At 40.1% G+C, this 288,358-nt stretch overlaps 1 protein-coding gene, 1 non-coding gene and 1 pseudogene across 6 annotated transcripts; 1 reads left to right on the forward strand and 2 right to left on the reverse strand.

Annotated features, from left to right (window-relative positions):
• Positions 1-259: 259 nt before the first annotated feature.
• VWA3B (von Willebrand factor A domain containing 3B) lies at positions 260-189,614 on the reverse strand. 5 transcript variants are annotated; one of them, XM_060187501.1, is made up of 29 exons: positions 189,428-189,614; positions 180,009-180,236; positions 178,525-178,619; positions 177,339-177,589; positions 173,102-173,261; positions 163,756-163,925; positions 161,308-161,423; positions 133,868-133,993; positions 112,025-112,221; positions 106,126-106,280; positions 103,701-103,839; positions 101,106-101,237; positions 90,948-91,046; positions 77,520-77,702; positions 73,395-73,525; positions 70,362-70,519; positions 66,513-66,611; positions 56,266-56,353; positions 56,030-56,186; positions 42,587-42,705; positions 38,956-39,006; positions 32,584-32,788; positions 19,613-19,724; positions 14,721-14,845; positions 12,826-12,963; positions 8,400-8,500; positions 1,239-1,455; positions 856-986; positions 260-327 (listed from the first exon to the last, which is right to left on the reverse strand). In XM_060187501.1, exons 2-28 carry the CDS (start codon positions 180,202-180,204, stop codon positions 951-953), a joined length of 3,756 nt encoding a protein of 1,251 aa, XP_060043484.1. In that variant the 5' UTR covers positions 180,205-180,236; positions 189,428-189,614; the 3' UTR covers positions 260-327; positions 856-950. The 5 variants fall into 5 exon arrangements, with proteins under 5 accessions (XP_060043484.1, XP_060043485.1, XP_060043483.1 ...); XM_060187502.1 differs by having other exon boundaries at positions 1,288-1,455; positions 189,428-189,613; XM_060187500.1 differs by having other exon boundaries at positions 856-1,455; positions 189,428-189,612.
• On the reverse strand, positions 165,872-165,975 carry LOC132537837 (U6 spliceosomal RNA). Its single transcript, XR_009549262.1, has one exon. It is a non-coding gene; the product is annotated as a U6 spliceosomal RNA (small nuclear RNA).
• A 75,896-nt stretch (positions 189,615-265,510) lies between the features above and the next one.
• LOC103124960 (large ribosomal subunit protein uL3-like) lies at positions 265,511-266,849 on the forward strand (annotated as a pseudogene).
• Positions 266,850-288,358: the final 21,509 nt, after the last annotated feature.

A 288,358-nucleotide genomic window follows, 5' to 3' on the forward strand; every position in this document is an offset into this window, starting at 1 on the left:
GACTAAAAAAAAAGATGTAATCATTAGGAGTATCATCATGCTGATCTATCTTTCCTACTCATAGAAATTATTAGATATTTTTATTAACCTGAACCTTATTATTCTCTTACACTGGGGTTATTAAAGATAAGAAAAATAATTTAGGAGAGCATTTGTGAAATTGGTGTAGCTAATTTCACTAAGAAATTAATGAACAGGAATATAATATTTTCATGCCATTGCTAAAATGTGCTCAAAGAAAACAGAAACAACAATCCAGTAATTTTGAAATGTTTCCAATGTAAGAGTTTTTATTCTGGTTCCATGCTCAGAGGTACCTACAACAGACTATAAACAAAAATAATTAGAGAGACACAAGAAAAATTACCAGGAAACAATAATATAGGAATTGTTCAATATTGCAGTTCTCAAACAAGTAGTTAAGTCTTAATTTCAGTCCTAACAGTAAGCAATAAAAATCCTTAATTCTGGAGAAATAACCAGTTTAAAACAAGACTGTAGATTTGGATTATAAATATACTGACTTCCAAAGAGACAAAAACATAAAAGGGGGTGGGAAAGTTTGAAAACTAACTCTGATCACACCAATTAGCCAATTAAAAATATAACACTGACTTGAAAAAAATCCTATGGCAATAATCTATGAAATTAAACTTTGGGGTATGGAGAGTTCACTCTGCAGAAGACGGTAGTCCTTGTAAGGACAAGGGACAAAAGAGATTAAGAGTGATGAGGGAAAAGCCAGAACCAACAAGTTCTAACATGTGGACAAACCAGGAGAGAGACTAAGAGAGTTGCTTTCTTTTTCTTTTTAACAAACAAGGATGGCACAGGTAGAATGAAGGGAAGCCTTACCTCAGCAGAGGGGCTAGTTCCACAATGTTGTTGAGGTCTGGGAAGCCCTGGAGCAATGCTGCCTTTCTTAGTACAGGATGCTTTAAGGTTTCTTATCAAAGGTCCACAATCCTTGGCTGCTGAAGGTGGCTCTACAAGAGCAGGGCGGGATGCAGGAAGTGGAGGTGTGACAGCCATAGTGTTTGTGTGAATGGCATGGCTGGCTGACTCCTAGACCCTGGGGCCGAGGGTCTTCTCTGGGGAAATGGATGTTAATATTACTTAAGGGTGTTAGAGTTTTTTCTATATTGGGACCTAAACTGGCCAGGAAACTGGGGAGTAGTTTCATATGCATTATTCCTGAGAGAGAATTCAGGGTGTTCTTGAGATAAACAGTGTTGTACCCTTTCTACCCTGGGTCTGTGATGTTTCTTAGGATAGGACTCTTGGGACCTGGTCTCAAGGGAAGGTCCATCTGAGTCTGAGGACATCCTCTCCTGGAGAGGCAGCCTTTTGGTAGATTTCTTTTTCTTCCTTCTGTGGTTTTCTTGTAAATCCCCAGTGTCAGCATCTTTGAGTGGCCATATCATGAAAGTAGAGTCTTTTTTGTCCATGTCACCTCTAGAAGGAGAGAGAGAGAGAGAGACATGAGTTACCTTTGTCTTCAAAGTTGCTGTGTCTAGAGATGTCCAAGTTAGTTTCATTGGCATTTTGCCCACTGTCCCCCTGGGTGAAATCTCAGGGGTTCTGTGGGCTCTGATAGTTCAGGCTACACTTTATTCATTTCCTCGAGCCTTTGGTACCTGGGAGCTTCTCTTGATACAAAGAACCTAACCATTCGGATCCTGTCCTTACCAAGTCAGAAAAGGAACAACTCCTAGTCAAGAAACTCCTAAATATGCCTCAGCACTAACTCCAGTTCACCATTCCAGGATAATCAGTTTGGCTACATTATTAGTTTATTGGCTTATATCTGACATGCTAAACTAAAGTTTGAACAATAGTGACACTCTGCTAAACCCTTTGCTTTCTCTAATCACCACCAGGGAAATCTCCACAAACTCTAAAGACCACATGACTTTTAATTACAGTTAATTTACAAGACTACAAAGTCAAACTTAGACTTCCCTATTTAGAAAATATACTGTAGGGCCACCCTATCACCTGGGGCCCTAGTCAGGGAGTCCTGGGATTCCCACACAGACCTCTAACAGATCCCTCTCACCACTGTCACTAGTCATCTCCATCAGGAACAACATAATGGAATCCTTTGTGGGCCCCTATAGGACCTTGCCCTCAGTGTGGGTCAATGAGGGTAGGGAATGTTCCAGTCTCCGAAGAGAGGTTGGATAACATACTCTACCTATCACCCGAGGATGATGGGTGCCGAAATTAGTGCAGCCTGGAATGTTCCTAGCCATGACCACAGAATGTGAGTTCAGACCTATAGTGATGCAGAAGTTACATAGGCTCCTGTGCTGACTATGGGCCCCAGATCAAATTGATGGGGTTTACAGTCAACAATATTTATATACCTTTCCCATATTGGGAGCTACTCTCTTCCAAGATCCAGCTTTCTAGTCCTTTTTCCAACTATGACACCATCTCCCCAGACAATAACTTAGGTCACCTGCATATTAGATGTCAAGCTCAGGCAAAAACTAGTAGGGTGATGGGCCCCTTGGAATATACCTAAAGCAAGCCTACTAGCTTTGTCCAAAACAGAGACACCAAATCTTCATCTGCAATATTCTTGTTTCTAGTTTCATGATTAGTCAACAATTTGTTCTGCTTTCTATCTTAACTCTTTTATAGCCACCAAGTTTCAGATGCTACCATTATGCCAATCTGACTTCCCTGGGCAGATGACCCCACCAATATGTCCTGGAGCCCCACCTACACTAGGGAAAGAGAGAGATAAGCTGGGAGTATGGATCGACCTGCCAATGCCATGTTCAGTGGGGAAGCAATTACAGAAGCCAGACCTTCCACCTTCTGCACCCCATAATGACCTTGGACCCATACTCCCAGAGGGATAAAGAAGAGGGAAGCTATCATGAGAGGGGCGGGGATACAGAGTGCTGGTGGTGGGAACTGTGTGGAGTTGTACCCCTCTTATCCTATGGTCTTTTCAATATTTCCATTTTAGAAATAAAAATTAAAAAAAAAAGAAAATATACTGTATATTGTCAACTAATATTTTACAAGGGAGCTAAGATATTTAATGTGGAAAGGGTAGTCTTTTTATTTTAATTTTTAAAATTTATTTATAAAATGGAAATAATAACAAGGTTACAGGACAAGAGGGGTACAATTCCACACAATTCCCACTACCAGAACTTTGTATCCCATCGCCTCCCTAGAAAGCTTTCCTATTCTTTATCAAAAACAAAATTAATTTTTTTTTATTGTCACTGGTGTTACTGCTAGGGTTCCATGCCAGCAATATGAATCCTCTGTTCCCAGCAGACATTTTATCCCTTTTTAATTTTTTATTTTATTAGATAGGACAGATAAAATTAAGGGGGGGGGAGTAGTGGCACATCTGGTGGAGCACACGTTACAATATACAAGGAAGGACCAAAGTTCAAGCCCCTGGTCCCCACCTGCATGGGGAAAGCTTCATGAGTGGTGAAGCAGGGCTGCAGATGTGTCTCTCTCTTCCTTGCTATCTTCCATTACCCTCTCAATTTCTGGCTGTCTCTCTCTCAAAAAAAAAAAAAAAAAAAAAATATATATATATATATATATATATATATATATATATATATATATATATATATATATGTAGTTGAGAGGGAAGAGGAACAGAGAGAGATGCCTGCAGACCTGCTTCACCATGTGTGAAGTAGTCTCTCTGCAGGCAGAGATTGGGGGCTCAAATCTAGGTCCTTGTTCATGGTAATGTTTGTACTTAACTGGGTGCACCACCACCCCAATAACTGAGGTTGGGAAAACTGATTACTTACAAGCAAAAGAATAAAATTGTACCTCAAATTATCCAGAAAATTATTTTATTTATTTAAGAGATTTATTGGTAGAGATTGATGTGAAAGAGAGAAGTCAAGAGTACCACTCCAAGACATATTATGCTGAGAATTAAACCAGGAGACACAGACATGCAAGATCTGTGCTCATATCAGCTGAGATACTCCCTGACCTCTGCACCCCTATCTTGCACTAATATAAAAACTGAAATTATAAAAACTCCTGAAAGAAAGTGTAGGTGTCAAACTCTTTGGCATTATTCTTGGCAATGATTTTTGAGATATGACACCAAAGACTTAAGCAGCAAAATCAAGAATCAGCAAATGGGTCTACATCAAAATAAAAGGTTTTTGGGTGGGGGTAGATAGCATAATGGTTATGCAAAGAGACTTTTCATGCCTGAGGCTCCAAAGCTCCAGAGTTCAATACCCCAAACCACCATAAACCAGTGCTAATCAGTGATCTGGTAAAAATAAATCAATAATAATAATAATAATAATTAGAAACTATTTAAAAAACTAAAAACAAAAGGCTTTTGCATAGCAAAAGAACCAACAAAATGAGCATTAAGCTATGGAATGGGAGAAAAATGTAGGTCATTTTTCTGATAAGGGGTTAACATTCAAAATGTATAAGGGACTCCAATAGCAAAAGGATTTATAAGCCAATTAAATAATGGATAAGGAATTAAAAAACCATTTTCCCAAAGGAGAACTATAAATTATCAATGCTTACCAATAATTGCTTGCTATAACTAATAAGGGAAATGTAAAACAAAGTCACAGTGACAAACTTCATATCTGTTAGTACAATGGGTAGACTAGGGGGTCAATAAATAAACACTTGCACTGTGTTGAGCCCTAGAAGGTAGGGTAGATAATTATCATTTAAGAGCTTTAAATAATGTGCAGGGTCACTCTAAAATAGAAGACAAGTAAAGGCTTTTCTAAATACAAAACTGAACTTTAATTTTAAAATAATGACTGACAATGTAGAGGTTAGTTAAAAATTGTCAGTGTCTAGACATATCTATCTATATCCCTTTCTGACATTATGATTTCGATATTGTATTGTTTCAGGAGGATTTTGAGACTAACAAAAAGTGCTATTTTAAATGAAATATCATACATATATGGAATATGGGCCAAACTTGGCATATATTTTCAATAATCATACCTAATAAAAGATTCTCTGTGGAATGGCATCCTTTAAGGAGCATTGCTGTATATCCACAGTATTTGCTTGTCCATTAGCTCATACTTTAGTCATTGGGTATGTCTTGACACTGGTAAATAGAACCTGCTTGCCAAGACTCAAGCAGTACATAATTCAGCTTAAGGGAAAATTCTTATAATGGCATACAGAGGGATCAGCTTCTATGTAGACTGGCTGGAGTTCAGAAATGCTGCCATCGTAGTGTGATGCTTGAGTCCAAGAATAGTATCCAAGTAGGGAGCACTTAGCTCATTCAAAGGCAGAGAGTTTGAAAAATCATACAAGTAGCTTAATATGGTTAGTTTGTAAAGGGTTTGGGGAGGGTGATGGGGGTAACTAGGGAGGCAGATTTGGGTCAGACACTCAAGAGTCTTATCTAGAATAAGAAGAGGCATGGAGTTGGTTTCTGGGGGTGGGAGGGTTCTGAAGTATTTTTACTGGGGCAGGGGCAAGAGCAGATATACCCATGAGGAAGAGTGCTTTGCTCAGGCCTTACAGAAGATGATTGGAGAGGTGACTAAAAGGAGGATGGTAGAAGCAGTGGTCTCAGGAAATGAGAAGGCCTGATCTATGGAAACAGAGCAAAGAAGTATGTGCAAATTAGGATCACTATACTTTAGGGACCAATGGATGTGGCAGGTGAAAGATAAGAAGAAACTCTAAATTGCCCCCCCCCATTTGTCATCACTGGGCTTCACCTCTCTGAGACAACTTTTTCAGATCAAGACATAGAGATGGGGGTTGGGTGGTGGCACACCTGGTTAAGCTCATGTATTACAATGCGCAAGGACCCAGGTTCGAGCCCCTGGTCCCCACCTGCAGGGGGAAAGCTTTATGAGTGGTGAAGCAGGACTGCAGGTGTCTCTCTGTCTCTCTCCCTCTGTCACCCCCTTCCCTCTTGATTTCTGGCTGTCTCTATACAATAAATAAATATAATTAAAAAAATTTTTTAAGTTTTTTTTTTTTAAAAAAAAGAGACATAGAGATGGAGGGAGAGAAGAAAAGACACCATAGCACCAAAAGCTTGATGATCCTTACTACCAGACTTCATGGATAACTTTGTGACTGACAGAAGAGTAAACTGAGACAGAGAAGGCAGAAATAGGAGCAGGTTTGTGGAAAAGTATAATTTCATTTTAGATGTACTAAACTTGAGGTTTCTTCTCCTTTCCACCCTTCCCTTTTTCTTTGTCTAGGAGCTGGAACCAAATCTGCACAATTATAAATTGTGAACTACTCATGGCTTGAATTTAATATTCTGTACACTCAGGTGGATGACTGAAACTGAAGTGGTTTCTGCCATATGCTGAGCACCCTCTTGACACCAGGCACAGCCACAACCATCTCCCATCCACACACAGCCCAAATTTTAGGATGAGGAACAAGCTCTGAGATAACAACCCAGGGACACAAAACTAAGTGAGGATGAGACGGGGATACCTGGGGTACAGGGTCATACTGAAGAACCAAGGAAGATCTGTTAAGTCAGGACTATGGATATATGCTTGTACATACATATGCACATGTGTAAACAGAGAAGAAAAACTTGGGTATTTTCTGGGGTGAAGGAATCAAAAAGAGGAACTAAAGACAGTGACGAGAGGATCTAAAGACAGTGGTGAGATGAGTCTAGGGAATAAGAACCAAGGACCCAAGTAATGTGAACAGGCCTCTGGTAGCTGGGAAAAACATCAGTTCTGGATGAGGAGAAGGATTTTCACCAAAAATATACATTTTCACAAGTCCTAAAGTGGGAGATAGGAAATGGTGAAGAGGGTTCTGGGAGGTGGCTCCCATGTATAAGGCTCTAGATTTGACCCTTAGTACCATACCAGAGCTCCAAGCCCAAGGATGAAAACAAATTATACTCGAGGAATGGTAGAGTAGTACCATGGTGTCCTGCAATATATATATATATGGCTATGGACGCAGCTCAGTTATCATACATGCATGCAGCTCTGGATTCACTGCCTGGGATGGTATTAATAAAGGGGGAAAGGTAGAAGGAGAAAATACCCCTAATGGTTCTATTAATAATATTCAAAGCATGAACATTGGGACATTGAAGGTGGGCACCCCAAAAAAGTAAATTCCAAAGAAGAACAGAGAGTGTTTTCTTGACACCGTACCCCAGCCATTGTTCAAAATCCACCTTCAATGAATATGGGATAATCTCACTCAAGGACAGAAGTTGAGAAATAAGAACAGAAGGGGGAAACACAAAGTAGAATGTGAACTAGGTCTGATGTATTGCACCAAAGTGAAGGTTCTGGATGGGGGGAAGAGGAGGGAGAGGTTTTAGGTCCTGGTACATGATAGTGGAGGAGGAACTAGGCTGGGAGTGAGAATGTTTTGCAGAAAATTGAAAAAAAAATTACCCATGTATCAACAACTCTATTTATTTCCATTAAATCATTAATTTCTTCAATATCAATAATAATAAATCCACCTTCATTTCCAGGTGATAGTAACCTTGATGGCTGCCATCAATCCCATGGACTTGGTTTCTCTCCCTACGCTCTAGGCTTTACTTTTGCTTTTGTTGCCTTCCTAGCTTTTAGCAATTCTATTGCCTCAGATGAAAATGTGTTTTCCCGCCTGCAGTCCCTAGAAACCACCACAAAGGACACCCTCAGTTGGTCATGGCTAGCACTTACTCTTTTTTTTTTTAATATTTATTTTATTTATTTATTCCCTTTTGTTGCCCTTGTTGTTTTATTGTTGTAGTTATTATTGTTGTTGTCGTCGTTGTTGGATAGGACAGAGAGAAATGGAGAGAGGAGGGGAAGACAGAGAGGAGGAGAGAAAGATAGACACCTGCAGACCTGCTTCACCGCCTGTGAAGTGACTCCCCTGCAGGTGGGGAGCCGGGGTTCGAACAGGGATCCTTATGCCGGTCCTTGTGCTTTGCGCCACCTGCGCTTAACCCACTGCGCCACCGCCCGACTCCCGGCTAGCACTTACTCTTGCCTCCAGTATGGCTGACTAATTCCCAGTACAACTACTATTTGTATACAATCTACTGTGCTTTATATTTACACTTCATTAGAAGGCCTTAAATCCTTACAAATAAAAGGAGAATAATTCTTTCAGATCCACTACAGAATTCAAAACTTTTCTGAGAGGTTAGTAAAAATAATGTTGGCCTTAAGATTAGAACCAATAAGGAAAAAATAGCCAGGAAAAAATAGCCAGCAGGGAAGGTGCAATGCTGAAGGAACAATCATATTATTATTGCTCCTGCCCTCCTCCTCCATCCCTCACCCCCAGGTATTTAGAGATGATGGATCTCAACTCAGAAATGGATTAAATATGCAAAGATACAAATAAAATTCATGGAGTAAACAGATGAGTCTACTTACATTTTTGTATTCTCCTGAAATGGGGGTGACATTATATGAGAACAAGAGAGAACATACTTGTTTTGGCTGATTTTAATAAGTGCACTTCGAGGACAAAATTCCTGAAATAATACCAAAAGAGTCCACTCAATTTGAATCAGAAATGCTCTTGATTCACATGTAATTTATTTTGACTCAACCTATTAATAGCTACGACTCATTATCCTATTCAGAGTGACACTTAAGATTATAGTTTAAGGGAGTCCAGAGGTAGTGCAGTGGGTTAAGCACATGTGGTGCAAAGTACAAGGACAGGTATAAGGATCCCGGTTTGAACCCCGGCTCCCCACCTGCAGGGGAATTGCTTCACAGGTGGTGAAGCGGGTCAGCAGGATGTCTATCTTTCTCTCCCCCTCTGTCTTCCCCTCCTCTCTCCATTTCTCTCTGTCCTATCCCACAACAACAATAACTACAACAATAAAACAACCAGGGCAACAAAAGGGAATAAATAAATAAATAAATATTTTTAAATAAGATTATAGTTTAAATATAAGGCTGCTTTTATTTCATAAATAAAACCATACACGAATAAAAATCATTTCTTCATATTCTGTCTGACAAGTTTATCTGTAAAAGGTGCATATGCACACCTATACACACACATCCCTTCATGTAACCACATTTTTTTTCTAACGTGTCCATCTATGGCATTTTATTTTATTTTAAGATTTTATTTATTTATGAGAAAGATAGGAAGCGAGAGAAAGAACCAGACATCACTCTGGCACATGTGCTGCTGGGGATTGAACTCAGGATCTCATGCTTCAGAGTCCAAAGCTTTATCCACTGTGCCACCTCCCGGACCACAGCCACATTCCTTTCTAACTGTAGCTCCATCTGGGACATTTCTTTACTGTACTTAAGAGTTTTTAGCCACTCTGCCTTGAACACCTCAGATTCAGTCCTATAAGTCTCCCAGAATCTCTAGCAGAACTATCTCTGTCTACCACCACCATCACCATGACCACCACCACCACCCACGCTCCCACATTATTCTTCTACCTTCCAGAACTCCCTGCCTTGTGGATAGACTCCGAGGTGCTTCCTGTCTTGGGGCAGTTGCTCAGGGATGTTGAATAGAATGCATCTCTCCACACTGCCAGGGAAATGCCCAGGGATGCCTCTTCAGCTTTCCATAGATTTGTTTTCTCCCCTTTCCCTGGTAGATATTTTCATAGCAGTGACACATGATAGAAATGTTTCCCCACCTGTTGTCCTTCTAGACTATTTCTTCATGTCATCCATATAATGGAAAGTCCATTTTCTTTATTTTAAAAAACTATTTATTTTATTTGATAGAACAGAGAGAAACTGAGGGGCTAATAAGTGAGGGAGGGAGGGAGGGAGAGAGAGACAGAGACAGAGAGAGACAGAGAGACACACCTGCAACACTGCTTCACTACTTTCACTATCTTTCCCCCTGTAGGTGGGAACCAGAAGATTGAACCTGGGTCTTTGTGACACATACACTTAACCAGGTGAGCCACCACCCAGCCCCTGAAAATCTGTTTTCTTCCAGTGGTTTTTCCTGGGTTGATGAGAAGGCTTCCTCCACCCTTTAGCCCCCTCAGCTTTCTTCTATCAGACTGGACACAGGACTTCTGGGACCACTGGCTCTGAAGGTTTCTGTTCTTTGCTCTTAATCCTATAATTCACTGACATGACACTCTCTTGGTACTTAAACTCATGCTATAGCCAAGAAATGGCATCTATTTTTACTCTGTATACTAGTTGGCAACTGAGGTTTCACATGTGAGCCACAGAGCCAGACTGCCTGGGTTCAAATACTGTTCTGCTGCTAACCTGTGTATGCCCTAACATTTCTGCTGCCATTTCTTTATCTAATGGAAGCCTAAGAAATCAATTTCTTGCCATGAATAAAAATATTTGAGTTAGTACTTGTGGTACAAAAGTAAGAGCTACATAGGGTGAAGGGTAGATAGCATATGGTTATGCAAAGAGGCTCTCATGCCTGAGGCTCCAACATCCTAGGTTCAATCCCCTGTACCACCATAAGCCAGAACTGAACAGTGTTCTGGTAAAAAAAAAAAAAAAAAAAAAGAGCTACATAAAGTTAGTCATTATTTTTTGTTTGTTTACTGCTTTTTTACTTGCCAAACTATTTCTTTGGCATATTAAGTGGTCTAGCACAACACCATTTCCATGAAAATTGTCAGTTATTCAATTAAAAAGCAACTGTGAGAACCTTCTCTTATTTAGGGGTTATGCCAGGTGAATACAATATAGTCTCAGCTTTTTTTTTTTTTAAATCTTTATTCATTGGATAGAGACAGCCAGAAGTTGAGAGGGTAGGGAGAGAGACAGGGAGAGACAGAGAGACACCTGAAGCCCTGCTTCACCACTCGCAAAGCTTACCCCCTGTAAGTGGGGGTTGGGGGCTCGAACCTGGGTCATTTTACACTCTAATTGTGTGCTTAACCACACATTAGAGCGCCACCACCCAGCCCCCCAGACTCAGCTTTTAAGGAGTTGGGACACTGGTGAGGAAGTCAATGGAATGGGAGACAGTACAAAGTGCAGAGATCATCAAGAAAATAACTGTGTGTGTCAGGGGAGTATGTGGATGGTGGTGCACTCAGTTAAACACATATGTTACCATATGCAAAACTAGGGTTTCAGGTCCTGGCCCCCCACCTGCAGGGAGCATGCTTCACAAGTGGTGAAGCAGGTCTGCAGGTGTCTCTTCCCCCCCCTTTTGTTGCCCTTGTTTTATTGTAGTTATTGCTGTTGTTGTTGACATCACTGTTGTTGGATAAGACAGAGAGAAATGTAGAGAGGAGTGGAAGACAGAGAGGGGTGCAGGTGTCTCTCTCTCCTTTTTTTAAAAAAATATATATTTAATTTATTTTCCCTTTTGTTGCCCTTGTTTTTCATTGTTGTTGTAGTTATTGTTGTTATTGATGTTGTCAATGTTAGATAGGACAGAGAGAAATGGAGAGAGGAGGGGAAGACAGAATGGGGAGAGAAAGACAGACACCTGCAGACTTCACTTGTGAAGTGACTCCCCTGCAGGTGGGGAGCCAGGGGCTCGAACTGGGATCCTTTCGCTGGTCCTTGCACTTCGCGCCATGTGCGCTTAACCCGTTGTGCTACCACCCAACTCCCTTAAATATATATATATTTTTTTGCTTTCTTTTTCCCCTTTTGTTGCCCTTGTTGTTTTTATTACTGTTATTGATGTTGTCATTGTTGGATAGGACAGAGAAAAAGAGGAGGGGAAGACAGAGAGGGGGAGAGAAAGATAGACATCTGCAGGCTTACTTCACTGCCTGTGAAGTGACTTCCCTGCAGGTGGGGAGCCGGGGGCTCGAACCAGGATCCTTATGCTGGTCCTTGTGCTTCATGCCACGTGCACTTGACCCCGCTGTGCTACCACCCAACCCTTCTCTCTCCTTTTCTATCTTACCCTCTCAATTTCTCTCTTTCCTATCAAATAAAATAGAAAGAAAAATTGGGGGGTGGGGAGGACACTAATAGCAGTGGATTCATAGTCCCAGCACTGAGCACTAATGATAACCCTGGTTGCAATTAAAAAAAAAAAAGGCCAGTCTTCCAGTGTTCCTGGGAAGATGACAGGAGTGTTATCCAGGGGCTTAGAGATACCACTTGTTCAGGAAGCTGCTTTGTTGTGAAGCCAAGCTCATGGGTAGTTTGGGGACAGGCTGGGATCACACTGAGCTCTTACTTGAGACTAAGGAGAATTAAAGATGGGGAGAGGGGGCAGGTAAGTGACAGCATCAGATTTTTAAGTGACAGCATCAGATTTGTAAGCTGCTTAACTTTTTTTCTAAGGCCTCAAGGAAATATACACAGGCAGGACTAGCAGGGAGTATAGGTAGGAACAGTGTGAAGAGAACAGATTTGCAAGAAGCTGGGGGGGATATTGCTAAAGCTAGAGAAGATACCTCAGCTATCAAATGCAGATCCAAGTCCAAAGATCATTTAGTGGGTGTTAGCAGGTCATGGTGACCTTAGTAAGGGTAGATTTTGTGCTGTGTATTGGACAAGATCCAAACCCAGAAAGTAAATGTGTAAGGGGAACAGATATGACTGGGAAATCATTCTTTCAAAAAATCTTGGGGGGGGGGGTCTGGGAGGTGGATTAATAGTAGAATGCTTACCCTGCATGCTTAGAGCCTAGTGTTCAATTCCTGACATCACATAAGATAATGAAACAGTGCTTTGGGCTCTCTGTCTCTTTCACATATAGTAAAATAGATAAGTAAAACAGGCCTTAATTTGTGTGTGTGTGTGTGTGTGTGTGTGTGTGTGTGTGTGATGTGTCAGGAAAGAGGTAAGCACTGCCAAGAAAAAAGGCAGAAGTAAAAAGCTTAGTGAGAAGCTCTCTAGGTGAAAGTCTACTTACTCTTCGGTTATTACATTTCAACACTGTATAGAATTTATCTTCAGCCACATCCTGATTTGGAAGTGCTATGACTATGGCAGGGACATAGAATTCAAGTCCATTGGGTGCTACAATTTTGGCAAACACATAATCTCCAACCTGTAGAGAGAATATATTAAACAACAAGTATTTTGGTTATAGAGCAAGGTTTATAATAATTTATAATACTTCAAGATGATTAGAACATACTAATACTAAAATTTACGTGCATATTTTTCTCAGCTAAGAAAGAATTGATAGTTCCTAAATTTCTTGGGATCACTGGGCTACACTTGGCATTTTGTGATCAGTCAGGGTATATCCCATCATAACAAGACTTCATTGCTGACAAGTATCTTGTGGTCACCAATAAGGTGGTGAAAGCCATGTCCTACAAAGATTGACTGAAAGAAGTTGGAGTGTTTTGCATGCAGGCCAAAGAGAGATATAAATGGTGTGCTCACATGTCTGGAAGGGTCATCACAGACAGAGGAGGACATTTGTTGAGATTGCTCCAGAGAATACACCTGGAATCCATAGGTAAACACTACAACGTATCATGTCCAACAGAAAATAAATCTGTGAAAGGGCATTTGGAGGCTGCTGTGCACTTGTCAGACCAGCGAGCCACAGTTGGGAAAAAGTGCATTGATGTGTACTCTGAGTTTGGCAAGAGAGGTAGGACGACAGTCAAAGTGAAATCCTGTGTTTTTTCTTTCTTTTTTTTAAATTTTTAATCTACTGAAACAGCGGCAGTGAAGCTTTGGGGGAACTCTTTCTTCTCTCTAGCCATGGTGCATGGATGAGAACTAGATAAATTGATGTGCCAGAGCTAGCATAGCTTTTGTGAATTTTAAGTAAATGAGCATGCACTAGCCCAGAGCACCTGCGGAATGTACATTCATGGGTCCTACACTAGACATCAGCATTTTTTAAAATTTATTTATTTATTTTCCCTTTTGTTGCCCTTGTTTTAATTATTGTGTTATTGATGTTGTCATTGTTGGATAGGACAGAGAGAAATGAAGAGAGGAGGGGAAGACAGAGAGGGGGAGAGAAAGATAGACACCTGCAGACCTGCTTCACCGCCTGTGGAGCAACGCCCCTGCAGGTGGGGAGCCAGGGCTCGAACCGGGATCCTTATGCACCACATGCACTTAACCCACTGCACTACCGCCCAACTCCCAAGACATCAACATTTCACATCAATGTTTTGCAACAACTGACTATAATGTCAAGAGAAGCACTACTGCTTGCCTTAGTTATAAAATTCTTTTTCATATATTCTCTTGTATTAGTTAAAATTTCTTATCACTCTTTTTTTATTTACTTATTTTTTGTCACTAGAGCTTCACCACTTCAGGCCAACTTTTTCATGCAAAAAGGGACAGAGATAGAGAAAGGGAAAGCATGACTACACTAAGGCTTCCCCCCAAGTATGGTGGGAGCCTGGTTTAAACCTAGTCATGCACAGCACAAAGAATATACTCTCCCAGGTAAGCTCTTTCACTGGCCCTTGCAGTTAAATTCTCAAGAGCACTTGAAAAATTTCCTTTATGTTCCCAGGAGCTACAACTCATCTTCCTGAGCATCTGTCATCTCATAAGGTGCAATGCAAGCAAGTCTTGAGGTATTAGCAAATCATCGTCAGAAGCAAAGAAATAGCAACAGGGGCCACGACTCTTCACCTCCAGGTGCAAGTCCTCTAGAGGAAATCAGTCAGGTTCTTAGCAAAAGCCTATTCTATGTTATTCAGAGCCTATTCTATGTTATTCAGAGCCTATTCTATGTTATTCTTAGTAAAAGCCTATTCTATGTTATTCAGAGGGTTGAAAATGGTAAGAAGGGTTCCTGGAGTAGATCACTGGAACAGTTACCTGGAGCAGTGGGCAGGGCATGGCACCTCCCACAGGTGTGATGAAAGAGATGGGCACAGTCTTGATGTCTCCATACTTGAAATTCACCAGTGCATGGGTGTGGCTCACACACTTCTTCACAACTCCTAGGAGGAATCAAATTCAAAGGAAGGACTGGATTTTTAGTGGTATGTTATTTGTAACGATGTACCCTTAAAGTATAAATAATGCAATGTTATTTCAGTAAAAATTAAGATGTTTCTAACATAAGGAGAAAAAAAGGGCAGATAAGACCTCTTTCCTCAGGCTCACCCTGTCCTGTTGGCTGTGCTACATATAACTCTTGTTTAATGCATTGTGCCCCTTGGATTTTCCCACCATATAGTGCTGCATACTGTATGATGCATATTTTTGACCAGCTGAAAGTGGTGAAGTGCCATGCCTGGCCTGGAACACCTACCAAGTTGAGAAATTGAGAGAGAGAAAGGGCAGGCCAGAGCAGTAAGCAGAAGTGCCTCTCTACTGTCTCTCTTCTGGTGCAGGCTTGGGAATCTCAGTCATCTTCCTAGCCACAAGCTGGGCTCCCCAGCCCAGGTAAAGGGCTCTTTTGTACCAGGCTGAGGAAAAGTAAATGTGTTTCTGTTGATATCTTTCAGCAAATTCTGCCCACACTTGGCAGTCAGAGGAGTTGAGAAATTGTCTAAGTGGATAATATAGTTCAGTTCATTTAGTAAAAATGCAGTGGTTCTCAATCTTTGCTCCAAATAGAAATTTCTTCTTTTTTAAGCCTATAACCATAAGTCTTCTACTTTTCTCTGGGTCCCTAGCTAGAAATTGATCTAATCCAGTCATCTGAAATGCAATCTTTTATAGAATTTCCAATCAACTTCCACAGTAGCCTCAGATCCACCTCCAGAGAACTAATGCAGAAAAACAAGTGGGGGTGGCCTCCTACAACCAAATCCCAGCAAATCTGAGCCCAAGAAAATTGAAGATTCACTGGCCTTGCTCTTACAAAGAGTTACATCCCTGAGCCTATGAGCTCATCTTCATTGCTTGGCTCCACACTTACTTTCAGCCAGCCAACTCCATAACACATTTACCAAATTCAGAAAAAATGTTCTAGCTGTCATGTCTACACATATTCCTGCTGGAAACCAAAACTTGTGCTGAAGATTTTATTCTTTTCACTTAAAGTATTGGATTAGTAAAGTGGTTTTTTTTTTTTTTTTCATTTAATTGCCGATTGGTAGATACTGCCTACAGAAGACAAATTATATCCCTGCTGTCTTTATACTATAGGGTCTTACTTGGGTTTCTTAAAATGTATTTCCCTACTGACCCTCCCTGTGAGTTCAATTGCTCTTATGTTGATACCTCAAAAACTATCTCTAGATAGTTTCTACTCTAGATTCTAGATCCATTTCTCCAGTTGCTTCCAGTTGACAAAGTTATTAAGAGATGAAGCTGATGATATGGGTCTAGAATATGGACAGGAAAAAAATCTGGAGAGGGAGATTTTGTGCCACACAAATAGGGCACCTTAATTCATGATGTCGTAGATCTCTCTGTCCACACCAACATCTCCTGTAGGTACTACCACCTGCCCTGTGGTTCAAGTCAGGGACCCAACATCCTAAATCATTCGATATTTGCTTTTCACACAAATCTTTAAAAAACTTCAAGTGTGACTCCCTGCTTTAGATACGGCTCCCTAAATAGTCCAAACATATTCTTAATATGACATTTTTAAACCTCACATTCCCTTTTATTGAGTTTCAAATTCAAAACATCAAAAATGTCATGATTGAAAGCAAAAAAAAGCAAAGAAACAGTCTTCAGTACTTTGTTTTTATTATTTATTTATTTATTTATTTATAAAAAGGAGACATTAACAAAACCATAGAATAAGAGGGGTCCAACTCTACACAATTCCCACTGCCAGCTCTCCGTATCCTATCCCCTCCCCTGATAGTTTTGTTTTTAAGCCAAATAAATCTCTCTAGAGCTACTGGTTATGGCTTCTAGCCCCACTTATTCTGTGGTGAGTTACTCTCTATGGTGGTTAATTATTTCCCAGGAAGTTGAACCCTGAGAGGAGTGACTTACTAATGACATATCTAGCAGTCTGATTCCAAGTGTGGTCTCCTGTTCAAACACCTTGCTTGCTTTGTAAATTGGTCTCTCATCCTGTCTTAACTCAGGGTCCACTGCTCTATATCATCTGTAGTTCCAGAATGTACTATTCATCCAAAATTTTGCTCAGCCTGTTTTTGGCTTGAAATACCCTTTCTCCCCTTCTTCATTTTACCCAGTGATAATCTATGTTTCGTAATTTAGCTAAAATATAGTTCCCTCAAAGAAATTGGAATTTTCCACCAATATCCAAGTAAAGGCACTGATTCCTCTTTTCTGCTTATCTGTGTACAAGTATCTCCTAAAATTTAATAGTTATTTCTCCTTTTGCCCCCTTTTATTGGAGGGATTAATGGTTTACAGTCAACTGCAAAATAAGGTAGTTTGTACATGGGTAGCATTTCTCAGTTTTCCACATAACACTAATCCCCCTTTAGGTCCTCCTCTGCCATCATGTTCCAGGACCTGAACCCTCTCCACCACCCACCCCAGAGTTTTTTTACTTTGGTGCAAGACACTAACTCCAGCCCAAGCTCTACTTTGTGTTTTCCCTTCTGATCTTGTTTCAACTTCTGTCTATGAGTAAGATCATCCCATATTTATCCTTGTCTTCCTGGCTTTCCTTTAAGCTTCATCCAAGAGGGGGGTGAAGAAGGTGAAATCATCATTTTTAATAGCTGAATAGTATTCCATTGCGTATATATACCACAACTTACTCAACCACTTATCTATTGTTGGATACCTGGACTGCTTTCAGGTTCTGGCTATTAAAAATTGTGCTGCTATGAACATAGGTGTACACAGATCTTTTTTGGATGAGTGTGTTTGGTTCCTCAGGATAAATCCCCAGGAAAAAGAGTTGCAGAGTCATAGGGAAGGTCCATTTCTAGCTTTCTGAGAGTTCTCCAGACTGCTCTCTACAGGGATTAGATCAATTTACATTCCCACCAGCAGTACAGGCCCTTTTTTATTGCCACCAGGGAGAACTATGAATCCACCACTACTGATAGCTATCACCCCCTCCCACCCTTTTCTACTATTTTACTGGATAGGACTGAGAGAAATTGAGAGAGGAGGGAGAGATAGAGAGGGAGAGAGAAAGATAGACACCTACAGACTTGCTTCACCACTTGTAAAGCATCTCCCCTGCAGGTGTGGTCTGGGGGTTTGAACTCAGACCCTTGTGCACCGTAATGTGTATGTTCAATCAGGTGTACCACCACCCAGCCACCTTAATATGACCTTTCCTGAATAGCCTTCTCTCTAGAGAGATTTAATATTTTGCACCCTTCTTTTGCACTCTAAGTTCCAGTCATAATCTACTTTCTCTTTTTTAAAAAATATTTACTTTGTATAGAGACAGATAAGTTGAGAGAGAAAGAGGAGACAGAGAAAGGGAGAGAGGAGAGGAGAGGGCAGAGCAGAGGAGAAGGAGTTCTTCAGCACTGTTTCACTACTTGTGAAGCTTCTCCCCTACAGGTGAAGACCAGGGGCCTGAACTATGGTCCTTGTGCATTGTGATATGTGCACTGTACCAGATATGCCACTACCCAGCCCCTCTACTTTATTTCTCCAGACATTGAATGTTTCTCTTCACTTCTGGATTTTCACATATATTTTCACTATCCACAAAGCTCTAATAGAAATCTGATTGAGTCCTTAAGGACTGAAAGCCTTAATCTCTTAGGTCAAACTACACTGGCCTCATAGCCCAATATGCCCTGTGTGATCCAGACTCAAGACACTGTGTAGGGCTGTTCCATCTGTCTAGAAGTTCTCCTCTAAGTCCTTGCTGATATGACACCTTTCCTAGAAGTTCTTCATTGACAACCATATTCATAATTATAAACTTCACCTTGACACATTGTTTTTTCTTTTTGTGGAGCTGGGACCATGCACATGTGTGTTTTCATTGCTCCAAGCTGGTTTTCACTACAGCACCAAAGCTTCCCCTAGCACACCTCCCATATGGTATTAGGGCTCAAACCCAGGCTGGGTACAAGACAAGACATTTGCCCAACCCAGTGAACTATATATCTAGCTCTGATCTTATCTTGACAGTTTGGGCCTTCTTTGAGGCATTTGCTTTTTTTTTTTTTTCTTCATGAGGTTTGCTTTTTATTTATACACACACAGAGACACACTTGGTTTGGTGCATAATATTCTACCACTCCTGATGGTCTATCTCTCCTCCCTCCTTCTGTGAGATAGAGACAGAGAGAAACAGAGAGGGAAGGAGGAGAGAGGGGGTTGGGGGAAGGGAGGGAAGGAGGCAGGGAAGGAGAAAGAGAGAGAGAGAGAGAGAGAGGGAGGGAGAGAGAGATTTGTAGCACTGCTTCACTTATGAAACTTTCCCTGTAGGTAGGAGCTAGAGGCTTGAACCTAAGTCCTTGCACATGGTCACATGTGTGCTCTACCAGATATGCCACCGTTTGGCCCCTATATATTTTATTTTGCTGCTTGTCTGTTTCTCTAAGATGTAAGTTCTAGGAATACAATAATTTTTATCTATTTTCTCACTATACTAGAACACTCTAGAAATATTAGTTACATAGAAATAACAGATTGCAGTAATTTTCTTTTACCAAACAAAAGAGAAACTAAAAAATATTTTTCTTATCCTGCCACATTTGAGAGTTTCTAGTTTTTACTTTAAAAGTGAAAAACCTTAATAGAGTTCATGAAGTGTCAGTGTTCTAAGGAAAGCAGTTCCAGAACCTTTGATTTCCAACACTATATTATTCAACAAAGGAACCTCAGAAAATAAAATAATCTACCTGGAAAATAAAAGCCATTTTCATCACATCTTGCAATAACTTGCTGGCCTTTGAGGGGATCCAACTTTTTTGATTTAGTTCTCTTCGTTGCTTTTCCTTCAGATTTCTGTTGCTAAAAAAAAAAAGAAAAAAAGATAAAGTATTAATAACCCATAGAAAACTAAAAGCAGACAGTGAAAAACCACAGGTGTAGTGGCTTGGGATTCTCTGCTGAGAATTACCATTGAAGAACAATAGAACATACATACATACATACATACATACATACATATATACATACACACTATATATGTATTCTGGAGTACTTTCTGTTCTATTTTGGGAATACAATTTTACAACTGAACTAGTGGGAACAACTTACTGTAAAACAGAATTTTATGTCTAATCTAATCAAGTTTTTTTTAAAACTAAAAAAAAAGTCAAAAGATAACTAAAAGATAACTACACTTTTAATAGCATCAAAAGAATAGATTAGGAATAAATTTATCAAAATAGGTGAAAAACCATACACTGATGCACTGGGAGGTGGCTCACCTAGTTGAACAAGCACACGTGTACTCAGGTGCCTGGGTTTGAACTCAGGCACTCCATGGATGTACTAGCAGTGAAGATTCATGAATGGTAGAACTGTACTGTAGTGTTTTTCCTCTCGATCTAGCTCTTTTTAAATTTATTTGATACAGAGAAATTGAGAGGGGAGGGAGATAGTGAAGGGGAGAGACAGAGACACCTGCAGCCCTGCTTCACCACTCGTGAAGCTTTCCCCCTGCAGGCGGGGACCAGGGGCTTAAACCTGGGACCTTGCACACTGTAATGTGTACGCTTAACCAGGTGTGCCACCACCTGCCCCCCGTAACTCTTTAGCTCTATATATCTCTATCTTTCACCTTCTGTCAGAAAAAGAAAGAAAGAAAGAAGAAAAGAAGGACAGGAAGAAAGGAAGGAAGAAATGGCCTCTGAGCCTCACTGATGACCTTGTACAAAATATGTGTGTGTGTGTGTGTGTGTGTGTGTGTGTGTGTGTGATAATACACTGCTGAGAGAAATTAAATCTCTAACAAGTGGAATGACATATTTATGAATAGGAAGACTTGGTGTTAAGACTTGTAGCTAATTTCCCCAGACTGATCTGTACATTCAATAGAACTTACAGAAAAATCTTGTTTTTTTTCTTTCTTATTTTTGTCTTTTTTTCTTATTGTTGCAAGGAACTCACCACCCTGGGCTTTTCTTTTTCTTTTTCCAGACAGAAATAGAGGGATGGGGGGAGGAAAAGATACCAAGGCACATATGTTCCAGTGTGGTGGGGGCCAGGTTTGAACCTGGGTAGTGCATGTGTTAACACAGGTGTTCTATCCAGGTGAGCTATCCTCTTAAGTCCTAGTTTTCTGATTTTTTATTCTTTGCAAAAACTGACAGGTTGATCCTAAAACACGATCATAAATGTAAGGAATGTAGAGAGTAAAGCAATTTGGAGGGCTTGAACTTCTTGATTTCAAACTTCAGTGATTGCAAAATTTGTACTGACCTAAGAATACTCATGATCAATGGAAAAGTGAGAGAATAATCTTAACATTTCTCTTCAGTTGATTTTTTGACACTTTGGAACAAATTTTGGCAGTTCATTTAAAATTTAAACATAGACTTAGCATATATCTGACAATACCTTTATGAGGTATTAACAGAAATGTAATTTTTAAAAGCTTATTTATTTTCCTTTTGTTGCCCTTGTTGTTGTAGTTATTATTGTTGTTGTTACTGAGAAATGTAATTTATTGCTATAGTACATAAAGGTTTTTACATGAGTGCTCACAGTAGCATTATTCAAAAATGAAAAGCTGGAAATCATCCAAACCAATGCATTGCCACCGAAGTTAATTATATATGAAATCTATAGAAAAGGCAAATTTATAGAGACAAACCAATAAGTGGTTACCTGGGACTGGTGTGTAAATTGATTACAAATGGTCCTAAGAGAACCTTTTGGCATGCAGAATGACCTTGGGTTCTGTACTCTCAGAGCGATAAAGAATAGGAAAGCTACCAGGGGAGGGGTTGGGATAGGGAGATCTGGTGGTGGGAATTGTGTGGAATTGTACCCCTCTTATCCTATGGTTTTGTCAATGTTTACTTTTTATAAATAAGAAAAAGAGAGAGAGAGAAAAAAAGAGAACCTTTTAGAGGAAGGTGGAAATATTCTGAAATAGGATGTTAGTAGTTTATAGCTCTCAGTTTTAATAAAATCATTGAATTGAAATAGGTTAACTTTATGGTGTGAAAAACTATACCTTTATAAATGCCTTTTAAAATATTTATTTATTTATTTATTTATTTTTGATGGGTGAGAGATACAGAGAGAAGATAGAGACAGAGAGGGACCGGAGCCTCAGGATGAGAAGCTTTTTGCATAACCATTATGATGTCTTCCCAGCTCTATAAATGTCTCCCCAGCTCTTTTTCTAAAGGTAAAAGTAGCCATTTATATCTGGTATATTGTATGGACTTTCTCAAGATATTTTACATACTATATACTATGTGAGTGAATACAGAAGTTGCTGAATCTATTCCTTTCAAAAAAAATTTATTGGGCAATTAATGTTTTACAGCTGACAATAAATACAGCAGTTTTCACATGCATAATGAATCTACTCTTCTTTTAATTTCTTTATTGGGGAATTAATGTTTTACATTCAATGGTAAATACAATAGTTTGTACATGCATAACATTTCCTAGTTTTCCATATAACAATACAACCCCCACTAGGTCCTCTGTCATACTTTTTGGACATGAATCTACTCTTAAAAGATCAACCAAACCATTTTACCTCAAATTGCTTCACCGAAGAAGCCAGGTTTCTATAATAGCTTCTCCACTGGACTTAGGCTTTGGCAAAGGGGATACTTTTCAACCATTTAAAAAAAATATTTTCAGTTGGTACTTTCTGTGTGTTAAAAATAAAATAAAGGTCGAAGCTCCAGGTATTGTTAGAGCTAACTGTCAACACCCAAATCCAGCATAGAAGCAATTACAGAAGCCAGAACTCCTACCTTCTGCACCCCCAAAACAACTTTGATCCATACTCTCAGTGGTAGAGAAATGATAGGAGGAAGAGGATAAGAGCTGAACTTCAGCTCCATCAGGTCCCAGAGAGAGAGAAGATGAAAAGGGGAGAGATATTTGGATGAATAGGGTCATATGTGACTTGGAGGGGAAGAAAGGACTGGATTTGGAAGAAAAAGGGGGCAATTATGTACAAATGTAGACAGATAGCTGTAGTGATCATGGTTAACCCATGTCTGCAACCTTGGGAGAACTATGGTGGACTGCAATGGAAGGATCAGGGATTCTGAACTCTGGTGGTGGGAATGGTGTGGAATTGTACCCCTGTTGACATGTAATTATGTCAATTAATATTGAATCACTAATAAAAAATACATTTTAAAAAGTATCCCATTCAAGTCACTCACACACCTTTGAGTTTACCTGAAAGATCCATGGCAGATACTAAAAGGCTTTGTATACAAAACTTATATTTACTCAGCTTTTGTTTCCAACTGTCATTATTCTTGACAGTGATTAATTTCTGGTTGTTTCTATAACATATAGCTTTATGACAAGAAGCATTCACTTCTGTGTAGAAGTGACTCCACTTTTAAGCATGATTGTAGGCCTGTGAATAGAGATAGCCCTATTCCTAAATCAATATATATAGTAATCACTACCAAAATAGATATGTATTCATGAAGCTACAAACACAAGAATACCTTTTGGTGGAACAAAGAAGTACATGACATATTTCTGGGATTTTAGCATTAATATTACTTCATAAGCCTATTTTTAGTTAGGAATTAAACAAAGGCATTCTACCTAAATGTCTATTGATAGATGACTGGATAAAGATGTTGTGGGAGATATACTGAGTGAAACACTATTCTGCCATTAAAAAGGTGACAGTACATCTTTTGCGACAAAAGGAATAGAATTGGAAGTGAGAATGCTAAGTAAAATAAGAAGTGAAAAATAACTACTGAAGATTTTACACATATGCAGGATATAGGTAACTGAAGTAAATAAACTTGCAATAAACAAAATAACAATCACACTGATCTTAGATTGTGAAAATATATGGTAGTTGTGGGGGGAACAGGCAGGGAAAGTGGAGCAAAAGGATCTCTGGTATGTGGTACTGGAAGTTTGGTGACAGATGTGATGAGTAGTATACGCAGATATGCCTGTGTGAAACTATACTCCAAGAACTTTATAATATTGTAAACCAATATTAAGTAAGTGTGAGAGATATAGAGAAATCAACTAAGGTATTCCTTCAGTGGGGTAGAAGATGCCCACTAAAATGGAGGGGGTGGGTCAGAACATTCTCTTGGGTCAAAGAAGAGTCCACCACTCCATTATGGAGATTCTCTGTAAGTTACCCATAATACATTCCTATATTAATCTCAGGGATATGCCTGCTTCTTCCTTTGGACATAAAATTACTTTATTTTGGGGAATTTATTTGTTCCCATTATTTGACAAATGTATATTCAAGTGAGACATTTCTACCACTGTACAATAAATTAGGTTACACCACAGAGAAAGCAGAGTAACTATGGCAAAACATGTCTATATGGTCAAGTTTAAAAACAACAGTTCATCCCACAGAAAAAGGATCACTGGCTTTTCATGGCAAAAAAACATGTAAGTAAGGCAGCTAGACATGCCATGTCTTTAGACACAATGTTGATAGTATCTTTCCAGAAAGATGATCTGTGTGTGTGTGTGTGTGTGTGTGTGTGTGTGTTTTAAATCTTGCCAAAGGCTTGAAGATTTATGTGCAGATTATAGGAAAGAACATTCCCACTCTTGTTCCTTTCTTGGCACACCCCATAATATACAGAAACCAAGTACATCACTAGGATTTTAAAAGAAATCCATTAATAATGACCATCAAAGGGGTAAAGAGTGAGAATAAGAAAGGCTAGTTTTAAATACAGAAACTGACGGGAGTCAGGAGGTAGTGCAGCAGGTTAAGCGCATGTGGTGCGAGGCACAAGGACTGGTGTGAGGATCCTGGTTCGAGCCCCCTGCTCTCCACCTGTAGGGGAGTCGCTTCACAGGTGATGAAGCAGGTCTGCAGGTGTCTTTCTCTTCCCATCTCTGTCTTCCCCTCCCCTCTCCATTCCTGTCTGTCCTATATGACAACATCAACAACAACTATAACCACAACAATAAAACAAGGGCAACGAAAGGGAATAAATAAATAAATAAATAAACAAATAAAAAGAAACTGACATTTTCAAGGCTTTATCTCTGGATGCGTAACAATACCTGCACACTTTCCCCATATTTGGGAGCTTCTCTCTGCCCTTATCCAGCTTACTAGTCCTATCCTCAACTCTGACACCATCTTCTCAGACAATACTCCTAGCCCACCTGCATGTTACTATCAGGCTCAGGCAAAAATTAGTAAAGTCACGGGCCCCTTGGAATATACCTAATAGATTCCCAGCTCCTTCCAATATGAAGATCCCAAATTTCTTTTTTTTTTATTTAAAACTTTATTTTTATTTTTGTATGTCTTTTTATATTTATTTATTTTCCCTTTTGTTGCCCTTGTTTTATTGTTGTTGTTATTGATGTCATCATTGTTAGGACAGAGAGAAATGGAGAGAGGAAAGGAAGAATGAGAGGGGGAGAGAAATATAGACACCTGAAGACCTGCTTCACTGCTTGTGAAGTGACTCCCCTGCAGGTGGGGAGCCGGGGGCTCAAACCGAGATTCTTACTCTGGTCCTTGAGCTTTGCACCACATGCACTTAACCCACTGCACTATCGCAAGAAGACCCTAAATTTCATCTGCTATACTTTTTTTTTTTTTTTTGCCTCCAGGGATATCACTGGGGTTGGTGCCTGCACTATGAATCCACTGCTCCTGGAGGCCATTTTCCTCATTTTGTTGATCTTGCTTTTATTTTTATTGTTGTTATTGCTGCTGTTGTTGAATAGGGCAGACAGAAATCGAGAGATGGGGGTAAGACAGAGAGGGGGAGAGAAAGATAGATAATACCTGCAGACCTTCTTTACTACTTGTGAAGTGACCCCACTGCACATGGGGAGACTGGGACTTGAACCTGGATCCTTATTCCGGTCTTTGAGTTTTATGCCACGTGCACTTAACCTGCTGTGCTACTGCCTGGCCCTCCATCTGCTATACTTTTACCTTTAGGCTCCTGATTATTAAACACATTGTTCTGCTTTATATCTTAATGCTTTTTAGCTACCAAGTTTCAGATGCCAACCTGACTTCCCTGGGCAGATGACCTCACCAATGTACCCTGGAATCCTACAGTAGAGCCCTGCCTCACTATGGAACGATAGAAACAGGCTGGGGGTGTGGATTAACCTGTCAATGTCCATGTACAGTGGAGAATCGATTAAAGAAGCCAGACTTTCCACCTTCTGCAACCTATAAAGATCTTTGGGGAGTTGGACACAGCGGGTTAGGCTCTGGTGGTGCAAAGCCAGAGTAAGAATCCTGGTTCGAGCCCCTGGCTCCCCACCTGCAGGGGAGTCACTTCACAAGCAGTGAAGCAGGTCTGCAGGTGTCTATCTTTCTCTCCCCCTCTCCTCTCCATTTCTCTCTTTTCTATCCAACAACGACAATATCAATAATAACGTCAACAACAACAGTAAAACAAGGGCAATAAAAGGGAATAAATAAACATAAAAAAAAAATCTTTGGTCCATACTCCCAGGGGAATAAAGAATAGGGAACTTCCAATGAAAGAGAGGGGATATGGAACTCTGGTGGTGGGGATTGTATGGAATTATACCCCTCTTGTGCCACAGTCTTGTCAATCATTATTAAATCACTAATAAAATTTAAAAAAAAATACCTGCACACTAGCTGCAGTGAGGAAGTTGACAGGTAATGAAGTTAGCAGTAAAGATGCTATCCATTAGGAAATTTGATTTTTGCATTGCCTCCAAAATTCTGAGATTCCTAATCACTTCTTTGCCAGATTCAACTGGCAGGTAATATAGACCCAATCTAGAAATAAGGCCACCTTTCTTTGATTTCAGTTCTTAGTTTTAAAGTCATGCTCTAAGGTTTGCACTGGTATTTGCATTAGAGGGGAAAGTGAAAATGCTGAATGTTTAACATCTAGAAAATTTACATTTTACATACAACATGCTTCCACATCAGGTACAGAATGTATTTATACTATCTAACTAGAATTAGTCATTGACTCAAAAGTCTAAAACAAAAAAACTAAAACCATGACTATCTTGTCTGCCCCAAAACATTAAACTCTGCCACATGCAATCTCCAAACTGCACTAGAAGCAGCTCCAACAGTTCTTCTGTCTGTTTGGACCTTAAAGCCATATGACTGAAGTAATGAAGGTATTTTATATGCAGTATTGGGTAGGCTTTGACTTTTCTTCTCTCCAGGATATCTAATGATACAAAGAGAACATTTGCAAACTGTCCTAGGGAATAATTAAACTCCCTTTAAAGCCTAGGTGAGGAGCTCAGGACCACTCTGGGGCATATTCTGACCTTTAAGATATCTTCTTTCATTTAGAGATAGAATTACCCTGATCCAGGGTCTGCATCCCCTTAAAAATAATAATAATCAACCCACATCTGTGATCTTGGGAGAACTACTACTGTTTCCAATGGAGGGAATGAATCACAGAACTCTGGTGGTGAGAACAGTGTGGAATTATACTCCTAGTATCTTATCATTTTGTAAATCAATACAAAATCACTAGAGAGAAAGTGAAGGTAGGGCCATAGAGAAAATAGGTAAAAAAAAAAAAAAAAAAGATATATCAATAAATAGAAAATATAAAAACAGACAGTGATAGATATAAAGTCATCCTTATAGATTTAAGTCAACCCATACCTGTGACCTTGGGAAAACTCCTGCAGTTTCTCATAAGAGAGGATGAGGACATAGAACTCTGGTGGTGGGAACGATGTGGAATCATACTTCTATTACTACATAATTTTATAAATCACTAATAAAATAATAATAATAGCTATTATTACTATTTTTATTATTTAAAGGACTCTGGAAAGAGTGTGTGTGGGGGGGAGACCTTATAGGAAAACAAGAATCCAGAGTTAGACGTTTCTGCCTCTTCCCGTGGGCCATGAAATTATTGACCCAGGGCAAAAAGAGTTGGAAGATTTAGGTAAGCTTTCCTTCCAAGTATATTTGCATTTGAAGGAAAGCAAACTGTTATGCTAAAGTAGTGAAGTTTAGTAAACTTTCCTGCTTCCGCCCCACTGTTAGAGGAGAAACAGAGTCAGATTACAAGGCCTGTCAGGAGCACAGTGGGTCAGGGCTGGGGTTTACAGGGACAAGGAGGATAATACATTGAGTACAAGGCCTAATTGTCTTGACCTTTAAGGAGTCTTGGGTAGGTAACCTTGATAATTTCTGGAACCATCCGTTCCACCCCGGTTCCATGGCTGCCAGTTCTTAGCAACATCGCCCCGCCAGATATTCGTCGGGATGCGGCATCATCTAAGTTCATTTCCCACGTCTACGCTCGACCGGACCTGCCAATATACGCGGATATCTTCGCCCACCCTGTTCAACGCTTGACGTCTCGTCACCCAATCTGGTCCCCTATGCCTACACTGAACTTCTCTGTTCCAGTCTCTTGGAAACAGAGCTGGCAGTCAGCTGAGGTAAAGAACAAACACCTCATCACAGACCCCTGCAAGCGTCAACCCGGCTTTGACCCAGCACGTTATGATTGGGCCCTCCTCAATCGCTATCGAACAGGCCATGGCCAGTGCGCCGCTATGTTCCATCGCTGGGGAGCCAGAGACGACCCGAACTGCCCCTGCGGCTACAGACAGACTATGACCCACATAGTCAACGACTGCCACCTCTCCAGATTCAAAGGAGGTCTCGAAACTTTACATCAGGCTCAACCTGACGCTGTTGACTGGCTACGGAAGAAGGGCAAACGCTAGAAGAAGAAACCTTGCTTTGATATTCAAAGTTGCCTGGGGGTGTGCTTTTATGGAATCGTTTTCCCCACCTCCTCAGGGAGTAGTATAACTAGAAAACACTGAGAAACACATCACCTCCCTTTCCAGGAGCTGCCTGGGGAGCAGATCATTTGAGTGGATGGCCTTATTCTCAGCCCACCTTGTGACTGGTTCCTTGTGCAGTGAGTGGCCCCTTAGGATGTGGGGGAAATACATAGAGATGAAAGCTAGATTGCAAAAGTCCTCCCCTCACCTGTACCACTACAACACTGGACTGTGCAGAAAAGTTAGCTCCCTCAGAAGTTGAATCTCCAACTATCAGTAGATAGCCGCTCAAAGGGTTTTTATAAAGGACAAAACTTTGTGCTTTCTTTTGATGATAGCAGTAAAGGAACCTGATTGATATACATTTGATGCCTAATAAAATCATTTCTCTAGCTTGAAGAGCAAACCTGTAACACATTCACAGGAAGTACCCCTCATTGCCCTTTGAGAGAAAAATCAAGGAGAGAAAAATGACATATTTAAAATATTTGATCTGAAAATTACAGCAGCTTTGAGATCTGTAATTTGGATATTACTGATCCTATCCATATGCTGCTGCTCCAGAGATGAAGAAAAGTCACACATTATTATTATTTATTTTATTATTATTTGTATTAAAATTTTTATTAGCATTATTTCCTTATTGGAAGGAGACAGCAAGAAATCGAGAGGGAAGGGGTGATAAAGAGGGAAACAGAGAGACACCTGCTCCACCACTCTCAAAGCTTTCCCCCTGCAGGTGGTGACAGGGGACTTGAACCCATATCCTTGCGCATTGTGCCATGTGCGTTCAACCAGGTCCCCTGGTCGGTCTCCCATTTTGTGCTGACGTTTTGCCTGAGACCCCTTTGGCATCAGTATTCTATTTAATTCTTGAGTAAATCTCCCCTCAGCTGCACCTGATGTTTTGTCTGAGACCCCCTAGTATCACATGGGGCATCCAGGTGAGAAAGTTCAGTGTATTTAAAACATTGTACGCAAGAAAACTGAAAAATATAGATTCCAATATTTCAAATATACCAGGATATATACCCTTCTCTCTCTCTCCATATGTATAAATATATATTCCACAACGAGCATCAATCTAAAAATTCAGTAATGTCACAGAGTTTAAGATAATGCCAAATTAAAAGAAGAATATAAAATAACTGTGGATACTGACTACATCTAAGTAAAAAAGTTGTTCAAGAAGAAAAAACAAAACTGAAAATAAATTAACCAGTGACAAAGATAAGATAGTCTGACAAAAATTACTTTTCTCCCTGGGGAAGAAGGGTAAAATTTCAGCTCCAATGTAGGAGGATGGGGGTAGGAGCACAGATCTTTAGTGGTAGGGATGGTGTTTCTATACTCCTATTAACTTATAGCCTTATAAATCACTATTTATTCATTATGACAGGGGGAAATATATTGTCTCGAGTTCTTTAAATGCATAGATTTCAGTTCTGAGAATATATTCCTCCTTTAGTCTAAGCACTCAATGTTTCAAATTTGTAAACTGAATTCGGACACTGGGCTTAAATTGTTAAAGTATTTTTAATAATAACTTTTTCTGAAATATTAAATCACCTATAATCTCAGGTCAAGTAGGTCAGAAGCAACTGGTGCTGTCAGTATCTAAGATAAGTTATTTGTAAATAGCATTAAATAACATAAATCATGGTGAGATCTTATATGGTACAATAATTCCTAACCATGGGATTTTCAAAGTAAACCAAGCTCCCAATTAACTATTGCCTTCTTAAACTCTTAAAAAGCAAGGAACCTTCCTCATTCTCTTTAAAATCTATACTCCTGGGAGTCAGGCGGTAGCACAGTGGGTTAAATGCAGGTGGCACAAAGCGCAAGGACCAGCGTAAAGATCCTGGTTCAAGCCCTTGGGTCTCCACCTGCAAGGGAGTTACTTAACAGGCGGTGAAGCAGGTCTGCAGGTGTCTATCTTTCTCTCCACCTGTCTGTCTTCCCCCTCCTCTCTCCATTTCTCTCTGTCCTATCCAACAATGAAAACATCAATAACTATAACAATAAAAAAAAGGGCAACAAAAGGGAGTAAATAAATAAATAAATATAAAAAAAATTTATACTCCCAGGGGGTTAAAGAATAGGAAAGCTATCAGGGGAGGGGGTGGCATACAGAGTTCTGGTGGTGGGAACTGTGTGGAGTTGTAACCCTCTCATTCTATGGTTTTGTCAATGTTTCCTTGTTGTTTTCGATGGGTTATGTTGTTTTCACCGGGCTGGCTTCACGGGTGGGTAACAGACGACCAGGGACTCATGGTTGAGCTGTAGGCAGTATCTCTTTATTCATGCAGGACGCAGCTAAGCTAAACTCAAGTTAAAGTAAAACTCACAATGCTGTCTTTATATATACTTGCCAAGTAGGGTGGAAACAGGATGTGACATAGAGAGGGTGGAGAGAAAAATGACTGGTGAAAATCAGAGTGTGACAAGGAGGGGGTGGAGCAGGCGAGAATCCTATCACTGAAGCACCAATGCCCTGGAGGGAGGGTGGTACTTGTTAACAGTGGTTATGTAAATAGAATAGTGTTAAGCAGGGGGGATTTAAACCAAATGGAACAGAAGGGGTCTCATGCATACCAACATTTCCTTTTTATAAATAAATAATTTTTAAAAATAAATAAAAAGATACATAAGGCCAGGATAAAAAAAAATCCATATTCTCTCTCCCAGAGAGGTTTCAGAGGTCCTGAAACCTCTGGGACATTTCTTCATGCTTCTCCTCTTGATCCCCTGTCATGTGATACTGCCTCTGTTGACTTCAACTAAATCAGTGCAACCAGTGCCACCATGCCACATTTCACATCAGCCTATATCCAGAGACACCAAGTCTGAAATATTAGCCCTCCAGCTCCAATAATCTGCCACGAAGTTGCAGATGCTACCATAATGCCATTCTGACTTCCCTGGACAGTAGACTTCACCAATGTGTCCTAACACCTCACCTTTCCAGAGCCCTACCCCACTAGGGAAAGACAGAAACAGGCTGGGGATATGGATCAACCTGCCAATGTCCATGCCTAGCAAAAAAGTAATTACAGAAGCCAGACCTTCCATTTTCTGCACCCCAAAAAGAATTTTGGTCCATGTTCCCAGAGAGATAGAGAATAGGGAAGCTTCCAATGGAGGGGTTGGGACAGGGAACTCTGGTGGTGGGAACTGTATGGAATTGTACCCTTGTTATCTTACAATCTTATTAATCGTTATTAAATCTCTAATACAAATATTTTTCTCTATAAATAGATTGTTTTAATAATAATAGATAACTTTTATGAAGGGCTTTTGGTAAAAAAAAAAAAAAAACTTAATGGGTAAGGGAAATAGTATAATGGTTATGCAAACAGATTCTCATGCCTGAGGCTCTAAAGTCCCAGGTTCAATCCCCCTCACCACTATAAGCCAGAGCTGAGCAGTGTTCTGGTGTTTCTGTGTATCTCTCTCTCTCTCTCCATCTCTCTCAAAAATAAATTTAAAAATTTAAAGAAATACTTAACATGTTCATTTTAATCTTATAACAACCCCAAGATGCAGGTATTACTAACACTCCTATTTTACAGATAAAAAACAACTAAGATTTAGTGGGTAGACAGAGTAAATAAATGCCCAAGTTTACACTGGAATTACATGGCAAATAGCAGGTTAGACCCTCATTTGGCTCATGCTGAAGTCAAGTATTTAATCTAGCATTATATTTTAGCTTTATTTGTCAATTTTAAGACCTATATATATTAAAAAGCAAATGGAAATTCCTATCTGTTGAAAAGGGCACTGAGACTTTAACTATATGGGCCTTAACTCTTAGCTATCAATGATGAAAAGTAGGAGAAAGAAGAAGCAGGCCAAACAAAGGTGCACTAGAGAGAGGGAAGGAAACAGATGCTTCCATGGCACTCACCTCTCCCAGTGTCTTGTTCAAATAATTCTCCTTCTTTGCAGCTTCCTGGAGTTCCATGGCCTGCTGGATATACATTTTCCCAGCCAAGATTTCATTTTCCAGCATTGACAGCTCTTTCAACGAAATGGGCCAATTCAACCGCTCTAATGCTTCGTTTAAAGCTGCTTTATTTTCCAAATAGCGCATTGGTTTGTTTGCATCCAACCTAAGGAAGGAAGCAGGGGAGGGAGGAAAAGGAAGAAAAGAAACAAAGAAAGGTAAGAAAAGCCAGTTTTTGGTAAACCCTTCTCTAAGAAAAATCTGCCAGTTTATCTGGCAGAGTCAGGGCTATCTTCTCTGGTTCACTGGTATTTAGACAGCTTGCACCAGTTAAAAATAACTATGTCAACAGTTCCATTTTCTAAATAAATTAAAAGAAAAGAAAAACAAAAAAGGAAAAAATAAATATCTCTGAATTATGGTAGGTTTTTTTTTCTCACTACTTACTTTTTTGCTTGTTTATTTTATGAAAGCAATGATCAGCTCTTGTGGTGATGTGGGGACTGAGCCTGGGACCTCAGAATGCCAGGCATGGAAGTCTTTTTCAGGGCTAGGAAGTGGTGCACCTGGTTGATTGCACACATTACAGTGCACAAGGACCTGGGTTCAAGCCCCTGGTCCCTACCTGCAGGGGGAAAGCTTCACAACTGGTGAAGCAGGGCTGCAGGTGTCTCTCTCTCTCCCTCTCCCTTGCCTTCTATCTCTTCCCACCATCTCTCAATTTCATTCTGTCTCCATCCAGTAATAAATAAATAAATTTAAAAAAAAATAAAAAAGCCTTTTTCATAACCACTATGCTATATCCCAGGTCCTCTCATTACTTATCTTGATTATTTGATTTTATTGAAGCTTGATACAAAAAGAACTTTTGTTGGTTTTCAGCAATTTTAGGGGTAGGTATATTTGGAACCATTCATTTCTCCTTAGGCCTAACATGGCAGAAACAAAAATGAGCTTCAAAGAAAATCCATATAATTACATCTAACAGTGATTCTGAAAAGCAAAAACGAACAACAAACCCACATACTTGCCTCAGTACAGCAACTCTACTAGTTCATCTCCTCTCTTTCTTGCGAATCTAAATAGATCCCAAATTTCTAGTTTCACTGTTGTGGTACACAAAGAATGAAAAACTCAAACTTTTGAAAAGATTTTTTAAAAAATTTATTTATTTATTTTCCCGTTTGTTGCCCTTGTTGTCTTTTTATTGTTATTGTAGTTGTTATTGTTGTTGTTATTGATGTTGTTGTTAGATAGGACAGAGAGAAATGGAGAGAGGAGGGGAAGACAGAGAGAGGGAGAGAAAGAGAGACATCTGCAGACCTGCTTCACCATTTGTGAAGCGACTCCCCTGCAGGTGAGAAGCTGGGGGCTCAAACTGGGATCCTTATGCTGGTCCTTGCCAACTTCCGAAAAATCAAACTTTTTATGAGCTGATGATCAGGTTCACCAGCAAGGCATGATGACGCAAGTCCTAGATTCCATTCCCAATCCTAGCTACCTCTAAATCAGACAGTCCTGAAAGATGAGAGGAAGAGGGGAGAAAGAATTATGAAATAAGAAACCTCAGGTTCTTATACCCATAGAAATATCAATTGAAGAATGATTCTTAGACACTTGGACCAAATTGTCTTTGTGAGGATTACAGAAACAAGTTAAAAGGCTACAACAGCACTCTGGATAGGCACAAAGCTAAGAAGAGCAGGAGTGGAAGAAAGTACCAAAGTCTTGTGTTTTATCTGGCCTAACCCATCCTACTCTTTGGCATTGTTCCATTTAAGGAGGATAAATTTCTTGTTTTTACTTAGCCAAAAAATTTATTATTGGGGCTCGGTGCCTGTATGTCATTTTCTTTCTTTTTGATAGTGGGTGAGAGAGCAAAACAGACAGATACTTGCAGCAATGCTCCTTTGTGCCTGAGCCTAGGTCCTTGTGGATCATAATGTGTGTGCTCTACTGGGTGAGTCACCAACTAGCCTGAGAGGGAAAGGGAAAAGAAGAATGTACATCTGACATTTGGCTTTAGGGGGGTGTTTCTGAGTCTTATTTCTGTCTCATCTGACTCAGAACCTGATGACAACAGGATGATACTTTGGATGTCAGGATCTGGGTCATTGAAAAAAAATGATACCTTAGTTACTGCAGTACCAAAGGCAGACACCAGGGGGGAGCAAGAGATTATGGGTGTGTCAGAACAAAATGGGGCAAATTTCTGCTTTTATACATAATAAGCCTAGAGAGGACAACCCTCCCCCCCCAAAAAAAAAAGGTTTGGGAGAGTCCCAGAATGTCTTAGCCAGAATAACTGGTAAGTTTCCACCTATAAGTAAATAGTCTGTTGGCTGGCAAGATAGCTCACCTGGTAGGATGCTTGCTTTGCTCCACCACACTGGGAAAAGCTGTAGTTATCTTTCTCTCTCTTCCTTTCTATATGAAAAAGTCTGTCTGAGCAGTAAAGTAGAAGTAATACTAAAACAAATAAATCCACTGGACCTTAAAAGACATGAGCTGAGCACGACCAACCAATAGCAGAATATATCTTCTTTTTAGCCAATAGCAGAGTATATATATAAATTTATTTTATTGGATCAATACAGAGAGAAATTGGGGGGGGGAGAAAGAGAAGGGGAGAGAGAAAGAGAGAGAGAGAGAGAGATATCTGAAACAATGCTTCACCAATTATGAAGTTTCCCCTCTGTGTCTGGGCTCAGGTCCTTTGAGCATTGTAACATGTGTGTTCTACTGGTGAGCCACTGCCCAGTACCTCCAATTTATATTCTTTTCAAGTGCACAGAGAACATTTCCCAGGATAATTCACAATAGAAAAAACACTTTTGGGGGGGGGGCAGGCGGTAGTGCACCGGATTAAATGCACATAGTAGGAAGTGTAAGGACCCATGTAAGGATCCCAGTTTGAGTCCCCTGGCTCCCCACTTCACAGGAGGTGAAGCAGGTCTGCAGGAGTCTATCTTTCTATCTTCTATCTTCCCCTCCCATCTCAACTTCTCTCTGTCCTATCCAAACAGAAAAAGAAAAAAAAAAACTTTTTTTTTAACTTGAGAGGAGAGATGCCACAGTAGAGTACAGCTCCACCACTCATGGAGCTACACAAAAGCTAAACTTAAATATAAAAATGATGACTTACTGAAATAGAAGGATGAATATGGGATGATCTCACTCTCAGGCAGAAGTTGAAAAAGAAAAACAAGATGAGAAGAGAAAACACAAGTAGAACCTGAACTGGAGTTGGTGTATTGCACCAAAGTAAAAGACTCTGGGGTGGGTAGGGGGAGAGTACAGGTCCAAAAAGGATGACAGAGCACCTAGTGGGGGTTGTATTGTTATGTGGAAAACTGAGAAATGTTATGCATGTACAAACTATTGTATTTACTGTCAAATGTAAAACATTAATCCCTCAATAGAGAAATTTTAAAAAAAAGAAAAAAAGATGACTTATTGAGGTCATTAAAAACACAAGCACTGCTTATAAAGAGAAACAAATTGAAGAGCAATAAAAATTAATCAACGCATAAGACAGTAATTACAAACTTACATTAACATGCAAATAATATGAAAAATATTATCTGTGACAAAAATGCTAAGAGAAACAGATTATACATGCAAAAAATTAAATTGGATCTCCAATTTACTCTATATAAAAACGTTCACCTAAAGTGAATCAATGACTTAAATGCCAGCACAAAGCCCACAAAAGTAAGAAAACTCTGAGCAAGTGTTTCTGACCTCATCATTTGGTGGTGGAGTCTTGGATTTGACACTAAAAAGGGAAAAAAACAGAATGACTTTTTTCCCCCTCCAGTTGCTGGGCTCAGTGCTGGTGCTGAGAATTCACTGCTTTTAGCCATTTTTTTTTCTTCATCTTATTCGACAGGACAGAGAAATTGAGAAAGGAGAGGTAGGTAGAGTGGGAGAGAGAAAGACACCTGCAGACTTGCTTCACCACTTGTGAAATTTCCCTGCTGCAAGTGAGGAGTGAAGACTTGAACCCAGTTCCTTGTGTGGGTCTTTGTGCTTAGTACTATGTGCACTTAATCAGATACGCCTCCTCCAGGTCCTGATAAACTGACGTCTTAAAAGTTAAAAAAAAAAAAAAAAAAAGCAGAAAGGAACATTGTAAAAATGTGAAAGTCAACCTATGAAGTTGGAAGGAATATTGGCAAATTATATATTCAATAAATGATTAATATTCAGAAAATTAGCTAGAAATAGACCTACCCTATGACACTGCAACTCTTTTCCTGGGGATTTATCCTGAGGAACCAAACACACTCATCCAAAAAGATCTGTGTATACCTATGTTCATAGCAGGACAATTTATAATAACCAAAACCTGGAAGCAGCCCAGGTGTCCAACAACAGATGAGTGGCTGAGTAAGTTGTGGTATATATACACAATGGAATGCTATTCAGTTATTAAAAGTGGTGATTTCATATCATCTTGGATGGAGCTTGAAGCAATCAAGTAAGATAAATTAGAAAGAGAGGATGAATACGGGATGATCTCACCCACAGACAGAAGTTGAAAAACAAGATCAGAAGGAAAAACACTAAGTAGAACTTGGACTAGAGTTGGTAGCTTGCACCAAAGTAAAAGACTCTGGTGTGAGTGGGGGAGGGTTCAGGTCCTGGAACATGATGGCAGAGGGGGACTTAAAGGGGGATTAGTGTTATGTAGAAAACTGAGAAATGCTACACAAGTACAAACTACCTTATTTTGCTGTTGACTGTAAACTATTAATCCCCCAATAAATAAAAAAGGTAATAATTAAAAAATATTCAGTACATTTACAGTTCAAATAAAGAGACAAATCAATGTAAAAATGGGGAAAGACTTTGAACAGACATTTCTTGAAATAAGATATACACAGGGATAACAAACACATAAAAAGGATGTTCAGGGGCTGGGTGGTGGTGCACTCAGTTAAGTGCATATGTTACCATGCATAAGGACCTGGGTTCAAGTGGCCTGCCTGTATGGAGGAAACTTCATGAGTCGTGAAGCAGGTCAGCAGGTATCTTTCTCTTTCTCTATCTCCCCTTCCCTCTCAATCTCTCAATTTCTCTCTGTCCTATCAAATAAAAAATATTTTAAAAAAGTAAAAAAAAATGATGTTCAACATTATTGGTCACTACATATATACAAAAAACCCACAGTGACATACTATTTCACACACACTAGATTGGCTTTGGATAAACCAAAAAAAAAAAAAAAAAGAAAGAAAGAAAATCAAAAATACTGACAAAGAGGAGAGATAAGAATATCCATACATTGTAGTGCCTATGGAGAATAGTTTGATGGTTCCTAAAAAGTAAATATAAAAGCACCCTGTAACCTTGCAAATCAAATCATAGATATGTACTCAAGAGAAATGAAAACATATTATCAACACAGAAACTTGTACATGAATGTATACTGCAGTACATTGCAGAAACAACCCAAATGGTCATCAATGGAAGAATGAACAAGCTGTAGTGTATACTTCTATGTGTCATAATCCAAGCAGAAAAGGGGTGAAGTACTAATATATTCTACAATTGCAGTGGAAAAATAAATATGAAAATGTTTCTTTAATAAGCAGGAGAAATATTCCACTAGGTAGGGCATATGCTTTGTCATCTGCAGCCTTGGTCTGAGATACTGCACCACATGGGAGGTGCTAGAGCACCAGAGGAAGCCCCAGTACTGTGATTTCTCTCCCTCTCTCTGTCTCTATGAACGAAACACAAAGCAGCCTGGAACAGTGAAATCACATGTGCATGAGCCTACAGCTCCACAAAAAATACATTTTTTACATTAAGTGAAAGAAATCAGACATAGATGATTACATGTTGTCTGATATCTTTCTCATAATATATACAGAACTGGCAAGTTCAGAGACAGAAAGCAGACTAGTGGTCACTAGAGCAGAATGACAAAGCACTACTTACTGTGTTAAAAAAAAAAGGCGATTTTTTCTAATTACGAAAGTGTTTTGAAACTAGAGTGGTAGTTTGCTTAACAGTTTGAAAATAAAGGGGCTGGGTGGTGTCACACCTGGTTGAATGTAAATGTTACAGTGCACAAGGACCCAGGTTCAAGCCCTTGGTCCCCACCTGCAGGGGGAAAACTTTGCAAATGTAGGTGACTCTCGGTCTCTCTCTCTCTCTCACTATCTCCTCCTTCCCTCTTGATTTCTGGCTATCGCTATCCAATAAATAAAAAAAGATATTTTAAAAAAGAAAATAACTCTCAAATGAACACTTTAAAACAGCTAATTGGAGGTTATGTGAATTTTTAACAAAAATAAAAAAATAAAGGAGGAACTGACTTACTTTTCTTTTTCCTCTTGAGATAGTGCTCGCCAAACTATTTTATTCAAGCGTCTGTTAAATAAAAATCAACAATAATTATTTAATGACAACATTTCATTTAATAACAAAAGGCTGACCCCATCACTAAGGGTGAAGAGACTTAGGGTGTGTGTGTGGGGGGGAATGTTCTGCACTGGAGGGGAAGGGTACATTGACGATGGGTGAGCTAGAGCATGTTTTGGGAAGATGTGAAATTGTATCTCTGAGACAACAACAGTCTTGTAAGCAACATTTTTCTCACTAAAAATCAATTAAACAAAAAAGTTGACTCTAGGCCCTGAGGAGCTCTTGCAGTAAAAGTCTAACAGAAGTACTGTAACCAATGGACCATGCCACTGTCAAGAGAATATATGGGACTGGAGTGGTGGTGGCCACTTTGTCATGCATGTGACCCAGGTTCAAGTCTTAGTTCCCATGCACTTGGGGGGGGGAAGTTTCAGTGCTGTGTTCTCTCTGTCTCTTTCTGTCTGAAAATGTCTGTCAGGACTGGGTGACAGTGCATCCAGTCCTGAAGTTAGAACTGAAACTTCTGCTGTGAATTTAGGTCTACAGCCTTGATCTAATATTTATATCAAAATAAGATGCAAAAAAAAAAAACCACCTCAGAATCCAGTGTGCTTTGGTAATCTCACTCACAGCTAATGCTCCGTCACACATAGTCAAAGTCACTGTGTCAGTTCTTAAAATATTAAACGGAAGGACTCCTAATACATGGGTACTAAATGTGACCTATAAAATAGCTAGTTTATATCACTATTTTAGCCATAGTCTGAGTTTTCCATTTATTTGTTCATCCTAAACCTTGAATTTGACAACATTTGGAAGTTAAATCTGAATTAGATCAAATTAAAATTAAATGCCAACAATCAAGTATGTATTACTCATACTTTCCTCCTGTAGGAAGGAAAGAGGGGAAGCAAGACTGGCCAAGTCCTGCCCTGGGAGCTAACACCCTCACAGGAGAGACAGGTCTGTGCAGAGGCTGTGAGTACTCTGAGGACCATGCATGTGCAGGGTGAGTAGTGAAAAGTCACCATCAAGAGCCATTCTGAGGAGGACCATTGGCACTGACACTAAAAGGGAAGAGAGGCAGCTGGGATACAGCAGCACTGCAGGTGGAACTGCAAAGCTGGGACACAAAGGCTTACCTGGCACAGGGGAAGGGTAGAGGGAAAAGGGAGTTGCTGTGCAAAAGTTCAGACCAGGGGGCCAGGCGGTGGCACATCCAGTTAAGTGCACATATTACCAAGCATAAGGACCTGGGTTCGAGCACCTGCTCCCTACCTGGAGGGGGTCCACTTCATGAGCAGTGAAGCAGTTCTGCAGGGATCTATCTTTTTCCCCCTCCTTTCTCAATTCTCTCTGTCCTAACTAGTAAAAATTAGAAGAAAAAAAAAAAGGAAACAATGGGGAGAGTGGATTCATAGTGCTGGTACTAAGCCCCAGCAATAACCCTGGTGGCAAAAAAAAAAAAAAGTTCAGACTATTGGAAGGTGTGCCTTGTCATAGCTCACTCTATCTGTAAAAGAAACAAAAGGCAGACAAGCATTCAGAGAAATCCTTAGTAGTCTGGGAGACAGATAACAAAGGTGGTATAAGACAGCCTCAGCTTTTAGGTGAGGGCAGTAGAAGAGGTTTCAGTGTAAGGAGATTTAAAGAGGCGTATGGGGGCATGGTGGGGAAGGTTAGCCTCTAGAATGGATAAGCCACTTCATGTGGCAGGAGTCAGAACACACGAGACATGCTGCAGAAAGACAGTAGGTTTCTTTATGCTAGGTTGGACAACATCATTTACTTTCATGTACTTTGTTTCATTTCTCCTACCCACATGGTGGCAAATGAAAACAAGCGGCTTGTACAGTTCCCAGAACCAAGAATGGGCTTGCCTGGAAAATCTGGGCATGCTCAAAGTTTAATTAAGTGCCATGCACCAAGAATTAATTAAGAACACAGGGCAGGTAGGGGAGATGATTAGAGAACTGGGACAGGGTGAGAATGATTTATCTGATCTTGTGGGGAAAAAAATCCCTCATCTTGGCATTAACCAGCAACTGCTTAAGAGTATGCTTTTCAATTACAGAAGCCAGACCTTCCACCTTCTGCAACCCTCAATGACCCTGGGTCCATGCTCCCAGAGGGATAGAGAATGGGAAAGCTATCAGGGGAGGGGGTGGGTTATGGAGATTGGGTAGTGGGAATTGTGTGGAGTTGTACCCCTCTTACCTTATGGTTTTGTTAATTAATCCTTTCTTAAATAAAAATAAAAATTAAAAAAAAAGAAAAGGAAGAAAGAAGTCAATCATACAAAAAAAAGTATGCTTTTCACTGTAGTAAATTTGATCATCTGCTTGATATTCATGTAAAAAGAAGTTGTTTAAATAATATACACCTATGCTTTCCATGCTCATCATATGGAGGTTTTTTTTTTTTTGGATGCTATTTTTTTTCCATTTTATTGGATATGACAGAGAGAAATTGAGAAAGGAGGGGGAGATAGGGAGAGAGAAAGACAGACACTTGCAGACCCGCTTCACTGCTTGTGAAGCTCCTCACCTTCAAGTGGGGAGCCAAAGGTTCGAACCAGGATCTTTATGTGGGTCCTTACACTTTGTACTATGTGTGCTTAACCCAGTGTGTCACCACCCAGCCCCCATGGAGTTTTATTAGTCCCTTCACAGGCTATTAAATAGCAAAATAATCAAACTCATCCTGCTGAAAGTAAAACTTCACAGATCTTATGGAAACATTTCTATAGATTTTGGAGAAAAGAGTTTCTTTAAAACTGTTGGATATAGTAGGTAACATACTTAGTGCAGAACCTGGCACTTAAGAAATGTTTATGCAGGGGAAAAAGTGATAGGATGAAGATAAAAGGGCTCTGCACTCCAGCTCCATCAGCACCCCGAGAGAGAGAAAGAAAAGGAGAGGGACATATGGAGGTAGTTATGTTGTCATGAGTGGCTTGGAGAGGAAGAGAGGATTGAATCAGAAAAAGAAGGGGCAACTATGTATAAATGTGGACAGACTGTTGGCCCATGTCAATTTAAGGAAACTGGCGGATTGCAGTAGGGAGACTGAAGATTCAGAATTCTGGTGGTGGGATTGGTGTGGATTCAAACCCCTGTCGACATGTAATTATGTTATATAAAAATAAATAATTAAAAAAAGAAAGACCAAAAGGAGAAGAAGAAGGAGGAGGAGGAGGAGGAGGAGGAGGAGGAGGAGAAATGCTGTGTTTGTGACTGCTGTTATTGATATTCTCTATGAACCTTTTTTTTGTGTGTGGAATTGGGGCCTCAAGCAAACACTACTTCACCACTCTGGGCCACTTTTCTCATCTGAATAGACTGAGAAAGACAGAAAGGGGAGAGACATTACAACACTCAAGCTTCTTCCTGCATAGTGCTGGGGCTCAAATATGGGTTGCATGCATAGCAATGCCTATATCCTACCCAGTGAGTTATCTCTCTGGCCCACTTATGAATTTTTCAAATAGTCACTTTACATTTTAAAAAAACTATGCTAAAAATGAGCAAAAACAAAGCAAAATACGTCTCATGTGCATTGAAGAACAGTTAGGAATAATACTCACTTTTCATATGATTTAATTGCCTGCTCCACTTTTTGCTTGTAGATATTAAATCTGACTCCATGGGGATTAATTAAAGTCATCTTATCTGTGTCTTTGCACACATGTGCCAGAGGGAACACCTGCACATTGATACCAAAGGACATTGTCATTTGATGAGTCAAGATGCACCTTCAAAAGTCTATCTGCAGTCTTTTTCCTCATTATAAAATCAATATATTGTAACTGATGATAATTTAGAAAATAATAAAGAAAAAAACATCTTTTCTAGGACACAATAGAACTGATTACTATCTTCAGGTGTCTGTCACAATGATGTGCTTGCAAGAGAAGAATCAGACTTTCATTTTTGTAAATTAATAGCTGGATCAAACTTATTTTTAAAAACATTTTATATTTCATTTTCCCTTGAGAATATCTGATTATAGTTGATATCTTTAAACCACCTTCCTTTTCAGTTTATAAGAAATTCTTATAAATATCAAATAGAGAAGATTTAGTGATCAATGAAAACAAATCCTCTATGAATAGCAGAATGCTAACATCAGAGGGCTTCTTCTGAGTTCTTTCTGTCTGCACCAGTTATTTACTTCTGGGTTTAGGGATGTTTCTGACTCCACCACCATCATCATCATCACCATATATTTATCTGTTTGCATATTACTGATCTTTCTCTAGTACGAAATAAGCTCTATTAGAACAGAAACTTTATTTATTAACTCTTACAATGGTAGAATTTGTTTAATGTGCCCTAAACTAATGTTTGTAGGTAAATAAATGTATGCTCATAAAAAGGTACATTCTAGGGTGGGACCATGAGTGTTATGACATGCAAAGGCCCAAGTGAGCCTTGTTTAGTGAGATGGGACACCAAAATAGTCAAATAACAGAGAACTACACCAAGCAACTTATTTGTCTGTTCTACTTTTTACTTTTAATAATGAACTTGATTCTTGGATGGTTAATTAACGTTATCTCAAACGATCCCAGTATAATTACGGTATAATCACTTTAACTGTCAGTAAGGGGATGGGTTTAGACTACTGCAAAATAGGAGAAAGGGAAAATATTTTTAAAATGGGATACAGAGTTCTGGTGGTGGGAATTGTGTGGAGTTGTACCCCTCTTATCCTATGGTTTAGTCAGTGTTTCCTTTTTATAAATAAAAAATTTAAAAATTAAAATAAAAAATAGTTTAAAGGATTTGGTGTTATAACTTCTTTGTGAACCAAAAATGTAGTGTCATTTTATTATATGTAGTTATTTATTGTAGAATTTTGTCCATATTCATTAGAAGAATCCATGATAATAATTACAGATCACTCCTACTTCTATCACACTCTTCAGTATTAATATTCAACCATTTCATCATCTAGTGAATTTGATCAGTTATGAGTTTGTATTGTCTCTCTGAGGCCTAGAACATAATGATCAGCTATAATCACCCCAAAGCAATGGGGAGCCATTTTTTAAAGGACATTCTTTTAATAAATTACCTACATATCATAAAAAAAATCTTATTAAGAGTGAGGAAATATCACAGTGGTTTATACAACAGACTTTCATGACTGAGGTTCAGAAAACTCAAGTTCCATCCCCATCACCACCATAAATTAGAGCTGAGTAGTGCTCTGGTTAAAAGAACTACATAAAAGCTTGCCAAAATGATTCTGTGTACAAAAACTCCAACACACACACACACACACACACACACACATGCACACACCAAAAATGAAAGCTGCACAAACCATCAATCAGAATGTCAATTCCCCTGAGAAAAAATTATTTGAGTCATCTATTAAAATAATTACTTTATATTAATTATGATTCAGTTGTTTAAAGATGCAATAATTAGGGTGGGGTAGACAGCATAATGGTTATGCAAAGAGACTCTCATGCATGAGGCTCCAAAGTCCCAGGTTCAGTCCCTTGCACCACCGTAAACCAGAGCTGAATAGTACTTTGGTAAGAAAAAAAAAGATGTAGTAATCATATAAAGCATAAAAATATTCAGAAGTGCTCTAGGAAGAAAAATAGACGGGGAAAACAATAACATTTTACATATAAAATCTTGGGAAAAGTAGACATGAGAATTGAAAACTGTAATAATTCCATAGTTAAAACATCAAAACTCAAGATATAACTATAGGCAAATTAAAAAAAAAAAAGAGGAGCAAATAATCAACTTGTAAGCAGCTTAACAGTTAAATCTCACTTTTATTCAGCCACAGGAATTCAGCACATGGTTCCTAAACAATGTTACAGGAAAGAAGCAAAAATGGTGTGCTAAAAGATAAGTAAAATGGACTCTGAAAACTAAGATTGAAGGATTTTTTTTAAAAGAAAAAGCTTAAGGCAACACATCATATAAACATTTAGAAGGGGGAAAAAATACTCCTTTAAATGTGCATAATAAAGCTCTCCAAATTTACAAATGTATGGTTCAGTTGCAAATCAACACCACCAAAACTATTTAGCAACATTTCACCTTGATCATCTTGACTCCTGACTTAATGTACTTAAACCCACTGCTTACTTCCCTCTTTTGTGGATTTGGATCTCATGCCTTGCATGGCCATCCTGTACTTCAGTGTGGTAGTAATTCAAATGTGGCTCCTGGGCATCCACTCTCATTCCTTTCTGTATGCAGATTTAGGGAAAGACAAAGTCATACTCCACACCTTCAGTCTGTGGTCTTAGTTTTTACAACATGATGGTCACTTGTAGGTCCCATAAGATATTGTCTTTATGATGTCAATTTTAGTGTGGCTATGAGGTCATAAGGGACATTCTCATAGGCACTTGAGGGATGAGAGTCAATGGTTGCCCAGCTTGGGTAAAGAAGCAAATGGGCTACTAGGGTAAGAGAGAGGCAGGCTGGGAGTATGGATCGACCTGTCAACACCCATGTTCAGCGGGGAAGCAATTCCAGAAGCCAAACCTTCCACCTTCTGCATCCCACAATGATCTTGGGTCAATACCCAGAGTGATAAAGAATAGGAAAGCTATCAGGGGAGAGGATGGGATACAGAGTTCTGGTGGTGAAAACTGTGTGGAGTTGTACCCCTCTTATCCTATGGTTTTTTCAGTGTTTCCTTTTTATAAATAAATAAGTAAAAGAAACTAAAACAAACCAAAAAAAGAAGCAAATGGGAAAGAGGAAAGCTGATGAAGAATTTGACAACTTGTCTAGAGAGGAAATTGAACCACCTAGTCATAACTTCTTTAAAGATGGTTTACTAATTGACACTAATAATTCAAGTACAGTCAACTAATGAAGGACACTTCTAAAAAAATATTTAATAACAGAAAGGAACCTCAAGGTATTTACTATTTTAATTTACTTGAGGTTAACCTAAAAGCTTTGCCTGACTGATACTATTAATCTCACCCAGTGTGAAATTTTGACTATGAGAAAGGAAGAAAGGGAAGGAGAGGCCCTTAGCCACTAGTGAACTCAGGCTTTATTTATATTGATAATAATCATCACATTATATTTTTTCATTTAATTAATTAATTATTATTATTTTTAACCAGAGCGCTGATAAGCTCTGGCTGATTGTGGTGCAGGGGCTTGAACCTGGAATATTGGAGCCTCAAGCATGAGTCTTTTTGCATAACCATTATACTATCTACCCTCTGCCCCATCACATTATCCTTTATTCTTTTCAGTCACTAAGTACTCTCCATGTTTATTTTATCAGTCCCTCTATACAAAGATCTCTACTTTAAAAAATAACCATTTACTGAATACAATAAAGACTAAAAACTATATATGAGTTAATGGCTCATACATTTTTGAAAGTTCATATTATAAAACATGAAAATTTGGAGTTTACTAGGTGTGTATTCTTGATAACTGAGGCATGATTGACTCTAACTTTGTTGAGTAACATTTTAAGAGTTATGTGGGACAATAGAGCACCTTGACAGTGTGCCCACTTTGTTATGCATATGAGCCAGGTTCTAGCTTGTCCCCCACTGCAGGAAACTTCCTTCAGTGCTGGGGAATCTTTCCCTCTCTCTTTTTCTATGTGGGAGAAAAAAAATGACTCAGAGCAATGAAGCACCATGACAACAACAAAATGAATTCTTAAAAATTTATGTGAAGGGTCTGGGCAGTGGCACAGCGGGTTAAGCGCATATGGCATGAAGTGCAAGGACTGGCCTAAGGATCCCAGTTCCAACCCTTGGCTCCCCATCTGCAGGGGTCGCTTCACAAGTGGTGAAGCAGGTCCCTTCCTCTCTGGATTTCTCTCTGTCTTATCCAAAACAACCACAGCAATAATAACAACAATGATAGCCAGGGCAACAAAAAGGAAAAATAGCCGCCAGTAGCAGTGGCTTCGTAGTGCAGGCACTGAGACCCAGGGATAACCCTGGAGGCAAAAAAATTAAAAAGTTATGTGAATGTGAAGATTTTGAGACATATTTAGTTTACATAGTAAACTACTTCCAGGCAATAAAAGAACAGGTCCTGGTGCACGTTGGTAGAGAAGGACCTAGGTGGGTTTTAGAGTGTTACGTAGAAAACTGAGAATATCTGATTTCAACAATTACCACCCAATTATAAATAAATAAATAAATAAATAAATAAATAAATAAAACTGGAAAAGTCACTGGGAATGGTGGTTACTGCACATGTTTAAGAATACAGTGCTATAAAATAATCCTTTCTATCAATATATATTTTGGTTATGCTTAGTGCTACTATATTTGAAAAACAACATATCACACTTTGAATAGCATTTGTAACCTCTTACACTTAATATTCCTCATTAGCTATTACTCCTTTAGCTGAAATAATCTTAGATGCTCTTAGCTTCAGATGAAATGATGAGATCAACTGCTTTGCTCAGAACCTAACATGAAGGATTTACCACATACTAGATTAGGGTTTTCCCATTGCCTGTAGGAGTAAATGACTAAGTTGGGGTACAAGCCCTGAATACTTGGTCACAAAGATATATTCTGAACCCTTTTAGGATATAACAGAAAGGCCTAGTGACACATTGTTGAAGATATGATGATGTTGATGACAGACTTTCCAATGATGCAAAATAATAGTTTGCAAATTATTACAGTTTCTTTCAAATAATCAGCACTAAAGAATTTTGAATTTCAGATTAATCAAGTAACCAAGACAACTTTATTCTGTATGTGATGATAAATTAATCCTTTAAGAGCTTTAGCACAATTATCTGGCCCATATCTAGTTATGAAGAATTGTGAAAAGAATCTCTCTGCTTAGTACTTCATTTCCAAGGTGACAAATCTGCTGCTGCAGGAAACAATGAAACACAAAATGGCACTGAGTGCAGAAGAAAGAGCCTATACATAAGTCATGAATGAGACAAAGAGCTGGGGACAAAGCCAAATACTGCTTTACAATTCTAACCAGACAGATGTAACCATGCACAAAGCACAAGAGTGAGTCAATTAAAATTCTCAATGAAGTGGGTTATAGTGTGAAGTGCAAGGACCTAGGACCAGTGTAAGGATCCAGGTTGGCATAAAGATCCTGATTCGAGCCCCCGGCTCCCTACCTGTGTGTGTGGGGGGTCGCTTCACAAGCAGTGAAGCAGGTCTGCAGGTGTTTATCTTTCCCTCCCCCTCTCTGTCTTCCCCATTCCTTCTCCATTTCTCTGTCCTATCCAACAACAATAATAATAACCATAACAAGGATAAAACAGCAAGGGCAATAAAAGGAAAAAAGAAAAGCTTCCAGGAGCAGTGAATTCATGCTGCAGGCACTGAGCTCCAGCAATAACCCTGGAGGCAAAAAAACAAAACAAACAAACAAAAAAACCCACCATATTTCCTTTTCTGCTCCGTTCTACTTTTTTCTGTTTACTTTTAAAATAAAACCTTAGGTCCACGTCTAAAAGGAAAAAAAACAAAAACAAACAAAAAAACTACATGTCCTACTAAGTGGGATATATTTTGAGATTATTGCTTTTCTATTTCCATTTATAGCCAAAGATCCCTTCCAATCACAGAAATCATTATGAAATGATAGATAAAAGTGTGCTTTGCAGGTAAGATTGAAATTCATTGCAGTATATTTCCCTTATCAACAGGATTCTTGTGTTTTATCAATAATGGGCATGGCAACTTACTGGCACTGTACTAACCAACAACACATTTGTGATGAGGATTACAATGCCACAAAAGCCACCATGCACAAAAGCCCATGAATGCACTTGAAAAACTGCTGATTCTCTTCCCTTGAGTTTGTTTTTTAGCCAGAAGACTAGATATTCTCTTGAAGAGCAGAACCCTCTCTATTCTCCTTCTTTCCTTTCTCTTCCTCCTCTATTTTATTTATTTATTTTTTTATATCTCCCTTCTCTCTTTTTTGCCACCAAGGTTATCACTGAGCTCCATGCATCCACCATGGAAGACTTTTATTTTTAAAAAAAGATAGACAGTGAAAGACAAAGGGAGAAAGAGGGATATCACAATACTTCTCCATTGCTCATAAAGTTCAGGTAGGTGCTCCCAGGGGCTTGAAGCATCCATAGCGTGCTCTCTCTGGGGTGAGCTATCTTTTTGCTCTCTTTTCCATTTTTCTTTGTCGGGTATCATTATACTTTCTTAATCAAATGGCTTAATTTTGTCTACTTGACATAAATAGCAGCCTTAGTTCCATCCCCAATTGTTACCTGGGCCATAACCCCTTAGACTTTGCCTCCTGATTGGCAAGTGATGTCCAAATCTGAAACCTCTCTAATTATTCTACACATTATAACCCAAACCTAGACTTAATCTCTCCTTTGCTAAAAACCCTTTGGGTCTCTTCAGGATGACACTCAAAACCCTTAAAGTTAACTAAGGCCTTTCTATAACCACATATATTTGAGATGACAAACCTCATCTGCTCCCCACTGCCAAGGATATTTCTCCCCTTATCTTATCACCCTCATAATTCTTCCCCAACACAAATAAGGAACCAAATGGATACCCAAGGTCTAAGGTCCAGACTAGGCCCAGACTTTTCTCTTATAATAGAAGATTCCTGGGCTAAGGAACTTTCCAGCATTTTAACTCTGCACTTCTCCATCTTCACAATGAACTAAAACCTCTTACTTTAATACTATTTCCTCAATGAGATTGTCAATGGGGTTTAGGTAGAAACATTGCCTGTCTTGTCTGGCTACACTCTAGTTCAAAGTCTTCTTACAGTAGGCATGTGATACTAGTTGAATATTTTTGAAATAAAGTCCAATATTTGAAATAAAATCCAATATTAATCTGCCCATTATATGCACAGATTTGTTTAATTTTACAATGATTTTAGAGTTAAGATATTATCATCACTAAAGTCTAAATGCATTTTATCCATCTTGGAGGGCATATTTATGAATGCTGGAGTGTATTACTACATTTACTCTTTCAGCATAATAGTCAGTGAGGTAAACAAGAATAAGATTTATGTCTGCATACAACTGAAGGACTTTCAAAGTACTTTTATACTTGGAGAATGAATGCTTTCAGTATGTGTCTATATATAGTTTCTCTTAGGGAAATATGTTTGTAGAGGCATAAAATAATAGAAATGTAATTTTCTTGTGTGTGAAAGCAAAGTGAAGACCTTTGGGGAATGAGAGGACGGAAGGGGGGTGGTGAGGGCACTGAGGTCCTGTAACATGACAATAGAAAAGGACCTAAGTTGAGGGTGAGAGTGTTTTATAGACACCAAGGTTGATGAGAAATTGTACCCATGTTATTGACTATCTACTGGAAACCATTAACCCTCCCCAACAAAATGATTTTTAAAAAGTAGATGCTGAGACACCCCCCCCCAAATATATCTGCTTGCATTAAGAGTGGCCTTGGGGAAAGAAAGGAAAAAACTTGGGCAGGGGTAGATACCATAATGGTTATGCAAACAGACTCTCAAGTCTGAGGCTCTGTCAAGTCCCAGGTTCAGTTCCCCCACACCACCGTAAGCCAGAGCTGAGCAGAGCTCTGGTAAAAAAAAAGAAAGAAAGGAGAAAACTTAAGGTGAAACTTGGGAGTGGATGTAGTGTGTTGCACCAAAGCAAAGGTCTCTGGTGGAAGAGGAGAAGGGTGAGGGTGAGGGTGAAGAGTATGCTAGGGTCCCTGTGGGCAATGGTGAAAAAGGATACAAGTTGAAGGTGACAGTGTTTTGACCTATCAGGAGAAATAAGAAATCATGTGCCAACATGATATTGTATACCATTATTCCCCCAGTAAAATGATATGAAAGGGAAAAATTAGAATTTATTGAGAATATATTCATTTATTACTTATCAAATAAGAATAAACCAATAAGGGTCTGGCAGCAGTGCACCAAGTTGAGTATACACATAACCATGCACAATGACCCAGATTTGAGCCCAAGTTCTCCATCTGAAGGGGGGCAAGTCTGCAGATGTCTCTTTTCTTCTCTCTCTTTCTCCCTCCTTTATCCCTCCCTCCCTTCCTTCTTCTACCTCTCATTTTCTCTCTGATTTATCTAACAATAAAAAATAAGAAAAATGGCTTCCAGGAGTGGTGGATTCATCATGCAGGCACTGAGCCCCAGAAATAATGCTGATGGCAAATAAATAAATAAATACAAATAAATAAATTCAAAATCATTTGCTTTATATTTACATCACATCATTATTTGTTTTAGGTCTTCTTTACTTAATATCTTTGTCTATGTAAAACATTAAAATGTGCATGATGTGTGAGAAACCAGGTTCAAGCCTCTGGTCCTCACCTGCAGGAGGAATCTTTACGAGTGGTGAAGCATGTCTGCAGATATCTCTCTTTTTCTCCCCCCCTTTAAAAAATATTTATTTATTTATTAATGAGAAAGATAGGAGGAGACAGAGAAAGGACTAGACTTCAGTCTGGTACATGTTATGCTGGGGATTGAACTCAGGATCTCATGCTTGAGAATCCAGTACTTTATCCACTGTGCCACCTTCTGGACCACTATTTTCCCTCTATCTTCCCACCTTCTCTCAATTTATCTCTTTCCTATTAAGTAAAATGAGGCATCATGCAGGCACTGAGCCCCAGTGATAACTCTGGTGGCAATAAACAAATAAATAAAAACTGATAATACTTTGGTAAAATGTTATATGGAACACTTTGAATTATTTGGTTTCTTTTAGTTATTTCATAAAACATTTCACATACATAAAAACAAGTTAACACACTGACTAAGAAGTGTTGTTACGTGGTTTGTTTGTTCAACATTATCTTGGCAGCTTTTCTCCATGTCACTACTCTTTAGAAACACAGTATTTAATGAAAATAAGACACTTTGGGAGTCAGGCAGTAGCGCAACGGATTAAGCACAGGTGGGGTGTAAAGCACAAGGACTGGCATAAGGATCCCGGTTAGAGTTCTCGGCTCCCCACCTGCAGGGAAATTGCTTCACAAATGGTGAAACAGGTCTGCAGGTGTCTATCTTTCTCTCCCCTTCTCCTTCTTCCCCTCCTCTCTCCATTTCTCTCTGTCCTATCCAACAACGTCAACAACAATAACTACAACAATAAAACAAGGGCAACAAAAGGGAATAAATAAATATTTTTAAAAAGAAGAAGAAAATAAGACACTTTATCTGGTGTATTGCACCAAAGTAAAAGACTCTGGGGTTGGGGGGGGGGGGAAGGGCTCAGGTCCTGGAAAACAGAAGAGGACCTAGTGGGGTTTGAATTATTATGTGGAAAACTGAGACATACTACACATGGAGAAGCATTGTATTTTATTTTACTGTTGACTGTAAACTATTAATTCTCCAATAAAGAATTTTTTAAAAGGATACATTATCATATATATTTATCTAATAGATATGTAGATTGTTTTTAATTTTCTTGCTTTTCCTATAAGATAGCAATAACTATTCTGAAAATACTTATATTTCAATAGTTGCCTTACATACCTACATGTGAACTTACATGTGAATTTATAGGAAAAGTTGTAAGCTCTTAGCATTACTGATATATTTCCAAGGTTATACTAATCTACATTCCCACAGTCAGAAAATGAATGTGCCAGGAGGTAGCACAGTCAATAGCATGCTACAATGTGCAAGGGCCCGTGTTCAAACTCCCACTCCGAGTTTCATGAGTAGTGAAGCAGTGTTGCCTGTGTCTCTCCTTCTTTCTACCTCTCTCCTCTCCCCTGTCAATTTCTCTCTGTTTCTGTTTCCAACCTGGGCCAGTTCACCCCTCCTTAGGCAACCTGGTGGTGCCCCACTCCCGGGAGGTCACCATATTGATGCCGAACTTAGTGCGGACACCCGCAGTGCAGCCCAGAACTCCTGGGCTCAATCGATCCTCCTCCAGCCTCAGCCTCCCAAGTAGCTGGGACTACAGGCGCGCGCCACCACGCCCGGCTTCTCTCTGTTTCTGTCCTACAAAGGAAGGAAGAGAAAGAGAGTGAGAGAGAAAGAGAGAGAGAGGAAGGGAAAAGAAAGGAGAAAAAGAAATGAAATTTCTATTTTCATCCTATCTCTGCAATCATTCCTTATTAATATTTCTTTTTAAAAATTTTTTAAAGATTATTTATTTATTTATTTTATTTATTCCCTTTTGTTGCCCTTGTTTTATTGTTGTAGTTATTATTGATGTCGTTGTTGTTGGATAGGACAGAGAGAAATGGAGAGAGGAGGGGAAGACAGAGGGGGAGAGAAAGATAGACACCTGCAGACCTGCTTCAACACCTGTGAAGTGACTCCCCTGCAGATGGGGAGCCGGGGCTCCAACCGGGATCCTTTTGCCAGTCCTTGCGCTTTGCGCCACGTGCCCTTAACCCGCTGTGCTACCGCCCGACTCCCGCTTATTAATATTTCTTAACTATACAAGTTTGATGGTCAGAGGAACTGTGGTCTAATTGCTTCTCAACTTTTTCCTAAATGTACAAATTTGTTTGTCAGAAAGATATATTTGTATATGTTGTATTACATTTTTGTGTTTTTCCCCTAGATCTTCTACTAGGGTACCATCATTTCCTTATTATTTTATGATATGAGTATATTCCTTTATATGTGTCTATTTAGTTATATACCTAATACCAGTTTCTACATATAAGCACTACTGATTTATTTGTAAATACACTGATTCAAGGTACGACTCCAGGGTTAGTGAAATAGCTCACATGGATAGTGTACCGCTTTTGCCATGTGTGTGATCCAGAATGGAGTCCAGCACCTACAGCAGTGAAGAAAGCTTCAGTTTTGTGTTTTCTTTCACTCTCTCTCAGCCTGCTTCTATCTTTAAAAAAAATAAGATACTGCACCAATAACTCTGTCACATATGTTACAAATATTTTTTCTAAGATCCGCCTTCATTTTTTTATAAGATTTTTATTTATTTATTTATTCCCTTTTGTTGGCCTTGTTGTTTTATTGTTGTAGTTATTGTTGTCGTCGTTGTCGGATAGGACAGAGAGAAATGGAGAGAGGAGGGGAAGACAGAGAGGGGGAGAGAAAGACAGACACTTGCAGACCTGCTTCACCACCTATGAAGCGATTCCCCTGCAGGTGGGAAGCTGGGGGTTTGAACCGGGATCCTTATGCCGGTCCTTGCGCTTTGTGCCACGTGCACTTAACCCGCTGCGCTACCGCCCGACTCCCTCATTTTGTTTTTTATGCAGAACACTTTATTAATTCTATAAATCTATTTTAATTTTATGCATATACTTTCTTATGTTATTATATTTGTTCTTAAGAAATTAACTTTTCAATATATTTCAGGTTGTTGAGAGGTTGAAGCACAATAAGCACAAGAAAATTCTATTTCCAAGGAGTACTCAGTAAATATAAATAAATAGAACATGATATGCTGTCACCAAACTTCCTAGAAGAAATAAATCAAAGCTTGTAGTTGCTTCTAGAGAAAGGCAAGTTTAAGTGATAAACTGATACCTGACTTACTAGGTTTACTAGAGGTAATAAGTAGAATCTGCCAATCACAGGCACCATCAGGAACAGGACTACTTGTTCACCTGGAGGCAAAGTTATCAGGGGTTCAGCCTAAGTGACCATACAACCTCCAGAGTAAGACCTACTGGTCACAGCATACCAGGATGCATGTTACATGAATCTAATTTAAATGTGACTAATAGAAAGAAATTCACTAATTTACCTAGTTCTTCCAAATACATCAAATTTTAGCTATTGCAAGTTTAGTGGTATAGCCTTTTCTTTTTTCTTTTTAGCTTTGCTACATTTGACTTTTAACTTTTTATAATGGAAATTTTCAAGTATGTAAGGGTAAAAAAAAAAACAATAGTAGAATGTGTCTCTCTGTACCCAATACTCCTGTTATTCATATTCAACCATTATCAACTCATGATCATTTTTTCTTTGTCTCCTTCTTCCCCTCTACTATTCTCACAATCTGTATTATTTTAAAGCAAATCCTAAACATGGTATATTTGCTCTGTAAATGTTTTTGTTTAAGTCTTTCAAGGATACTATTTTCATTTAGTTACTTGGCATGTTCCTATTTAAATCATTAGTTCTTGTTATATTTATTAGGATGTACCATAGCTCACTCTTCCTACTCTTTTTCCAAGTCCCTGAACAACATGGCTGTCCCCATAGGATTGCTCTTACTAAGAGTAAGAGCCTCCCACTTGTCCACTTCAATGGAGTTTAGTATTTATTTGGTTTTTCTCCACATTTGACCCTAACATGCCCTACTACTGGAAATTCTTCTCTTTCGGGGGTCGGGCGGTAGTGCAGCAGATTAAGCTCAACAAAAATTTCTTCTCAGCTTAAAAAAAAAAAAAAAACTTCTCTTTCTCTTTTTTATTATGCTACATATAACTTTTTCCCCAGTGGCTAAAATGTATTTCTGTGACCAAAGCAAGGGAAATGGAAAATTACTGTTGAAAATTCTAGTTAACATCTCTATTGTAAGGTAGAAACTTTGGTTTTATGAGGCTTTAATTCACACCTATTAGCTGGGGAGACAAAAGAACTCTAGTTTAAATAATAGTAGTGAGAAAGAAACTGTACTTTGAGTATCTATTAGGGCTAGGCAGAGAAAGGAGTTCTAGCTTACTGTAGAGAACTACAGTTAAATATCTATTGGTACCAGGAAGAAAACAGTAGCTAATCATTAAGACACCTGGCCTTACTTTTTTTTATATATGAATGAAGCTGAGAATCTGGAGTGCTGCACATAGGCAGAAAAGAGAAAACTATATAATTGGAAAGGATAAAGAGGGTGGGGAAAAAAAGATTGAAGAGGAATACTTCTCTTTCCCCCACTGGCCAATGACTTTCTTTCTTTTTCTTTTTGCTTTCCTTACCAAAAGTTCTGTGCTATTGATTACTTATTTGAAAAATATATTATTTTTGGACTCTTTGTCACTTCTACTACAACTGTACAAGGCACTGATGTGGACTACATTTTGTGAGAACAGGAAATGAAGTATACAGCAAATTGGGATATAGAGAAAAATCAGTCTTACTTCATCAAAGACCTTGGAAACAACTTTCTTGCCAAGAATGGGAATATAGGTGGGGCAATGAGGAACAGTTGCTGCTGATAAAGCATCCATGATGGTGAGTTTCTTGGCAACCAAACCATGGATCTTGAGCCAGTCTTCTGAAGACATGCCTGGAGAACTAAGAACATAAGAGTGTGCATTTTAAAACTTACATTAATAAAAAAGCAAAACTAGTATAGCAAATTTGAATTACTCACTCTGGATCATAAACTTCACTTTCTTCTCGAATCAGTTTTTCTAACATGTTGTCATCTATATACTCATTTGTCAGCAGAATGCTCATTTCTGTGGAAGGAGAATGGCAATTGTATAATTTCTGTCATAAAGGGGGTTAATATCAAAATATAAAAGGATCACACTTAAGTTGTGACAATAAGCTAATAGATGAACCATATTTCAGAGAACATTGACCTACCAGGCTGGTTTCTCAGCAAAGATTCATTTATAATGCATACAAAAGACTGCTATAAAAGTAAATACAGTACTATCATTTAAAAAAAAATTTTAATGTGGCAATTTTGGGACCAAAAAGGCTTTACTACTCTACGTAGTCTCAATTGGTAGGTAGGTATGTAGGTAGGTAGGCAGACAGACAGACATGAGAGGGAAACTAGAGAGAATTCAGAAAATTTTAAATGAAGGGAATCCAGTAAGCCTATTCACTCCCTCATTCCTGATCCTGAATAACAAGATTCCCTGTACCCTAACCCAGATGAATACCTAACCATGGTAACTGCTTGTACTGCTTCTGTAACCTGAGGCTAATTTAGCTTGCTTCCACTTGATGGTTCTTCTTCTAGCGTTTGCCCTTCTTCCGTAGCCAGTCAACAGCGTCAGGTTGAGCCTGATGTAAAGTTTCGAGACCTCCTTTGAATCTGGAGAGGTGGCAGTCATTGACTATGTGGGTCATAGTCTGTCTGGAGCCGCAGGGGCAGTTCGGGTCATCTCTGGCTCCCCAGCGATGGAACATAGCGGCGCACCGGCCATGGCCTGTTCGATAGCGATTGAGGAGGGCCCAGTCATAACGTGCTAGGTCAAAGCCGGGTTGACGCTTGCAGGGGTCTGTGATGAGGTGTTTGTTCTTTACCTCAGCTGACTGCCAACTCTGTTTCGATGGTATAAAGATAATGTTAACACACCCATTTAGGGCCAGAGTTTTCAGAGTGATCTGAACTCTTAGCATGAATAAACTTTCTCTTCAATCCACCTCAGTGCCAGTCTCCTTGAATGCCAGTCTACTTGAATCCCAGGGTCTTTCCCTAACATTTTGGAGGCTTTCCAGAGAGATGGACTGGCCACAACCATGATGTTGGGTCTATGGTCCACTTCTCCCAAGAGCCCCAGTCTGCCACTTGACCGTGGAACTGGGAAGCCCAAGCGTCTGAAGATTTCCAGAGTCCCCTGCCAGGTCTGAGGGATAGGCTGTGGTACCTGAGATGACAGTTCACCCTGGGTGGAGTCATAGAAATAAGCAACTGTTTTGTTCATATCCTCTGCCCATTTTTGGATGGGGTCATTTGCTTTTTTGGTGCTAAGTTTGCTGAGCTCTTTATATATTTTGGTGATTAGTTTCTTGTCTGATGTATGGCATGTGAAGATCTTCTCCCATTCTGTGAGGGGTCTCTCTGTTTGTTTAATAGTTGCTTTGGATGTGCAGAAGCTTTTCAATTTGATATAGTCCCATTGGTTTGTTTCTGCTTTAGTCTTCCTTGCAATTGGGTTTGATTCATCAAAGATGTCCTTGAGGTATAGGTGGGAAACTGTTTTACCAATGTTTTCCTCTAAGTATTTGATTGTTTCTGGTCTGACATCTAGGTCTCTGATCCATTTGGAGTTGATTTCTGTTTCTGGTGAGATAAAGTGGTTCAATTTCATTCTTCTGCATGTTACAACCCAGTTTTCCCAGCACCATTTATTGAAGAGAGCCTCCTTCTTCCATTTAATCCTTTGGGCCCCCTTATCAAAGACTAGATGTCCATAGGTGTGGGGATTTATTTCTGGGCTTTCAATTCTGTTTCACTGGTCTGTGTGTCTATTTTTGTTCCAGTACCATGCTGTTTTGATGATGATGGCTTTATAATATAGTTTAAGGTCTGGGAGTGTGATGCCTCCATTTCTGTTTCTTTTCCTTAAGATGGTTTTGGCAATTCTAGGTGTTTTCAGGTTCCAGATAAATGATTGTAGTATTTGTTCTATTCTCTTAAAGAAGCATGGTGGAACTTTGATGGGTATTGCATTAAATTTGTATATGGCTCTGGGGAGAATATTCATTTTGATGATATTTATTCTTCTAATCCTGAGCATGGGATATCTTTCCATTTCTTGGTATCAGTTTCTATTTCCTTGAGTAGCGACTCATAGTTTTCAGTATATAAGTCTTTCACTTCTTTGGTCAACTTTATTCCTAGGTATTTGATTGATTTTGCTGAAACAGTAAATGGGAGTGATTTCTGGATTTCTTCTTCAGATTTAGTGTTTGCATAAAGAAATGCCACTTATTTTTGTACATTGATTTTGTAGCCTGATACCTTGCTATATTGCCTAATAACTTCCAGTAGTTTTCTGCAGGATTCTTTAGGTTTTTCTATGTATACTATCATATCATCTACAAAACATTCACTAAAGAGGAGATCCAAAAGACTAACAAACATATGAAAAACTGCTCTAGGTCACTGAGTGTCAGAGAAATGCAAATTAAGACAACACTAAGATACCACCTCCTGTAAGAATGGCATACATCTAAAAGGACAGCAGCAACAAATGCTGGAGAGGTTGTGGGGACAGAGGAACCCTTTTACATTGCTGGTGGGAATGTAAATTGGTACAGCCTCTGTGGAGAGCTGTCTGGAAAACTCTCACAAGGCTAGACATGGACCTTCCATATGATCCAGTAATTCCTCTCCTGGGGTTATACCCCAAGGACTCCATAACACCCAACCAAAAAGAGGTGTGTACTCCTATGTTCATAGCAGCACAATTCATAATAGCTAAAACCTGGAAGCAACCCAGGTGCCCAACAACAGATGAGTGGCTGAGAAAGCTGTGGTATATATACACAATGGAATACTATGCAGCTATCAAGAACAATGAACCCACCTTCTCTGACCCATCTTGGACAGAGCTAGAAGGAATTATGTTAAGTGAGCTAAGTCAGAAAGATAAAGATGAGTATGGGATGATCCCACTCATCAACAGAAGTTGAGTAAGAAGATCTGAAAGGGAAACTAAAAGCAGGACCTGACCAAATTTTAAGTAGGGCACCAAAGTAAAAACCCTGTGGTGAGGGGTAGACATGCAGCTTCCTGGGACAGTGGGGGGTGGGAGTGGGTGGGAGGGATGGGTCACAGTCTTTTGGTGGTGGGAATGGTGTTTATGTACACTCCTAGTAAAATGTAGTCATATAAATCACTAGTTAATTGATACGAGAGGGGGAAAATTAATTGTATGTCTCGAAGTTCTTCAAAACACAGACTGAATCTTTTCAATATATAGGCTGTGTAATTGATATGCAGACTCTCTCAAAAGCCTAGACCAAGTAGATCAGAAGCAACCAATAGCACAGCTATATACAAGATACTGGGTACTGTACAGCAAACCCTAACAAAAGGACTTTTCAAAGTTAACCCAATTACCAAATAATGTGATAACATTAACTATTGATTGTCTTTTTGAACCCTAAGACAGCAGGAACCTCACATCTCCACTATAGAGCCTCTATTTCCCCTGTCCTAGAACCATTGGATAGGGCCCACTTTCCCGTATGCCTCTCCCAATCTATGTCAAATAATATTGCATCCGCCGATCACAACCTAATCAATGCAACGATTGCCACCTCAACATGCTTCACTTCAGACTGTGTCCAGAGACTTCACATGTGGAATGACAACCCTTCAGCTTCATTACTCGGGTGAGACCTTTCCTTTCATAGTATACTCTAATTCCATCTCAGGTGGTTCACTTTCTAACAAAGTCCCAAAACCTAGATATACACCAGTTTCTGTGAGAGAGAGTATATCTTCACACGTATCTGGAAACTACTGCAAAATATATACCTGAAAGCAGAAGCACACTAGAGTTTGCAGTGAGTACCTCCCTAACACTTCCTCTCCATTATTCCAAGCTTTGGGTCCATGATTGCTCAACAATTTGTTTGGCTTCGTATGTTAACTCTCTTTTCAGTCACCAGGTCCAGATGTCATCAGGATGCCGGCCAGGCTTCCCTGGACTGAAGACCCCACCAATGTGTCCTGGAGCTCAGCTTCCCCAGAGACCCACCCTACTAGGGAAAGAGAGAGGCAGACTGGGAGTATGGACCGACCAGTCAACGTCCATGTTCAGTGGAGAAGCAATTACAGAAGCCAGACCTTCTACCTTCTGCAACCCACAATGACCCTGGGTCCATGCTCCCAGAGGGATAGAGAATGGGAAAGCTATCAGGGGAGGGGGTGGGATATAGAGATTGGGTGACGGGAATTGTGTGGAATTGTATCCCTCCTACCCTATGGTTTTGTTAATTAATCCTTTCTTAAAAAGAAAAAAAAAGAAAAAGAAATAAGCAACTGAACTGGTACCAAGTCTGTACATGTGGACCATGAGTACTAGGAGCCCTCAAGTCAGTAAGGAGCTGATCACTCTGTCAGGACTTTGTAAGTCCCTTGAAACTGAGAGCCAGAGTGCCAGTGGGTGTACTAAGGGCCAGAAGCCAGGGGCAGAACAGATCCCATCCATTCCAGACTATATAACCTTGGAAGTGGAAGCCCGAAGTAGAGGTGGTCTCAGTCTGTTTTAGTTAGACAGTACTTTAAAATTGGAAATGTTTCTTAAACTCTGGTGTGAATGTGTGTGGATGTGTGAGTGCATGACTTGGTCCCACAGCTTTGGCTACAGGATCTGTTTAGGTGGTTCTGTGGACAGCTGTTTTCAGCCCCTTCAGGGCAACTGAGCATAGGGCCTTATGCATGCAGCCCTATCGCTAAGATGTCTTTAAGATCCCATGAAGGGTCTAGTCAGGTGGGCATCTAAGAGTCACCTGTGGCTTGTCCACAGAACCCCCCTCCCTTACATCTCATCATATACTCAGGAGACCAAAAGCAGATACGGCATGCCCCTACTTGCCACATCAGAGGAGGGACAGTCACTCAAAAACAAACTACAACAAACTGCAGCTGGCCTGCTTGGCCTTCAGCTAGCTAGATAAGTTAACCTGGAAGTTGTACTCTCTTATCAGGCAATGCTGAACAGAGGAGGGAAAAAGAAAGTGTGGCCAGGGTATTTAAATATGCAGCAGCTGAGCTGAAGACTCAGAAAATGATTTTCAGCCCTGCTGCAGCCACAAAACCAGAAGCTGGTTGCTCTGAGCATGGCAGAAACTTGAGAAATCATCACCAGGAATAGATGCATTACCCCATCATCCCTATGACCTATGTTATCCTAATTTTTCTGGCCTTTTCTACTTATTGCACTGCTGTGGCCCCAGCTTATTAGGGTCATGTGGAGAGACTCCTGCTAGTCCTTTATAGCTATATGTGAATAGCACTAAATGACATAAATCATGCTGAGGTCTTATATGATATAGCAAATCCTAACAATGGAATTTTCAAAGTCAACCAAACTCCCAATTAACTTGGTTATAATAATCACTGCCTATTGCCTTCTTAAACTATAAAACAGCAGGAATCTTCCCCATTCTCCATAAAATCCATATTTTTTCCAGTCTTGGAAGCTCTGGGGCACATTTTTCTGTACACTTCTCTCGATACATACTATTTGATACTACAGCTAATCACACAACCAAATCAATGCAACCAGTACCATCTCGACATGTTTCACTTCAGATTGTGTCAAGAGACGCCAGGCCTGAAATGTCAACCCTTCAGCTCTATTACTCTAGTGAGATCTTTCCTAGCTCATAGGACTCCTCAATTCCATTTTGGGTAGTGCACTGACTAGCAAAGCCACAGAACCTAGATATAGATCAGGGCCCATGAGATAGAGCACATGTGCACATGTATCCATAAGTTAGGAGAAAATATACACCTTAAAGTAAAAGTGCATAATTGTTTGCAGTGACTCAATATGCGCAGCAAACAAGTAGAAAGACCTAAAAGAAACACTTAAAAAAAATTAAGGGGAAGCAATTACAGAAGCCAGACCCTCTACCTTCTGCAACCCTCAACGACCCTGGGTCCATGCTCCCAGAGGGCTAGAGAATGGGAAGGCTATCATGGGAGAGGGTGGGTTATGGGGATTGGGTGGTGGGAATTGTGTGGAGTTGTACCCCTCCTACCTTATGCTTTTGTTCACTAATCCTTTCTTAAATTAAAAATTTAAATAAAAAAAAAATTAAGTACCTAAAGTACTTAATCAAATAGTTTCTACTTAGACCTAGAAACCCTCCTCACCTACTTCCTATTTCACTTATCTCAGTCACTCCAAGGCTAACCTTGTCAGACAAAGTAAGGACTACAAAAGCTGGATAAGGGCAAGAGACCAGCATTCTTTAATGATGGCTATTTTGATTACTACCATTCATTACTCATCTCCTGGGGCCCTAGTCAGGGAATCCTGGGATTCCCACACAGACATGATGGGCCTATACCTCTAAGAGATCCCTCTTTCCACTGTCACTAGTCATGTCCATCAGGAACAACATAATGGGTCCATCTGTAGGCCCCTACAGGATCTTGCCCTCAATGTGGATCAACAGTGGTAGGACTGCCTCATTTTCTGAAGAGAGGCTAGACCAAAATACTCTACCACTTGAGGAAGATGGATCCTGAAATGGGTGCAGCCTAGACTATCTAAGACCACAGAATGTGAGCTCAGACCTACAGGAATGCAGAGGTTACACAGGCTCTGGTGCTAAATATGGGCCCCAGATTAAATTGATGGGGTTTACAGTTAACAAAATTGATATAGTTTTCCCATATTTGGAAGATACTCTCTTCTTGATTCAGCTTTCTAGTCCTATTTCCAACTCTGACACCATCTCCCCAGACAATATCTTTAGCCCACTTGCATGTTATCTGTCAGGCTCAGGCAAAAATTAGTGAAGTCATGTCATGAGCCACTAAGAATATATCCAAAATAGATACTAGCTTTTACCAAAACAGAGACCCCAAATCTCATCTGCTATATTCTTATCTTTAGGTTCCTGATCATTAAACAATTTGTTCTGCTTTACTTCTTAATTTTTTTCAGCCAACAAGTTAGATGCTACCATGATGCCAACCAGACTTCCCTGGGTGGATAATCTCACCAATGTGTCCTAGGACCCCAACTCACTAGAGCCATGCCCCACTAGGGAAAGATAGAAGCAGGGTGGGAGTATGGATCAAGCTGCCAACACTCATGTCTAGTTGAGAGGCAATTACAGAAGCCAGACTTTCCACTTTCTGCACCCCATAATGATCCTGGGTCCATGCTCCCAGAGGGATAAAGAAAAGGAAAGCTTTCAGTGGAGGGGATGGGATGCAGAATTGTGGTGGTGGGAACTGCGTGGAATTATACCCCTCTTATCCTATGGTCTTGCTGATCATTATTAAATCAATAATAAGTAAATATAGTAATTTAAAAAAGAAATTTCCTATCTGGTGTGCTTAACTCATTCCTCTCTGTTTTTAATGACTTAGTTAAAATGTTATCCTAAATTCCTATACTTAACTGTGCTTATGATACTAATGTTTAAAACAGAAAGTGAAAGTTGCTATAACACCTGTTGTTATAATGTTTCTACTGTGTACCCTAAGGTGTATGCGATTGCTCTGTTCTGCTTAATGCTCCAATCCAGAGAGACAAGAGATTCTCACCTTCCTGACAGATGGTTAAATAGTTTAATAAGATCCAAGGTAGGGTCTGTGTAGATTTGGAAGCTGCCTTCTGAGAAAATTGGGGGCCCTAGAACACTAGCTTGTTGTATGCTTTACATTGGGTTCTAGTTCTCCCCCACCGAGAGAATTAGATCAGTCCAGTTAGTTTCGCGGGCCTGCTTGGCCCCGCCCCGAAGGAACCCCGCCAGAGTTCCTGAGTTTGAGAGTTCCGGAGTAAGAGAGAGTGCTTGCGCCGCCGCAAAGAGACAGCCGAGTTCTGTTTGGTGATTAGTTTGTCTTAGTTTATGAATCGTTGTTCCTGAATAAAGAAATACAGCTTCCCTGCCCAGCCGTTGTCTCCGCGTCTCTGTTACCCGCCCGTGAAGCTAGCTAACCCAGCAAGAGCCTTCCGAAATTTTAACAACAAATGGCGCCCACGTGGACCTGACCTGCACATCTCTCAGATAAGTAAAGACAATTTGGCAACCTATGCACTATGGCCTTCTCTTCTGCTTGTGAAGAGATCTCCCAAGGCCTCTGCTCTTTCTTCATGAGACTGTTTTGCTGTTTCTGGAACATTTATCTCTGGACCACTCTGTGGTTTACACTCGCTCGGGCGAACTCAGAACAGCCAGCAGGAATAGCCAGCGGGCGGGAGGCGAGGCGCGGAGCTGCTGTTTCCACCTGGTTAAACAGCCAGCCAGCCGGCTGCGCCCAGACAACCCCGCGCACCACGCCCACAGCCCCGTAGCCCCACAGCCCACAGGAGCCCGATGCCACCACACAAGAGCCCGATGCCAACACGCTAGAGCCCGACGCCAACACGCTAGAGCTGGACGCCAACACGCTGGAGCCCAATGCCAACACGCTGGAGCCCGATGCCAACACACAAGAGCCCGAGGCCAGCCCACAGGAGCCGGCTCTCCACCGCGTGGCGCAGGGCACTGGACGTGTGATCCCTCCACACTGCTCGGCCACTGCGAGCAGGGCAGCAGACATGGCAGGGCCATGGGGCAGGGCCGCGGCAGCCTATCATGGCCGCCACGCCTGGGCACCTAGGCCCACGCCTTCTACAAAACTGGCCCGCCTGCCCTCTTGCTATGAATTCTGGAACGATCCCGGGCCTCCCGGACGCCCGGGCTCCCTGCCGAAACTGGGCACACGAGATCTCCAGCTGCTGGTCTGGTCTGAAGGCAGACAAGCTGAAGTATGCAGAGATTTGTGCAGAGATCGCAACCTGCAATTCCTAGAAGTGAAGCTGCACGGGAAGCCACCTTCGGATGGTGAATCCCCCCCCCCCCAACAACTAAGACAGTATAGATTTAAATTCGTGTTTAAAATGACATGTCTTCGTAACAAAGGTTTCTCTCCTTGTGTATTAATGACCATGTTTATGTGTATGTTTAAAGTTTGGTAAACAGTAACTTTAAGGCTAAATTCTTACTAGTCAAAGTTAAATGAAAAAGGTTTTCAACGTAATTCTCATAAAGATAAAAATTAACTTACATTTAAAGTCTGAGGTAAAAATTAGTTAACAAGCAATATATTTTAACTAAGTTGGTCTAAACAAAAGGTTAAATCGACTTGTTGATATGTAAAACTCTCCATTACCTTCTCTATTAGAAATGGTAGATCGCACAATGGCTATGCTAATTATTCTCATGCCTGAGGTTTCCTTTCCTGCCCACAACTAGGGTGTGTCTCCATCTTGAATGGGTGTAACAAAAGGTTAAAAGACGTTGTTGATATGTAAAAGTCTCAAATTCCTTCTCTATTAGAAATATGCTAATAACAAGTTTTGTTTCATAGTAAGTAAATTGCAGCCAGCTGCCTTTGGGACTCTAGGCCGTTCCCCACCCCCATGCAAATGCCCGTCGAAGAAAGTACGCCCTCTTTGGGGGTCATATTGTTATATAGAAAACTGGAAAATGTTGTGCATGTACAAACTATTGTATTTACTGTCGAATGTAAAACATTAATTCCCCAGTAAAGAAAATTTAAAAAAATTCAAGGGAGTTCCTGAATTGGATGCAATCTGGACTCACTTAAAAATGATCTGTGAAGTGACGCAGTGATAAAGCTTTGGACTCTCAAGCATGAGGTCCCAAGTTCCATCCCCGGCAGCACATGTGCCAGAGTAATGTCTGGTTCTTTCTCTCTCCTCCTATCTTTCTCATAAATAAATAAAATCTTTAAGAAAATAAATAAATAGATAAAATAAAACAAAAACTGATTTGTGGGAGCTGAGTGGTAGCGCAGCAGGTTAAGCACACATGGTGCAAAGCTCAAGGACCGTAGTAAACGTCCTGGTTCGAGCCTCCAACTCCTCACCTATAGGGGGGGTCACTTCACAAGCGGTGAAGCAGGTCTGCAGGTGTCTGTCTTTCTCTCTTCCCCTCTGTCTTCCCCTCCTCTCTTGATTTCTCTCTGTCCTATGCAACAACAACAACGGCTATCACAACAATAACATTAACAAACACAACTAGAGCAACAAAATAGGAAAGAAAAATAATCATCTGTTCCCCACCCCACCCCACCCCACCCCAAGGAGTCTATACCCAGTTCTTTCAGGAAAAAATACACAGGATGAAGGGTAACTAGTCTTTGCTTCCTGACAGAGTCCTTCTCAGGCTTACCCTCATCACTTGGAGTGTTCCAGTTATTCTTCCTCTCATTACAAGTTGAGTTCTTGAGTGTGGATATCTGACTTCTGAGCAAGCTGGTTTTGGTTGACTCTGTTGGTATCAAGGGTGGGGGGGTGAAGGGTGGGATAAAGGAATTTGTGATAGAAGGAGATACTTCATTATAGTCAACTATTGTCTTTAAGTCCTCAGAAAATGTAACTTCAATTTCTCAGCCTTTGGAGGACAGGCCTACCACCAACTAAATGCTACGATATTAATTTGAACCATATATCTCTTGCCTTTCTTGGAAAGAAAACATGGCCTGAGCTCTGCAAGGAGACTGCTTCAAAACTGGGAAGTTCGGCCACCGGGTTTCAGATGCTACCATGATGCCAACCTGACTTTCCTGGGCAGACAATCCCACCAATGTGTCATAGATCCCTGCTTCCCCAGAGCTCTAACCCACTAGGGAGAGAGACAGGCTGGGAGTATGGATGGACCTGCCAATACCCACATTCAGCGGGGAAGCAATTACAGAAGCCAGATCTTCCACCTTCTGCATCCCATAATGACCCTGGGTCCATATTCCCATAGAGTTAAGGAATAGGAAAGCTATCAGGGGATGGGATGGGATACGGAGTTCTGGTGGTGGGAATTGTATCCCTCTTATCCTATGGTCTTGTCAGTGTTTCCATTTTATAAATTAATTTAAAAAATAAATCAATTTCCAGTCTCATTCAGGTTGCTGACAGAATTCATTTCCGTGAAGTTCTAAGACTGAGGTCCCACTTCCTAGCTGGCTCTGAGCTCCTTACTGCACTGGTATCCCTATGCAGGTGGTTCCCTGGCAGCCAATAGTGGTACACTGAACTCCTCAAGATGACCCTTCCTAGATGTAAGTCCTGCACAATAACACTGAACCATCTCCATGGACACTAACAGATTCTATCTTAAGGTCAACATAACAGATTCATGGGAATGATGCATCCTTGTAGTCACAGGCTGCAGGATTTAGAGATGGTATCTTTGGCAAGCCATTTTAGAAACTGCTTACCACACTTGCTATATAATTTTCTACCCTCTGTTTAGTCCCTTTCAAGTAGTAAGTGGACAATTATTAAAGACTGACATTTAGCATATGTGCTTTAGACGACAGAGAGACTACCAAGACATTTTGATTGCTTTTCATATATAAATCACATCAGCTACAAACATATTTGGTAATCACCATTAAGAGGCTCAAGAACTGGTCAGCAATATAGCTCAGCTGGATAATGTACCTACTTTCTCATGCACAGGACACAGGTTTGAGCCCAGTTTCCATCATGAAGGGAGCTTTGGGATTGAGAGGGAGCTACCTCAATTTACTGAAGACTTGCTATAGAAAATCTGCAATCAGGGCCAGGTCGTGGTGCACATTACAATGCACAAGGACCCAGGCTCAAGCCCTTGGTCCCTGCTGGGGGAAAGCTTCACAAGTGGTGAAGCAGATTGCAGGTGTGTATCTCTGTCTCTTTCCCGCTCTACCTCCCCCTTTCCTCTAAATTCCTCTGTCTCTACCTAATAAATAAATAAATAAATAAATAAATATTTTTTAAAAAAGAAAATCTTCAATCATACTTAATGGCATCATTCCTCCTGACACTGGAAAAAGCAAGGATGCCCTCACCCTCTTTCATCACTATTATTCAGTATAGTCTAGAAATTCTAGTTTCTTTAATAAGAAAAACAAATTCAAAAAGACTTAAGTGATAAAACTGTTCTTATTTTCATATTGAAATGAAAAATCCATAGGCAAAAGAGTAAAAATAACTGCTGCTGGTGGACTATCACTTCTGCATTCCAGTACCCTAGTGGTGGACTCTGATTGTAGCCAACCTGCTCTCACTTTTATTGTTAGCACCTTGATGGACTCTGTTTGTAACCAATCAGCTTGTGTTGCACCCAGCTTGAAACAGATAAAAGCTGGGTATTACAGTACAAGTTTGTCCAGGTAGGAATCAACCTGTAACACATTAACGTAAGATAAACGTAACTCCCTGCCCTCCATGTGGCCTCGGTCTTGTTCTGTGGTTACTTTTGAGCTGTAATACTGGAAAGCAATATTGTACAGTTTTTTATAATAATATGGTATATAGTCTGTCAGAAATGATAAAGAATAAGCATATAAAAAAACAGAATAAGCATATATACAAGTCGCAAAACCTCCCCAGAACTGCATTATTAATGGGAGTTTGGTAAAACTGCTATTTATAAGATCAATGCACAAATAAATTAATTTTGATATACTAATAATGACATATGAAATACATATCAAAACCCAGTCTCATTTAAAATAGCTTCAAATGAAATTAAATAATTAGATATATACTTAGTAAAACATGTACAGAACCTGCAAAGTAAAAGTTATAAAACAGGTTATATCATGTTCATAGACTTAATGAATTTAAATGGTAGACAAGTCAGTAGTTTCCAAATTGACCTATAGGTTTTAATACCTATAGGTACCTATAGGTTTAATACCTATAGGTCAATTTAACAGATTAATTTCTATCAAAATCCCAGGTGGTTTTTTTTTTTTTTTTTTTTGTCATCACTGCCAAAGCTTCACCACACCAAGCACTGTTTTCCAGATACAAACAGAGACAGAGACATAAAGAGAGAGGCAGAGAAGGAAAGATATCACAGCACTGAAGCTTCCCCCAGTGTCCTACTGCCTGAGTTGGAGCCTGGGTCATGTGGATGACAAGGCAGGTACTCTGTCCAGGTGAGACCCCCTAGAGAGGTTCTAAAATAAACATAGACAAGCATATTCTGAAATTTCAGTCCTTAGAAAAATAAATCATTTGCAAAAGAAAAGATGGAGGAAACACTGCACCTGGCAATAAGATTTTCTATGTATCCATATTCATCAAGGTATTGGGATACTGGCAGCATGACAGACACACAGATCAAGGGAACAGAATAGAGAATCTAGACTTAACCCATACAAATATCCCCAAGTAATTTTTGAAAAAGACACAAAATTTTGTGTTCAATGGTATTAAAATGTGTAGGGTTTTCAACAAATGGAGCTAGAGTAACAGCTACAGGTAAAAGAACAAATGAATCTATTTAAAAAAAACCCTACTACAATAATGAAAGGGTAAACTACTGATTATGAAAAAATATTTATGAGGTCAGGAGGTGGCACACCTGGTTGGGCGTACATGTTACAATGTACAAGGACTGGGGTGTGAGCCCTTGGCCCCCACTTACAAGGGGAAAGCTTTGCAAATGGTTAAGCAGTGCTGCAGGTGTCTCTCTGTTTCTCTTCCTCTCTATCTCCCCCCTTCTTCTCAATTTCTGGCTGTCTATCTAATAAATAAAGGTAATTAAATTTTTTAAAAATATGTAAACTACATAGCTGGCAATGTCCTGATATCTGTATCGCATAAAAAATTTTCAAAACTTATTGATAAGAAAACAAATGATACCCACAGAAAATGAGTGAGGAACATGCAAGTGTGCAATTTTCTAATTCATTTTCAACTCGGAAAATCACAGATTTAAACTTCTTTTAAAATAGCATGTGGTGAGACAGGAGATGACTCACCCAGAAGAGTGAACATTTTGCCAAGGTTGAGGACTGGGGATCAAGAACTGGCCACCACATGGGAGCACCAAAGGGGAAGCTTCATGAGTGGTGAAGTAGTGCTGCAGTATCTCTCTTCTTCTGTCTCTCTCTCTCTCTCTCCCCCCCAAGGAAATAAAGTATGTGTGGCTTCAGTGTACTGGTTTTTGGTGGGGTTTTTTCCCCCCTACTTTCCTGTATTGAAGTAAAACTAGTAAGGGAATTCAAACTACTGTGTCCACCGATACCTGCATGGAGGATTTTCTTTTTCTGAATCTTTTGATCTGAAAGGTCCCCTGTTGCTATTGATATATTTAGGGAGGATGATCGAGTTGATTCAACGTCAGAATGAGGTTCTGCACATTTTTCTGGGGTTGAAGCCATAGAACAGATTTCTTTTTGATGCCTGTTTTGATTTAGATAAAAAGGAGACAAAGAAAAGGGGTGGGGGAGGAAACACAAAAATTCCATTAAGAAGGCAGAATTAGAGCATTACACAAGCTTAAGTGAGCCTCCCCTCATCTCTCATTTAATCCTGTCCCATGCATAAGAATGGATGAGCCCCAGTTCTGGAGTCATAGATAGCTCATAGCCTTGTTTCTTCCCTGCTGTGTGGTTTAGTGAAATCATTTAATGCTCTCTTAACATCATTGCAGAAACCAAAGAAAAGATTTTCCAGAATAACTTCCTACTTTAACATCTATTTTTTCCTTGCTTTACCACCTACTCCTCATACCTACCTCCGTGGATCACCCCCAATTTTTTTTTGCCTCCAGGATTATCACCCAAAATTTTTACGTGCCCCCTTTTACACTGTGTATCTGTGACAGAAAGGACCAGGCTTAAATTCATCTGTACATCATAATTTACCTGGTGCACTCCATAAATGTTTGAGAAAAGAAGGGAGGGAGAGGAGACTGGGAATTCTAACATTTTCCACCTGGTAGAAAATTGAAACAGGCAATTTGTTTTTAGCCATAGCTAAGTGGGTGAACTAAATTTTCCTAAAGTTGCTAATTATAAGGAAATGTAGAAGCCTACTGTCTAGAAAATGAGGTACTATCTTTCACAATTTTCTTGTTATTAGATCACAGTTTTTATGTGTGGACCATAGCCTCATTTAAACCAGCAGACAGACCTAAAAAGCTATCATTACCATTGTTATAGATGGAGAAGTTGAGACCAAGGTTAAATAACTCCCCCAGAATTACTAGTGGTGGGAAGCCTGGATTAAAACACTTCGTATGACTCCAGAACCCACCCCTTCCAAACCATAAAGGAAAAGAGATATAGGCCAATTAGGAAAGCTTCCACTTTTATTAGTAGTAGATATGAAGGTAAATGGCTAAGGCAACTTTCAAGCAACTTTCAAGTTGGTCTATTAGTCCCGAGGTTTTTAGTTTGATTAAAAGAGACTTGAGATACTCTCTTAATGCACAGGAAAGTTAATTTATACCAAAATTACTGCCCATTTCTTTGAAATCTTTTAAACCTCTAGGTTTATTTGTACAGATTATCTGAAATTATAAGATATATCTGAACTTTCTCAACTACTTAACAACTAATGCTGTAAATTCTCTTACAAGATGGTCTGATATGACATTTATCTCTTCTTAATGATTCCATGTTCAAGTCCTGCATCCAGCCCATATTAAAGTTTAATTTACTAATAAAATTTTGTGCATTTAAATGGTTAGTAAATATGTTTTCAACTTTTTCCCATTTTACTATCACTCTGTTAAATAAAGATATCCTCCCAAAAGAGTATATATATGGACCAGGTGATGGCTTGCCTGGTTAAGTGCACACATTACAGTGAGCAAGGACTTGGGTTCAAGACCTTTGTCATCATCTGCAGGGAGAAAGCTTCACGAGTGGTGAAGCAGTGCTGCAGGTGTCTCTCTGTCTCTCTTCCCCTCTATCCCTCCCTCTTCCTTCTTGATTTCTGGCTCTCTCTATCCAATAAATAAATAAAGATAATAAAAAAATTTTAAAAAGAGTGGTCCGGGAGGTGGCGCAGTGGATAAAGCACTGGACTCTCAAGCATGAGGTCCTGAGTTCAATCCCCGGCAGCACATGGACCAGAGTGATGTCTGGTTCTTTCTCTGTCTCCTATCATTTCTCATGAATAAATAAATAAATAAATAATTTTTTAAAAAGAAATGAATAAAATAAGCATATTTTAAAAAAATTTAAAAAGAGTATATATATATAAATATAAAGCTGTTGGTACTTAAATGTTAAACCATTTGAGTAAAATATAATATATTTTGCATATTAGAGAGGCTTTTGGTTTTTGCTTGAAAACTACTAGTTAGAAATATATTTCATAGAGGCTAAGGAGATAGCAAAATGATTGTGCAGCCTTTCACGGCTGAAGGACCAAAAGTCCCAGGCTCAATCCAAAAGCCAGAGCTGAGCAACGCTCTGTGAAATAAATAAATAATAAAATTTAGAAAAAGAATGGGAAAAGAAGGAGTTAGGCAATAGCGCAGCAGGTTAAGCATACATGGCATGAAGCACAAAGACTGGCGTAAGAACCACAGTTCAAGCCCCTGGAACTCCATCTGCAGGGGAGTCACTTCACAGGTGGTAAAGCAGGTCTGCAGGTGTCTAGCTTTCTCTCCCCCTCTCTGTCTTCCCCTCCTCTCTCTATTTCTCTCTGTCCTAACTAACAACAATGACATCAATAACAACAACAAATAATAACTACAACAACAATAAAAAACAAGGGCAACAAAAAGGGAAAAAAAAGGAATAGGAAAAGACCTAAAAAATCTCTACCCCAAATCTTGCCACCCAAGTCACCATTCTAAAGATGAGGAAACTCAAAGACTCTCACCCCAAATTCCAGCAACAGATGAGTATGGAGAGAAGTTAAGAATCTGCTGACTTCACACAAGTGAAGTACAGAGGTTGGGCCCTGGGTTCCTTCACCACACAAAAACTTTTGCTCTGCTCTGCTCCGCCATTGGTTTGGGGGGAGCCTATCTACACTGAATAGAAATGAAATATAGCACAGCTTTTAGGCCCCATGGAAGAAAGTGGTTATCTTAAACCAGTCACTATTAAAACAAAAATAAAAAAGATAACAAAAATAAATATATTAAATTCTTAAATAACAAAAATAAATAAATAATTTTTTCTTTGCTTAAAAGTCCTAACATTAACATTTCACATTTCACTAAAAGGATTATCTTGAAGAATTTCAAAGAGAAGTATCTAGGAGAGCAAGGAGAAAGACTCCTGGCAATGAGAAACAGAGAGTTTAGCATACTCACTTATTGTCTCCTTCCTTTTCTCCATTGTGCCACCAGTCCATGATCAAGGACTCTGAATAAAGGTTTTGTACCTTCTTCAGGTCACGTTGTCCCTGCTCCATTTCCTTAATTAAAAGCATCAGGTCTTCATCCTGCCAAAATGAGAAGTGAATATATTATGAAGTTATATAACAGATTTAAAATTTCAAACAAAAACAAATTTCCCAGGAGGATGAGAATCTAAAGAATTCCATGTAGCTCTTATTACACTTTATGCAGCTTTACTGAGAAATAATAAATGTAAAATTAACTGAATTATGTAAAGTGTACCATCTGCATAGCTTTGACATCTGTACCTATGAAATCAGTGCAATAAAGATATGAAACATATCCATCACACCCGTTTCCTCATGCCTACTATAAACCTGCCATTCAATATTCCTTTCTTGCTGTTTTTAAGATTTTTTTCCCAAATGTTTAATTATGATATGCCTTAGCATAAATTTCTTTGGGTTGATTGTGTTTGAAGTTTAGTCAACTTAATGGATCTGTACATTGGTATCTTTTATTCAATTTAAGAGGCTTTCAGCTATTATTTCTTCATATAGCCTTTCAGTTCCACTATCTTTCTCTTCTCAAGAAATTCTGGTAATATTAATGTTGAATTTTTTGTTACTGTTCCACAAGACCTCTGATTCTGTCTCCCCCGCCCCCACACTATTGTCATTAAGACTGAGTTCTATTGTTTGAACTCAAATTCACTTTACTGTCCTGTCACCTCCACTCCCATACTGAATCCATTCCATGAGTAGATTGAATGTTTATCACTTCTAACTTCTTTGCTGATTGCAGAAACCAAAGAAAAGATTTTCTGTTTATCTTCAGATAATATGTATTTTATTGTTTAAGTGTTCTACGGTAGGTTGTTTTTAAAATGCTTTTAAAATTTGGTGTTACTAATTTGTTACAAGATTATAAAGTTACAGTGTATAGTTCCACACCACACCCACCACCAAGTTCTGTATCTCTACCCTCCAACCTCCCAAAGATAACCACCATAGTTCTCACAAGACTTACAAATAGCTTGCTTGCTTCTGCTTTGTTTGGATTTTCTTTTCTTTTTGGCAAGTTCATGTAAATCAGATCTCTAGATTCCACATATGAGTGAAACCATCTGGCAGTTGTCTTTCAGTTCTTGACTTATTTTGCTAAGCATAATTATCTCCAGTTCCACCCATTTTGTCCCAATGGATGCAATATCATCTTTTTTGATTGCGGAGTAATATTCCATGGAATATATATCCCAAAACTTGTTTGGCCTGTCTTCTGTTGATGGGTATTTAGGCTGCTTTCACTCTTTGGTTCTGAATAATGCAGCTATGAAAATAGGGATGCACATGTCTCTTCTAATTAGTGTTTGAGTCTCCAATAGGTAAATAAATGCCTATGGCAGGTTCTTTAACATTCTTGTCAGGTGTTGACTGTAAACCATTAATTCCCCAGTAAAGAAATTAAGAAAAAATTCTTGCCAGGCAGTTCTAACATTTGCTTCATTTCAGTGTTGACATAAAATGTCTTTTCTTATTCAAGTTATCTCTCCATCCTGTGGCATAATTTATATCTTACAGTTTCTTGCTTCCTGTTACAGCGTTGAAAGTATAGAACTGAAAGGCTGGGGTGGTGGGGATTTGGCATAGTCAGTTCTGAACTTCCCAGAATAAAGCTCTACAACTTAGAAATATCTTCTCTGTTGCAGCTACTTGCCACATAATAAGTTTTCTTTCTTGGTGGAGATGTCACCCTGTCTCCTCTCCACCTGGATAATGTTCTTTTGTCTCTTGCTGTGGAACCTCTGTTTGTCTAGATTCAAGTCAGTTTATGAACAGACTTATCCAAGAACTGGTATAGCTTTGTTGTGATTACAGGAGGAAGTAAATGCAGGTTCCCCCTATTCAGCCATCTGGGCTCCATGTTTTGGTTTTGATTCTCTTTCATCACTGTATATTTTGGATTTTTTCTGCTACTGCCTTCCCATTTATTAATAATTTGTTCTGCAATGTCTGGTGTATACTATTAATTTCATTATATGTATTTTCAACCCAAATATTGTAATTTTCACCCCTAGAAGATAGATCTTTTTCTTTTATTTTCCATGTCATTCCCTAAAGTTTTGAACATACTTAATAGTTATTAAAAAAACTGATTTAATGCCATAATAAGAACATCTGAGTAGTCAATTGTGCATAACTTCATCATCATCATCATCATCATTTTTCTATTGTCACCAGGGTTATTCCTGGGGCTCAGTGCTAGCACTACAAATCCACAGCTCCCATCAGCCATGTTTTCCTTTATTATTATTTTTTAATTAGATAGGACAGAGAGAAATTGAAAGAAGAGGGGGATAGAGAGAGGGGAAGAGAAAGGTAGACACCTGCAGATCTGCTTCATCACTCATGAATCATCTCCCCTGTAGGCAGAGAGAAAATGTTTGAAACTGGGTCCTGGGTCCTTGTGCTTGGTAATATGTGCACTTAACCAGGTGCACCACTGCCTGGCCCCTCATAACTTTAACTTTTCTGTTGTTGTCTTCACTATGTTCCATATTTTTTCTCCTTATTTGAATACCCGGTACTACTTGCTGGATGCCAGAAGTTGTCAATTTTGCTTTGATGGATGATGGACATTTCTGCTTTCCTATCATTATTTTTGGATTTGTTCATGGATGCAGTTAATTTCCTTGGAAACAATTTGATATTTTCAAGTGTAGCACTTAAGATTTTCCAGTCAAAATTAGCATGGTTTTTGGCTGTAACCACTATTGAAGAAAGACCATTTGGTATACATTATCCAATGTCCATGAGATTTTCTAGTTTAGCAAATGAGAGTTCCCAATATTCCCAGTCACACAGGATATCAGAACACTCATCTCTGTAGTCTTTTGAGTGAGTCTGACCTTAGACTTTGGTAGTTTTACTTTACAAGAAAGCACTAATCAGTATCTGGATTGCTCTAGTCCTCATAACAGACAGTAAGACAAAAACAAGCAAACAAACAAACAAACAAAAAACCTAAAAGGGCATTCTTAAAATGCATATATTACTGACAAGATTGGAGTGTAGAATTTTTTCTTCCATTATAATAAATGTCTTTATCACATAGTTACATAATCTTAGAAATCAGGAACAACTATTTGCCATCTCTTTTGTTTTTGAAACTTTGCATAAATATCTGCACATCACAGTGGCCAACAAACTTCATGAATTAACTCTCTGGGGTTCTTGTTAAAAATATACATTCTGTAAGTCTGATAAAATGATGTTGATATTGTTGAGTTTGACTGATGAGTACACAAGGGTCTCTATATTTTCCTGCTCTTGAGTATGTTTGAAATTCTCCAAATTAAAAAGTATAGAAAAAAAATTGTTCATTAATATTATTAGGTCTCAGGGGCCAGGAGATAGCTCACCCTGTAGAGGTCACACTTTACCACACATAAGGTCCCATGTTCAAGCTCCAAGCTACCATGTGGGAGCATCATGCAAGGGGAAGTTTTCACAAGCAGTGGAGCAGTGCTGTGGTGTCTCTCTTCCTTCTCTCTCTCTCTCTCTCTCTCTCTCTCACCCTCTTTCTGACAAAGGGAAAAATTAGTACACCAGGAGAAGAAATAGGTAGTCATGAAGCGTTGGTGGAAGAAACAAAGATTTCTGAGTTTCTATATTTACAGCCTGGTACACCTGGTTAAGTGCACACATTACAGTGTGCAAGGACACGGATTCAAGCCCCTGGTCCCCACCTGCAGGGGGAAAGCTTCATGAGTGGTGAAGCAGGGCTGCAGGTGTCTCTCTGACTCTCCCCTTCTCTACCTCCCCCTCCTTTCCCAATTTCTGTCTCTATTCAATAATAAATATTTTGAAAAAAAAAAAACCAAGAATCTGCATCTTCACAAGTGCCCTAATACAGGTGGTCCTTGAGACACATTTTGAGAAACACTGGTGCCCATGTTGTTACACATTGTTAAACAATTAATTTGGTGGGTTTAGTTGCCTTTGTGGTAACTTTTTCCAACCAAGACATTAACTACTGGTCACAGATTAAAATGCTCAATTAAGGGAAAAAATTCTTCTCAGCTCATCTAACTCTTACCTGCACAGTCTCTGGAGGACAAAAATTCTTGCAGCCAAAATTATAACAGTGGAATTCTCCTCCAGTCAGAGAAGCAAGCTCTTTCAAAAATTCATTTGCAATCTCATCATAGTAATTGAAGGAGATGGTATAAACAGGAATTTCTGGAAAAACTTTGACTTGATCTAGAACCATTTCAGGTGGCTGGGTTTACAGAAGACCATGGGTATATGGAAAGAGAAAGGAAGAAAGCACAAAAGACATTTGTTTTTACTATAAATAGTAAAAATTTCAACTAGTAATTCCTTAAGCAGGCAGTGGCTTCTTGGGAAGGTGTTAATTCAATTCCATAACCAAAGCAAAAAGATTGCAATAAAAGACCAATGGCATGGCCCTTACCCACAGAGAGCTCACTAATTAGCAAGGGAAAGTTAACCTAGGAGGAAAATTTGTCTAACCTTGTCACCTACTGTTAGCACATCTAAATTTATTGTCCATGCTTTTAGAGTTTTGAACTATGATTCAGATTACTTAAACTACTAGAGACAGAACTACCAGTGGAACTGGGAGCCAAGCGGTGGTGCAGCAGATTAAGCACACATGGCGCGAAGCGCAAGGGTTGGTGTAAGAATCCCGGTTCAAGCCCCTGGCTCCCCACATACAGGGGGTCTGCTTCACAGTCGGTGAAGCAGGTCTGCAGGTGTCTATCTTTCTCTCCCCTCTCTGTCATCCCCTCCTCTTTCGATTTCTCTCTGTCCTATCCTACAACAATCACAGCAATAACAACAATAGTAACAACAATGATGATAAACAACAAGGGCAACAAAAGGAAAAAATAAAATAAAATAAAGTCTCTTTAAAATAACTACCAGTAGAACTTACAGGTCACTGGATTACATGAAATAAGGGTAAATGGATTTTGATGTGACTTCCAAAAAGTCAATTTCCAGCTTTATTCCAGTCATGATCAATATGCCTCCCACAGAGAGTGAAAGAATAGACATTTATTAAGGCAGCCTCTATGTGTTGGACCCTAGGGAGGGGGGACTAATATTCCAGTTAATCTTCACAACCACCTTGTGAATTACTTTTGGAAAGCCTTTTTTTCCCCTAAATAATATCCATTCCTTTCTTTTTTCTTACTAGTTTTCTTTACATAGTAACAATGTACACAGCTAACAACACAGTAGGCACAAACACAACTTACCTGAATTTTTTTTTTTTTGTAGCAAGGGGCAGCCATTAACTCAGTTATGACCAAAATGAGGTATGCAGAAGTCCCAAATTCCCTTCTTCCAGTAAAAAGCAAAGAATTTTTTCTCTCTAGCTTTTTCTAAAAAGAAGACCCCTTCAAATCTTCATCTGCAATATTCTTTTTTCAATTTATTTATTTATTGGGGTATTAATGTTTCACAATCAACAGTAAATACAACAGTTTGTACATGCATAACATTTCTCAGTTTTCCACATAAAGATACAACCCCTATTAGGTCCTCTCATCTGAAATATTCTTGCCTTTATGTTCATAATTAGTCAACAATTTGTTTTGCTTTATGTCTTAACTCTTTTTCAGCCACCAGGTTCCAGATGCTACCATGATGCCAGCCTGACTTCTCTGGGCAGCCGAGCCCACCAATGTGTCCTGGAACCCGCCTCCCCAGAGCCCTGCCCCCAGAGAGAGACAGGCTGGGAGTATGGATCAACCTGCCAATGTTCATGTTCAGCGAGGAAGCAATTACAGAAGCCAGACCTTCCACCTTCTGCACCCCATAATGATCCTAGGTCCATGCTTCCAGAGGGGTAAAGATAAAGAGAGATAAGGAAATCTGGGAGTTGGGCAGTAGCGCGCAGCAGGTTGTGCAGGTGGCGCAAAACACAAGGACCAGTGTAAGGATCCTGGTTCGAGCCCCGGCTCCCCACCTACAGGGGAGTCACTTCACAAGTGGTGAAGCAGGTCTGCAAGTGTCTCTTTCTCTCCCTCTCTCTGTCTTCCCCTCCTCTCTCCATTTCTCTCTGTTCTATCCAACGGCGACGACGACATCAATAATAACAATAATAACTACAACAATAAAAGGGCAACAAAATGGAGTAAATAAATAAATATTAAAAAAAGAATAGGAAAGCTTTAGGGGGTGAGGGGTGGAACAGGAAGTTCTGGTGGTGGGAATTGTGTGGAGCTGTACCCCTCTTATTCTAGGATCTTGTCAGTATCTCCATTTTATAAATTAAAAACGAATAATAAAAAAAAAGACTAACTTCTTTTCTCCCTCCATGGTAACAGAGATTCTACTTAGAGGTGGAACATTCATCTTTCAAACAGGGAGGGAGTTATATGTAAGTATAGAACATGTGAGCAGGAGATAAACAGGAAGCCTATTCTCCTGGAGACAGCCTTAACTATGACCTAAACTATCTACTGCTGTAACTTTCCTGTGTAGAAATATAATCTTATTCAAGCCCAGAACCCTGTTCAACTCTGGCTGGTGGTGATGCCTGGGATTAAGCCTGACACCTCAGAGTCTCGGGCAGGAGAGTTTCTGCAGGACCTCTGTGCTGTTTTCCCAATCTGAGGGGTCTGGTCTATAGATTGACTTGTTAGTGAGAGAGACAGACAGGCACTGGGATGCAATATCATCGAGGCACTAGAGCCAGTTCCAGGGATGGGACTCCAGACTAGCTCAAGCAGGTCTGCACTCTGCTCACTGCACTGCCTCCTGTGAGACTCTCCTGGACCTTGAAGAGCAAGAGTGAGGCTCACCATCTCCAGTGTATATGGGGTTAGTGGGGGCATGGGATCAGAGTGGTGCCTGTATACCAGCAGGTTAAGTGTTGAGCTGAGTGCTGCTGCTGCCCACCTGCAGGTGGCCTGGGTGGGTGGAGTGTTGGATTCTACTAGGTCAGGTCTCAAGTTCAATCCCTAGCATCACATGTTCCAGAGGGATGCTCTGGCCCTCTGTCTTTCCTCTCACAAATAAACATAAATATAAAGAAATATAAATCTATCCATAATTTAACTGTTCTGCTCTTCTCCAAGTAAATATGCAATCATAGTCTGCACAGAAAGTATGAATTCCATGTAGATATGAAGAAACTGAGGCTCAGAAAGATTAAATTTCCTAGGGTCACCAAGCTCTTCAGTGGTAAGATTAGAATTAAAAGCCAAGGGAGTTGGGCGATAGCACAGCAGGTTAAGCACACATGGCACAAAGTGCAAGGATGTGCATAAGGATGCAGGTTTAAGCCCCCAGCTCCACATCTGGGGAGGGGCACACTTCACAAATAGTGAAGCAGGTCTGCTGATGTTTATCTTTCTCTCCCCCTCTCTGTCTCCCCTCTTCTCTCGATTTCTCTCTGTCCTATCCAACAACATCAATGACAACAACAAGGGCAACAAAACAGGGGGGGAAAAAGGGCCTCCCAGAGCAGTGGGTTCATACTGTAGGTACTGAGCCCCAGAAATAACCCTGGAGGCAAAAAAGAAAAAAAAAATCAAAGCCAAATTTCACTGCTAGGTGTAATACGAAATTAATTAGTTCCATGATTTGCAATAAAAACTGTTAGTAAGAACTTACTCTTAATAAACATATCAACTATCAAAAAAGATAGATAAATTTTCCTGACTCCTGTCCACTGCCAACCATCACCATGACTGAACATCTCAAGAATCTGCTTCTGATCACTTTGCCCCCATTTTTGTATGCTCCCAGTATTAGGGCTCCCTCTTTGATTCATACAACATATTGGCTCTTTTAGCCATTTCATACTTTCCACTGACAGCTCCTATCCTTTAATTCTTCCTCACAGTTTTCCTTGGACCCCTGTGGAAGCAGAGTAAAGAGGAAGTGAGGACTCTGGGCTTAGTATCGGGCTTAGTACTGGCTGGCCTTGAGCAGCTCACACACTGCTCCAGTGGTCCTCCACAAGTGGTCGCATTCAGTCACTCCTTACACATAGCTTTAGGATCTGCATCTGGCTCCAGTCAGTCACCTGTTCCTGCCAACAAACTCAACTCCACCACCACACTACTCTTCTTTGCTCAGGTCGTCAACTGGTTTCCTAACCTAAGAACCCATCTCTCTTGGATACTCAAAGGCAGAGGAAAGCCTGATGCTAGCTGCCCTGTTCAAGTATTTAGTTGTGGAAGGTACTAAGAACTCTGCTTTTCTCTCCCTGCCTCTTCTCTTACAACCTTGGAGGCAGGCACTCTTCTCATCTTCATTTCTTCCCTTGTATCAGACAGGAGATGCTAGAACTAAATTCTGTTACTTTGATACAGAAACTACTTCTGACATGTAGCTGAGATATATGACAAGGGAATGAAGCCAGCACTGATTTAGTACTGACTCTGTGGGTTCCAGGTACTGTGGGCAGAATTTCATATGTAATCTTTCATATGTAACCTGACACATTTTCATATATTTATTTGCCTATTGACTCTCTTCCCATAAAACAAAGGAGACAGACACCTTATTTATCTTGCTTACTACTGTATTTCAAATTGATAGGAAGTCTTGGTGCATGAAAAGTGTCCAATAAATATTTGTGGAATGAATTCACAGGCACATCATCTCATTTACTCATAGCAACCCTATGAGGAGAGAGCTCTGAGCCACAGATGAATAAAATCATGAATAAAATCATGTTAGAAGACATTTGTTCAAGGTCATTCAGGTGGGTAGTGTAGAATAGAAGGTCTTTTAACATAGATCTCCAATTCTAGAACTATTTCCATCATTCCACACAACTAACAAAAAACATGTGCAAGAGAAAGACAGTTGTGTGCATGGTGATGATCCCCTCTCATCCCAGCACCCCACCTGCTCTCAGCCTCTAGTAGTGTGTGCTAAACTGATAGGATGTTCAAGCTGGTATTAGAGAGCTTGGCAGAGGGTGTGGGTACATACTGACTGCAGTGAGAGCACCATCCCCCACAGTGGAAAATAGTCACTCCCGTTCTCAGCCTCCATCTGCCTCCTAGAAAATGCACTGGTTTCCATTCTCACGGTTGTGAAGAGCCCCCAAGAATGCTGGCCTCAACCTTTCACCACCACAGCCTGACTGACTAATTTCTAGCCAACTACTTTAGTGGTTTCCCTGTACTGTGATATGGGAGGCCCACTCTCTTGTATTGTCTGCATAACAAGAGGGCCAGCAATCCCTCAGATGAGGTCAAGCACACCTAAGAGGTTCCCTAGGTCCCTCTTCTCTGATGTGCAGCCAGATGTATATATATATTTTGCCACCAAAGTCAACTTGGGGTGGTAAGAAAGGAAGGGATCAAGTCTGCTAATTGCCTGGAGAGAGGTTTGTTTATGTGCCTTCCAGTGCTCCCACTTTCTCTCTCTCTCTCTCTCTCTCTCTCTCTCTCTCTCACACACACACACACACACACACACTGTTAGCTTTTCTCCAAATGCTTTTTTTTCTTTTTAACATTTTTCCATTTTTGTTGCCCTTGTTTTATTGTTGTTGTAGTTATTATTGTTGTTGTGATTGATGGCGTCATTGCTGGATAGGACAGAGAGAAATGGAGAGAGGAGGGGAGCTACAGAAAGATACACACAGAAAGCTACCAGAGCACTGCTCACCTCTAGTTTATGGTGATGCTAGGGATTGAATTTGGGACTTTGGAGCCTCAGGCATCAAAGTCTTTTTGCATAACCATTATGCTATCTCCTCAGTCCCATTTTTTTCTTTTGATAGAGGGTGAGACAGAGAGATAGAGAAGGAGAGAAATCTCTTCTCCCGGATCAACTAAGAATACCAAAGGAGACCACCTGGGACCGAAACAAGACAGGACTGGACCAACTACAGGAACCCACCAGGTCACCAGTGAGTGCAAACACATGTGGCTAGTGACAGAGAAGAGCCTAGGGAGAGATTAAGTGGCTGGTAACTTTCCAGCAGTTTGTTAGTTGAGACACCACCAATAAGGGGGCAGCTGAGGGGAGGAGAGGACTCCCCAGAGACTCACCAAGTGCAACTCTGGGTCTCCATTGCTACCACCCTCAGAGTCTGGAGCAGCGGCAGGAAGGGTCACCAGGGGACAGAGATCTAGCCAGGAAACTCAGGAGCAGACCTATAGCAGTGGGGCTGTGAAAGTCTCTTTGCATAACCACTGGATTATCTCTGCCACACCCTGCTTTATCTCTTGGTCAGGAGTCAGTGATTAAGCTAAGAAGCCTACTTATAGTTTAAAAGCCCTCAGGCTCCCATAGCCTACAGGGAAGAAAAAGCACAAAAGAGGCTTTTAAGCCACTGAGCTCCAAATCAGGGATTAAAAGACTATTGAAAAAACTGTTAACTTCCACCACTGTGAACCCTTTAATTACCTTACTTAGACACAAGTCAATCCAGGCAATAGTGATCAATAATTTGAAAAGTACTGAGAGAGGGAACTCATAACATAATATATAAAATGGTTAAACCAACAAGAAGAAATATTGGAGAAATGAACCAGGACAAGAGTCTAGCTAAAAGCCCCCCCAAAGGATGAAGCACAAAATAATGAGGTCAACATCCAAACACTAGCTAAGGAAATAATCACAGGAGTGAATAAAGAGTTTGAAAGAATTGTAATCAGAAATACAGGAACAACAAATGAGAATCTGGAAGAAAACGCTAATTATCTCAAGGTTCTTAGAGAGCTGAAAGCTGAAATAGCTGAGCTAAGAACACAACTAGCTGAACAAGCTAAAATAGTATCAGAACAGGGTAACAAAATAGATGAACTCCAGAAAAAAGTAGAGGGCAGAGAGAATAGAATCAATGAGGCCGAAGACAGAATTAGCACAAGCAAAAATGAATTAGAGACAACTAAAAAAGAAGTAAGAGATCTCGAAAAGAGATTCAGAGATACTGAAAACAACAACAGAGTCCTATGGGATGACGCCAAAAGAAACAATATATCTACAAATTTAATGCTATCCCCATCAAGATCCCAACCACATTTTTTAGGAGAATAGAACAAATGCTACAAATGTTTATCTGGAACCAGAAAAGACCTAGAATTGTCAAAGCAATCTTGTGAAAAAAGAACAGAACTGGAGGCATCACACTCCCAGATCTCAAATTGTACTATAGGGCCATTGTCATCAAAACTGCTTGGTACTGGAATATGAATACTGACCAGTGGAATAGAATTGACAGCCCAGAAGTAAGCCCCCACACCTATGGACATCTAATCTTTGACAAAGGTGCCCAGACTATTCAATGGGGAAAGCAGAGTCTCTTCAACAAATGGTAGTGGAAAAAATGGGTTGAAACATGCAGAAGAATGAAACTGAAACCACTATATTTCACCAACTACAAAAGTAAATTCCAAGTGGATCAAGGACTTGGATGTTAAACCACAAACTATCAGATACTTAGAGGAAAATATTGGCAGAACTCTTTTCCGCATACATTTTAAAGACATCGTCAATGAAACGAATCCAATTACAAAGAAGACTAAGACAAGCATAAACCTATGGGACTACATAAACTTAAAAAGCTTCTGCACAGCTAAAGAAATTACTACCCAAACCAAGAGACCCCTCACAGAATGGGAGAAGATCTTTACATGCCATACATCAGACAAGAGTCTAATAACCAGAATATATAAACAACTTGCAAATCTCAACAACAAGACAAATAACCCCATCCAAAAATGGGAGAAGGAAATGGACAGAATATTCACCACAGAAGAGATCCAAAAGGCCAAGAAACACATGAAAAAATGCTCCAAGTCTCTGATTGTCAGAGAAATGCAAATAAAGACAACAATGAGATAGCACTGTCATATATCAGAAAAGGTAACAGCAGCAAATGCTGGAGAGGGTGTGGGGTCAAAGGAACCCTCCTACACTGCTGGTGGGAATGTCAATAGATCCAACCTCTGTGGAGAACAGTCTGGAGAACTCTCAGAAGGCTAGAAATGGACCTACCTTATGACCCTGCAATTCCTCTCCTGGGGATTTATCCCAAGGAACCCAACACACCCATACAAAAAGATCTGTGTACACATATGTTCTTGGCAGCACAATTTGTAATAGCCAAAACCTGGATGAAACCCAGGTGTCCAACAACAGATGAGTGGCTGAGCAAGTTGTGGTACATATACACAATGGAATACTACTCAGCTATAAAAAATGATGACCACCGTGTTCAGCCTATCTTGGATGGACCTTGAAAAATTCATGTTAAGTGAACTAAGTCAGAAACAGAAGTATGAGTATGGGATGATCTCACTCTCAGCCAGAAGTTGAAAAATAAGATCAGAAAAGAAAACACAAGTAGAACCTGAACTGGAATTGGTGTATTACACCAAAGTAAAAGACTCTGGGTTGGGTGGGTGGGGAGAATACAGATCCAAGAAGGATGACAGAGGACCTAGTGGGGGTTGTACTTTTTATATGGAAAACTGGGAAATGTTATGCATGTACAAAATATTGTGTTTACTATTGAATGTGAATCATTAATTCCCCAATAAAGAAGTTTTAAAAAAAAGAAAAAAAAAGAGAAGGAGGGAAAGAAGAAGAAAGATACAGAGAGGAGAGACACCTGCAGCACTATTGCACCACTTGTACTGGGGACTTGAATCCAGATCCTTGAGCACGTCAACATGTACACTTTAGTGGGTGTACGAGTACCATGGTCCCTTCTGCGTATTCTTCTAAATAGTAAATGCTGATGAGTACCTGGAAATACTTGGTATTGATCATATACATGCAGTTCTCCAAATCAGTGAAAATTTAAAAATGAATAGAGATTGAGTGGTACATCTTAATATGCTCTGATTCTCTCTTTCTCTCATTAATAAACATACCTTTAAAATATAGATATATGTAAATAAATAAATAAGTGAAATAGGTATCAAATGAAGTACCAAGCAGTATCTAAGGTAAATTGTTTTCTTAATAAAGTGTATAAGGTGCCACCATTTACATATTTTATTTTTATTATTTTAAAATGCTAATATAAAAGTGGCAAATGTCAGAGGCAAAACTGTTCCTTAAAAATCCAGAAAAATTATATATATATACACACATATATATATATGGTCTTTGTATTTGCATAAGAAATATTTCTAAAAGAAATATAAGGAAGCTATAAGAAACTGATCAATTCTTTTTAGCTAATAAGAATTTTTTGGATGGAAGGATTTTCCCTATACTCCTTTGTACTTTTTTATTTTACACCATGGAAATGTTTTACTATCCAAAACTAGATAAAATTTAGGGCATAATTTTGATTAAATCTATATAATGTAATGACATTATATAGATCTAATTACTGAAAGTGATGTTTCTATGAAGAATTGCTATGAATTGAAAAATTTATGAATTATATGAAAAAAGAATACAGATTGAATTATGAGTGATTAAACTTTTCTTCTTATGATTATACAGCACACACACACATATACATTTCATATATAAGTAATAAAATCAGTAAGAACTTATTGAAAAACTCCTTTGTCCTGATGCCTTCAAATGATGTTTTCCAGATTGATGATGCCTTCAAATCAGAATCTCCAGTTCATACCTTCCCCCAACACCAGTGCATATTTTTAGAGGGTTCTAAAAAGGTTTCATAAGTAATGAAGTGTGCTCAGAGTCAACTCCTCCCACCAGTAACTCCTTCATAAAATTTAAATCAGTTAAGAATGTAATCAGTAGAAGAAAGTCATCATCTTGACTCATTGCTCTCTTGCGTCCACCTTCCTCCCCTGCTCCCAAAGTGCTTACCAGTGTCTTTGGCATTTCTATGACATTACCTCTGAAAAGTCTTCTCCTCTTCATTTCTGTTATTTTTATACTAAATGGTCCCACCAGCTTTCATCAAGATCACTTTTTTTCCTGGCACTATTGGGTGTATATTTTTGTTTTGTTATTGCCAGAGCTCAATGTGCCAGGCTGACTTTTTCAGATAGAAAAGGAGAGACAGAGAAAGAGGGAAGATACTACAGGGCTGAAACTCCCCCAATACAATGAGGGATAAAATCACACCTGGGTTGTGTGAATGGCTAACTAGGCATGTTAACCAGGTGAGCTATTGATATTTTGCTGCCCCTGAGGTATATTTCTAAAACAGGTAGGTAAACCACCTGCTCTGAAATGATAGCACCAGTGTTTAGCCTGCTTCTTCTAGGTGGCAATCAGGGACTTTCATAACATTTTCCCTAAACTAACTTTCCAGACTCAACACAGACACTCTTCCACCACTTCCCTTCCTCTGATTAGTTCTCTGAACAGTCCTCATATTTTCACACCTCTGCTCCTTCTGCCTAGGTTACAAAACTCTCTCCTCTTCCCAAACACGGCTCTCTCCTATGTCTCTCTCTCTTTGTCTGCCAACTTGTAAACATAATTCACTTTTTTAAAATTAGTGATTTAATACTGATTTGCAAAATTACATGTCGACAGGGGTATAATCCCATAGTGTTCCCACCACAAGAGTTCTGAATACCCAACCCCTCTATTGTAAGGTCCAGTTTTCCTAAGGTTGCAGATATAGGTTAACTATTATTTATACAACTATTCATCTATATTTGTATACAATTTCCCTTATTATTATTTATTTTGCCTCCAGGGTTATTGCTGGGGTTCGGTGCTGGCACTACAAATCCACTGCTCCTGGTAGTCATTTTTTCCATTTTTAATTGGATTGGTCAGGGAAATTAAGAGGGGACAGGGAGATACAGAGTGGGATAGAAAGACAGACACCTGTAGACCTGCTTCACCACCTGTGAAGCAACCCCCCTGCAGGTGGGGAGCTGGGGGCTCGAACTGAGATCCTTGAGTGTGTCTTTACACTTCATGCTATATGCACTTAACCTGACATGCCACCACCTGATCCCCCACCCTTATTATTTTTAAGGTCCCATCTTCTCTTCCCTTCCAAGCTACACATTACCCTAGTACTATATCCAAATGTTCCTCTCTTTTCCTCTTACTCCTGTCACTTCTCCCCCACTGGGAGTACGGATCAAATTATCTTTGGGGTGCAGAAGGTAGAAGATCTGGCTTCTGTAACTGCTTCTCTGCTGGGCATGGGTGTTAGCAGGTCAATCCATACCCCCCAGCAACAGAATTCATGCTTTAAGAAATATTTTGTTCCCCCTAATGATCCTGGGTCCATACTCCCAGAGGGATAAAGAATAGAAAAGCTATCAAGGGAGGATATGGGATATGGAGTTCTGGTGGTGGGACTTGTGTGGGATTCTACCCTTCTTATCCTATGGTCGTGTCAATATTTCCTTTTTATAAATAAAAATTTAAAAAATGTTTTGTTCCTTTCCCTCACTGTAGAGTAGCAATGGTCGGGACACCCCCACTCTCTGAAGGGAAGCTGAGGCAACCTACTTAAGGAAGACTTGTCCTGAAATGAATGCAGCCTAGAATGTTCCAAGCTGTGACCATGGACTGTGAGCTCACACTGATAGAGACTCAGATAGACAGGGATGCAGAGGTGCTAAATATAAATATATATATAGGCCCTAGGCCACATCAATGGGGTTAACAGTTAATGGTATTTATATACTTTTCTTCATATTTGGGAGCTACTCTCTGCCCTGATCCAGCTTTCTAGTCCTATTTTCAACTCTGACACCAACTTCCTAGATAGCACTTTTAGTCTACCTGCATGTTAGCTATCAGGCTCAAGCAAAAATTACTATAATCATGGGCGACATGGAACATACCTACAATAGACTTCTTAGCTTCTTCCAACATGAAGACCCCTAGTTTAATTTGCTCTCTTCCTACCTTTGGGTTTCTCTTTATTGAACAATTTGTCTTGCTTTATATCTTACCACCTTTTAGCCACCAAGCTACAAATGCTCCCATGACGCCATCTTGAATTCCTTGGGCAGATGACCTCACCGATATGTCCCAGATCCTAACCTCTCCAGAGCCCTACCCCACTAGGGAAAGATAGAAACAGGCTAGGGGTATGGATCAACCTGCCAACATCCATGTTTACAGGAGAAGCAATTACAGAAGCCAGATCTTCCACCTTCTGCACCCCATAAAGTATTTTGGCCCATACTCCCAGAAAGGGATAAAGAATAGGAAAGCTATCAAGGGAGGGGATGGGACATGGATTCTGGTGGTGGGAACTGTGTGGAATTGTACACCTATTATATTAAAATCTTATTAATCATTATTAAATCACTAATAAAAATTATAAATATTTTGTTGAGAGAGAGTAAGAGTGAAAGGAAGGAGGAGGAAGAGCAAGGTCAGGAGGAGGAGGAGAAAGAGGAAGAAGGGAAGGAGGCGAGAAAGGGAGAAAGGCCAGCCAGACTATCAATTCTGGCATATGTAGTCTTAGGGGTTGAATCTAGGATCTCAAGCTTGGAAATCCAGAAGTTTACAGCTATTTCACCTCCCAGTGTGCAACAGCCTACATTCCTGCAGCTCCCAGGCAGCTCATAACATCTCATAGCACAGACAATCTGAATTGGAGTTAACTGTATAAATTTAGCCCATTCCCCAAGGCATGCACTTCCCTAAGGCAGGGTAAAAGCATTATTAATCTCTTAGCCTTAAACTATGGCACCAAACATGAAACATAGTAAGCAAGGCACAATAAATTCCTTCTGAACAGAGTACAATGAGGCTGATAGAAAAATTACTTAAGATAAAATTTCAGTTTACATGTAATTTCTCTGCCAAAAATCTTATGCTGTAGCAAAATCTAGCTGCGTTCCTATTTAAGTCCTAGACTACTGGACTCTGTAAAATCTGTTTTCTGCAAAACACTCTCACTCCCTAGCCTAGGCCCTCCTCCACCACTATGCACCAAGACCTGGAAGTCCCCACCCGCCCTTTTCTGAGCAGTCTTTACATCCAAACACCTAACAGTGAAGAATTCAAGTTGATACTAATTCACTTCAGTTGTTAATTTATATAGTACTGGCCTACAAGTCTGTGTATTTATTTAATGCCCAAAGCATTAATCTTTCATTCACAAATCCCAAAAGAAGATGAACAGACTTTGCTAAAACTTTTCAAACATTTCCCAATCAAGTTAAACAAAACAAAGAACATTTCACTAGAAAGGCATGCTTTTGTTTAAATGATTTCTAAGTTAAAATTGGGAATGAAACCAAGAACATTATGTAGTGACATGTTTGGATTCAGAGTCCCCCACCAAGGGGGAAAAATAAACCAGTCTTCAAGGAAAGGCGGATGTCTCCTTTCACAGGGTTGGTTTCCTGGCCTATGGGTGTGTATCACACTAACCAGACAACACTCCTGGCCACATAAATCACCCTCAATATTTTAGTAGACAAAGAAATTCCACAGTGTATTTTCTTACCTCGTTTCTGGATCCCCAAACACAAGGAAATATCTCTCAACAGTTTTTTAGTAGTAGTTGAAAAGGTCCCCCCAAAACTGATTCTCAGTATTTACTTTCAGAGGAAAGGTGAATCCTCCTTTTTTCTCAACTTTGATTAAGTACCTGATCAGGTCTCCCATCCGTCAAAAGGTAGATTGTCTGTGTCTCTTTATCAGCAAAAGCAATCTGCAGGGCATTCAGGGTGTTTGTGGAACTTCCAATCTAAACAAGAGAGAAATACTGAGCAAACACTCGAGTCTCAGAAATATCTCACAAGCAAATATTATTTATTTTGCTTCCAAAAAAAGAAAATGAAAAAGAAAGACAATAAAAGAGAAATTAAGTCATACTGAAATAATAATTTAGGTCTGTTCAGTAATGCCAAAAAAAAAAAAAATCAAATCCTTGGGTGTGACATAAAAACCTCTATTCAGATTGTCTAGATCTGGCAGAAGCGGGATTATAGATTTCCTGTCTGAATGACAGAATTTTTATCTTTGTGTGTTTCTGTGTGGTACATTAACTCAGTTACTGTTCATTCGTCTGTCAACACATGTTAAAGCATTCAGCCTGAATATACTGTGCAGGATCATGTTTGTTTTAAAACCGAGGCTTGTTCATGACAACCAATATCCAATAAACATGAATGTGGTATAACAAAGAACAACAAAGAAATTGTAAATCTCAAAAACTGCAGTTTCTGCTCATGGCTGTACACTACTGATGAGATTTCATTCTCATACTTGTAATGAAAAAAAAATCAGACAAACATCTGTTGTATGGCCAATGATATGTTTAGGTCATAGAAAAATCAATGAATCCAAAATCTGAGCAGAGACAGCACCTAACAGTGAGATGCATGTGCTGACTTTCTAGGGCCAGCTACAGCTTGACAAATTTAGGTTGAAGAAATTAAAGATTTGATGGCGGTTGGCCAGGGTCTACCTGTGAAAGGGTAAAATATTGGTCACAATATTGGAATTCTGTGATCTCTTGAAGGTTTTTCTAGCACAAAACATGAGTCTAACTTATAGTGCAGAACTGGGAGTGAGGAACAGCATATGAATTTCCATAACAACATTTCCTCCTTTCCTGTAGAACAAAAGCCTTAATCTATGTATGTGGGTGGGGTAGATGACAAACATGGTCATCTTTATGGCACTGTGAAGACAAAGGATATGTTCAGAGTAGGAAAGAGATAAAAACTGGCCTCTCTACATTTAGGAAAGAAATGGGGCTAAGTGTAGGGCTCAGAACCACTGAGAAGGCACAATTCTACACATCAGAACAAGACTACAACTTACAAGAAAATATCCATGTAATCCTTCATTATTATCAACTAATATGTAAGAAACAGTGTTGTATGCTTTACATTGGGTAGTTCTCTCCCGCCAAGAGAATTGGATCAGTCCAGTTAGTTTCGCGGGCCTGCTTGGCCCCGCCCCGAAGGAACCCCGCCAGAGTTCCAGAGTTCCAGAGTTGGAGAGTGAGAGAGAGTGCTTGCGAGAGGGTTCCTGAGTTCCAGAGTAAGAGAGTTCCTGAGTTAGAGAGTTAGAGAGAGTGCTTGCAAGAGGGGTTCCTGAGTTCCAGAAAGAGAGTTAGAGAGTTCCACAGTTGGAGAGTTGAAGAGTTGCAGAGTTAGAGAGTAAGAGAGAATGCTTGCGCCACCGCAAAGAGACAGCAGAGTTCTGTTTGGTGATTAGTTTGGTTTAGTTTATGAATCGTTGTTCCTGAATAAAAAAATACAGCTTCCCTGCCCAGCCGTTGTCTCCGCATCTCTGTTACCCGCCCGGCTAGAGCCACCGAATTTTAACAACAAAACAGATCATTTCTAATGCCCATAGTAAAAGGAAAGTTAAAAGTTTGGGTAAAACAAACATTAAAAACAAGCCTCTGAACATCATCACACTCTAACAGAGTATCACAAGAAGTCAGGGGTATAGTACACAGAAGGTAATAATAATAATCTAAGTTCAAACCCATTTCAATTCCTAATTACATTAATTTTAATGGACAGATCTCTGGACTCTCCCGAGTTTGATTTCTGGCATGTGCTAGAATGATATTCTTCATCTCTCTCTCTCTCTTTCATTCTCACTCTCTTTCTCCCTCCTACAAGAAAATAGATAAGCAAATATTTAAAAATATACATTACAAATTGTACTGCAATGAACATATATGTACTTTGTAATAGCTCAGACTTGGAAGCAACCTAGATGCCCAACAACTTATGAGTGGCTAAGAAAGTTGTGATATATATATATATATATATATATATATATATATATTATGCAGCTCTTAAAATTTAGGAAGTCATCTCCTTTGCTTCATCTTGGATAAAACTTGAATAATGGAAAATGAGAAAAGGCAAAATGAGTATGCATCTAGCTTTTACTGAAAAGGCATGCTAAAAAAAGAATAAACCGCATAAGAGATTAAAAAGTACTCCTCAATGGCATATTCAGTTATGACACAGATGATGAAACTATCTGACAGAAAAATTTACATAACTGAATCCATTAAAATCTTTAATGGAACACTTGAAAATCATTCAAGTCCGGGTGGGTTGTTTCAGCAGAGAAAAGGAAAGTATTAGAAACAATTGGATGAAAATGCTAAAAATGAAGGAAAATAACCACAGAGGAAGAAGTCTTTCAATAAGCTCATACATAGATTGAAAACAGACAAAGATAGAATCCAGTGAATGTACAGCTAGACCAAGAGAAGTTACCCAAACAAAACTACAAAGAGGAATAAAGAGTAAATCAAGACAGGAAAGAGCATCAAGAATAATTAGAGAAAGTTTATTTGAAAAAACAATGTCTAAGAATTTTCTTAAAATGATAGATACAAATCTATGGATGCCTAAAGGTATCACCAAGCAGGATACATGAAACAAGATACCCTTGCCTATTTGGCATCAGAGAAGGTCAAGAAGTGAGTTAGTACTTTGATATCCACCAAATATAACAAACCTTCTCTTCTCCAATGCTGTTCACTCCCACTTGGCAATGATAAGGTATTCCTCCCACTGTGTTGTGCCAACAGTGTACAAGTGGGAAATCTGGACTTGAACCTCTATCTGGAAGTAATGAAGCCAGAGGCACCTAATCTCTGACACTGTCAAACAGAGTCAAATAAATAGAAGGTCTAAATCATAATGCAAAAAAATGAAACCAAACTAAACAAAAAAAAATTTAGGATTTAACTAAAAACTTCTCCATCCTACCAATAACCAGGAAGATGTCACTCTGAATGAAAAAGACAATAGATACAAACACTGAGGTGACAAAATTATTTGGCCAAAATTTTATATTATTTTTAGAACAGTCATGATAAGTACACTTTGACTAACAAATACCAACATTCTTGAAACAAATGGAAAACTATAAAGCATCAGCAAACAGAAAACCTTAACAATGAAATAAAAGAGAATGTAGCTTTTCAGAGCTTAAAAACACAACTAAAGTAACAAACAAAACCTCACATGAACTCAGTAGCAGAACTGAAAGGTAGCAGTCAATGAACTTGTGAAAATCAATAGAAACTACTAAGAATTAGGGATTCACTTCTTTATCTCATCTTGAATGGAGCTTGAAGGGATCATGTTAAGTGAATTAAGCCAGAATGGAGACTCCCCAACTCTTCATATGAACTATTCCAGCCTTTAGGTTCATGATTAGTCAACAATTTGTTTGGCTCTATATGCTAATTCTTTTTTCAGCCACCAGGTTCCTGGTGCTAACATGATGCCAACCTGAATTGCTTCGGCAGACAACCCCACCAATGTGTCCTGGAGCTCCACTTCCCCAGAAACCCACCTCACTAGAGAAAGAAAGAGGCAGGCTGGGAGTATGGGTCAAACTGCCAATGCCCATGTTCATCAGGGAAGCAATTACAGAAGCCAGATCTTCCACCTTCTACACCCCATAATGATCCTGGCTCCATACTCCCAGAGGGATAAAAAATAGGAAAGCTATCAGGGGAGGGGATGGGATATGGAGTTCTGGTGGTGGGAATTGTATGGAGTTGTAACCATCTTATCCTATGTTTTTTGTCAGTGTTTCCTTTTTATAAATAAAAACTAAAAAAAAAAAATCAATAGAAACTAGAGTAATAAAGAGAAACAACTAAAGAAAAAAAATAAGATGAGGTATTTGGGAAACTATAATAAAAGAGTTGCTATTTGTGTTGTTAGAGATCTACAAAGAGAGAAGAAGGGTTGGAAAAGTACTGGAAAACATGTTTTATTTTTACTAAATCTGAAGATAAATACAAATATATAGACTCAAGAAGCTGAGTAAACCCCAAGTGAAAACATATCAAAATCTATAGGATGCTTCTGAGGCAATGATACAAGGAAAAAATTAGGGCTGGAAAAATAGTTCACTTGGATAGCACATTTGCTTTACTTTGCCATTCATGAAACACACGTTTGAGCCTGTTCACCACCATATTGGAAGAAACATCACTGCTGTAGTCTCTCCCTCTCCCTTTCCTTTTCCCTCTCTCTTTTCTTCTCCTCCCAACTAAAAAAGTACTTGCTGGGAGCAATGAAATCATGTAGGTTTGAGCCCCAGTGAAAACCCTGTTAGCAAATTAATGAATTAACTTGAAATAATCTAAGAGTTAAGTAAATCTGAAGCAAAGAAGATGGAAAGGAATAAGATTCTCTTAATCAATTTAACTGATTCAATTAAAAGCAGAAAAATAACAGAGAAAAACCAATGAAACAAAAAAATTTTTTTTAAGATTGATCAAGTGGCCCAGAAGGTGGTACAGTAGCTAAAGCACTGCACTTTCAAACTTGAGGTTCTGAGTTCAGTCCCTGGTGTCATGTAAGCCAGAGTGATACCCTAGTTTGCTCTCTCTCCACCTCCTCTCTCTCATAAATAAATAAATTTTAAAGGATCAATCAACTTATTAAGCTGTTAGTATTACTGTTAAAGAGAAATAAGAGAGAAGTTACTTGTGATCTATGTCCTCCCTACTTATTTATTTATTTATTTATTGCCTCCAGTGTTACCACTGGGGCTCAGTGCCTGCACTATGAATCCACTGCTCCCAGAGGTCATTTTCCCTCCCTTTTTTGGTTGTTGCCCTTGTTGTTATTTATTTATTTATTTATTGTTGTGGTTATTATTGTTGTTATTGATGTCGTCGTTGTTAGATAGGACAGAGAGAAATGGAGAGAGGAGGGGAAGACAGAGAGAAGGAGATAAAGATAGATACCTACAGACCTTCTTCAACGCCTGTGAAGCCACCCCCCTGCAGGTGGGGAGCTGGGGTCTCGAACTGGAATCCTTACGCGATCCTTGGCTTTGCGCCGTCTGCGTGTGCTTAACCCGCTGTGCTACCGCCCGACTCCCGTTGTTATTTTTATTGTTGCCAATGCTGTTGTTGTTGTTGCTGGATAGGGCAGAGAGAAATCAAGAGAGGAGAGGAAGACAGAAAAGGGGAGAGAAAGATAGACACCTGCGGACCTCCTTTACTGCTTGTGAAGTGACTCCCCTGCAGGTGGGGAGACCAGATTTGAATCAGGATCCTTATGCTACCATTCCTTGTGCGCTTAACCCGCTCTGCTACCGAACTGCCCCTTATGTCCTTTCTTTTTATAAACTGCAGATTATAGGAAATATTTTGTCAATACAAAGTCACTAATTTAGGGCTGGTAATAAGATATAAATGTAATTTCGTGGTTAAAAATATTAATGAGTTCTACTGTTTAATGCAATCAGTAACAAACAGGGCTAGTTATCTAAATGACAACAAAATAGGACTCTAATTGTTCTTTGTGAAGTGTGTTTAATTCTGATCTCTACAGATATCTTCATTGAAGCCCCCTTGATTGCTCGGTGAAATTGAAAAATGAATTTTTCAAGAAGGCCCAATTCTTCTGTTATTATTTCAGCTGGTTTGCTTCAAGAATCAACCTAGTAAGTTCAGGACAGCACTCAGGTGTTCTGAATCTGCTATGTGCTGGTGCCACAGAACAGTGGCTCCCCAGACAGATATAGTCCTATGTCATAGAAGCCCACCTTCAGCAACTAGGACAGGGTCTGGCCCAAGACTGCTGAGGAAGCAGGTGCAAGCAGATACTAACTCCTGAGTAAGTTTTCTGTGGTTCTCAGTATAGCTTTCTCTCAGCTTCCTCCTCATCATTTCAATATTCTCTGAACTGTAGGCTTACCAACTAGACAACTGAGTCTTGACTCAGAAGGAAGATTTGTTCTTTCGTTTACCACCTGAGCTATTTTCCTGCTGCCTAACTGCTGTGAGTCATTTGAGGTTTTTTTTGTTTAGATTTTTAAGTAAAAAAAATTTAGATTCACAAAAGAGCTGCAGATATAAAGCCAAGAGTTCCAATCAATCCTTTACCCAGCTTCCCCTAGAATTAAGAGCTGACATATCTTAGATTTTGTGAAAACTATGGTAGCTGTAGAGGCTGTTAGGCCAAAATCTGACAGGTAATTATTATAGAAAAGATTTCATACCTCGTCCATTAAAAAAATCCCAAGGAGATTTCAGTACATCTCAATGACAACACATGCCCTCCTTTGCTAGTATTCAGGGAGGCCCACTTCCTAATCATGCTTCCTGTCAAATCTCAGACTCTAAACTCAGGCTCTGAAATATCTCACAGATGTTTGTGATCTTTATTTAAGACTAGCCCTTAGTCTCTATTTTGGTTTATCTCAAATATCTGCAATGTTATGTAGTTCTGGAAAAATAGCTTTCAAAATTAAGGTAAGTTCAAGACAAAAGAAAGTTTATGGAAAGGAAAAGACTTTGTAGTAAAGCAAAGAGCACTGCTTTAAAAAGTACAATGCACACCTGAAGTAATGATTTCACATTTTAACTATATCCTGAAGCCCTCTCTCACCTCACTTTCAGTCCTAATGAGTCACACTCTATTTCTAGAAGGTACTTCTGAACAAACTTTATTATTAAATATAGCTGCAATATATTACTTGAAGCAAAAATTAAGTTCAAAAAGAACAAATCTAAGTGTTTGAATAAGATATGTATTTTGAAATTCACTTACATAAAGCCTGAGCCAAGGACAGGTAAGAAAATGGGGGCCATAGGTTCACAAAGAATAAAAGTTAATGACTGGCGGAGCCAAGATGGCAACTTGGAGATAAACACCTGGCATGAGCTCTGCAAGGAGGCTGGTTTAAACCTGGGAATTTTGGACACCAAGTTGCAGATGCTCCCATGATGCCAACCTGACTTCCCTGGACAGAGGACTTCACCAATGTACCCTAGACCCTACCTCTCCAGACCCCTGCCCTACTAGGGAAAGATAGGGACAGACTGGAAGTATGGATTGACCTGCCAATGCCCATGTTCAGTGGAGAAGCAATTACAGAAGCCAGACCTCCCACTTTCTGCATCCCATAATGACCCTGGGTCCATGCTCCCAGAGGGATAAAAGAATAGGAAAGCTTTCAAGGGAGGGGGTGGGACAGGGAGTTCTGGTAGTGGAAATTGTGTGGAATTATACCCCTCTATTCTATGGTCTTGTCGATATTTTTAATTTTTTTCTTTTTTTTTAATATTTATTTTATTTATTTATTCCCTTTTGTTGCCCTTGTTGTTTTATTGTTGTAGTTATTACTGTTGTTGTCATTGTTGGATAGGACAGAGAGAAATGGAGAGAGGAGGGGAAGACAGAGAGGAGGAGAGAAAGATAGGCACCTGCAGACCTGCTTCACCGCCTGTGAAGCGACTCCCCTGCAGGTGGGGTTGCTGGGGTTCGAACTGGGATCCTTATGCAGGTCCTTGTGCTTTGCGCCACCTGCGCTCAACCCGCTGTGCTACAGCCCGACTCCCACGATATTTTTAATTTTATAAATAATAACAAAAAGATTAAAAGTTATTGATAGATTATTCATACTGATGATGAGACTAGATTAATGTGAACTTTGTAAGCAAAATGCACGTTTATGTGAAACTATAGTTGTGCCTAGGGCTCAAATAAATTTATCAAGTATTTTTTAAAAAATTGTTTACCGAATGTCCAGCCTCCCCCTCACCACAGGGTTTTTACTTTAGCGCCCTACTCTCAATTTAATCAGATCCTGCTTTTAGTTTCCCTTTCTGTTCTTCTTTCTCAATTTCTTTTGATGAGTGGGATCATCCCATACTCATCTTTGTCTTTCTGACTTAGCTCACTTAACATAATTCCTTCTAGCTCCATCCAAGATGGGTCAGAGAAGGTGGGTTCATTGTTCTTAATAGCTATATAGTATTCTGTTGTGTATATATACCACAGCTTTCTCAGCCACTCATCTGTTGTTGGGCATCTGGGTTCCTTCCAGGTTTTAACTATGATGAATTGCGCTGCTATGAACATAGGTGTACACATATCTTTTTGATTGGGCATTATGGAATCCTTGGGGTATATCCCCAGGAGAGGAGTTACTGGGTCATGTGGAAGGTCTATGTCTAGCCTTGTGAGAGGTCTCCAGACTGCTCTCTGGAGAGGCTGAACCAATTTTCATTCCCACCAGCAGTGCAGAAGCCCTAGGCACAACTATAGCTTCACATAAATATGCATTTTGCTTACAAAGTTCACATTAATCTAGTCTCATCGTCAGTATGTAGAATATATCAATAACTTCTAATCTTTTTGTTATTAATTTATTCATAAAATTAAAAATATCGACAAGACCATAGGATAGAGGGATATAATTCCACACAATTTCCACTACCAGAACTCCCTGTCCCACCACCTCCCTTGAAAGCTTTCCTATTCTTTTATCCCTCTAGGAGCATGGACATTAGGCTTCCCGGGGTGGTGGGAGGAGGGGTGTGGAGGTGGGTGGGTGGGGTGGGACACAGTCTTTTGGTGGTGGGAATGGTGTTTATGTACACTCCTATTACAGTGTAGTCATATAAACCACTATTTAATTAATCTGAGAGGGGAAAAATTGATCGTATGTCTCGAACTTTTTAAAACACAGACTGAGTCTTTTTAATACATAGGCTGAGTCTTTGATATGCTGACTCTATCAAAAGTCTAGACCAGGTAGAACAGAAGCAACCGGTGGCAAAGCTATATACAAGATGGTGGGTATTATTACAGCAAACCCTAACAAACGGACTTTTCAAAGTTAACCCAATTACCAAATAATGTTGTGATAAGAATAACTACCTGTTGACTTCTTGAACCCTTAGATAGCAGGAATCTCACATTTCCACAATAGAGCCTATATTTCCCCCAGTCCTGGAACCTTAGGGTGGGGCCCACTCTCCTGCATGCTTCTCTCAATTCATATCAAATAATATTGCATCTGCCGATTGCAACCGAATCGATGCAACGAGTGCCACCCCAGCATGCTTCACTTCAGACTGTGTCCAGAGACTTCAGGTGTGGATGACAACCCTTCAGCTTCATCACTCGGGTGAGACCTTTCCCTTCACAGTATTCTCTAATTCCATTCCAGGTGGTCCACTCCCCAATAAAGTCCCAAAACCTAGATATAGACCAGGTCCCCTGAGATAGGCATATGTTCACACGTGTCCATAAACCAGGGCAAAATATACATCTGAAAGCAGAAGTACACAAGAGTCTACAGTGAGTACCCCCCAACACTTCATCTGTACTATTCCAACCTTTAGGTCCATGATTGTTGAACATTTGTTTGGCTTTGTATGTTAATTCTCTTTTCAGCCACCAGGTTCCAGATGCCAGCATGATGCTGACCAGACTTCCCTGGACTGATGACCCCACCAATGTGTCCTGGAGCTCCACTTCCCCAGAGCCCCACCCTACTAGGGAAAGAGAGAGGCAGACTGGGAGTATGGGTCAACCAGTCAATGCCCATGTTCAGTGGGGAAGCAATTACAGAAGCCAGACCTCCAACCTTCTGCAACCCACAATGACCCTGGGTCCATGCTCCCAGAGGGATAGAGAATGGGAAAGCTATCAGCGGAGGGGATGGGATATGGAGATCGGGTGGTGGTATTGTTTGGAGTTATACCCCTCCTATCCTATGGTTTTCTTAATGTCTCCTTTCTTAAGTAAATAATAAAAAATTTGTTTACTTATGGGTGGAGAGAAAGAGAGAAGAGAGGAAAAGAGAAAGAAAATTAGAGTATGAATACAATATATGAGATGTCAGGGATCGAACTGAAAAACTCCTGTTACAAGTCAGGCATTCTATCCACTGATTCACTACCTCCCAACCACTTCTTAAGTATTTCTACTCTAGAAGCAAACTCATTAGGCACTAAAAATCAAGGTTCTTTTCCCAGACCTTGCCTCCATCATACCTTAATATTTCTAATCCATGACTCAGCCTGTTTCAAATTATCTTCATTAACTTCAACAAGCTTTTCCCTCCAAGCAACTGCTTTTGCATCAAACTGTACAAAATTGAATTTCCTTATATATTTCAGCTGTTCCTATAAAAGAAAATTATTAATGACCATAAAACCACTCAAATGTAAGAAGAAAGTAGTAAAGGTCACAGTTGGATACATTTTAATCACTATTACACTTAGCTTCAGTTCTAGAAAACTAAAAGCTACATTTAACAGATAAAATCTTTTCTAGTACAAAAGGCATTTAACTAAACTTCATACATAATTTAGATACTACACTTTTATAAATATGCATGTATATGAATATATATTATATATCACATGTAGGTATGTTTATATAATATTAAGTGAATCCATTAATTAATCAGCACTAAATATTCTAAATACAATCTGCTTTTTGTCATCATTTTGATAATTTTTTGGCAATACTATTATTTGCCCATACATATTTTCACTTGCTTTCCAAAGTTCATATTTCTCCAGTAGAGGTTTATCAAACTAGGTATATCAAACCTTTCAAATACTCTCACAGTTTTTTCTGTGATTAGTAATTATAATTCTACTGACACAGAACAGTATAATGACACCCATTTGTAAGAGTCAAGATACATAAGAACTCTGCTCCAGGACACACAACTTAGAGATAACTCAATTTTTTTTTCCTCCAGGGTTATTGCTGGGTTCAGTGCCTACACCATGAATCCACTGCTCCTGGAGGCCAATTTTTCCCCCTTTTGTTGCCCTTGTTGTTGTAGCCTCGTTGTGGTTACTATTGCCATTGTTGATGTTGTTTGTTGTTGGATAGGACAGAGAGAAATGGAGAGAGGAGGGGAAGACAGAGAGGGGGAGAGAAAGACAGACACCTGCAGACCTGCTTCATCGCCTGCGAAGCGACTCCCCTGCAGGTGGGGAGCCAGGGGCTCGAACTGGTATCCTTATGCTGGTCCTTGTGCTTTGCGCCACATGCGCTTAACCCACTGAACCACCGCCCAACCCCCAAATTTTTTTAAAATAGAGAAGAATAGGTAGTGGTGTACTTGCTTGAGTGCACATGTTACCATGTGTAAGAACTTATTTCCAAACTCTTGGTCCCTACCTGAGTGGGGGAAACTTCAAAAGAGGTGAAGCAAATGGACACCTGGAGCAGTGGATTTATTATGCAGGCAATGAGCCCCACCAATAATACAAGAGGCAATAAAAATATTTTTAAAGGGCAAAAGATATGAATAGACAGTTTTCTAAAGAAGATACATGAATGCCCCACAGACCTATAAAAATATGTTCCACTTCACTTTTCATTAGGGAAATCCAAACTTAAAATCACAATTATATACCACTCCACATGTGTGAGAATCACATCTACAAAGCAGGAAGTGACAAGTGTTGGCAAGGATGTGGAGAAAAGGGAAACGTGGGGCACTGTTAGTGAGAATGCAAACTGGTGATCTGGTATGATCGCTTTGGAAAACAGTATAGAGAGTCCTTAAATAAATAAAAATTGAAATATCTTATGTCCCAGCAATACCACTTCTATGCATATATCCAAAGGTTATGAAAACATTAATTCAAAGGGATATGTGCACTCTTATGTTCATAGCTGCTTTATTCACAATTGCCAAGGAGTGGGAGTAGAAGAAGCCTAAATTGTCATTAACAGATGGCTGGATGAAGAAATTATGGAGCATAAATTAAATGGAATACTACTCTGCAATTAGTAAGGATAATAGTACATATTTTGGGACAAAGTGGATGGAACTGGAAGTTATTATGCTTAGTGAAGTTAGTAATAAGTAAAAGGCAACTGCCAGATGGTTTTGCTCATATGTGGAATAGAGATCATGGACACATATGAACTTTCAGAAAAAAAGAAAAGAAAAGAAAAATGTATTGGTGTAGTGCACCAAAGTAAGACTCTGGAGTCAGGGGGAAGGCTCAGGTCCTGAAACATGATGGCAGAGGAGGACCTAGTGGGGGTTGTATTATTATGTGGCAATGTTATACATGTACAAACTATTGTATTTTACTATCAACTGTAAACCATTAATCCCCAAATAAAGAAAATGAAAAAATGTGACCAAATTATCTCTGAAACTTGATGATAACTATAGTAGTTATCATGGGGGGGGGCAGTATCACATAACAATTAGCTATTCCCCTCCAAAATGATAAAAAATTTTAAAATAGAAAAATATATCTTCTGAAAAAACGGTGTTCCTAGGGTTGTCTGAAGCAAGTATTTTTTTTTTATTTTTTTATTTATAAAAAGGAAACATTGACAAAACCATAGGATAAGAGGGGTACAGTTTCACACAATTCCCACCACCAGAACTCTGTATCCCATCCCCTCCCCTGATAGCTTTCCTATTCTTTAACCCTCTCGGAATATGGACCCAAAGTCATTGTGGGATGCAGAAGGTGGAAGGTCTAGCTTCTGTAATTGTTCCTAGGGCTGTCTGAAGCAAGTCTTACATTTACAGTTCTCACAATTGGCATAGGTAATATAGGTGCAGATTCATTCATGATTCAGGCCCCAGTTCATCTAACCTGTATAAACTGGATGATCTTGTCCTTTACCAAATCCAGTTTGCCCTTCATTGAGTGAGATGTATCAATGAGTATGTAGATACAATCATTACATACTTTTCCAAAGAGGACTGGACTCCCATCCTGTAACCATTTAATCCTATGCAGGAAATATTTTGAAAGTGAATGGTTAGAGATTTTGGCAATGAGAGCCTCTTCTTAACAACTTAATGACCACATAAGGAGGCCAAAACAATGCTATATTATTATAATAAGTATATAAAGCCTTCTGTGTGTGGATTGCTCACTATACGGGCTCCCTCATCACCACCCTCAACCCCAACTCATACTATCCAATATCAATCCAAGTGAAAACAGAACTAGTAGCATCAGGAACATAGGATAGGACAGAACAGAAGAATAAATCCAGGGGTCAGACAGTAGTGCGCTAGATAGAGCACACACATTATGATTCACAAAAACACAGATTCAAACCCCCCCAGTCCTCACCTGCAGGGAGGATGCTTCATGAGTGATGAAGCAACCCTACAAGTGTTTCTCTTTTTCTCTCTGTCTTTACCTTCCCTTCTCCTCTCGATTTCTCTAAGTCCTATTAATTAAAAAGAAAGGGAAAAATGGCCATTAGGAGAGTAGATTCATCATGTAGGTACTGAGCCCCAGAGATAACCCTGGTGGTAATAAATAAGTAAACAAGAGACAGAGAATGAGAGAGAGCAGAGATGGGAGTGAGAGAGAGAGAGAGAAAACAAATCCACTATTAGTTTCCAAAGCCAAAAGTAAGTCACTTTAGTCATCTGATATATTAAGACTCTCAGCTCTGACTTCTGACCATCTGTTCTAACCCTGTTGGATGCAGTCCACTTAGTAAGAACAACACATTCCTAAAGCTTAGACAGTATCAAGCAGCCCCAGATCTCTATAATTACTAAGTAGTGGGTGCTTCTATGGTTCAGCCTTACATGACCATCACAGGATATCAAGTTCATAGCCAAAAAAGTCAAGGGGGTGGAAGGAGCATGACTATGGAAAATTAACTCGAAACTGAGCTCAGAACACAGCAAGACCCAACTAACTAGAATTTATATGGCAAATTACTGAAGAGGAGGTTTGCTGTTTGCTGCACAAAAGAATAGATGTAAAGGTGTAAAGGGGAAAAGAGAGGAAAAAAGGAAGAGAGAAAAAAAAGGAAGAGAGAATGCACTGTGGAAGAGGAAGAGAGAGAATGTACTCTGGAGAGCTGAGGGAGGATGTTTTGGCTAAGTAATGATCAGGACATGTGTATGAAGAAATTACTAATGCTGGAAGCAAAATGCCAATAAAGGAGTTGGCGGGTCATCTCTTTACACTTACACAGAGCTGGTAATGGTTCATCTTCCAATGAATCAACGTGAAAGTCTCCTCGATAGATGGGGCATCAAACAGAGTCCTTCATAGGGTATTGTCTTAGTAATAGGAACAAATTAACACTGGACTATAGCTTTCTCTATAGCTATAGTAACATAACTTAGAAAGTAGCCCCACTCCAGGACCTTGTCCTTACTATAAAGCAGGAATGGTAGAGACTGCACCACTTTCTGAAGTGGGGCTGGGCATCCTACTATGCCAATTGAGGAAAACTGGTCCTGAAATGAGTGCAGCCTCGAATGCTCCTAGCTGTGACCATGGACTACAAGTACAGATTGTCAGGGACTGGGAGATTACACAGGCTCCTGTGCTACATATAAATATACATTGGTTCTGAGTCATATGAATGGGGTAAACAATTAATTGTATTTATTTACTTTCTTCAAGTTTGGGAACTACTCTGCCCTAATTTAGCTTTCTAGTTCTATTCTTAACTCTGACACCATCTTTCCAGACAATCTTTTCCTTGCAGGAGTGATGTTTCATGAGCAGTGAAGCAGGTCTGGAGGTGTCTTTCTGATTTTAGGAGGAAACCTTTCAATTTTTCCCCGTTGAGCACAATGCTAGCCAAGGGTATGTCATTTAAAGCCTTTATTATGTTGAGGAATTTTCCTTCTATTACCATTTTCTTGAGGGCCTTTATCACAAATGGGTGTTGGACCACATCAAATGCTGTTTCTGCTTCAATTGATAAGATCATGTTATTTTTGTCTTTCTTTTTTTTGATATGGTATATTACATTGATTGACTTGTGGATGTTGAACCATTCCTGTTTCCCAGGGATGAATCCTACTTGTTCATGATAGATTATTCTCTTAATATATTACCAGATTCAATTAGCCAAGATTTTGTTGAGGATCTTTGCATCAATGTTCATCAGGGATATAAGTCTATAATTTTCTTTTTTGGTGCAATCCTTTCCTGCCTTGGGGATCACTTCTTGATTAAGCTTTCACCAAAATGTCAAGTAGATTTGAATTTCAAGATAAATTCACATCTGCTCTCCTAAAAATATACTAACCGCTTCTGGATCTGGGCCAGGACTGCATGAATTCTCTCACTGTACCATGTGTACTTCTCCTTGGTAATGCAGACATGGACCAAGCTCCCATCCTTCCAGGGAGCATTGATAAATTTGCTGCAATATTTTGCATGGACTGTTTTCTTATTGGTCTCCTAAGGGAAAGACAAAGGAAAAAAAAACACTCAAAAAACCATTCAGAGAAGAAAAGTCTACAGAGGGTACCTATATCTCTGTATTACTTATACAGGTCATTACATTAACACCACGGTAACACTAGCCAACCAGTGGTTCAACCAAACATGTACCAACAGAGTTGTATGTAAGATGTTATGACATATATGAGTTATACTATCTGTACCTCATGGACATAACATATATAGAGAGATAGAGATACAGAGATAATTAGATAGATAGATAGATAGATAGATAGGAAGAATACAACATGCAGAGTTATTTATCAGTAGTTGGTGTTAGACTAACATAGGGCTTCACTGCTCTAGGTCAACTTTTTAAAAATGTTATTAGTGATTTATTATTTATTTACAAAACCATAAGATAACAGGAGTATAATTCCACACTGTTTCCACCACCAGAGTTCCCAACACTTTTTCAGACAGTAAGAAAACACAGAAACAGGAGAGATACCATAGCACCAAAGTTTCCCCAGTACAGTGTAGGCAAGGCTTAAATCTGGGTTGCAAGCATGACAAAGCAGGCACCCACCTAGTGGCCTATCTTGCCAGCCCCATAACAGTGTCTTTCTTCAAGCAAGAAATTTCAAGAGAGTGAACAAAAGTATCAAATGTTGATAAAAGTTCATGTAAGAAATAGAGTAAGAACTGAATCCTGGATTTTGTAATTAAAGGATGGCTGAAAAGAAATGGCATTGCAGCAGAGGCATTGGTGGTATAGTGGTGAGTATAGCTGCCTTCCAAGAAATGGCATTGCTTGTTTGGAGAAGAGATTTAAAAAATGTATATATTTTTAGTGATTTAATAGTGACTTATAAGATTATAAGATAATAGGGTTATAATTCCACACCACTTCTGACCAACAAAATTTTGTGCCCCCACTCCCCTACAGTGGTAACCACTGTAGTTCTCCCAAGGTCATAGATATGCTGACTATACAGATATGATGGCCCTAGACCTCAAATAAATCCCTCTCCATTGTCACTGGTCATCTCCATCAGGAACAACACAATGGACCCCCCCTTTTTTAAAAAAGAATTTTTAAAAATTATTTATTTCCTTTTGTTGCCCTTGTTGTTTTATTGTTGTTGTATAACTATTATTGTTGTCATCATTGTTGGATAGGACAGAGAGAAATGGAGAGAGAAGGGGAAGACAGAGAGAGGGGGAGAGAAAGATAGAGACCTACAGATCTGCTTCACCGCCTGTGAGGCGATTTCCCTGCAGGTGGGGAGCCGGGGGCTCAAACTGGGATCCTGATGCTGGTCCTTGGCGCTTAACCCACTGTGCTACCGCCCGACTCCTACAATGGACCCCTTTGGGGGCCCACATAGGACCTTGCTCTCAATGTGGATCAACAACAGTACAGAATGTTCCATCCTCCCAAGGGAGGCTGGATAACATACTCTATTTACCACCTGAGGTCCTGAAATTAGGGCAGCTTGGAACGTTCCTACTCATGACCACAGAATGTGAGTTCAGACTTACAGAGATGCAGAGGTTACATAGGCTCCTGTGCTGACTATGGGCCCCAGATCAAATTGATGGGGTTTACAGTCAACAATATTTATATACCTTTCCCATATTTGGGAACTAACTCTCCTCCCTGATCCAGCTTTCTGGTGCTTTTTCCAGCCATGACAACAACTCCTCAGACAACAACTTGGGTCCACCTGCATATCAGATGTCAGGATCAGGAAAAAACTAGTTAAGTTATGGGCCCTTTGGAATATAACTAAAATAGGCCTACTAGCTATCTCTAAAATGGAGAGCCCAAATCTTCAACTGCCTTTAGGTTCATGATTAGTCAACAATCTGTTCAGCTTTATATGTTCACTCTTTTTTCAGCCACCAGGTTCCAGATGCTAACATGATGCCAACCAGACTTCCCTGGGCAGACGACCCCACCAATGTGTCCTGAGCCCCACTTCCCCAGAGCCCTTCCCTACTAGGGAACGAGAAAGACAGGCTGGGAGTACAGATCAACCTGCCAGTGGCCATGTTCATTGGGGAAGCAATTACAGAGAAGCCAGACCTTCCCCCTTCTGCATCCCATAATGACCCTGGGTCCATACTCCTAGAGGGTTAAGGAATAGGAAAGCTATCAGGGGAGGTGATGGGATACGGGGAGGTGATGGGATACGAAGTTCTGGTGGTGGGAATTGTGTAGAATTGTACCCCTCTTATCCTATGGTTTTATCAGTGTTTCCTTTTTATAAATAAAAATAAAATATCAAGACTACAAGGGACCTTCCTATTCTCTTTAAAAGTCCATATTCTCCTAGTCCTGGACATTTCTTGATGCCTCTCTTCTCAATCCCTTAGTCTGTTATACTCCCTCTGTTGACTTCAACTAAATCAACTCAAACAGTGCCACAGTGCCACATTATGCTTCCACTGTCTTTATGCTTTGGATTGTATTCAGAGATGCCAAGCCTGAGATGTCAACCTTCTAACCCCAATAATCTGGTAAGACTTTTCCTAACACACAGGACTACCCAGTTGCATTTCAGATGGCACACTCTCCAACAAAGTTACAGATCCTAGATATAGGCTAGGGCCTAAGGGACTGGGTACATATATACACATATACATAAATTAGGGGTAACTAAGTCAAAGTAAGTGCTCTGTGGTTAGACTTAGACGTAATAAACTCAGCAATCTAGTAGCACATTTGGATATTGTACTACTTTGCCATGTCTATGACTCAGGATCAAGCCCAGCTACATCTCACTGAAGGAAGTTCTGGAGCTCTGGTATCGGCCTCTCTTTGCCTCTCTCTACCTCTCTCTGTCTCTCTCTTTTTTTTCCCCTCCCACCCCTTCTCTGCCTCTATGTCTATAGAAGGAGGAGGTGGAAACAGTGGTGGCAACGATATCACATACTTCTCAGCTTTCACACTATATCAGAACACAAGAAACTGGAGGCATAATTTCCTATATATAAGATAAACTCTTCAAACTAAACCTATAGATTTCCATCTAAAATTACCAAGAAAGGGTAGAGGAGACATCCTGGTGGCTTGTACACAAAACTTTCATTTCTGAAGCCCTAGAGAATCCAAGTTCAATCACTGGCACCACCAAAAGTCAGAGTTGAATGGTACTTTTGTCTCTCTCTATGTATATACATATATTTTGTTGAAATAAAATAAGAATTTTTTAAATAAAATTTCCAAGGAAAAATTAAAAATAAGAATTAGAGGTGAATTTAAGCATATCATATTTTCAACTGCTAGTAGAGCAAACAATGTTCAAATTGACAGGGATTGGGCAGGGGGTAGATAGCATAATGGTTATGCCAAGAGACCCTCAAGTCAGAGACTCCAAATTGACAGGACTTGATAATTCCAAATATCCAGGGTCTCATGCATTCAAAACATGAAAACTTAATTATTTGTTTGGCTAGTAACATTACTGAATAATGTTTTCAAAATTAAAAAGCTGTGCTGGGGGAGGAAATACACAAATGTGATTTGCCCTGTGCTGTAGCAATTATTCTACATTCCAATGTATGAATCAAGAAACAAGTCTTGGTGTTAATTCTGCATTTTTCAATTCATTTCTTTTTTTGATTTTCCTTCTTGCAGTTTATTGCAAACACACAGTGGTAAGAGAGCAAAATCACAGCATCACATCATTGATGTAGCTATATATATATATTTTTTTCCCTCTAGGATTATTGCTGGGGCTCAGTGCCTGCATTACAAATCCACTGCTTGTGGTGGATGTTTTTCATTTTTATAGGCTAGGACAGAGAGAAATTGAGACAGGAGAGGAAGATGGAGAAGGAGAGAGACAGACACCCGTAAACCTGCTTCACCACTTTTGAAGCAACCCCCCTGCAGGTGGGGAGTTCGGGGCTTGAACCAAGATCCTTGCACAGGTCCTTGCACTTCCAAGTGTGTGCCTTAACCTGGTATGTTACTGCCCACCCCACTGCTGTTGTTTCTAAAGGAAGAATCCTGCCTCCAAGATGCGTGGAGTAAAAGGGTTAGCAGATTGACAGGGTTTCCCCATGTAGGGCAGACAAATGGACATCACATTGATAAGCCAAATGAAGAATGGGAGCCTTAGAGAATACATAAAGTGACAACATTTGCAAGAATGTACTCAATTTCCCTTCCCTACAACCTCTGAGTTGTGTTACTGTCATATCTACTTTGCTTTGTGCACTTCCACTTTTATGTCAGTTTTACACATTTATAAGTTTCATTTTATCCTGATTTTGTTTTATACTGTGATAACTTGGTTTCTATAATTCTAAACTTTAAAAAAGATTTTTATTTATTTATTTACTTACTTATTTTTGCCTCTAGGGTTATTGCTGGGGCTTGGTGTCTGCACTACAAATCCACTACTCCTGGAGGCTATGTTTTCCCTTTTGTTGCCCTTGTTGATTATCATTGTTGTTGTTATTATTATTACTGTCATTGTCGCTGGATAGGACAGAGAGAAATCAAGAGAGAATGGGAATAAAGAGAAAGGGAGAGAGACCTGCAGATCTGCTTCACCACTTAGGAAGCAACTTCCCTGCAGGTGGGGAGCTAGGGGTTCAAACCGGGATCCTTACACTGGTCCTTGAGCTTTTTTGCCATGTGCACTTAACCAGCTGCACTACCATCTGGCCCCCAAAAAAGATCTATTTTTATTTGTTTATTTATATGAGAAAGAAAGGAGAAAGGAAGGGGGTGGGAGATCAGAGCATCATTTTGGCACATACAATGTCAGAGGTCAAACTCATGGTTGTAAATCCAATGCTTTTATCCACTGTGCTACCACAGGTTGCCATAATTCTAAACTTTTGAAAGCCTCTGCTTCCTGTTCCACAGTGTACTTCTCTGAGTGTGGCCCAGACCAGCAGTGTTGGCATCATGTGAGGGTATAGTATATGCAAATTCTTGCCACCTCTCAGACCCATGGACTTATTCATGCTAAGGTTTAGAAATCATTGCTAAAAATTATTTTCCTTTCACTGTAAGCTAGAATTGGGGCTCTGAGAACTTATACTCCTTCCAGATCCATTGATACTATTGAACTACCATGTACCAGGTTCAAAAATTTTCAATATATAGCCTTTTTGTGATATAGTCCATTAAAATATCTCAATTTATATTTACTGGAAATTCACTAAACAAGTATTGATTGGCAGTGGTTACAATAATTTGTTTGTGAGGTTGGGGGGGGGGGAGAAAAGAGAGAAAGAGAGCATCACTCTGTCACCTATGTTGCCAGGGATTGGATTTAGGACCTCAGGCTTGAAAGCCCAATTCTGCACCAGCTTCCAATAATAATACATGAGAAATGCCAGATCTGGGCATATTCACCAGCAGTCTGTGTCTTCCATTCAACATGGGGGAACAAAGGGTTTCTTATGTCAAAAACATCATGTATATTAATTCTGAGAGTAAGCCATATGCTCATATATATGTAAGCCTAGTTCCCAGCTTATACAAATTCACTTTATAATTACCTTACATCCAGATACCATTCTCAGGTCTGAGACTCACTTGTATTGTGTCATTTAGATAAATGTAAGATGGGAAGAAGAAAAAACAACCTTCTTCATGGAAACCCAAGTTAGTTTCACTCCATATTATCTTTTAGACTTGAATTTGTTCTTGCTCTCTGGTCTGAGAGAGGCCTCACCCACCAAACAGAATTAAAGGAAGAACACAGTCCTGCTGGGAAGGTTACTTCACTTACCGCACTGGTCTGCACGGACTCATCATATGGCTTGGCTTTTATATCCACAACTCCATCAGCGTGGCGGAAGGAACAGTCAGCAAGGACATCATAAAATGATAGCTTTTGAGCTTTCAAGCCAAATTTCTGTAGCCACTTCGTAGAGTCCCAGATGTCCTCTGGAGCTGATTCCTTCTCAACAGAGGTTGCTCCAAATTCTACTTTTGGAATCATAGTTTATCAGCCATTCATATTACACAGATCATTCGTATTCTCCCCCCCCCCCCCCAGCATCTACTATGTACTAAGTTGTTCTCTGCTAGACCACATTCATTTCAGGAAGTATGCTTGCCAAAAAAGTGGCAAAGAATTTATTCTCAATACTAGAATACACAAATGTGTTACTACTCAATCTCATTTCTTCCTCTTCTTAAGTTGATTGACCCTGCACATAGGTGGATATAATCAGTAGGCTAAGTCTCTATATCAGAAAAACATTAAACTTCTGGTCAGAACTTCTGAATGAAGTCTTGGTCCCATTACTTAGTACATTAGGCAAATGGTTTGAACTTGAATGAGTTACTCCACTTGGCTTCTTAAACTTCAGCACCTTAACTCTTACCTACAGAAGGAAGTATTATAGTAGGTCCTAGAGCAATATCACTTTATTCAACACATCATTTCATTAAATTGATGAGAAAAAATGTTGAACTACAAGAGATTACTGAAGGACCTGGCCTCCATGTATACTCTGTTTCACTTAAAATCACACTTCCCATGAATCTAAGGATGATATTAAATGAGAATTTCCTGTATCTTGTTTGGCCTTCCTAAGTACATGCAAGCCATTCAGTGAGAAAAAGTCATTTTAAAGTGCTTTGTAATGAGAAAAAAAAGAGAAGTAGGGGTAATTAACTGGCTTCCAAGTGGGAGTCAGTCAACCAGCTCAAAAGGTGACATATGGTCTCCCAGAAGTTTCTATGTTGCCTTGGTGAGTTCATCAGACTCAGAGTTTTTTTGAACTTTCAACCCAAAAGGTTCAAAAAAAACTTATGAGGAAGCTAGAACTGTTTGTAGAACAGCTCACCTCAGTCAAGTTCACAGGTTAAAGTACAAGTGGACTCAATTTCCCAAACAGTCCCTTTCCTATACACTGTGAATTGAGGTGCCATGTTACTTGAGCAGAACACCAAATGAGCCAGGTTAGCACACAAAAAAGTTTCAGTACCACTCCTGTCAGCTTAAGGGAGACTGGGCCAAGTGGGTGTGAGTCTGGAAGACAGTGTAAATAAAAGTGAAGCTTATAAGGCACTGGTGTATAGAGCTGTTATACACCAGCCTATGAGAGCTGATTGTGAACCTCTCCTCCCAGCTCCATGCTCAGGCACCAATGTATGGCCCATGTTGGCAGAATGAAATTGATTATTCTGGGAGTATTTACAGAATCTAAAACCATTGGATACTACAAATAATATTTTTGCTATTTCAAAGTAGTCTGCTAACTATTTATCTGTATGCCACTGGAAAGAAAGCAGAAGACACCTTGAGATTGCAGCCCTAGTAGAGTTACTAAGAAGACCTGGGAAGGGATGCTAGGAGGAGAAGTAGTCATTTAAATCATGAACTTTCCCACAAAAGGTCCAAGAGACTTAGAGATTTGATTTTATTTCCACTCAGGTCAGTGGTCCTCATCTCTGCATATGGAATCCTCTGAGTTTTGTTTTTAATATTGTTTAATATTAAAAGCATTAGCTTCCCTTTGACAGATGCAATACTGAGAATCCAGTCTGGGGCTTCACATAAGCAAATATTGATCTCTAGCTGAGGTAGTTCTCAAACTACTGAAGATTTTATTTTTAAATACTGGTGCTAGAACATCAAAATAGCTCATGTGGATAGTGCACCTGCTTTGTTATGTATACAACTCAAGTTTGAATCAGGCTCCCACAGCATTGGAGAAACTTCAGTGCCGTGTGTGTGTGTGTGTGTGTGTGTGTGTGTGTGTGTGTCCATGTCCCTTCCTTTAAGAAAGTTGGCCCACAGTGGTAATGCCCCCGCAATAACAAAGTAAGTCAGTTAAATAAAATATTGTTGCCATGCCCTCAAAAATTATATTTTGTTTTTAGAAACTTAAAAATATATTTATCTTTTTATGGGAGGATGAAAGAGAGATGACAGCACTGCTCAGATATGGCATGTGTAGTGTTGGGAATAAAACCTGGAGCCTCAGGCCCACAAGTCCTATACTCTACCGCTAAGCTATCTCCCTGGTCCATTAGATATACTCTAGATGATCTGAACATTTGAATTTTTTAAAAAAACTCTATAACCCCCATCCAAATGTGTATACTGTACACTCACTCTTTGTGATTAGCACATGATGGCAAAAGTTTTCTAAATTATGCGTTGGTAATCCCATCATTATGACACAGATTCAAGTTATTCCTTTAATTAAAAAAGTAACACTCAATACTAGGAAAACAAAAGTATTACCCATTAATATATTTATAAGAATATATAATTAGAATAAGTTTTAAAGAAATATAGAACTTTAACCCCAACTGTCTTTTCAATAATATATAATGGATCTGCCCACTAATGCTATATGTGAACCATATCCTTAAATTATACATATTGAACTGTGAAACCTATTAGAGCAGGACCTTTTTGAAGAAACTCTTTAGTTTGGTTTTTGAACTTTAAATAAATCTGGCATCAAAAACATCTACAGGTATTGTCTCCAATGTCAGCAACTGGTTTCTGTATGTTTCATATAGTCTTACCTCATCCTGAACAAGGAACTCAAATCAGTTGCTTTCCAGAGCTTTGATCTCTGGGGTTCTTCACATCAATCCTGCATCAAAGGGAAGCAGTAAAAGGAGACTAGAGCTGCTTTGGTCAGTAGGGTCAGTCCCCTAGAGAAAACCTCTAGATGACTTTTTCCTCAATTACTATCTATTGCATTCTAAGTCTTTGTCTCTTATTTACTCCTACATTGTTCTTTTCTGATCAGTAGATGCAGTTGGGAATAATGTCTTCCTTCATTCCCATAGTCTGCCTGCCTCCATCTCTCTCTCCCTCTTTCACACAAGCATTTTTATAGGCATAGATGGTATTGTCATTAAAAACAAACAAAACCAAGAAACAAAAAACCAGTGCCAAATAGTTTCCAGCTTAATGAGTGATTATCTTGTGTTGTCATGGGTGTGAGGGAGACTGTCACAGAACTTTGGTGGTGGTGGGTAAGGTATAGAACTATTATCCTGCATCTTATAATCTTATAAATCATTACTAAATCACTATCAAATTTTTCAAAAGGATTTTCTTGATGCTGATCCACTTTAATGAACACATACCCATACCATTTTATCTCTCTGTTCTGTTTTGGGTTGCCTTCTTTTTTAAAAAAAAAAAAAGCACATGAGCTCTTGGCAAATTAGAAATTCAAATTCAAATTCAATATTACTATAAGATAGCTAGATTCCTTTTTAAAAATTCTAATAAGAGATGAACTTTTGATTCCTTCATATTTTCATATTTTCATGAAGGGGGGGTGGCTGGGGTCAGTTAGTCAACTTCCAGGCTTGACTCAGCTTTCCAATCATCACTTGCAAAGGCTGTTTAGAGAAAGCCCTCAAAGCAACTTGAAGTTTCATAAAGGAAAGAAGATGTAAAGCAGAGCCTAGGAACTCAAGAAAAGAGAGAAGCAGGGAATCTTTCACTTGTAGTGAAGATCAGTTGGTGCTGAGCCTCATCTATCTCTGAGGAGAAAGGAGAGGGTATCACTATAGTCACTAAAGCACCTTTCCCATTTCCCTATAGATAACTTAGACAGAACATAAACTCCATAAATTCTCACCTATGAAGTCTAGGGTATTACTGTCAGTATAGAGTTGTAAGCTTGCAGCTCATCCTGACAATACTGCTTTCCTCTTTCATGTGACAGAATGTTCAAGATCTCCTCTCATGAGCAGAAGCAGATAGCAGATCACATCCATAAGCAGATCTGTCCTACTTTGTAAATTTCAAACACATTTTACTGAGCAATATTTACTGGTCAATGCTTTTGAAATGCCACTGTTGTAATCAGGATCAGAGCAAAAAGACAACTGGGTAATTGATCAGTGCCCACCTTTCCTCTCAGGTGTAGCAGACAGGGGCTGAGACAAAGGGATTTAGCGTCATAACAATAATGCTGCCTCCATGGTTAATCTTAAGTGTTCATCAGGCTGAGTCACCAGTAGCCAAATATTTTGGTCAAGCATTATCATAAAAGTTTCTGTAAATGTTTTTATTTGGTTGTCTCCAGAGATTCACCATTCCTGTGTAATATTTTTTCTTTTAAAAAAAAAATGTTAGCCCCCTTTCTTTTTTCATATTTGATGTATTTATTCTAATGAGAGATACAGTGAGAAAGATACAAAGAGAGAAAAACCAGGTCACTGCTCACCTATGGCTTATAGTGGTGCTGGGGATGATGGAACCTGAGACCTTGGAACTTCAGACATGGAAGGCTTTTGCATACCCATTATGCTGTTTTCCCTGCTCCATCTTTGTTCTTTTAATTAAAAATTGTTTCGGCTATTGATGTAAAGTGGTACCCTTTGGATTTTAGAATCAATTAGTCAATTTATATAAATATATTTTTATTATTAGTTATTTACAAGACTATAAGATAATAGGGGTATGATTGGGCACCATTCTCACCATTCCTATCACCAAACTTCTGTGCTCCCCACCAACTATAATCATCATAGTTCTGCCAGGGTCTTAGAGAAGGGTTTACTTTTTTTTTTCTTCTTTTCCCATGTGTGTCAATTCTCTATATTCTACATATGAGTATAAGCATCCAGTAGTTCTTCACTTCTTTACTTACTTCACTAAGCACAATCACCTCCAGTTCCATTCATTTTGTTTCAAAGGACACAATACTGTCTTTTTAAAATACTGAGTAATACTTCATTGAGTATATGTCCCTTAACTTGTTTATCCAGTCATCTGTCAATGGGCACATATAAACAGGTTGCTTCCATATTTTGGCTATTGTAAATAATGCAGCTATGAACATAGAAAAAAATCATTGGGATTTTGGTAAGGATTGCATTGGGGGGTTGGGTGGTGACACACCTGGTTGAGTGCACATGTTATAATGAGCTAGGAACTGGGTACAAGTCCCTGATCCCCACCTCCAGGAGGAAAGTTTCACGAGTGGTGAAGTAGAGCTGTCCCTCTGTCCCTCTCCCTGTCTATCACGCCCTTCTCTCCCCATTTCTGGCTGTCTCTATCCAAATAAAGATAATCCAATAAGAAAAAGAATTTAAAAAAAAAGATTGCATTGAATCTACAGATTACTTTTGGCAGGACAGCTATTTTGTTTTCTTTTTTTTTGCCACCAGGGTTATTGCTGAGGCTCGGTTCTGGCATTATGAATCCAGCACTCCTGGTGGCCATTTTTTCCTTTTTAAAAAAATTTATTCAAAAGGACAGAGAGGAATTGAGATGGAGGGAGAGATAGATAGGAGCAGAGAAAGAAAGATACCCTCAGACCTGCTTCATCATTTGTGAAGTTTACCCCCTCTCCCCATGTAGGTGTAGAGCGGGGGCTCAAACCGGGGTCCTTTTGTATGTACTTGCTCATAGTACTATGTATCCTTAACCTGGTGCACCACTGCCCAGCCATTGGCAGGAAAGCTATTTTAATGATATTTGTTCCTCTAATCCATGAACAAGGAATGCTTTCCATTTATTTGTCATCCTCTATTTCTTTTAACAGTGTCCTATAGTTTTCACTGTAAAGATTCCTCACCTTCTTTGTTACATTTATTCTCAAATATTTTATCTTTTGGGGTTCAATTGTAAGTGATTGCTTCCTTCAACTGATTTTCCTCTGGCTCACTATTTGTCTACAGAAATACCACAGATTTATGAGTATTAATTTTTGACTATATCATATTGACAAGATTCTACTGTGAAAGAAATTGCCAGAAAAATTTTTTAAAAAGAGAGAAACAACCAATCAACTAGAAGAAAATATTTGCATTTTACAAGGAACTAATTTATGCATTCAATCCTAGAGCAACTCCTGATGGAGTTGGAGATGAGAACCCTCTGGTTATCTTCCTTCTGTCATTTCTCCCACATTATTTTGGGGGTGCATAAGGTGAAAGTTCTGGCTTCTGAACTGCTTCTCTGCTGGACATGGGCATTGACAGATCGATCCATACCCCCAGACTATTTCTATTTTTCCCTAGTAGGGTAGGGGTCTGGAGAGGTGAGGATCCAGGATATATTGGTAAGGTTGCCTGCCCAGAGAAGTCAGAATAGAATCATGATAGCATCTGCAACTTGGTCACCAGCCTCTTTTAATTCTTGAAAAAATTTCTAAGGGACTGGGTGATGGCTTATCTAGTTGAGTGCATATATTACCATGAGCAATGACCTGGGTTCAAGCTCCCACTCCTTATCTTCAGGGAAAATCTTGCAAGTGGTGAAGCAGTGCTGCAGGGTTTTCTCTGTCCTTCTTCCTGTTCTCCCCCCTCTTCTTCCCCCTCTCTTACAGAACTCCATCACAGGTCTCTGGCTTCAGATCCTGCATTTAGGGATTCGATCTCCGGTTTCTGGCTTCAGATCCAGCAGCACAACCACTCACCCAGAGCCTTACAGCTATTCTAGGGGAAGGTTTCTAGTAACCTTAGCTGCTATTGATAATAATAATAATAATAAAATACCTGCAATGACCCACTTCCTGGTTCCAATCACACCTTTCAAATGCTTTCACTTACCCATTTCATTCTTTTCCTCTTTCTACGACTTATCTCCACAAGGACCAAACCATCCGTACATACCCAACTTTCACTTTACGTGGCCAAAGGATACAACAGTATAGATATAAACCCACCTATCCCCTTCATCCTAGGAAACACCTTTCCCTATGCTCTCCCTGCACCTCCAAATGCACACACTCCACACCTTGAGACCAAACTAACTCCACAGTATTCTTCCAACACCAATCCTCAATGTCCCTCGACATAGCTGGGAGAAAAATAATAATAATAAAGGAACAACAACCCAAGGCTCGCAGTCCCAGGGACCCTACAAAGTCCCGGGTCCCTACCTCCATACCACTGTAAGTCAGAGCTGAACAGTGTCCTAGCAGGGGGAAAAATTAATAATAACGGAAAAGGACCCCAAACCAGTTGTTCCCTGCTCTGCATCTCATCCTTCAGTCCCATAGAAATGAAAAAGGAAGATACTATTTCAAAAGTCAATATATACAAGTGCTCTGTGAATTAGTCAGCCTGCTTTCGAATCTCAAGTCATTATATTGGTAAAATAGCTTTCATTTAATATACAGATAGGATATATATATATATATATATATATATATATATATATATCACTGATATAAAGCAGAAAAATTGCTTTTGTCCTCTGCTTATATTAGAATTGAAAGCCTTTATGTCAAATGAATTTCCATTTAGTATATTCATATTTGTCTCTAAGCCAAATATGTTCACTTCATCCCCAAAATGTATTAGAACTGCCTGAACTCACATCCGCAACTTCATGGCCTCCATTATGATGTTAGGGTGCTTCACTCTTAAAAAGCCCACATAAAACACATCATCCCCCAACTCAGGTCCTTTTCAATAGTTCATCAGCATGATTTCCACATAAGAGCTTTATTCTTTATTTAATTGAGGGGATTAATGGTTTATAGTAAATACAGTTGTTGATACACGTATCAGTTTTCTGCAAAACACTCTCACCCCCAGCCTACATCCTACTCCATCATCATGCACTATGACTTGAAAGTCATCCCTACCCCACCCAGATTGCTTTACTTTTGTACAGTACACCAGCCCAGTCCATGTCCTACCTCGTGTTCCCCTTTCTGTTCCCATCTCTCAGCTTCTGTCCATAAATGAAATCATCTCATTTCCATCCTTCTCTTTCTGGCTTATCTCACTTAACACAATTCCTTCAAAGGAGCTTAGTTTTAACACCTACATCTCTCTTGCTCCCAAGTTTTGCAAGATCAAAACATGAATCCTCTCAGATCTGCTCAGTTATCATCATTTTTAATCAAATTTAGTCTGATTTTACCCAAGATACATACACACACACACACACACACACACACACACACACACACACACACACGGAGAGGAGAGAGAGAGAGAGAGAGAGAGAGAGAGAGAGAGAGAGAGAGACCAGAGCACCATTTTCATATACATGACGCTAAAACCTGAAAGTTTCTATGGCTTCACCAGTTCAGCTATCATACTTACCCTCTTCTTCTGCTACCACACCCTATTCCAAGATGATGGCATCTATTCATCTATATTAATACCTTAATTCTCATCCTTCATTCTAGCTTACTCACTCCCCTCCTATATGTTTATTATCAATTAGCCAGAGTAAACGCAAATCTGATCTTATTAACCCCTTGCTTACTTTCTAATGATTCTCCATTAGTCTAAAATTAAGGACTGGTATCTCATACCGTGACCACCAAACCAATAAGGTCTGTTCCTTGGCTACCTTTCCAGACTCATCACAGACAGATTGCTAACTTTGAGCTCTAGCCACACTCATCTTTTCCTGTTCTAAGGTGGCATGCTCCCTCCCACCTTGGGACCTTTGCATTTGCCCTGTACCCTACCTCTTCAGTTCATTCAGTTCATTTCAATTCCAATGTGGTTCAAAAAAAGTTTAAAAGTTCATCATTTTCCTTTATCAAATTACCAAACCTGTTGGTAATTATGCTGCTCTGGGGTTAAAGTTTTAAAAAATATTTATTTGTTCAACAGAATAGGTGGGAGGGTGTGGCAAAGATAACCGGAACATCACTGGCATACACAATGCCAGAAGTCAAACTTAGGACCTCATGCTTAAGAAATTGGGATGTAGGCACTCAATTTTCTACCGTTATTGAGCAAGAAATATTACAAGATCCTACTTTATGAGGACCTCCTCCATGTCTGTTTTACTCACACTCATCTAGCACAGGATTACAAATGATAAGCACTCAATAAATAAGTAATATGCTATATTTAATAATGTATATGCTATACATATGAACTCTTTTTAAAAATTTATTTGTAAAATAGAAAACATCAACAAAACCACAGAATAAGAGGGGTGAAATTCCACACATTTCCCACCACTAGAGTTCCATATCCCATCCCCTCCATTGGAAGCTTTCCTATTCTTTATCTCTCTGGGAGAATGGACCAAGTGTCATTATGGGGTGCAGAAGATGGGAGGTCTGGTTTCTGTAATTTCTTCTCCGATGGACATGGGCATTGACAGGTTGATCCATATTCCCAGTCTGTCCCTATCTTGCCCTACTGGAGCAGGGCTCTGGAGAGGTGGGGTTACAGGGTACATTGGTGAGGTCGTCTGTCTGGGCGAGTCAGGTTGACATCATAGTAGCATCTGCAACTTGGTGTTTGGAATGTGCATTCCTTTGCTTCCTCCTTTCTTCGGTTCAGTATTTCTTGTAAGGTGGGGTTGATTGTGGCAAATTCCTTTAGTTCTTGAATATTTGAGAAAATCTCTATTTCTCCCTCATATTTGAAGGATAATTTTTCAGGATACAATATTTGTGGCTGGAATCCCCTCTCCTGTAGAACTTTGAGTATGTCATTCTACTTTCTCCTTGCCCCTAAAGTTTGTGAAATCTGATGAAAGTCTTATAGCTCTGCCTTTGTATGTAACTTCTTTTATTTCCTTAGCAGCCAGCAAATTTTTTCTTTGTTCTTGACTTTTGATAGTTTTACAATAATGTGTTTTCACGTTGGTCTTTTTGTATTTATAAATCTGGGTGATTGTTCTGCCTCTTGGATGAGAATGTTCTGATGGTTTCCTAAGTGAGGGAAGTTCTCAGCTAAAATTGCTCTGAAAATGGACTCTGGGTCTTTGTCCTTGTCCTCCTCTTCAGATATACATATCACTCTTGTATTCGATCTTTTGATGGAGTCTGAAATTTCACAGAGTTGACTCAGTCTTTCGGAACCATTCCTCTTCCTCATCTTTGAATTGAAAGAGTGGGCTAGCTGTGTCTTCTGGATTGGAGATTATTTCTTCCGAATGTCTGGCTCTACTTCCTAAGCCATCTACTTGGGCATGGATTGCAGTTAGAGTGTCTTTTACTTCCTGGGGTTCTGACTAAAGTTCTTCTTTCAAGATTTGATGATTCTTAGTGATCTCTATTATAAGTTCCTCTCTCATGCATTTGAATTTCATAGTAAAATGCTCTTTTAATTCTTGTGTAATTTCTTGGAGAGTCCTCATAATGAGCTCTGTGTAGTCTGTCTCTGAGAGTCTCTCTAAATCTGTAATTCCTTGGATTTCTTCTGTTTCATTTCTGTCTGGCTGATAGGGCATAGTTGGCTGTTTAATTCTGTTTCTCTGCTTGTGCCTATTTTTTGTGTGCTGGTGACTGATGGCCAGCAGGTGGTGCTATTGTGATCTCTAGGTTTCTCTTGCTTGTATGATCTGTGTTGTGTGGGACGTGATGGTGGGAGGGTGGGATTTGCTTTGGGCTGTCTTGTGGTCACAAATGCCCTGTTTTATGTTGTGACCTTCACAACATTCAGAAGGCTAAAGGCCCCCTGACTGAGAGGTTTTAAGCCCCTGTCTCTTTTCTCCTAGCACTAGGAACAATGGTATTTGCTTGCTGAGCTTCAAGTGAAATTGCCAATATGGTACAGCTCAGCACCTGCACCGCCCAGAGCTCTGATTTGACTTTGCTGTTCTTCAACCAGCATCTGCGCCCCTTTTCACTCCCAACTGTACACAAGCACCCACCTGAGGCTGCAGAATATGACTTCAGCTGGGTCTCTTGTTGTATTTATTTGTTGTTTTGGGAGGAGAGGTGATTTGGTCCCAGTTATTCTATGGCCACGCCTCCCAGAAGTCCTATATATTAACTCTTGTCTTATGAAATCATTATTTTCTTTTTTTTTTAAGTTTTTTTTTAAATTTATTTTCCTTTTTGTTGCCCTTGTTGTTTTCAATTTTTTTGTAGCTGTTATTGTTGTTGTTAGATAGGACAGAGAGAAATGGAGAGAGGAGGGGAAGACAGAAGGGGGAGAGAAAGACAGACAGCTGCAGGTCTGCTTCACCTGCAGGTGGGGAACCGGGGGCTCAAACCAGGATCCTTTCACCAGTCCTTTGCTTCACATCATGTGCGCTTAACTCACTGTGCTGCTGCCCAACTCCCGAAATCATTACTTTCTATGTACCTACACAGTTAAATTTTTATTTTTATTATTATTATTTTTTAATTTACTTTTTATTGCCACCAGGATTATTGCTGGGGTTTGATGCCAGCACTATGAATCCACAGCTCTTGGTGGCCATTTTTCCTTTTTATTTATTTTTTCTTTTATACTTTATTTTTACTTGACAGAGAGAAATTAAGAGGGAAGGAGAGGTAGAGAGGGAGAGAGAAAGGCACCTGAAAAAAATTAAATAAAATAAAAGAAAGATAGGCACCTGCTGCAGACCTGCTACGCCATTCATGAAGTGTCTTCCCTGCAGGTGGGTAACAGGTACTCCAACGTGAATCCTTGTTCATGGTGACATGTGTGTTTAACCGAGTATGCCACCACCTGCTCCCCCATGTAGGCTTTTACATGTATGTATTTTCTTATTTCTCACAAAAATCATGGAAGTAGATATGATAATTTTTATCCCAATTTTTTTAAGTAAGAAAACCTAGGCACAGACAATAAATATCTAGTTCAGGGTCACAAAGGAGTAGGCAGAAATAGTTTTAATGTCTCTCTATTTCCAAATCTGTGTACTTCCCATCACCCAGAAATGCAGAGGAAGTGGCTAGTGCTAATTATTTTATTTAAGGCCAATAAAAGTGAGCACTGCCCTTCTCTCCACTTTTTTTTAAAGTATACACAGGTCTTTTTGGATGGGTGGGTTTGATTTTTTGATTCCCAGGAGAGGACTTGCTGGATCATGGGGTAGGTTCATTTCTAGCCTTATCAGAGTTAGTTCTCCAGACTGCTCTCCACAGGGGTTGGACCAATTTACATTCCCCTAGGTGTCCAACAACAGTTGAATGGCTAAGAAAGTTGTGGTATATATACACAATGGAATACTATATACATATAGTATACACAATGGAATACTACTCAGTTGTTAAGAATGATGACTTCTCCTTCTTTACCTCATCTAGGATAGAGCTTAAAGGAATCATATTAAGTGAGATAAGCCAGAAATAGAAGGATGAATATGAGATGGCCTCACTTGTAGACAAAAGTTGAGAAATAAGAACAGAAAGGGGAAATACAAAAAGTAAACACAAAGTAAAGGACTCTGAGGGGCGATGGGGGGCCTTTCAGGTCCTAGAGCATGATGGTGGAGGAGAACCTAGGCTGGCAATGAGAGTGTTTTGAAGAAAATTGAGAAATTTTACACATGCACCAACAACTGTATTTATTTATTTTTATTTTAATAAGAAAGATAACTGAGAGAAAGATAGAGACCAGAGTACTGCTCATCTCTGGCTTATGGTAGTGTGGGAGATTGAACCTAGGACTTTGGAGCCTCAGGTGTGAAAGTCTTTTTGCATAACTATTGTGCTATCTCCTCTGACTCTAAATCATTAATCTCATTAAAACTAAAAATTTAAGTGCGTAAAACACTGGAGGAGCTTGTTAGTACTACCTGCATAATTTATTCATTTTAAAAATATTTGTTTGCTTATTTACGAGAGAGAGAGAGAGAGAGAGAACACAAACCAAAGCATTACTCTGGTACATGTGAAGCCAAGCACAGAACTAGACCTCATGCTTGAGGGTCCAAAGGTCCATCCACCTCCTATGCCACAAGCCTGCAGATTTCAATGAGCCTCTAGCCTCCTCATCTCTGATATCACACTTTGATATTTTGAAACAGTCAAGTATTTGGAGTCTGGCATAACTACACAACATGGTTAGACTCATTTTGGTAGGTCATAAAACCACTGTGATATTTCTTGCAAATGAAGAACTCCTGAAATGCTCTGAGTACATGTTATGAAGGGCAAAGTCTCTTTTAATGTTTGACACATTGTTGTTCTGTGGGAAAAGCTACATTTTTGTTTATGAATCTGACCTGGCACACACAGAGAGACACAGACATAAAGAGTGCTCAGGGATTCGACTTCTGGAGGCAGAGCTACGAGCAGCAGATCGTTTTCTCTCCTCTTCTCTCCTCTCCTCTCCCGGAGCAACTAGGAATACCAAAGGAGACCACCCGGGACTGAAACAAGACAGGACTAGAATGACCACAGGAACCCAGTAAATCACCGGTGAGTACAAACATGTGTGGCTGGTGACAGAGAGGAGAGAGAAGCCTAAAGAGAGATTAGGTGACTGCTAACAGTTCAGCAGTTTATCAGTTGAGACACCACCTCCAGTCTGCTCCACCAACAAGGGGACAGCTGAAGGGAGGAGAGGACTCCCCAGAGACTCACCAAGTGCAACTCTGAGTCTCCATTGCTACTACTCTCAGAATCTGGAGCAGCGACAGGGAGGGACACCAGGGGACAGAGATCTAACCAGGAAACTCAGAAGACCTATACCTCGGTGGCATAGCTGAGGGGCTGTGAAAGTCTCTTTGCATAACCACTGGATTATCTCTGCCACACCCTGCTTTATCTCTTGGTCAGGAGTCAGTGATTAATCTAAGAAGTCTATTGACAGTTTAAAAGCACTCAGGCTCCCATAGCCTACAGGGAAGAAAAAAAAAAGAGGCTTTTAAACCACTGAGCTCCAACTCAGGGATTGAAACAACTGTTAACTTCCACCACTGTGAACCCTTTAATTACCTTAATTAGACACAAGTCAATCCAGGCAATAGTGATCAATAATTTGAAAAGTACTGATAAAGGGAACTTATAACATAATATATAAAATGGTTAAAACAACAAGAAAAAATATTGGAGAATCGAACCAGGACAAGAGTCCAGCTAAAAGTCCTCGAGAGGGTGAAGCACAAAATAATGAGTTCAACATCCAAACATTAGCTAAGGAAATAATAACAGGAGTGAGTAAAGAATTTGAAAAAATTGTAATCAGAAATGCAGGAACAACAAATGAGAATATGGAAGAAAATACTAATCATCTCATGGTTATTAGAGAGCTGAAAGCTGAAATCGCTGAGCTAAGAATGCAACTAGCTGAACAAGCTAAAACAGTATCAGAGCAGGGCAACAAAATAGATGAACTCCAGAAAACAGTAGAGGGCAGAGAGAATAGAATCAATGAGGCTGAAGACAGAATTAGCAAGATTGAGGATGAATTAGAGATAACTAAAAAAGAAGTAAGAGATCTCAAAAAGAGATTAAGAGATGCTGAAAACAACAACAGAGTCCTATGGGATGACTTCAAAAGAAACAATATATGCATTATTGGCATACCAGAGGAAGAAAGAGAAGGAGAGGAAGAAAGCATTTTCCAGGACATAATAGCTGAAAACTTCTCTAGTCTAGACAACATCAAAGACATAAAGATTCAAGAAGCCCAGAGGGTCCCAAACAGAATTAACCCAGACCTAAAGACACCAAGACATGTCATACTTAGAATGGAAAGGAATAAGGATAAATAAAGGATCCTGAAGGCTGCTAGAGAAAAACAAAGAGTCACCTACAAAGGAAAACCCATAAGATTAGCAGCAGACTTCTCCATACAAACACTACAGGCCAGAAGAGAATGGCAAGATATCTATCGAGTGCTCAATGAGAAAGGCTTTCAGCCAAGAATACTATATCCTTCTAGACTGTCATTCAGACTAGATGGAGGCATCAAAACCTTCTCAGACAAGCAACAGTTGAAGGAATCAACCATCACCAAGCCTGCCCTGAAAGAAGTTCTGAAAGGTCTCCTATAAACAACCAGACCACCACAAATAGGACATATATCAAAACACTCTAAAACTCTACAAGAATGGCGTTAAAATATCTTCAACCTTTGATATCAATAAATGTGAATGGACTGAATTCACCTATTAAAAGACACAGAGTAGGAAGATGGATCAGAAAACACAACCCAACAATATGCTGTCTACAGGAAACCCACCTAACTCAACAAGACAAACACAGACTTAAAGTGAAAGGATGGAAAACTATCATACAATCCAATGGCCCACAAAAAAGGGCAGGAACAGTTATTCTCATATCTGACACAATAGACTTTAAAATAGATAAGATTAAAAAAGATAGGAAAGGACACTACTTAATGCTCAGAGGATCAGTCAATCAAGAGGACTTAACAATTATTAACATCTATGCACTCAATGAGAAGCCATCTAAATACATCAAACTTCTACTGAAAGAGCTACAGCAATATATTAACAGTAACACAATCATAGTAGGGGACTTCAACACCCCACTCTCTCAACTTGACAGATCATCCAGGCAGAAAATCAATAAAGACATAAGGGAGCTAAATGAAGAGACAGATAAACTAGAACTATTGGACATTTTCAGAGTCATTCATCCCAAGAAACTGGAATACACATTTTACTCAAATCCACATGGGTCATTCTCAAGAATAGACCATATGTTAGGCCACAAAGACAGCATCATCAATTTCAAGAGCATTGAAATCATCCCAAGCATCTTCTCAGACCACAGTGGAATTAAACTAACACTTAACAATCAACAAAAGATTAGTAACAGTCCCAAAATGTGGAAGCTCAATAGTACACTTCTTAACAACTTCTGGGTCAAAGAAGAAATCAAGGAAGAAATCAAAATGTTTCAAGAGTTCAATGAAAATGAAGACACAAGCTGTTAAAATATTTGGGACACAGCTAAAGCTAAGAGGGAAGTTCATAGCAATACAAGCACACATTAGGAAACAAGAAAAAGCACAAATAAACAGCCTGATTGCACATCTTAAAGACCTAGAAGAAGAACAACAAAGGAACCCTAAAGCAACCAGAAGGACAGAAATCACTAAAGTCAGGGCAGAAATAAATAACATTGAGAATAGGAAAACCATACAAAAGATCAACGAAAGTAAATGTTGGTTCTTCGAAAGAGTAAACAAAATCGACAAACCTCTAGCCAGACTCACAAAACAAAAAAGGGAGAAGACCCAAATAAATCGGATAGTAAATGAAAGAGGAGATATCACAACAGACACTGCAGAAATTCAACATATCATGCGAGGCTTCTATGAACAACTATATGCCACCAAGCTAGAGAACCTGGAAGAAATGGACGATTTCCTAGATACCTACCAACTTCCAAAACTAAGTAAAGAGGAAGTGGATAATATGAACAGGCCCATCACAGCTAATGAAATTGAAACAGGTATCAAAAATCTCCCCAAAAATAAAAGTCCTGGACCAGATGGTTTTACAAATGAATTCTACAAAACCTTCAAAGAAGAACTAATACCTCTACTTTTAAAAGTCTTCCAGAAGATTGAAGACAGTGGAACACTCACTTCCAGCTTCTATGAAGCCAACATCACCCTGATACCAAAGCAGACAGGGAAACAACCAAAAAAGAAAACTACAGACCAATATCTCTGATGAACATAGATGCGAAAATATTGAACAAAATTCTAGCCAACCGGATACAGCAGTATATCAAAGAGATTGTTCATCATGACCAAGTGGGGTTTATCCCAGGCATGCAAGGTTGGTTTAATATATGTAAATCAATCAATGTGATCCACCACATCAACAAAAGCAAGACCAAAAACCACATGGTCATATCAATAGATGAAGAGAAAGCCTTTGACAAAATACAACATCCCTTTATGATCAAAACACTACAAAAAATGGGAATAGATGGAAAATTCCTCAAGATAGTGGAGTCTATATATAGCAAACCTACAGCTAACATCATACTCAATGGTGAAAAACTGGAAGCATTTCCCCTCAGATCAGGTACTAGACTGGGCTGCCCACTATCACCATTACTATTCAACATAGTGTTGGAAGTTCTTGCCATAGCAATCAGGCAGGAGCAAGGAATTCAAGGGATACAGATTGGAAGAGAAGAAGTCAAACTCTCCTTATTTGCAGATGACATGATAGTATACATAGGAAAACCTAAGGAATCCAGCAAGAAGCTTTTGGAAATCATCAGGCAATACAGTAAGGTGTCAGGCTATAAAATTAACATTCAAAAGTCAGTGGCATTCCTCTATGCAAACACTAAGTTAGAAGAAGTTGAAATCCAGAAATCAATTCCTTTTACTATAGCAACAAAAACAATAAAATAGCTAGGAGTAAACCTAGCCAAAGAAGTGAAAGACTTGTATACTGAAAATTATGAGTCACTACTCAAAGAAATTGAAAAAGACACAAAGAAGTGGAAAGATATTCCATGTTCATGGGTTGGAAGAATTAACATCATCAAAATGAATGTATTACCCAGAATCTACAAATTTAATGCTATCCCCATCAAGATCCCAAGCACATTTTTTAGGAGAATAGAACAAATGCTACAAATGTTTATCTGGAACCAGAAAAGACCTAGAATTGCCAAAACAATCTTGAGAAAAAAGAACAGAACTGGAGGCATCACACTCCCAGATCTCAAACTGTATTATAGGGCCATTGTCATCAAAACTGCTTGGTACTGGAATATGAATAGACATACTGACCAGTGGAATAGAATTGAGAGCCCAGAAATGAGGCCCCACACCTATGGACATCTAATCTTTGACAAAGGGGCCCAGACTATTAAATAGGGAAAGCAGAGTCTCTTCAACAAATGGTGTTGGAAACAATGGGTTGAAACATGCAGAATAATGAAACTGAATCACTTTTGTATTTCACCGAATACAAAAGTAAATTCCAAGTGGATCAAGGACTTGGATGTTAGACTACAAACTATCAGATACTTAGAGGAAAATATTGGCAGAACTCTTTTCCGCATACATTTTAAAGACATTTTCAATGAAATGAATCCAATTACAAAGAAGACTAAGGCAAGTATAAACCTATGGGACTACATCAAATTAAAAAGCTTCTTCACAGCAAAAGAAACCACTACCCAAACCAAGAGACCCCTCGCAGAATGGAAGAAGATCTTTACATGCCATACATCAGATAAGAGTTTAATAACCAACATATATAAAGAGCTTGCCAGACTCAACAACAAGACAACAAATAACCCCATCCAAAAATGGGGGGAGGACATGGACAGAATATTCACCACAGAAGAGATCTGAGAGACACATGAAAAAATGCTCCAAATCTCTGATTGTCAGAGAAATGCAAATAAAGACAACAAAGAGATATCACTTCACTCCTATGAGAATGTCATATATCAGAAAAGGTAACAGCAGCAAATGCTGGAGAGGGTGTGGGGTCAAAGGAACCCTCCTGCACTGCTGGTGGGAATGAAAATTGGTCCAACCTCTGTGGAGAACAGTCTGGAGAACTCTCAGAAGGCTAGAAATGGACCTACCCTATGACCCTGCAATTCCTCTCCTGGGGATATATCCTAAGGAACCTAACACATCCATCCAAAAAGATCTGTGTACACATATGTTCTTGGCAGCACAATTTGTAATAGCTAAAACCTGGAAGCAACCCAGGTGTCCAACAACAGATGAGTGGCTGAGCAAGTTGTGGTATATATACACAATGGAATACTACTCAGCTGTAAAAAATGGTGACTTCACCGTTTTCAGCCGATCTTGGATGAACCTTGAAAAAAATCATGTTGAGTGAAATAAGTAAGAAACAGAAGGATGAATATGGGATGATCTCACTCTCAGGCCGAAGTTGAAAAACAAGATTAGAAAAGAAAACACAAGTAGAACCTGAAATGGAATTGGCATATTGCACCAAAGTAAAAGACTCTGGGGTGAGTGGGTGGGGAGAATACAGGTCCATGAAGGATGATAAATGACATAGTGGGGGTTTTATTGTTAAATGGGAAACTGGGGAATGTTATGCATGTAGAAACTATTGTATTTACTGTTGAATGTAAAACATTAATTCCCAATATAGAAATAAATTTTTAAAAAAAGAATGCTCAGAAACACCAGCAATAATAGTTCTGAATAGCTTGGCACATCAGGATTGGTGTGGCTGGCAAGATAGCACAGCAGTTGTACACCAGCCTTTCTTTTTTTGTCACTGGGGCTTCACTGCCCCACATCTACTTTTTGAAGTAGATAGGAAAAGACAGAGACAAAGATATAGAAGAAGAGAAAGAAAGATACCACAGCACCAAAGCTTCCTCCAACTGTGGTGTGGGTTGGATTCAAACCTGGATTGCAGGCATGACAAAGCAGGCACACTATTCAGGTTAGTTGTCTTGCTAGCCTACACTAGTTGTTCATACTTTTGAGGCCCCAGGTTCAACCCCAGCACCACTGTAAGTCAAGAGTTGAGCAATGCCCTCTTCTCTCATTTTTTTCTTAAAAGTTCTGTTTTATATATTAATGCTTTTTAGTTACCAAGTTGCAGATGCTATCATGTCGCCAACCTGACTTCCTTGCCAGATGACCTCACCAATGTGTCCTGGAACCATACCTCCTCAAGCTGGGAGTATGGATCGACCTGATAACACCCATGTCCAACAAAGAAGCAATTACAGGAGCCAGACCTTTCACCTTCTGCACCCAATAATGACCCTGGGTCCATAATCCCAGAGGGATAAAGAATAGGAAAGCAGGGAGTTGGGCAATAGTGCATGTTAAACACACGTGGCATGAAGCACAAGGACTGCTGTAAGAATAGGAAAGCTATCAAGGGAGAGGATGGGATATGGAGTTCTGGTGGTGGAAATTGTGTGGAATTGTACCTCTCTTATCTTAGTGATCATTATTAAGTCACTAGTAAAATTTTTTGTTTAATAGTTTAAAATAAATACTTTTTAAAAGACTGACATACATCCTCTTATGAACAGCTTGGTTAAGGCAAAACTGGCATAAAATAAGCTATACACATTAAAATGTGCAAGCTGGCTAAGATTATAGCTGTAATCTTGCTATAAGTTTTGTATGGACCCTATCTATATCTTATTCTTTTTCTTCTGATAACTTTTGGATTATGCATTTTAATCCCTTTCTTTGTCTCTTACCTTTTTAGTTTAGGTTTATTTAAGATTTGTAGTACACATCTTCAAATTATTATGGTCTAACGTTAATTGATATTCTACCACTTCAACAGAGTGAGTATATCTTTCAACAATAAATGTGCATTTCTCACCTCTTGCCTTCATTTATTAAGTTGTTGGAAAAGTCATGACACATTTTTTACGTAGAAAAAACACTTCATGGCTTTTCTGAAAATATTTATTGCAGTGTTTTTTCTTTTTCTTTTTTTCCATACCTCAGCAGCCTCATGACAGGATGGCACAAGTTCTGGGGTTCCAGTACTCAAGGATAGATGAGCTTCCACCCGAGGGCAGCACTCAAAGACTGTGGTTTTTCTTTAAATAGTGATTAAGTTACACATGATGGGCTGGCGAAACAACTCATTTGGGAGGTACCTGGCTTGCTAAGTGTGCTAACCCAGTCCCAATACCTGGCCCTTACAGCAGAGAGAAGCTTTGGTACTGTGAGCTCTCTCTTTTACTCTCTATTTGAAAAAGTTGGCCCAGACCAGTAAAGCCTTGATGATAATTAAAAAAACAACTTAAAATATGCACAGCCTCATTTACCACTTTAACCATTTTCGGTGTGCAGTTCAGTAGTATGGTCACATTCTCATTGTCATGCATCCATCACCACCACCCATCTTCAGTATTTTTCAATATCCAAAACAGAAACTTTATACTCACTAAATAACATTCCCTTCCCAAAAACCCCCAGCTCCTGGAAACCACAATTCTACTTTCTGTCCTTACATAGTTAAGGCACACTAGGTGACTTATGATGAAATAAAAAATCTATAGGCTCCTGGTGGACGACACTTCTATATTCCAGCATCTGAGTGGTGGGCTCTGATGGTAGCCAACCTGCTCTCACCTTTATTGTCAGCACCTTGATGGACATGGTTTCTAACCAATCAGCTTGCGCTGCACCCAGTTTGAAACAGATAAAAGCTGCGTGCTGCAAAACAAGTGTGTGCAGGTCTGGTAGGAATCTGCCTGTAACCTGGTAAAGTAAAATAAATGTAACTCCCTGCCCTCCATGTGGCCTCAGGTCTAGTTCTTTGGTTACTTTAGAGCTATATTACGGAATCTTTTTTTTTTTTTTTGCTTTTATTTTTTTTTTATTCAAGAAAGGACCAACCAACATTTTTAAAAATTATAATATAATTATAATTAAAATTATAATTATAACATTTTAAAAATTATAATATGAAATATATGTGGACTAGAAATGTTTATTATTTTTTGTGGGCCTGATTTCATTTAGCATGTCTTCAAGGTTTATCTATGCTATAGCCTGTATCAGGATTTCATTCCATTTTAAGACTGAGTAATATCTCATTATATGTCTACATTACATTTTGTTTATCAAGTCATCTGTATGTCGATATTTGGGCTGCTTCTATATTTGGAAATTATGAATAATGGTGTTCTTCTGAGGCAGGCTAGACAGATGGGGAAGATGAGGTGTGTGTATACATGTATGTATGTATGTATGTATATATATACACACACACATAATTCTTTTAATACAACAGTAGAGAGGACATATATGGAGCCCTCTGCCCCTTACTCCTTATCCCTCAAGGAAACATACAACAACAAGCTAATGTGAGAATCTGAAATAGACAGCAGTGACATCATAAGTTCCATCAGCACCAGCAGGGATTCCAAAAGAGTGTTTTGCAGAAAATTGAGAAATTTTATACATGTATGAACAACTATACTTACTATAAACCATTGATCCCCCAATAAATAAAGTAACCAAAAACAGTACCCACCGCTGTCCTGTGTGGTCATGCTGGAACTAGGAACCTGAGTCACCAGCTTCTGGATCTGAGCCAGAGAGCTGCAGGCTTCCACCATCTCCTTCCAAATGAGATATACATCCTCTCTCACCCCGGCTCCTAGGAAGGAAAATGTAGTGTGAGTGGCAAGCCTCGCAGGAACAGGAATATTCAGGGAGGCCTAGGAAGTCTGTCATTTATGAACATAAATTCCACTTCCACTACTAATTTCTTTCTGACAATCAAAGCTGAAATCCATGGGCATCCAGAAGGTTCAGCCTGTTAGAGCACAAAACTTGCATTTCAGAGGCCAGAGGCCCCTGGCTTGATCCCCAGTACCATCCTTTTTTTATAATATTTATTTATTCCCTTTTGTTGCCCTTGTTGCTTTTTATTGTTGTAGTTATTGTTGTTGTTATTGATGTAGTCGTTGTTGGATAGGACAGAGAGAAATGGAGAGAGGAGGGGAAGACAAGAGAGGGGGAGAGAAAGATAGACACCTGCAGACCTGCTTCACTGCCTGTGAAGTGGCTCCCCTGAAGGAGGGGAGCGGGGGCTTGATCCAGGATCCTTCTTTTTTTACATTTAAAAATTAATTAATTAATTTTAAAATATTTATTTTATTTATTTATTCCCTTTTGTTGCCCTTGTTGTTTTATTGTTGTAGTTATTATTGTTGTCGTTGTTGGATAGGACAGAGAGAAATGGAGAGAGGAGGGGAAGACGGAGAGGAGGAGAGAAAGATAGACACCTGCAGACCTGCTTCACTGCTTGTGAAGTGACTCCCCTGCAGGTGGGGAGCCGGGGTTCGAACCGGGATCCTTATGCCGGTCCTTGTGCTTTGCGCCACCTGCGCTTAACCCGCTGCGCTACAACCTGACTCCCTCCCTCCCAGTACCATCTTATCCCAGAGCTGAGCAGTGCTCTAATCTTCCTCTTTGCTCCTCCTTCCTATCTTATTTTCACTCTCCCTCAAAAAATATATATATAAAGAAACCCAGAAATCCCTAAGAAAGTGCTGTCACCTCAAGAAATCATAAATGCAGACTTTAATTATTTGTAAGCAAATACTTGTAGCAGTAATTTCCTAATAAATTATTGATAGTATTTAAATAAAAGATTAAAATGTGCTTTCTCACTGAGTAACTGTACATATTACACCATGCTTGCCTACCACCATATGTCCAGTCATCATCCACAACTAGCCAAATGACTCTCTCTACCTATTCTGTAACCCTTTCTTTGGTAGGTAACCACCATTCTGTTGTCATGATGATTGAGAAGACCATATAATTTTTTTTTTTTGCCACCTAGTTGCTCTGTCTGCACAATGAATAATGAATCCACTGCTTCTAGTGGTAATCTTTTTCTTTTTTTTTTCTTTTCACTTAATAGAACAAAGAGATATTGAGAGGGGAGAGGGAGGTATAGAGGAAGAAGGGCACCTGCAAGTGGCTTCAGTGCTCATGTAGCTTCCCCCATGCAGGCAGAGATCAGGTGCTTGAATCAGGGTCCTTTACACAACTGTGCTTTGATTTCCCTAAATATCTTCTCATTTTTCTTCAATACAACTCTGTAGATAAATTCTGTTTCTATCTTCATTTAATAACTGAGTAAGCCAAGGCTAAGAGTTTTCCAGGGTCACACAGCAAATCAGAGGCAGAGTAGTGAGTTAATCCCAGGATACTGTGATTGAACCAATTTGCTTGCCCAGACTAGTTGTTCTAGAAAGGGATAGATGGTGGGGCTGGCTGGTGGCACACCTGGTTAAGCACACTTGTTATAATGCTCAAGGGCCCAGGTTCAAGCCTCTAATCCCTAACTGCAGGGGGAAAACTTTGCAACTGGTGAAGCAATGCTGCAGGTGTGTCTCTGCCTCTATCCTTCTTTATCTCCCCCTTCCTCTCAGTTTCTGGCTGTCTCCATCCAGTAAATAAATAAAGATATTAATTTTTTTAAAGAAAATGATATATGGCTATAGAAATCCTGAAGCCTCCTCCCACTGCTGCTTTTGAGGTACCACTTACCAAGCTTAGCTACAAAATAGTCCAAAGATGCCTGGCATCTGACAACTACAGAGAATGAGAGACCACCATCAAAGGATAGTCCCTAGGCCATCAGAAACAACCAGACTAAAGCTGATGACTTTCAAAATATAGTCCAAAAGGGCATCATAGAAATAAAGAAGCAACACTGCTCTGGCTGTTCCTGATATTGGCCAGATCAAGTTAGAGGGTATTAATATCTGTGTTCCTAAAGAAGCAAGTGACAAGCTCTGACAGAGATGGATGGCCACATGCCATCAATATCCCAAGGGGTGAAACGTGATGTGCACCCAGTTCCATGTTGGGATTCTAAAAATATAACACACTGCTGCCAAAGGCAAGCCTTAAGTACAGGGGACTTTCTGACTACTGCAAAAGCTAGTCAGACTTCAGCTGTTTAATTCAGTAGGGAGGTGTTAAGCAGCAGAATCCTTATTTTAAAAGTCTCAAATGAGTCAAGGCTTTTCATTTCCCTAAGACTTGTCAATAATAGCTGGAAAGAAGTGGGGCCAGTGAGGAAGCTCACCTGGATAACAAATGCACCTGTTTTGCCATGCTTGTGAGTCAGGTTTGAGTCCAGTCTCCCTCCACTGCACTAGGGGTTTCAGTGTTGTGGTATCTTTCCCTATCTCTCTCTGCCTCTGTCTCTAACCAAAAAAGTTGACCTGAGCTGTGATGCTATAAGAAAAAAAAAAAGTGTATGACAGGAAAATTTTCCAAAGCAAAAAGAAAGTTGTTTTTTTGATGACCCAGAAACAAGAAAGCATGTTTAAAGGGCAGCAACAACCTTATACCAGACCCCTGAGCTGGCAGTGATCAGACCATTACTATAAGGACTTAAGCAGCTATACACTGCTAATATGGTTCTCAAAAAATAAAGACTATCCACTGACCCTAAATCCAGTATGTATTAAAATAAAAACAATGTGCTTTTCCTTGTTTAATTAACTTGTTTTACTTTAAAAAAACATATTGTTTATTTATTAATGAGAGATAAACAGAACAATAGAGGGGGCTAAGGGAAGGGGTAGGGGAAAATCAGAGTAGAGCATCACTGTGGCACGTGATGCCACGGATCAAACCTAGGACCTCATGCTTCCAAATCCAACACCGTATCCACTGTGCCACCTCCTAGGGTGCTCAAGCTTATCTTTTGAAACCAGCATGGAAACAACAAAATGGACATTGGGGGGCCAGGTGGTGGCTCACTTGGTTGAGCACACATGTTACAATGCCCAAGGACCTAGGTTCGAGCCCCTGGTCCCCACCTGCAGGGGGAAAGCTTTGCAAGTGGTGAAGCTGTGCTGCAGGTGTCTCTCTGTCTCTCTCCCTCTCTATCATCCCTTTCCTTCTCAATTTATGTCTCTATCAAATAAATAAAAATATAATAAAAATAATAAATGAGTTTAAAAAAAGAAAAGAAAATGGACATTGAGCTGTGAAAACATAATTTATAATAGTCAGGCTTTCAAATTATTCCATAGGGAGTGAGAAAGGGCCACCATTTTTTATCAGGATCACTTCTAAGGGATTTAGCGATGATCAGACAACTGAAGCCAAAGAGGCTGCTCATCACTGAAACAGGAGAGGAGGGAAGTCAGTGCACAGAAAATCTCAATGTTAGAGAACTCTGAATTTTATATTCTCCATATTAAGAGAAGATGAAACAACAATGACGTTTTGTACATCTTGACCATCAAGGTAAAAGGTAGCCAACACTTGCCATACACAGAAGCAGGGTATAGTTCCTCTTGGAGACATCCATGCCACCTTAAAAAGCCTCTAGTGCAACAGGTCCCCTCTCTAACCATCCTCAGTTCTGTAATACTATGTGGTAACAATTTGAAAAATTCTGGTCTCATTTCAGAAAGACATCACATTGAGTTGCTGATTTCCACTGTTTTCTCAGGCTGGCTAGTTGAGCAAATGAAACAAGACTCAGGTCAGACACATTTTGATGTGCCAGGAGTCAGTCTACTTTGTACCTGCTTCAAAATACCATATTCCTGTCAAATCTTCCTCCCATGTCTCACTGGAGAAAGTCCAGTTGTCAGAGTCCAAGTGACAAACCCATTCATTTAGCAAATATTTATTGGGAACTATGTGGGAGGTAGACACTGCCAGTGGCAAAGTTATAACAATAAATAGAGCTCTGCTCTCTTGAGCTAGAACTTAGGGTTCAAGGCCCTTCCAAAACTCAAAATATTCTGCCACTATGAGCCTAGGCAAAGCATTGTCCTCCCAGCCCACTAGGGCCTCTGTCCTCCAAACCTTCTCCCTCCCAGGGTCTCATATCCTGCACTGCACTCACCTAGCCCCACCTTTCATCCAAGTAATATTCTGATTCCATCTGACCATCAACACATGAATCTACTTCCTGCTCCTCCTCATTCCCCTGGCATGAACCACTCACTAGCCCTACTGTTCTTGGTCCTTTTCCTTATAGGATATATAATTAAAACAAGCTGAAGATATATATATATCACGTCACCTCCAATTCCAAAACCCACAAAGAATCAGTTAGTGGTAGTGAGTTAGTAGGCATGACCTTGACTCCAGTCTAATTTAAGTTGATCTTTCACAAACATGATGCTTTATTTATAGTAGGCAGCTGCTCGAAGCACAGCTCACCACTCAGCAGCGGTCTGCAGCTAGCCTTTGGCATTAGCCAGCAATCTTGGATTAATGTTTGCATGAAGGTTTTTTTTTTTTTTTTACCTGTCATATAAATGTCTTGAGCTTAGGAACAATTCCTTTTCTTTCTCTGTATCATCATGACACGTGGCACAGGATCCAGTGATTTTTGTAAGAATTCCTGTCTTTCCTAGGTTTTACTTTTCTTTACTACAAAGAAACAGTTATTGAGAATCTGGTACATTATTTCCTCAAGGAATTAATCTGCCTTATAATTGCCAATTGCCAATATTGAAAGAAACTCTTCTGAGTGTCATGCAACAGACTCATGTCACAGAGCATAGCTATGCCCTTGGTATTCCAGACATGAACTATGCCATGTTCTTAAGCAGTGAAGTCATTTCCTTTTAGCTCCTCATGCCACATTTAGGCAAGCTCTCCTACATATCTTATGCTACCATTCCAAGGCAGGAGAAAGGAAATCACAAAAACAGCTAGGTATGGCACTGGTATTAAGACAATTTCATGTAGCTCTTGGAGAGAGTAATCCATAAGTTAAACGGTCCGCAATACCCCTAAACCTCAGATACCCCCTCCCAAAGGACCTCTACATCTATTTGTTTGTGGCCCTTTCCTCATCTTTAAGTCTCCTGGATAAAAAATTTTTAAAAAGGCTGCACTGAGTGGAGACTTTGCTGTTGCCCAAGTGCTGAGCTCCTATTCCTCCTATTCAGTGGTGAGGATCTGAAAAAGCAGACTGTAACTTGAAAAAACAGTATTTTTTCAGGAAAAAGTAACACATACTCTGTATTCAGGATGCAATATATCATTAAAAATCAATAATTTAAAAAAGGGCTGGGTAGTGGCACACCTGGTTGAGAGCACGTTACAGTGCACAAGGACTCAGGTTTGAGTCCCTGGCCCCCACTTGCAGGGGAACGATTCATGAGTGGTGAAGCATGGCTGCAGGTATCTCTATCTCCCCCTTCCCTCACAATTTCTGGCTGTCTCTATCCAATAAATATAGATAACAAAAAATTAAAAAAAACATTAATAAACTATGAGGTATTTTCTATTATCTACAAAACAGAGACCCCCAACTTTTCATCTGCACTATTCCAGCCTTTAGGTTCATGATTAGTCAACAATTTGTTTGGTTTTATATGTTAACTCTTTTTTCAGCCACCAGGTTCCAGATGCTAACATGATACCAACCGGACTTTCCTGGGCAGAGAACTCCAGAAATGTGTCCTGGATTCCTGCTTCTCCACAACCCCAACCCACTGGGAAAGAGAGAGACAGGCTGGGAGTGTGGATCGACCTGTCAAAGCCCATGCTCAATGGGGAAGCAATTACAGAAGCCAGACTTCTGCACCTTCCACCTTCTGCATCCCACAATGACCTTGGGTCCATACTCCCAGAGGGATAAAGAATAGGAAAGCTATCAGGGGAGGGGATGGAATACGGAGTTCTGGTGGTGGGAACTGTGTGGAGCTGTTCCCCTCTTATCCAATGATATTTGTCAGTGTTTCCTTTTTATAAATAAAAGTTTAAAAAAAGACAAGATGGACCCAGTAAAGGGGGGTGTATTACACCCATAAAGGAATTCAAAATAGTGAAGTCAATAACTTTTGTTGTAATGGAAAAATTTCTAGTTATTTGTGATAAATTATGTTAAAAAGTTTTGTTGTGGTCTGGGAGGTGGACCAGTGGGTCAGTGTTGGATGTTTTCCCAGTGATGTGTGCTCTAGTTCGTCCCTCCCTCCCACCTTTCCTGTCATTAATTAATAAATAAAATAAATCTTTTTAAAAGGAAGAATTTATGTTGTTGAGGAAAACAGATGGCTCTCTCAGTAGAGTGCCCAGTTTCACCTTCATAAAAATGCTGAACTTCTTTCAGTTCTATAGGACCTAAAGTGCAAATACACACAAAAAAATTAAGACTGCAAGATAGTCACAGTGCTTCTCTTGGCCATCTCATCAACCAACTTAATCAACAGAGAAAGGAGAAGGCCAGAATTATTGTTAGTAGGAAATAATCCCATATCAGCATCTGCTCATAAGAACTCATTTTATGTGAAAACAGGGCCAATATATATCTGTAAAGGGATACGGGTTGTTAGGAACTGGGTCTTCCTAACATAAAGGTCTGTTCATAGTTCTGCCACATCATCCAGGAATGACCAATTCTAAGAGACTGAGTATTTTCAAGGTCACAAGAAACCAGTTTCAACACATAGAAGCTAACTACGTAAAAAAAATACCCTTTTCTTACTAGGACATCTTTTGTTACACAGAGCTCCATCTATGCCTACCATACCTACACACTAGAAAAATCAGAGTGAACAGGCAGTGGTTCACCTTTTTAGCAGCTCATCAATGTGATATCCCCAGTGTATAGTTCTGAGACCTTATCAGAGATGTAAGTGCTGCTCATCAAAATGCAGATTCTAAGGGGTCAGGAGGTGGTGCACCTGGTTGATGGTACATATTACCATGCTCAAGTACCCAGGTTCATGTCCCTGGCTCCTACTTGCAGGGGGGAAGCTTTACAAGTGGCGAAGCAGTGCTGCAGTGCTCACTCTTTCTCTCTACCCCTCTCAATTTCTGCCCTATCAAAATAAATAAATAAATAAATAAATAAATAAATAAATAAATAAATAAATGCAGATTCCATGGTCACATCCAACTCAACCTAACGGTAGGACTCTAGGATACTGTTCTCATGAAAACATCCCAACAACTCTTATATAACAAGAGTTTGTGAGGTTTTAGTCTATAGATGATACAAATATGTAATCAGATTATTTCTTTTTTTTAAATATTTTTAAAATTTATTTATTCCCTTTTGTTGCCCTTGTTGTTTTATTGTTGTAGTTATTATTGTTGTTGTTGTTGGATAGGACAGAGAGAAATGGAGAGAGGAGGGGAAGACAGAGAGGAGGAGAGAAAGATAAGACACCTGCAGACCTGCTTCAACACCTGTGAAGTGACTCCCCTGTAGGTGGGGAGCCGGGGTTCAAACCGGGATCCTTATGCCGGTCCTTGTGCTTTGCACCACCTGCGCTTAACCCGCTGCGCTACAGCCCGACTCCCAGTCAGATTATTTATATCCAAAATATTCTTGGAGAAAATAATTGAGTGATTTCTAGGTACAAAAATTTTAAATCACTCATGTACTTATTTCTACCCTCAGTAAACACACCTGAAAAGGCCTTTTCCCCCTCTGAAGCACTGGGGAGTGTATGGGTGGGGGGTGGGGACAAGGGCCCTAACTTCTCATGTATATAGTTCATAACATTCTGTTGTTTCTAAGAGTGTTGTATACTTACAATGTGTTTTATAATGGTTGTAATGCTGATCCATGAAAGAGAACAAGGGGAAAAACAAACCAGAACTAACTACATACCTATTGTGTGCATGCAAACCATTGGTTTGGGTCCTTATACTGTCTCATTTACTCTCATGACAGACACAGCATGAGTAGCAATTACCAATCCCATTTTACATAAGAGCAAATTATGGTCTACAGAAATAAAAGAAGCTTCCCAAGGTCATACAACTACTAAGTGGTAAAGTCAGGATTCAACCCCAATTCTGTCTTTAAGACTGCATGCACACTTTTCACACTGGAACACTATCCTTGTGTATGCCTGCAAATTATTATAATGTGATATCTATGTAAGCAAACTTCATTTGTTAAGTATTGATTTTTAGGACCTTATAGATTCCCCCTTTTCCTGGGATAGAAACAGGCCAGGCTATAATTTTTTAAAATTAATTTTTGTTCCTTTAATCATTTTTGATATTAATAGTTTGTTACAAGATTATAATGTACAGTCCCACACCACACCCACCACCAAAATTCTGTATCCCCACCCTCCCACCTCCCAAAGACAACCACCGTAAGTCTCATAAGTGTTACAGTTTGCTTGTTTCTGTTTTGTTTGGCCTTTTTTTTTTTTTTGGCAAGTTCATGTAAATCAGATCTCTAGATTCCACAGAGTGAAACCATCTGGTAGTTGTCTTTTAGCTCTTTGCTTATTTCACTAAGAATAGCCACCTCCTGTTCCATCCATTTTGTCCCAAAGGATACAGTATCATCTGTTTTGATTGCATAGTAGTATTCCATTGAATATATATCCCATAACTTCTTTATCTAGTCATCTGTTGAGGACATTTAGGCTGCTTCCATTCTTTGGCTATTGTGAATAATGCAGCTATGAACAGAGGGGTGCATATGTCCCTTTGAATTCATGTTTGAGTGTCCACTGGATAAATGTCTAAGAGTGGTGTTGCTGGATCATAAAGTACTTCCTCTATTATTTCTTTAAGGACTATCCATACCTTCTTCCAAAGGACCTGTACCAGTTTGCATTCCCACCTGCAATGCAGCAGAGTTCCCTTTCTTCCACAGCCTCTCCAATACCTGTCATTTCCTGATTTGTTGATGTAAGCCTTCCTCTCAGGTATGAGATGGTATCTCAGTGTAGTTTTAATTTGCATTTCTCTAATGATAAGTGAAGTGGGGCATTTCTTCATGGGCCACATGTATCTCTATTTTAGAAGACTGTTGAGTTCTTTGGACCACTTTTTTTATTGGGTTACTTTTGCTTCTTTTGTATCTCTGTGCCAATTCTAGATAGATGCTTGAGCTCAGTTGTTTTGTCTGATGTATGACAAGCAAATGTCTTCTCCCACTTACTTGGTTGCCTAGTTATCCTTATGTAGTTTGCTTTTGATGTGTAGAAACCTTTTAGTTTCATGTAATCCCATTTATTTACTCTATTTATCCATTTCATCTGGGTTGTCCAATAGAGATGTTCACAATATCCATGTACAATTCTTTGTATTTCATCTTCAGCTGTAATTTCGTCCCTCTTGTTCCTGAATCATTATCATAGTTTTTTCTCTCTTTTGTGAGTCTACTAGTAGTTTGTCCATTTTATTTATCACTTGAAGAATCAGCTCTTGGCTTCATTAATTTTTTGGACCATCACTCTGGCTTTGATTTCATGAATTTCTGCCCTGGTTTTTGACTATTTCTTTCCTCCTGCTGGCTTTTGGTTCTCTGTTGCTCCTTTTCTAGTTGACTCAATGGTGATGTTAGGTAGCTTCCTTGAGATCTTCGCTGTTTATTAATATGGGCCTGAATTGCTATAAATTTCCCTCTTTTTAAATTTTATTTATAAAAAGGAAACACTGACAAAACCATAGGATAGGAGGGGTACAACTCCACAGAATTCCCCCCATCAGAACTCCGTATCCCATCCCCTCTCTTGATAGCTTTCCTATTCTTTAAAAAAAAAATTTTATTTACAAAAAGGAAACATTGACAAAACCATAGGATAAGAGGGGTACAATTTTGCACAGTTCCCACCACCAGAAATTTGTATCCAATCCCCTCCCCTGATAGCTTTCCTATTCTTTAACCCTCTGGAAGTATGGACCCAAGGTCACTGTGGGATGCAGAAGGTGGAAGTTCTGGCTTCTGTAATTGCTTCCCTGCTGAACATGGGCGCTGACAGGTCGATCCAAACTCCCAGCCTGCCTCTCTCTTGCCCTAGTGAGGAGGGGTTCTGAGGAATCAGAGTTCCAGGACACATTGGCGGGGTTGTCTGTCCAGGGACGTCCGGTTGGCATCATGCTAGCATCTGGAACCTGGTGGCTGAAAAGAGAGTTAACATACAAAGCCAAAAAAATTGTTAACTAATCATGAACCTAAAGGCTGGAATAGTTCAGATGAAGAGTTGGGGGGTGGGGTCTCCATTTTGTAGATAGCTAGTAGGCAAATTTTAGTTATATTCCAAAGGGCCTGTGGCTATACTTTTTTTTTTCCCCCTGACCCTGAAATGTGATACGCAGGTGGATCCAAGTTATTTTCTGGGGAGATGATGTCATGGCTGGAAAAAGGACCAGGAAGCTGGATTAGGGAAGACAGTAGCTCCAAAATATGGGAAAGGTGTATAAATATTGTTGACTGTAAACCCCATTTATTTGATGTGATCTGGGGCCCATATTCAGCTTAGGAGCCTATCTGACCTCTGCATCCCTATAGATCTGAGCTCACATTCTGTGGTCATGAGTAGGAATGTTCCAATCTGCCCCAATTTCAGGATCCATTTTCCTCAGGTGGAACATAGGAAGAATCACAGCCCTATTGAGCTGGCCAATCCCTTTGGGCCACTAGGCCTCTGTCACCCAGGTGTTATTCAGTCTCCATAGTTTGGGTGTGTTTTTTAAAGTCAGTATTTTAAAAAAATATTTGGGTGCCCAAATATTAGGGGCGTATATATTGATGATGGTTATGTCTTCCTGCAGAACGATTATCAGACCAATATGTAGTACCCATGCCTGTTGCTTTTCACCCTCTTTGCCTGAAAGTCTAATTTAACTGACATTAAAATAACTGTCCCTACCCTTTTTGCTCACTATTGGAATACCTTGTTCTATCTAGACTATCACCCGGAACTTCTGTTTGTCTTTCTTTTGGGTGTGTGTTTCTGAGATACAGAATAGATGGGTCTTGTTTTTTAATCTTGCAGCCCCTCTTAATCTTTTGACTGGTGAATCTAGATCATTCTTATTCAGGGTCATTATTGATAGATGTGAGTTGCTTATAGCCATTCTGGTTTCTGTTTTGAGGTTGTTTTATGTTCTTGTTGACTCTTCCTGCTTCTGTTTGTTATTTTATGCAGATGGTTCTCTGTAATGGTCTTCCCTTGTATATATTTCCTATTTGTCTTTGTGCAATACTTTGTTTTGTGGTTGTCATTAATATTATATCTAACTTACAAGTCTTTTTTTTATTGAGAGTTAATGCTTTACAGTGCAGACACTGACATATACAGTTTCATTTTGTTCCAAGCCACCAAAGTTTTATTCCTCTTCTCCCTCCCCCTTCTTCCCCAGATTCTTTCGACAAGTCTTTTCTAAATTGGCCTTGGTTCAATAACTTTGGACTGTGTCGCTCTATTTTGCTCTCCCCTTTCCTGTGTCTGGTTTTCCCTGTTGTTACTTGTTTTCGTGGTTCTATTCTAATACTGATCATCTCATTAAAAGTTGAAATTCCTGGAGTCAGACGTGCTACCATTGCGCCATGAGGTCTTTAAATGTTGAAATTCCTTTGCTTCTTCTTTTCATGTGGGACTCCTCTCAATAATTCTTGCAAGGCAGGACTGGTAATGGCAAATTCCATTTCTGAATGTTTGAAAAGATCTTTATCCCTCACATTATCCCTCATATCTGAAGGCTAATTTAGCAGGATACAGAATTTGTGGCTGGCAACCCTTATCTGTTAATACTTGGACTACTTCACTCCACTCCTTCCTTGCCTCTAGGGTTTATGATAAGAAATCTGATGAAAGTCTAAAAATTCTGACTTTGTCTGTGACTTTCTTCCTCCCCCTAAGCCTGCAATATTTTTTCCTTGACCCTGGTTTTGAATAGTGTTACAATGACGTGCTTTGGTGTGTACCATTTTGAATTTAAAATTTTAGGTGTGCATTCACCTTGGATTTCTGTATTTTGAACATTGCTCAGGCACAAAAAAAATTTTCTCCTAACATTTCTTTGAATATGTTTCCTCTCTCCCTCAGGACTTCAATAACTCAGTTATTCATCTTTCTGTCAGAGTCTGCTATTTCATTGAGAAATGCTTCATTTTTTTTTTTCTAAATATTTTCTCTTCAAGTGTTTTAAATTCAGAGTGTGTGTTTGTGTTTTCTAGTACTGAAACTCTCCTCCACCTAATTTAGTTTTTATCTCAACTTGAACTATATTCAAACTGTCCCCTTTAGGCCCTGCGGTTCTGTTTTGATTTTTTTCCCCCTGTACTTTGTAATTCTTTGGTAAAATGATAACTGAGTTCTTGAATTTTAACTTTAGTTTCTTAAATTGATTTCATAATGAGTTTTATGAGCTCTATCTCTGTCATTCTTTCAAGATTTGTGCCTGTCTTGTCATTTGGGGTTTCTGTCATTGCTTTGTATTTCTGTTTCTGCATTTAGTGTGGCTTTCTTTGTTATGTCAACAGGAGGCACTGTGGCTAAGGTAGTTGATTTCCCTGTTATATATCTTGCTGGGGGAGGGGAGATTTTGTCTTCAGTCACCAGGCCAGGTCAGTCAACATAAGGTCTTCCTGCTGCTGTTCCAGCCTGTGGGGCAACAGCACTGGCAACTGAAGAAGTCACAATTGTAAATTGATGAGTTTTTAGGTGATTTTTAAAAATAGTTTTCTGCTTAATCTCGGACCCAGAAGGGGTGCACCTCAGCTTCCAGTATACCAATTTGGTGTCAACTGTCCCTGAGCATCGCTTTTTAGTTCTAGGAATAGCTCTTTCACCCCCTTTCTTGTCGACAAGCCACAGATGTCTATACTTACCTATGGCTTAAGTGATTTTCTCTCTCGCTCTTTCTTCTTCTTCTTCTTCTTCTTCTTCTTCTTCTTCTCCTTCTCCTTCTCCTTCTCCTTCTCCTTCTCCTTCTCCTTCTCCTTCTCCTTCTTCTCCTCCTCCTTCTTCTTAAAACAGTGGTTTAATTTGAACCTGGAAGTGGTGCACCTCATTGCCAAACTTCCAGTCTGGTGCCAGTCATCCCTGACTATGAACTTTTACTCCTGGGAATCTCCCCTTAACCCCTTTTCTTTCTATGAGCCACACATGTCTGTATTCACCTGTGCCTTGCTGAGTTTCCAAAAGGAATCCTGGTTGTATGTTGTTGAGGTTTCAGGTGATTTCATTGCTTTTCCTGGCTGACCAGGGAGAATGAAGCCACTCTGCTGTTACTTCATAGCCACACTACTGGAAGTCACCCAGTAAGTATATAATTCTGATATGCAGGTGATGATGGCTGGTGAGCTATAGCAGCTCCAAGGCCATAGTCTAATATGACATCCTGATGAGTAACAACATACATCTGCTCACTTAGCAGTAATCTGCCTGCACTGGGGACTGGCAGACATCCACAGATGGGGGTCATTAACTCTGAGATTTCTCAAGTGTTAGGCTCCTACTATCAGCAAATTTGTCACCCATATCAAATGACTTCTTTGAAGACATAGCTATATAGATCCATTTTTGTAACTAATCATCCAGGTACATATCTCTGATACCTGGTAGATAATAGTTTGTTGGGGGTTGGACAGTAGCGCAATGGGTTAAGTGCACATAGCACAAAGCACAAGGACCTGGCTCCCCACCTGCAGGGAGGTCACTTCACAAGTGGTGGAGCAGGTCTGCATGTATCTATCTTTCTCTCTTCCTCTCTGTCTTCCCCTCCCCTCTCCATCTCTCTCTGTCCTATCCAACAACAATGGCATCAATAACAATAATAATAACCACAATATTAAACAACAAGGGCAACAAAAGGGGAAAAAATAGCCTCCAAGAGCAGTGGATTTGTGGTGCAGGCACTGAGCCCCAGCAATAGCCCTGAGGCAATAAATAGATAAATAAACAAATAAATAAGTAAATAAATAGTTTGTTTCAGAATATGAGATTCTTGAGGAGAGGGGTCTCCTTTCATCATCATCATCATCATCATCATCATCATCATATCACCAGTGCTCAGCATAATGCTTGACTTCAAACAACAAAAGTGGAATAGGTCTTTTGCCCTGAAATCAGTGCAGTTATTCAAACACAATCAGAATGGACACTTAAATCTTTTTCCTAGTAACTCAATTTAGTTTTTAAAGGGGTTTGAGGGATTTATCTATGTGTCATGTTAATGTAGAAGGCCTGGTCCCACTCAATAATTTCAATATAATTCTAAGAGAGTATGTTGGTGACAAAGAACTGGGCAGAGCAGGGCACTATCCAGTGCCAAGAGAGGGCTGCAGTGAGCGCAAGAGTCATCTTGGCAAGTAGGTTGTACCATTGCCAAGAGCTGCAAATAGAATAAGGAACACAGAGCATAAACCCATTATGGGGGAAAGAATGCAGTGCTTATCTGGGCTTCCTTAGGGATTTAATCTCTATTTGAGATAAACAGACTTAGACTCCAAGGGGAAAAGACAGTAGAGATGTGGACAGGCTGTTCTTAAATTATAAGTTGGGGTCTAGGAGTTAAGGTGTGTGTGGGGGGGGGGGAAGCAACTTCAAGCAGAAGCATAAAATGTATATTCTAAGAGTTTAGAGTTCCCTGAACAGAAACTTTGCCCTCCCCCTTGAGCCTCCTTTTCACCCTTAAAGAAGCTAAAACACACAGAAGGCATTCAATAAGTGTTTGCTAACTAGAGGATTATTTTACAGTAGTAATAAAAAGTTCAAAGCAACTCATTATTAGAAAGAGGAGGGAGGGAGGGAGGGGTGGAGGGAGGGACGGAGGGAGAGAGAGAGAGAGGGAGAGACTGACTTGAGACATAACTGAAGTCTCTCAACCTTGTAAATTGTAATTTGGCAGCAATTTAGGAAAAGCAGCTGCTTAAGATTCACCCTTTCAAACAAACTGAATTCTGTGGAGATGGAAGGAGACCTCTGAGAGAACGTCCTGCTGCCAGTGAGCTATAAACAGGCACCAGTTGGTGCTTCTCAATTAAATTAGAGATTAGAAGCAAAAAGCAATGCCAGACTGAATAATGGGCAGTTAATTTTAAATATCTAGGTAAATATCACCAGTGTCTTCCAAGATGCTAATTTAGTTTTTTTTAAACTTTTTAAACATAAACATGGATTTAAAGTAAATCAAAGTTGATTTCCTAATATTTAGTTTTTTTTTAGTTTTAGTTCATGCATTTTTCTTAACCAACATAGTAAAGTGCCATTTTCTTTTCATTTGAAGTAAACTTGGCTTACAAAATTATAAAGGTATTTTCAAAGAATAAGCTCGTATTTCTCCAAAATATGTTGCTACACCAATCACTAAAGTACTGATCAATATCCCTTCACCAAAGTCCATTGGATCTCCACCTTTGTAAACAAATCCTCCCCATCTACCTGCCTCCTAATTTCCTTTAGTAACTTCAATAGTTCAATAGTCTGAGTACAAAGGTTTATTTTGACTTTGCTTATTTCTCCCTGCTTTGTTTCATTATTTACTCCATATAGATGAGGTTACCTACATTTCTCTTTTACAGGAGTCCTTTTTGGTATGTCCTGTAGGGACATTCTAGAAGTAATGAATTCCTTTAACTCTTGTTTGGGAAAGCTCTTCATCACTCCTTCAAACCTGAGTGATAGCACAGTTGTATAGAGCATTCTTGAGTGGAAATCTTACTCATTCAAAAGCTTAAATATATATATATTGCCCCCAGGGTTATTGCTGGGGTTAGGTTCCTGCACTATGACTCCATTGCTCCTGGAGGCCAATTTTCCCATTTTGTTGTCCTTGTTGTAGTTGTTATTGTTGTTATAGCTGCTGTTGTTGGATAGGACAGAGAAAAACCGAGAGAGGAGGGGAAGACAGAGAGGAGGAAAGATTGACACCTGCAGAGCTGCCTCACCACTTGGCAAAGCAACCCCCTTGCAGCTAGAGAGCTGGGGGCTCGAAATAGGATCCTTATGCCGGCCCTTGCACTTTGCATCATGTGCACTTAACCTGCTGAACTATCGCCCAGCTCCTGCTTGAATATATCTTACCATTATTTTCTGACTCTAGAGTTTTTTTGGTAAATCATTTGGTATTCTTATGGGGGTTTCTTTTTAGATCACACTTTGTCTTTCTCTTGTTGCTTTGAAAATTCTCTCAAGTTTCTTTGATCTTTGCTACTATGTGCCCTGGGGAGCTTAGCCTTCGATTTACTTATTTGGGACTCTTAAAATTCCCTGGACCTGAGGATCTAAATCCTTCTTCACTTGGGGAGATTCTTGGTCAATACATTTTAAAATTATAATTCTGTTCCATGACTGGAGAAATGGCTCAGCTGGTAGAACACTGAGCCTGAGGCTCTGGGTTTGATGCCCAGCATCACATGTACCAGAATGTGCTGTCCATTTCTATGTCTCATATAGCATTCTTTCTGATATGTGATCAATAAAATTGATCTTCAAAAAAGAAAGAATTAGTCCCTGTCTCTCTCTCCTCCTTTGCTCCTACAAAATGAATGGTATCCCATTATTCTCATATATTATTTCAATTGTTTTATTTCTATATACAGTGACAGAGAGGGAGAAAGGGAAAGACTACAGCACCAAAGCTTCCTTTAATGTGATAGGCACTGGGCTTAAACCTGGGTGGTACACATGGCAAAGCAGCACATTATTCAAGTGTGGTATTTTGACAACCTTGTTGGGTTTTCTTTCTCCCTTTCTCCCTTTTTCCCTCTGGAAGAGGAGCATTTATTAAAACAAAGCTGGGATGCTTTGAGGCATGGAGACTCTCAAGAGAAGGTCTGATGCCTTATAGATCTCTTCCAATTATAATTTGTTCTCTGGCTTGCTATAACGTGGAGGGACCCTTTTCATCTTGAGTGAGAATGTTTCTCTGTGTTCCATCACCAGCTTATTGACCTTTTTGGCCTTTGTTATAAAAAAAATCTGTTTCTCTCTGAGGTTTTCCTTGCATTGCTGTGACTTTGGTGCTGATACTGAAAGGAGGGAATCACAGACCCTCTCCACTAAACCAACTAGACCCACTTCATATTAAAGTAACATTTTCAAAAGTATAATCAACCAAATTTCTACAAGTTGTACCACTCTGGCACTTAAAGAAAATGCTAACTGACCAGAGCAGCTTTTCTAACATCTTTTTCTTTACAGCCAGGAAATAAACATACTCCCCCAAATATTGCCTTTCTATATTACTTGATAAAACTAATCTATGTTTGATTATGATTTTAAAATATTCCATTTTCTACAAATTGAAGGCCTGTGGCAAAAAAGACTACAACTCATTGAAGGTTCAGATGACAATATTTTTAGTGATATGTGTTTTTAAATTAGGATATATAAAAGATATAATGCTATTGCATACTCTAAACAGACAATAGTGTATATATAACTTTTGTGGTTTTTTGGTCATGTTGGGGATTCATCACTCCAGGCTAACTTTTTCAGATAGATGAGACAGAGATAGGACAAAAAGACACCACAGCACTAAAGTTTCCTCCAGTGTGATGAGGGACAGGCTCAAACTTAGATGGAGTGCATGGCAAAGCAGGAACACTATCCAGGTAAGTTTGCCAGCCCTGCAAACAAAACTTTTATTTACTAAAAAATAATAAGAATAGTTATGTGTGACTTGCTTTATGGTGGTATTCACTTTACTGTGGTGGTCTGGAACCAAACAGGCAATATCTTTGAGGTGTGTCTGTACTTCTATTTATTCATTGCCATTTTTTTCATGCCCCATAAACAAGCTATGTTGTTGAACACAGTGAACCCTTTTTTCCACTTCTGAGTAATCAGCAGGGGCAAATTAAAAGGTCAGAAAAAGAGGGGTCGAGGAGAAAACAGCTCAGTGGATAGAAGTGAGTGGGTGAGGTGGGCCTAGAGGTGAAAGGTCCTGTTCTGCCTAGCCCTAACCTCCTGGAGCAACAGTAGGGTTCTGAACTGTTGGTTCTTTGAGTTGTATTTTAAGAAAAAAAAAAAGTGAGTATTAAAACTGCCCCAACTGTCTGCAGCTTTCTTCCTCCTCCTAAGATACAAAGTATGATGGTCTGGCTTGACAAAGAAGCTCAGAGCTCTGTGATTATGAGCCATGGTACTCATTCTCCCACTGCACTCACTGCCTTTTCAATGCTGCAGAGTCTAACATTGTGAACCATCTAAAATAAGTCAGCTTCACTAATGAGTCCATCCCTCAGCTAACTGCATCAATGCCAAAATTAATGACTTTTTAAAACCTGATGCCTGTCAGTGAACATTTTTGACCCAAATAGGATTATATTAATCCATATTTACTGTCTTTTCAATGAAAATTTTCCTTTTACTTTATAGGACAGGGAGAAATTAAGAGAAGATGGGGAGAGACAGAGAGATACCTACAGATCTGCTTTACTGCTCCTAAAGCTTCCCCCTGCAGGTGGGGACCAGATGTTTGAATCTGGGTCCTTGGACATGGTAACATGTATGCTCAACTCACCACGCCTGGACCCTTAATATAATTTTAGGATAAAATAAGAAGAGAACCAAAGGGAGTCGAGTGGTAGCACGATGGGTTAAGTGCACGTGGCGCAAAGCATAGGGATCCCAGTTCGAGCCCCCAGCTCCCCACCTGTAGGGGAGTAGCTTCAAGCCGGTGAAGCAGGTCTGCAGGTGTTTATCTTTCTCATAGAGCATTGTCTGAAGATGCAAAAGGCTTTTATAGCATAAGGAGTAGCTTCAAGAGGAACAACATTTCTTAAAGATACAGTCCCTGGAAAATGTCAGAATGTTAGTTCCTTCCCTAGATAACTCAGTCTCCATTTAGGATACTCTAACCCTATGTGAAAGCTTCAGAGAATGAAAAATAGTCACATTCAATTTACCAGTATTCTTGCACCACTAAAGTCCAAACTAACAACAGGGAAATGGGTGAATGTCACTCGTAGAAAAGGCCCCAAAATGCAACCCTACTTCCCTACTACACTAATTTCTTCTAGTAGTAAAACAAATACTTCTGGTTTCCTCTAGAAAATGAACAATGCCCCTAGAATCACTGAAGTTGGATCTTCCACCCATCAAAACATAGCATAATAGTACAGCATTCATTTCCTGATTCTAAATTCTAATTCTCACCCATCATTATGCATACAAGGAAATGGGTATTTGTCATGACTAAGCCATAATGTTCTTGTCAGGAAGACAGCTCAGTAATAGAACACAGGACTTGCAAGTCTGAAGCCCCATGCTTGATTCTTGGCACAACAGAAATCACAAAAATACTCAAGAACTGAGTGGTTCTGGCATAAAAATAAATGCATACATCTTTAAAAAAGCAAAATAAAAATATCTCCTTATGGTCGGGTTGTCACATCCTGTTGGATCATCTTACTTTGTATAATCAATGTTTATAATAAAAGTCCACTTTTGGAATACCAAAATTAAATTAACGCTAGTTGAAGAACATAATACTAAATTTTTCTAAGTTTGTTAACATGCTTAAATTATTACTATTTTTATAACTATTTTTGCATAGCTATTTAAGTGGCAAGGCTGGCTGGTCAGGCTGACTCCAGAGCAATTATGTCCAGTATGAGCCAAACAAATAATTTCAATTTTCCTAGTAGTTACATTCTGGAAAGTACAAAGAAAGTAATTTACATATTTATATAACACAGTCTATGCATATTTTAATTCTAACATTAAATCTGTATTAAAGTCATTAATACAGGGACCTCAGGCCTCTATTTTAGACTCTGAAGAAAGCACTATTTCAGCAACAGCAGGCAGAGCAGCAGAAGCTGCCATGTTTAAAGGCTTCAGGATGGCAGGCAGAAGCACTCCCCACAGATTCCCTAAGTGCCAGAAGCCAAAGCCAAGACATCCACAACCTACCCATCAGGTCTCCTCCTTACCAGCTGTCAGCGAGGTGACCTGGTATACATGTCAGAAGATGATGGGAAGAGGGGAAATCCAAACCCCAGGTAAGAACGGAAAAGGTGTTTCCAAATCTCAGAGAGGAATCTCTTCTGAGGAAAAAATCTGCAGTTGAGGAAAGTTGAACAAATCTCAATCTCTCTCTCTCTCTCTTTTAAAATTAGTTAACCCTTATTGAGTTCTTGCTGTCTCAATTTGGGTTTTCCTAAAACAAGCTCTGAGATAAGAAATTTTGGTGCATAATTTTAGGGGAAATGAACCTGGGGGGATGAGAAAGAGACAAGCAAAGAAGTTACTATAGGCAACTTCTGCTCAGTGCCTCTAGGTTTCAAGAAACTAGGCAGAACACATCTCAAAATTGTCCCATTATTGAGGGACCAGGGAAGGTAGCAGTTGATGTTATCTGCTGTAGGCTGTTCCTTTGCCCTTCACCTGAGTTGAGCTTTCTCCTGGACCTCAGGTGCTTGCGATACTTCTGATGTCACAAGTGAAAACATAAGCTTTTGTTAAATCTGTGTCACAGAAGTCAGTCAGGTGGTTTTGGCATATACAAGGCCGCATATTTATTCCCCAGCACCTTATATGACCCTGGCCTCTTCCTCTCTATTGTAAAATAAATAAACAAATCTTTATATACTTATTTTTTAAAAAATATTATCTTTTTAAATAATATTTTATTTACTACATATGAAGGAGAGAATTTCACGCGAGAAGCCAGAGCACCACTCGGCACATGAAGCATCAGGGATCAAACCAGAAACTTTGTATATCAAAGTCCGATGCTCTATCAGTTGAGCCATCTCCCAGCTGCTATGAGTAACTCTTTAAATAATAATAATAATAGTAATAATAATAATAATAATAATAACAAAGTTGAACAATAGATTAACAATTAACAATTTTTTAGGCTAGGTAGGCCCCATGCAGTATTTGTTTTGTTTGTCTGCCATCAGTTATCACTGTGACTTCATGCCTTCATGCCTCCACCATTCCCAGAGGCAATTTTTCCTCTTCTGTTTTTGATAGAGGATAAAAGAGAGATAAAAATGGAAATAAAGGGAATCAGGCAGTAGAGCAGCGGGTTAAGCACAAGTGGTGCAAAGCACAAGGACCGGCGTAAGGATCCCGGTTCGAGCCCCCGGCTCCCCACCTGCAGGGGAGTCACTTCACAAGCAGTGAAGCAGGTCTGCAGGCGTCTTTCTTTCCTCCTCTCTGTCTTCCCCTCCTTTCTCCATTTCTCTCTGTCCTATCCAACAATAATGACATCAATAATAACTACAACAGTAAAACTACAAGGGCAACAAAAGGGAAAAAATAAATATTTTTTAAAATCTTAAAAAAAAAAGGGGGGGAGGAATAAAGAGAGAAGGATAGACATCTGTAGCACTGCTGCAACACTCATGAAAGACTCTCTTGGTTTCCAGATGGGAACCACAGGCCTACATCCAGGTCCTTGTATATGGTCGCATGTGTACTCTACCAGGTAAGTTACTACCTCTGCCTCCATACTCCCAACACCCTACCCATGGAAATATTTGAAACATATTTAAGAAGTACTCATTGTTTATCTGAAAATCAAATTTATATAGGAATTATGTGCTTTATCTGGCAATCCTTTAAGGTAGGAAATCATAGTCATATACAGAAGTACACTAACAATAGGCAGAGATTAAGATTTCTTTTCTTTTTAAGATTTATTTTTTTATATCTTGAAGGGAAAGAGCAAGAGTGGAGGCATTATTCTTTCTGACCTTGAAATATACTACAGAGCCACTATACTCAAAATGACCTGGTACCGAAACAAAAACAGACACACCAACCAGTGGAATAGAATCCAGAGCCCAGCAATCAGCCCCTACATCTGCTACCTATGATAAACTAATTTTTGACAAGGGTGTCCAAAACATCCAATGGAAAAAGGAGGCTTATTCAACAAATGGTGTTGGGAAAACTGGATTGAAATGTGCAGGAGAATGAAATTGGACCACCACATTTCACCACATACAAAAGTAAACCAGTGGAGCAATATTTAGATGTTAGGCTAGAAACCACCAGGTAGTATGAGGAATAGATTAGCAGAACTCTCTGAGGTAAGTTTAGAAGCATCTTCACTGATTCAAATACAAGTGTAAGGACAACAAAACCAAAAATAAACTAATGGGACTACATTAAACTGAAAAGCTTCTGCATGGCAAAAGAATTCACCACTGTAATAGAGAGAATCCCCACAGAGTGGGACAAAATCTTCATGTGTCACACATTGGACAGAGGGCTAATAATCAAATTACACAAAGAACTCAACAAATTAAACAATAAAAGAACAAACAACCCTACTGAAAAAATGGGGGGAAGACATGGGAAGAGTCTTCTCCAAAGATGAGATCCAAGTGGGGGAAATAGCATAATGGTTACACAAAAGACTTTTCTGCCTGAGGCTCTAGAGTCCTAAATTCAATCCCCAGCATCATGATAAGCCATAGCTGAACAATAATCTGGAAAAAAAATCCAAAGGACCAACTGATATGGAAAAATGCTCAAAGGCACTGATGATCAGGAAAATGCAACAATGCAATACCACTTTACATATGTGAGAATGTCACACATTAGAAAAGACAGAAACACCAACTGTTGGAAAGGTTGTTGCGGGGAGGGGACTCTCCTACATTACTAGTGGAATTAAGTTAGTCCAACCCCTACAGAAAACAGTCTAGAGATTCATTAGAATTCTAGAAATGGACCTTCCTTATGACCCAGCAAACCCTCTCCTAGGGATCTACCCAGGGAAAACAAAAACAACTATCTGAAAAGACCTATGCACACCAATGTTCATAGCATACAGCCCAAACTTGGAAGCAACCCAGATGCCCAACAACAGATGAATGGCTAAGGAAGTTGTGGTATATATACACAACGGAGTACTATGTAGCTGTTAAAAATGATGAGGCCACCTCCTTTACCATATTGTGGTCATAACTTGAAGGCATCATGTTGAATGGCACAAACCAGAGATAAAGAGCAATACCAAAGTATCTAACAGGTGGAATGTAAGAACAAAGAATAGTAAGGGAGAACATAGGTAAAATTTGGGCTGGGAGTGGTGAGTTGCACCAAAGCAAAGAGCTCTGGGGAAGAAGGGACAATGGGGTCCTGTTGTGTTCTCTAGACACCAATCAATAGGAGATGAGAGATTGCACCTACGTATTAGAGACTATACAGTAAACAACTAAGTTCCTGATACATTTTTTTAAAGATCTCTTTTTTAAAATATTTATTTGTTTATGTATTTATAAGAGATAGAGAAAACCAGAACTTTATTCTGGTTTATGCTGGAACTTGAACTCAGGACCTCATACATCCTAAGTCCAGTGTCTTTTCCATGGCATCACCTCCTAAGCTACAAGATAAATAGTGCATGGTGAATGATGACCACGAAGAGAAGTCACACTCATTTTTTCCCCTTTATTGGGGGATTAATGTTTTACATTCAATAGTAAATACAATAGTTTGCACATGCATAACATTTTTCAGTTTTCCACATAACAATAAAACCCCCACTAGGTCCTCTGTCATCCCTTTCCAAGACCTGTACTCTCCCCCAGACCCATACCAGAATCCTTTACTTTGGTGCAATACATCAACTCCAGTCCAGGTTCTTCTTAGTGTTTTCTCTTCTGATCTTGTTTTTCAGCTTCTGTCTGTGAGCGAGATCATCCCATATTCATCCTTCTGTTTCTGACTTATCTCACTTAACATGATTCCTACAAGCTCCATCCAAGATGGGCTGAAAACAGTGAAATCACCATTCTTAATAGCTGAGTAGTATTCTATTGTGTATATATACTACAATTTGCTCAGCCACTTATCTGTTGTTGGACACCTGGGTTGCTTCCAGGTTTTGGCTAATACAAATTGTGCTGCTACGAATATGGGTATACACAAATCTTTTTGGATACGTGTGTTGAGTTCCTTAGGATATATCCCCAAGAGAGGAATTGCAGGGTCATAAGGTAGGTCCATTTCTAGCCTTCTAAGAAATCTCCAGTCTACTCTTCCACAGAGGTTGAACCAATTGGCATTCCCACCAGCAGTGCAGAATGGTTCTTTTGTCCACACAACCTCTCCAGTATTTGTTGCTGCTACTTTTTCTGATGTATGACATTCTCACAGGAGTGAAGTGCTATCTCATTGTTGTCTTTATCTGCATTTCTCTGACAATCAATGGCTTAGAACATTTTTTTCATGTGTTTCTCGACCTTTTGTATCTCTTCTGTGGTGAATATTCTGTCCATGTCCTCTCCCCATTTTTGGATGGAGTCATTTGTTTTCTTGTTGAATTTGGCAAGCTATTTATATATTTTGGTTATTAAACTCTTGTCTCATATATGGCATGTAAAGATCTTCTCCCATTCTATTAGGAGTCTCTTTGTTTGGGTACTTTTTTTTGTCTATGCAGAAGCTTTTTTAATTTGATGCAGTCCCATTGGTTTATTCTTGCCTTAGTCTTTTTTGTAATTGGATTCATTTCATTGAAGATGTCTTTAAAATGTACGCAGAAAAAAGTTCTGCCAATATTTTCCTCTAAGTATCTGATAGCTTCTGGTATAACATCCAAGTCCTTGATCCACTTGGAATCTACTTTTGTATTTGGTAAAATATAGTGGTTCAGTTTCAGTCTTCTGTATGTCTCAAACCCATTTTTTCCAACACCATTTGTTGAAGAGACTCTGCTTTCCCCATTGAATAGTCTGGGCACCTTTGTCAAAGATTAGATGTCCATAGGTGTGGGGACTTACTTCTGGGATCTCAATTCTATTCCACTGGTCAGTGTGTCTATTCATGTTCCAGTACCAAGCAGTTTTGATGACAATGGCCCTATAATACAATTTGAGATCTGGGAGTGTGATGTCTCCAGTTCTGTTCTGTGAGAAGTCACACTCATTAACAGAGAAGAGAAGCCAGGCTACAAGGAGCTGAGTGGCTAATGGGAGTGTAAGAGAAGCACTAGAAGGGAACATCACTCTAGCCTCCCAGTACTCCTCCTTCTCCATTAGCAGAGAGTTGAGTCTATAATAAAAAAAAAAAAAAAGTGGGGGTTGGGCAGTAGTGTAGTGGGTTAAGCGCACATGGCGCAAAGTGAAAGAAAGGACTAGTGAAGTCATGGGCACTTTGGAATATACTTCAAATAGACCTACTAGCTTTTCCCAAAAATGAGACTCCAAATCTTCATCTGCAATACTCTTGCCTTTAGGTTCATGATTAGTCAACAATTTATTTGGCTTTATATGTTAACTCTCTTTTCAGCCACCAGGTTCCAGGTATAACCATGATGCCAACCTGACTTGCCTGGTCAGATCACCCCAATGTGTCCTGGAGCCCCGCTTCCCCAGGCCTCTGCCCCACTAGGGAGAGAGGCAGACTGTTGAGTATGGACCAACCTGACAATGTCCATGTTAAGTGGGGAAGCAATTACAGAAGCCAGACCTCCCACCTTCTGCAACCCATAATGACCCTGGGTCCATACTCCCAGAGGGTTAAAGAATAAGAAAGCTATCAAGAAAGGGGATGGGATATGGAGTCTTGGTGGTGGGAACTGTGTGGAGTTGTACTCCTCTTATCCTATGGTCTTGTCAATATTTCCATTTCATAAATAAAAATAAAAAATAAAAGATGTTAGATTGGCAGGCCATGCTTGAAGCATTTCAGTCTAAAATGTTTTTATATATAATTTAATGTGTATGATTTGAATGGGTGAAAAGATAGTAGTTGCTAAAAATGTAAGCTATGCTATATTCTCTTTGTAACTATGCTGCAAAAGAATATATGTGCTTTGGTCTGGGAGGTGACGCAGTGGCTAAGGAACTAGACTCTCAAGAATACATGTGCTAAAATTGAACCTTACCTGTAGCATCTGGCACACCTGAGGAGCTAGTGACAGCTCACATTCTGTATCCTGATTGAACCATTGCCCACTAGGATTAACATTATAAGTTATTCTCTTTTTTAAATCTTTTCTTTATTATTAGACATGTTATTCACTTTACTTTAGTGAGAGAGACATATAGAAAGAAAGATACAGAGAGGGAGAGAGACCAAAGCACTGCTCAACTCTGGCTTATGGTGGTATTGGGGATTGAACCTGGGACCTCAGAAACTCTGGCATGAAAGTCTCTTGCATAACAATTAATCTCTCTCCCCAGCCATTATAAATTATTTTCAATAAGCATAGTAAATATCCTAAATTAGTGTTTTGATGAGTATCATCCTTGGCTATGAGTTGCCATTTTCTCAACTTCTCTGCAAATGTCTATTCCTCCATCAGAACAAACAGGTATGTTACATGCAGTAGTGTCTTCACAGACTCTCCAGTAAATTTGCCTCTGTTCCACTTTGGAGCAGGAAGTAGAGAAAGTCACAAAGTGTGTCAGGGACAAGCTCTGTCATTCTACCCCTTGTCTGTCTGCATCTGACCTACTAGTAGAGTAACAGAACTGCTTCCTATTCTCTGGCAATGCTCCTCCCCCAGGAGCATTTGCAACACCATCACAAAAACAGAGGAATCTTTCAAGTAGAGTACCCTACATCTTCTCCCCTGCCCTAAAGATTAGTTCCTGTCTTGTACTAAATCTAAAAATCTTTTCTGCTTACTGAAGATGAACAGGAAGATGGAGGTGAAAATATTTCTTAAATGTCTAACAACCCCAACCCCATTCTTAATTGAATAAGAATTCCCTTCTGATTCTTTGTTATTTTTCATGAGTTTGCCACTCTGCAAGTTCATCAGCCCCAAAAGACCCGCTAATACTTGGTTTTCTGACGAATTCTCCCATTCTGTCTTCCCATGTCCCCATCTATTATCTCACTGAATTCAGGCCTCCCATACTGGTTTTTGTGGCTTTGGCCCTCATAGGAGGCAGGCCAGTCCTTCAGGTAGGGCTGACACTGACAGGAAGGGGAATGGGAAAGCTCACTGCAGTACCCAGTTAATCTGTGCAGCACTGCAGCTCCCTCCTTACCAAGAAGTAAGTCCAGCACTGACATGCAAGGGCCAAGTCTCCAGCAGCTTCCCAAGTTAGAAAACATATCATTTAAGTCACTTCCCTGGAGACTAGGCTGAGGAGTATGTCTGGTTGCTAGACTGACAAATTTACTATAAACATCCATGAGCTCTGCCTTGTAGAACACAAATAATACAAAGATAAGGTTAGTCACGATTTAGTCCTTTATTTCCTAAAGATTCAGATGATCTCAAATTATTAAGATATAAACCATACCATTTATTTATTTTTATTCCAGTTACCTGGAGGGAGTTTTCCTTTCAATCTCCTTGAATTCCAAGTAATGATGCTGTCATCATCCTTCATGGGAAATGCAGGAAATTCCATATACTGTGTTCTCTCTGCAAATGCATGGAATCTGAAACATGAGGAGATATGCAACATAAGACTAGTGAGTGACACATCTATTCATTTTCCCAAAGCTGAATTTGCTCTTCATGATGCCAATCATACCAAAGTGTACACAGTTTTTCCTTAAAAATATCAATTCCCAAAACTAAATACAGGGAGGCAGGGAGAAAAAAACAGAATTGTTAGTGCACTGTGACTAATTGCTGGCTATTCTCATTAGAGGGTAGTTAGCTTAACCACAGCATATTTGTCAGTGCAAGGAAAATGAAGTCCTACACCTAATATGTCTTACCCATTGCTTCCCAGGGTTTGGTCATGTCAGCACAGTTTTGAAGATGCCAAGAATCTAATGAAGAGCCCTAAAAGTGCCCACAATCCTGTGGTTCAGTGTTGAAAGCTGGTGATCCTGGACCACTGGCTTATCTATCAACAACTAATGGGCCTCAATCAATTTTTCCTCAGCAAGCACCCATTTCCTCAGGACCTAATGAAAAGAATTCTTTTTTTAATTTTTAATTTTTATTTTATTATTATTATTTTATTTTACCAGAGCACTGCTCAGCTCTAGTTTATGGTGGTACAGGGGATTGAACCTGGGACTTCGAAGCCTCAGACATGAGAATCTGTTTGCCTAACCATTATGCTATCTACCCCTGCCCCGAAAAGAATTCTTGTATGGACTAGCTTTGAGAGCTTGACTCCTCAAAATGTAGTTCTTCAATGTGTGGTGGCCAGCTAGGGAAGCATATTCCAAGTTCCCTCCAGGTTGCTGAGTCAGAGTATGCACTTTAATAAAAGAAATGTTCAGGACATTTCAGTTTCTTAAAAGCTCAAGAAACATTGGTAGAGTATGTAGAGTGGTGGATTAAGTCAAATATCTGGAATCCAAAAAGTCAGTAACAGCAAGACATCTCTTTCAGATTGGCAGTGGAGATCACTGAGAAAAGCCCTTCAGTCCCTCAATAGTTCTTCTTTCTCCTTTTGGCCCTCGTGAAATGATGGACTTAGACAGGCTGTGCCTATCTCCTGCAAGGTGAGATAACTGAGGGTTGTCCTGGAAGACCACAATCTCTGAGCACAAGGCCTTTACTGGTCAAGACTTTATACTCTCTGGTCTGCTTTCCAAATAAAAGAGAGGATAGAGCAGACATTTCCTCTGGTCTCACTGGTGCAGAAAGCTAATCATAATTAAGAGTACTTTGGAGGGCTGGGGAAACAACATAATGGTTATGCAAAAATCTTTCATGTCTGAGGCTCTGAGGTCCCAGGTTCAATCCCCAGTACTACCATAAGCCAGAGCTGAGCAGTGCTCTTGTCTTTCTCTCTGTATGTTTCTGTATCTCTCTCATTAAAAAGTTAAAAAAAAAAGGGGTGGTCAGGAAGTAGCACAGCAGGTTAAGCACACGTGGTGCAAAGCACAAGGACCGGCGTAAGGATCCCGGTTCCAGCCCCCGGCTCCCCACCTGCAGGGTAGTCACTTCACAGGCAGTGAAGCAGGTCTGCAGGTGTCTATCTTTCTTTCCCCCTGTCCTCTCCATTTCTCTCTGTCCTACCCAACAACGAATGACATCAACAATAACAATAATCACCACAACAAGTCTACAACAACAAGGGCAACAAAAGGGGGGGGGGAATAGCCTCCAGGAGCTGTGGATTCATGGTGTGGGCACTGAACCCCAGCAATAACCCTGGAGGCGCAAAAAAAAAAGTGCTTTGGAGAACAGGTGATGTCCAACACTATGCTTAAGGTCTAGTGGTTCTGCCCAGACATAGTCCCAGGCACAGGGCCCAACCTCTCTTTAAGCATAGATGCTCAGGACATATCCTTTATAATTCCACAATAACTGTATGCAAGCTAGAGTTTAAAGTGTACACAGATAACAACGGAGTGCTACAGAGACATAGGATTTGGAGCTGCTGACTGTGCTTATTTATGAGAGCTAGAACATGAACAATTGGATGATCTACACTGCCTCCTTTTCTGCAAAACTGGAAGGCATATGGACTAACAGTAGCTGAACTAGACTGAGAGTGTGGAATGGATGTTTTGCATAAGAAAGGCATATTTCCTATGGATCCTTTAATATCTCTAGCTATCAGTCAGTCTTGGGAAGGCCAGTCTTTCTGGTCAGTAAAACCATAGGATGGTAACATATCAGAATGACAGAAATGAAAGACTACCAGGTAGAATAGAAAAGGTGTTAGAAACTAAAAACTACTGGAAAGAGGGGAAGAATACAGCAGCAGAGTGTAAACACCATTAAGGATCCAAATCCACTGCTGAGTTTGTGGGGACAGGCTACTCACCAGCTGTTACCGAGAGCATGCTTTCTGCCTACCTGCTGTGGGTCTTGGTACTCATATCCTTTAAGAAAGCTATAGTGCCTTCTCCTCTGGCATTGAAGGAAACTGTACAGACAGGACATGGGATCTCCAAAGCCCTCTGAAAAAGAAGCTCCTTGGATTCCTCAGGAATGTCCCCCACCACAAAGTAGTAAATGGATTCAATCTGCAAAACAGTGGTACAAGTTTACTTATCTGATAGGCCCTAGCTTAGTACACAACTCACTGGTAATATACTTTCTAAAAAAGTGTTGTGCTTCTCTCTCCCTCTCTCTTACTCTCTCTTTTTCTCTCTCTCAGCAGAAAGAAAAATAGTACTGCTCAATGCTTTGTGAGAAACACAGGGCGGGAGAGGGTGCCTGGAGAAACAGCTCACTTGGATACTGCACTGCTTTGCCATGTGCACTCCTAGGTCCAAGCCCTCACCTACTGCCATACTGATGCTGTGGTCTCTCCACCTCTCTCTCTATCTCTATCTCTCTCTCCTTCTCCTCCTCCTCTGCCTGTCTGGCTTTACCTGAGGGAAGGAGGGGGGAAAGGGAGAGGGAGAGAGAAGGAAAGAGAGAAATACTGAGGACCAATGCCAGAAAATGAGACACTCAAGAAAGAGCCAAGCAGTGGCTACAGTATTAGGTATTGCATGGGAAGGCTATGGTTGGTAGGTTTGGAGAATGGTTTCCTTCAAGCCCTAGGCTACATTAAACAGGTTAGGCGTGGCTATTTTCAAGCCAAGGAGAGACTTTCAGAGACATGGCCATGGAGGAGCAGCTGCCATACATCATTTCCTGATCAACTAGTTGAAGCAATAAACAAAATCACCTGAAAACTTAACAAATTACAACTGACAACTCTGAAGAAACTTACTTTGCCACAGGTAGATACAGACACACATGGTCAGTGTATGGAAAAAGAGGAAAGGGAAATTCTCAGGACTTAAGTTCTTGGGGTAGGTAGTGCCATCTACACAATAGAGCACACTCTGACAAGAAAGTAGGGAATTCCTGGACACTTAACCTGTGACCTCAGGATCAACAGGATACTGAACTGCCTACAAATACTCATCAGTGTTTAAGGGAAAAGCCTAGCTGAGAACTAATGCCTTATGGGCTGCCCAGGCCCTAGCAGCCAGCTAGGAAAATAAATCCTGGCAGGGCCAGGTGGTGGCATACCTGGTTGATCACACATATTACATTGCATAAGGACCTGGGTTCAAGCTCCCAGTCCCCACCTGCAGGGGGAAAGCTTTGCAAGTGCTGAAGTTGTGTTGCAAGTGTCTCTGTCTCTCTCCCTCTCTATCACCCCCTTCCCTCTTGATTTCTGGCTGTCTCTATCCAATAAATAAAGATAATAAAAAAAATTTTTTTAAATAATATATCTTTAAGAAAAAAAGAAAAGAAATCCTGGCCAACTTCTGGAGATGTGGCCATGAAATACTAGCTGCCCCACATCACTGACTTGATCAACTAGTTAAAGCAAAAAAAAAAAAATCACCTAAAAGTATGCCAAATTATAACTGGAACTTAAGAAACTCACCTAGCCACATAGGTTGGAAACCACACTGACATCACAGGCACAAACTAGAGTGTGGATGCATGAGAGAATCTACCCCAACTATGATATATAAACAGGAGAATGTATGTTAACTCTCTTTTCAGCCACCAGGTTCTGGATGCCAGCAAGATGCTGACCAGACTTCCCTGGACAGACGACCCCATCAGTGTGTCAAGGAGCTCCACTTCCTCAGAGCCCCACCCTACTAGGGAAAGAGAGAGGCAGACTGGGAGTGTGGACTGACCAGTCAACGCCCATGTTCAGCGGGGAAGCAATTACAGAAGCCAGACCTTCCACCCTCTGCAATCCACAATGACCCTGGATCCATACTCCCAGAGAGATAGAGAATGGGAAGGCTATCAGGGGAGGGGATGAGATATGGAGATAGGGTTATGGGAATTGTGCGGAATTGTACCCCTCTTATTCTATGGTTTTGTTAATGTCTCCTTTCTTAAATAAAAAAAAAAATTAAAATAATTAAAATAAACAGGGAAACTGACACTGTAGCCACAGCACCACCTGCTGGCTCAACAACAAAAACCACGCCAAATGCGCAAACTTAGAAATAAAAAGATCATGAATTTGTGTGTCATCCTTGTGCAGGGGTCATGCTAATCTTCTCTGTATTATTCCAATTTTAGTATATATGCTGCCAAAATCAGCACAAAGTAATTAATAAAATAGTTTCTACTTTAACCTAAATATCCTCACCTACTTCCTATTTCACTTCCCTCAATCACTTTAAGGCTAACCTTGTCAGATAAAGTAAGGACTACAAAAGCTGGATAAGGGCAAGAGACCGGCATACTTCAATGATGGCTCTTTTGGCCACTTCCAGGACACCCCATCATCCAGAGCTAATAAGCTTCCTGCCTACAGTGGCTGTGCTAACACTTCCTTCTTTCCTTGACTTGAACCTGCACTGCATTCAGAGTGTCCTTTATACGCTGCAGTTTTGTTTCATTTTATCCAACTTTACATCAAGTTATGTTCAGAATTTTTCTTCCATGGAATGTCAACCCTTCACCCTCATTACTCCGGTGAGACCTTTCCTTTCATAGGATTCTCTAATTCCATTCCAAGTGGTTCACTTCCTAGCAAAGTCCCAAAACCTAAATATAGATCAGGTCCCATGAGATAGAGCATATGTTCCCATGTATCCATAAATCAGGGCAAAATATATACCTGAAGGCAAAAGTACACAATAGTCTGCAGTGAGTCAGTATAAATTTCATAATGAAATAGTGTCTACTTAGACTTAGATACCCTCCTCACCTACTTCCTATTACACTTCCCTCACTTACTCCAAAGCTAACCTTAGCAAAGCAAGGACTGCAAAAGCTAAATAAGAGCAAGAGACTGGCATAATTTAATGATGACTCTTTAGTCACTATCAGGCCACTCCATCACCTGGGGACCTATTCAGAGAGTCCTGAGATTCCCAAACAGACATGATGGGCCTAGACCTCTAATAGATCCCTCTCTCCATTGTTACTGGAACAACACAAAAGACCCATTTGTGGAACAACACAAAAGACCCATTTGTGGGCCCCCATAGAACCTTGCCCACTACTAGATCAACTACAGTAGAGAATGTTCCATCCTCCAAAGGGAGGCTGGACAACATACTCTATGTTCCACCTGAGGAAGATGGGTCCTGAAATTGGGGCAGATTGGAACGTTCCTACTCATGACCAAAGAAAGAAAAATTCTAACTCACTGCTGGCTACAGCAGTTTTTGACTTGGTGAAATCTTGAAAGCTTATTAGCCACTTCTCGTTGTGATGCCAGAATTCTATAATGCAAACTCGCCCATCCTTGGAGGAAGACTTTGAGAAGATAATCCTCTAGTCTCATCTCCCAGAAAAAGGAAGGCATGTCTGAAGAGTTGAGGCTGCCCTGACTGCACACAGATCAGGAGGCATGTCTACCCACTGGGCCATGCCTCTTGTCACTATGTGAGGCACTAAGAATCATGAGTGAATCACCCTGTCAGTAGGTACACATACACACATACACACACACACACACACACACACACACACACACTCACTCACTCACTCACTCACTCACTCACTCACAGATGAGACAATCCTAAGTGTTCTCTGCTTAATTTAGAGACAGGAAGTCTATGCATGGACCCCCATGGAAACAGTAGCATCTCCAGTACCAACCATAATGTAGCTGCTCTTCCATAGGATTTTACCCTCCTAGCTGTTCTCCCCTGCCACTGAATCTTGCAACCTCCAGCAAGTGGTTTAACTTCAATTTTTCACTTGTACAAAAGGAGATAATGCAGTTTACCTCATGACTGAGCTTAAAAGCAAGATAGCTTGTGTTTATGCATGTAAACAAATATCAGAAAGAAAACCCAGGGAGACCTACCATCTAAACCTCCCACTAAAAAATTCTGGACTATCTCCACAGATATCTGGGAAAGAAATTTAGCAAATGAATTGTGTTCTCAGAGTTTAACAGATGCCACCAGCTGTGAAGAAATTAGCCTTTAAAATCTTGAGGGATTTCTGCAGAAGGATTCAGCTCCTGGGTTATTGCCTCAGTAATGAAGTTGAGTTTGCATGGTGTGCAGTAGAGCTGCAGTCTGACAGAGGATATATGTCCCTACTCACTGTTGATTTAAGAAAACTCTTCCTAGGTCCGAACTACTGTCTTAGGCCATGTGCAATTTTAGATGCTTTGAGAGTATGAATCCACTTCCCTGATAAATCTGGGCACCAACACAGCTGAAGCACTGTGCTTATTCCACACATCTACACAAGGCAATGTATGACACTAGGAAAGTGAAACAGGAAAATGCATTTGCTTGGAATGTTCTTACTCATGACCACAGAATGTGAGCTCAGATCTACAGGGATGCAGAGGACAAATAGGTTTCAGATCACATCAAATCGACTGGGTTACAGTCAACAATATCTATACACCTTTCCCATATTTGGGAGCTACTCTCTTCCCTGATTCAACTTTCTGGTCCTTTTTCCAGCCATGACATCATCTCCCCAGACAATAGCTTGGATCCATCCACCTGCATATCAGATTTCAGGCTCAGACTTGAGGCTCAGCACTAGCAGCATCCAGGACCAAGAGCAATTTCCTCACTGACTAGCATCTCCCTAAATCTAATGTAAACTGAATTTGGTAACACAAGACATAGAAGATACCTGAGTTCCACTCATCTATTTTACCATACAGGCAAATCTCGTTACTTTATACAACATAAAATGGAGGGAGACTGAATATACTGATAGAGACAGAGAAAATGAGAAGGGAGTTGGAAAGAGAGAAAGGTGCCTGAAGCACTGCTTCAACGCTCCTGAAACTTCCTCCCTCAAGTGGGGATTGGGGGCTTGAACCTGGGTCCTTACACACTGTGTGTCTCAACCAGGTGCTTCACCACCCAGTGCCTATATTTTCACTTCAAATGCTTTATTTTTCCATCTGGATCATTTGCTCTGCAGCCTCTCATGAAAAGCTATGCTTTGCCAGGCTGAGGTTTCACATATTCCTAGCCACATGTTGGAGGGGTTAGGGGTGGGGGGAGAATCAGACTGGGAATGATTGCCCTCTGCTCCCTCAGAATTCCTGCAAAGCCTCTGGGAACAAAAATCTCCACTCTGCAAGGAAGTAAAGTGGAAAGTCAACCAACCAGAGCAGCAGTAAGAAGTCTAGCAACATTCTATCATGTTTTCCATAAAACTTTGACCATTATAACAATTTTGACCAATGCTACACCTTGGATCTAACTTCTGGATCTTATCTGTACTATGGCAACCTTTTTCTGGCTCAGTGCATTTGATTTTCTGATCTTTGCACAGCAGAAACTGTCCTAATATTGATCCAGCTCTCTTCTCAGATTCTTTTTTCTTTTCTTTTCTTTTCTTTCTTTCTTTCTTTCTTTTTTTTTTTTTTCCTCCAAGGTTATTGCTGGGGCTCGGTGCCTGCAATTCAAACCCACTGCTCCTGGAGGCCATTTTTCCAGTTTTTGTTGCCCTTGCTGTTCTATAAAAAAAAAAAAAAAAAAAAATCAAGAAACAGGGGAAGACAGAGATGGGGGAAGAAAGATAAGACAACTGTAGACCTGCTTTACTGCTTATAAAGCGACACCCCCCCCCGACTGCAGGTGGGGGTTCAAACCAAGATCCTTGTGTTGGTACTTGCACTTTGAGCCATGTGCACTTAACACCTTGCTACTGCCTGGCCCCCCTTCTCAGATTCTAGGTAATACCATTGGCCATAGCCTAGGTTTCTGGGTCCCTGTCCCTACTTACCATCTCCAAAATCATAAAACTCACCTGCCTGATTCCACACTGACACACTCCTTTTTCAGACCCCTTAGTCAGCACCACAGCTCAGTGCTAGTAGGTTTCTGGGACCCTGTCTTTATTCACTATCCCCAAATTTATACAAAGCCTCAGCAGGCATGGGGGTAAATAGTATAATGGTTATGCAAAGAGACTTTCATGTCTGAGGCTCTGAAGTCCCAGGTTTAATCCCCTGCACCACCATAAATCAGAGCTGCTCAGTGCTTTGGTTAAAAAAAAAACAAAAAACTCAGCAGGAGCTCCAGTGGCACAATCAGTTAGTGTGTGGTATTTATAAAAAGCTTCAGCAAACTCACTTTTTTGGTCTGATACAGACCACTTTTTAAAAAATATTTATTTATTCCCTTCTGTTGCCCTTGTTTTATTGTTGTAGTTATTATTGTTGTTATTGATGTCATTGTTGGATAGGACAGAGGGAAATGGAGAGAGGAGAAGAAGACAGAGAAGGGGAGAGAAAGATAGACACCTGCAGACCTACTTCACAACTTGTGAAGTGACTCCCCTGCAGGTGGGGAGCTGGGGGCTCAAACTGGGATCCTTATGCTGGTCCTTGCACTTTGCACCACGTGCGCTTAACCCACTGCGCTACCACTCGACTCCCCAGACCACTTCTTTTTAAACATTTTAAATCTGTATCCAAGCTTGGGAATGAGAAGCCCTTAAATCCACATCTACCACAAATACTACCACATTGAGAATGTCAGCACTATTTCCCTTCTATTTCTTCAATGTCAAAAACCATTAATCAAGTCCTTACTAGGTATTAATACTACTAGGAACACAAAGGTGAAAGATTTAATGCTTGTTTAAACTACTGCAAGAAGAAACTAAAATACCAGGCTTAAGACTGATGCTGCCAGGTCTTCAGCTGACTGTCCATAGCTTACTCTGATAGCTCCCTATGGAACATGGGTCTCTAATTCACCCATTTAGCCCCTCAGTAAAGTTTTGTTTTGTTTTTGCCTCCAGTTACTACTGGGGCTCAATGCCTACACAATGATCCACTGCTACTGGTGACCCCCCTTTTTATAGAGAGAGAGGAAGGAGAAAAAGACACCTGCAGGTAGAGATCAAGGGATTGGAACCAATATCCCTGTGCAGAGTATATTACAGAACAGAAACTTTTATAAATAATTCTAGGCTGCCTTTCCCATGAGTCCGTTTCTTCTTCAGAGTTAATCTATGAATAGTGCTCTTTGTGTGTTACTAGAGACAGAATTTAAACAGACCCATACTCTGCCTGGGCTTCTTCTGATCCTAAAGGCCCTTGCACAGTCATTTCTCTCTGTCACCCATTTCATTTCATCTTCCTGCCCTACCACAACTACAGACGATGGCAATGCAGGCCTCTAGGGTTTGTCCTTCACTGCAACCAAGTATATAACTCAATTCTTCCTCCTTGTAGAGACTTGACATAAAAGCCTGTCTTCCAGATTGGTCTCTGGACATAAGACAACACCCATTTTCTTAATTCTTCTCCAGACTCACATGAGACATTAACTCAAAGGTTACCATCAATAAAAGACTACGAGTTCTCCGATATAATGTTCAGAAAGTTTATTTTTCTTTACAGTAAACTATAGCTACATGGTTAAATTTGAAACCCATTGGGAGGACGTGAGGGGCAGAGATAAGAGCAGTCCTTTCCAGGAACCTGTTGCACAACCCATTCACTTAAAATAGAGGACATGGTGTTTTTATATATGAGGCAGTTAATTTTACTTATTAAAAACATCCATGGGACCATATCTAGATACAAAGTTCTGGAAAAGGGCACTGAAAATACTGATGCAAATATGTTTTCCATTTCTCATAATCCCTTCTTACGTATTTCCAAGATGACTTGAATCTATATATTTCTTTCTGGGTTCTTCCTTTTCTCTAAGACTTTCCTAGAATCACTACTTTACTTTGTCTTTTCTGGACTAGGGAAAAATACCTGAGAATGGTGAAGAATAAATCAGAGGGAAGTGACATAGAAAATACAGTTCACTGGGAAATCTTGTATTCACACCAGAATTTGCTATGGGGAGGATAGTCAGGTAAACAAACAGAGAACACTCCACCAGTACATACACACACACACACACACACACACCTGTGAAATGTTAAATTTCTTGAATGCTATTACAGTGTCCAGACACTTGAAATCTTACAGATGTTAAAATAAACATGAAAGGCAAAAGAACAAAGTTGCTTACATTTTGTGCTTTAATGGGAAACATTTGTTCCTCTAGCTTTGTGAAGATAAACGATGTGTTTCTGACTTCAAACCATCATCCTCAGTATCAACAAACAGTCTGACCTCCCTGCTCAAGAAAAAGTTTAAAATCTACAGAATCCCCAGAATTCCAGAACAAAGGGAAACCAAGTATTAATATCAACTAATTAATAAAGAACAATTCATACCAATTAGTATTAAATAATGTAATATCTAATTATCTATATCCCAAAGGGTAAGCATACTTATCCCTACATAGGAACTGTGGATGGCCAAAGCGGCCCCCTCCAGCTTGTCACTACCTTAATAGTTTCACCCATAAATCCACTCACAAAAATACACACTTTGTGGCTAAAAGACAAGAACTACTATTTAATCACTTCTTCCAGGTATATCTTTATTCCCCAAAAGCGCCTATCAAAAGGTATATGTGAATACACTACTAACAAAGTCATGCCAGTGATGGAAAGCAAGTGTAACAGTGAGCCAAATAAGCTACACCATACCAACTAGGTGTGTAGTGGGCCACACCATCTAGGTTTGTGTAATTACATTGTGACATCCACACAATGATAAAAATCATCTGTGAACACATTTCTCAGAATGTACCCTGTTATTAAGCAATGCATGACTGCAAGTTAACATTAAAAATGACTGGCTACTCAGCTTGGATATAGTTCACCTGCAAAGGAACTGTGAAAGATTCAGAGTACAGAGCTAGGAGAAACCCTACGTGCTAGTGCTAAGGATGCTATAAGAAGTCCTCCAACCTCTCCTCCAAATAAGATGAGGTGATTTATTGAATTCTAAGGAGGACACTAGAGAAATTAAAGTATTAGGGATAGAAAACTATGGTCTAATTCCCCATCCTTTCTAATGCCCAGAGGCTCTGAGCAGCACTCAGCTGTCCTGGTCCTGGTTCAGTAAGGGCTTGCCCCCAAAGTTCCAGTCACCACACAGAAGGAACCAGACTCAAGGGGGGGGGGGGGTGTCAGGGAATCTCATTATTGTAGGTCCAGCTCTACCATCACTAAAGTAGCTAGTTTGACACCTATTTGGGACCTATTTCTCAAATGATTCCAAATTCAGAGATGAATATGATGAAGATGGGGCTTTTATGATGTGGGTTTTTCAATGTGGATCTGCAGGGGGATATAAGAGGTAGGAGGCTGGGATGTGCTGACTCAAGTTATATCTATAGCTTGGGCCTAGCCAGAGAGTCACACTTACAGATCTGTCTTTCCCAGCTTCCAGCAGGGCATCCAAGCGGCAAGTCTGTCTCACCACCAGCTCAAAAGTTAGTTTTTCAACCCAACTGATTGCAGCAGCAATAGAGTGTCCTGTCACAGGAACAGCATTTTCCCGCCATTTCACAGGCTCTTCTGAAACCCTGGAAGGAAACAGATGGCACTGTTACAGAGCAGTATTCAACACAGCCACCAGTCCTCCACCTCACAGATATGAGCAACAAGTCACTTCATGTCAACAGAGCTGAAAGAAAGAAAACATAACTCCTTGTGGATAAAAAGCTGTCAACAAAAAGAGGCAAGCTATTCAAGACTAGTTTCCAAACCATTATTACTACCTTCCATAGTAGTAACTACTATGGAAAACAATCTCAACAAAGTAAATATTATAAGTGCTTTGAAAATACCGAGAAAAGTTATTTTTAAAAATAGTGTACAACTTCTGTAATAGTAAATTTTTTTTTTTACTTTTGTGCCTGAGGCTCTGAGGTCTCAGGTTCAGTCTTTTTTTAAAATATTTATTTTTATTACTGGATAGAGACAGAGAGAAATTGAGAGGGAAGGGAGAGATAGAGGAAAAAAGACAGAGAAAAAACTGCAACTCTGATCCACCACTCATGAAGCTTTACCCCTACAGGTGGGGACCAGGGGCTTTGAACCCAGCTCCTTGTATACTGTAATGTGTGCACTTAACCAGGTGTGCCACTGCCTGGCCCCTGTAATAGTAAATTTGTAAAAACCACAATACTAAGATTAGCAAATGAACAAGAATTATTTTGAAATTTTACTACTGATCCTTTTATAATATTGGTTTTATTTCCTGGAAAGTTTCCATCAGTTACAATTTTTGAATCAAAAATAGTATATATATTTTAATGATAGCACTGCTCAGCTTTGGTTTATGATGGTATGGGGGATTGAACCTGAGCCTCAGACATAAAATGGATAAAGGAGAGTCTCTTCAACAAATGGTGTTAGGAAAATTGGATTGAAACATGCAGAAAAATGAAACTGAACCACTACATTTCACCACACACAAAAGTAGACTCCAGATGAATCAAGGATTTGTATGTTAGACCAGAAACTATCAAATACTTAGAGGAAAATGTTGGCAGCACTCTTTTCCATCTAAATTTTATAGGCACCTTCAATGATACAAGTCCAACTGCAAGGAAGACAAAACCAAAAACAAACCAATAGGACTATATCAAATTGACCAAAAAAAAAAAAAAACCTTTTACACAGAGAAAGAAACCACCACCCAAATAAAAAGACTCCTTACAGATTAGGAGATCTTTACATGCCATACATCAGACAAAAGACTAATAAACCAAAAAATGTATAAAGAGCTCACCAAACTCAGCAATAGAAAAACAAATGACCCCATCCAAAAGTAGGGAGAGGATATGAACAGAATATTTACCAAAGAAGAGATCCAAAAGGTCAACAGACAGGAAAAAATGCTCCAAGTCATTGATAGTCAGAAAAAATGCATATAAAAACAATGAGAGGGGCTGAGTGGTGGCACATCTGATTAAGTGCACACAGTATGAAGTGTAAAGGACCCACACAGGATCCATGCAGGGATCCCAATTCGAGTTCCCAGCTCTACACCTGCAGAGGGGTAGTTTCATAAGTGGTGAAGCAGGTCTGCAGGTGTCTGTCTATATTTCTCTCTCCCTCTCTTTTATTTTAAATTTTATTTATTTATTTATTTATTTATTGGCTAGAGATGGCCAGAAATTGAGGGAAGGTGAGATAAGAGAGTGAGAAAGAGAGACACATAGCAGCCCTGCTTTACCACTTATGAAGCTTCTCATCTGCAAGTGGGGACCAGGGGCTTGAACCTGGGACCTTGCTCACTGTAATGTGTGCACTTAACCAGGTGCGCCACTGCCTGACCCCCTTTCTTCCTCTCTATCTCCCCCTCTTCTCTCAATTTCTCTCTGTCCTACCCAATAAAAAGAAAAAAAAAATGGCCACTAGGAGCAATGGATTTGTAGTGCAGGCATGCCCCAGCAATAACCCTGGCAGCAATAAATAAATAAATACAATGAGATACCACTTCACTCCTGTGAGAATGTCATATATCAGAAAGGATAGTAACAATGCTAGAGAGGTTGTGGGGGCAAAGGAACCATCCTGCACTGCTGGTGGGAATGTAAATTGGTCCAACCCCTCTGGAGAGCAGTCTGAAGAAGAACTCTCAGAAAGCTAGAAATGGACCTACCCTATGACCCTGCAGTTCCTCTCCTGGGAATATATCCTAAGGATTCAAACATATTCATCCAGAAAGATTTGTGTATTCCTATGCTCATAGCAACACAAAATGTAATAGCCAAAACCTGGAGGCAGCCTAGGTATCCAACAACAGATGAGTGGCTGAGTAAGTTGTGATATATATATATATATATATATATATATATATATATATATATATATATATATATATATATATATATATGAAAACTACTCAGCTATTAAGAATGATGAAATCACTTTGTTCACCTCATCTTGGATGGAGCTTGAAGGAATCATGTTAAGTGAGACAAGCCAAAAAGAGAAGGATGAATATGAATGATCTTACTCATGGACAGAAACTGAAAATTCAGTAAGAAAAGGGAAACACAAAGTAGAATCTGGACTGAGTTTGGTGTACTGCACCAAAGTAAAGGACCTAATTTTTAAACCATGGGAAACTTTTATTACATCCTTAGCTTGGGGGCTGGGAAATAGCTCACTTGGATAGTATACTATTAGCCATGATGAAGCCCAGACCCCACAACACTAAAAGAAGTTTCAGTGTTGTGGAATCTATCTCTCCCTTTCTCTGCTTTTCTATTTCTATCAAACAAATAAATAACTTAGATTGAGATTGAAAATGTGATTGCATACATCCCCCAAAAATAGCCATTAGAAATGTTATCTATTTTCATGTTTATAACTAAACAAAGTATATAAAATATACATTAATTCATAATTACAGGAATTAAGTGAATCATAGATTAGATAAGTCAGTCTGATTTATCCTTCAGAGCCCCCCCCCGCCCCCTCAGGAGACAGTAGCTGCCTCATACTATGTCACCCTTCTGGACAGAGAGTCCAGCTGAGTGACATATCTCCAAAAAATAAAATAAATCACTGTATTGAGTTTCTTCAATAAAATATCTGGGACAGTAATAGGAACCTGGGACAGAATATAGCCAGTAAAATCTCCAAAAGTATCATCTACCTCACTGAAAATATTTTTATAAAGGAAAACCTCAATTAGGTAGATGCTCCTCGTCCAGATGTTTCCTGTCAATACGATACAGGCCCTGTTTGATATAAGAGGTTGGCACTAAAGTCCATATTCTCTTGAATCCAAGAATCCACAAATAATTGATTGTGAAAACTCTTAACTATGGGAAATTCTATAGTCAGCCACCTGTTGCTCTGATTAAAGGGGTCAACTTACAGGAGAGGCCCACTAGAGTTCAAACCAGTCTGAAAATTAACTTTGTGGCAAGTTTGAATTCATTATCTAAGCTAAAAATTTAAATGATTGATGAGATCTAGGGCATTAAATAAATAAATATATATTTTTTGTAATTTTACATGTACACTTTTCAATGTTTTGAAAAACAGGATGTTTCTACATCTTCCCTAATTTGAAAACTAAAATGTCATTTACATTAGTAGATAATTTTTTTTTTTACAAGAGCACTGTTTAGCTCTGGCTTATGGTGGTAGGGGGGATTGAACCTGGGACTTTGGAGCCTTAGGCATGAAAGTCTCTTTGCTATGCTATCTCCCCCGCCCAGGTAAATGTTTTTTTAAGAATTTTTTATTATCTTTATTTATTTATTGGATAGAGACAGGCAGAAATCAAGAGGGAAGGGTGAGATAGAGAGGAAGAGAAACAGAGAGACACCTGCAGCATTGCTTCACCACTCCCTTCACTTTCCCCCTGTAGGTGGGGACCTGGGACTCGAACCTGGGTCCTTATGCATTGTAACATGTGCGCTCAACCAGGTGCGCCACCACCCAGCCCCAGGTAAATGTTTCCTAAGATCTCTTCATTGTAAGTTTTCTGCTGGAATTATATATTCTAGGAATTCACAAGAAAATGCATCTTCCATCCCCATAGAATTAATTTATTAGTAATGCTACTTAACTTCAAATAAATAAAGATTGCATATGAAGTCTCACTGAAATATCTTTGCCCTATGGAAACTCACCATATGATATTGAACTTGGATATGTGAGCCACCTGTTCCTGGAGGACCATTATTAGAGCATCTTGGCACAGAGGAAGCTCCTCCTGCAGCATGCCACCCAAATCCAGCACTATGGAGATACACTGCTCCAATATGACACCAAAAATCTGCCTGCTTCGGCTGGTGAGCCAGTCCATTCGTTGCTTGTAGCGCTCTACAGCTTGGGTCAATTGTTGCACAAACTGACTGATCAGTCCTGAGTTAGCTGTCAACTTAATGAAAATAAATAAATAAAAAACATTAAAACATGTCCTGTCAAAGTCACCTGAACCACAACACTACCAGGAAAAGGGTCCCATGAATCATGGCCTCTGACATCAAAAAACATTATATAAAAAGTTTGGTGGATAAAAAAATAAAAAAAATAAAATAAAAAGTTTGGTGGAGGGAGTCGGGCGGTAGCGCAGCGGGTTAAGCGCAGGTGGCGCTAAGCACAAGGACCAGCGGAAGGATCCCAGTTCGAGCCCCGGGCTCCCCACCTGAAGGGGAGTCACTTCACAGGCGGTGAAGCAGGTCTGCAGGTGTCTGTCTTTCTCTCCCCCTCTCTGTCTTCCCCTCCTCTCTCCATTTCTCTCTGTCCTATCCAACAACGATGACATCAATAATAACTACAACAACAAAAACAACAAGGGCAACAAAAGGAATAAATAAATAATAAATAAAAATTTTTTTAAAAGTTTGGTGAATGCAATGAGTCTCCTATACAAATTCAAGTGTAAAGAAATAACCCTCTCAAATCTTTTAGGATTGCAAATCAATGTTAAAATTTTTTTTCTTAATTACTTTAAGAAATAAGAATTGTGTGGATGATCCTCCAAACCCCATATAATCCAAGAGGAAATATTCCATCTTCCTAACAAAACAAACAAACAAAAAAAACCTTTGGAAAAAAAGATGCTTCCAGAGTGTGTTTTACCTTTAGAGTTACATAATTATCTTTTATCAGGAAATTCCATGGAGAACTTTTTAAGAAATTCAGGAGATGAAAAGAGAACAGCTAAGGCACATGGGGGGTCGGGGGGAGTCTCACTGTCCACAATGAATGAAGAAAATCTCCATCTATGATAAGGTCTCTGCTCTTCTGCATTAATAGGAAGTCATATGAGCCTGTCCACTTAGACCACTCATCAAGCAAATTTTGACTTACATTGTATATTCTGCCATCCTCCACTGTGTAGAACTGTGGGAATAGGCCATCAGCATACCTGGAAGCCACAAGTCTCCCCAGAGAAGTGACATAATCTGTATATTTTCAAAGAAAAGCAATCAAATTGATGTGTTGTCAACAATTTTTTTATTTGAAAATTCTTTTTTTGGAGTAACAACATGGAGGTTATTTAAAAATCCTTATGTCCTTTTTGGCTATATATACATACTTGGATAAGATAAAATTTCAAAATCCCACAAAAGGGAGAAAGGATACTTATAGGGATATTTGTAAATGTTTTAAATTATAGCTGAGTGTTGAGTACTTTGAGTTGTTGTAATTTTTCATCCTACTTTAAAATTACTATCATAAAGTTAAAATAAAAGATTTCAAATTTCTTCTAGGACTTTTATTTAGCTTTCATAGAAAATGTCTTAATAACAGAAAGGACTAATTTGTCATTGGTTAGAAAAGAGAAGTGGAGAATGTTTGAGGAGTGGAATATTTATATCCTCAGCAACACCAACAATCTATGACACTTTTGTTTTTGTTTTACCAGAGTATTGTTCAGCTCTAGTTTATTAGATTAGGGGTAAAGGGTTTGAACATAGGACTTTGGTGCCTCAGACATGAAAGTCTCTTTGCATAACTATTATGCTCTCTCTACCCTACCCAATTCGTGATGCTTTATATGCTATTCTTTCTTAAATAAGATATATTAATGGGGGATGGAGAGAACCAGAATACCACTTCAACATAGGTAATGTTGGGGATACAACTAGGGACCCATGCTTGAGAGTCCAATGTGTGTCGTGTGGAACTATTCATTGTCTTCAAATGCAAATGATAAAGATAATTAAAAAATGTTTAAAAAACAATTATTTTTGCATTCCTGTGATGAATCCCACTTGGTTGTGATGAACAATTTTTTTGATATGCTGCTGTATCCGGTTGGCCAAGATCTTGTTTAATATTTTGGCATCTATGTTCATCAGAGATACTGGTCTGTAGTTTTCCTTTTTTGTTGTGTCCCTATCAGCTTTGGTATCAGGGTGATGTTGGCTTCATAGAAGGTGGAAGGGAGTATTCCTTTTTCTTCAATCTTATGGAAAATCTTAAGAAGTATGGGTACTAACTGTTTCCTGAAAGTTTTGTAGAATTCATTTGTGAAGCCATCTGGTCCAGGACTTTTGTTGTTGGGGATACCCTCTCAATTTCTCTCTTATCAAATAAATATTTTAAAAATTATTTCAAAAAATAAGTTCTAGTTACTTTTTTTATTTATGCCCCCCAAAATAATAAATATTTAATCTGTGGATTGACAACTCTATGTCCATAAAACATTCATAGGGGTACACGCACAAATATTTTTCACCAGAATACAACATCAAAATAAACCCAGAGACCTGTGGGTTTTGAGGGGATTTTAGAATAGATACAACCTCTTCCTAGACTAAGGGTGGCATGCTAGCTGGATTACTAACCTTCACAGTGCGGGAATCCAATTTGTGACAAAATCTGTTTCAAGGTCAATCTGTTGCTCTTAAGCCCATGAAGTTGAAGCCATTCCTTGGATGAGATGAGACTCTGTTTGGTAAGGTCTGTTTTAGTGTTGCTCACTCTCTGTTGACTCTGCAGCTGCTGCTCAGAGATGGTAGAAGATGAGCTTAATATCTCCATTTCTGTGTTAGCATTTAAGCTACAAGCACCTCCTATAAGGAAAATTGTCAATCATAATTCCTATTTCCTAGAAAGTTAGAAATAATCTAATAAACAGAGGGTTGGTTTTTTAATATAAATTATAGTATTTCTGTGAAGTGAAATTCTACCTATCAGTTTAAAATTAATTTGGAATTCTGTAAGTTAAAAAATATAATGCAGGGGTTGGGCAGTGGCATGCCTGGTTGAATGCACATTTTACAGTGCACAGGGACTCAGGTTCAAGGCCCCAGCTCCCACTAGCAGAGGGAAAGCTTCACAAGCAGTGAAGCAGTGCTCCAGGTGTCTCTTCCTCTCTCTCTCTGGCCCCTCAATTTTTCTCTGTCCTATCAGATAAAATGCAGTTTAAAAATAATGTAATTCAAAAAATGTAATGTAAACATGTATCTGCAAACAAAAAGAATATCTATGTGTACTGTTAAGAGGTATCTTAAGATTCAATATCCATATGTATGTACTCATATACACACAGAAAGATATCTAGAGAGATAAACACTAATTGGTTTATAGTAGTTTCTCTATGTGGCATGATTGTGTGTGGTTTCACCTTATCAAAATTGCTTAAATGTTTACTTTATTATAATTTTTCTAAAACAAGATTTACTTTTATAATCATACAAAGTGCTTCTGGTTTTGAAAGATATTTGTTACTGTACCTTCATTACACATTAATCTTCAAGTTACAATCACAACTGATCTTTTGCCTAAAAAAAGAGGATAAAGAAGGAAAAAGGGGAGGCAGGCAGTGGCACATCTGGTTAAGTGCACACATTACAGTGCACAAAGACCCAGATTTAAGGCCCTGATCCCCACCTGCAGGGGGAAAGCTTCCTGAGTGGTGAAGCAGGGCTACAGGTGTGTCTCTGATTGTCTCCCTCTTTATCTCCCCCACCCCTCTCAATTTCTCTGTCTCTACCCTATAGTAAATAAATAAATAAATAATTTTTAAAAGAATAAGATAAAGCCCTGGATCCTTCCTACTTGTTCTGCAACTAGAGTGACTAGTTGAGAGCTAGTGACAAGGTGAGAACCAGCCGTGAACTACATGAACCACCCAGCCAGTTGTTCTGGCACGAATCAAATCCAAAGCAATATGCAACATATTGAATTTATCTGGCCTGGCTTAAAATAACTCTAGTATACACAAGAGGAAAGAAACGGCCAAATTTTTTAAGTAGCTGCTAGGTCTCAGATCCAGGGCTTTATGTATACAAGGCAGATGTTCTATCGCTGGGCCCAGTTTTTTCTTCTTCACTTTTAGTCATTTCAGCTTATGAAAGGTTCCACAGGTACACAGAGGGGAATCCATACTCCCTCTTCCCACTTTTAAAACTATGTTTCCTGAAAGTACCAGTGTAATGGCATAAAAGTTTTGTTAAATACAGTTATCAATTGAACCCAAGCATTTATGAAAAAAATTCATAAGTATGAGACCCAAGAAGTGATGTAGCATTGGACTTTCAGGCACGAGCTCCCAAATTAGATCCCCAGTACCACACACACCAAAGTGATGCTCTGGTTCTCTCTCTCTCCTCCCTTTGCCTCTCATTAATAAATTGTATCTTTAAAAACACATTAATAAAATAAAAATCAGAAGTATGACTATTAGAAAATAATTAACTTTTTATACTGTATAGATTTAATACTTCTAACAACCTTATAAGTAGTACAATTTAATCTCTTTTTACAGAAGAGGAATCCAAAATAGAGATTGGGTAACTAAATTGCCCACAGGAGGTGTAGCTAAGATTCTAAATCTAGGTGTCCAGCTCTAGAGTCTGTGTTCTTTAGTTTTTGTTAAGATCAAAACAACTTTTGCAATTAGAAATATAATTTATTAGAAGAGGCATTCAGGGGCTGGGTGGTGGTGCACCTGGTTGAGTGCACTTGTTACAATGCACAAGGACCAGGTTCGAGTCCCTGGGCAAAGCTTCACAAGTGGTGAAGCAGTGTTGCAGGTGTCTCTCTGTCTCTCTTCCTCTTATCCCATCCTTCCCTCTTGATTTCTGCCTGTCTCTATCCAATAACTAAATAAATAAAGATAATGAAAAGATTTTTTTTAAAAAAGAGGCACTCAGCTGAGCTTTTTCTATGCACTATTATCACTTCATATCCTGTAAAAAAACAAAAAAAAAAGTTTAGTCTCATATCTCCAGAGCTCTGGCCCACTAGGGAAAGACAGACAGGCTGGGGGTATGGATTGACCTGCCACACCCATGTCCAGCAGACAAGCAGTTACAGAAGCCAGAACTCCTATCTTCTGCACCCTCAAAACAACCTTGATCCATACTCCCGGTAGGGGAGATGTAATAGGATGAAGATAAGAGGGCTCTGAACTCCAGCTCCATCAGTACCCAGAGAGAAAGAAGGAAAAGGAGAGGGACATATGGAGGTAGTAATGTCATCATGAGTGGCTTAGAGGGGAAAATAAGATTGGATCAGAAAGAAAAAGGGGGCACTTATGTATAAATGTACACAGTTGTAGAGATGATGTTTGGCCCCTGTTCCTTTAAGGGAACTGTGTTGGCTTGCAATGAGGAGACTAAAGATTCAGAACTCTGGTGGTGGGAATGGCATGGATTTAAATTTCTGTTGCCATGTAATTTTGTAAAATAACAAAAAAATAAGTTCAGTAACTATAAGCAATATGAATGTCCTCTGCACCATATCTTATGCAGAGCAGACATTTTGTATGGGTGTCAAGCTGATAAATCAGAATTATAATCATGTGAGATTTTGATAAAAAACATACAACTTACATGACAGTGGTCTCTATACAGGCTAGGTGTGTAACAGGTTTATTTATGTACACTCTGTGACATTTACACAATGACAAAAGTCTCCTAAGGATTCAGTTCTCATTACACGCCTGTCTCCTTAAGAAACATAGGACTGAGAATACTGACTTTTAAATTAAAACAAAGATTCACAGTCTAGCAGGGCTGAGATCAAGAAATAGTTAAATCTTTAAATGAAGACATACTTTTCCAGATATTGTTATATTATTATTATGTTCCATTTTTTAAAAATCTAAGACAATTACAAATTGGAGGGACAGAAGAATTCAGAAGAATAAATCTTGGGGCATCATGATTGCATTACACTGCTGAGTTGCCTCCCCAATCAAGTTTTCATTCTATAGTTCTGGAGATGGAGAAAAGGACAGACAATGCTCCATTACCCTGGAGTTCCTTTAGTCTAATCCATGATGCTCCCATGCACATCAAACCCAGAGCCTCATACATGGTCTGACATGTGGTCTACCCACTAACACATTTCCTGGGCCATACCCCAAATCTTTAAAGATATAAAGAGCCAAAGTTTGGGGAACTAGGAAAAGATTGCCAAAATATAAAAGGAAAGTAAAAATGCAAAAGAAAAACAAGAGTGGCGGGGTGGGGGGGGTGGGATGGGACACAATCTTTTGGTGATGGAATGGTGTTTATGTACACACCTATTAAATTGTAGTAATATAAATCACTAATTAATATGAGGGGGCAAAAATTTATTGTATGTCTAACAAAGGGACTTTTCAAAGCTAATCCAATTACCAAATAACGTGATGATAACAGTAACTATCCATTGTCTTCTCGAACCCTATGACAGCAGGAACCTCACATTTCCACTGTAGAGCCTAAACTTCCCCCAGTCCTGGGATCCTAGGGTAGGGCCCACTTTCCCGTATGCTTCTCCCAATTCTTATCAAATAATATTGCATCCGCTGATCGCAACCTAATCACTGCAACAAGTGCCACCCCAGCATTCTTCACTTCAGACTGTGTCCAGAGACTTCAGGTGTGGAACGACAACCCTTCAGCTTCATCACTCAGGTGAGACCTTTCCTTTCATAGTATTCTCTAACTCCATCTCAGGTGGTTCACTTCCTAACAAAGTCCCAAAACCTAGATATAGACCAGGTTCCAGGAGATAGAGCATATGTTCACAGGTATCCATAAACTAGGGCAAATATATACCTGAAAGCAGTAGTACACTAGAGTTTGCAGTGAGTACCCCCCTAACACTTCATCTCCACTATTCCAACCTTTGGGTCCATGATTCTTCAACAATTTGTTTGGCTCTGTATGTTAACTCTCTTTTCAGACACCAGGTTCCAGATGCCATCAGGATGCCGGCCAGGCTTCCCTGGACTGAAGACCCCACCAATGTGTCCTGCAGCTCTGCTTCCCCAGAGACTCACCCTACTAGGGAAAGAGAGAGGCAGACTGGGAGTATGGATCAACCAGTCAACGCTCATGTTCAGCGGGAAAGCAGTTACAGAAGCCAGAGCTCCCACCTTCTGCAACCCACAACGACCCTGGGCCCATGCTCCCAGAGGGACAGAGAATGGGAAAGCTATTGGGGAGGGGATGGGATATGGAGATTGGGTGGTGGGAATTGTGTGGAGTTGTACCCCCCCATCCTATGATTTTGTTAATGTCTCCTTTCTTAAATAAATTAATTAATTTTTTAAAAAAGAAAGAAAAACAAGAGTGTGTAAGTCTGCACTAAAGCCAAGGGTAGAATGCAATGTCTGGGGGGGGGGAGCAAATAAATTAAGCTAAAACAAATCCAATTATCCCAATGGAAGAACAAGGGGTTCCATGTATAGTCTGCCTGGGTACAGGCAAGATATAAATCTGCTAATTCTGAAGTGAATACTCCTGTCTTAAAATAATAGGTTGTATATGGTGAGAGGTTAGGACACAATACCCAATTTATAGTTCATAAATTCATCTTAACTACTTGGTAAATATCTACCTGTTTTATTACCAACACCGGGAACAACATATCCTTGTTACTTTCTGAAAAAGAAGTCTGAACTAGATGTGAGATTTTAATTATGACTCTTACAGGAAGAAGGCAATATGGGGTGAAGTCCCTCGAGTATCCAGCTGTAACTCTCTCCCTTAGAAACACTTAACCTTCCAACCATCCCATCTTTTAACCCCTGAGGAACAAGGCTCTAATGTAATCATCTGCTCAGATAATGTAGGTAAGCACAGGAAGACTGACATGAATAGTCCCACAACTGAGAAAATTGAATCCAGAGAAGAAAACTGGGTTATTCTGGGATACTTTAAAAGGAAGGTCATGCCAGAAATCAAAAACTCCGTAAAACATAAAAAGAGGAGTAGGGCACCAAAGTAAAAACCCTGGGGTGAGGGTGAGGGTGGCTATTAGGCTTCCCGGGGCGGCAGTTGGGGGTGGGTGTGACGGCACACAGTCTTTTGGTGGTGGGAATGGTGTTTATGTACACTATTAATTTTTAGCCATATAAATCACTATTTAATTAATATAAGAGGGGAAAATTTATTGTATGTCTCAAACTTTTTAAAGCACAGACTGAGTCTTTTTAATACATAGGCTGAGTCTTTGATATGTTGGCTCTCTCAAAATCCTAGACCAGGGAGAACAGAAATAGCCAGTGGAACAGCTATATACAAATAATGTCAAAGGACATAAATTATGGTGATGTTGTGTATGATACAGCAAATCCTAACAAAAGGATTTTTTCAAAATTAACCCAATTGCCAAATAATAGCATTATAGCAATAACTATCTATTGTCTTCTTGAACCCTAAGACAGCAGGAACCTCCCGCTTCCTCTATAGAGCCTATATTTCTCCCAGTCCTGGAACCTCTAGGGTGGGACTCACTTTCCTGCATGCTTCTCTCAATTCATAATGATATTAAATGATATTAAATCCACCGATCCCAACCTAATCAACACAACGAGTACCACCTCAGCATGCTTCACTTCAGACTGTGTCCAGAGACGTCAGGCATGGAATATCAACCCTTCACTCTCATTACTCCGGTGAGACCTTTCCTTTCATAGGATTCTCTAATTCCATTCCGGGTGGTTCACTTCCTAGCAAAGTCCCAAAACCTAGATAAAGACCAGGTCCCGTGAGATAGAGCATATGTTCACATGTATCCATAAATCAGGGCAAAATATATACCTGAAAGCAAAAGTACACAATAGTCTGCAGTGAGTCAGTATAAAGTTCCTAATGAAATAGTATCTACTTAGACTTAGATACCCTCCTCACCTACTTCCTATTATACTTCCCTCACTCACTCTAAAGCTAACCTTAGCAAAGTAAGGACTGCAAAAGCTGAATAAGGGCAACAGACTGGCATAATTTAATGATGACTCCTTAGTCACTATCAGGCAACCCCATCACCTGGGGCTCTATTCAGGGAGTCCTAAGATTCCAAAAAAGACATGATGGGCCTAGACCTCAAATAAATTCCTCTCTCCATTGTTACCGGTCATCTCTATCAGGAACAACAAAATAGACCCCCTTGTGGGCCCCATAGGGCCTTGCCCTTAAGTTGGATCAACAATGGTAGAGAATGTCCCATCTTCCAAAGGGAGGATGGACAACATACTCTATGCTACACCTGAGGAAATGGGTCGATATTAGGGCAGCTTGGAATGTTCCTACTCATGACCACAGAATGTGAGCTCAGATCTACAGGGATGCAGAGGTCACATAGGCTCCTAAACTGAATGTGGGCCCCAGACCAAATCAAATCGACGGGCTTTACAATCAACAATATTTATACCCCTTTCCCATATTAGAGCACTCCTCTCTTCCCTGATCCAACTTTCTGGTCCTTTTTCCAGCCATGACATCATCTCCCCAGACAATAAGTTGTATATCAGATTTCAGGCTCAGGGAAAAAAAAAACAAACAAAAAACAACTAGTATAGCCACACACCCTTTGGAATATAACTAAAATATGCCTACTAGCTATCTACAAAATGGAGGACCCCCCAACGCTTCATCTGCACTATTCCAGCCTTCAGGTCCATGATTGTTCAACAAATTGTTTGACTTTGTATGTTAACTCTCTTTTCAGCCATCAGGTTCCAGATGGTAGCATGATGCCGACCAGACTTCCCTGTACCAACAACCCCAGCAATGTGCTTTGGAGCTTCGCTTCCCCAGAGCCCCACCCTATTAGGGAAAGTGAGACAGTCTTGGAGTATGGATCAACCTGCCAATGCCCATGTTCAGTGAGGAAGCAATTCCAGAAGCCAGACCTTCCACCTTCTGCATCCCTCAATGACTTTGGGTCCATACTCCCAGAGGGTTAAAGAACAGGAAAGCTATCAGGGGAGGGGATAGGATACAGAGAGCTGGTGGTGGGAATTGTGTGGAGTTGTACCCCTCTTATTCTATGGTTTTGTCAATGTCTCCTTTTTTATAAAGAATAAAAGAAAAGAAAAATAAAATAATTTTAAAAAGATAAAAGGAAAACTCTATCAAGTAGAACTAAACCAATTTAATTTAATATCTCCAGGACTTCCACCACTTTGAGAAACTTTTCCAGATACAAAAACAGACGAAGAGGGGAAAGACACCACAGCACTGAAGCTTCCTCCAGTGCAGTGGGAGGGCTTGTTTCACTCATATAACAAGGGGGGGAGGATGTCAACTGAGTAATGTGATTGCAAAATCATATTGGTGGGTGCTGGCTGGAGCCACTCCTTGTGAGCACCAGCAGGTGGGTGGGACTGGGAAAGAATCAATGACCTTGGGGTCAGGTGGTGTGCACCTGGTTGAGCGCGTTAAGCGCACATATTATAATGCACAAGACCCAGGTTCAAGTCCCCAGTCCCCACCTGCAGGGGGAAAGCTTTGTGAGTGGTGAAGCAGGGTTATAAGTGTGTCTCTGTCTCTCTCCCTCTCTATCACACCCTTCCTTCTGATTTCTGGCTTCCTCTACCTAGTAAGTAAATAAAGATTAAAAAAAAATCAATAATGTTTCAAGGACAGGAAGTTGTTGAAAATGTTAATGAGGAGATTACAGGGGCAAGGTGGGCATACATGGTTAAGAGCACACAGTACTAAGCACAAGGATTCTGGTTTGAACCCCCGCTCCCTGCCTGCAAGGGGGGGGTCACTTCACAAGCGGTGAGGCAAGTCTTTTGATGTCTGTCTTTCTCCCCCTCTTTATCTCCCCTTTTTCTCTCAATTTCTCTGTCTTATCCAATAAAATGGAAAAAATGGCTGCCAGGAGCAGTGGCTTCATAGTGCAGGCACCAAGTCCAAGCGATAACCCCTTTGGCCAAAAAAAAAAAAAAAAAAGATAGCTTTCAGTTTTATATTATTCATATTATGTTATTGTTGATTGAACAGAGATAGTGAGCAGGAAGAGAGAGACAGAGAGGGCAGAAAAGTGAGACACACCTACGGCCCTGCTCCTCATGAAGCTGCCCTCAGCAGCTGGGGAACCTGGGGCTTTGAACCCGGGCCCTTGGGCTTAGTAAGGTGTGTGCTCTACCAGCTGTGCCACCGCCAGGCCCCACATCATTATTTTCTAAGTGGAAAAAAACTGGTTCCTAGTTCTTGTAGCACCCCATAAGCCCGATGGCGCCTCCCTGGTGCCTCCCTGTCATTCCTGCGGTAAAGGCAGATGAAACCCCAGAGCGCCAGAGGCTACACAGCTCAGCCGGGTAGGGCGTTGCACCACCAGGTTGGGGCCTGGCCGCCATCGCAGAGGAAGGAGCTTCAGGGCAGTGCCACTGGCACTGTCTCTACAGCAAAGATTCAGCCTGGAGCAGAGAAGCCTGGGAAAGGTCCAAAAAAGAAAGAGGGAGGAGAAGGGGGAGGAGAGGGAAGAAGGAAAGAAGGAGGAAGAAAGGAAAAACAGGAAGGGAGGAAGGAAGGAGAAAAGAAAGGAGAAACAGGAAGGAAGGAAGGAAAAAAGAAAGGAGAAACAAGAAGGAAGGAAGGAATGAAGGAAGGAAGGAAAAAAGAAAGGAGAAACAAGAAGGAAGGAAGGAATGAAAAACGAGGAAGGGAGGAAGGAGGGAAAGAGGGAAGGGAGGGAATGGACCTGAGGAAAGAGGGAAGGGAGGGCAGGGGAGGGAGGAAGAGAAGGAAGGAGAAACAGGAAGGAGGGAAGGAAGGAAGGACGGAAAGAGGGAATCGAGGGGAGGAAGGAGGGAATGGAGGGGAGAGAAGGGAAGGAAGGAATGAAGGACAGGAGGGCGGGAAGGCCGGTTGTGCAGCGCCAGCGCCGAGCTGCGCAGGCACCCGGGCAGCGTGAGCGTGGGCCAGTCCTCGCGGTTCTGCTCGCGCTTCCGTCGAGGGCGGCGAACTCGCGGCCTCGGGCAGCCCGCACACCTGAGAGGCGCCTGCGTGGCAGGGACCTAGTCCACACTTACTAGTTCACCGTCAGGTGAGAAGCTAGGCGGTGCCCTTTCAGTACTCACGCTCCCGACCTCCGGGGGCCGTCGGAGCTGAGAGGACCCGCGAGGTAAGCATGGCGCCGCCAGGCGAGGCCGCGAGAGAAGGGTCCGCGCTGGGCGCCGAGCTTCCCAGAACTCCTGCTGGGCGCGACCGCGGCGTCGGGGGAGCTCGGCGTCCGCGCGGTTGCCAGGATACGGCGGGTCGCCGCGCCGCTGCACTGCCGCTCCCGGGGGCGCTGCGCCGCTCCTGCATCTGAACCTGGAGGAAGCAGCGCGCGATCCCGGGCCGGGCTGTGTTGTGCTGCCTGTGCCCAGCAGGCAAGAAAGCTAACAGTCGCGGCAAACTCAGAGCCAGGGGCCTGGGGCAGGGCGGGTGGGAACAGGCTGCGGGGGGAAGGAGGGACCGCACCCTGTAGTAAAGGGGCCAGCGCATTTCCCCTGCCTGATTCTCTTCAGTCTAAACCTCAGTGCTCTGCGGAGGTACTTTCTTTACATTGGAGGAAAAAGAAGCTTCTAGGGACCAGGCATGGAGCTGAGAGTGGAGAGACAAAGAACTGCAGTGCTTAGATTGCTAAATTAGGGGTGCAGAATCTGTAGTCACCTATAAATACTATTAATAGATCTATTAGATGTGAGGGTTTTTTTCTTTTCTTTTTCTTTCTTTTTTTAGAGAGAGATCAGAGCGGTGCTCAACTCTGGTTTATGGTTCTTCTTCTAGCGTTTGCCCTTCTTCGTAGCCAGTCAACAGCGTCAGGTTGAGCCTGATGTAAAGTTTCGAGACCTCCTTTGAATCTGGAGAGGTGGCAGTCGTTGACTATGTGGGTCATAGTCTGTCTGTAGCCGCAGGGGAACGCGTTTGGCAAAGGACAGCCCCTCAACATTAAGTTGGAGGACTCGAAGAGCAGGACCAACAGCTTGAAAGCTGTCAGGAGCTGCTTGTTGTTGGCTTTGAAAGTGACTGGGATCCATGTGGATTCAGTCGGCTAGGAAGGATCGACAGTTTCCCCAATGAATGGGTACTCATGGGATGCACCACGGGAAGGTCGATCCAATGCATTTATGGTGATGTTGAGGATTAACCTGGGAGCTCAGAGCCTTAGGCATGAGTCTTTTGCATGACCAATATGCTGTCTGAGCACTTCTCTAGGAGCTGTGGGTCTCAATTCAACGTTATTTACAACCCGTATTTCAGTTTTTGTTTTGTTTTGTTTTACCAAGCAACCAGAACTGAAAGTATGGTTTAGTATCATCCTGATTTAGAAGCCACTCAGAAATAAAATCATGCATCAGGCAATACAGTAAGGTGTCAGACTACAAAACTAACATTCAAAAGTCAATGGCATTCCTTTATGCAAACACTAAGTTAGAAGAAGTTGAAATCCAGAAGTCAATTCCTTTTTACTATAGCAACAAAAACAATAAAATATGTAGGAATAAACCTAACCAAAGAAGTGAAAGACTTGTATACTGAAAATTATGAGTCACTACTCAAGGAAATTGAAAAAGACACAAAGAAGTGGAAAGATATTCCATGTTCATGGGTTGGAAGAATTAACATCATCAAAATGAATATATGACCCAGAGCCATCTACAAATTTAATGCTATCCCCATCAAGATCCCAACCACATTTTTTTAGGAGAATAGAACAAATGCTACAAATGTTTACCTGGAACCAGAAAAGACCTAGAATTGCCAAAACAATCATGAGAATAAAGAACAGAACTGGAGGCATCACACTCCCAGATCTCAAATTGTATTATAGGGCCATTGTCATCAAAACTGCTTGGTACTGGAACATGAATAGACATACTGACCAGTGGAATAGAATTGAGAGACCAAAAGTAAGCCCCCATACCTATGGACATCTAATCTTTGACAAAGGGGCCCAGACTACTCAATGGGGAAAGCAGAGTCTCTTCAACAAATGGTGTTGGAAAAAAATGGGTTGAAACATGCAGAAGAATGAAACTGAACCACTATATTTCACCAAACACAAAAGTAAATGCCAAGTGGATCAAGGATTTGGATGTTAAACCAGAAACTATCAGATACTTAGAGGAAAATATTGGCAGAACTCTTTTCCGCATACATTTTAAAGACAGCTTCAATGAAATGAATCCAATTACAAGAAGACTAAGGCAAGCATAAACCGATGGGACTGCATCAAATTAAAAAGCTTCTTCACAGCAAAATAAACCACTACCCAAACCAAGAGACCCCTCACAGAATGGGAGAAGATCTTTACATGCCATACATCAGACAAGAAGCTAATAACCAACATATATAAATAGCTTGCCAAACTTAACAACAAGAAAACAACCCCATCCAAAAATGGGGAGAGGACATGGACAGAATATTCACCATAGAAGAGATCCAAAAGAAACACATGAAAAAATGCTCCAAGTCTTTGATTGTCAGAGAAATGTAAATATAACAATGAGATACCACTTCACTCCTGTGAGAAGCTTTAGAGGGTAGAGGGTAGAGGGTAGGGGGTAGTCATCACCATTGCTGCAGCCAGAATTCCTGAAAGTCCCTAGTGCCCATGTGATGCAAGAACAAGTCCTAGGAAAACAACCTCAAGACCCAGGAACTCAGTCTCAAAATAATCCTGACAGATCAAGGCCCTCTATCTGTACAAGCCAGTGTTTTAGGAAAGCTGATTTCAAATCCTCCTATCTGAGAGACCACGAGAAGAAGCACAGTGGGGAGAAACCCCTACGTATATGAGATGATTAAAGGCACGTGGAGATTCACCGGTGCAGATGAGCTCAGACACAAGAGAAGACACAATGGAGAAGGACCCCCACAATTGTGTTCAGTACAACAAGAGTTTTGCTCAAGTTGCTCATATAAGCAGCATGAAAGACTCCACAAATGGTTTTCACCTATGACTATGACCTCATGATCACACAGTGAAAATGAATATGATGAAAAGCTCTCACTACTAAGCTCTGACTACTGCCTGCTGGGCAGGCAGCATAACGAGGCAGAAGAGACTCCATTTGATAATGGATAATATATGTAATAATGTGCCTATATACAATAATCTTCAGTGACATAGGACTTAATAGGACATTCCAAAACCTTTGACTTTTATTAATATAATTAGACTTTGTAAATATACTAATTAGACTTTATAATTATTAACTGTGATATATCAATAAAAAGACCCCAAACCTTCATCTGCAATACTCCAACCTTTAAGTTCACAATTAACCAACAATTTGTGTGGCTTTCTATGTTAACTCTTCTTCAGCCATCAGGGTCCAGATGATGCCAACTGGACTTCCATGAACAGTGCTAATTTCCCACCAATATGTCCTGGAGTTCCAGCTCCTCAGAGCCCTGCCCCACTAGGGAAAGAGAGAGACAGGCTGAAAATATGGATTGATCTGTAAGCACCCATGTTCATTGGGGAAACCATTACAGAAGCCAGACCTTCCACTTTCTGCACCCCATAATGACCCTGGGTCCATACTCCCGGAGGGTTAAAGAACAGAAAAGCTGGGACTTGGGCAGTATCGCAGCGGGTTAAGTGCAGGCAGTGCTAAGCATGAGGACCGGAGTTAAGATCTGGGTTTAAGCCCCTGGCTTCCCACCTGCAAGGGTGTCACTTCACAAGCAGTGAAGCAGGTCTGCAGGTGTCTATCTTTCTCTCCCCGTCTCTGTCTTCCCCTCCTCTCTCCATTTCTCTCTGTCCTATCCAACAACAAAGACATCAATAACAACAGCAGTAATAACTACAACAATAAAACAACAAGGACAACAAAAGGGAATAAATAAATACTAAAAAGTATTCTCTCTGTCTTATCCAAACAAACATACAACATAAATTTTTTTTTTTTAAAAAAACTGTGCCTTGTTCATCTCTTGCCTCCTATGCATCTCTGCCTTTCTCTCAGCCTCATGCTCTATAGACTCCTCTTATCCTATGGTCTTGTCAATGTTTCCATTTTATAAATAAAAAAAAATTAATTAAAATTTTAAAAAATGTAATCATTTTCAAAATCATACATAAAAATGTAAACCTTTCCAGGGGTTAAGTTCTTTATTAGTGTGTCGTATGCTTTACATTGGTTTGTTCTAGCCCTCCCCCCCCCCCCCCCCCCCCCCCGCCAAGAGAATTGGATCAGGCCTGCTAATTTCGCGGGCCCGCTTGGCCCCGCCCCAAAGGAACCCCGGGAGAGGGTTCCTGAGTTCGAGAGTGCCAGAGTTCCTGAGTTCCGGAGTTCGAGAGTTTCAGGGTGACAGAGTAAGAGAGAGTTCCAGTGTGCCAGAGTTTCAGAGGGCTCTCAAGTACGAGAGTTCCAGAGTGCCAGAGAGACAGAGTTCCTGAGTTCCTGAGTTCGAGAGTTTGAGAGTGACAGAGTAAGAGAGAGTTCCACAGTGGAAGAGTTTCAGAGGGTTCCCGAGTACGAGAGTTCATGAGTTCGAGAGTAAGAGAGAGGGTTCCTGAGTCCGAGAGTTCCGGAGTTCCTGAGTTCGAGAGTTTCAGGGTTTCAGAGTAAGAGAGAGTGCCAGAGTTGGAGAGTTCCTGAGTTCAAGAGTAAAAGAAAGAGTGCTTGCGCCGCCGCAAAGAGACAGCAGAGTTCTGTTTGGTGATTAGTTTGTCTTAGTTTATGAATCGTTGTTCCTGAATAAAGAAATACAGCTTCCCTGCCCAGCCATTGTCTCCACGTCTCTGTTCACCACCGCGAAGCAAGCCAGCCCGGCAAGAGCCTCCGAAAATTTTAACAACATTAGTGATTTAATAATGATCAACAAGATTGTAGGATAAAAGGGGTACAATTTCATACAATTTTCATCACCAGAGCTCCATATCTCATCCCCTCCCTTAGAAACTTCCATATTCTATATCCTTCTGGGAGTCTGGATTAAAGACCTCTATGGGATTCAGAAGGTAGAAGGTCTGGCTGTCTTCTGTAATTACTTCTCTGCTGGACATGGCTGTTGGCAGGTCAGTCCATACTCACAGCCTGTTTCTGTCTTTCCCTAATGGGGCAGGGCTCTGGGAAGATGAGGTTCCAGGACACACTGGGGAGGTTGTCTGCCTGGGAAAATCATGTTGGCGTCATGGTAGCATCTGAACTTGGTGGCTGAAAAGCGGTAAGATAGAAAGCAGGACAAATTGTTTAATAATCAGGAACCTAAAGGTAATAATCAAGCAGTTGGAACTAGGGGGTCTTCATGTAGGAAGAAGCTAGGAGCTTATTTTAGATATATTCCAAGGGTCCCATGGATTTAGTACTTTTGCCTGAGCCTCATAGCTAATATGCAGGTGGGCTAAAATTATTGTCTGAGAAGATGGTGTCAGAGTTGAGAATAGGACTAGAAAGCTGGATTAGGGTAGAGTAGCTCCCAAATATGAGGAAAGTATATAAATGGGTAACTTTTTCTTCAGTTTGTTATTAATTCTTCCACCTTTTTGTCTATGTTTTTACCTCTAAGTAAACATGTTAATATATGTGTATGTAATAACTAAAATGTGTATAAATTAGGTATTTAGGGACTAGAATTCTACACAGGAGCTCATGCTTCTTTGATTCTTCATTTTTAAAAAATATTTATTTATTTACTTATTCCCCTTTGTTGCCCTTGTTGTTTTATTGTTGTTGTCTTTGTTGGATAAAACAGAGAGCATCAATAATGACAACATCAATAACAACAATAATAATAACTACAACAACAAGGACAACAAACAGGAAAAATAAATATTTTTAAAAATTTAAGAAAATAAAAAGCATGTTGTAAGTAAGGCTATTCAGGAAACTTACTGAGAGGAAGTTGATGGGGGTTGTGACCAGTGAGATAATATTTTGCATATAAAATTTCATATCCATTGAATTTTATAGTATATCCATCATTGTAAAATTTAATAAAATTTAAATAATAATAATGCATATATCAAATGGTTTCTAGTAGTACTTCCTGCAGTAACTTTGCTGCCCATTGAGTTAGGGATCAAATTGCTGCTGACCTTCCTTACAAACAAACCTCCAAAAGGAAGTTTTAAGAGGAAATATAAAGAAAATATAAAGATAGGATCTGGTTTTACTAGGGGGGTTACTGTTTTTGGCATTTAGTGATGCTGCTGTTTCAAACCACAGCAACATGCAAAATGCTCTGCTTCTCTCCTTGGGGTACCCTCAGATAATTGGCATCAGTTGCAAAGATGATACATTGATTGTAAAGAGTCAGTGCTAGTAGACTGGGCAAGCAGGCTGTAGGGACATTCAGCCAAGACCTGGCAGTGATGCACCTGGTTGAAAGCACACATTACCACACCCAAGGACCCAGGAGTAAATCCCTTCTCCTCACCTGCAGGTAACAAGCTTAGTGAAGCAGGTCTGCAGGTGTCTCTCATTCTCCTTCCATTGTCCTCTCTACCTCCCCTTCCCCTCTCAATTTCTCTCTGTCCTATTAAATTTTAAAAAAAATGGGGTGGGGAAGTGGCTGCTAGGAACTATGGATTCATTTCTCTACCTTGCCACTGCTAAATTCATTCCTAGTCATCTGTGTAAGGCACATTCCTTTGCTTGCCCTATAGATGTGCACTTACTCTTTCATTAATTCAAAGGAAAGTTGAGTATCTCTTATGCCAGAAATCAAGCTCAGAAATACAGTGGTAACATAAGTATGACCTTTACCTTCAGGAGACAGGTAACTTAAACATATTCTCTCTCTCTCTCTCTCCCTCTCTTTCTCTCTCCAAATTATTGCACATGCAATTAGAAAAAAATGTGATGCTCTGAGTATAAGGAACTGGAAGTCTACTTCAAGTTATGTATCCAGGAAAGAGGATTTTCTTAATGCACAACTTCAAGGACATGGCTCATGGAAAGCAAAATGACATCCTCAGAGGCAAATCAGAGTGAAACCAAAACCCTTCAGAAAGAAGTATAGGCATGTTCAAAGGTATCAGCATAGGAGACAGCTGAGCAGGGACAAGCTGCTATGAAAAATGTAGAACACTGGATGCATAGAGGAAAGGCTGTGTGGTATGAGGTGATACATAAAGACACAGGCAGACTATGGATAGGCCTTGAACTTGAACTTGAGCCATTGAACTCTATATTTAATAGGAAGACTCGAAAGGTAACACTAAGTAGGTTATTAATATGATTCAATGTATAAATAATTTTAAACCACTCTAGCTACAGTCTGAATCATGAATTTGAAGAAAGCATAAGCAGAAAAGTCAATGAGTCAAACAAGTGAAAGATGAAAGTAGTTTAACAAAATAGTGAGCACCACAGGAGAAAAGAAAAATGATGGATTGTGACCTATATTGAAGCTAGAACTGATAACACTTGCTGGTAGATTAAATTTGAGAGAGGGAAGCTGACTCTAGGTCTCTGACCTAAGGAGATGTAGTGACCAGCTCTAGACACAGAGGAGTATGCAAATATATTAATTTGATGTGTAGATCCAAAATTTCATTTTGTGCATGCTGAGCTGGAATGCTTGTGATAATTTAAGTACCGATAACAAGTAGGCAGCTGGTTCTATGTGTATATCAAATATCTATTTAATGATAAAACATGGGAGTTGTCAACAGAAGGTTGTACTTAAACCCATGAGAGGGTGAGCCAAGATGGTGATTTTGGAGCTGCAGCTGCTGTGAGCTCCAAGAGCAACAGCTCTAAGAGCAACCCGAGATTCTCTGGATAGGGTAGGAACTAGGCTGTCTGTAGAAGGGTGAACATGGGCTGGTCAGAGTGAAACCAAAATACAGTCCCATAACTCTCTCTTGGGCTGACAAATGGAGGTCAGGGGGACAAAGGAAAATCCTTTGATTATTTCTGAGCTCAACCCCCCACCCCAGAATCAGCCCTCAGGGGTTGGACAGCCACTCCTAGCAGGCTCCCCACTGAACTATTTTCTTTACCAAGATTCCTGGCTCACAAAGGGTGTCATTCCAAGCCTCTTCCTTTAACTTCTTTCTCTTTTTTTTTTTAAGTGGCTGGAGCTCTATTTGAGTGACAAACTACCTGACCAATCAGAGACTCATCCCTGCCTGGGAAAGACTACCTGAAGGGTTTTATTTTATTTTATTTTATTTTATTTTATTTTATTTTATTTTATTTTTTGGATACTTCTTACAATTGGCTGTCATTGCTCAGGCTTCCTCCAGCCAACTGAGCAGTCCAAGCTGCAGACTGACTGTTAGGGGTTTCCTACTCTAGTTTATTTTATTACTACTATTATTATATACACATGTCCCTTTTCCACCCACCTTCTTCAGGATGACCAAAATCAACCATTGTTTTTTCCATTGCTAGGTGACTGCATGTCCTATCCATTGTGATAGGAACTTGTTTCTCTCTACCTCTCCTCTCCACTCTCCTTTTTCCCCTCCTCCTAGTAACACAATAAGAGTGGGAGACTTCAACACCCCACTCTCACATTTAGACAGATCAATGAAGCATAGAGTCAACATGGAAACAAGATAATTAAATGAAGATATGGATAGACTAGACTAGATCTCCTGGAAATTTTCATAGTTCTTCCCCCAAGAAAACTGGAATGCACATTCTCTTCAAATCCACACAACACATACTCAAGGATAGACCACATGTTAGGCCAGAAAGACAGCATCAACAAATTCAAGAGCATTGAAATCATCCCAAGTATTTTCTCAGACCACAGTAGAGTAAGGCTAACATTTAGCAACAAACATAAAATTACTAAAAGTCACAGAATTTGGAAACTCAACAACATACTGCTTTAAGAACTTCTGGATCAGAGAGGCACTCAAGCAAGAAATTCAAAAGTTCCTGAAAATAATGAAAATGAAGGCACAAGTTATCAAAAATTGGGGCCACAGCTAAAGCTGTATTAAGAGGGAAACTCATAGCCATACAATCACATATTAGAGAACAAAACCCTAGCCAGACTCACAAAAAAAATGGAAAAGACCTAAATAAATAGAATTCTAAATTATAAAGGAGATATCACAACTGACACAACATAAATCCAGAAAATCATGTGAGGCTTCTACGAAGAACTATACACCACCAAGCTAGAGAATCTGTAAGAAATGGAAGAATTTCTGGAATATACCCTACCAAAACTGAACCAAGAAGAACTATAAAACCTAAATGCACCAATCACAGATAAAGAAATTGAAGCAGCTATTAAGAATCTTCCCAACAACAAAAGTCCTGGACCAGATGACTTCACAAATGAATTCTATAAAACCTTCAGGAAACAGTTAATACCTATACTTCTAAAGCTCTTCCACAAAATCGAAGAAACAGGAACACTCCCTTCTACCTTCTATGAAGCCAACATCACCCTGATACCAAAAGCAGATAGAGGCACAAAAAAGTAAAACTACAAACTAATATCTCTGATGAATATAGATGCCAAAATATTAAACAAGATCCTGGCCAACCAGATACAGCAGTATTATTCAAGCAAAGATTGTTCATCATGACCAAGTGGGATTTATCCCAGGAATGCAAAGCTGGTTCAACATACATAAGTTAATCAGTGTCATTCACCACGTCACATCAATAAAAGCAAAACCTAAAACCACATGATTATCTCAATAGATGCAGGGAAAGCCTTTGACAAAATCCAACACCCATTGATGCTCAAAACACTACAAAAAGTGGGAATAAATAGGAAATTTCTCAAGATAGTGGAGGCCATATATAGCAAACCTACAGCCAACATCATAGTCAATGGACAGAAGCTGAAAGCATTCCCCCTCAGATCGGGGCCTAGACAGAGATGTCCATTATCACCATTACTCTTCAATGTAGTATTGGGAGTTCCTGCCATAGCAATCAGGCAAGAGAAAGAAATTAAAGGAATACAGATTGGAAGGGAAGAAGTCAAGCTCTCATTATTTGCAGACGATATGATAGTATACATAGAAAAAAACCTAAAAAATCCTGCAGAAAACTACTGGAAGTTATTAGGCAATATAGCAAGGTATCAGGCTACAAAATCAATGTACAAAAATCAGTGGCATTTCGTATTGCAAACAGCAAATCTGAAGAAGAAGACATCCAGAAATCACTCCCATTCACTGTAGCAGCAAAATCAATAAAATACCTAGGAATAAACCTGACCAAAGAAGTGAAAGACTTGTATACTGAAAACTATGAGACACTATTCAAGGAAATAGAAACAGACACCAAGAAATTGAAAGACATCCCATGCTCATGGATTTTAAGAATTAATATCATCAAAATGAATATTCTCCCAAAGGCCATATACAAATTTAAAATGCAATACCCATCAAAGTTCCACCAAGCTTCTTTAAGAGAATAGAACAAAAACTACAATCATTTATCTGGAACCAGAAAACACCTAGGATTGCCAAAACAATCTTATGGAAAAGAAACAGAAATGGAGGCATCACACTCCCAGATCTCAAACTATATTATAAGGCCATCATAATCAAAACAGCCTGATACTGGAACAAAAAAGGCACACAGACCAGTGGAACAGAATTGAAAGTCCAGAAATAAATCCCCACACCTATGGACATCTAATCTTTGATAAGAGGGGCCAAAGTATTAAGTAGAGGAAGGAGGCTCTCTTCAATAAATGGTGCTGGGAAAACTGGGTTGAAACATGCAGAAGAATGAAATTGAACCACCTTATCTCACCAGAAACAAAAATCAACTCTAAATGGATCAAGTACATGGATGTTACACCAGAAACTATCAAATACTAGAGGAAAACATTGGTGGAACACTTTCCCACCTAAACCTCAAGGACATCTTTGATGAAACAAACCCAATTGCAAGGAAGACTAAAGCAGAAACAAACCAATGGGACTACATCAAATTGAAAAGCTTCTGCACAGCCAAAGAATCTCTCACACACACAAGGAGACCCCTCACAGAATGAGAGAAGATCTTCATATGCCGTACATCAGACAAGAGACTAATCACCAAAATATACAAAAAGCTCAGCAAACTTAGCAACACAAAAGCAAATGACCCCATCCAAAAATGGGCAGAGGATATGAACAGAATATTCACTAGAGAAGAGATCCAAAAGGATAACAAACACATGAAAAATTGCTCCAGGTTGCTGATCATCAGAGAAATGCAAATAAAGACAACATTGAGATACTACCTCACCCCTGTGAGAATGGCATACATCAAAAAGGACAGCAGCAACAAATGTTGGAGAGGCTTTCTGGACAGAGGAACCCATCTGCACTGTTGGTGGGAATATAAATTGGTCCAGCATCTCTAGAGAGCAGTCTGGAGAACTCTCACAAGGCAAGGCATGGACCTTCCATATGACCCAGTAATTCCTCTCCTGGGGATATACCCCAAGGACTCCATAAGACCCAACCAAAAATATATTTGTATACTTATGTTCATAGCAGCACAATTCATAATAGCTAAAACCTGGAAGCAATCCAGGTGCCCAACAACAGATGGGTAGCTGAGAAAGCTGCGGTATCTATACACAATGGAATACTATGCAACTATTAAGAACAATTAACCCACCTTCTCTGACCCATCTTGGATGGAGCTAGAAGGAATTGTGTAAAGTGAGCTAAGTCAGAAAGATAAGATAAGTCAGAAGTTGAGAAAGAACACAAAGGGAAACTAAAAGCAGAATTTGATTAAATCTGGAGTAGGGCACCAAAGTAAAAACCCTGGGGTGAGGGTGAGGGTGGCTATTCGGCTTCCCAGGGTGGTGGGGTTGAGGGGTGGGGGTGGGATGGAACACAGTCTTTTGGTGGTGGTAATGGTGTTTATGCACACTCCTATTAATTTGTAGTCATATATGTTGTTATAACTGGGGCTGGCTTCACGGGTGGGTAACAGAGATGACCAGAGACACACGGCTGAGCTGAGAACGCAATTTAACCTTTATTCACGAGTGGGCAAACATGTGCTCTCCTGTCTTTCTCCTCCTGCGGCAGAGAGGGACCCCTAAACTAATCACCACACAGATCTGTCCTGCATCCTTCTCCTCCAGTGGCTGTGGCAGGAACTCCAGAAGTACATAGGGTAGGGGGCAGGGAGAAGGGAGTAGCGCGAAAACTAGCAAGGGCCAAACCAAATCTCCCGGCGGGGGAGAGCAAGACCAAACCAATGTGAAGCATAGCAACAATGCCTTGGGACTCTAGGCCATACCCTCCCCCCATGCTAGGTAATGCCCACAAAAAAAAAAAAAAAATGCCCGTTGAGGCAAAAGCCCACAGAGGCAGCAAAAGTTCTTTAGCTGATAAAGCTTTGCCCACAGAGGCAAAAAATGGCCCCCTCAGGCCTTCCCTTGGCAGCACACTGGTTCTTGTTGCATACATATATGTTCCTCCATGTTTGTGCCAGTTTCTTTTTTGAAAATGCCTGTACAATATAGGTTTCTGTTCACCCCACACTCCTGATACTATGATCATTTAGTTAAAAAGAAAAGGGGGAATTGTTGCTATGCTTCACATTGGTTTGGTCTCATCCCTCCGCCTCTGGGAGATTGTGGTTTAGCCCCTGCTAGTTTTGCGCTTCCCCTTCTCCCCACCCCCTATCCTACGTACTTCCTGGGTTCCTCCCACAGCCGCCATGGGAGAAGGATGCAGGACAGACAGTCCCTCTCTGCCACCGGAGGAGAAAGACAGGAGAGCACATGTTTGCCCGCTCGTGAATAAGGATTAAACTGTGTTCTCAGCTCAGCCATGTGTCTCTGGTCATCTCTTGTTACCCGCCCATGAAGCCAGCCCGGTTAAAACAACACATATAAATCATTATTTAATTAATATGAGAGAGGAAACATTTATTGTGCCCTCTGCCCTCTGCCCTCTGCCGTCCACCCTCCACAATTAATAATTGACAAATTTGTGTTGCACTGAGCCTTTGTAGATGTTTCATTCCCCTGATTTTTTATATTTGTTTTTAGATTTCTGATAGAGAAGTCAACAGACAGAGATGGAAGAGAGAGAGAGAGAGAGAGAGAGAGAACATCACAACAAGGTTCACCATCTATAGATCTTCCACACAGCCATCCATGACAAACTCATGTGATGCTGAAGCTCAAACACAGATACCCTTTCAGGTATGGCATTGCCAGGTATCCAATTTATATTTAATGTTTATAAATATATATACATTACAATTTATAAAAACATCTGAGAGTTGTGAGTGGAAGCAGGAAGTGGGTCCTTGCAGGTTTTCCTGATTATGATTCTGGATAGAAGCTAAGATTACCCCAGACCTTAAACTATATTATAAAGCCATCATCATCAAAACAGCATGGTACTGGAACAAAAATAGGCACACAGACCAGTGGAACAGAATTGAAAGCCCAGAAATAAATCCCCACACCTATGGACATCTAATCTTTGATAAGGGGGCCCAAAGGATTAAATGGAAAAAGAAGGCTCTCTTCAATAAATGGTGCTGGGAAAACTGGGTTGTAACATGCAGAAGAATGAAATTGAACCACCTTATCTCACCAGAAACAAAAATCAACTCCAAATGGATCAAAGACCTAGATGTCAGACCAGAAACAATCAAATACTTAGAGGAAAACATTGGTAAAACAGTTTCCCACCTACACCTCAAGGACATCTTTGATGAATCAAACCCAACTGCAAGGAAGACTAAAGCAGAAACAAACCAATGGGACTATATCAAGTTGAAAAGCTTCTGCACAGCCAAAGAAACTATTAAACAAACAAAGAGATCCCTCACAGAATGGGAGAAGATCTTCACATGCCATACATCAGACAAGAAACTAATCACCAAAATATATAAAGAGCTCAGCAAACTTAGCACCAAAAAAGCAAATGACCCCATCCAAAAATGGGCAGAGGATATGAACATAACATTCACTACAGAGGAGATCCAAAAGGCTAACAAACATATGAAAAACTGCTCTAGGTCACTGATTGTCAGAGGAATGTAAATTAAGACAAACTAGGATACCACCTCACTCCTGTAAGAATGGCATACGTCACATTATTTGGTGATAGGGTTAACTTTGGAAAGTCCCTTTGTTAGGGTTTGGGGTATAATACCCAGCATCTTGTATATAGCTTGCTACCGGTTGCTACTGTTCTCCCTGGTCTAGGTTTTTGGGAGAGACAACATATCAAAGACAGCCTATGTATTAAAAAGACTCAGTCTGTGTTGTAAGAAGTTCTAGACATATGAGCAATTTTTAACCTCATATTAATTAAATAGTGGTTTATATGTTTACACTTTAATAGGATTGTACATAAACACCAATCCCACCACCAAAAGACTGTGTCCCATCCCCACAAGCCACCCCTGCCCCCTCACCCCCTGCCGTGCCGGAAAGCCCAATGGCCACCCTCCCCTTCACCACAGGGTTTTTACATTGGTGCCCTGCTCTCGATTTAATCAAATCCTGCTTTTGGTTTCCCTTTCTGTTCTTCTTTCTCAACTTCTGTTGATAAGTGGGGACATCCCATACTCATCTTTATCTTTCTGACTTAGCTGACTTAACATAATTCCTTCTAGCGCTGTCCAAGATGGGTCAGATAAGGTGGGCTCATTATTCTAAGTAGCTGCATAGTATTCCATTGTGTATATGTACCACAGCTTACTCAGCCACTAATCTGCTGTTGGGCACCTGGGTTCCTTCCAGGTTTAAACTATGATGAATTGTGCTGCTATGAACATAGATGTACACACATTTTTTTTGTTTGGGCATTATGGAATCCTTGGGGTATATCCCAAAGAGAGGAATTACTGGGTCATATGAAATGTCTATGTCTAGGCTTGTGAGAGTTCTCCAGACTGTTCTCCAGAGAGGCTGGACCAATTTACATTCCCACCAGAGGTGGAGAAGGGTTCCTCTGTCCCCACACCACCCTCTACCCTCTACCATCTACCCTCTACCCTCTACCTTCTCTACCCTCTACCCTCTACCCCCTCAACCCTCTAACATCTACCCCCTCTACCCTCAACCCTCTACCCTCACCCCTCTAACCCCTACCCTCTACCTCCTCTACCCTCTACCCTCTAACCCCCTCTACCCTCTACCCCCCTCTACTACCTCTAACCCCCTCTACCCCCTCAGACCCCCTCTACTCCCTCTGACCCCCTCTACCCCCGCTGACCCCCTCTACGCCCTCTGACCCCCAATATCCCCTCTGGCCCCTTCAACCATCTCTGACCCCCTCAACCCCCTCTGACCCCGGCTACCGATTCTGACCCCGCGACCCCCGCTAACCCCCGCTACCCCCTCTGACCCCCGCTACCCCATCTAACCCCCTCTACCCCCTCTGACCCCCGCGACCCCCTCTAACCCCCTCTACACCCTCTGACCCCCGCTACCCCCTCTAACCCCCTCTACCCCCTCTGACCCCCCGCGACCCCCTCTAACCCCCTCTACTCCCTCTGACCCCCGTGACCCACTCTAACCACCTCTACCCCCTCTGACCCCCGCGACCCCCTCAAACCCCCTAACCCCCTCTAACACCCTCTAGCCCCTCTGACCCCCGCGACACCCTCTAACCCTCTCTACCCCCTCTGACCCCTGCGACCCCCTCTAACACCCTCTAGCCCCTCTGCCCCCCGCGACACCCTCTAACCCCCTCTCTACCCCTCTCTACCCCCTCTAACCCCCTCTAACCCCCTCTAACCCCCTCTAACCCCCTGTGACCCCTGTGACCCCTGTGACCCTCCCCTCTGACTCCCGCGACCCCCTCTAACCCCCGCGACCCCCGCAACCCCCTCTGACCCCCCTACCCCCCTACCCCCCTACCCCCCTCTAACCCCCCTACCCCCCTCTAGCCCCCCTACCCCCCTCTAACCCCCCTCCCCCCCTCTAACCCCCCTCTAACCCCCCTAACCCCCCTAACCCCCCTACTCCCCCCCTACTCCCCCCCCTACTCCCTCCCCTACCCTACCTCCCTTTGGGGCTTACCTTTAATTCTCCACTTACCTTTGAATAGAGACATTCGACTCCAGGGATTTGATCACAGGCCTCCATCTTCACAGCCAGCGATGTAGCCTCTTGACCACAGCCGTCAGCCATGCTGGGGGGGAGGTTTCTAGTAATCTTAGCTTCTATCCATAATCATGAAAACCTGCAAGAGCCCACTTTCTGCTTCACCTCCTTCACTCACACCTTTCAGATGTTCTCCATTCTCCATCTCACTCTTGCCCTCTTTCTTCCCTTTCTGTGCCATATTGCCACAAAGACCAAACCATCCCTATGTACTCCACTTTCTCAAACCATCCCTATGTACCCCATAATTTCTTCTCTTTTTTCCTTATTAATGCTTTTGCTAGTTTTGCTTTTTAAAAGGGATGCTAAGAAGGTGACCTCTATAAGCAAAGAAAAGTCTCACCAGAACCCTGTCAGGATGGCACCCACATCTCAGGCTTTCTAGGCTTCAGAGGTGTGTGTAGTTGATAGAAGAGAGGAAAAGTATGAGTAATATTAAAAATACTGCTAATTTTTCTGAAAAAAATATTTAACAACTTTGTGTTGCACCAAGCCTCTGTAGATGTTTGATTCCCCTGCTTTTTTATCTTTGTTTTTAAATTTCTAATAGTCAACAGACAGAGATGGAAGAGAGAGAGAGAGAGAGAGAACATCACAAGAAGGTTTACCATCTGTAGATCTTCCACACAGCCATACATGACAAACTCATGTGATGCTGAAGCTCAAACACAGATACTCTTTCAGGTACGGCATTGCCAGGTATCCATTTATATTTAATGTTTATAAATATATATACATTACAGTGTAGAAGGGTTCCTCTGTCCCCACAGCCTCTTCAACATTTGTTGCTGCTGTACATCTTAGTCTTTAAAGTTTAACATGTCTAATTAGAATCTAATATTTTTAAATGCACTAAAAAGAGAGAAAGGAGGCCAAGCTCAGCGAAATAATTATGTTGTAGGCATTAGCTGCATCCTACTTATAAGTGACTCATTTTCTCCCCCCTAATTCTAGAAGAAGGAGCATGTCTATAACACTTAGATACTAGGCCCTGTATTAGCACTGGATGCATCAATATCCTGCCTACATCAATCATTAACTGTTCACAAAAAATTACAAACCAAATGATGATATATTTGGAATATCAAATATTGCTAGAAAAAATAATTATAAACATTGTGGGTGTGGCTGAAGGAGCAGGTGGCACACAGGAAACAGTGTGTACTTAATAGATGTTACACATGACAAGAAGAAACCAGAGCAGAATGTGAAGAAAAGATGAAAAAAGTGGATGAAATTAATATTGTGGCACATGAGTGTCCTATCTGCAGAATGACACACAAGTTCACAGATTCCGAGCTAGGCGATTTAAATTAAAAGCAATTATATTGAGAAAACAAAGATAATTAACTCATATTGCAGATAGTATCTTTAGTAACTAAAGATAAATCATGAATATTTCTACATAGTTAATTGATGCTTCCCAAAGAGGTATTACTTAAATAGTTCAAAACAGAACCTACAACTGCTTTTTGTTCTAGATATTGTTTTAATGTGGCCTGTTAATTGGTAGCAAAAGTTATTTTTTTTGTAAAATGTTCAGATACTCTGTTCAGAGAATAATAGTTATTATAACTTTGATCATGTTTGATACGCACATATCCATCAAGTGCTTAATGAGAAAGGTTTTCAACCAAGACTACTGTATCCTGCTAGACTGTCATTTAGACTAGATGGAGGCATAAAGACAAGCAGCAGCTGAAAGAATCAACTATCACCAAGCCTTCCCGGAAAGAAGTTCTGAAAGGTCTCCTATAAACAGTCAGACTACCATAAATAGGCCATAGATGAGAGCACTCTAAAACTCTACAAAAATGGCATTAATATATATTCTATCTTTGATATCAATAAATGTCAATGGCCTAAATTTACCTATTAAAAGGCATAGAGTAGGAAGATGGATCAGAAAACACAACCCAGCAATATGCTGTCTACAGGAAACCTACCTAACTTAACAAGACAAACAGACTCAAAGTGAAAGGATGGAAAACTATCATACAGACCAATGGCCCTCAAAAAAGGGCAGGAACAGCTATTCTCATATCTAACACAATAGACTTTAAAATCAATAAAATTTTAAAAAGATAGAGCTGGACATTAATTAATGCTAGGAGTATCAGTCAATCAAGAGGTCTTAACAATTATTAACATCTATGCACCCAATACGAAGCCATCTAAATACACCAAACATCTACTGAAAGAGCTATAGCAATATATTAACAGCAACACAGTCATAGTAGGAGACTTCAAATACCCACTGCCATTCCTTACTTCCCTGCTCACATAGCATTCATGAAGCCCTGTGAGCACAGAACGCTGGTGGACTCATGATGTGTGGCATTTCACTGGGCCTTAAAGTGAGTACAAGGGGAGTGTGTAATATCTGTGACCGAATAAGTTGATGTTTTTTATATCCTGAGAAGCCAGACTTTCTCTTTCAGCTAGAACTTGATTCAAATGCAGATATTATTTTGAGAAAGAAAAATAATCAAGGAGATTCATCATATCCTGTCTTACTGTATCAGCCAACCACTTGCTCTGAAGATGATACAGAAAAGGGAAAGAGAGAGACAGGCTGGGAGTATGGATCAACCTGTCAACGGCCATGTTCAGCGGGGAAGCAATTGCAGAAGCTAAACCTTCCACCTTCTGCATCCCACAATGACCTTGGGTCCATACTCCCAGAGGGTTAAAGAATAGGTAAGCTATCAGGGGAGGGGATGGGATACAGAGTTCTGGTGGTGGGAATTCTATGAAGCTGTACTCCTCTTAGCCTATGGTTTAGTCAGTGTTTCCTTTTTATAAATAAAAAATTTTTTAAAAAGAAAAGGAAAGATTAGTCCACAGTTCTTTCTCCCTTTAGTCCTTTGTTCACCACCACTTAGCCTAAAGTGTAGAGTATTGATACAACTGTGAAAATAGTACAATAGTAGAAATGGACCTACTTTATAACTTGGCAATAACTCTCCTGGGGATATATCCAAAGGAAACAAAGATATCTATATGAAGAGACTTATATGCACTTACGTTTCTAGTAGCATAATTTGTAATAGCCTAAACTTGGAAGCAACCCAGTTGCCCAAGAACAGATGAGTGGTTAAGAAACACACACACACACACACACACACACACACACACATTTAACAACTATATCAGTTGTTAAAAATGATGAAGTCATCTTCTTTGCAACATCTTGGATGGACCTTGAAGGAGATAAGCAGAAAGAGAATGATGAATACCAGGTCATCTCACCCATGGGCAGAAATTAAGAAGCAAGAATATTAATGGAAAATGTGAGGTGAAACTTGTACAGTATGGTGTATTACACCAAAGCAAAGGAATCTGGAGAAAGAGGGAGAAGGATGGGACAGAGGGATGGGACAGAGGTGGGGAACAGGGGCTGGAACTAAGGCCCTTGTGCATTGTAACATGTGCACTCAAACAAGTGTGCCACCACCCAGCCCCCTATCTCCCCTACTCTTTAGGCTTCATTTTTTAAGATTCCTCTGTTTATTTAGTGTGAGAGAGAAGGAGAGGTAGAGAGAGAGGGAGAGGGAGAAGAAGAAAGAGAGAGAGAGAGAGAGAGAGAGAGAGAGACTGAGAGGGGGAGAGAGAGAGAGAGAGAGAGAGAGAAAGAGAACAAAGAACCAGTCTGGAACATGTGTTTCTGGACATCAAAACAGGGGCCTCATTCCTGAGCTATGTTGGCTAAGTCACATCTCCAGTTGCTGTTGGGAAATTGTGAGCATGTAATTGAGCTTGGCAGGGCTTGACTTGAGGAAACACTTCCAGGGCAGGCTTGGCTTTTCCGGTCCCGGGGGAGGGGAAGGGGGGGGACGTGCAGGGGGAGGCCATTGCGGTTTTTGGCTCCACATGGTTTTAACCTACAGGCCCAACTCTGGGGCGCCCACATGAATAAAGATTTGTATTGCTACCGCCACAAACTTGGTTCCTGGGTTATCTCTCCCTCCCGCGATACTCACCTGACAAGTTGCAATATTTAATTATCCTTAATGACATTTCTTACTTTTTGTACAGAGGGTCCTGCAATTCCATTCTTCATAGGAACTCACAGATTGTATAGTTAGTCCAACTCCAATCTTCTAGTGTTTGGGCTCCTGGCTCTTGAGTATCCACTACCCTCTAAGGCCTGACATCATGCCTCTACCCTCTCTACCATCTACCCTCTTCCCTCTACCCTCTACCCTCTAAAGCAACAAGCACTGGAGAGGTTGTGGGGACAAAGGAACCCTCCTGCACTGCTGGTGGGAATGTAAATTTGTCCTACCTCTGTGGAGAACAGTCTGGAGAACTCTCAGAAGGCTAGATATGGACCTACCTTATGACCCTGCAATTCTTCTCCTGGGGATATTTCCTCTGGAACCCAACACACCCATCCAAAAAGATCTGTGTACACATATATTCTTAGCAGCACAATTTGTAATAGCCAAAACCTGGAAGCAACCCAGGTGTCCAACAACAGATGAGTGGCTGAGCAAGTTGTGGTCTGTATACACAATGGAATACTACTCAGCTGTAAAAATTGGTGACTTCACCGTTTTCAGCCGATCGTGGATGGACCTTGAAAAATTCATGTTAAGTGACATAAGTCAGAAACAGAAGGATGAATATGGGATGATCTCACTCTCAGCCAGAAGTTGAAAAACAAGATCAGAAGAGAAAACACAAGTGAACCTGATCTGGAATTGGCATGTTGCACTAAAGTAAAAGACTCTGGGATGGGTGGGTGGAGGGAGAATACAGGTCAAAAAAGGATGAAAGAGGACCTAGTGGGGGTTGTATTGTTATATGGAAAACTGGGAAATGTTATGCATGTAGAAACTATTGTATTTACTGTCAAATGTAAAACATTAATTCCCCAATAAAGAAATTAAAAAAAAAATCATGCAAGTGAACAGCATTTTTTTTTTTTGTCTCCAGCCACTGGAGGCTTGGTGCCTACAAATCCACCACTTCTGGTGACCATTTTTTCCTTCATCCCCACCCCCATCATTCTATAGGACAGAGAGAAGTTGAGAGGAGAGGGAGAGAGAGAGAGAAAGATAAGACACATGCAGACCTGCTTCACTGCTTGTGAAGCATCCCCCCCCTACAGGTGTGGAGGGGGTGCTAGAACTCAGGTCCTTACACGGGTCCTTGGGCTTAGTACTATATGTGCTTAACCAGGTATGCCACCACCTAGCCCCCTGAACAACATATTTTTACAACAAACTGATTTTATAATTGACATAAGATACTTTGGTATGTTTAGGTTGTACAGAATAATATATGGTTTGACTTTCAAATATTATAAAGTGATTACCATAATTATGGACCTTTACCCTCTAGAGACATTGTAGATCTCCAGCAAAATCCAACCATTTACATCACCAACAAAATAAGTTTGTTCAAGAACCACAAATAAGCAAGTAGAAAGTGCTGTGGTCTATGGCCATACCACCCTGAACATGCCTAGTCTCATCTGATCTCAAAAAGTGCTGTATTAGGGACTTTCCTCAACAATCCATCCAAAAATAAGGAGAAGGTATGAACAGAATATTCACCAAAGAGTCAAAAGTCAACAGACGTGAAAAAGATGCTCAAGATTTATGACAATCAGAGAAATGCAAATAAAGACAATAATGAGATACCCATTTACTCATGTGAAAAATGTCATGCATCAGGATAGTAACAAAAAATATTGGAGAGGTTGCAGGAGTAAAGGGATCCTTTTACACTGCTAGTGGAAATATAAATTAGTCCAACCCCTGTGGAAAGCAGTCTGGAGAACTCTCAGAAGGCTAGAAGTGAACCAACTCTGTGTCTCTGCAATTCCTCTCTGGGGGATATATCCTAAGGAACCAAACACACCTATCCAAAACAATCTGTGTTCATAGTAGCACAATTTGCATTAGCCCATGCTTGGAATCAACCTAGTTGTCCAACAACAGATGAGTAATGAAGAAATTACAGAAGCCAGACCTTCCACCTTCTACAACCCACAATGACCCTGGGTCCATGCTCCCAGAGGGATAGAGAGTGGGAAAGCTATCAGGGGAGGGGGTGGGATATGGAAATTGGGTGGTGAGAATTGTGTGGAGTTGTACCCCTCTTACCCTATGGTTTTGTTAACTTATCCTTTCTTAAATAAATAAGTAAATAAATAAATAAAAAGAAAGTTGTGAGATATATATATACAATGGAATGCTACTCAGCTACCAAGAATGAAACAGTTGGGGCAGACATAGGCACGTTTGATAGACATGTTACAGTACACAAGGATCCAGATTCAAGTCCTTGGTCTCAATCTGCCAAGGGAAGTTTTATGAACCCTGAAGCATTGTTACAGGTATCTTCTTCTCTTCCCATTTTTACCTTCTCCTCTCCTCTCAATTTTTCTGTCTCTATCCAATACAAAAATTCTAAGAAGGATGATGAAGTCACCTTGTTCACCTCATCTTGGTTGGAGCTTGAAGGAATCATATTAAATGAGAAAATCCAAAATGAGAAGGGTAGATGTAGAATGGCTTTACTTATTTGCAGAACTTTATAAACAAGAGCATAAAGGGAAAATAAGTAAAACTTGGGCTAGGTGTGCTGTATTGCACCAAAGCAAAGGACTCTCAAGAAGGAAGGCAGAGGGAGGACTGAAGTGGCAGGGTTTTGAGGTCCTGGTCCATGATAATGGAAAAGGACTTGACCTGGTAGTGAGAGTGTTTTATAGACACCTGTTATTGCAAGATGAGAAGTTGTACTCTTGTGTCAATAACTACACTATAAACCTTTAACCTCCCAATAAAATGATAAAAAATGGGATTTTCCTTGTAAGGAGGGCTCTTTAAGGTCTATTTTCTTTTTTATGTATTATAAATTGGGCATTACTACTAGGGGATGATTTTTCTTACATTTATTTATTTATGGGGTCAGAGGAAACAAGGAACCAGAGCATCATTCTAGTACTTGTGATGCCAGAAACTGAACAGGAGTCCTCATGAGAGTTCAACTCCCTATGTCCACTCTGCCACCCCACCTCCCAGCCCCCAGCTCACAGGGCTGACTTTTTCCTATAGATAGACAAAGAAAAAAAGATGCCATAGCCCTGAATCTTTCTCCAGTGTGTGGGGACCATGCTCAAACCACTTTCCAAGTGAGCTATTTTGCCAGCCCAAGATCATCTTTCAATAATATTTATGATGGATTGGCAGAATTGCTCACTTGGGTAATGTGCCATGTGCAAAGATTTGAGCCCAGCCCAAATGGCATCACTCATTCTCTCTTTCTGTCTGTCAATGGAAGAAAAAATAATTTTAAAAATTAAAAAATTTAAAATATGCTATATTTTAAAAATTCCTATATGACAGTAGTAATTGTAGTCATCTAGGTGTAGTTTCAGTACTTACTCATATTTTAACTGGAAGTTTTAGCCTTTAACCACCTTCATCCAATCCCCTCCCCTTCCTGGTGCTTGTAGCCTACTCTGTTCCACCTCTTCTAGGTCTCTCTCTCTCTCTCTCCCTCTCTCTCTCCCAGCTAGAGAGTGAGAAACAGGAGGAGAGACACAGAGAGAGAAGAGACACCACAACACTATTCCAACACTGGTAAAGCTTCCCCTTTGTATGGGGAACCCATATGTTGGTGATTGGTGTGGGCTTGAACCAGGGTCTTCATGCATGGTAAATGGTATGCTGGGTAAGCTATCTATTTCTTCTTTCATTTTGTTATTTTTTTAGATTCCAAATCTAAATGAGCTCATACAATGTTTGTCTTTTTTATATGAAAATCATCTTAGTATGAAAAATCTTTATAATCTTTAACTCTAAATTAAAAAATCCATAGGAAAATATTGTTTTAGAATATTGAGATATTTTTCAGTTTTACAACTCAAGAGGACTGGGGGAGATAACATAGTAGTAATGCAGACCTTCATGCCTGATGTGGTCCCAGGTTCAATCTACGGCCCTACTCTAGGCCAGAGCTGAACAGTGTTCTGGCTGGGATAGTGGGGGAGGGAGTGTTAACTAAAAAAAAAAAAAAAAAAATGACCAGATCATTCTAAGTTTTGGAGCTAAAGATCTAATAAAGCACAATTAATATTAGAACAGAGTAATATGAAAACTGAATAATTTTCTGTCCCCAGTAGAAAAGTCAACTTTACCCACAAGGGGTTATTATTCCTGTCAGCTTCTAATGCTTTTATGTAAGTTTAAATAGTACTTAAGATCTGATTTCACATGTAAAGTTTATAGATTATCTGCAATTGGTCCTGCCATGATATCTGCCAACTGCTCCTTGAAAAAACAAAAACTACTAAAGATTCTGTTTGGAAGGATAGTATGCCAGGCACTCCCACATTTGCCAATGTCACACTAATCCCTGTGGTCCACACCCTGTCAGGTTAATGTTCTTGAGTCATATGGGTGAGACATGTTGATGCCCAAATAGCATCTATACAACCAAGCCCACTGTCACACTGTCATACCAAGCACTCCTGCATTCTTACTTCTTTGGTACTTCTTTGGTACATTTGCCACTTACAAGTGAAGAGAACTATTTTCTGTCATTTTGTTTATGTGCCTATAACCATAACATCTTATGAAAAAATTAACATTAATTAATTAAAATTAACATTAATTAATTGAATCATATGGCGGTAACTGAGTAGGAGAACCTTAAGGTCATTTTGAGTATCTCACAGCTAGCTACAAGATGGCTCCACTTAATTTTTGTTGAATGGTCTAGAACAGGAACATCCTTAGGACAGTTGTGATAAGACATTGTACGGAACTTTGAAAAGTTAATTTGGATCTTCCATTTTAGACATCATTTATAGCTTACCCTGAATAATTATCATTTATCATGATATTATCACTCATGAAACAGTATCTATCCTGAGTTTACCATTCAGGATTCAGATAAAACCTTTAACCTCTTTGCCCACTGCCCACAACACAAACCTTCCAACAGAATGATAAATCTACTCGTTGCCTCTAACCACTCCTCTTTCCACAGCTTGGAAGGCACTGATTCCAAATCCTTCAGGGTCTGCTCTTCCCTCTTCACAAAGTCATCCTTGGACACTCCAGCATCAATATTATCTCTTCATCTATCCAGACTCAGCATCAATTGTCTGTATCATACTCTCGGCAGCTATGAGTATCCTGCCTTATAACAGCCCTACATAGTTACTTGAACTTTGTGTTATTTATTTTTCAAGTTGAATGGTTTTCTTTTCAACAAGTCAATCTCTGGCACAACTTCTTGGGCTTATATCCTGATTCTAATCTTGGATTGGTGGGGATGGGTGACAATGAGAGAAGGAAAAACAATTGTACTAAGCTCACCACGAAAGCAGAAATCAAGAGGTAGGCATGTGAAAGACAACCCAAGATACAATTTACACTGAAACATTTCTTCTGACAAGGAAGAAGATAAGGGAGTAAAGTGTACAAATCAGCAGCAGTCACAAGTGAACCTTGATCAGCATTTATGGTGGAGGGATGCATTGGATCGACCTTCCCGTGGTGCATCCCATGAGTACCCCCATTCATTGGGGAAACTGACGATCCTTCCTAGCCGACTGAATCCACATGGATCCCAGTCACTTTCAAAGCCAGCAACAAGCAGCTCCTGACAGCTTTCAAGCTGTTGGTCCTGCTCTTCGAGTCCTCCAACTTAATGTTGAGGGGCTGTCCTTTGCCAAAGGACAGACTATGACCCCCATAGTCAACAACTGCCACCTCTCCAGATTCAAAGGAGGTCTCGAAACTTTACATCAGATTCAACCTGATGCTGTTGACTGGCTACAGAAGAAGGGCAAACGCTAGAAGAAGAAGAAGCATTTATGGTCCCAGGTGTTTTGACTGTCAGGGGCTACCCTGAAAGCAGTTTGTGGGAGTGAGAGAAAACAAAGTCCAAACTGAAATTTTTGTATATTGTGATATTAGATCATTGTTCAATATTTGGAAAGTCAAGTGACGCCTCAAACTTTTTTTGTCTAACATCTTTTGTGAGGAACAGAGTTTTTAGACATAACTACCTAAAACTGTCCACCCCCCCCCCCCTTGATACTTGCTATGTTCAATTTAAACCAACATTTAAAAGCATCTAGTGGGTCAGGATGTACCACACTTGGTTGAGCACACACATTACCATGTGCAAGGACCAGGGTGGGTTTGAACCCCACTTCCCACCTGTAAGGTGGAAGCTTCACATGGTAAAGCAGGTCTGCAGGTGTCTATCTCTCTTCCTTTTTATCCCTTTTTATCCCTTTTTATCCCCCCCCCCCCTTAATTTCTCTCTGTTCTGTCAATAAAATAGAAAAAAAATGGCTACCAGGAGCAGTGGACCAAGCCACAGCATTAATCCTGGTGGCAATAAAATAAATAAATATCTAGGATTTATTAAATGACAAAGTTCTAAGCAATAGAAGTTGAGGGAAGGACTAGACACACAAGACAATGGCACCGGGCAAAAAGGTATTTTATTATTTGAATTTCCTCTAGCCCTAGAGCAGGATACCTGGCATGGGGCTTGTGCTCAAGGATAGGGCCTCTTTTTCCTTCTAAGCCCAAATCTTTCTATAAGCTCCTTGTCATTGTTAAAGGCAAACTCAAGGGACAAATGAGTAAGACTACTGCAAGGAAGAGAGATAAGAGAGCCTGCCCACCAGAAGAGGGAAGGTTGGGTTTGGCTGTCCTCTCCTCCCCTTTTGGAAAGAGCCAACTGCTAGAGGGAGAAACCACACCCAATGGATAGCTTCACACATGGAAACTTGGCACCAGCAACATCCAGGAATCTCATCCGATGAGATCAGCATTCCTGCTTCTTTGGGAATGAAAAAGAGAGTGGAAGGAAGCTAATATTAGATAAGCTGGAAGATTCTCATTAATGAATCTAATAATAAAACCCTTAAGTAAAAATACCAGCAAATTAATTCAATAAAAAATGTTATCACAAAAAAATTCATCATACATAATGTCAAGAATCAAATACAGGACCTCATGCTTGAGAATTTAACACTTTACCCACTGAACCACCTCCCAACCATAAGTATAGTGCATTTTTATGTTAACATAATTATTATAATAATACATATTATTATATGATCAGTGAAGTCATAAACTTCTTGAATCATTAGCAGATAATGGAAGGTTTTTTTTTTCTTTCCTCCAGGGTTATTTATTGCTGGGCTCGATGCCTGCACCATGAATCCACCGCTCCTGGAGGCCATTTTTCCCCCTTTTGTTGCCCTTGTTGTTGTAGCCCCGTTGTGGTTATTATTATTGCCATTGTTGATGTTGTTTATTGTTAGATAGGACAGAGAGAAATGGAGAGAGGAGGGAAAGACAGAGAGCGGGAGAGAAAGACAGACACCTGCAGACCTACTTCACCGCCTACGAAGCGACTCCCCTGCAGGTGGGGAGGCCGGGGCTCAAACCGGGTCCCTGCGCTTTGCGTCACATGCGCTTAACCCACTGCGCCACTGCCTGACCCCCAATAATGGTAAAGTTCCTTTTTTTTTTTTTAGAGACTGAGAACACAGATACAGAAAGTAAGAGACCACAGCACCAAAACTTCCTTCAGTGTGGTGGGGGTGGGATTTGAACCTGGACTGTGCACGTAGCAAAGCAGCACACTATTCAAGTGAGCTATTTTGTCAGCTCAAGTTTTTTTTTTTTTTTTTTTTTTTTTTTTTTTTTTTTTTTTTTTTACCACTAGGATTATTTCTGGAACTCGGTGCTGGCACCATGAATCCATCACTCCCAGAGGTCATTTTTTTCTTCTCATTCTCTCTCTCTCTCCTCTCTTTTAATTTCTTTCTAATTTTTATTGAGTAGAACAGAGAAATTGAGAGAGGAGGGGAAGATATAGAGAAAGATAAGACACCTGAAGTCCTGCTTCACCTCTCACAAAGTGTGCCCCTTGCAGGTGAAGAGCTGGGGCTGGAACCTGGATCTTTGTGCTTGGTAATATGTGCACCTACCTGGCTGTGCTACTGCTCAGCCCCCAAAATATTTATTTATGAACATGAGAGAAACAGAACCAGAGCATCACTCTGGCACACTTAATTATGGTAATTGAACTCAGAACCTCTTGCTTTTAGGTCCAGTGGTCTAGCTACTGTTCCACTCCCTGGAAATTGTTTGTTTTAATGGTGGGGAACATTTAAGCAAATAATAACTATTATTATTATCTCAATGCCACTTTTTGTCTTTTGGAGTTCTCTTTAGTTGAAAGGGTGTTTTTCCAAGTATAGCTACAGACCCTTTGAAATATAACTAAAATATGCCTACTAGCTATCTACAAAATGGAGGACCCCCCAACTCTTCATCTGCACTAGTCCAGTCTTTAGGTCCATGATTGTTAAACAATTTGTTTGGCTTTGTATGTTAACTCTCTTTTCAGCCACCAGGTTCCAGATGCTAGCAGGATGCCAACCAGACTTCCCTGGACAGACAACCCCACCAATGTGCCTTGGAGCTTTGCTTCCCCAGAACCCTTTACCATTAGGGAAAGAGAGGGACAGGCTGGGAGTATGGATCGACCTGTCAATGCCCATGGTTAGCAGGGAAGCAATTTCAGAAGCCAGACCTTCAACCTTCTGCACCCCACAATGATCTTGGGTCCATACTCCCAGAAGGTTAAAGAGTAGGAAAGCTATCAGGGGAGGGGATGGGATACGGAGATCTGGTGGTGGGAATTGTGTGAAGTTGCACCCCTCTTGTCCTATGGTTTTGTCAATGTTTCCTTTTTATAAGTAAAAAATTTATTTAAAAAAAAAAACTCCGGCTCCCCACCTGCAGGCGGTGAAGCAGGTCTGCAGGTGTCTGTCTTTCTCTCCCCCTCTCTGTCTTCCCCTCCTCTCTCCATTTCTCTCTGTCCTGTCCAACAAAGACATCAGTAACAACCACAATAATAACTACAACAATAAAAAAAAAAAACAAGGACAACAAAAGGAAATAAATATTAATAAAAAATTTTTTAAAAACTTTAAAAAAAGAAGAAAGTGTGTTTTTTTTCAATTATTTATTTATGAGAGAGTGAAGGAGAGAGTAAATCAGAGCATCAGTCTGGTATATACAATGCCAGGGATCAAACTCAGAGTCTCATGTTGTGAGAGTGGAGGAAGATCCTGGGATTCAGAACTCTGGTGGTGGGAACAGTGTGGAATTATACCCCTATTGACATAATTTTCTAAATCAATATTGAATCACTAATAAAAAATTAAAAAAAAAAAAAACAAACATGGATAGCACTGGGGAAAGCTCCATGGATGATCAACAGTTCTTAGTGTATCTCTTCCTCTCTCCTGTCTGTGTGCCTTTTCCTCTCTTATCTCCTCTCTCTGTCTCTTTCTGTCTCTAGTACCTCTCAATCTCTAATACCTTCTGTCTCTAGTTCACTGCCATAGAACCAGGGACCTCGTATACAAGTCCTGTGCTCTACAATCTGAACTACCTCCCTATCCTGAGTCCCACTTTCTAATCTCCTGTTCACTCCCTATTCCACCTCCATCTTTCTGTCTCTAAAAAAAGAATTCCAGCCCCTACCTCCACCTCTCAGCAGTGGCACTGAGCTCGTACAAAGGGCCCTGGACACACTCTCTGCTACTGCACAAACAAAAACAAAAAAACAGAAATTGGATGCATTTGCTAAATGTAGTAGCATCAAAAAATAAGCATCTTCTCTATATTTGCCTTTAGGTTCCTGATTATTAAACAATTTGTTCTGTTTTATATCTTAATACTTTTTCAGCCACCAAGTTGCAGATGCTACCGTGACACCAACCTGACTTTCCTGAGTAGAGGGCCTCACCAGTGTGTCCTGGAATCCCACCTCTCCAGAGCCCTACCCCTCTAGGGAAAGAGAGAGACAGGCTGGGAGTATGGATTGACCTGCCAATGCCCATGTTCAGCAGACAAGTGATTGCAGAAGCCAGACCTTCCATCTTCTGCACCCCATAATGATCCCAGTCCATACTTCCAGAGGGATAAGGTATAGGAAAGCTTTCATGGGAGGGATTAGGATACAGAACTCTGGTGGTGGGAATTTTGTGGAATTGTAACCCTCTTATCCTATGGTCTTCCCAATATCTCCATTTTATAAATAAAAACCCTTTTGATAAATCACTAGGAGAAATTCCATGTTAGCTTCTGTTTTTTTTGTTTTGTTTTGTTTTTCTTACCACCATTTGGAACATCTCCTGAATCTTAGATCTAGATCCTATTACAATTTGAGATAGACCTGGGGAAATAAGATTTGAAATAAATACTCCAGAATCAAAAAGACTGATGATGCACATTTGCTCCTAAAGTCTTAAAAAAAAGAAATGAGTGAGCTCCTAAAATTTCCCTATTTAGGCAATCTGCTCTTCTCTATGTTTGTGTCTCATCATCCAAACAACTATCATAGTCAAGAAAGTTACAACTGCCATAATTGAAATAGAGTATGAAAATTACAAACAGCTTGAAGCCATGTATGGTCATCACTATTTGAGAAAATAAGCTAAAATTAGATTTACAGAACCAGGATAAATCTTTAGAAATGATTTATTCTCTCAATCAAACTTGTACTTCATGATAATATAGATCATTAAAGTGGGAACAGTGACCACTGAGCAAATTTAGCAGCAAAAAGTTGAATCACTGGGGCTTATTTGTGATATTTACTATTAATTTCCATAAAGTAGCAACTACTAAAGTGTGTGTGTCTCTTGGAGCCCTCAAAGTCCAATTCTTTGAGGGGATTCACAAATTCAAAGTGTGTTTTAATAATAACATAATATATATATTTTTTTTTCTCAAGAGGGGACATTTGTTGACTTATTTGTTGATGTTACGAAAGCAATGATGAGGAAAGCCACTGGAATGTTACCATGGAGTCCTACAATGACACCCTGATATAGTGGTAGATCATAATTTTCTTTTTCTTTTCTTCCTTCCTTCCATCCTTCTTTCTTTATACCCAAGCACCACTCAGCAATGGCTTATGATGATGCCAGAAATTGAACCTGGGACCTTCTGAACTTTTGGCATGAAATTTCTTTTTTTTTTTTAATTTTCTTTATTGAGGAATTAATGTTTTACATTCAACAGTAAATACAGTAGTTTGTACATGCATAACATTTCTCAGTTTTCCGCATAACAAAACAACCCCCACTAGGTCCTCTTTCATCCTTCTTGGACCTGTATTCTCTTCCCCCCCCAACACACACCATTCCAGAGTCTTTTACTTTGGCGCAATACATCAATTCCAGTTGAGGTTCTACTTGTGTTTTCTCTTCTGATCTTGTTTTCAACTTCTTTGAAATTCTTTTGCATAGCCATATACTATCATCCAGATCCTAGATCAGAGGTGGGAAAACAACTTTTTTCTATCAAGGGTCATTTGGTTATTTATAACACCATTTGTGGGCCATATAAAATTATCAACTTAAAAATTAATAATCAGTGCTGATATGATAAAAAGTTCCTAGGTTTATTGAATTTTGAGTCCCATCTGGTAGCCTTAGAAGGGCCAGGAACAAATGATAGGTGTTGGTTAGGACATTTTCTGCCTTTTCCCAAATCACCATTTTCTCCATTATATGCCAGCAGTGGGGGGCAAAGGCAATTTCATGTAAGGTTGTTATTGATGAAGCAGTACATTTAGTAATTCTAGTAAATTCTTCTATTTGAAACCCTCATGTTATTTTAAAATTAAAAGGACTACTTTTATTAAACTTCAGTCCTTTCGAAACTTTTGTTGAGAAAATGAGAAATGCATGTCTGTATACCAATGTACAGTGGTTGTTTCAAGGGAAACTGCTTGTAAGGTTATTTGTGTTATAAGCTGAATTAGCTACTTTTACCGTAGGATACCATTTTACTAGAAAGAATAAGTGATAGACAAATTATGCTTACTCATACTTGAAAACTTGGTAAATATCTTCTTGAAGATGAATAAAGTGAAACTGTCACTTCAAGAAAACAACTGACATGGAAGGAGGAAAAGTGACAGCATTTGTTATTCATGATAAAAGTTTTCAAGGGAAAATCAGATTTTTGGAAAATTAGTTTCCACCATCATGAATTTGACAACTTTCCCATACCAAATGACGAGACTGATTTATATAGCATTAAAAATGTGTATATTTTAAATACTGTATATTAATTGTTGTTGGGATATTGTACAGATGTGGTTGAACACTGGCATTGGCAGGGCCCACAAACCACTATATTTCCATGCAAGTATTATTTACATATCCCCCACCACGTTATCCCCTCAGGGTATTGCTAACTCCCACCAGCTAAAACTACAGCAACCACAACTAAGGAAGTTCCCAGAATGCCTTTTTCTTTTCTCCACCCTCTTCCCTAGCCAATTCTGTCCCAACTTGCCACTTTCGTTTTTACCCTATAAAACCCGCTGCTGTTCCTGGTTTCACCCCTTTTTTCTCTTCCATGTCCGGATCTGGAGAAGACCTAAAGAAGGCCTGGTGTGCATAGTGGGAGGTGGCCATTTTGCTAGCTCCACCTGGCCTAAACCCACTGTGTTCACACCTGACTCTGGGACACTGGCATGAATAAAGATTTGAGTTCCCACTCCGCCATGAGTTCCTGGTCTCTCTCTCCTGCGACACAACCCCAACAAATTGTGACACTATTTGGAAGATCTGTATGACTCAATGAGTAAAATTTTACAAACAGTCACCATATGAAATTATAAAAGCAATATTTGTCAAATCAAAGGACAAATTATGGTGAGGCCATGTATGATACAGCAAATCCTAACAATGGGATTTTCAAAGTCAACCCAATTGCCAAATAATTTGATCATAACAAAAACTATCTATTGCCTTCTTTTTAAAATTTTTAATTTTTAAAAAAATTTATTATTTATTTATTTATTTATTGTTGTATAGAGACAGAGAGAAATTGAGAAGGGAGGAGGAGACAGAGAGGGAAAGAGACAGAGAGACACCTGCAGCCCTATTTCACCACTCATGAAGCTTTCCCCCTGCAGGTGGGGACCAGGGACTTGAACCCGAGTCCTTGAGCACTATAATGTGTGCTTTTACCAGGTGCACCACCACCTGGTCCCTTATCTATTGCCTTCTTAACACTTAAGACATCAGGAACCTCACAGTTTCTCTCTAAAGCCCAAATTTCCCCTAGTCCTAGAACCTCTAGGGTAGGGTTCACTTTCTTCCATGCTTCTCTCAGTTCACACTAACTGATACTGCATCTGCTGATCCCAACCTATTCAATGCAATGAGTAGCATGCTTCACTTCAGACTGTGTCCAGAGATAACAGGTGTGGAATGTCAACACTTCAGCATCATTACTCGGTGAGACCTTTCCTTTCTCATAGGATTCCTTAATTCCATTTCAGATGGTCCACTTCCTAACAAAGCCTCAAAACCTAGATATAGACCAGGTCCCATGAGATAGAGCATATGTTCACATGTATCCATAAATTAGGGCAAATAAGTGTACCTTAAAGGAAGAGTGCACAATAGTTTGCAGTGAGTCAATAAATGAAGCAAGCAAATAGAAAGACCTAAAAAGACACCATAAAGTACCTAATGAAATAGTTTCTACTTAGACCTAGATATCCTCCTTACCTACTTCCTATTACATTTGCCACAGTCACCTTATCAAAGTAAGGACTACAAAAGCTGAATAAGGGGAAGAGACTGGCATACTTTAATGATGTCTCTTTAGTCACTGTCGGGCCACATCAGCTGGGGTCCTAGTTGGGGAACCCTGGTATTCCCACCCAAACACGATGAGCCTAGACCTTGAATAGATCCCTCTTTCCATTATCACTGGTCATCTCTAACAGGAACAACATAGGACCTTTCCCTAGATGTGGATCAACAATGGTATAGAATGTTCCATCCTCTGAAGGGGGGTTGGATAAAATACTCTACTTACCACCTGAAGAAGATGGGTCCTGAAATTGGTGCAACTCAAAATGTTACTACTGATGACCACAGAACTTAAGTTCAAACCTATAGGGATGTAGAGGTTACATAGGCTCCTATGCTGAATATGGGCCCCAGGTGAGATCGGTGGGGTTTACAGTCAACAATATTGATACACTTTTCCCATATTTGGGAGCTTCTCTCTTCCCTGATCCAGCTTTCTGGCCCTTTTTCCAATCATGACATCATCTCTCCAGACAATAACTTGGGTCTACCTGCATATCAGATGTCCTGCTCAGGCAAAAACTAATAAAGTCATGGGCCCTTTGGAATATACCTAAAATAGACCTACTAGCTATTTCCAAAACGGAAATCCCAAATCTTCATCTACAATATTCCAGCCTGTAGGTTTCTGATTAATCAACAGTTTGTATGACTTTATATGTTAACTCTTTCTCAGCCACCAGGTTCCAGATGCTAACATGATGCCAACCAGACTTCCCTGGGCAGATGACCCCACCAATGTGTCCTGGAGCTCCACTTCCTCAGAGCCTTGCCCCACTAGGGAAAGAAAGAAAGGAAGAAAGAAAGAAAGAAAGAAAGAAAGAAAGAAAGAGGAGAAAGAGAAGAGCGTTGGAGAAAGAAAGATGGAGGGAGGGGAAAAGGAAAAAAAATGGCTACCAGGAATGGTAGATTCTGAATCCCAGAGGTGACCTTGGTGACAATAAAAAAATTGAAAGAAAGAAAGAGAGAGAGAAGAAGGAAAGAACTCCATCCACAAAATAGTATTAAGAATATTTAAGAATAAAACTAAGAAGTATAAATTTTACACTCTGGAAACTACATAATGTTATTGGAATTGAACTCCAAATTGGTAAAGTTTTAAACAGTCTAATGACCTTGGGGGATGGGGAACAGGTAAATTCCCCTGGCAGAAGGTTCCACCCCTCCTCTGGTAGAAGGCAGGAAAAAGCCTGTAAATTGGTAAAATTCAGTTTTTAAATTTCCAGTTCTTCCCCTACCCTCAAGGTTATACAAAAATAGCCACAAGGAAGAAGGGACAATTTGATTTGAGGGATGAAAATACTCCAAGGAATTTCTGTATTATTTGGAGAGAAAGCAGGTATTCTGTGACCCTTCATAGGTATGTGTATCTAAGTATCATTTGCTAATGTATTCCCTGTGGTTTGATTTAAGTAATAGGATGTTATTAGCTCCCAACTATGCCCCTGAGGGTGACAGTGCACCTACAATCAAGGATCTGCTATAGAATTCCAAAGGTGACCTGGGCAAATAAGATGTGGAATAATTGGCCTAAGCATAAAGAATCTGGAATGATGAGAAAAGAGAGTCAACTGGTGCTAGAGTAAAGGGTTCTGGGCATGACAGGGAGACCCAATAGGAAGTTGTAGCAAAGATGATGGAATTTGGGAAGATATTCTCTCTATTATGATGGAGATTTCTTCAGCAGACACTTGGTACCAGTTTTGTGAGGCCTTACTTGTCAGAGGTCTCCTTTTCAGTATGCTGGTCACGTGTATGAATATTTTGTCTTATCAGAAGGATGATGCTAATTTATCATTTTTATTAGAGTCCTAATAAGGAAATGGTCATGTTATTGGTCATATTATTAAAAAGGAAATACCAAGGTTAAAAATTTTCCATTTGTATATACCTTAATAGTAGACCCCTATCAAAAGAAAAATTGATAGGAATTATTTGGAGCTTCATTTTAATAAACAAGCAAACCAATGCCCTATTTTAAAAAATATTTATTTATTTATTTCTTTTAGTTGCCTTGGTTTTATTGTTGTAGTTACTGTTGTTGTTGTTATTGATGTTGTTTGTTGTTAACGTTCAGGGCTCCAGCAGGCTAGGCTGGCTTCGTGGCAGTGAACAGAGACTCAGGGACACACAGCTGGGCAGAGAATGCAGTTTAATCTTTATTCATGAGCGGGCAAATCACCACACCATGTGCTTCTCCATCTTTCTCCTCCCGCTGCCGCGCCAAGAACTCCCCAACTATGTAGCATAGGGGGCGGGGAGAAAGAGAGGTGTGAAACTAGCAAGGGCCAAACCAATTCTCTCAGAGGTGGGGGGAAGGAGACCAAACCAATATGAAACATACCAACAATTCCCCCTTTTCTTTTTAACTAAATGACCACAGTATCAGGGGTGTGGGGTGAACAGAAACCTATATCGTACAGGCATTTTCAAAAAAGAAACTGGCACAAACATGGAGGAACATGTAAATAAGAACCAGTGTGCTGCCAAGGGAAGGCCTGAGGGGGCCATTTTTTGCCTCTGTGGGCAAAGCTTTATCAGCTAAGGAACCTTTGCTGCCTCTGTGGGCTTTTGCCTTGACGGGCATTTTTTTTTCTCTGTGGGCATTACCTAGCATGGGGGGTATGGCCTAGAGTACCAAGGCAGCTGGCTGCAGTCAGTCTTTGTGTACCAGTAAGTCTGATAGAAGTGCCAGTCCAAAGCAGATGTACACTGAAGAATTGCCAGGGGGTGAACTGTTGTATGTCTGTCTCGATGGGGAATGTCAGCCATAGGAATTCTGCTTTTCTGTAGAGAACTTGACAGCTGCAATTCACTTACTATGAAACAAAACTTGTAGCAGGTTAGAAGTTTACCACAACTGATAACTTTATTACAATTGGAAGTCCTTTTTAGTATGATTTTAAGGTTGTTTAAAGTTTAAACAATAGAATGTGGAAAGGTTGGGAGTCGGGCTGTAGTGCAGCGGGTTAAGGGCAGGTGGCGCAAAGCACAAGGACCAGCATAAGGATCCCGGTTCGAACCCCGGCTCCCCACCTGCAGGGGAGTCGCTTCACAGGCGAAGCAGGTCTGCAGGTGTCTATCTTTCTCTCCTCCTCTCTGTCTTCCCCTCCTCTCTCAATTTCTCTCTGTCCTATCCAACAACGACAACAACAATAATAACTACAACAATAAAACAACAAGGGCAACAAAAGGGAATAAATAAATAAAATAAATTAAAATTAAAAAATTAAAAAAAAAAGAATGTGGAAAGGTAAAAAAAAAAGCCTCAGGCATGAGAATCACTAGCATAACCATAGTGCAATCTAACGTTTCTAATTGAGAAGGAATTTGAGAGTTTTACATATCAACAAGCCTATTTAACCTTTTGTTACACCCATTCAAGATGGAGACACACCCTAGGTGTGCGCAGGTTTTTTTTTTTAGACTAACTTAGTTAAAATATATTGATTTTTAACTAATTTTTACCTCAGACTTTAAATGTAAGTTAATTTTATCTTTATGATAATTATGTTGAAAACCATTTTCATTTAACTTTGCCAGGTAAGAATATAGCCTTAAAGTTATATATTTAACCTTAAAGTTAATGTTTACCAAACTTTAAACACACACGTAAACATGGTCTTTAATACACAAGGAGAGAAACCTTTGTTATGAAGACATGTCATTTTAAACACGAATTTAGATCTATACTGTCTTAGTTGTTGGGGGGGGGTCACCATCCGGAGGTGGCCTCCCATGCAGCTCCACTTCTAGGAATTGTAGGTTGCGATCTCTGGATGAATCTCTGTGTATTCTAGCTCGTCTGCCTTCAGACCCAAGCTGGAGATCTCGGGCAGGGGGCCCAGTTTTGGCAGGGAGCCCGCAGTCTCCGGGTGGTCCAGGATCTGTCCAGACTTCATAGCAGGAGGGCGGGCGGGCCAGCCGTGCAGAAGGCGTGCACCTACGTGCCCGGGGGTCCGAGCAGCATGGAAGGAGCCCATGCCCAATGTCCCATGCCACGCAGTGGAAAGCCGGCTCCTGTGGGCTGGCGTTGGGCGGAAACCACAGAGTGGTCCAGAGATAAATGTTCCAGAAACAGCGATACAGACTCATGAAGAAAGGGAAGAGGCCTTTGGAGATCTCTTCACAAGCAGAAGAGAAGGCCATAGTGCATAGGTAGCCAAATTGTCTTCATTTATCTGAGAGATGCGCAGGTCAGGTCCACATGGGCGCCATTTGTCGTTAAAGTTCGGGGCTCCAGCAGGCCAGGCTAGCTTCACGGTGGCAGACAGAGACTCAAGGACACACAGCTGGGCCAGGAAGCTGTATTTCTTTATTCACGAACAATGATTCATAAACTAACCCAAACTAATCCCCACACAGATCTTTCCTGCATCCTTCTCCTCACGTGGCCACGCCAAGAACTCTTGAACTACATAGCATAGGGGGCGGGGAGAAAGAGGGGCACAAAACTAGCAAGAGCCAAACCAATTCTCCTGACTGGGGGAGAGCGAGACAAAACCAATGTGAAGCATACAACAATTCCTCTTTGTTGTTGTTGTTGGATAAGACAGAGAGAAATGGAGAGAGGAGAGGAAGACAGAGAGGGGGAGAGAAAGATAGACACCTGCAGACTTGCTTCACTGCCTGTGAAGCGACTCCCCTCCCTGCAGGGGACTCGAACCAGGATCCTTACACTGGTGCTTGCGCTTTGCGCCACCTGCCCTTAACCCACTGCACTACTGCCTGATTCCCACAAATGTCCTTCTTTAGTAGTATTTGAAAGTACTTGAGGTGGGCAGGGAGGTGGTACAACTGGTTGAATGCACATATGACAGTGCGTAGGACCGGGTTCAAGCCCGGTCTGCACCTGCGTTAGGGGGAAGCTAAACAAGTGGTGAAATAGTGCTGTAAATATGTCTCTTTCCCTCTCCCCCTCCTTCCCTCTCAGCTTCTTGCTGTCACTATTCTAAATAATTAGACAAACAAACCATTAAAAAAAGAGAGAGAGAATGTACTTAAGGGACCTTGGCGGTGGCACATTCAGCAGAACATGCAGGTTACCATGGGTGAGGACCCATGTTCAAGCTCTGGTCCACCTTCAAGGGGCAAGATTTACAGGCAGTGGAGCAGTGCTGCAGGTGTCTCTCCTTCTCTCAGTCACTCTCTCCTCTCTCTATGTCTTTCACCTTTATAAAAAAAAATAGGGAAAGGAAAAGAGGTGGTCAGGCAGGTGGTGCAATAGATAAAGCACTGGACTCTCAAGCATGAGGTCCCAAGTTTGATCCCTGGCAGCACATGTACCAGAGTGATGTCTGGTTCTTTCTCTCTTACTACTTTTCTCATCAATAAATAAACAAAATCCAAAAAAAAAGAAAAGAAAAACAAAAAAATGATTGGCCACCAGAAATAGTAGAGTGGTCCATTTAGCCACTGAACCACAGAGATAAATCCTGGAAGCAAAATAAATAAATAAATAAGACTCTCTCTCTCTCTCTATATATATATATATATGTATATATATATATATACATATATATATATATAACATGTTATATGTTTTCAAATTTTAAAATACATCTAGAATTACTAAAGATTAATTTAGTAAGCCTAGCAAGTTGTATATGTCTATTTATTTGTTTGTTTATTTATTTTTTCACCAGACCATAGCTCAGCTCTTGCTTATGATGGTGTGGAGAACTGAACCTAGGATTTTGGAGCCTCAGTTATGAGAGTCTATTTATATAACCATTATGTTGTCTCCCCCGCTATGTCTATTTATATATGCATATAGAATGAGGTTAAATTGTATTCTCCAAAGGTATGTTTAAAACTATTTTCATCTTGTAGGACTTCTCTTAGCTGGGGGTGTAGTAATAGCTCTGCCATGAAAGAAGACACAGATGATGTCAATTGGGAAAATACCAGATCCAACATATGGTTGCTGTGAGGGCAAATGAGGCCTAAGTGGACTGTGCCCAAGAGAATCAAGTTTCCAGTCATTCAGTGGACATTTAAGTTTGTTTCTGTTTACACTGAAAACTAGCAACTACATACAGCAACTCTCCAGGAATTAGAAGCAAAGGTTCCTGAGCTTGGCAAACATTCTCCAAAAGCCTCATTGTTAAGGAAGCATAATGTAGTGTAAGTTTACAAAGTTGTATGTTATTCACACTGGCTACTGCCACACCTTTATAACCCCAACTCCCAGTACCTCCTGGGGATCTCTGTGACCACCACTCTCCCTTGCTTTACATTCCTGAGTTCAGAGAATTAGTACAGGTAATCTTTCAAAGTCAAAGCAGAGAGTCTCCCATGTGGTAGCCTCTCACTAAGGAGGTATTGTTTCAGTAGGGCTGATCTGGATTCTTGGGACTGGAAAGGGATTAGAAGGAACAAAGGTACAGTCAAATCCATAGGGACAAAAAATTAAATAAGTATTTATCAGATGGTGAAAAAGTATAGAATGAGGTGTTAATTGCTAATGTGCACAGGACTTTTTTCATGAGGTAATGAAAATATTATTGAATTGCCTAGAAGGTGGTGCAGTGCAGCAGATAAAGAGTTGGACTCAAGCATGAGACCCTGAATTCAGTCCCTAGCATCATGTATACTAGAGTGGTACTCTGATTCTCTCTCTTGTCTCTTATATAAATAAATAAATAAATAAATAAATAAATAAATAAATAAATAAAATATTTTTATAATAGAAAAAATCATATTGACCATATATGATCTTAATATTGCACAATTCTGAATATACTAAAAACCACTGAACTGTGTACTTTAAATGGATTTTAAGGGATGCAAACTGTATTTCAATTAATCTGTGAATTAGTTCACTGATTGATAATAGCAGAGAGGACAGGTTAGTTTAATAACATAAAAGGCATTAGTGTTGCCTGACAGAATTTTCCTGAATTGAAAGCTTGATCTGGGGACAGGATTAGACATTTTGGAGAAAGTTTTGTGTTAGACCAGCGAAGTTATAAACTCACTCTCTGGAATGAAGTTATTTTTTCCAACATTTGACTCAGATTTCAAGGGTATAAATTTATTTATTTATTTATTTATTCATTTTTGTTGCCCTTGTTCTTTTATTGTTGTAGTTACTGATATTGTTGTTGTTGGATAGGGCAGAGAGAAATGGAGAGAGGAGGGGAAGAGAGAGAGGGGAAGAAAAAGACAGACACCTGCAGAACTGCATCACCACTTGTGAAGCAACTCCCCTGCAGGTGGGGAGCCGGGGGCTCGAACTGAGGTCCTTTTCCCGGTTCTTGCACTTTGCACTATGTGCACTTAACCAGCTGCCCTACAGCCCAACTCCCAAGAGTATAAATTTTTACAAACCAATATTTGACTTTCCATTCTGTCTCAGAGAAATGATTAAAAGATTGAGTGGCTCTAGTATATTGTAAAGGCAAAGGAGAAAAGAATGTAAGATAGATAGATAGATAGATAGATAGATAGATAGATAGATAGATAGATAGACAGACAGGAAGGATAATGTTTGGAGCAGGAGTAAACTTTAGGACACATTTCTAGCCAAGATCAGAAGGCAAGAATCTTAGTGGAGAGAAAGTCTATTTTAGCCATAGAGAGATAAGTATGGGCTTAAATAGGATGGAGTGCTACCTCCAGGCAATAGAATGTCCTTGTACCCATTAATTCCTGATCCCCACCATCCTTTCCTTAACCAAGTTGTTAAGAAGTTCAATGCCCCAAAATATTTCTACCTGGAAGCTCAAAAGTTGTTTTAATTAGTGTCTAACTGGTACCCCCAATATAATTTGTCAATAGAGAAACTTATCCCTATTTAGGCAAAATCTTGTCCATTCATGGCAAGTAAGCAAACTAGAGATCTAGGAAAGCTGGTTAGGTTTGTGTGTCTCTGAGTAAGGGACTAAATACTCCCTGGAAGTGAGCTCATTTTACGGAGAACACTAACCAGTGTGGAGAAACATAGACCTTTTCAGTTAGACTTGTGCTACCCAATCTTCCCAGTGTAACTGAACAATAGAAATTCAGAGGTTACACAGCTTCTTGTGCTAAGTATGAATAGACATGGGCCCTAGTTTGGATCGCTGGGGTTTACAGTTAATGGTATTTATATACTTTCCCATAGTTGGAAGCTACTCTCTGCCCTGACAACTCTGACACCATCTTCTCAGACAATACTTACAGCCTACCTGCATTTTAACTTTCGGGCTCAGGAAAAATTAGTAAAGTCATGGGGCCCTTGGCCTAAATAGACTTCTAACTCCTTCTAACCCTAAAGACTTCTAGCTCCTTCTGCCGGGTTAGCATGAGGGTGTTTCTTCCCTGGCACTTGCTCTCTGGGTTGGAGAGAACTCGACCCAAGCCAACTTGGGCTGCTGCTTACTCAGCGACGCAGGAGAGAGACCAGGAACTCGTGGCAGAGCGGGAACGCAATGTGTCTTTATTGATCAGAGACCACGCTTTTATATATTTAGAACCAGAAGTGGCAAGTCTGGAAAGGAAATAGCTAGGAAAGGGGGTGGAGAAAAGGAAAGAGCGGGAAGGGAGAAAGCTTCCATAGCAATAGTTGCTAGGGTTTTAACTGGCAAGATTAATGTACCCTGCAGGCAGGGCGCGTCTTGAGGTAGAAAGAAGATAGATCAAAGGTGGGGATCTTTCAGGCAAAACAATGATTATGTAAATAGGCCATAGTGTCAGCAATGAAGGATGGAGCAGGGAGGATGCCCTACATCCTTCCAACATGAAGACCCCAAATCTGTTATATTCTTACCTTTAGGTTCCTGATTATTAAATAATTTGTTCTGCTTTATATCTTAATGCTTTTTCATCCACCAAGTTTCAGATGCTACCATGATGCCAACCTGACTTCCCTGGGCAGGTAACCTCACCAATGTTTCCTGGAACCATACCTCTCCAGACCCCTACCCCACTAGGGAAAGATAGAAACAGGCTAGAGGTATGGGTTGACCTGTCAATGCCCATGTTCAGCAGAGAAGCAATTACAGAAATCAGACTTCCAACCTTCTGCAACCCATAATGACCCTGGGTCCATACTCCCAGAGGGATAAAGAGTAAGGAGCCTTCCAATGCAGAGGAAGGTATATGGAACTGTGCTGCTGGGAATTGTATGGAATTGTATCCCTCTTATCCCACAATCTTCTTGATCATTATTAAATCACTAATAAATAAATAAAAGTTATTGTTAAGAAATTCTAGTTAACATCTATTGTTGTTGTAACTGTTATTGTTTACTAGTGCTAAGAGATCTTGGTTTGCACCTGTTAGTGGGGGTGGGGGAAAATAACTAGTCTAATTAACGTTATTGTCAAAAAAGAACTGTAATTTGAATGTCTATTAGGACTGGAATTCTAGTTTACTGTAGAGAAAAGAATGGTAGATTAAAATATCTGTTGGTAACTGGAAGGGAACAATCAGTAATCATTAAAACAATTGTCTCATGCCTGAGGCTCCAAAGTCCCAGGATCAGTTCCTCACACCACCAGAAGGTAGAGCTGAGTAGTGCTTTGGCACACACACACACACACAAAAGACACTTGCCTTTTTAAAAAAGAACTCTGGTCAGTATATGTAGCAAGCAAGTAGAAAGATCTAAAAAGATACCATAAAGTCATAATGAAATAGTGTCTACTTACACTTAGATACCCTCCTCACCTACTTCCTATTACACTTCCCTCACTCACTCCAAAGCTAACCTTAGCAAAGCAAGGACTACAAAAGCTGAATAAGGGCAAGAGACTGGCATAATTTAACAGTGACTCTTTAGTTACTATCAGGCCACCCCATCAGCTGGAGCCCTAGTCGGGGAGTCCTGAGATTCCCAAACAGACATGATGGGCCTAGACCTCCAACAGATCCCTCTCTCCATTGTTACTGGTTATCTCTATCAGGAACAACACAATAGATCCCATTGGGCCCCCATAGGACTTTGCCTTCAATGTGGATCAGTAACAGTAGAGAATGTTCCATCCTCTGAAGGGAGGCTGGACAACATATTCTATTTTCCACCTGAGGAAGATGGGTCCTGAAATTTGGGGCAGATTGGAACATTCCTACTCATGACCTCAGAAGGTGAGCTCAGATCTACAGGGATGCAGAGGTCAGATAGGCTCCTAAGCTGAATATGGGCCCCAGATCAGATCAAATGGATGGAGTTTACAGTCAACTATCTTTATACATCTTTTCCATATTTGAGAGCTACTCTCTTCCCTGATCCAGCTTTCTGGTCCTTTTTCCAGCCATGACATCATCTTCCCAGACAATAAATTGGATCCACCTGCATATCAAAAGTCAGGCTCAGGAGAAAAAAAAAAAAACTAGTATAGTCATGGGAGCTTTCGAATATAACTAAAATAGAACTATTGACTATCTACAAAAGAGACCCTCCCCCAACTCTTCATCTGAACTATTCCAGCCTTTAGGTTCATGATTAGTCAACAATTTATTTGGCTTTATATGTTAACTCTTTTTTCAGCCATCAGGTTCCAGATGCTAACATGATACCAACCGGACTTTCCTGGGCAGAAGACCCCACTAATGTGTCCTGGAGCTCTGATTACCCAGAACCCTGCCCCAGTAGGGAAAGAGAGAGACAGGATGGAAGTACAGATCAATTCGCTAATGACCATGTTCAGAGGAGAAGCAATTATAGAAGCCAGACCTTCCACCTTCTGCACCCCGTAATGACCCTGGGTCCATACTCCCAGAGGGATAAAGAATAGGGATGGGGTTTACAGCCAACAATATTTATACCCCTTTCCCATATTAGGGAGCTACTCTCTTCCCTGATCCAGGTTTCTGTCCCTTTTCTAGCCATGACATCACTTCCCCAGACGATAACTTAGATCCACCTGCATATCAGATTTCAGGCTCAGGGAAAAACAACAACAAAAACTAGTATAGCCACAGGCCCTTTGAAATATAACTAAAATATGCCTACTAGCTATCTACAGAATGGAGGACCCCCCAACTCTTCGTCTGCACTATTCCAGCCTTTAGGTCCATGATTGTTCAACGATTTGTTTGGCTTTGTATGTTAACTCTCTTTTCAGCCACCAGGTTCCAGATGCTAGCATGAAGCCAACCAGACTTCCCTAGACAGATGACCCCACCAATGTGTCCTGGAGCTCTGCTTCCCCAGAGCCCCACCCTACTAGGGAAAGAGAGGAGGCAGGCTGGGAGTATGGATCAACCACTCAAAGTCCATGTTCAGCAGGGAAGCAATTACAGAAGTCAGACCTTCCACCTTCTGTATCCCACAATGACCTTGGGTCCATACTCCTAGAGGGATAAAGAATAGGAAAGCTATTAGGGGAAGGGATGGGATGGGATACAGAGAACTGGTGGTGGGAATTGTGTAAAGTTGTACCCCTCTTATCCTATGGTTTTGTCAATGTCTCCTTTTTATAAATAAAAAAATTAGGGTAGCTATCATGGGAGGTGATAGGATATGGATTTCTGGTGGTGGGAATTGCGTGGAGTTGTACCCCTCTTATCCTATGGTTTTTGTCAGTGTTTCCTTTTTTATAAATAAATTTTTTTAAAAAACCTCAGTGATAAGGACAAAAAAAAAAACCCTCTGGCTTAAGAAGAAAACTCTAGTTGAATCCTTTTGACACCTCTATCTTATACTGCAAAGGAGGAATGCCCAAACTTTACAAATGGGTTTTTTTAAAAATTTTTTATTGGGAGGTAATAATGGTTTAGAATAAACAGTAAATACAATTATTGATACATGTGTAAAATTTCTCAGTTTTTTGCAAAACACTCTGACCCCTCACCTAGATCCTCCTCTACCATCATGCTCCAGAACCTGAAAGCCTCTCCCCCGACTAGAAGTCCTTTACTTTGATTCAATACACCAATCCCAGCCCAAGTCATGCTTTGTGCTTCCTCTTCTATTCTTACTTCTCAAATTCTGTCTATGAGTGGAATCATCCCACATTTATCTTTTTCTTTCTGGCTTATCTCACTTAACATAATTCCTTCAAACTCCATCCATGATTAAGTGAAAAAGTTGAAATTAAATTTTAATAGCTGAGTAGTATTCCACTGTGTATATATACTACTTTAAAATTGGATTTTTTAACTTATAAGTGATGAAGGTCCAGAGCCTAATATGTGTAGATGAGATTTTGTTTAAAAAATAAAAAGCAAGAAAATACGAGAATAGGAATTTAGATTTGAGAAATGATTTGAATGAGTAATCTCCATTTTCCCTCCCTCCCCCCACCCCATGAGTGGGGGCACTTTGGGGCAATAATTTTCTCTTTTTTTCTTTTTAAATAAAATTTCATTTTTCTTTTCATAGCAATAGTTGTATATGTTATTTGTTTTTTCATTTATTTATTTTTTTCATTAAGGTTATTGCTGGAGCTTGGTGTTGGCACTAAGAGTTCACCACTCCTGGCAGTCATTTTTCTCCATCCCCCCCAATTTTTATTAGATAAGGCAGAGAGAAATTAAGTGGGGAGTGGGAGATAGAGAGGGAGAGAGAAAGATAGACACCTGCCTACCTGCTTCACTGCTCATAAAGCATCTACCCATTGGTGGGGAAGGTGTTAAAAGGTTAAGAGAGAACAGCCTCTGTCCTTATTCTGAGAGTTTGCCATGTCTTATCATAACAATGAATTGATGCGAGAGCATGATTATTCAGGTAAATTAAACTCTTATTGAAAACAAAACATGTTAGATAAAGAGAGGAAGAAGAGGACTCACAAGTTTTATGGTCACATAGTGATCCCAAGAAAGAGAATATCCCCAAGGTTTCACCCCTTTAAAGCCCACCTACACCTGCAACCACTCCCATTTATGGATGGTCCTTCTCTTCCTTAACAAAGGGGGGTTCAAACCTGGGTCTTTGTGCTTGGTAATATGTACACTTAACCAGGTGTGCCACCACCCGGCCCCTAATTATATATATGTGTATATATATACACACACATATATATATTTAATATCTGACTCTGTTTCACTTGGACTTGTGTTAGAATGGTATGGTGAGGGGGTCAGGCAGTGGTGCAGTGGATTAAGCGCATGTGGCGCAAAGCGCAAGGACCGGCATAAGGAACCCGGTTCCAGCCCCAGCTCCCCACCTGCAGGGGAGTGAACAGGTCTTCAGGTGTTTATCTTTCTCTCCCCCTCTCTGTCTTCCCCTCCTCTCTCTATTTCTCTCTGTCCTATCCAACAATGAACAACATCAACAAAGGCAATAATAATAACCACAACGAGGCAACAACAACAAGGGCAACAAAAGGGGAAAAAAATGACCTCCAAGAGTGGTGGATTCATGGTGCAGGCACAGAGCCCAGAGCTCAGCAATAACCCTGGAGGAAAAAAAAAAAAAAAAAAGAATGGGATGGTGAGTAAAAATATAAGAACATTCTTGTTGTTTCTTGTTGTTGCAAGAGTTTCACCATTCTAAGCTGACATTTTCTGATAAAGACAGAGATGCAGAGGAAAGGACACCAGAGCAGCAGTTTTCCTCCAAGCTTGCTATCCAAGCAAGCTATTTTGCTCCCCATGAGTATAATTTCACTTAAAGTGTTTGTGAAACGGAGACAACTTTAGGTGAGTATAGCACTGAAAAGGAGTTACTCTGTTCTCAGCTAAACTAAGCCAGACTCCAGGTCCAACAATTGTAGTGCTATTTTGAGTGTTTCTAGGCTGTGCCAGTTGAGAGTGGGTGGCTGCTATATTTTTCCTTCCCTACAACCCCACAACCAGATGGTGTGTAATAATGAGTGTTAAGCTCAACCAGATTTCTGCCATTTGTACAAGCCTTATTAGCAACGAAGCCTCAAAATTCACATGAGTTTTGTGACTTCCTTGAGGTCTCCAATCTCTTTTTAAGAGGCATTCTAATACACCCTGGATTTGTCTCTTAGGATAGCACAAAATATCACAATGGTGGGTGTTGTTGAGGTGGTCTGGTGTCAGGCTGCACCGCGGAGAAGAGAACGGACGTCCAGAGCAAAGGGGTACACAAATCTTTATTATAGGATGGGGGGCTTTGGTTCAGACCACGTGGAGCCAGCCGGCAATGGCCAACCACGGGGGGAGAGCAGGGAGCGAGACCTCAGAGAGGGAGAGCTGAGAGCCCAGAGAGAGAGGGGGTGGGTGAGGGGGCTTTTTATTGGGCGACAACCAGGGGTGATGTGTAGGGCCATGATTGGTTGAAGGGGGCAATGCTAGGGTTTCGCGTGGCGTAGTAAAACCTGGGGGCGGAGACTGCATCAGAATAACTCCTCAGCAACATCTCCTCCTATCCCTTTATATCTAAATGGACACAGTAAAGAAAAATGGAATGGAGCAGGCTTAAATGTTTTAGAGGAATGCCATGCTCAAGTGGGAAGATGTAGGACTTTCTGTGGAGGAGGGAAGGCTTAAATGGTTGCGAACCTTGAGAGATTTATGCGTCCTCCTGTGCTCAACCTCTCTTTAGAGAGAGAGACTTACCTGGAGAGACTCATCTCATAGGTTTAAGCGCAGCCTGCTCAACCATCTCTTCACAATATCTCTACATCTTTTCTATCTTTCTATCTAGTAATTGCATAAGATGTACAAAGTCTGTAAAAGACTATCATGGGGCAGAAACCTTTTGGGCATAAGCCTAAATGATATAACAAAATAGGAAGGGACAAGTAGGGGAGTAGTAAAAGCCAGTGTGGTGTGAAGGGAAGGATTGGTGTGTAAAGTCGGTAGCATGAGACTCTTAATCTCAGGGTTGTGGGTTTGTGCCCCACATTGGGCGCCAGATGTTGTTGAGGTGGTCTGGTGTCGGGCTGCACCGCGGAGAAGAGAGTGGACGTCCAGAGCAAAGGGGTACACAAATCTTTATTATAGGATGGGGGGTTTGGTTCAGACCACGTGGAGCCAGCCGGCAATGGCCGACCACGGGGGGAGAGCAGGGAGCGAGACCTCAGAGAGGGAGAGCTGAGAGCCCAGAGGGGGGGGTGAGGGGGCTTTTTATTGGGCGACAACCAGGGGTGACGTGTAGGGCCATGATTTGTTGAAGGGGGCAATGCTAGGGTTTCGCGCGGCATAGTAAAACCTGGGGGCAGAGACTGCATCAGAATAACTCCTCAGCAACAGGTGGGGATGGGGAGTGCTTAAGACAACAGAAATTCATTGGTTCTTTCATCATTCTGGAGATCAGAAATCTGAAACTAGGGTGTTAGCAAGCCCAAATTCCCTCTGAGAATCAGGGTATTTACTTGCCTCTTCTTCAATTCTGATAATAACCCGTAATCCTGATTGCTCTCTTATTTACAGATACCTCACCCACCCTCTGTCTTGCATTTTTCTCTTCTTTTATAAAGACACCAATCACAGTGAGTAGACATTAGTGTGACCTTTAGTTAGCTTGACTATATCTGCAGACTTGTTCTTAAAAGGTCACATTCAGAGGACTCGGGTTAGGAATTCCGTGTATTATCTTGGAGGGCACAGTCTTATACCCACATCTTATACCTCGCTGGAAAATTACTCATAAACCAGCAGTGTTTGTTCTGACCACATTCTGGCTGAGTCAGGCAACAATGTCCTTTGTAAAAGGCCATGCAAGTTTGCTCCATAATATAGGTGGAGCTTGCCAATCTTAAACTTACTACATCTTTTGATTCTTGCATTTCAGTCATACAAGAGCATGATTCATAACTTGAACAACTCTGATTACATAGGAGAAAAATAATTTCTATCCTCTCTTATGTTACCTTCTAGCATGCAATTTCTCAAGTATTTTGTTTCATGAACACTCTTGGCAACTTGGAAAATCTGTGCAGTCTAAGAACTTCATACCATTCACCATTCACCTCCTTCTCAAAAACAAAAAGTTTTTAAATGAATAAAATAAAACACATGAGATTACAAAGGAAGTCAATTACATTAAAATACAGTGCTCAAAACATTTTTACTTTATGTTATAGTTATATATGTGCTTCTTTATTAACATTTTAAATAACAAGATCAAGTCATTTTTATTGTGCTTTCAAAGTAATGATGAGTATAAATAGTTGGAGATATCTGCACCAACTGTAGCATCAATCAAAATAGCTGCAAACTCCTGCTGTGACATGATCACTGGCACTCTGATACTACTGCAGTTTGTTGCAGACTTTCAAAATGACAATTGGGGGGAGGGGATTGATGATATTGAAAATGAAGATGCAATTTTCCCTCATCCAAATTGATTGGCTTCTTGAATTTTATCTTTAGTTTCCTGGGAGGTCAATGAACTCTAGGTAAAGAAACCTCACCCCCAATGGGTATGGAGAGAGAGTTTTTATTATTTCTGGCTGGAGGTTTCCAAAGGTGACTAACAAACCTACATGGGAAGAAAAAGTGGATGTCATCACATAGTCTGCTCTAAACCATCCAAATATTATAGATTCCTTACCACAGAATTCTGAGAGGCCAGGGTAATGAAGGTACTGTGGAAGAGGCTGCAGGTGAAGGGAGTCCTGGACAGGGTGGGAGGAGTGGGGGCCTTAGAGAAACAGTAGCACAATCAGCAAGAAAGAGGTCAGAATGGTCCCAAGAAAAATCAGTAGTTGAGACATGGGGGTGATAAGATAGACTAGAAGATGAGCCAGCACCTGAAAACTTGAATTGTAGAAAATGCCAACAGCATCTGGTAATTGACCAAATGTTCTTGTAAACAATTGGAAGGTACCCCTTAGGCATCTCTAGAAATTACCTGGAGACATTCTTGTATCATTTGGGGGGTAATTAGATAGAGTCTATGGAACATAAGTTGTGTTAGTACAGTTCTGAGGTTTTTTGTTTTTTTTTTGGTGGGGGTGGAGAGTGTACTGGTCAGTGGCACACCCAGTTGAATGCAAGGATCCAGGTTCAAGCTCACACTCCCCACCTGCAGTGGGGAATCTTCACTAATGTTGAAGCAGGTCTGAAGGTGTCTATCATTCTCCCTTCCTCTCTATCTCCCCCTCTCCTCTCAATTTCTCTCTGTCCTAGCTAACAAAAAGAATACAAATTCAAAGAATGAAAATAATCACAATATATATTAATTCACTATAAAGATTAAGAAAAATCAACCTAGGAGGACTAGACAGGAAACCTGGGAGGATGCCGGTTTTGCCCATGCCCAAGACTTAGGTTTGAACCTCAGCCCCGACTGCACTGGGGGAAGATTTGGTACCATGTTGTCTCTCCTTTAGTCTCTCTATCTGAAAAAATCAGATTGGAGCAATGAAGCCCCTAAAACAACAATAAATCAAATGAAATTTCATAATTCATCAGTGTTCTTAATTAGTGATGACTTATCCAAGAAATGGGTCTATTCTACTTCTTCCCCATACCTTAGGCTGAAGTAATATAAAGCAGTTGAAGATGTAACTCCAAGAACTGATTTTATGCTCAGGGAAGAACTCTGATCTTCCTCTTCTGGTTTCTGGTGCTCTACATGTTCAGGAAAAAAAAAATTCTAGTGACAAACTATCTGAATGACTTCTGAAAGTAGAATCTCAAAGTCATTCTTTAAGGAAACTTGGGCCAGGTAAATAGTGCAGTGATAGCATACAGGACTTTGAGGTGAGAGATCCCAGGCTCAATTCAGCACCTCCAGTAGCTTTAAGGAAAAAAAAAAGTAAATAAATGGGTGGGGGGATCAGCAAGTTAACTCACCTGATAGTGTAGTGTGCTTATCCTGTCAGACACCTACAGACCTGCTTCAACACTCTTGAAATGTCTCCCATGCAGGTGAAGGGTATGGGCTTGAATTGAATCCTTGTGCTTGATAACATGTATGCTCAATCAAATGCACTACCACTCAGCCCACCCCACCTCCCCATTATATTTTACTCTTGTAAATCACTAATAAAATATACTTAAAATGTATGGCATCAAATGACACTCAGTGATCTTTTTATAAGGGGCCATTCAGATGAAACTAAAAGTGGTTTTGTTATGTCATTGAAATTAAAACACAATATTTAAAGTTCTTATAGTTCACAATTCCCTGGATCTCAATATGAGAAGTTCTGTTTGATGACTTTATTGAGGCTTGCCAGAACCTTCCTCTAGGTGCCTGCATGGCCCCTACCTGGAGGGACATAACATTTATACTATAGTTCTTCTTCTAGCGTTTGCCTATACTATAGTATCAGTTCCTTATAAGTAATTTTTGGAAACAAATCATAGAACAATAGATTCAATGTTTCTAATGTCTTCAGATACAAAATGATATCCAGAAAAAAAAAAAACTCATGTTCTTGTTTATGAAAATTCAGTTCTACCGCCTGCTTTCCAATAGATAATTAAGAAAGGATACAAGGCCACCATACCTATAAGCAATTAATTTTTGACAAGGAGACCCAAAATATTAAATGGAGAAAGGAGGGTCTTTTCAACAGATGCTGCTGGGAAAATTGGGAAATATACAGAACTTAGGGACCAGGTGGTGTTGCACTCCATTGAGTGTTGGGTTTAAGCCCTCAGTCCCCACATGCAATGGGGAAGCTTCATGAACAACAGTAAGGCAGTGCTGTAGGTGCCTCTCCCCTCTCTCTTTATCTCCCTCCCCTCTGAGTTCCTCTCTATCCTATAAATATAAGAAAAATAAAATAAAAATAAATTAGAAAGTCACAGAAGAATGAAACTGGACCACCACATTTCACCACATACAAAAGTCAACTCCAAATGGATAAAAAAAAAAGGACATTAGACTAGAAATCATCAAATACAAAAAATAAATACTGGCAGAAAAGTTCATGATGTTTGCTTGGAAACATCTATGAAGAATCAAATTCAATATCAATAAAAACAAAAATAAGAATAATCCAGTGAGACCACATCAAACTAAAAAAACTTCTGCACAGCCAAAGGAACTATCATCAAAACAGAAAAACATCCTACTGAATTCTCATCTTTACATGCCATATATAGAAGGACTAATAGGAAAATATTAAAAAGCTCATAAAACTCAACAGAAAACAAAGAAAATAATTAAAAATGGAGAGAGCCCCCTATACCTATGGACATCTAATTTTTGACAAAGGGGCCCAAAATATTAAATTAAGAAAAGGAGAGTCTCTTCAACAAGTGGTGTTGGGAAAATTGGGTTGAAATGTGTAGAAGTCCTTTCTCATAAGATTCTCTAATTCCATTTCAGCTGGTTTACTTCCTAGCAAAGCCTGAAAAGCTAGATATAGCCCAGGTCCCATGAGATATAGCAGATGTTCACATGTATCCATAAACTAGGGCAAAATATAAATCTGAAAGCAAAAGTGCACAATAGTCTGCAGTGAGTCAATAAATGAAGCAAACAAATAGACCTAAAAAGACACCTTAAAGTTCTTAATGAAATAGTTTCTACTTAGACCTAGATACCTTCCTCACCTACTTACTATTACACTTCCCTCACTCACTCCAAAGCTAACCTTATCAAAGTAAGGACTGCAAAAGCTGAATAAGGGCAAGAAACTAATATACTTTAATGATGACTCTTTAGTCACTATCAGGCCATATCAGCTGGGGCCCTAGTCAGGGAGTCCTGAGATTCCCACACAGACATGATGGACCTAGACCTCAAGTAGATCCCTCTCTCCATTATCACTGGTCATCTCCATCAGGAATAACACAATAGATCCCTTTGTGGGGCCCCATAGAACCTTGCCCTCAATGTGGATCAACAGCAGTAGAGAATGATCTATCCTCCAAAGGGAGGCTGGATAACATTCTATCTACCACCTGTCAAAGATGGATCCTGAAATTGGGGCAGCTTGGAATGTTCCTATCCACAGCAACAGAATGTGAGCTCAGACCTACAGAAGTGGAGGCATCACACTCCCAGATCTCAAAGTACATTATAAGGCCATCATCATCAAAACAACCTGGTTCTGGAACAAAAATAGGCACATAGATCAATGGAACAGAATTGAAAGCCCAGAACTAAACCACACCTATGGACATCTAATCTTTGATAGGGGAGACAAAATACAAAAGGCTTTCATGCCTGTGATTAAAAGGTCTCAGGCTCAATTCCCAGCTCTGTCATTTGTTTTGGTTAAAAAAACAAAATGTGAGGTGGTGCAGTGGTTAGAACATTGGACTTAAAAGCATGAGGTCCTGAGTTCTATTCCTGGCTTTGCATGTACTAGAGTGATGCTCTGGTTCTCTATATCCTTTTCACTCATACTAATAAATAAATTTTTAAAAAGAAGAATGTGTACTTTACTGTTAGATAAAGTATGCTATAAACATCAGATTCTGTGGTTTGAAGGTTCAGTGGATTGGAGGTTCAATTCCACACTGTATTTGCTGATTTCTACCTGCTAGACATGACAGTCATAAACCTATAAAAGTGGATTCACCTACTTTTCCTAGTACTTCTTTCAGTTTTTAGCTCAAATTCTTTCATGTTGTATTTTTTTGGCTTATACATATTAAGTCTTGTCATGTTATATTGGAGAATTGATCCTTTAACCATTAAATAATATGTTTTAGTCACTATGTGGTACTCTTTTTTTCCCCCATATTATTTAATTCTTCTTCTTCTAGCGTTTGCCCTTCTTCCGTAGCCAGTCAACAGCGTCAGGTTGAGCCTGATGTAAAGTTTCGAGACCTCCTTTGAATCTGGAGAGGTGGCAGTCGTTGACTATGTGGGTCATAGTCTGTCTGGAGCCGCAGGGGCAGTTCAGGTCGTCTCTGGCTCCCCAGCGATGGAACATAGCGGCGCACCGGCCATGGCCTGTTTGATAGCGATTGAGGAGGGCCCAATCATAACGTGCTAGGTCAAAGCCGGGTTGATGCTTGCAGGGGTCTGTGATGAGGTGTTTGCTCTTTACCTCAGCTGACTGCCAACTCTGTTTCCAAGAGTCTGGAACAGAGAAGTTCAGTGTAGGCATAGGGGACCAGACTGGGTGACGAGACGTCAAGCGTTGGACAGGGTGGGCGAAGATATCCGCGTATATTGGCAGGTCCGGTCGAGCGTAGACGTGGGAAATGAACTTAGATGATGCCACATCCCGACGAATATCTGGCGGGGCGATGTTGCTAAGAACTGGCAGCCATGGAACCGGGGTGGAACGGATGGTTCCAGAAATGATCCTCATGGAGGAATATAATTTGGAATCGACCAAGTGGACATGGGGGCTACGGAACCATACTGGGGCACAGTATTCTGCAGTGGAATAGCATAATGCCAGAGATGATGATCATAGTGTGGAAGCGCTCGTGCCCCATGAGGAGCTGGCCAGTCTTGCAATGATGTTATTCCTCGCGCCCACCTTTGCTGCAGTTTTTATGAGATGTTTGTGAAATGACAGAGTGCGATCGAGAGTAACGCCAAGATAGACTGGCTGGGCTTCATGCCGGATTCTCGTATCGCCAAGCTGCAATTTAAGCTCACGTGAGGCCGAGACATGGTGTAGATGGAAAACAGATGATGCCGTTTTTGCAGTGCTAGGGATTAGTCACCATTTTTTACAGTAATCAGATATCAGAGACATGTCTTTCGTGAGTGTTTCCTTGAGGATGTCAAACTTGGATGCCTGAGTTGCACAGCAGATGTCATCGGCGTAGATGAACTTCCTTGAAGAAGTTTCTGGGAGGTCATTGATGTAAATATTAAATAGCTTAAGAGCCAGAACAGAGCCCTGGGGGAGGCCACTTGAGACAAGTCTCCATCTGCTGGACTTGTCACCCAGATGCACCCGGAATCTTCTGTTTTGGAGAAGAAACGATATAGTGTTGGCCACCCATGGAGGCAGGCATCTTGAGATCTTGACTAGGAGACCACGGTGCCAGACCGTGTCATAGGCTGCTGTGAGATCAACAAAGACAGCACCCGTCTTTAAATTCTTCTGGAATCCATTTTCAATGTAAGTTGAGAGGGCCAGGGCTTGTTCGCAGGTAGATCTTCCTGGGCGGAAACCAGCTTGGGCGGGTGATAGGAATTTCTCTGTAAGATGAGAAATACGTGACAGAAGCAGCCTCTCAAGGAGTTTGTAACACATGGAGAGGAGAGAAATTGGTCTATAGCTGGCGGCCAGTGTTGGGTCTTTCTTTGGTTTCAAAACTGCTATAATCTTCGCACGACGCCAAACTTTGGGCATAGACTCAGATTCCAAGATGTGGGACAGGAATGAAGCGAGCCACTTCTTTGCCGCAGGACCCAGGTTAAGAATGAGTTCTGGGGTGATGTTATCATAGCCAGCAGCTGTTCCTGGTTTAACCCTCTTCAAAGCGTCTTCCAGTTCAGACAGTGTAAAGGGAGAGAGTTTTGGAGATGGACAAGATAACCGGAAGTGGGATGACCACTCATGGGAAATTTCTCTTTTCCAGACTGGGTCGATCTTAGCACGTCCAACTTGAGTTAGGTGACTGGCCACTGAGTTTGGAGATATGGGAGGATGGGAGACAGGAGGGGGCTGGCTACTGGCACCCAGTCTGTGAAGAAGCTTCCAGGCCTTCCTACTTGAGTAGGTGAAGTTCAGACTTTCCGTGAGTTGTTGCCAGTAGGCTTGGCGTGCTGCATCCAGGGAGGCAATGAGATGGTCAGCCACATCTGGGTGGCCCGAATCATCATACTGCTTTAGTAGTTGCTCGCAATCAGCATCAAGACAAGGCGTATAGTTAGCACGTCTCCCACGAGGAATGGCTTGGGAAGCTGCTTTGAAGATGGCTTGGTGGAAGCGCCTGTAAGAATCTTCAGAGGGGATAGAGTTAATTGGAATTGCAGGAATAGATTTGTTGGTAAGATCACTGAACAGACGCCAGTTTGCTTTCCGAAAGTTCCATCTTAGTTTCTCCGAGCACAGAATCAGTGGGAGCTGGAGACCAATGTGGATGATAGCTGGGCGGTGATGATTGTGCGGGAAGATCTTGAGAACTTGTCTCGTAGCGGGAAAGGCTTGGCCGTTGACTGTGCTAATCCAGCACAAGTCGGGTGACAAGTCTTTATTCCATCTAGCACTGTGAAAAGAGCCTGGCTGTTTGGGATCGTATAACAGGGAGAGGTCATTCGCTGAAGCCCAGTCGGCTACGAGTGGAGGAATATCCTCAGTCTTGGTGATGACTATTAAAGTCTCCAACGTAAACGGCTGGGTGATTTGGGATAGGCAGGACCTCATTATCCCATGAGGTACTGGGAGGCTTATATACATTGACGAGCTGAATAATATATCTATTATTTAAATAGATATCTGTATTATCTATTTAAAATTTATTTACATTCTCAAGTATTCTGAGTTGAATTCTCTGCCTTCTTTTTCTTAACTACCATTGGGTTACTTATACATTTTTGGGGGGGACACCTGCAGAACAGCTTCACCACTTGTGAAGCTTTCCTCCTGCATGTGGGGAGTTGGAGCTTGAACACAGAAAAGTGGAAATTCTATCTTCCTGCTAGCCTATATCTCCCTAGCTGGCTGGAGTAGTAGTGTTTTTTTGTCTGTATATTTGTTTTAATTTATTGCTCTCCACATTTTTCAACCAACACCATCTATGGGGAAACCTTGTAGTTACTAGGCAATAATGAACACCCTGACTCCCCACTAAACAGCTCTTAACATCACCTGGGCAGAGTAATGGGGCCCCTCCTTATGCCTGGTACATGTGTACATCTAGCCTCCTTACTTAGACTCTGCTGGTATAAATGCAAGTGGTGCCACATTATTTTCCATCATACTTAGCTGGAGTAGAATAGTAATTATTTAAAAGAGATTCTTGTTGTATATGCTGCTTTCTTCCCTAGGTCTCTAAATAAAGCAAAGAGGTTTTGTCAAGTCCCCCCTTTTTTTCCTGATCTGTACCACCAACATTTCTATGTTTCCAGTTTCTGATCTATGTCTGGTAATGCATGAGAAAGAGGAAGAGAGAGAGAGAGAGAGAGAGAGAGAGGAGAGAGAAGGGAACTCACCACTGAGTTATTCAGACTAGTTTGGCTTTCCTCTACACCTTCCTGGTGTGTGTGTGTGTGTGTGTGTGTGTGTGTGTGTGTGTGTGTGTGTGTATGTGTGTGTGTTTTGTGTATAATGTCAATGGTTTTCAGTTGTATTTAATGGCAGGAATAGGTAAAGTACATCTATGTTGTCTTCCCAGAAGTCCCTTTAAGATTCATTTGGGGAATTTCTCAAGAGAAGAGGAATAGAAACTCAGCTTTCCCACATTAAGGTCATGTTCCTTCAGCAATGATCTTTTCAATGACCATCCCATTAGAGCAAACCTATCCCAGACACCTTGACATTTGGTCTTCAGAAGTAGATCTGCTGTGGGTATCTGGGTGTAGGGGCTTTATTAAAAGTGAATAGCCAGCTGAGGAGTGAGGAAGTGGAACTGGGAAGTGAGAGAAGCTAAACAAGGTTGCAGATTCACAGAAGGTAGCTTTGGGTTGCCCTCTTAGGGAGGGATGGAGATAGGGAAAATTCCCCTAGTGAGATGTCCTGGTCAGAGTAGAGGGCAGGGTCAAACTTCCTGGAAGATCATATACCCAGGCTCTCATTCCCAGAAGGATCTTCTTAGTTTAAACCTCTGGTCTTACCATCTTGAAATTGCTTTTTGTTTGTTTCATTTTGTTTTGTTTTGTTGGCTTATGGTGCGCAAGGGACTAAACCTGGAACTTTGGAGCTTCAGGCATGAGAATCTCTTTGCATAACCATTATGCTATCTACCCCCGCCCAATCTTGAAATTCTTAAAACAATTTTTAAACAAGGAGCCCTACAAATGATGCAGACAAGGAGTAGAGTTGGAGGGATGTAAGTTTCTAGACATTGTTTCTTCTTTAGCTCCTATGTACTGGATTGTACAGTGTGCCCTTCCCCCTGCAAAATTCATGTTCACCAGAACTGCAGTATGAGGTCTTATTGGATATAAAGCCTTTGCAGGTATAATAAACTAAGATGAGGTCATGCTGGGTTAGGGCAGGCCCTAATATAATGGCTGGCATCCTAATAAGAACAAAAAAAGGTGGTGAGAGTGATGCTCTCATCTCTCTTTCATCCTCCCTCTCTCCCTCTTTCCCTCATAAACTGATAAATCTCAAAAAGAGAGAGAGAGAGATACAGGGGGAGGGGAGGTCAGGTTGTGGCACACCTGGTGGTATAGTGCATATGTTACCATGTGTATAGACCCAGGTTCAAGCCCCTGGCCCCCACCTGCAGAGGGAAAGCTTTATGAGTGGTGACATAGGGCTGCAGGTGTCTCTCTCTCTGTCTATCTGCCTCCTTCCCTCCCCTTTCCCTTAGGATTTCTCTCTTTCCCTATCCAATAAATAAAATAATTTTTTAAAAATTGAGAAAAGAGAAAAAAGATAGGGTACATATACATATATGAGAGAGAAGTTCATGTGCAAAGTCAGAGGAAGTAGGTATGAAGTATGTGCAAAATAAGGAGTATCAGAAATGGCCAGCATGGGTCCAGGGGGTGGAACAGTAGATAAAGCATTGGACATTCAAACATGAGATCCCGAGTTCAACCCTCAGTATTCCATGTGCTACAGTGGATATTCTGGTTCCCTTTCTTTCTGTGTCTTATAAACAAATAAATGGATAAACTTTGTAATTTTTTTTTGCCATTTCTATGAGTACTATAGTAGATTTTTAAAGATAAGCTTTATTTGTTATTAATAGTATATTACAAGATTGTAAGATTACAATATATAGCTCCACACCATACCCACCACCAAAGTTCTGTATCCCCACCCTTCCACCTCTCAGAGATCACCACCATAGTTCTCACAAGTCTTACAGTTTGCACAAACATTTTCTTTTAAAGAATTTTAGGGAAGTTTATTAAAGAATCCAGCCAACGCTCAAACCCTAGAGGGTCTAGATCTTGGGAATATTCTTCACATTAATCTGAGAGAACTGATCCAAAGATTAGGTCCAGATGTAGAGGTTGTATATAACATGTGAACATATGGGAGGTCAGAGCATATATCTAAGGAATTCTAAAATGGAATCTCAGACAGTACTGTTCATGGTTCAATGTTCACTATGCCTTGAGACAACCAAGCAAAGCAGTGTTATCCCTTTATTAACCCATTAATCTAAGGAACTGAAGTTCGGGCGCCATAGGCTGTAAATTCCCAGTTCTTGATGTTTGATAAAGGTGAAATATCAGATAACTGTGTCCCTGCTCCTTCACACAGTCAAGAAGTTTGGAGTACACCACTTGCTGAGTTCTCACAAAGAGTTCCAAGAAAGACAATTTCAGGCTGATTTTTTCAAAATATAATTCAAATCTACTTTAACAATACATACATATAAGCAAATGAGAATCCTTGCTAATTTGATAAATCTACAGTGACATAACATTTCAATTCAAATAAACAGTATATTTTTTTTAAAAAAGTGATTCCCAGTAGCCCAGCAGGAGGTAGGAGAGGCATGTCATATCTTCTTAGAGTCACTAAAAGGGACCAAGTCTATGGAATTTTAATCTCCTTAACTGTGAGAAAATTGTTTTAGTCAACCAGTTTACAATAGTCTGATGTAAAAAAAAAAAGTCTGATGCAAATGAATACATCAGCTCAGGTAGATTCCAGGTACCAATTGCTGGGAATGAAGGCACACCTAAACAGGTATATAAAAATTTGACAAAGGATGTATAAAGCAAAATCAGAGCCTTCCTGGAGCTTGAGGGACTAGGCTTTTCACTTAGTCACTTGTTCCAAAACAAATTCTTATCTCTAAAATAAGCATGTTTATCAAAGACTCAGTTGTAATCTGTCCATGGACAGGGTGAAGTCCCCCAGTGTACCAGTGAGCCTGACACTAGTTAAATACATTTATGTTCAAGTGTTCAATAATAAATCTTTTAAAAAGCAAAGCCACCCCAATAAGTTATATCATCAAGCTGAATTCATTTGGAAACTGTACTTCTGACCCAGAAATTCTCAGGTACTCCCAGGTACTCAGCAAACTCTAATCAATTCTCATGATCTCCAGGACGATGTTTCTTCTATTCCAGAGATAAACCAACTTTATGTACTATTCTTCTGTTTTGTGTCCTCATCTATTTATACATATGTTGCTTACTGGCCCTAAAGGTTGTGAAGTTCCCAGTTAATTTACCTTTTGGGTAATAACAATAAAGTTATTTTCTCAAATAAAAATATCATTAAGGTCTATAACCTAGTAAATTATTGGAAATTCTACTCACATTACATCCTCTGAAGACCTTGCAGAGTATAAAAGAGATGGGAACTTTTGAGGAGAATTGGAAACAAAAACCACTGAGTGAGGGATCAGTTCAAGTAGAACTGAACAAGACATCAGGCATCAGTAAGGTAGGATGTCCTATGAAAGAAATACAGAAGAAAGAAAAGGAAATCTGAAAGACATACTTCACTGAATAAAAACATTGCACAAGATTGGCACTGCCCACTGAGGTGGCTTAAAGAGCACAGACACAAAGTTTCCCCCCCCCCAAATTTAGGTACTTTATTTGAGACCAGAGACTTAAAAAATGTGAAAGCATAAATTTAAATGTGCTTTTGCATTTTACTTAATCTTCACAACCTTTCTAAAAAGAAAAGATGTCTTCTTTGTATAAATGAGGATCATTAGATTCGTAAAAAGTAGACACCTAGGGGGTCTTTGTTAGCAAGGTTCTGTCTTGGCTCAATCATAGCTAAGATGCTAATAGCACAGAGACTGGAGAGATAGCATAATGGTTATGCAGAAGGTTTACATATCTCAAGCTCCAAGGTCCCAGTTTCAGTACCCAAAAAAAAAAAAAAAAAAAAAAAAAAGCTGAGTAGTGCTCTAGTAGAAGGCAGAAAAAAGAAAAAAAAAAAAAGTTAATAATGTGGCTCCTTCCAGAGAAGTGTCTGTCATACTTTCCAAAGTATACGCCTAGGCAAGTTTTTGTTTTTCTTCCTTTTTTAAAATTTTTATATTATCTTTATTTATTGATTGGATAGAGACAGTCAGAAATCGAGAGGGAAGGGAGGGACAGAGAGGATGAGAGACACCTGCAGCACTGCTTCACCACTTGTGAAGGTGGGGACTGGGGGCTCAAACCCAGGTCCTTGCACATTGTAACATGTGCACTCAACCAGGTGACCACCACCCGGCCCCTTGTTTTTCTTTTTAAATAAGTTTTATTTAATAAAATGAGATAAAGGGAGTAAGAAAGAGAACACCAGAGTAATAAATATACATGCACTGCCAGGTTTTGAACTCAGGATCTCATGCTTTGAAGTCTAGTGCTCTAGCCACTGCAGCAGTTCCTAGACCAAGATTTTTTGCTTTACTTTTCTTAAACCCGTAGAGACCCTCTTAGTTTTATTTAGAAAAGAAAGAATACAAAGTCACAAAAAGTTTTGACACTTGGAGTAGGGCACCAAAGTAAAAACCCTGGGATGAGGGTGAGGGTGGATATTCGGCTTCCCGGGGCTGCGGTGGGATGGGACACAGTCTTTTGGTGGTGGGAATGGTGTTTATGTACATTCCTATTAATTTGTAGTGATATAAATCTCTTTCTTCTGTATTTCTTTCATAGGACATCCTACCTTACTGATGCCTGATGTCTTGTTCAGTTCTACTTGAACTGATCCCTCACTCAGTGGTTTTTGTTTCCAATTCTCCTCAAAAGTTCCCATCTCTTTTATACTCTGCAAGGTCTTCAGAGGATGTAATGTGAGTAGAATTTCCAATAATTTACTAGGTTATAGACCTTAATGATATTTTTATTTGAGAAAATAACTTTATTGTTATTACCCAAAAGGTAAATTAACTGGGAACTTCACAACCTTTAGGGCCAGTAAGCAACATATGTATAAATAGATGAGGACACAAAACAGAAGAATAGTACATAAAGTTGGTTTATCTCTGGAATAGAAGAAACATCATCCTGGAGATCATGAGAATTGATTAGAGTTTGCTGAGTACCTGGGAGTACCTGAGAATTTCTGGGTCAGAAGTACAGTTTCCAAATGAATTCAGCTTGACGATATAACTTATTGGGGTGGCTTTGCTTTTTAAAAGATTTATTATTTAATTAATATGAGATAATAATAATTTAATTAATAATATTATTTAATTATTAATTAAATAATATTATTATTTAATTAATATTATATTATTATAAATAATAATATAATTATTATTTAATTAAAAATTGATTGTATGTCTCAAACTTTTGAAAGCACAGACTGAGTCTTTTTAATACACAGGCTGAGTCTTTGATAATGTTGACTCTCTCAAAAGCCTAGACCAGGTAGAACAGAAACAACCAGTGGCACAATTATATACAAATAATATCACAGGACATAAATTATGGTGATGTTGAGTATTATACAGCAAATCCTAACAAAGGGATTTTTCAAAGTTAACCCAATTACTAAACAATGTGATTATAACAATAACTATCTATTGTCTTCTTGAACCCTAAGACAGCAGGAAACTCACATTTCCACTATAGAGCCTATACTTCCCCTAGTCCTGGAACCTTAGGGTGGGGCCCACTTTCCTGCATGCTTCCCTTAATTCATACCAAATAATATTGCATCTGCTGATGCCAACCTAATCAACGCAACGAGTACCATCTCAGCATGCTTCACTTCAGACTGTGTCCAGAGACTTCAGGTGTGGAATGACAACCCTTCAGCTTCATCACTCAGGTGAGACTGTTCCTTTCATAGTATTCTCTAATTCCATCCCAGGCAGTTCACTTCCTGACAAAGTCCCAAAACCTAGATATGGACTGGTCCCGTGAGATAGAGCATATGTTCACACGTATCCATAAACTAGGGCAAAATATATACCTGAAAGCAAAAGTACACAATAGTCTGCAGTGAGTACCCCCCAACACTTCATCTGCATTATTCAAGCCTTTAGGTCCATGACTGTTCAACGGTTTGTTTGGCTTTGTATATTAAAATCTCTTTTCAGCCACCAGGTTCCAGATGCTATCATGATGCTGACTAGACTTCCCTGGACAGAGGACCTCACCAATGTGTCCTGGAGCTCCACTTCCCCAGAGCCCCACCCTACTAGGGAAAGAGAGAGGCAGGCTGGGAGTATGGATCGACCAATCAATGCCCATGTTCAGTGGGGAAGCAATTACAGAAGCCAGACCTTCCACCTTCTGCACCCCACAATGATCTTGGGTCCATACTCCCAGAGGGATAAAGAATAGGAAAGCTATCAGGGAAGGGGATGGGATACGGAGATCTGGTGGTGGGAATTATGTGGAGTTGTACCTCTCTTGTCCTATGGTTTTGTTAATGTCTCCTTTTTAAAATAAATAAATAAATAAAAAGTTTTGACACTGTCATAATTTTTTCTTTTCTTTTTTTGCCAGAGCACTGCTCAGCTCTAGTTTATGGTGGTGCATGAGAGTCTGTTTGCATAGCCATTATGCTGTCTTCCCCACCCTTGTCATAAATTATTAATAGTATGATATTAGACTTTGTGTTTTGTACGTGAAGTTCAATGACACATTGGAGCATGCAACTCAGGTGGGGTCCTACCTCCTGCAGTTTCCCAACTCCCACACTCCCCCTGCCATTTTAGCTGCTCACTCCCTTACCTTGCTTAGCAGCAATTGCTACCTTCTGTCTCTGCTGGAGACTGACTTGGGCTCAAGGAGGACCAAAGTCAGGTACATTTGCCCATATATTAAATTATGGGTTGGGAATCCCTGTAGACAATCAATGTGTGGATCTGTGATAGCCTGCCTTTGCCCTGTGAGAGTTTCCATGCCTAAAAGAGATCCCAGTTACCCTAGCAGGAACAGAGATTATGTGCTTGAATCCTGGCAGCAAGATAGGAATGGAAGGAAAGCAGAGGACAAGGTAGGAGCAGCTGAAGTAAGAGGCTCTGCTCCCTGTGGAAGGCGAGCAAAGGCAGAAATCAATAGGATGCAGCTGAAGGACAGCCAAAGACTTGTATGACTACACATTTGAGGTCCATGGTGAAGTATGGAAAGCATGATTGTGATTGCTTTTGCAAAAAAAGCACTGAAATACAAAGGAAAAGTCAGCCTCTTTGGGGGCTACTGAGAGACTAGGAGTAAGGCCAGAATTAAAGTCAAGCCCACCAACAATGATGTCTTCCATGGGGTCCCTGGCAAACAAACTAGGCCAAGTTGAGATACTTGCTTATCCCACATTCTCCAAACTCACAATAAAATATATGCTTCCACTGGGGATGGCTGCAAAGAAGTAGGTGACATTCTACTGAGATGATGGAAGTGGCCTATTTCCTCCCTAACTTGAAGCCAGACTCCATAAACGTAATATTAGTTTGGAAACAAGTGACTCTCAATGCTTTAACAACTGAGAGAAAGTCTAACCTTGTCAGATAAAAAACTACAAAAGCTGGATAACAGCAAGAGAGTGGCTTACTTAATGGTGGCCTTTTTGGCTAATTCCAGAGCACCCTGTCGTCTGGGGCCCTAGTTAGGGAATCCTTGGATTCCTCCATAGACAATTTGAGCCTAGACCTCTAATAGGTGTCTCTCTCCACCATCACTGGTCACATCCATAAGAAACACCATCATAAGCCCTCTTGTGGGCCTCTCCAGGACCTTGCCCTCACTATAAATTATCAATGGTGGGGACTACTCTTTGAAGGGAGGCTAGGTTATCCTGTACTCTGCCACTAGAAGAAGACAGGTCTCATAATGTTGTAAATCACTAATAAAATTTAAAAAATTAAATTGTGATGATAGTTGCACAACTCTGTATGCTTTCTAAGTTATTGAATCATACATATATAATACGAACTTTATAGCGCATAAATTATACCCCAAATAAGAGGGTTCTGAACTCCAGCTCTATCAAGTCCAAGAGAGAAGGGATGAAACTGAGAAATATTTAGATGCAGTAATAGGGTTATGTATACCTTGGAAGGGAAGAGAGGACTGGACATGGAAGAAAAAGGGGGCAATTATATATAAATGTAGACAGATAGTTGTAGAGATGACAGTTAACCCATAACTACAACCTTGGGAGAACTGTGGTGGTTTGTAATGGAGGGATTTAGGATTCAGAACTCTGGTGGTGGGAACAGTGTGGAATTATACCCCTGTTGACATGCAATTTTATACATCAATATCAAACTGCTAATAAAAAATTGAACAGTAACAAAAATAATAAATAAATTATACCTTAATAAAAACTGGTTAAAAACAGAATATATATATATATATATATATATATATATATATATGCTTAAGAATTTGTATGCTTAAGAATTTGTATCCATTTAGGTACTATCATCAGATTGAATGTCTTTTATTAAAAGTTATTTTTATTGAGGTATAATTTGCCTATAAGTATCTAGTTTGATGAGTTTTGACAAATGTATCTTTCTGTGTAAATATTGCCACAGTTATAGAGCATTTCCATTCTTCCAGAAAGTTCCCTCTCTCCTCTTCCCAGCAGTCAGATTTCTCCCACTTATGCCATAGGTCACCAACAATCTACTTTTTGTTATGTAGATTAATTTAAACTCTTCCAGGTTTTCATACAAATGTACTTTTATGTCTGAATTTGTTTACTTCTCTCTCTTTCTTTTTCTATTTCTTTCTTTCTTTCTTTCTTTCTTTCTTTCTTTCTTTCTTTCTTTCTTTCAGAGAGTGAGACAGAGATAGAGTGAAAGATCACAGCACCAAAGCTTCCTTCAGTGTAATGAGGGCTGGTGGCCAAACTCAAACCTGGGTTGTGCATATGGCAAAGCAGCACATTATTCAAGTGAATTATTTTACTGGTCCAAAATCTATTCAATTAACTCTTTTTCCTTTCCTTTCCTTTCCTTTTCTCTTCTCTTCTCTCCTTTTCTTTTCCCAGAGCACTACTCAACTCTGGTTTATGGTGGTGTGGGGGATTGAACATGGCACTTTGGAGCCTCAGGTATGAAAGTCTTTTGGTATAACCACTATGCTATCTCCCCTGCTCTAGAATTAATTTTTTATTATCATTCCAAGAACTATATTAAGAGGTAAAAAGGTTAGGTTGGATGGAAAGAAAATGTCCACTAAGAAAAATGTATTTTAAATTCAAATGTCTACTACATACTGAAAGTTTTAAGTCAAGTGAGTAATTCCTGAGGAAATAGTAGAATACTTAATCTTATGGTATATAATAGACACTCAAGTAAGTCTTGAAAGATCAGATGAACTTGAAACTATTCATAATACAGAAAACACAGTCTCTCCAAAGTTGCCCAAATTGCAATGTGAAGAAGTCAATGTTGGGCAGGGATAGATAGCATAATGGTTATGCAAAGAGACTTTCATCCCTGAGGTTCCAAAGTCCCAGATTCAGTCCCTTGCACCACCATAAGCCAGAGTTGAACAGTGCTCTGGTTAGAAAAATAAAAAAAATTTAAAAAGTCAATATAAGCTCTGAAGTCAATGTAAGCTCTGCCTTTAGTCTTTAGCAAGTTTTGTTCATAAGAGAGCAAGCAGATCATTGTTTTGAAGATGTAGAATAACTTTTAGAACCTTAAGATTGATTTACTTTTTTTGAAATCTATTTTACTAATGGAGTAAAGAGGAGAAGGAGAGAAAAAGAATCAGAATATCACTCTGGCACATGTGATCCTAAGGATTGAACTGGGGAGAAAGCATAATAGCATAAAGCATAATAGTCCCATCCTTGAGAGTACAATATTTTATCCACTGTGCCACTTCTAGGGCCTCTGCTTTGTTAATTTTTTATGGGGGAGGTAAGGAGGGAGGAAGGCTGGAAGGGAGGGAAAGAGAAAGAGTGGGTAGTCAGAACACCACCCAGCACTAGCATATGTGGTACCAGGGATTACACTGGGAGACTTAGGTATGCAAGTCCTGGGCTCTACTACTTAGACAGTAGAGCCCAGCTTCTACAGAGTGACATTTTTTAAATAGCTAAACCAGACAGAACAAAATATGGATATAAGCTAATGAAGAAGGAATATGTTAAGATGAAAGTGAACCATAGCTCCATTACTGAAGCTCAACAGTAGACTTCAAAGGGTTTGGCTTACTCAGGGAGTAGGGGGAAGCAATGAGAATTGTCAGAAGAGGGTTTTATATTGAGCGCATAAGACTCTATTTTTGTCTATTGCTGTGGGAAAATATTGTTCTGCTGATACTTTCCAGAAAAGTTAGCTATTTTCTTCCCTATTTGTCCCCCTTTCTTCCATTTCTCTCTCTCTCTTTTTCTCTCTCCCTTTCTTATTTCCTTTCTCTCGTTCTTTGTCTCTTCTTTTCTTCCTTCCTTCCTTTCTTTCTTTCCCTTCCTTTCTTTCTTTCTTTCCTTCTTTCTTTCTTTCTTTCTTTCTTTCTTTCTTTCTTTCTTTCTTTCTTCCTTTCTTTCTCCTGTAATATAGACAGTGTGAGAGAGATCACAACACCAAAGCTTCCTTCAGTGTGGTGGGGCCAGGCTCAAACCAGAGTAACATAGCAAAGCAACACACTACCTAAGTGAACTATTTTACTAACCCTAAATTTTCTATTTTTTAAAGCCATCCAGTGTGTGGTACTTTGTTCAGGCAGCCCTAAGAAATATATATAGCAGATAACTCCCAATTACACGTGATAGTTAACTCCTCCAAAAAACCAGTCAGGGTGTGGAGCCACTCCTCCAAAATCCTATTTTACCCTGTTAACTCCCTGGTAAAGTAAGATTTATAAAATCATGACTTAAAAAAAAACTTTCCTGGTGTTCCTCCCAAATTCAAGATGAAATATTCTTCCTGACATTTGGATTCCAAAGACTGAGCCCGTAGGGATAATATGAAGAACTGAAGCATAGACATGATGCTTAAATGTGACATTTGATGAATGGTGCCTATTCTTATTCTCCCCAGATTAAAATAAAAGAAATGTGGTAGTGTGAAGGAAAGAGAGGGAAGAGGGGAGAGCTAAAGAATCTGTAACTGGCTTCCACAGAAGAATCCTGAGTAACGGGGGACAGAAGTGTGGTGAAGTGAGAAGAGTTCACGGAAAGCAGAAAAGAGGGCCCAGAAGCAGGTTGAAGGGCTTTATAAACATTTTAATCCTCACAGATCCCTTGGGGCATTATTATTATTTATAAATGTACTAACAGAGGATTAAAGATATTAAGTAACTTGCATAAAGGCATAGCCCACATAAGTGGTGTGGTAGCCAGCCTCTGAAATGGCTTCCAGTGAGTCATGTCTGCTGGTGTTCATGCCCTTCTGGAGTCCCAGCCTCCACACTGAATCAAGAATGGCCAGTGAGGTGATAAGGTCATGGTGGAATTAACAGTATTAATTCATTACTTCCAAGGGTAGGTAGTATAAGATATGTGGCTTCTGTCTTTTCCATTATTGACTCTTAAGGAAGTTAACTGTGATATCATGAAGACACTTAAGCCTCTGCAAAGACTTTCACATGAGGGGCTGGGTGGTAGCACACTTGGTTGAGCACACATGTTGCAATGTGCAAGGACCCAGGTTCTACCCCCTAGTCCCCACCTACAGGGGGAACGCTTCACGAGTAGTGGTGACACAGATCTGCAGGTGTCTATCTCTTTCACTATCGCCCCCTTCCTTCTTGATATCTGGCTGTCTCTAATCAAATAAATAATATAATAAAATTAAGAATCTCACATGACAAGGAACCAAAACCTTTGCCATCAGCCATATTAGGGAACTATTTCGGAAGTGACTCATCTACCCCCAATCAGGGTTAGGCTAGAACCCTGACTGACATTAATTTCACATGGAAAAAAAATTGAACATTCTCAGATCTAAGAAATAAGCTAACAATAACACATAAAACCTAAAATAGCACTAACATGTAGTAAAAGGAGAAGTGATACAATAAAGACACAATTTGTAGAATGTAGTTCCAAGAAAAAGAACTTGGCAGTGTCTCTTGTGCTGCCCACAATGTATGCTACCTCTAGGATAGCTACTATAAAGCAAGTACTAAACACTATTTGATTTTTTTACCTTTTGTCATAAAAACAACAATCCTAAGAAATCCTTTGGATTTATTTTGATTAGTGAAAGCAGTAAATGATCTGTGTATTTTGTAAAAATAAAGTAGCATGACATGAACCTGTGGCATACCAGTATTTGGTATTTAATTTAAGAAAATCCACTCTAAAATACCAACCAGTATTTTTGTTTGTTTGTTTTTAAAGAAAATTTTATTTATTAATGAGAGAGGAGGAGAGGAAGAGAACCAAACATCACTCTGGTATATACCTTGCCAGGGATGGAACTCAGGACCTCTTGTTTGAGAGTCCAACACTTTATCCACTGTGCCACTTCCCAGGCTGCTATCTATTTTAACATTATATTTCTCCCCCCTTTATCTTATTTTTTATTTCTTTTTTTTAAATTTTTATTTATTTTTGAGAAAGACAGGAGGAGAGAGAAAGAACCAGACATCACTCTGGCACATGTGTTGCTGGGGATCAAACTCGGAACCTCATTTTTGAGAGTCCAAAGCTTTATCACTGTGCCACCTCCTGGACCACTTATTTTTTATTTCTTTTAAAAAATTCTTATTAATAATTTCATAGTGATTTACAAAATTATAAGATGATAGGGCTATAATTCCACATCATTCCCACCACTGGAGTTCTTCAGCAGAAACTGCAGTACGTCTCCCAAGGTCAATTTAAAATATCAGCCCTTGCAAAAGTTAATGCTGCTTCACAAAAGGAAGTCCCCTTCCTCACTAGCTTGTTGGATTCTAATCATTCTTCAGACCGAGTTGAAGTGCCCTAGACCATCCTTCCTAGATTCTACCAGTTTCCAGATAGGAGAATAGCTGCAGTGGTAGTGTCACTGCCTGCCCATTTGCAAGTTTAACCATGTGTGACAGTTTCTGGTGATTGTCACTACAATCTAGTTATTTGCACTGTTAGTACCAGGCAATATTGGATTTTAATTTGAACTTGGTTATCTTAACATCACTTAATATGACTCATGAAAAAGTAGGTGTGATGTGAACTAAAACTAAAAATAACATTGTATTCAAGATACTAAGATAAGATTTCTGGTTTAAAAATGCAAAGAGGAACTTTCCAAAGTCACCCAAAAGCAAGGAAGAAAATATGAAAGAAATTGAGATTCCTGTAATGCTGAGCCAAAATATTGGGTTGTTGGAAAAAAAATCATGACATATTTTTGCATAGAAAAATTACTTTTCCAAGAGCCCAAAAGATGAGGAAGGACTTCCTAATAAAGTGAAAATTAATTAAGCATGTGGGGAAAGTATGAGAGAGAAGTTCCACAGTTGGAAGCATAAGTCAAACTGGGAAAGTCTAGTTTCTTAAAGTAAATGCCACACCGAACGGGACAAAACCAACGATCTCTCTTTGGAATGTGGTAACAGTGTACAGGCTTATGAAGGGACGTTCTGTAGAGTGGTTAGATCCCAAGTCTTGAGACTGAAAGAGAAAGAGCACATACACAAGTCATACAAACAATTACCTGAAAAGACAGGTAAAAAGGAAGAGAGGATTGAGAAAAGTGAGTGAGCAAAGTTAAAAATGATCAATGAATTTTAAGGGATTTGCAGAAATGTACAGCTATGATGGTAGAATGATTTTATCTTTCCCCATGAGGGCAATAGTAGATTAGACACACATGAGGGAGTTGGGGAACTACAAAACAGATCAAATCAAATGTCCAAATGGAAATTCTGAAAGGAAAGACAGAGGACAGCAAATACAGAAAAGAATACAAGGAACACATGGAACACGGTTTTAAAAGAAAAATCCAGCATACCTAGGATTCAAGTCTTGGAAAAAGAGTATGTGATTATCTGGTTTATAATTTTCCTAAAGTGATGAAATTTATCAAGCTTCAGATTCAAAGTAACAAGGTAAATACTGTCATGTGTCACAGAAAGTTATTTCAATCATCAGTGGTCACAGCAGGCTAACCAAGTAACCTCAGCGTGGAGTAAGCCATAACATGTAGGTTTGTGTCATTACACTCTCTGACATCTGCATAGTGAGAAAATCAACTAACCACATTTCTCAGAAGGTGTCCCACCCATCATTGATAGAAGACTGTACAAATAAGGCCACACCCAAAAAAAATATTGAAAGGTCAAAAAGCAAAGACAAAGGGCAAGTCTTAAAACTATTTCTAAATTAGAAAAAGAGAATAAAATATCTTACATTCAAACAAACAATAAGACCTCTAGCTGACCTCAAACAGACATGAAAAAGATCAGGGGGAGTTGGGTGGTAGCGCAGTGGGTTAAGCGCACATGGCGCAGAGCACAAGAATCCAGATTCCCAGATTCTAACCCCTGACTCCCCACCTGCAGGGGAGTTGCTTCACAAGAAGTGAAGAAGGTCTGCAGGTGTCTATCTTTCTCTCTCCCTCTCTGTCTTACCTTCCTCTCTCCATTTCTCTCTGTCCTATCTAACAATGGTGACATCAACAACAACAACAATAATAACTATAACAACAACAACAAAAAAAAAAAAACAAGGGCAACAAAAGGGAAAATAAATAAATAAATATTTAAAAAAGAGAAAAAGATTAAAGATTCATTTTCCAAGTACTGAATGAACAGAATTGTTGATCTGGAATTCTCTATCCAATAAAAACTGCATTCAAGAATAAAAGGAAAAATCATTTTCAAAGCAAAAGCAAACAAAAAATCAAGCTGACTGAGATATTGTATTACCAGCTGGTTAAGTAATTCAAAACTAAATGGAGAGGTTCTTTGTATTTATTTGTTTGTTTATTTATTTTTACCATTAGGACTTCTCTCGGTCTCTGGTCTTCTGCCTGCATAATTCCACCACCCTCAGTTTATTATTTTTTTACTTAGAGGGTTAAAAAAAAGAGAGGGGGGGTTGTACCCCTCCTACCCTATGGTTTTGTTAATTAACCCTTTCTTAAATAAAAAAAAAATTAAAATTAAAAAAATTAAAAAAAAAATTAAAAAAAAAGAGAGGGAAGGAGAGAGAGAGAGAGAGAGAACAGCACTGCTTTACTGCTCCTGAAGCTTTCCTTTTGTGAAGTGTTCCTGTGTGGTGGCCAGGGACTTGAATCTGGGTTGTCACACATGGAAAAGTGTGTTTTTGACCTAACCTTAAATAATTTATTTTTTTAAATTTTTTTATTGTCACTAGGGTTATCATTGGGGTTCAGTGCCTACATAAGAACTCCACTGCTCCTCGCTGCCATCCCCCCCCCCACACACACACACTTTCTTTTATTTGATAGGATGGAGGTTGAGGAGAGAGAGAGAGAGAGCTGAAGCACTGCTTCACCATTCTTGAATCTTCCCTCCTACAGGTGGGGACCAGAGGCTTGAACTCACATCCTTGCACATGGTAATGTATGTGTTCAACTGGGTATGCCACCACTGACCCCTACATCATCATCCTCAACAACAACATCATCATCATTATTATTGTCAGATGGAAGTTAGTCTCAGTATAACTGGAAGGAATAAAGAAAACCAGAAGTAGCCTTTGAGGTAGTACAATGGACTTGTATGCATAAGTTCCTGAGTTCTATCCCTGGCATCACATATGCCAGAGTGATCCTCTGGTTCTCTCTCTCACTCTCTTTATTCTTTTTTAAAGTTTTTCTTTTTTTTTTTTTTGTCACCAGAATTATTTCTGGCTCTTGGTGACTGAATCCACTGCTCCTGGCAGTCATTTTTCCTTTTTCTTTTTTTTTTTCTTTTCTTTTTGATAGAGAAAGTGAGAAGGAAGAGGGAAATAGAGAGGGAGATAGGCACCTGCACTGCTGCCTTACTGCTTTACTGCTCGTGAAGCTTCCCCATACACAAAGTTAATGAAAGGCCGAGGGCTTGCAACACCTAAGTCCTTGCTTACACCTATGTCCTTGTAATACTAATATGTGTACTTTATCAGATGTACCACCACCTGGCCCCACTTTCTCTTTCTTTTTAAAGTATATCCCTCATTTCTTGGACTAAAATAAATTAATTTCTTGAGACTTGATCTTAGCTTTGTTTTTCCATGAGGTTGCTGTGCACAGTAATATGTGTGCTTAATTGCAAACTTTTATTTAATATTTATTAAATTATTTTTTAATTATAAAATATTTTCCTATGGAATTAAATCCATCTTATAGAAGCATACTTAGTGGTCATACAATGTTCCATTTTATGAATCCTACAGACTTTATTTCACCTTTTCCCACAGGCTGGACATTAATATCCTCTTTTGTTTCTCCACTGAAAATCTCTTTTAAAGTTAACATAACCTGGAGTAAGAGGCAGCAGAGATGATTGAACTGAAGCCAGACTAGGCTCAAATTTTAAGTCTACCCTCTGATAGTCACAGCATTACAAATAAGTTATGCTTAATTTCTTCCTATATGGGGGGGATGGTGTCTGCCCAGTCCTCACAGAATTTTTGTGAGGGTCAAGGTGTTTACAACGCAAGTCCTTAAGACAAATGGTGGGGCCAACATGTTGCATGTTTTATCAGTACTTCTGTCCCTCCTTCACCCCATCGTAATGACGGCTCCATCCTGCACAAAGAACCTTCTATTGTGTACAGAGTGAGAAGGATCTGGGAGCAGAGAATATGTTATACTTTTTTTTTTAAAGCATTTATTTATTTTTTTATTCCAGATAGAAACAGAGAGAAAATGAGAGGGAAGGGGGAGGCAAAGAGAGAGGGTGAGGGAGAAAAACATGTAGCACTATTTCATTGCTCATGAAACTTCCCTCCTACAGGTGGGGACTGGGGGCTTGAGCCAGGGTCCTTGTACACTGCTATAATGTGTGAGCTCAGCCAGGTGCACCACCACCCAGCTGTGTACTGTATGTCTTTACTACTCTTACATTCTGAAGACTGTTTTTATTTTAGATACATTGAGACAGAGAGGCATGAGCAGGAGGAGGGGAGAGAGAGAGAAAGAGAGATCACAGCACTGAAAGTTACTTCAGAATAGTGTGGGTCACACATGTAGCAAAGCAGTATCCTATTTAAGGGACCTGTTTTGCCTGCCCCTCAAGAGAGTTTAAACCCAACTCACTCCCCTACTTCCTCTGAAATGAGACAATATTCAAGGAAATGGGAATGGCACTAGCTGTTCAGTGGAAATGTCACCTGGGAAAGATAATAGCAGGTGATTAGACTTTTCAGAGTCCTCTTCAATGAATGTAGCTAGTCTGATGGCGTAGAGTACAATTAAGCAAACATTTATTGAGGGTGCACTATGTGCTAGGCCCTGAACTAGTTGCTTTATCTTGATATCTTGATGAGATTAAATGAGAAAAAGGCTTTGGTCCTTGTCTTCCAGAAGCCTCACTGTCTAGATACAGAACCAAATAACTAACAGAGATGCCACTAGATGGTTGCAGTAACAGAGAGAGACACCAAACCCTACCTCCACCCCTTTAATGTGGAAACACACAGGGACCATCAATTATCCTGTCCTTGCTCAGTCGGGATTTTTCAGAGACTGGAGCTGGGCTGAGGCCTGAGGACAGGCTGCATGGTAAAATAGGCTGGGGAAAGGCCTACTGGAAGAGGCAGCACCCTATTGTCATGGTGACGCTAAAGTCCTGAAAATCACAGCCTGCTCTCCTACTGTTTTTAACCAAGACATCAAATCATGACAGGGAATTGCTACTCATTTGAATTATTTTTATCCTTTACTTCACCCTAAAAAGAGTTGAGTAGGATTGTAAAAGCAACCACATATCACAATAGGATACAAATAAAAAGTACTTTCAGTGGAGAGAAAGTAAGAACAGTTAGTGAGATGAATCCAGATGGCTTCTGGGATCTCTCCACCCCTGGCATTGTGAATGCTAGTCTATTGGGAGATCCCTTTTCCTGTGGTATCTAGAATCCAAGACATTTGGCATCTTCTGAAGAGTCCTGGGCAAGTTCTAGGAAGCACAGAATCAGCCATTGTCCAGCCACTGATACTGCGCTAGAGTTATGCCAGATGGTACCTTTGAGGGGTTGTTTAGACTACACAGAAATGTTTAACTTCATGTTTGCACCATGATATCTTAGAATATTATTTTTGCCCCCTCTCTCTCCCTCTCTCTGGTATTCTAGTTGTGTCTATTTACTTCCCTTCATCCTTTATTCTTTTTACATTTCAGATTAACTTCATTTGGCCTATTTTTTAGTCCACAGATTCTTTCTTCTTCCTGCTCAAATCTCCTGATTTTCCCTAGGTAATTTTATTATAGTTGCACTTTTCTGTTTGGTTATTATTTTTTTATTTATAATTTCTATCTCCTTTAGCTCTGTAATTCTTTGAAAATGCTTTTGAAAATTCATCTAAAGTCATTATCATGAGTCTGGGCATTTAATTTTCACTTCCTTTCTCTTTCTTTCTTTTTTTAAATCTTTATCTCTGGGATTTGGTGTCTGCACAATGACTCAATTCCTAGCACCACCTTATGTCAGGACTGAGCAGTGCCCTTGTCCTGTCTAACTTCCTCTTCTGTCGTTCTCTCCCTCATATAATAAATATTTTTTCATTATGGTAGGAATAATCAACATGCCTCTATTGGCGACTCGTGGAGGCGACATGTCCCACCGGAAGTTCTCCGCCCCCAGACACGGGTCTTTGGGCTTCTTGCCTCGAAAGCGCAGCAGCCGACACCTGGGCAAGGTGAAGAGCTCCCCCAAGGATGACTTCTCCAAGCCGGTGCACCTCACAGCCTTCCTGGGTTACAAGGCTGGGATGACCCACATCGTGCGCGAGGTCGACCGGCCTGGATCTAAGGTGAACAGGAAGGAAGTTGTGGAGGCTGTGACCATCGTGGAGACACCACCCATGGTGGTGGTGGGCATCGTGGGCTATGTAGAAACTCCCCGAGGCCTACGTACCTTCAAGACCATCTTTGCTGAGCATATCAGTGATGAGTGCAAACGACCCTTCTATAAAAACTGGCATAAATCTAAGAAGAAGGCTTTCACCAAATACTGCAAGAAGTGGCAGGATGAAGATGGCAGGAAGCAGCTGGAGAAGGACTTCAGCAACATGAAGAAATACTGCCAGGTCATTCATGTCATTGCCCACACCCAGATGCGCCTGCTGCCTCTGCACCAGAAGAAGGCCCACCTCATGGAGATCCAGGTGAAAGGAGGCACTGTGGCTGAAAAGTTGGACTGGGCCTGCGAGCGGTTGGAGCAGTAGGTTCCTGTGAACCAAGTGTTTGGCCAGGATGAGATGATAGTTGTCATCGGTGTGACCAAGGGCAAAGGCTAGAAAGGGGTCACCAGCCGTTGGCACACCAAGAAACTTCAAGAGCAATACTTCTACTGATTACGATCTGTCGGACAAGAGCATCAACCCTCTGGGTGGATTTGTCCACTATAGTGAAGTGACCAATGATTTGTCATTCTAAAAGGCTGTGTGGTGGGAATCAAGAAAAGAGTGTTTACTCTCCGGAAGTCTCTGCTGGTGCAGACCAAACGTTGAGCTCAAGAGAAGTTTGACCTTAAGTTCACTGACACCACCTCCAAGTGTTTGGCCATGGCTGCTTCCAGACTGTGGAGAAGAAGAAAGCATTCATGGGACCACTTAAAAAAGACCGCATTGCAAGGAAGAAGGTGCTTAATGGCAGAAACAGCAGATGGGGTCTCAATAAAACTTATTTTCCACTAAAAAAAAAAAAAAGAATAATCAACATTAGACTTACCCTCTTACCCCTTCCTTTCTTCCTTCCTTCCTTCCTTTCTTTCTTTCTTTCTTTCTTTCTTTCTTTCTTTCTCTCTCTCGAGAGTGAGAAGCCACTGCATTTCAATCCTCTGCTCTGGCATTATATATTGTTAAGCCTAGTGCTTCTCACATGTAAGTCATGTACACTACTGCTTTGATATCACCTTGCCCTTTAATAGATATGTAAGTGTACAATATTGTATTGTTATCTATAAAATTCAGAACAGAGAAAATGCACTTAAAAAAAAAAAACAGCAGTCTTGGCCCAGGTTATGGTACATCCAATTGAGCTCATATGTCACAATGTGAAAAGCTCCAGGTTCAAGTCTCTAGTCCCCACCTACAGGGGGGAAGCTTCAAGAGCAATGAAACAGTGCTGCAAGTGTCTCTGTTTTCTTCTCTATTGCCCCTTCCCTCTTAATTTCTCTGTATTTATCAAATAAATAAATAAAGTCTTTAAAAAAGAATAATCTGGGTGGGGGAGACAGCATAATGGTTATGCAAACAGATTTTCATGTCTGAGGCTCCTAAATCACATGTTCACTCCCCTGCACCACCATAAACCAGAGTTGAGCATTGCTCTGGTGTTTCTCTCTCTCTCTCTGCAACTCTCTCAAAAATAAAATAAATAATTTCTTTTAAAAAAGAATAATCTCAAGGACCTGTGGGATTATAATAAAAATGATCTAACACTCATCATTATATGGTGATTGAAATTCTCCCAATTATAGCAAAGACACATAAAACAATGTATTCAAGAATATGAGGGGAAACTAAATCAGGACAAACCTTTATTTCTCCTTGTATTTTTTTTAACTCAAATAATATAACTGCTCAGTTGGGACTGGAAGATGGCTCATTCAATAGAGCTCACACCTTATCATGCATGAGGACCTGGGTTTAAGCCCCAGCATCACACTGGAATGCCGTGGAACCATGGACAGTGCTATGGGTGCTCCATGGATGGAGGAATAAAACTATGGTGTTACACCTCTGTGTCCCCCCCCCAAATGACTATATATATATATATATATATATATATATACACATATATATAATTTTTCCATTCAATACATATGATTTACTTACTGTAGTTCCACAGGCCCCTAAAATCAACTTTTTATTTTTATTTTCAGTGTATTTTCTCTGCATTGCTCAAAGATGATAATTTCTATTGTTTAAAATGTAATCTCATTGAACTATTACTCTGCTATATTTTTCCTGGCATTGAGTCTATTCAATGAGTTTTTTACTGGGTGATTTTATTTTTAGTTTTATAATTTAACTTCCATCCACATCTTTTTAAAAGTACCTTCTATTCTAAGATTTCTATTTTTGTGAATGTCTAGTATATGTTTATAATTTTTTGTTGAAGCATAGTCGCTTTAAAGTCTTCTTTTTTTATCATAGTAGCTTTAAAGTTTGTTTGTTTTTTTATCATAGTTGCTTTAAAGTCCTCTTCAGAGGACCAGGTGGTAGTGCACTTGGTAGAGTGCACATGTGACAATGCATAAGGACCTAGGTTCAAGACCCAGTATCCACATTCAGGGAGGAAGCTTCACAAGTAGTGCTACAGGTTTCTCTCTCTCTATCTCACCCTCTCCTCTCAATTTATCTGTCTTTATCCAATAAATAAATAAACAAAATATATTTTTTTAAAGTAATATGTTCCTCTTCAGATAATTTCACCATCTATTCATCTCAGTGTTGGCATCTGCTGATTGCCTCCACACCTCAAGTTAGGATTTTCTTGCAGTTCCTATGTTGGTTTTCAGTTGCATTCTGGACATGTTGATTATTATATTGTGAGATCCTGAGTCCTATTTAATCTTTTTGGGCTGTTGCCATTTTATCACATAGCTCAGATCAAAGTTTGGGTTGGTATTCAACTCCTTGTTGGGACCCACAAAGGTTAAGCAATAACTCATACCTCTGTGAGTACAAAAGAGTGGAGTGGATATTAACATCCTTCCTTTTAAAAATATTTTTACTAGTGATTTTATAATGACTAACAGGAATGTAAGATAACAAGGATATAATTCCATACAGTTCCCACCACTGGGGGTCCCTTTCCCATCCTTTCACTGGAAAATTCTCTATTCTTTATCCATCTAGGAGCATGAACCAAAATTCTTTATGGGCAGCAGAAAATAGGACTGACTTCTGTAATTGTTTCACCACTGAACATGGACACTGACTGGTCAATCCATATCCTAGCCTGTTTCTATCTCTGGAGATGTGAGACTTTAGGACAGGTTGGTGAAGTTTCACTATACTTAACACTAATTCACATTGCTTCCTTGTCTCCAAGTTGGGTAGAGAATCAGCTCCCATACAGGCCTAGCTGACACACAAGAGGAGCAAGTCCTATAACAAACTGCCTCCTTCAGTGTCAGTGTTGTTGATTGAGGGTACATGCTTAGCTTACCCACCTGACCCCACCGACAACGACAACACCAATGTAGGAACATCAGAGCACTGCCAGTTTCTGCAGATGGAAGATTAGCATCCTGTATGGCCCTCTGTATACCACTCTGCTTCTTTGAAGCTGTCAGAGGAAATGAAAGATTATCTCCTCTTAGGCCAAGGAGAAGCCTCCAGAAGAGAGATAGGATGTTTGACTAAAGTAGGAAGATATTAGAAAGAAAAGGGTTTAGGTTTTTTGTTTGTTTGTTTTTCGGGTCTTTTGTCAGGAGAACTAGGCTTTTCTTGGAGGGTGTTTTTTGTTTGTTTGTTTGTTTGTTTGTTTGTTTTTACCACTGATCAGCTCTGGTTTACGCTAATGTGGGGGATTGAACCTGGGAATTCAGAGCCTCAGGAATGAGAGTTTCTTTGCATAACCATTATGCTAACTACCTCCACCCTGGAGCTCTTTATTTTTTTAACCTTCCTGTGCTTGTTGATGGCTCCAGATTAAAGCCCCATTCAGTATATACCTAGGAGAAAAAAGGAAACCCTGAGGCCACCTTGTAATGTTTCTCAGTCCTGAAGTTCTTACACAATCTGTTGCTTCTTTCCACATTTCAGAGTCTTACTATACTTATTTAGTTTGTTATGTCCATGATGTTTTTAGTTTAGGGAAATCCTGGGAGGAATGCAGCTGTTCTATGCAGGCTGGAACCAGAGCTCAACATTTTTTGTGAAGATCTATAATGATGTGGGAAATAATAATAAATAGAAAGAAAAGATAGAACTTGCAAATGTTACATAACTTTGACCATGCAATGCATATCTTGAAACTGGATAAAGGGAACAGGCAGTGTCATATCTGGTTAAGCACACAGAGATTATAGTGTGCAAGGACCTGGGTCCAAGTCTCTGGTATCCACCTGCAGGGGGAAAGCTTCACGTGTGGTGGAGTCAGACTGTAGGTGTTTCTGTTTCTCTTTTTTTAAAAAAAGATTTTTAAAAAAATATTTATTTATTTATTCCCTTTTGTTGCCCTTGTTGTTTTATTATTGTAGTTATTACTGATGTCATTGTTGTTGGATAGGACAGAGAGAAATGGAAAGAGGAGAGGAAGACAGAGAGGGGCAGAGAAAGACACCTGCAGACCTGCTTCACTGCAGGTGGGGAGCTGGGGGCTTGTCGCAAGCAAGGAATTAGAGCAAGGACTTACTCGGAGAGCGTGTTGGGGTTAAGCAATAATTCTTTACTTATTTTAGATGCCAGAGAAAGGTCACACAATTCACACAACACACAATCAACTCGATACCTCTCCTTACTAGTTCTCAGGTAAGGCTCACGACTTGGTCACCATCCGTTGTGTTGCCCAACTAGAGGTCCTTCATCCACTGGTGCGACCAGATGAGTAAGGGTCTCTGGATGCTGGGGAAGCAGTTACTCAGCCTAGCCGAGTGTGCTTTAAGTTTTCAGCAGCACTGGAAGCATCCCGGTCTGTAACGGTGAAGGTGCTTCATCCAGCTGGTTTCTGAGCCTTTTCTTATACTTATCTTGCCTCTGTATTCAAAGTTACATCTCCATTGGCCAATCAGGTTGGGGTTGACGTCTTCTCCTATGTATACATATGTCTCTGTCTTTATCACACTATGCAGGTGCACTATGGTTACTATTAAGCTCATTTTAGGGAGTTGGGCGGTGGCGCAGTGGGTTAAGCGCACGTGGCGCAAAGCGCAGGGACCGGCGTAAGGATCCCGGTTCGAGCCCCCAGCTCCCCACCTGCAGGGGAGTCGCTTCACGGGTGGTGAAGCAGGTCTGCAGGTGTCTTTCTCTCCCCTCTCTCTCTGTCTTCCCCTCCTCTCTCCATTTCTCTCTGTCCTATCCAACAACAAAGCAACGTCAACAATGGCAATAATAACCTCAACGAGGCTGCAACAACTAGGGCAACAAAAAGGGGGGAAAATGGCCTCCAGGAGTGGTGGATTCATGGTGCAGGCACCAAGCCCAGCAATAACCCTGGAGGAAAAAAAAAAAAAAAAAAGAAGCTCATTTTATGTGAATACAAATATAAGAAACTCTCTTTTTTGGACACTTTTTTTTTCATACTCCAGAGCAAACATGTATAACAAACCTTGCATATTATTAAGGCTATTTTGGCACTCAATGCTATTGTTTTTGAAGACAGGAAAAATATTTTTTTTTCAGAAAGACATACATGGTACAATAGCTCTGCCCTGAATGTTGCATTACCTTTCCTTATTTTCTTCTGTAGAAATTGGTCTGTTGGAAAAAAAAAAGAAGAAAAAGAAAAAAGAGCTTGACCTAATGGGAGAAGCCAATTAAGCTCAGGAAGCTCCACAAAGATAATAATCACCAAGATAATTTCTCCACAAGTATCTCTGCTCATAACAGTTTTTAAAATATTTGGATTTTTCCCAGTATACTTGTGATTTAGTGTGGGTCCCTCCCCCCAGTTTATCCTTGAATACTACCTCAAACAATTAAATATAAATGCATATGTTATAATGTATACTACTATTTGATTTAATTTATTGAGGGCTTCCTAAGTTGGGTGTTCTTCTAGGTTCCTGATATACAGCAGCGAGCAAAACAGTATTCTCTTTTCACATGGAGCTTATCTTAAGTGTGAAAGAGAAACCAATGAAGAGATATTTCTCAACAGTGATAAATGGTATGAGGAAAAGCAGTGTATGGCAACAGAGAGTGACAAAATATATTATCTTAACCCCTTATACAGTGTGGTCACATTCGGAATCCTTTTCTGAGAAGTAACTCAAAGACAGAGAGTAAGTCATATAGACAGTGGAAGGAAGAGCATTGTAGAAAAAAGGAGCGGCAGAGTCAAAGGCTCTTTGATAGGAGGCTGGCTGGAATAGTTGATAGATATTATTGAAAAGGCTATGTTGTAGAAGGACCATAACAGAAAAAAGGGAAGAGAAAGAAGAGAGATGTTGGGTTCAAAAGCTTTTTTTAGATCAAGGGGAAAATTTTAAATTGTTACCCCTCCCAAAATTTCTTTAACAAGATTTTTAACTGTGTTTTGTTATTATCTTTATTTATTTGATAGAGACAGCCAGAAATTGTGAGGAAGAGGGAGATAGAGAAGGAGAGAGAGAGAGAGACAAATATACCTGCAACATTGCTTCACCACTCTCAAAGCTTGCCCCCTGCAGATGGGGACTGGGAGCTTGAACCCACATTCTTGTGCATTCTAACATGTGCACTCAACCAGTTCTTCCACCATGCAGTCCCCTCCCATCCTACCCCCACCAAAAAATAATTTTGTCTTTCAAGTCTAATGAAAAGCTAGCACAGGGGTTTAAACAGGAGCGAGACATAAACTAATTTACATTTTAACTTTGGTTACACTTTAACTTTACATTTTGCTGGAGGGAGATTAAACTGAAGGGATCACAAAAGAGGCAAAGAAGCCAACAGGAAAACTATTGCAATAGTGCAAGTCAGGGTGACATCACCTGATTGAACTGTGTGCAGGTGGTGAAAAGTAATCAGACCCTGTATATATTTTGAAGATAGAGCTACAGAATTGACTGATGCGTTGAATGTGGAGTGTGAGGGAAAGAAAATAGTAAAGGATTACACCAACACCCATGGTTTTGTTCTAAACTAAATGGACACCTTTGTCATTTGCTTCAGTAGAAAATACTAGTGAAAAAACAGGTTTGGCAGAAAGCCTTTTGGAAAGTAAAGTTTGTTTTAGACACATCTAAGTTAAGAAACCTAATGGTGGAAGAGGGGAATATCCCAATGATCATGCAAAAACACTATGATGCCTGAGGCTCTAAGTGGAGTTGTAAAGCAAACTGCTAGAACATATGAGTCCTAAATACAGAAAAAGGGGAGCTAAAATTAAACTTACCTCAGCATTTCTCATATTTTTCATGTTCTTTCTTTCGTGTGCTATATTGTGATATGATGTTGAAATTTTATTCCTGACCAAGATCACTTAACTGGTACCGGAATAATGCTACTTCTATAAGTAACTATAAAATTAGACTAAACTTATGCAACTATTTTCAGACAGTGATTAATAGGCAGCACAAGAATGCAGCCCCTAAAAGGAAGGTAACTTACACAGGAAGTCTCTCAATTTCCCAAATGTCTGCCCAGGGGGAATTTTTGCAACTGACCATAGCAGAGAGCTACCCTGTGGTCCATTCTAGTTGAGAAAATAGAAATAATAATTTGGGCAAAATGGGAACAATTCAATTATGTGGGATGAGACATCATAGAGGAGGTATATGTGAAGAAAGAGAGCTCTAAAAGCACAGATGGTAAGTCCTTGTAATTCATCAATGAGGAATGAGATGTGCTTGCACAAGACAAGACTTCTTGAGGTTTACCAATTAGCAGCTTGTTGAGAGATATGATATTGAGAGTGGAATAAGGATACTAAGAGCCAAACAGTGTTAGTGTAGAGCCATGCCAGAGTGAAGAGATTTTAAAAAATTTATTTGTTTATTTATGAGCAAGACACAGAAAAAGAGAAGAGACCAGAGTACAGCACAATTTTGTCTTGTGATGAAGGATTGGACCTGAGAACTCTGGAAACTCAGGTATGCAAAATCTGTTAAATCTGTTTTCTAACACATTGAACTATCTCTTTAGTCCTAAAGAGATCTTATTTATAGCTCTTTTTAAAAATATTTATTTATTCCCTTTTGTTGTCTTCATTGTTTTATTGTTGTAGTTACTGATGTTGTCATTGTTGGATAGGACAGACAGAAATGGAGAGAGGAGGGGAAGACAGAGAGGGGGAGAGAAAGATAGACACCTGCAGACCTGCTACACCACTTGTGAAGTGACTCCCCTGCAGGTGGGGAGCTGGGCGCTCGAACCGGGTTCCTTGCGCTGGTCTTTGGCACTTAGCCACCTGCGCTTAACCCAATGGGCTACTAGCCTGACTCACTTATTTATACCTCTTTATCATATCTGACATTCAGCTGAATCACTGGGAGCCAACATTCAGTGAGAACTAAGCCCTACAGACAACCTCACCAGTCTTTCCTGGAACCTCACTGCTTCAGAATCCTACTGCACTAAGGAAAGAAACAGGCTGGCAGTATGGATCAACCTGCTAATGTCCACGTCCAGCAGAGAAGCAGTTACAGAAGCCAGATGTCCCACCTTCTGCAGCCCAAAAAAGAATTTTGATACATATTTCCAGTGGACAAAAATGATAGGGGGAAGATGACCAGAGGTCTATGAACTCCAGCTCTATCAGGAACCAGAAAGAGAAAAGGGGAAAGAAAGAGACATTTGGATATAATAATAGGTGTGTGTATGACTTGGAAAGGAAGAGAAGATGGGGGACCCATATATATACAAATATAGACAGATGGGTATAGAAATACTAGTTGACCCATATCTCTTGGTAGAACTGTTGTAGTTTATAATGGCAGGATTGGGGACCCAGAACTCTGGTGGTTGGAATGATGTGGAGTTGTACATCTTGTAATTTTGTAAGTCAATTACATCTTGTAATTTTGTAAGTCAATACTAAATCACTTAAAAAGAAAGGAAGGAAGGAAGGAAGGAAGGGAGGAAGGGAGGGAGGGAGGGAGGGAGGAAGGGAAGAAGGAAGGAAGGGAGGAAGGAAGGGAGGGAGGAAGGAAGGAAACTAAGCCCGGGAACTTCTAATCTAACTCTAGCCTCTCCCTGACAAAGTCTAAAGCCAAGTCTAAAATTTCGACAATTGGAGGGTGGGGAGTGGCAGACCTGGTAGAGTGCACAAGTTACTATGCACAAGGACCCTGGTTCAAGCCCCCAGTTCCCAACTACAGGGGCAAAGCTTCATGAGTGGTTAAGCAGTGCTGCAGGTGTTTCCCTTTCTATCTTCCCCACCCCTCTCCACTTCTCTGTGCTATCAAATAAAGAAGAAAAGAAAAAAAGAAAAAGGTAAAAAAAAAAAATGTTTCCCAGAAGTTGTGGATTCATCATGCAGGCATGAAGCCCCAGTGAAGACACTGGTAAAATAAAAAGAAAAAATGATGATAAAATAGAATAAAATAAAATTCCAACAATGTTTATACAGAGTCCCATCAAGTCAGAAGGACTTGTGAAATACCTTTAACTTTCTCCATATAAGCTTGAACTGAATATAAAACTAAACCCATATAAGTTCACAGTGATCACTCATCAATCAATCTGCTAAAACAAGAACCAGCACTCTCCAGAAAAAGAGAACAGAACTCAGCACATCTCTAAAATGCACCACTGTCATGTAATACTTAATGGAGTTTCAGTCAACAGACGACATATTTGATGGTCATAGCTATAGACTAAACAATGTAACTTAGGTGTGTAATAGACTATACCATCTAGGATTATGTAAGTATACTCTATGACATTTGCATAATAGCAAAATTGCCTAATGATACATTCTCCACTGTCATACAATCCATCCCTGTCATTAAGTTATGTGTGACTATCACATTGTTCAGTAAATTGTCAAAAATTGCTAGACATACACAGAAGCAGGATGGGGTAGGTGGTAGCACACCTGGAAGAGTGCACAAATTGCCACACAAAAGGACCCACGCATAAGCCCCCTGTGTTTGTGGGAATCACTACAAGCAGTGAAGCAGTGCTATTAGGTGTCTGTCTTACTCTCTCCTCCTCCTACAATTTTTCTGTCTTTATAAAAAAAAAAAAAAAGCTAAGGAAAAAGGCAGGAAGACATGATCTATAGTAATACTTTATTTTTTCATAGTAACTTTATAAAGCAGACAATATAAGTAAATTCTGATATGAACATGATTATAAAATTGGTAAAAAAAAAAAAAAAACTTCAAAGCAACTTCTATTCAAAACACTGGAAGAAGATATGGTTTTAGAGAGTGAACAGAAGCACAAAACAAAGGGAAATTCTTGAAATCGAGAGTAACTATATTATGTGATTTAAAAAAAGAAAGATTCTGAATACGGGATGATCTCACTCTCAGGCAGAAGTTGAAAAACAAGATCAGAAGAGAAAACACAAGTAGAACCTGAACTGGAGTTGGTGTATTGCACCAAAGTAAAAGACTCTGGGATGGGTGGGGGGAGAGTACAGGTCCAAAAAGGATGATAGAGGACCTAGTGGGGGTTGTATTGTTATATGGAAAATTGAGAAATGTTATGCATGTACAAACTATTGTATTTACTGTCAAATGTAAAACATTAATCCCCCAATAAAGAAATTAAAATAAATAAATTAAATAAAAAACAATAAAAAGTAGAAAGGAAAGGTGACTCACTTGATCTGATAAAAGGCATCTGTGCAAAAATGACATAGCTACCATCATATACAGTGATGAAAAAAAAAAAGATCCTGTAGACATGTAAAATAGAAAACTTGTGAATGGGGGAGGTGGTGGCCCTAGGTTTGATCCCTTACATTATATGTATCATAGCAATGTTTTATTCCTCCCTCCTCCTCATAAAATAAGCAAAACCTTTAATAAAATAGAATGGGAGGGATCAAGTAGTGGTGTACTTTGTTGAGCACACATGTTACCATGCTCAAAGACTGAGGTTCGAGCCCCCACTCTCCACCAGCTGGGGGGAGGGAGCTTCACAAATGGTGAAGCAGGTCTGCAGGTGTCTATTTTTGTCTCTCCCTCTCTACTCATCCACCCCTCAATTTTTCTCTGTCCTATCAAATAAAATAAGAAATGGCTACTGGGACCTACAAATTTGTAGTGCTTACAATGAATCCCAGTGATAACCGTGGTGGCAATAAATAAATAAATAAATTGAAAAGTTGTTTGAAAAGAGTTTAACAGGGGAGGGGTATTAAGCAGTAGTGCACCAGAGAATGCATGTGTTACAGTACACAAGGACCCAGGTTCAAGTGCCCAGTTCCTATCCGCATGGGAAACCACATGCAGTGAAGCAGTGCTATAAGTTTTTTTTTTCTCCCTTCCTCTCTACCTCCCCCTTCCTTATCAGTTTCTTTCTTTCTGTTTTTATGCAATAAATTTAAAAAATGAATTAATTTAGCAAGGGCTGGGTGATACCTCACCTAGTAAAACCCACACCCAGCTGTGTGCAAAGTCCTAGATTCAATCCCTATTACCACATAGGAGCACCACAATGACACAAGGGAGCTCCATGAATGGTGGAGCTGTGCTTCACTGTCTACCTCTCCATCCCTCCCTTTCTCTATTCTTCTCTTAGAAAAATTGAGCCCAGGAAGCCACTTGGCAGTATCAGATGTATGCAAAGTACTGGGTTAATTTCAAAGTGTCGCATTAAAAAAATGAGTTTACCTGGTCAGTTTACCACCATATTTCTTTTTTTTAAATATTTATTTATTCCCTTTTGTCACCCTTGTTTTATTGTTTCAGTTATTATTGTTATTAATGTCATCATTGTTGGATAAGACAGAGAGAAATGGAGAGAGGAGGGGAAGACAGAGAGGGGGAGAGAAAGACACCTGCAGACCTGCTTCACTGCCTGTGAAGCGACTCCCCTGCAGGTGGGGAGCTGGGGGCTTGAACCAGTATCCTTATGCACTTTGTGCCACCTGCGCTTAACCTGCTACAATTACCGCCCAACTCCCACCACCATATTTCTTAAAGCTTTTAACAGGCTTGCATGCATTTTGAATACACTATACAGACTATAGAACATAATGGTTTCCATGCATACTTGACTATGGAACATTATTAGGAGCATTAGTCTGCAGAAACTAAGAATACCTTGAACTTCAAACTTTTATCACTTCTATCTTGCTCATCCTCTCATCTGCCATGAACTCCCACTCTTCCATGCTCTTAAATATTTTCTCTGCCTTGAAACTTTTAATATCCCTGCCTCCATCTGATCAACTATTCATTCTTTAAAACTTACCTTAAATATCGCTACTTTTTTAAGTCTTCCCCAACCACCTCTCACAAAGTTATCTACTCCCTTTAAAGAGATTTCTGAGCATTCTACAGAAACATGGACAGAACCACCGTGTGAGAGACTACATTATACATAAGTTTACACAGATCCCCTTCTAGAGTCCTCCTTTTGGAGACTGTTATCGCCTCAAGGACAATGATTAATCAGCATTAACAGCATGACTTGTCTCAGTGTCCTCAGCACACAACATTGAATGAGTGATTGGCTCCATAAGTATCTATTGAGTCAGCAATATGTTAACTTCATAAGATGACAACCATTAGAAAACAATGAATAAAATGATACTATTCCACTTTTCAGTAGTATTTAAGGCAAGTCATTAGACTCCTCTGAGGCATAGTATTTCTCAATGAGTAGGAACACAAACTCTGAGGTCAGACTCTCAAGGTGTACTGTTGTACTTTATTACTTGCCTCTGGGACAACATAAGTAGCCTCAGATTCCTAGGAAGAGGGGCTACTAGAACTCTTTATTTCGTAAATTATGTGAAGACTAAGAGAGAAAATTCATGTACTATCTAGTACAAAGCCCCCCCCCCCAAAAAAAAAAAACACTAGGTGAGCATGTGACTGCATGCCAGCACCTCTCCTCCTGGTATCAGTTACCACTAGTATTCCTCCTTACCCACCCCACCCCCACTTGTCACTACCCCCACTATTTAGCAAGACCTGTCTATCCAACTATCGGGGGGAAAAAAAGCAACAAATGCTACCACCATGTTCTGCATGTATCTACCCTCAGTATCCTGGAGCTCTCAGTGCACAGGCCCAACTCAGCCCCTGAGGTCATCTTAGATTTGAGTCTATCCTTGGAGTTTTACCAGTACTAACTTTTTTTCCAGAGCATTACTCAACACCGGCTTATGGTAGTGCTGGAGATTGAACCTAGGGCCTTTGGTGTCTCAGACATGAAAGTCTTTTTATATATCCATGATGATATCTCCCCAGCTCTCAATTTTAATTCTTCAATCCCTCCTTTCCACAGTATTTGTATAATCTAAATAATTTGATATTTGGCTTTTGTTGCTGGGGACTTGAACCACTATGCCTCCTCACTAAAGAAAGAGTTGAGTTCTTATTGGGCAGATGATCCCACTGATGCACCCTGGAACCCGACCTCCCAGAGCCCTGCCCTACTAGGGAAAGACTGAAACAAGTTAGGAGTACAGATCTACCTGACAATGCCCATATCCAGCAAAGAAGCAACTACAGAAACCAGAACTCCTACCTTTTGCACCTCATAATGATCCTAGGTCCATACTTCCCGAGAGATAAAGAATAGGAAAGCTTCCAATAGAACATGGGATGTGGGATTCTGGTGGTGGAAATTGTGTGGAATTGTACCCCTCTTATCCTATGGTCTTGTTGATCATTATTAAGTCAATTTTAAAAAAAAGAAATACAAATAGTTTCACCACCTCTCCCACCCTCCCCCCCAAAAAGAATGTTAAGGTTCAAACACCATCAGAGGTTTTAAAAGCAGTTTATTGGGCAGATACATGAGGGGAAAGGGGGAGTTAAGATTAAGGGGAAGCAACAGTACACACAGCCCCAAGGGCTGGGGCAGACAGTTCAGGAGATAAAGGCTCTGCCCCCAAACTTTGGAAATGCTCCAGTTTATGGAGTTTTCTCTTTCTTTCTTCCTCTCTTCCCCTCGTTTATGTCAATTGTTTGCACACTGAATCTCCTATAATCCCCTGATTTAGTTCAGGTGATGTTAACTAGGTACCCTTTAAGGAGCCTCAGTCTCCTACATCAGTTGGGGGGTCCTCCATTTTTAGCTCCTTTGCTGCTAGGTTGTCCACTCCATCTTGGGACTACCTACAGTTACACTTTCAGAAAGACTATGATTTGTCTGGACAGTTATCCCTGGCTAGTGCCATTTTCTTCTGTGATCTCCTCCTAGACTCAAGCACCAGGAGAGGGTTATTTCTGGATAGAGTGCAGCAGGGCACCAACCCCTCTTTACTGGGTTATAATGATTTTTTTATTAATTTATTTTAAAAAGGAGACATTAACCATTGGATAGGATTTTTTTATTAATTTATTTTAAAAAGGAGACATAAACCATTGGATAGGAGGGGTACAACTCCACTCAATTCCCACCACCAGATCTCCATATCCCACCCCCTCCCCTGCCCTGATAGCTTTCCCATTCTTTATCCCTCTGGGAGTATGGACCCAAGGTCATTGTGGGATGCAGAAAGTGGAAGGTCTGGTTTCTATAATTGCTTCCCCTCTGAACATGGGTGTTGACTGGTTGATCCATACTCCCAGTCTGCTTCTCACTTTCCTTAGTAGGGTGGGTCTCTGGGGAAGCAGAGCTCCGGGACACATTGGTGGGGTCATCTGTCCAGGGAAGTCTGGTTGGCATCATGCTGGCATCTGGAACCTGGTGGTTGAAAAGAGATTTTAACATACAAAGCCAAACAAATTGTTGAACAATTATGGACCTAAAGGCTGGAATAGTGCAGATGAAGTGCTGGAGGGTACTCACTGCAGACTATTGTGTACTTTTGCTTTCAGGTATATAGTTTATATACATGTTTATATATGTTATAAACATGTTTATATACATGTTTATAGTTTATATATCCTAGTTTATGGATACATGTGAACATATACTCTATCTCAGGGGGCCTGGTCTATATCTAGGTTTTGGGACTTTGTTAGGAAGTGAACCGCCTGGAATGGAATTGGAGAATACTATAAAAGGAAAGGTCTCACCCAAGTGATGAAGCTGAAGGGTTGTCATTCCATGCCTGATATCTCTGGACACAGTCTGAAGTGAAGCATGCTGAGGTGGCACTTGTTGCGTTGATTAGGTTGGGATTGGCAGGTGCAATATCATTTGGTATGAATTGAGAGAAGCATGCAGGAAAGTGGGCCCCACCCTTAGGTTCCAGGACTGGGGGAAGTATAGGCTCTATAGTGGAAATGTGAGGTTCCTGCTGTCTTAAGGTTCAAGAAGACAACAGATAGTTATTGTTATCATCACATTATTTGGTAATTGGGTTAACTTTGAAAAGTCCCTTTGTTAGTGGGTTATAATGATTTTACACCAAGAGTCACATACTCAACTCCATGTAGCAGTTTTGTGGATGAAACACTCAGTGCTTGAGGTAACTGAGCATTACAACTCAGTGGTATAGTGTTAGCTAAAAATGTTTAATCGTCCTGAGCTATATGAATAGATGGCAGAGTCCAGGACAAAAGGGAGAATGCTCTGTTCTCTCAACCACTGTGATAGATTATGACCCATCTTTGTACACTAATGCACACTGTCTCCAAACTGTTTTCTATAAGGGTTTTACCAACTTACATTCCCGTCAGCAATGTGGGAAAGTCCCTTCTCCCCCACGACCTCTCCAACAGTTGGTGTCTCTGTCTTTTCTAAGGTGTGACATACTCACAGATGTAAAGTGGTATTTTATTGTTATTTTTATTTGCATTTCCCTGATCATCAGTGACTCTAAGCATATTTTTATATCTTTTGGCCCTTTGGCTCTCCTCTTTAGAAAATATTCTGGGGGGCAGGTGGTGGCACACCTGGTTGAGCGCACATGTTACAGTGCACAAGGACCCAGGTTCAAGCCTTTTGTCCCCACTTGCAGGGGGAAAGCTTCATGAGTAGGGAAGCATGGCTGCAGATGTCTCTCTGTCTCTCTCCCTCTCTACCTCCTCCTTCCCTCTCACTTTCTGGCTGTCTCTATCCAATAAATAAATAAAGATAATTTAAAAAAATATTTTAAAAGAAAATATTCCCATATCATTCCCCATTTTTAAATAGGGTTGCTTGTTTTTCCCCCTCTTTTGTTGCCCTTGTTGTTTTTTTTATTGTTGTTGTAGTTATTATTGTTGTTGTTGATGTCGTCATTGTTAGATAGGACAGAGAGAAACGGAGAGAGGAGGGTAAGACAGCAGAGAGGGGGACACATGCAGACCTGTTTCACCACCTGTGAAGCGACACCCCTGCAGGTGGGGAGCCAAGGGCTCGAACCTGGATCCTTATGCGGTTCTTGAGCTTTGCGCCATGTGCGCTTAACCCGCTACACTATTGCCCGACCCCTGTCTTTTTAAAAATATTTATTTATTCCCTTTTGTTGCCTTTGTTTATTGTTGTAGTTATTATTGTTGTTATTAATGTCATTGTTGTTGGATAGGACAGAAAGAAATGGAGAGAAGAGGGGAAGACAGACAGGGGAGAGAAAAATAGACACCTGCAGACCTGCTTCACCACTCCTGCTTGTCTTTTTATTGTTGTTTGTCGAGTTCATTGTGAGTTTTGGTTATCATTTCCCTATCTGATTTATGAGACATAAATATTTTCTCCCAGTTTGTGTGGGGCCTCTTTGTTGTAATGGTGATTCCCTTTGCTGTGCCAAAACTTTTCAGTTTGATATAGTTCTAGTTGTCTATTTTTGCTTTTGTTTTCTTTATTATTGGATTTAAATCAGTGAATATGTTGCAAAAACTTACTTGGAAGAGAGTTTTGCCTATTTTTTTCTTCTAAGTATTTGGTAGTTTCTGGTCTAACTTCAACTGGGAGGTGTTAGGATCTTAAATCATACGCAATTAATCACTGTTAGTACATGTGCATTAAAGGATAGAGGGACTATCCTCCTAGAGCAGGACTTCACAATCCTGGCAGCATGTAAGGCCCACCTGGGTAGAATTTTAAATATATGTAAGCCTTGGTGGGCCCCAACACGTGCATACATGCTTTAAAAGTTTCCCAGGTGATTTCATGTTCAGCTGGAGCTTAAATCCTTTGAGAACAGGATTTCTCAACTTAGGCATTACTAACACTTAGACTAGGTAATTATTTGTAGGGGGAGGAGAAGGTTTTATACTGAGGATTTTTTCCCCCTGCTTGAATAAATAAATAAATAAATAAAACTTTATGAAACAAAGGTAATAGAACATTACTAACTAACTTGTAGAAAGAAATGTAATCTGTTTATCTAATTTCAACACAATCATTAAATATTTACCGAGTAGTTGAAAGGTTAATTTGTGGGTAATTTAGTTTAACAATTGCTACCCTTTTTTGAAAGAAGCTATTTTAGATCTATTTTAGGTATATTCTGATGGGCCCATGACTAACAATTTTTGCCTGAGTCTGATGGTTAACATGTAGGTGTGCTGAAAGTATTGTCTAGGAAGATGGTATCAGCATTGAGAATAGGATTAGAAAGCTGGATCAGGGCAGAGAGTAGCTCCCAAGTATGGGAAAAGTATATAAACACTGCTAGCTATAAACCCCATTGATCTGACCTAGGACTCATGTCTATCCATACTTAGCATAGGAGTCCATGCAAACTCAGTGCAGATAACTTCTATCCTCTCAGTATATATGTTGATCTATACAAACCTGGACTGTGAATTTTGTGCAGCGGGTTAAGCTCAGGTGGTACAAAGCACAAGGACCGGCCTTAAGGATCCTGGTTTGAGCCCCTGGCTCCCCATCTGCAGGGGAGTTGCTTCACAGGCAGTAAAGCAGGTCTGCATTTCTCCATTTCTCTCTGTCCTATCCAACAATGACAACAATAATAAGTACAACAATAAAACAACAAGGGCAACAAAAGGAAATAAATAAATAAATAAATATTTTTTTAAAATATCACTATCTAGTGGCTGAGGATAGAGAGAGACATGACTCTATGGGTATAGCCAGAACTTGCACACCTGAGGACTTGGGTTTGACCCTTAGCATCAAATTTGGTGCAGAACTACTCCAGTCTCTTTCCACTATCAGCACCTCACCCTATTTTTTCTCTCTCCCCCTCAAAAATAAATAAATAGGGCACCAAAGTAAAAACCCTGTGGTGAGGGGTAGACATGCAGCTTCCTGGGACAGTGGGGGGTGGGAGTGGGTGGGAGGGATGGGTCACAGTCTTTTGGTGGTGGGAATGGTGTTTATGTACACTCCTAGCAAAATGTAGACATATAAATCACTAGTTAATTAATATGAGAGGGGGAAAATCAATTGTATGTCTCAAAGTTTTTCATAACACAAACTGAATCTTTTTAATATATACGTTGTGCATTTGATATGCGGACTCTCAAAAGCCTAGACCAAGTAGATCAGAAGCATCCAATAGCACAGCTATATACAAGATACTGGGTACAGCAAACCCTAACAAAAGGACTTTTCAAAGTTAACCCAATTACCAATTAATGTGATGATAACATTAACTATCGATTGTCTTTTGGAACCCTAAGACAGCAGGAACCTTACATCTCCACTATAGAGCCTCTACTTCCCCCAGTCCTGGAACCCTTGGATAGGGCCCACTTTCCCGTATGCCTCTCCCAATCCATATCAAATAATATTGCATCTGCCGATCACAACCTAACCAACGCAACGATTGCCACCTCAACATGCTTCACTTCAGACTGTGTCCAGAGACTTCACGTGTGGAATGACAACCCTTCAGCTTCATTACTCGGGTGAGACCTTTCCTTTTATAGTATACTCTAATTTCATCTCAGGTGGTTCACTTTCTAACAAAGTCCCAAAACCTAGATATACACCAGTTTCTGTGAGAGAGAGCATATCTTCACACTTATCTATAAACTACTGCAAAATATATACCTGAAAGCAGAAGTACACTAGAGTTTGCAGTGAGTACCTCCCTAACACTTCCTCACCACTATTCCAAGCTTTGGGTCCATGATTGCTCAACAATTTGTTTGGCTTTGTATGTTAACTCTCTTTTCAGCCACCAGGTTCCAGATGCCATCAGGATGCTGGCCAGGCTTCCCTGGATTGAAGACCCCACCAATGTGTCCTGGAGCTCAGCTTCCCCAGAGGCACAGCCTACTAGGGAAAGAGAGAGGCAGACTGGGAATATGGACCGACCAGTCAACACCCATGTTCAGCGGGGAAGCAGGTACAGAAGCCAGACCTTCTACCTTCTGCAACCCACAATGACTCTGGGTCCATGCTCCCAGAGGGATGGAGAATGGAAAGCTATCAGGGGAGGAGGTGGGATATGGAGATTGGGTGGTGGGAATTGTGTGGAGTTGTACCCCTCCTACCCTATGGTTTTGTTAATTAATCCTTTCTTAAATTAAAAAAAGAGCGAAAAATAAATAAATAAATAAATAAATACCATCACCCAGAAGAGCTTTGTGTCATGTCTTAAAGCCAGACCTATTGGATTCTACTTGCTTAAACTGCTTCTTTTATGCATGTGGGACTAGACAGACCATTTTGCTTTCTCTGAGCTTCTGTTTCTTCATGAGTCAAAGGGATGGGGTGGTGGGACTGATTTTTTATTTGCAGTCCAGTATATTTTATTTGTTTTATTCTAATGAGACAGAGATATACATACACAGAGAGAGAGAAAGAGAGAGAGAGAAAGAGAAACTGGAGCACTGCTCAACTCTGGCTTGTAGTGGTGTAGGGGACTGACCTTGGGACTTAGGAGCTTAAGGCATAAAAATTGTGTGTGTGTGTGTGTGTGTGTGTGTGTATGTGTGTGTGTGTGTGTGTGTGTGTGTGTGTGTGTGTGTAACCATTATGCTAACCCCCCACAACCACCTTTCCCTTTCTCCCTCAATCTCTCTTTCTCTATCTGAAAAAGTTGACCTAGAGTGACGAAGCCTCAGTGATAAGCAAAAAAAAAGTAAATCTGACTAATAGGAGTCTTAAATTTTCCTTAAGAAAATTTGGTACTATGATTGCATTTATTTTTTAATCTTTTTATAAGATTTATTTATTAACATTGGTGGAGTTAGGGAGAGAAAAATGAATTCAAGACTTCATACTTGAGTGTCCAGCATTTTATCCACTGTGCCACCTCCCAGGTTGCTATGATTGTATTTAGATCAATAATTGTTTTCAAAAGACATTTTATTGAGATATTATAAGCCATAGTAAAAAGAATACTGAGGGAGTCGGGTGGTAGCGCAGCAGGTTAAGCACACGTGGTGCAAAGCGCAAGGACAGGGCTTAAGGATCCCGGTTCGAGCCCCTGGCTCCCCACCTGCAGGGGGGTTGTTTCACAGGTGGTGAAGCAGGTCTGCAGGTGTCTATCTTTCTCTCCCCCTCTCTATCTTCCCCTCCTCTCTCCATTTCTCTCTGTCCTATCCAACAACAAAGACATCAATAACAGCAATAACTACAACAATAAAACAGCAAGGGCAACAAAAGGGAATAAATAAATAAAATATTTAAAAAAGAATACTGACCTCTAATGTCATGTTAATCCACATGGGTTTAATATGTAACCACCATTTACATGTAGCTTAGTACTTAATTTAGGAAGTAGCTCTACATATTAATGAAATGTCTGTCAGAGCCATGAAGTGTGTGATAGATAATTATTTGAGTGATCCAAGAGCTGGTACAGTGGATAAAGCATTAGATTCTCAACCATGAGGTCCTGAGTTCAATCTCTGACAGCACATATACCAAAGAGTTGTCTGGTTCTTTCTCTCTCCTATCTTTCTCATGAATACATAAATAAATTCTTAAATATATATAAGTAGTTGACTCTGTGAGCTGGACCTGGGCAACTGGAGGCTCCTCCTCCTCCCATTTGGAACATGTGTTACTTATTCACCCCATTTCCAGAGCTGTACCAAGCATGCAGTTTTGAGATGATAATGTAGTGTCAATACAGACTGCACAATGCATGTGACTGAACTTAGGTAAGGCCTCTGTATAAACTTTTAGGAGTTAGTGGGAAGTGTAACTTGCAACCGCCAAGACAAGCCTCATAAATTAAAATGATCACCTACAAATTTGGAGTGATGTACCTTTTTTCATTGGTCTCTGACTGAAAAGAAGAGAAACAGAGAGAGAGAAGTGTAGTGTTAGTGTAGTGTAGTGTAGTGTAGTGTAGTGTAGTGTAGTGTAGTGTAGTGTAGTGTAGTGTAGTGTAGTGTAGGATGGGATAGGAGGTTTGGGGCTACACCCAGGAAGCTCAGAGGTTGTGACTTAACAATGTCTTAATTAGGAAATGTCCTATAGCACTTACGATGAAAAAGGGCAGTGTAGGAGTTTCAAGGCAATACTAACTCATTTCTTTAGCAAATTTTTAGGCCTGAGAATTAGAGGGAAGGTCTTATATTGGGAATGAGAATAAAGAAACGAAACCTACCATGGATCAGAGAACAGAAATTACAATCATGGCTAAAAAGCAGAACATAGCTGTAGGGAAACCACTTTCTTGTCATAGAACCCTGAGCATGAGTCAGAAAGAGCTTGTGGGGAGAAATCCTGGTGGGATTGACACAGAACACTAATAAGCCCCAGTCTCTCAAGTCTGGACAGAGAGGCAGGAACAGGTGCAACCAGACAGATCTGGTACATGGCCTCTCCCCAACCCCTCACCCACCAAAAGGAATATATATTCAACCTCTACCTCCAGGTAAATGAAGGGGGAAGGAGAACCATATTCCACTGTTCTTACGTGCCTCCATCATGTCAAAACTAAGTCTCAAAACAGAAATTTAAGTCTTACAAGAAAACAAAAAGTTGCACACCCAAGTGTGGACACTGGAATTGTTCTCCCTAATTTCATTCCAGGAGCCTTTCACCTCTGCTCTACTGTTCAAATAGTTATCACTGAGATACCCTGAGTCCTTCCTACTTGAATTATCATCTCTAGGTACAGATAGTCCCTCCCCCACCACCATTAACACTGGGAGAATTTGTTCATGTACTCCTTACTTTTATTCATTCATTTAAAAAAATTGTCATGTGTCAGTTATCACTTTACACAACAGAAATAAAGCAGGAAACTAGTGAGTCCCTTCTTTCCTGAAGATTGCTTCTGAAGGTGAGGACAGGCAGTAAACAAATAAATATATAATGTGTCAAGTGGTGACAAGTGCTCTGAAGATAAATATAGTAGGGTAAAGGAATGAAGAGAGACAGGAGGTAGATGCTATTTTAGAGGTGGTCAGGGAGACCTCTCTGTTGAGTTGACATTTGAGCAGAGAGCTGTATGAACTTAGAAAATAATTCATACACATAATAACCACAGATAATCAGTCAAATGGCATAGTAGAGGTACTGTTCCTTTGGCAGTATACCTAAAGACTTGTCATAATCTAGGGCTAAATCAGATGACTTAAAAGACAGGTGAATTCTATCTAGACCTTCACTGATGAAAGAGTAGCCGATGAAAAATAAACAGAAATGTGTTTACATTAAAAACTGTTCTTTTTCATGGGCCCCTTGGAATATATCTAAAATAGATGTCCTAGCTTCATCCAACATGAAGATTTTTCTGCTTCTGGTTCCTGCTTATTACACAATTTGTTCTGCTTTGTATCTTAAAGCTTTTCAGACACCAAGTTGCAGATGCTACCATGACACCAACCTGTCTTCC

The sequence above is a fragment of the Erinaceus europaeus genome, chromosome 3, assembly GCF_950295315.1.
Source record: "Erinaceus europaeus chromosome 3, mEriEur2.1, whole genome shotgun sequence".
NCBI classification, from domain to species: Eukaryota; Metazoa; Chordata; class Mammalia; order Eulipotyphla; family Erinaceidae; genus Erinaceus; species Erinaceus europaeus.

Bases quoted from the DNA above. Each gene is read 5' to 3' on its own strand.
- VWA3B (XM_060187500.1), bottom strand. From the start codon at position 180,204: ATGGAGATATTAAGCTCATCTTCTACCATCTCTGAGCAGCAGCTGCAG. The intron at 73,526-77,519 runs GTAAGAGTTAGA...TCATTTTGGCAG, and splicing joins GTCCTCCAGAGACTGTGCAG to GATGAAGACCTGATGCTTTT. The intron at 70,520-73,394 runs GTGAGTATGCTA...AAATCAAAACAG, and splicing joins GAAAAGGAAGGAGACAATAA to GCATCAAAAAGAAATCTGTT.